The sequence below is a fragment of the Eutrema salsugineum genome, unplaced genomic scaffold (genome assembly GCF_000478725.1).
Source record: "Eutrema salsugineum unplaced genomic scaffold, Eutsalg1_0 scaffold_5, whole genome shotgun sequence".
Lineage (NCBI taxonomy): Eukaryota > Viridiplantae > Streptophyta > Magnoliopsida > Brassicales > Brassicaceae > Eutrema > Eutrema salsugineum.
Genome location: NW_006256612.1, coordinates 7421204 through 7625769, shown reverse-complemented (window position 1 = coordinate 7625769; position 204566 = coordinate 7421204). Strand labels below are relative to the sequence as shown.

At 34.9% G+C, this 204566-nt stretch overlaps 39 protein-coding genes and 1 pseudogene across 48 annotated transcripts in view; 17 read left to right on the top strand and 23 right to left on the bottom strand.

Annotated features, from left to right (window-relative positions):
* LOC18992711 (UDP-glycosyltransferase 85A2) overlaps positions 1-2111 on the bottom strand; it is a 4483-nt gene extending 2372 nt beyond the window's left edge. The window contains exon 1 of one of the 2 annotated variants that reach the window (XM_024153148.1): positions 1462-2111. In XM_024153148.1, coding sequence (XP_024008916.1) covers positions 1462-1978 — 517 coding nt within the window. In that variant the 5' untranslated portion in view covers positions 1979-2111. The remainder of the gene's footprint in view (positions 1-1461) is intronic. The other variant, XM_006416144.2, reaches the window with a different exon arrangement.
* A 545-nt stretch (positions 2112-2656) lies between these two features.
* LOC18992709 (UDP-glycosyltransferase 85A5) lies at positions 2657-4409 on the bottom strand. Its single transcript, XM_006416142.2, has 2 exons — positions 3843-4409; positions 2657-3664 (listed from the first exon to the last, which is right to left on the bottom strand). The coding sequence occupies exons 1-2, from the start codon at positions 4357-4359 to the stop codon at positions 2730-2732; spliced, it is 1452 nt and encodes a 483-aa protein (XP_006416205.1). The 5' UTR covers positions 4360-4409; the 3' UTR covers positions 2657-2729.
* Positions 4410-4848: 439 nt separating this feature from the next.
* Positions 4849-8015, bottom strand: LOC18992708 (UDP-glycosyltransferase 85A5). The gene is made up of 2 exons (XM_006416141.2): positions 7464-8015; positions 4849-6006 (listed from the first exon to the last, which is right to left on the bottom strand). The coding sequence occupies exons 1-2, from the start codon at positions 7978-7980 to the stop codon at positions 5060-5062; spliced, it is 1464 nt and encodes a 487-aa protein (XP_006416204.1). The 5' UTR covers positions 7981-8015; the 3' UTR covers positions 4849-5059.
* Positions 8016-8511: 496 nt separating this feature from the next.
* On the bottom strand, positions 8512-10628 carry LOC112084098 (annotated as a pseudogene).
* A 1310-nt stretch (positions 10629-11938) lies between these two features.
* LOC18992707 (UDP-glycosyltransferase 85A2) lies at positions 11939-14560 on the bottom strand. Its single transcript, XM_024152881.1, has 2 exons — positions 13977-14560; positions 11939-12907 (listed from the first exon to the last, which is right to left on the bottom strand). Exons 1-2 carry the CDS (start codon positions 14491-14493, stop codon positions 11964-11966), a joined length of 1461 nt encoding a protein of 486 aa, XP_024008649.1. The 5' UTR covers positions 14494-14560; the 3' UTR covers positions 11939-11963.
* A 3753-nt stretch (positions 14561-18313) lies between these two features.
* LOC18992706 (phospho-2-dehydro-3-deoxyheptonate aldolase 1, chloroplastic) lies at positions 18314-21323 on the top strand. The gene is made up of 5 exons (XM_006416139.2): positions 18314-18899; positions 19032-19309; positions 19782-20058; positions 20159-20404; positions 20872-21323. The coding sequence occupies exons 1-5, from the start codon at positions 18402-18404 to the stop codon at positions 21127-21129; spliced, it is 1557 nt and encodes a 518-aa protein (XP_006416202.1). The 5' UTR covers positions 18314-18401; the 3' UTR covers positions 21130-21323.
* A 3757-nt stretch (positions 21324-25080) lies between these two features.
* LOC18992705 (formin-like protein 20) lies at positions 25081-26614 on the bottom strand. The gene has a single exon (XM_006416138.2). The coding sequence runs from the start codon at positions 26591-26593 to the stop codon at positions 25139-25141; it is 1455 nt and encodes a 484-aa protein (XP_006416201.2). The 5' UTR covers positions 26594-26614; the 3' UTR covers positions 25081-25138.
* A 5047-nt stretch (positions 26615-31661) lies between these two features.
* LOC18992704 (alcohol dehydrogenase-like 1) lies at positions 31662-34549 on the top strand. Its single transcript, XM_006416137.2, has 9 exons — positions 31662-31951; positions 32044-32090; positions 32185-32513; positions 32692-32774; positions 32936-33011; positions 33332-33396; positions 33525-33620; positions 33822-33983; positions 34262-34549. The coding sequence occupies exons 1-9, from the start codon at positions 31760-31762 to the stop codon at positions 34379-34381; spliced, it is 1170 nt and encodes a 389-aa protein (XP_006416200.1). The 5' UTR covers positions 31662-31759; the 3' UTR covers positions 34382-34549.
* A 630-nt stretch (positions 34550-35179) lies between these two features.
* LOC18992703 (alcohol dehydrogenase-like 2) lies at positions 35180-37786 on the top strand. The gene is made up of 9 exons (XM_006416136.2): positions 35180-35473; positions 35571-35617; positions 35757-36085; positions 36329-36411; positions 36547-36622; positions 36872-36936; positions 37066-37161; positions 37248-37409; positions 37504-37786. The coding sequence occupies exons 1-9, from the start codon at positions 35285-35287 to the stop codon at positions 37618-37620; spliced, it is 1164 nt and encodes a 387-aa protein (XP_006416199.1). The 5' UTR covers positions 35180-35284; the 3' UTR covers positions 37621-37786.
* A 456-nt stretch (positions 37787-38242) lies between these two features.
* On the top strand, positions 38243-40233 carry LOC18992702 (cytochrome c oxidase subunit 6b-1). The gene is made up of 5 exons (XM_024152552.1): positions 38243-38430; positions 39031-39345; positions 39444-39526; positions 39614-39695; positions 39907-40233. Exons 1-5 carry the CDS (start codon positions 38389-38391, stop codon positions 39955-39957), a joined length of 573 nt encoding a protein of 190 aa, XP_024008320.1. The 5' UTR covers positions 38243-38388; the 3' UTR covers positions 39958-40233.
* A 382-nt stretch (positions 40234-40615) lies between these two features.
* Positions 40616-43660, bottom strand: LOC18992701 (O-fucosyltransferase 7). Its single transcript, XM_006416134.1, has 13 exons — positions 43499-43660; positions 43257-43361; positions 43072-43173; positions 42699-42798; positions 42514-42581; positions 42330-42418; positions 42035-42215; positions 41828-41956; positions 41586-41719; positions 41284-41497; positions 41012-41196; positions 40837-40932; positions 40616-40751 (listed from the first exon to the last, which is right to left on the bottom strand). Exons 1-13 carry the CDS (start codon positions 43658-43660, stop codon positions 40616-40618), a joined length of 1701 nt encoding a protein of 566 aa, XP_006416197.1.
* A 6728-nt stretch (positions 43661-50388) lies between these two features.
* Positions 50389-50993, bottom strand: LOC18992700. Its single transcript, XM_006416133.2, has one exon. It carries the CDS (start codon positions 50952-50954, stop codon positions 50499-50501), a length of 456 nt encoding a protein of 151 aa, XP_006416196.1. The 5' UTR covers positions 50955-50993; the 3' UTR covers positions 50389-50498.
* A 990-nt stretch (positions 50994-51983) lies between these two features.
* On the bottom strand, positions 51984-52873 carry LOC18992699 (blue copper protein). The gene is made up of 2 exons (XM_006416132.2): positions 52679-52873; positions 51984-52406 (listed from the first exon to the last, which is right to left on the bottom strand). The coding sequence occupies exons 1-2, from the start codon at positions 52824-52826 to the stop codon at positions 52030-52032; spliced, it is 525 nt and encodes a 174-aa protein (XP_006416195.1). The 5' UTR covers positions 52827-52873; the 3' UTR covers positions 51984-52029.
* Positions 52874-59696: 6823 nt separating this feature from the next.
* Positions 59697-62143, bottom strand: LOC18992698 (transcription factor bHLH94). The gene is made up of 3 exons (XM_006416131.2): positions 61480-62143; positions 60423-60806; positions 59697-59783 (listed from the first exon to the last, which is right to left on the bottom strand). Exons 1-3 carry the CDS (start codon positions 61912-61914, stop codon positions 59697-59699), a joined length of 906 nt encoding a protein of 301 aa, XP_006416194.2. The 5' UTR covers positions 61915-62143.
* Positions 62144-73939: 11796 nt separating this feature from the next.
* Positions 73940-75366, top strand: LOC18992697 (E3 ubiquitin-protein ligase ATL15). The gene has a single exon (XM_006416130.2). It carries the CDS (start codon positions 74195-74197, stop codon positions 75305-75307), a length of 1113 nt encoding a protein of 370 aa, XP_006416193.1. The 5' UTR covers positions 73940-74194; the 3' UTR covers positions 75308-75366.
* LOC18992696 (E3 ubiquitin-protein ligase RNF170) lies at positions 75360-78542 on the bottom strand. Its single transcript, XM_006416129.2, has 6 exons — positions 78405-78542; positions 77120-77398; positions 76513-76712; positions 75995-76096; positions 75789-75840; positions 75360-75682 (listed from the first exon to the last, which is right to left on the bottom strand). Exons 2-6 carry the CDS (start codon positions 77208-77210, stop codon positions 75564-75566), a joined length of 564 nt encoding a protein of 187 aa, XP_006416192.1. The 5' UTR covers positions 77211-77398; positions 78405-78542; the 3' UTR covers positions 75360-75563.
* Positions 78508-79589, bottom strand: LOC18992695. Its single transcript, XM_006416128.2, has 3 exons — positions 79454-79589; positions 79084-79299; positions 78508-78971 (listed from the first exon to the last, which is right to left on the bottom strand). Exons 1-3 carry the CDS (start codon positions 79467-79469, stop codon positions 78874-78876), a joined length of 330 nt encoding a protein of 109 aa, XP_006416191.2. The 5' UTR covers positions 79470-79589; the 3' UTR covers positions 78508-78873.
* A 352-nt stretch (positions 79590-79941) lies between these two features.
* Positions 79942-81464, bottom strand: LOC18992694 (MICOS complex subunit Mic10). The gene is made up of 3 exons (XM_006416127.2): positions 81242-81464; positions 80919-81070; positions 79942-80205 (listed from the first exon to the last, which is right to left on the bottom strand). Exons 1-3 carry the CDS (start codon positions 81363-81365, stop codon positions 80191-80193), a joined length of 291 nt encoding a protein of 96 aa, XP_006416190.1. The 5' UTR covers positions 81366-81464; the 3' UTR covers positions 79942-80190.
* A 1394-nt stretch (positions 81465-82858) lies between these two features.
* LOC18992693 (patellin-2) lies at positions 82859-85553 on the bottom strand. The gene is made up of 4 exons (XM_006416126.2): positions 83970-85553; positions 83753-83880; positions 83523-83658; positions 82859-83323 (listed from the first exon to the last, which is right to left on the bottom strand). Exons 1-4 carry the CDS (start codon positions 85440-85442, stop codon positions 83078-83080), a joined length of 1983 nt encoding a protein of 660 aa, XP_006416189.1. The 5' UTR covers positions 85443-85553; the 3' UTR covers positions 82859-83077.
* Positions 85554-91682: 6129 nt separating this feature from the next.
* LOC18992692 (protein NRT1/ PTR FAMILY 5.10) lies at positions 91683-94379 on the top strand. Of its 2 annotated transcripts, XM_006416125.2 has the most exons (4): positions 91683-91992; positions 92108-92325; positions 92616-93151; positions 93264-94376. In XM_006416125.2, exons 1-4 carry the CDS (start codon positions 91857-91859, stop codon positions 94060-94062), a joined length of 1689 nt encoding a protein of 562 aa, XP_006416188.1. In that variant the 5' UTR covers positions 91683-91856; the 3' UTR covers positions 94063-94376. The 2 variants fall into 2 exon arrangements, with proteins under 2 accessions (XP_006416188.1, XP_024007822.1); XM_024152054.1 differs by lacking the exon at positions 91683-91992 and having other exon boundaries at positions 92125-92325; positions 92656-93151; positions 93264-94379.
* Positions 94380-94431: 52 nt separating this feature from the next.
* LOC18992691 (protein NRT1/ PTR FAMILY 5.16) lies at positions 94432-96863 on the bottom strand. Of its 2 annotated transcripts, none has more exons than XM_006416122.2 (4): positions 96558-96863; positions 96233-96450; positions 95441-95985; positions 94432-95335 (listed from the first exon to the last, which is right to left on the bottom strand). In XM_006416122.2, exons 1-4 carry the CDS (start codon positions 96679-96681, stop codon positions 94534-94536), a joined length of 1689 nt encoding a protein of 562 aa, XP_006416185.1. In that variant the 5' UTR covers positions 96682-96863; the 3' UTR covers positions 94432-94533. The 2 variants fall into 2 exon arrangements, with proteins under 2 accessions (XP_006416185.1, XP_024007823.1); XM_024152055.1 differs by having other exon boundaries at positions 96336-96450; positions 96558-96862.
* A 2992-nt stretch (positions 96864-99855) lies between these two features.
* Positions 99856-102059, bottom strand: LOC18992690 (protein NRT1/ PTR FAMILY 5.15). The gene is made up of 4 exons (XM_006416121.2): positions 101808-102059; positions 101506-101723; positions 100855-101402; positions 99856-100718 (listed from the first exon to the last, which is right to left on the bottom strand). The coding sequence occupies exons 1-4, from the start codon at positions 101929-101931 to the stop codon at positions 99911-99913; spliced, it is 1698 nt and encodes a 565-aa protein (XP_006416184.1). The 5' UTR covers positions 101932-102059; the 3' UTR covers positions 99856-99910.
* Positions 102060-103763: 1704 nt separating this feature from the next.
* LOC18992689 (agamous-like MADS-box protein AGL80) lies at positions 103764-104567 on the top strand. The gene has a single exon (XM_006416120.2). The coding sequence runs from the start codon at positions 103822-103824 to the stop codon at positions 104308-104310; it is 489 nt and encodes a 162-aa protein (XP_006416183.1). The 5' UTR covers positions 103764-103821; the 3' UTR covers positions 104311-104567.
* A 1134-nt stretch (positions 104568-105701) lies between these two features.
* On the bottom strand, positions 105702-107480 carry LOC18992688 (transmembrane protein 205). Its single transcript, XM_006416119.2, has 2 exons — positions 106786-107480; positions 105702-106143 (listed from the first exon to the last, which is right to left on the bottom strand). The coding sequence occupies exons 1-2, from the start codon at positions 107461-107463 to the stop codon at positions 105874-105876; spliced, it is 948 nt and encodes a 315-aa protein (XP_006416182.1). The 5' UTR covers positions 107464-107480; the 3' UTR covers positions 105702-105873.
* Positions 107481-116593: 9113 nt separating this feature from the next.
* On the top strand, positions 116594-120070 carry LOC18992687 (FT-interacting protein 1). The gene has a single exon (XM_006416118.2). The coding sequence runs from the start codon at positions 116803-116805 to the stop codon at positions 119866-119868; it is 3066 nt and encodes a 1021-aa protein (XP_006416181.2). The 5' UTR covers positions 116594-116802; the 3' UTR covers positions 119869-120070.
* Positions 120071-120212: 142 nt separating this feature from the next.
* On the bottom strand, positions 120213-125626 carry LOC18992686 (phosphoinositide phosphatase SAC1). Its single transcript, XM_006416117.2, has 16 exons — positions 125374-125626; positions 124934-125138; positions 124680-124845; positions 124299-124521; positions 124121-124197; positions 123747-123934; positions 123522-123619; positions 123305-123438; positions 123060-123194; positions 122529-122913; positions 122326-122447; positions 121942-122052; positions 121544-121756; positions 121131-121316; positions 120788-120899; positions 120213-120681 (listed from the first exon to the last, which is right to left on the bottom strand). Exons 1-16 carry the CDS (start codon positions 125500-125502, stop codon positions 120430-120432), a joined length of 2736 nt encoding a protein of 911 aa, XP_006416180.1. The 5' UTR covers positions 125503-125626; the 3' UTR covers positions 120213-120429.
* A 4795-nt stretch (positions 125627-130421) lies between these two features.
* LOC18992685 lies at positions 130422-131523 on the top strand. Its single transcript, XM_006416116.2, has 4 exons — positions 130422-130728; positions 130824-130883; positions 131101-131147; positions 131237-131523. The coding sequence occupies exons 1-4, from the start codon at positions 130558-130560 to the stop codon at positions 131322-131324; spliced, it is 366 nt and encodes a 121-aa protein (XP_006416179.1). The 5' UTR covers positions 130422-130557; the 3' UTR covers positions 131325-131523.
* Positions 131524-133669: 2146 nt separating this feature from the next.
* On the top strand, positions 133670-135120 carry LOC18992684 (transcription factor MYB3). Its single transcript, XM_006416114.2, has 3 exons — positions 133670-134055; positions 134140-134269; positions 134462-135120. The coding sequence occupies exons 1-3, from the start codon at positions 133923-133925 to the stop codon at positions 135018-135020; spliced, it is 822 nt and encodes a 273-aa protein (XP_006416177.1). The 5' UTR covers positions 133670-133922; the 3' UTR covers positions 135021-135120.
* A 3900-nt stretch (positions 135121-139020) lies between these two features.
* On the bottom strand, positions 139021-142176 carry LOC18992683 (probable alkaline/neutral invertase D). Of its 2 annotated transcripts, none has more exons than XM_024153121.1 (5): positions 142134-142176; positions 141522-141888; positions 140884-141315; positions 139935-140493; positions 139021-139512 (listed from the first exon to the last, which is right to left on the bottom strand). In XM_024153121.1, the coding sequence occupies exons 2-5, from the start codon at positions 141858-141860 to the stop codon at positions 139220-139222; spliced, it is 1623 nt and encodes a 540-aa protein (XP_024008889.1). In that variant the 5' UTR covers positions 141861-141888; positions 142134-142176; the 3' UTR covers positions 139021-139219. The 2 variants fall into 2 exon arrangements, with proteins under 2 accessions (XP_024008889.1, XP_006416176.1); XM_006416113.2 differs by having other exon boundaries at positions 141522-141869; positions 142134-142149.
* A 1780-nt stretch (positions 142177-143956) lies between these two features.
* On the top strand, positions 143957-148225 carry LOC18992682 (putative CCA tRNA nucleotidyltransferase 2). Of its 2 annotated transcripts, XM_024153120.1 has the most exons (16): positions 143957-144360; positions 144638-144768; positions 144881-144998; positions 145121-145173; positions 145268-145317; positions 145394-145492; positions 145603-145712; positions 145809-145936; positions 146025-146091; positions 146199-146282; positions 146388-146450; positions 146671-146848; positions 147169-147330; positions 147414-147508; positions 147613-147732; positions 147836-148225. In XM_024153120.1, exons 1-15 carry the CDS (start codon positions 143995-143997, stop codon positions 147715-147717), a joined length of 1809 nt encoding a protein of 602 aa, XP_024008888.1. In that variant the 5' UTR covers positions 143957-143994; the 3' UTR covers positions 147718-147732; positions 147836-148225. The 2 variants fall into 2 exon arrangements, with proteins under 2 accessions (XP_024008888.1, XP_006416175.1); XM_006416112.2 differs by having other exon boundaries at positions 147613-148166.
* Positions 147961-149940, bottom strand: LOC18992681 (receptor homology region, transmembrane domain- and RING domain-containing protein 3). Its single transcript, XM_006416110.2, has 4 exons — positions 149683-149940; positions 149089-149319; positions 148605-149000; positions 147961-148513 (listed from the first exon to the last, which is right to left on the bottom strand). The coding sequence occupies exons 1-4, from the start codon at positions 149822-149824 to the stop codon at positions 148038-148040; spliced, it is 1245 nt and encodes a 414-aa protein (XP_006416173.2). The 5' UTR covers positions 149825-149940; the 3' UTR covers positions 147961-148037.
* A 2679-nt stretch (positions 149941-152619) lies between these two features.
* On the top strand, positions 152620-153474 carry LOC18992680 (gibberellin-regulated protein 9). The gene is made up of 4 exons (XM_024152832.1): positions 152620-152726; positions 152827-152880; positions 152975-153038; positions 153136-153474. The coding sequence occupies exons 1-4, from the start codon at positions 152667-152669 to the stop codon at positions 153315-153317; spliced, it is 360 nt and encodes a 119-aa protein (XP_024008600.1). The 5' UTR covers positions 152620-152666; the 3' UTR covers positions 153318-153474.
* A 128-nt stretch (positions 153475-153602) lies between these two features.
* On the bottom strand, positions 153603-155840 carry LOC18992679 (tetratricopeptide repeat domain-containing protein PYG7, chloroplastic). 2 transcript variants are annotated; one of them, XM_006416108.2, is made up of 5 exons: positions 155582-155840; positions 155211-155247; positions 154671-154969; positions 154171-154317; positions 153603-154077 (listed from the first exon to the last, which is right to left on the bottom strand). In XM_006416108.2, exons 1-5 carry the CDS (start codon positions 155714-155716, stop codon positions 153793-153795), a joined length of 903 nt encoding a protein of 300 aa, XP_006416171.1. In that variant the 5' UTR covers positions 155717-155840; the 3' UTR covers positions 153603-153792. The 2 variants fall into 2 exon arrangements, with proteins under 2 accessions (XP_006416171.1, XP_006416170.1); XM_006416107.2 differs by having other exon boundaries at positions 155211-155251; positions 155582-155794.
* A 1383-nt stretch (positions 155841-157223) lies between these two features.
* LOC18992678 (sucrose transport protein SUC2) lies at positions 157224-159663 on the bottom strand. The gene is given in 5 exon segments (XM_024153240.1): positions 157224-157595; positions 157685-157728; positions 158078-158141; positions 158281-158812; positions 158814-159663. Coding segments are annotated over 5 exon segments (1542 nt in total). The 5' UTR covers positions 159539-159663; the 3' UTR covers positions 157224-157418.
* Positions 159664-173394: 13731 nt separating this feature from the next.
* LOC18992677 (NAC domain-containing protein 13) lies at positions 173395-175536 on the bottom strand. The gene is made up of 3 exons (XM_006416105.2): positions 175250-175536; positions 174095-175081; positions 173395-174020 (listed from the first exon to the last, which is right to left on the bottom strand). The coding sequence occupies exons 1-3, from the start codon at positions 175437-175439 to the stop codon at positions 173632-173634; spliced, it is 1566 nt and encodes a 521-aa protein (XP_006416168.1). The 5' UTR covers positions 175440-175536; the 3' UTR covers positions 173395-173631.
* Positions 175537-176248: 712 nt separating this feature from the next.
* LOC18992676 lies at positions 176249-179672 on the top strand. The gene is made up of 4 exons (XM_006416103.2): positions 176249-176523; positions 177101-177367; positions 177458-177540; positions 177622-179672. Exons 2-4 carry the CDS (start codon positions 177169-177171, stop codon positions 179491-179493), a joined length of 2154 nt encoding a protein of 717 aa, XP_006416166.1. The 5' UTR covers positions 176249-176523; positions 177101-177168; the 3' UTR covers positions 179494-179672.
* A 289-nt stretch (positions 179673-179961) lies between these two features.
* Positions 179962-181517, top strand: LOC18992675 (ras-related protein RABG3b). Its single transcript, XM_006416101.2, is given in 8 exon segments — positions 179962-180175; positions 180290-180316; positions 180499-180598; positions 180676-180822; positions 180957-181037; positions 181221-181326; positions 181329-181365; positions 181460-181517. Coding segments are annotated over 8 exon segments (609 nt in total). The 5' UTR covers positions 179962-180122.
* Positions 181518-181803: 286 nt separating this feature from the next.
* On the top strand, positions 181804-184068 carry LOC18992674. 4 transcript variants are annotated; one of them, XM_006416100.2, is made up of 9 exons: positions 181804-182001; positions 182107-182158; positions 182238-182311; positions 182454-182555; positions 182793-182936; positions 183067-183118; positions 183338-183411; positions 183508-183597; positions 183788-184068. In XM_006416100.2, the coding sequence occupies exons 1-9, from the start codon at positions 181868-181870 to the stop codon at positions 183834-183836; spliced, it is 771 nt and encodes a 256-aa protein (XP_006416163.1). In that variant the 5' UTR covers positions 181804-181867; the 3' UTR covers positions 183837-184068. The 4 variants fall into 4 exon arrangements, with proteins under 4 accessions (XP_006416163.1, XP_006416161.1, XP_006416162.1 ...); XM_006416098.2 differs by having other exon boundaries at positions 183743-184047; XM_006416099.2 differs by having other exon boundaries at positions 183738-184047.
* A 2907-nt stretch (positions 184069-186975) lies between these two features.
* Positions 186976-193300, top strand: LOC18992673 (protein GIGANTEA). The gene is made up of 15 exons (XM_006416097.2): positions 186976-187234; positions 187492-187882; positions 187971-188042; positions 188148-188202; positions 188287-188429; positions 188534-188805; positions 188951-189006; positions 189159-189396; positions 189510-189660; positions 189861-190070; positions 190178-191704; positions 191812-191880; positions 192208-192426; positions 192543-192635; positions 192768-193300. The coding sequence occupies exons 2-15, from the start codon at positions 187796-187798 to the stop codon at positions 193089-193091; spliced, it is 3516 nt and encodes a 1171-aa protein (XP_006416160.1). The 5' UTR covers positions 186976-187234; positions 187492-187795; the 3' UTR covers positions 193092-193300.
* Positions 193301-194061: 761 nt separating this feature from the next.
* Positions 194062-197889, top strand: LOC18992672 (wall-associated receptor kinase-like 10). The gene is made up of 4 exons (XM_006416094.2): positions 194062-194077; positions 194193-195122; positions 195225-195359; positions 196733-197889. The coding sequence occupies exons 1-4, from the start codon at positions 194062-194064 to the stop codon at positions 197887-197889; spliced, it is 2238 nt and encodes a 745-aa protein (XP_006416157.2).
* The last annotated feature ends 6677 nt before the right edge of the window (positions 197890-204566 follow it).

The window sequence follows — 204566 nt, the reverse complement described above, 5'->3', positions numbered from 1 at the left end:
CCACACACACAATAATATATTGGCGTCTTATTGACAAAAAAAAACAAAAAAAGTATAACTAGATAAGAGGTAGCATACTTTTACACATTTGCTCTAGGGAACCACCACCATATATATTATATAAGATTATTATGTTTCGCAATAACTGTGATACACTGCGCAGGTCCATGAAACAGGAGAAAGTAAATGTTAAATGATATGATTGTTTAACAATGAAGTTCACTACATAGATACACTAACATAATAATCACTATAAATTAATAAAATTTTTAATCTCGAATTGGACTAGTATAAAATTTATCAAATTCGATAAATTAATAAAATAATAATTTTTTGAAACTCTTATGTAAATATATGGTCCCGGTATAAACATAAATTAATAGTTATAAAAATTTATGTATATATAGGTAAGATATAATATACTAAAATATGATTTATGTGCTGTTTATTTTTATTTAAGTTTAAAATTTTATTGAAAATCCTCTCTTTACTTATTTACATCAATAACTTTTATAATGCTGTTTTTTTAGCTTTATTCAAAAACTGTGAAAAAAATTTAGATATGATAATTGATTTTCTTTAATTTCAGCACCAACATAGTAGCTATATTTTTTTTTCTAAATTTTGTACTAATGAGCATTTTTTTTTCACAAAGATAATTTAATCCACAATTAACAAATAGAAACAATTATTCTAATGCGATTTCTATGATTAGTAATCATAATTTTAAGTTTGTGCATGTCATTTTATAAGCAGATGAGTTTAAATTCTTAAATATAACATTATTTGAAAGAAAATTTAAGAAATTTTAAGTTTGTGCATGTCATTTTATAAGCAGATGAGTTTAGGTTCTTAAATATAACATTATTTGAAAGAAAATTTAAGAAAAAATGGACGAAAAATAATTTTCTCTATAAATTAATAATTAATAATTTATAAATAAATTAATATCACGATAAATTGATAAAATATCTGGTCTCGACATTATTAATTTATAGAATTTTACTGTATTTTATACTCAAATTAAGAGACTCAATCCGTTTTATCATTACAAATATTTTTATACGAAATATAATCGAATGAACTGCTTTGACAATAATTATTCCATTGTTTGAGAAATATCAATTTAACCTATATTTAAAATGCAACTTGATATTTCTTAAAAATTGACCATGTGTTGTTCCGATTTTGGGTTTAATATTAAGATTTTATACTAAAAATATTTTTTACTACTACTAAAAAAGGAAACTCATACAACTTACCCTTATAAACTTACCCAAATTTGGAACCAATCAAGGTTGAAAGAAAAATTCTGTTGTAAGAAAACAAATCATATATATCCAACCTCATAAAACATAAACTCATCCATGAACTCCTGGTTTCTTATGGGTTTCTACGTTAACCGAAACATTTTATTATTATAACACGGATTAAATCATTAATCAAAATAATAATACGTACCTTTGAGTGGAGATAAATCCTTTTCGATGAAGCGATAGAAGTGTAGATAAGTCAAGAAGCCACAAGCACTAGTGGTCCAGAAGAGAACCTCCGGGACACCGAGCTCCTCCGCGGCGTCAAGAGTAAAGCTCATACAACCGTCCGATACAATACAACTCACCGGAGGAACATCATCTCCGGCGTTGATCCGCCCGAGCAACTCCTTAAAGGGAGCTAGACCGTTCTTCATGGTGGACTCGCAAAGGGCAGGGATGTCCTGCGTGACATCCACGTCAATCTCCGGTAGACCGTCAGGGATGGACTCGAACCTGAAAGAAGGAAGCCCGTCAAGAGCGTTGGGACCACGGGACCGGAGGAGACGGTTATGGTTGTAAATGGTGTTGACGAAGGTTACATGGAAGCCTTTAGCGTGGAGGAGTTTAGCCACTTTCAGCATCGGGTTGATGTGGCCTTGAGCCGGGTAAGGCACACAAACAACGTGTGGTTTTTGTGCGTTACTAACGACATGAGATTCCATTTTGATTCCTCTTCTGCCAACAGAAAATAAGAAATGGATGTGATTCTGTTAGGCTTTTAAGGACAGTGAGAAGGCGAGGCTGCCAAATAATTTCTGGCACGTGGAGATTGTCCAAAATAATGGCTCTCACGTGGGAAGATTGCCCATATCTGGCTTTAGCGATCTCGAGGCCGAATTTATGTATTAATATATTGTAAAAGATATAAGCCTGCCAAAATATATTGTTTATCTACAAGATGAGCTGACTTTAATTTAGTAGGTGCAATAATAGTCAAACTATATATATAGTAGTGGCCCAAGGAACACTTAAAAGTTGATGTAACGTGTTCTTGATTGATTATTCAATGGACTGACGTGAGAGTTGTGCAAACTCAGTTGAAATTAATCATTGGTGATGTCATGTTCAAGTTGCAAATTCTAAATAGAATTGTACTCGTTCTAATAAAGAGTTCAATATCCAAATCTATTGACGTCATTTTTTGAAAGAAAAAAAATCGCTTTGGCACTCTTTAGTTGCATGCTAGGCTTTCGGTCTTTACGGTCATTCCTCCAACGTGACCTTTTTCCACAATATTTTTTACAAGATAAATCTTAGCTTTTTGAAAATTCTTTCTGTATCTAATCAAAATGTCTGATGAATTAGCCAAATCATCTAATTTATTATAAAGGTAGTGGTAATTTACAAAATTCATAACTTTCACTATCAAACGTAAATTTCACATCCACTCTATTTTATAACCTTCTTATACATCTACACTGCTTTATACCCAAGGAGAACCTTGTCAACAACCATCTGGAAGTTTGATCCCGACGAACCACGCATATGCTCCGTCGCATTCTCCGCTAAGCGCCGCCACTCCTCCGCCTTCTCTCTCATTTTCTTTCCTTTCTCTCCATCCATCAGCTCCCTAACCACTGCCTCGACCTCCTCCCTCTTCACATCTCCACCTATCTCCATCCCAACCTCCCACTCATCGCAACAGAACTTACAATTTGTTTGCTGCTCCGCAAAGAATGGCCAACAAACCATTGGAACTCCACTGGAGATACTCTCTAGCGTCGAGTTCCATCCATTATGCGTTAAGAACCCTCCGATCGCCGGATGAGAAAGGACTTTTTGTTGAGGACACCAACTCGACAACATCCTTCGATCCTCTGTCTCCTTTAGAAACTCTGTCGGAACCACCGCCACATCACCGGCCACTAAATCCGGCCTGATCACCCACAAAAAATCTTTCTCTGTTGAAGCCAAACCCCAAGCGAACTCCACGAGTTGTTTCGCGCTCATCACTGTTACGCTACCGAAATTAACATAAACTACACTGTTTCGAGGTTTAGTATCTAGCCAATCCAAACAGTTTGTATCCTCTCTCCATAGATTCGATCCCATCCGTCCGATTTCACTGTCCTCACCGATCTCTTGTTTGGCTAGTAGATGGAGCGGTCCAATAGAGTGAACCGGAGGTAAAATAGATTGCATGGATTGGATGACGTCTTGCTCGAGATCATCGAACGTGTTGAGAATGATAGCAGAAGCACGTTTGGCTCGATCGGTCTCATGGAGAAAAAAATTGAGAATTATGTGATCATCAGGATTAGTCGCACGGATGAAGCTAGGAATGTCCCTTAGTCTTAGGTTTCTCATCGATGGAATCCAATCTATTTTTGTGTCTAAGAAACTCTCATCTGCAAAAAAATACACCAACATGTTAGTAGTAACAATTTAATACCTATCTTGTTACCAAAAAAAAAAAATTAATATCTTATTAATAAATTAATAATTATTACTAATAAAATGATTGGATCGTCTATCTTTTCAAAGGTAAGAATAATACTATAAGTCGTTTTAAAATGAAACACGTACCTTTGAGTGGAGATAAACCCTTCTCGATGAAGCGATAGAAGTGTAGATAAGCCATGAAGCCACAAGCACTAGTGGTCCAGAATAGAACCTCCGGGACTCCAAGCTCCTCCGCAACGTCAAGAGTAAAGCTCATCACACCGTCCGATACAATACAGCTCACCGGAGGAACATCATCTTCGGCGTTAATTCGCCGGACAAGCTCCTTGAACGGAGCTAGACAGTTCTTCATCGTGGCTTCACAAAGGGAAGGGGGGTCCTGCGTTGCATCCCCATCTATCTCCGGTAAACCGTCAGGGATAGACTCGAACCGGAACGAAGGAAACCCATCGAGGGCGTTGGTCCCACGGGACCGGAGGAGACGGTTATGGTTGTAGACGGTGTTGACAAAGGTGACGTGGAAACCTTTGGCGTGGAGAAGTTTAGCCACTTTCTGCATCGGGTCTATGTGGCCTTGAGCCGGAAAAGGCACGCAAACTGCGTGTGGTTTTTGTCCGCTAAAATCTGCATGAGATGCCATTTCTTTTTCTCAGTGTGCCAAACAAAGATGAAGAATGGGTGTGTACATATGTGATTGATATGAGAATGATTTTTCCAGGCTTTATAGGACTCTACGATGTGATGGCGAGACCATAAGATTGTCGCATGTGGAAATCGTGGACAAATTTGCTTCAACCACAAGGTTTCCGAATCCGGAAATGAGCGTTAGCGATATTTCTAAAATTGACATGCTGTCAAGTGCCAACAAAAGATAATGTTTTTTTTTTTTAACAGCTCCAACAAAAGATAATGTTTATCAACAAGTCTTTTCTTTTTTCTTTGTTCTTTTTTTTGGTTTATTAACAAGTTGAGCCTACTTCCGTTTTGTTACAAGTGATGTTTATAGTTTTTGCAAATATATTACAAAATTATTTAATTAATTTTTTGTCTAAATTAAAACATCATTTATTTTCTACCTTACCACAATTCAACAAATGATAAGACAATATGAAAAATAAAATTGGTCAAATAATAGAAAAAATTAATTTTGTATTATTAATTGGAAATACCATATATTTAAACAATTTTTTTCCTGATACATCACTTATTTTGAAACAGAAGATTATAAAATATTATTGAATAATAAAAATACATATAAGTAAAGAAAAACCATAATACATTTTTATAACCAAAAGAAAAACCATAATACATTTTTATAACCCTCTTGTGCTTGAAATACATCACAGCATCTCTACTGCTTTACCCTTGGAGGCTAGGAGGACCTTGTCAACAACCATCTGGAAGTTCAATTCCGACGAACCATCTTTCTGCGCCGTCGCTTTCTCCGCCAAGCGCCGCCACTCCTCCGCCTTCTCTCTCATTCTCTTTCCCTTCTCTCCATCCATCAACTCTCTAATCACCTTCTCAATCTCCTCCCTCTTCACATCTCCCCCAATCTCCATCCCCACCTCCCACTCATCACAGCAAAACTTACAGTTCGTTTGCTGCTCCGCAAAATACGGCCAACACACCATAGGAACACCACCACAAAGACTCTCCAGAGTCGAGTTCCATCCACTGTGCGTTAAAAACACTCCTATCGCCGGATGAGAAAGAACTTTCTCTTGAGGACACCAACTCGCCAACATTCTCCGGTCTGCCGTCTCCGTTAGAAACTCTGCCGGAACCACCGCCACATCACCGGCCACTAAGTCCGGCCTGATCACCCACAAAAAATCTTTCCCTGTTGCCGCCAAACCCCAAGCAAACTCCACGAGTTGTTTAGCACTCATCACTGTTATGCTTCCAAAATTAACGTAAACTACGCTGTTTCGAGGCTTTGTATCAAGCCAGTCCAAACACTTTGTTTCCTCTCTCCACAGATTGGTTTCCATTCGTCTGATCTCATTGTCATCGTCGAGCTCTCGATTCACTAGCAGATGGAGCGGTCCAATAGAGTAAACCGGAGGTAAAATAGATTGCATTGATTGGATGATGTCATGCTCGAGGTCATCGAACGTGTTGAGAATAATGGCAGAAGCACGTTTGGCCCGGTCGACCTCATGGAGAAAAAAGTTGAGCATTATGTCCTTAGGATTGGTCGTACGGATGAAGCTAGGGATGTCTTTTAGTCTTAGGTTCTTCATCGATGGAATCCAATCTATCTTTGTGTCCAAGTCACTCTCATCTGATAATTCCACCGCCGTTTTATTAGTAACAGGTTAATATCTCAACATTTACTAATAGAAATTCAAGCACCGTATTATAATGCATTTAATTAATATTTGATTAATCTAAACCAACTACGTAATATGCGGTTATAGAAATGTTTTTTAGTAATATTTGATTTTTACACAGCTAATAAGGTATTGGTTGTATGTTGTAATGTTTTAATAGAACTAAAGCATAATAGATTGATTCTGCAAATGGACAATTATTAGTTATCTTTTTAACCGATCCATCAATCACCTTTAAAAACGTATGAGACTAGGACCAGAGACAACTTAAAGCAAACAAAGCTAACCAATCAAGTCCGTCCACTCCCACATCGTTTTTAGTTTTGACGTAAACTTTATAATTGTTGTCCATTCACGTGGAAAATATATTACCTTAAAGTGCCGTGGGACAAAAAAATAATCGAATTTTAATTTATGGTGTTTGTGCAGTTATGCATTCTGACACATCAGGACTTGTGAAATTCCACTATTTGTAATGACAAATGATTTCAACAAAGAATGGAATTAAAATCATGAAAAAAAACTAAAATTTGAATTCACTAACTGAATTAACACTTGCTTTTAGAGGTGCTTACACCTAGATTAATGACAAAAACTAATTTGTAATATACCTTCAATTTATTTCAAAATAAAAACAAAAACAAAATAGAACGTGTATGCATGGATCTTGATTTTAGTCAAAGTCGCGATCCAATAACCACATATTGAGTAATAGTGGTTAATCAAATATTACTAAAAAACATTGCTATAATATAACCGCATATTATGTAGTTACTAATTAGTACGCAAAATTTAATGTATTTAATTTGAACGAATTAATATAGTGTAATTAATTTTCAGAGTTAGAAAGAGTTGTTATTGTGGCCAACCAGTCATATAGTCTAAATTTTCAGATCCGGAAAGAGTTATTGTTGGCCAACACAATGACAGATCAAAGAAAAAAGTAGTTAATGACAATGATATTAATGATATTGAAGGATCGACCTAATTGCAAATAAGATGGTACGTAATATGTCTGGCTGTGAGGCTATTTATTGCATTTTATATAATTTTATTTTTGAGAATTTCTTGGTTTGCCAATATCAATTTTTTTTGGTTTCCTGACGTGATCGAGTTTCCATTTTACATGCACCTACGTTCGCAAAGATCTTCACTGAGCTTTTTCTATTTTGAACCACAAAAACGTTTACTAAAATAATCAAGCATATATTTAATAATATTAGAAATGCGGACCACAGTTATCTTTTAGTAGTTCACTAGTTCACCAAAAGTTTGTTACTATTTTTAATAGATACATTTAGTTTGAGCTAAACTGTTTTTGGCGAATTGTTGACGATAAAAAAAAAATGATTGGGACTATCTTTCCAAAGGTAAAAGGTAAACTATCGTTTTAAAAAAGAACACGTACCTTTGAGTGGAGATAACCCCTCCTCGATGAAGCGATAAAAGTGTAGATAAGCCATGAAGCCACAAGCACTAGTGGTCCAGAATAGAACCTCCGGGACTCCAAGCTCCTCCGCAACGTCAAGAGTGAAGGTCATCAGACCGTCAGCTACAATACAGCTCACAGGTGGAACATCATCTTCGACGTTAATTCGTCTAATAAGCTCCTTGAACGGAGTTAGACAATTCTTCATGGTAGATTCGCAAAGGGAAGGGACGTCTTGCATCTTATCCCCGTCGATCTCCGGTAGACCGTCAGGGATGGACTTGAACCGGAACGAGGGAAACCCATCGAGGGCTTTCTGTCCACGGGACCGGATGAGACGGTTTTGGTTGTAAACGGTGTTGACAAAGGTAACGTGGAAGCCTTTGGCGTGGAGAAGTTTAGCCACTTTCATCATCGGGTTGATGTGGCCTTGAGCCGGAAAAGGTACACAAACTGCGTGTGGTTTTTGCCCGCTAGAAACTGCATGAGATGCCATTTCTTTTTTCTTTCTCAGGTTGTGCCAAACAGAGAGGAAGAATGAATATGTATGTGATTGATTTGAGAACGATTTTGCTAGGCTTTATAGGACTCCACGATGAGATGGCGAGACCATATGGTTCTCGCACGTGGGACTCGTTAAAAAAATCTGCGTCACCGAAGGTGTCCCGTACCGGACATAAGCGTTAATGCGTAAAATTAATGTTCACCAACAAGTTGAGTGTATTTGTAGCCTGTAGGTGGAAAATAAACGTCCTTAATTAGAAGGCAATAATTCGTGCATGAAAGCAATGTTTGTTGACAAAATAGTTTCTCTCAATACGTAAAACTTAAAAGTCTTATATACTAAATTTTTTTTCTTTACCAGCGTATTTCTTTTTTTTTAATCCATTTAACTACTACTATTACACACGATAAAAGCAAGAACAACAATTACTTATTGGTGATTCACACATTCTTATTATCATCTTATGATTTCAATTAATTATGACCTATCTTGGGACCTGTCCTAACTCCTAAGAGAACCTTATTAACAGCCGTCTCCAAATTCACGACCGACGAACCACGCATATGCTCCGTCGCATTCTCCGCTAAGCGCCTTTTCTCTCATTTTCTTTCCTTTCTCTCCATCCATCAGCTCCCTAACCACCGCTTCGACCTCCTCCCTCATCACATCTCCACCTATCTCCATCCCAACCTCCCATTCATCGCAACAAAACTTACAATTTGTTTGTTGTTCCGCAAAGAACGGCCAACAAACCATCGGAACTCCACCAGAGATACTCTCTAGCGTCGAGTTCCATCCATTATGCGTTAAAAATCCACCGATCGCCGGATGAGAGAGGACTTTCTCTTGAGGACACCAACTTGATAACATCCTTCGACCTTCTGTCTCCATTAAAAACTCCGGCGGAATAACCGCCTCATCTCCGGCTACTAAATCTGGCCGTATCACCCACAAAAAGTCTTTTCTTGTTGCTGCTAAACCCCAAGCGAACTCCACGAGCTGCTTTGCACTCATAACCGTTATGCTCCCGAAGTTAACGTAAACGACGCTGTTTGGAGTCTTGGTATCGAGCCAATCCAAACACTCCATCTCCTCCCTCCAAAGATTCGATCCCATCCTTCCAGCCTCACTACCTTCTTCAATCTCCTTGTTCACTATGAGATGAAGCGGTCCAATGGAATAAACCGGTGGTAAAATGGATTGCATAGACCGGATGATGTCATGTTCAAGGTCATCGAACGTGTTGAGGATTATAGCAGAGGCGCGTTTGGATCGACCGGTCTCGCGGACAAGGAAGTTGAGCATTATGTCGTTGGGGTTACTGGTTCGGATGAAGGTAGGTATGTCTTTTAATTTTAGGTTCTTCATCGATGGTATCCAATCTACAACTGTGTCCAAGTGTTCCTTCGTCAAGCAACTCTCATCTGTAAATTGAAATCCATCATGCTTAATTTAATTATTTAATCTCCGGTTAAAATTAATGCACGAGGTGGTAAACTACGTAAGAAAAATGCAAACTACGTAGGTGAACACATAAATACAAAAATTGATGCATTTACGTTGATAGTGTAGTTTCAGAGCTAGAAGTCGCTATTAGCAAAGAAAATGGCCTAGCTAGAAAGTGATGTTGGCCTGATTGCATACAGCTTAAAGAGTTTTAACAATAGTTGCATTCTACTTAAAGTACGTGTTTCTTTTCTTTTCTTTTTTTTGACCTTTAGTACGTGTTTCTCTTGACATGTCTATCAATTTGTTTTTCTCCTTGTTTTTGTCATGTCATATTTCTGCTGTTATTATCAAATTACCATTTTATGCACAACCTTTTTAAAGATATGCTTTTCTGGAATACAAAAAAAGATAGTGTTCACCGACCATTAATTACTTTCTAATTATAGATATATATTAGCTAATAACTAGATTTTTTTGTCAAAAGTAAAATTACTAGTTGTGTCTCTTTGTATTTTTATGCTTTAGAATTTTTCTTATCTAAGAAATTATTTGCAATACAAAGTATAACCCATTCTATTAATTTTAATTAAGTCTTCCATTGTATTATAATTAATCGAGATGAGTTTATAACAACTAAATCAGTAATTAATGTAAGAAATAAGAACACGTACCTTTAAAAGGACATAAACCTTTCTCGATGAAGAGATGAAAGTGTAAATACGCCATAAGGCCACATGCGCTAGTGGTCCAAAAAAGAACCTCTGGGACACCGAGCTCTTCCGCAGCATCAAGTGTAAAGCTCATCGATCCGTCAGATACAATACAGCTCACCGGAAGAACATCATCTCTGGCGTTGATCTGCCGGAGAAGCTCCTTGAAAGGAGCTAGACAGTTCTTCATAGTGGACTCGCAAAGGGCAGGGATGTCCTGCGTGGTTCCACGTTGGTCTCAGGAGACCATCAGGAATAGCCTCGAACCGGAAGGAAGGAAGTCCGTCTAGGGCGTTGGGCCCACGAGACCGGAGTAGACGGTTGTGGTTGTAGACCGTGTTGACAAAGGTGACGTGGAAGCCTTTTAATTTGTGTGGAGGAGTTTAGCCACTTTCAGCATCGGATTGATGTGGCCTTGTGCCGGGTAAGGCACGCAGACCACGTGTGGATTTTGGGGTTAAAAACAACATGAGATCCCATTTTCTTTCTCTGTATGCCAAAGAAAAAATGTGACTATAACTCGGTACAGTTCTCTGTAGGCTAGTTGGCTAAAGCTTTGAAGTATGTATGCCATTTTATAGGAAACCGGCGAGATCATGAGACATGAGGCAATTGTAAAAAAAATCTACGCCATGTGCCTTGAGATATCTCGAGGCCTGAATATGTGTAGAAGTTATTTCCTGAAGACTTAATTAATATTTAGGGATTGGTGTAAGAAATATCCATGTTTTTTTTTCTTATAACAAACCATTGTGTTATACTTATATGTGGTGATCAAAAGCAGTATTAAAAAAATTAAAATTTCCTGCTGAAATTCAATATATAGGATTCAATTTTTTTTTAAAAAAAATATCCATATCCAAAAATGAAGCATAAATTTCAGCGGAGTCAATCGATTTGTCAAAGAACAAAAGCAATCCAAATCCTAGAATTGTGTGACCTGCATAATTCATTAAAGATGTATCGAAATTGCAAAAGAAAAATCCTATTTAAACAAGATACATATAGACGAATAAAAGGATGAGGTGGTTGTTTTTTAGTAAGTAATAGATGGAAAGAAATGATTTTTTTCTTTATAAAAAAAGAAATGTTTTTTTATTGTTATCAACGAAAATGATAAAAATCATGAAACTGTCTAAAATAGTTTAAATTCCCTATTGACAATGGAATAATGGAATTAAAAAAAAATGTTACTTTTTTTGAGTGTTGTTTTGACACTTTTTTTTTTCAAAAAAAATGTCGTTTTAGAATTCTAATGTAATTTTTAATATAAAATACTATTTTTAACTTTAATAAATTCAGAAAATTAATTATAAATATGATTTTTAGAGTCATTTTCTACAAATTAATAAGGATATAAGAAACATTTTGTGAAACGGAGGAAGTATACTACTTAAATTTTTGCCAGCTTCATGTCTTTGTAGGAAAATAGATTTATCAGGAAAATGAAATTTGATTCATTTCTTTAACCGAACTTTAGGTTTTCAATTACGAGCTCATATCTTCACGATGACAAGGCATGTGAGAGGGCATGTGTCAAGACAAGGCATGTACGCCTGTATTAATTTTGCTCCTGCCGAATACTAATTAATCTATAATTTACTAACCGCTTTATAATTTTTTTTGTTTTTTTTTTTAATTTTCTTCGTATTAATAGTACATCTTAACAAACACCTAAATTCTTCATATTTTATCAACCAATGTTCGTTGTTTATCAATCCAATTTACTAGCCTAGTTATATAACACGATGAAAACAAGAAAACACTTGGTAGTGATTATATATCACAGATTTCTGTAATCATCTCATGTTTTACTTAATCCCCTGATCCCTGTCCCAAAAGAACCTTAACAACTGTCTCAAAATTGACAACCGATGAACCGTGTTCATGCTCGGTCGCTTCCTCCGCCAAGCGCCGCCACTCCTCAGCCTTGTCTCTCATTTTCTTTCCCTTCTCTCCATCCATCAGCTCCCGAATCACCTTCTCAATCTCCTCCCTCCTCACATCTCCACCAATCTCCATCCCAACCTCCCACTCATCACAGCAAAACTTACAATTCGTTTGCTGGTCTGCAAAGAACGGCCAACACACCATTGGAACTCCACCTGAAAGACTCTCCAACATCGAGTTCCATCCATTGTGCGTTAAAAACCCTCCAACCGATGGATGAGCAAGAACCTTCTCCTGAGGACACCAGCTCGCCAACATTCTCCGGTCTGCCGTCTCCGTTAAAAACTCCGGCGAAACCACCGCCTCCTCTCCAGCTACTAAATCCGGCCGGATCACCCACAAGAATTCCTTACCACTTCCGGCCAAACCCCAAGCGAACTCCTCAAGCTGCTTGGCACTCATAACCGTTATGCTCCCGAAGTTGACGTAAACGACGCTGTTTGGAGCCTTGGTATCGAGCCAAGCCAAACATTCTACCTCCTCTTTCCATAGATTCGACCCCATCTTTCCAGTCTCACTACTTTCTTGAATCTCCCGGTTCGCTAAGAGATGAAGCGGTCCAACTGAATAAACCGGAGGTAAAATGGATTGCATGGACTGGATGATATCATGTTCAAGATCGAATGTGTTGAGAATGATAGCAGAAGCGCGTTTTGATCGCTCGGTCTCGCGGATGACGAATTTAAGCATAATATCATCAGGATTAGTGGTACGGATGAAGCTAGGAATATCCTTTAGTTTTAGATTTTTCATTGACGGTATCCAATCTATAACCGTGTCTAAGTACTCCTTCGTCAAGTAACTCTCATCTGCCAAATTCATCACCATTAATATTAGTCTTCCGATATTTAGTTAATCAGAAATTAAAGAAAAAAAATAATTAAAGCGCTGCATTACACACAAAAAATGACGCATTTACATAAGGGTGCACGTCTAAATGACTCAGTATAGGACACGACATTGGTAGGGTAATTTCAGAGCCAGACGTGGTTATGAATATGACCGAAAGACAAAAACATGGGCCTACTGAATAATTTTTTAAGGGTTTATTTCTTTTTTTTTCAGTTAAATTATCTCTTTGGAGTTTGAGCAATTTTTATTTTTTTCAATATATATGCACCTACAGTGTCTTTTGTTGTAACTTGTAATCAATTGTTTTTCCATATTTACGGCCCGTCCGATGTTGTCAAATTAAACATCATCAAAAGAATTGGAACCCATGCACAAACAAATTTCTTTACACAGATAACCTATCATCTCTTTGCCACTTTAACTAATGTTTGTTACTATATATTAAAATTCTTTATTTTCTCAAAAGTTTTGCAAATATTAAAAATAGTTTCATATTATCATTTTTAATCGCTAGTGTGGAACTAAATAGTAAAATAATAGAAAACTTACATTTGAAAATGTTCATAAGTTATAATGAAAGTTAAGAACTTAAGAACTAGATACATCACCACAACCCCAAACAAGTAAAGTTAGGAATTTGCACTAAATCTTTTACGTCACTCAAAGGCATTTTCGCTCAAAATTGCCTAGCGGATAAGCATTATTGACCTAAAATCAATTATTGGAGATTTTAAAACAAATTTACAAGGATATCTTCTTATTAATTCGCATAGAAACGAATTACAAGAAAAATGCTGACTCATGGAAATTTTCAACGTCATCTATAGATACTGTCGTATATAGATGGAATCTCTTATCTCTACATGGACCTTCATCTTGGTATTTGCTAAATATGCTCCTAACTGGATATTACCATCTCAAAATTATAAACCTCGCCCCCTCGTGTTGTCTTAGTATTTTTGTTGTTTCTCTTTAAATATAGTATTATAAATCAACTGAATTATTAATAAATGTAAGAATACGTACCTATGAAAGGAGATAAACCCTTCTCGATGAAGAGATAGAAGTGTAGATAAGCCATGGTTGCACAAGCACTAGGGGTCCAAAAAAGGACTTCCGGGATTCCAAGCTCCTCCGCAGCATCAAGAGTAAAGCTCATACAACCGTCCGATACAATACAGCTCACCGGAGGAACATCATCTCTGGCGTTGATCTGCCGGAGAAGCTCCTTGAAAGGAGCTAGACAGTTCTTCATAGTGGACTCGCAAAGGGCAGGGATGTCCTGCGTCGCGTCCACGTCAGTCTCAGGTAGACCATCAGGTATGGCCTCGAACTGGAAGGAAGGAAGTCCGTCTAGGGCGTTGGGCCCACGAGACCGGAGTAGCCTGTTGTGGTTGTAGACGGTGTTGACAAAGGTGACGTGGAAGCCTTTTGCGTGGAGGAGTTTAGCCACTTTAAGCATCGGATTGATGTGGCCTTGAGCCGGGTAAGGCACGCAGACTACGTGTGGTTTTTGTGGGTTAAAATCGTCATGAGATCCCATTTTCGTTCTCTCTTCTGCCAAGACAAATGCGAGGTTTTTTTTTTGGAAGTTGGCAAATGTGATTTTATGTTGGCTTAAGCTTTTTGACATACGCCATTTTATAGGAAAAAAAAGGGGAGACTATGTGTTTCTAGCACGTGGTGGATGTTGAAAAATCTATCTCAAGTGCGAATTCTATCCACCCCTGCCATGAGCCGCTTCGATGCTGGAAGATTAGGTTTTCAATTATTATTATTATTTTTTTTGCTAAAGGTTTTTCAATTAATATGATATCGTGATCACGTTGCAAGTATGTCTACCAAGGAACTTAGGCACATGCCTATTAGGGGAAATTTTTCAAACTACCTTTATCTAATTGGCTTGTGCCGAATAATTAATCTAGAGATTTCATTATCTGCTTAATTCATAATTTTCTATATTTCGTCTTATATGAAAGACATAAGCATATTTGGGACGTAATATTAATCATGAAGCAGGTAACTATGCCAAACCAAGCATTACACAAAATTGATGATTGACGTAGAGACTAGAGCGTGGACCACTTGCCGTCTTTTTCATTCACAAATTTACCCCTTTTGGTAGAATTCAGATCAGCGAATTTATTATTTTTGGAACTATTAATGTTTTTGTCTTTGTACGGTGCAATCAGGAAAATAATTTGTTTTTGGCCGTTATTAAACGTTTGCCATTTCTTTTTTATGTCACTCAAATTTGTGTTTTTGTTTCCAATCTTCTCGGCTTTTACAGCCATATATTGAATTTCATCAATCTTTTCTCTGTTAGATTTGCCATTTATTAAAGAAAATCTCATCAAATAAATGTTTGACCAAAAAAAAGCCTCATCAAAGAAAAAAAAAGGTCCACGAAAGGCAAAGCCCAAGCGTAAATGCATTCTGTGGCAGGAACAAAATTTTGATACAATCTCTAAGCAAGTTGATGCATGGCTTTGACTTCAAAGTCAAGAGTTACTTTTTTTGACTCGAGTCTCCATTGTTATCGCAATTGTGAAACAGGAAAAAAATATTTAATTATGGTGAACAGTTTTTTAAGCACTTCATTTGCCATAAGATCAGTAGGTTAGTGTCTATAACAAATCCCGACCGATCTGAAGCATCCAGTTTCGAAAACTTCTTTTTTTTTCGTTAAAGGGCTTTACTTTCGAAAACTTCCCTTCGTATGAGCTTAAATATGGCCTACCAAAATGGCAAAATCACTTTAATCTCAATGTCTGGTTCTCTATCAATAACTTTTTATTTTCATATCAGTATTGTTTAATCATAATTAATCCAATTAAATTCAATAACGTGTGTATATTAGTTAAAGCCATGCATCAACTTGGTTAGAGATTGTAACCAAAATTAGGCTTGGGTTTGCCTTTTGTGGACATTTTTTTATTTCTTTGATGATGTTTTCTTTATTCAATGGGAAATTGAAAGAAAAAAATGAAATACAACGCAAATTTTGACATCATCAAAGTCAGTTTAACACATTTCTACACGTTAAAGTTCAAACAATGTGACTTGTTTGTTTTTTCAAATATCTATTGTAAAAATATCCAAATTTTTTATCAATTCTCATTCCCACGAAGAAGTATTCTAGCGGCATCAATTTTGGACACATATAAGAGACTGTTTATGCTCGTGATTCCTAAAATGAGGAATAAGCCATGTGCCCTAGATGGCTAGATCACACAGATGTCATGTAACATACTATTTTTCGGTAACAAGTATTCTGGAGTACTAAATAAGAACTAGTGACGTATTTGTGGAACAAACGAAATTCAAAGCGAGTTCAGTTTCTTATATATTATTATTCAAAAATTAAAGTTTTATTGAGCTGGCTATTCTGTCCGTACGCAAAGACATGATCTCTATGTTGTTTTTTTCTTCTCATTATGGCATGTTTTCCTTGAAGAGTTCAGAACATATTTCACAAATTTATAAGGCTTCTAAATAATTCATATATATTGTAAGGTCGGAACACGTAACAAATAACATGAAAAAAAACTCGTATTTTTTTGTTTTAATTACAATACTGTATGAATAGGTATGGGTGGAAAAATTCAAGTCCACTAATCCATCCAAAATCCAGTAAACAATCCTAGATTCCTAGTCCAACGGAGTTTCTTAACAAACTGGATCATAACATGGGCTTATGGTTTAAGTTCTTTATGGTCCAATAGGCAAAAACATTACACCAAAATAGTCCTTTTTCACATTTCGTCGTACATCATTATCTACATAATATTATTTTCACAAGATCATTGATTATTATGATCGTCGACAAGAAATGTAATTGGCTAATTGCTAAGATCATCTAGCGTTGTAGAACATTTTTATCTCTCGCTTGGAGTCTTTCTATTTTATTTTATTTTAGGTAAACATTGGAGTCTATCTTGCTAGAGTGGAGTTTGTGTTTTCTTTCAAAAGGTGTTTAATTTACAACAGAAAATAAAAAACTTGGTCGTATTGTTTAGCTAGTTATGTGTTGAATCCTTACTATTGCAAATACTCTTTGATTTGTAGTATTAAACATGCGGATTATTATTAATAATCAAAAAATGCCCGATTAATATATACACTTCAAACTCTGGTCTTATTATATATCATACCTGGTTTTCTTGGACACTTCCTGTGAAACACCAGGAAAACAAAAATGATCGTAACGATTGTAAAAAAAAAAAAATTGCAAGAATGATAACTAATCAATGACGTCGCTAATGACTATATGTTTGTAATAAGCACATAACCGCGAAAGTCAACACACCTAACATCTCTCTCTCTCTCTCTCTCTCTCTCTCTCTCTCTCTCTCTCGTAATTTCCCTCTCCTTTCCACCAACATTCAGAAGAACAAGACTCCGTGGGGTCGACCTCACTTGATTATAATCACCTAATCACCCTGTGATCTATCTTGCAGGAATACAAAAGAATATGCTCTTTCATTTCACTCCTTTTTCAAGTCAGCCTAACACGTTTTTTTAATACCTATATCAGATTTCGTCAAGGACGATGTCCATTCTATGTGGTCCTTGATTTTTATTATCAGACAGGATCATATGTTTCTAATCAAACGGAAAGTTTTCTGTCTTAAGTCTACAACTATAGAACTAATCGCTAATGACACATAAAAATACATCAGAACACGAATTGGTGAGATTGCAACAACTCTTGAATATATATATATATATATAACCAAAAAGGTTTGGTAACCATTTGCATGTCTATATCGAGAAATTTGGAACGATAAACAATTGCAAATGTAACAAAAAATGATATGATTGTATATCAAAAGTGGGAGTTGGCGAAGTAGAATGGTGGGCTTCCGTTCTTCACGACGGGTGTTAGGTGAGAGATTAGCTTTACTCATGTATCTCTATCCATTTTTTAATTTTTGTTTTTTTATCAATTATAATCTACTTGGTTACTATTTCAATTTTCAACTCAACATGTGTACATATACACCCGAATTACTATAACAAAATTCGAGACTACCTTTTATAAATCTTGACCATCTTAATCATATTAATTTTTCTCACCGAACATTTTTCTCACCGAACATCACCACCATCAAAACATACATGGAATCCATTTCAGAGGAAGCTAAACCGAAATTCCGTTTCCGGTTTATAAACAGACGAACAATAAACCGGTCATCGCTCGAATCGAATTGACTATATTACCCTTTCCAACAATCCCGAAGTTGGATTTACCAAAAATACCCTTAGAAGTGATTTACCTACCGCAAAACACACGAAAAGCTTCACCAAACACAACTACTTCGTTATAAAACCCTTAAATTCCCTTCCCAACTCTTCTCAGGTTTCGTGTAAACATTTTTCACACACATTTGTCGAAATCTCAAAACCGAAATCTCTTTTTATTTTATTAAAACAATAATCAAGGAAAAAATGGCGCTCATGAATGGAAGCATGAATCTTTCATCGGTCAAATCATCGATATACAACCACCGTCAAACAAGCTTCTCCTCCGCCGTCCCAAGACATTCTTCCCTCCGGATCTCCGCCGTGCAAACCGATCCCAAACCACCAGCATCATCGGCGGTGACGACGAAGACCGTCGGGGTAAATGTGGCTAAATCGAAATGGGCACCAGAGAGCTGGAAGACGAAGAAGGCGCTTCAGCAGCCGGAGTATCCGGATTTAGCTGAGCTTGAAGCCGTGCTCGACACGATCGAGGCTTTCCCTCCGATCGTTTTCGCCGGAGAAGCTAGATTGCTCGAGGAGCGGTTAGGCCAAGCCGCAATGGGTGAAGCTTTCCTGTTACAGGGAGGAGACTGTGCAGAGAGCTTCAAAGAATTCAACGCCAACAACATTCGTGATACTTTCAGGATTCTTCTCCAGATGGGTGCTGTTTTGATGTTCGGAGGCCAAGTCCCTGTCGTTAAGGTACGCATCGGTTTTGAGAAAGTTTGGATTTTTTTTATCAAAAAGTTTGGATTTTTGTCAAAAAGTTTGGATTTTTATGGATTTTGGGGATTATTGAGATTTGAGTTTTTGGTGTTGTTTCTGCTTATAAAGGTTGGAAGAATGGCGGGTCAATTTGCGAAGCCGAGATCGGATTCGTTTGAGGAGAGAAACGGAGTGAAATTGCCGAGTTACAGAGGAGATAACATCAATGGAGATGCTTTTGATTCGAAATCGAGGATTCCTGATCCTCAGAGGATGATCAGGGCTTATTGTCAATCTGCAGCTACTTTGAATCTCTTGAGAGCTTTTGCTACTGGTGGTTACGCAGCTATGCAGAGAGTTACTCAGTGGAATCTTGATTTCACAGAACGAAGTGAGCAAGGAGACAGGTAAAACAGAATATATCTATTAAAAAAAAAACAGATTCCTTTTGAGTCTTCCCCAATAAATTTTTTGGATCTTTGTGTTTGCTTTTTGATTGCCATAAATGCAAGATGCTGAATGATCGTTCATGATGATTTAAAAAGGATCAGGCCTAATTTTGGGTAACCTTTGTGGGTGTTGTTTTTTTGTGTAACATATGACTGCCAACATCTTATTCTGGCTTGTGTTGGCCTATTTTGATGCAATGCTCCTTCTTCAATGCCTACTTTATTTGGCATCGACTGGTTATGTCCAAATTGTAGTGTGGATGCTAAAAAAGTTTAGGACTTTTCTCTTTTCAATAGCTAATAGTGTGTTCGGCGTAATCTGTTTGCTCCTCTTGAGTAAAAGTAAAGTTAGGATTTTTCCTTTTTTTGTTTCTTTGTCTCCATTTCGGGTATGTGTGTAAGTTAAAATCGTTGTGTATTGGTTTGGCAGGTACCGTGAACTAGCTAACCGTGTTGATGAAGCCCTCGGTTTCATGCACGCTGCTGGACTTACGCTGGATCATCCCATAATGCAAACAACTGACTTTTGGACTTCTCATGAGTGTTTGCTCTTGCCTTATGAACAATCACTAACTAGGCTAGACTCAACCTCTGGTCTTTACTATGATTGTTCTGCTCATATGATTTGGGTCGGTGAGCGAACCAGACAGCTCGATGGAGCCCACGTCGAGTTCTTAAGAGGTGTTGCTAATCCTCTTGGAATCAAGGTTTGATTTTTTTCTAAATCTTCTCTCATAATTACATATAATAAGGTTTTAGTTTTCCCTTGTGAAACACTGATTGTGATCTTTGCGTGTGTGTGTCTAGGTGAGTGATAAGATGGATCCAAAGGAGCTAGTGAAGCTGATTGAGATCTTGAATGCTGACAACAAGCCTGGAAGGATCACTATTATCACAAGAATGGGAGCAGAGAATATGAGAGTGAAGCTTCCTAATTTGATTAGAGCTGTGCGACGTGCTGGACAGATTGTGACTTGGGTCAGTGATCCAATGCACGGAAACACCATTAAGGCTCCTTGTGGTCTCAAGACTCGTCCATTTGACTCCATCTTGGTATGTTTTTACATAAAACTTTCCCTATTGATTATTAAATGTTTTACTGTTTAGGTTTCTTTTGGTCATTGCAAATGATAAAATGGATGAATACATAGTAATAATTTAATTTTTTTCCTTCTTATCTACTAAACTAGTAAATGTTAGTAGGTGAGATAGCGAAAGGTGACAAAAAAAACAGACTTTGGTTTGGCCAAAGTTGACAACTGCTTTTTCGAAAGTTAGGTGGTCCTAAAAAGAAAGAATGAATTTACCAACTCAAGCACGTGTCCTCAATCAATTTGTTATACCCATTTATTGTTGAGTTAATTCATAAATTTTAAATTAGAATAGATGTCATAAATGTTTGATTTTGATTATCTAGTTGTCGGATTGGTATATACTATACAGTATCAAAGCATATTGGTTATGTTCTATTATTGTTTCAAATAATTATTTGATTGAATTGGAAAATGTTTACTATTTAGGCTGAAGTGAGAGCATTCTTCGACGTGCACGAGCAAGAAGGGAGCCACCCGGGAGGTATTCACTTAGAGATGACAGGTCAAAACGTGACCGAGTGCATCGGTGGTTCACGCACAGTCACGTTCGATGACTTGGGCTCGCGTTACCACACGCACTGTGACCCTCGCCTTAACGCCTCTCAGTCTCTCGAGCTCTCTTTCATCATCGCCGAACGCCTTAGAAAGAGACGCATCAAGTCCCAACAGGCTTTTGCCGTCTAATTTAAAACAGACATGTGCTAATAATATTCTACATATGAAAAAATGTGTGTGTCAATGTGTGTGAACTCTATACGATCTTGTTTATCTTTGATTCAATCAGTGGGTCTAGAACGCGTAAGGTTTTGTTTTATTACTTTTCAAAGAGTATTACTTCCATTTTGGGATTTAATAAAATCATGAACGGTTGGATTTTATGCGTGTTGTGAATAGTTTCGTGTCTTGTTTATACTATTATAGATTTGATAATATTGTTGGGGAAGAAATAAAATATTCGTTTGGATCCCCTGACATCCTTACAACGCATGTTCCGTCTGAGCTGTATTGTTATTTTGTATGAGTCGTTCTCTCAACTATTGCAAGTATGATAAAAAAAGATAGACGATTGGTCTTCTCAGAGTTATATCACTAGTAATCGATATTGTGACACTTATTTTAGTGTTTTTGAAAGACGATTGGTCTTCTCAGAAGAATGAGTCAATGTGTTGTAAATTGTGTTGTTGAATAAGTAATATGGATTATAGTCTATAGAACCGAGTCAACCGACGTATATAGTTTCCTTATATAATTACCAACTTTTAGTTTTCTTATTTTGTATGTTTTTCTTTTCGTATTAGGCTTAGGAGCTAGCTTTAAGCTGTGTAAACAGATTGTCCATAGGATTGAAGTAACACAAGTCGATATTTGGCTATTCATATTCTATCATTGTATCAGAGGAACAAACAATTATCTCTTGATTCCTGCGGCAACAAAAGCGTTGATAGTTTCAGCGACTAAATATTTTACTTCAACGTTGCTAATATCAATGTTGGATTTTAGAAGTAACTTTCAGTGATCACTGACCATTATCGTCATCCAACCTTCTAATGTATTCACATCGTTTATTTCTTTTCTTTTTCTTGTATATCCTCTGCTGATACAACATTTTGATTCATTTGTATGACTTACGTTTGTATATCTACCCCCCCCCCCCCCCAAAAAAAAAAAAAAACATTGCATGAAAATTATCAGGCTTTGCATTTCCCGACAAATATAATGGTTGATAACATCATTGGGTGTAAAGTGCAGCAAATGTTTATCTATAATCTCTGAGGGTGGATTTATTAAAAGGGTGGATAAGTGGGCAATGGGACAAACGATAATGATACTACATCTAATGAAGGTTATGTAAAAACAAAATCGTTGAATAGGTCAAGCTAAATCATTGCATCAACTACAAATGTGCTTTAACAAAAAAAAAATCAACTACAAATGTTCATAGCGTTACTCAATCGAATTGATATTTTCGTCAGCAAATAACTAGAAATACATAAGAGAAGATAAAAAGAGTTTTTTTTTCATGTACATTTATCTTTGGATATTGATATAAAAAAAGAAATTCAAGCTAAATATTAACATTTGTGGTTTTGAATTCGTAGAGAGTTTCAAAAATTTCCAATGATCTTAAATAAAAAACACCAAACTGAAAAATTCCAATGATCTTATATAGTTGACCGGTTATGATATCAATGATATGAAAAGATTTAAACAGAAAAGGTCTCGCATGGGTCTCAGTCATAAGAGTTCTGGTGGGTCCGTCCATGTTTGGAAGAGGAGTAAGAAGTAAGTACGAGAGCAGATAAAACCTAACAAATTTTGCCACAAATAGCAACCTTAGACGTTTGCAGCCTGATTGGATTCAGTTGCGAAATATTATTTTGTTCGAGTGAATTTCATGGACAACAAAGATGGTTTGGATGTAACATGAATCTGTTTTTGGTATTTTATGTTAAGTTTAGTAGAATTACATGTACACGTGATAGGAAATGTGACCTAGCTTCACAGTGAGTCTTGTGTTTAACTACATAACTTTTGAGGAAATTGTTTTAAAAGTTTGTGTGAGAGAGAGGAAGAGAGAAAGACGTAAAGAGAGAATTAAAAGCCTTTAAAGACAAATAGATCTGGATAGACAAAGTGAGTGATGGAGGGAATGAGTGAGAGAGAGATAGAGGGATATAGGGAATGAGTGAGAGAGAGAGAGAGATTGAGGGAATGAGTGAGAGAGAGAGAGAGATTGAGGGAATAAGTGAGGGATAGGGAAAGAGTGAGCAATGGAGAGAGGGAGAGAAAGATAGGTGAAACGCAAAAAGGAAAATGTATGAAAGACAATGAAGACAAAGTAGAAGAAGGTAAAAATGAGGAGAAATACAAGAAAAAAAAGACAAAGACGACAAAGAAGAAAAATCAAACGGTATAAAATGGGGAAAGAAAGAAAACGAAGAAGTACATTTATCTTAATTTAGTTGGTTATAGGTTTCATACACTTATTTACTTTTATTTTTTGGGTTTTTAGTTTTGGATGGTGTTTACTTTTTAGGATTAGTTATGTTTTTGATCTTGTATATCTTAAATGGGTTGTTCTAATTCTTTTAGGTTTACAATTTTTAAAGTTTTTTTTAACGTTTTTGAAACTTTTCGGCATGCGCAAGGCACGGGCTAAACACCTAGTTGATATAAAAAAAGAAATTCAAACTAAATATTAACATTTGTGGTTTTGAATTCGTAGAGAGTTTCAAAAATTTCCAATGATCTTAAATGAAAAACACCAAACTGAAAAATTCCAATGATCTTATATAGTTGACCGGTTATGATATCAATCATATGAAAAGATTTAAACAGAAAAGGTCTCGCATGGGTCTCAGTCATAAGAGTTCTGGTGGGTCCGTCCATGTTTGGAAGAGGAGTAAGAAGTAAGTACGAGAGCAGATAAAACCTAACAAATTTTGCCACAAATAGCAACCTTAGACGTTTGCAGCCTGATTGGATTCAGTTGCGAAATATTATTTTGTTCGAGTGAATTTCATGGACAACAAAGATGGTTTGGATGTAACATGAATCTGTTTTTGGTATTTTATGTTAAGTTTAGTAGAATTACATGTACACGTGATAGGAAATGTGACCTAGCTTCACAGTGAGTCTTGTGTTTAACTACATAACTTTTGAGGAAATTGTTTTAAAAGTTTGTGTGAGAGAGAGGAAGAGAGAAAGACGTAAAGAGAGAATTAAAAGCCTTTAAAGACAAATAGATCTGGATAGACAAAGTGAGTGATGGAGGGAATGAGTGAGAGAGAGATAGAGGGATATAGGGAATGAGTGAGAGAGAGAGAGAGATGGAGGGAATAAGTGAGGGATAGGGAAAGAGGGAGCAATGGAGAGAGGGAGAGAAAGATAGGTGAAACGCAAAAAGGAAAATGTATGAAAGACAATGAAGACAAAGTAGAAGAAGGTAAAAATGAGGAGAAATACAAGAAAAAAAGACAAAGACGACAAAGAAGAAAAATCAAACGGTATAAAATGGGGAAAGAAAGAAAACGAAGAAGTACATTTATCTTAATTTAGTTGGTTATAGGTTTCATACACTTATTTACTTTTATTTTTTGGGTTTTTAGTTTTGGATGGTGTTTACTTTTTAGGATTAGTTATGTTTTTGATCTTGTATATCTTAAATGGGTTGTTCTAATTCTTTTGGGTTTACAATTTTTAAAGTTTTTTTTAACGTTTTTGAAACTTTTCGGCATGCGCAAGGCACGGGCTAAACACCTAGTTGATATAAAAAAAGAAATTCAAACTAAATATTAACATTTGTGGTTTTGAATTCGTAGAGAGTTTCAAAAATTTCCAATGATCTTAAATGAAAAACACCAAACTGAAAAATTCCAATGATCTTATATAGTTGACCGGTTATGATATCAATCATATGAAAAGATTTAAACAGAAAAGGTCTCGCATGGGTCTCAGTCATAAGAGTTCTGGTGGGTCCGTCCATGTTTGGAAGAGGAGTAAGAAGTAAGTACGAGAGCAGATAAAAAGAAGCAATGAGGAAGATGACTAAGAAGTTTGTCAAATAGAAAAATGGAGATTACAACAGAAAACAAAAAAACAAAAGAAGCAAAAGTTACAAAAACTTCCCTCCTCTCTCTTATTCCTTAAACGAAAAACAACAACGATAAAATGAAAAAAAAAAAAACAAACCCTAATTGAAGTTTTGGAGACTGTTGGATGGTAAGGTCGCCGGAGCCGGTGGTGGAAAGTTTATGCTCGGATAAGAGGGCAAGTTTAGTTCCCAGGAAGGCACCGTCCCAAAGAGTTCTGGTGTAATGAGCATCGACAGTTGATCGTTCCGGTAGTTGGGATTCCAAGACGGTACAGTCGCCGAAACTGGCGGTGGGATATTCTCCGATGGTAGATGGTTATGAGGATTGGGCCAACTCGGTAGATTTCCTGACAGCATAGTCGCTGAAACTGGTGGTGGCATGTTTTCCGATGGAAGATAATTCTGAGAATTGGACCAGTTTAGTAGATTCTCTGACGGTATAGTCGTCGTAACTGGTGGTGGCATCTTCTCCAAAGGATTCTGAGAATTGGACCAGTTTTGTGGCATGTTCTCAGATGGTGGTAGATGGTTCTGAGAATTATGCCAATTTAGTAGATTCTCGGATGGTAAAGTCGTCGTCGCCATCATTGGCGGTGCGATATTCGCCGATTGTAGATGGTTCATAGACGGTAAAGTCGCCGGAAATGGTGGTAGAAAATTTTCCAATTGTATACCATACCTGGATGGTGAAGTCGCCGTAACTGGTGGTGGAATGTTCTCCGATCGGAAATCGTTCGGAAATTCGGACCAGTCTTGATTCCCCAACGGCAAAGCCACCGGAATTGGTGGTAGAATATCATCCGATGCTGGATGAGTCGGAAAATCATGCGAATCTGGAAAATCGGACGATGCGTTCGCCGGAACAGGTGGTGGTGGAGCGTTCTCCGGTTGTTGCTCATCATCACTGTTTAGGATCGAAGTAATAAACGGAGACCAGTCGGAGAAATAATCCAGGCTCGGGTCGTCTTCCATCAGCTGGTCCTCCAAATTCTCCATAAAAGCAGCCAACGTAGCTTCCATCGAATCTTGCTCTCCGGGAGAAAGCGGCGGCAATGGTGACGGCAGCGACGGTGGAGACGGCGGAAACGACGGTGGAGATGGTGGTTGAGTGTTGGGTAATTCAACTGTTGAGGCGTTGGCCGTAATCGGAACCGCTGGGAGTTGATAAGGTAGAGGAGGGATAGGAGCGTCCTTTAGCCTGATTGGCTGGGGATTGCTAACCTGAGCCAGCGACGGTGGACACGGTGGTTGAGTGTTGGAGAACTCAGCTGTTGAGGTGTTGGTCGTAATTGGAACCGTTGGGAATCGATAGAATAGAGGAGGAATAGGAAGAACGTCGTTTAGCCTTATTGGCTGGGAATCGCTAACCTGAGCCAGCGGTGGAGGATAGGGAACATCTTGATCCGGCGGCGGCAGCGAGCTTGGGATAGTGGCGGTGAGTCTAAGGACTAAGTCCTTGAAATCGGCTTTGTTATGGGCTACGTAGATGGGACTGCCGTCAGGAGTTTTGTTGACGTACTTGGGTTGTTTTGATATCGGACGGGCTTGTCTCATGTGACCATCCTTTGGAAACAAAATGGAAGGTGTATTATAAAACCTCATCTTTCTCTCTTTTTTTTCTTTTTTGTTTTTGCTTTGATTTTTTTTTTTTAACTTGTGTGTTTAATCTCATGAAATTACCAGAGATATATATAACAAAATGTTTTCATATCTACACAGGGTACCATTAATTAGATTTCCAAGACACACCTGATGTTTTGAAATGTGATTCAGGGTTTAGCAACCAAATTATGTTTTTCTGTTTTTCTTAATTACTTAAGGTAATCTCATAATTTCACACAAAGAAAGTTGACCAAAAAAATTATGCGCTAAGAATTGTTTGCATAATTAAAGTATTGCCAATGCTATTTGACTGTTGTAGTCAACTAGTCACAAACACAAAATTAATTTTTGTGTCTATTCAAATAGATGGTATAGGAAAGGAAATAAAAATAGTCCAATCAATCAATTGCATTTACGTGCATATATTAATTTTTTCAAAATGCTTTATGGTTGCTAAATTTTTTACCAATTATAGTTTTTTGTCCATAAATGACAACTTGTAGATAGAGTTGGGGATTAATTTTAACTACCAGGAGTCAACCTATTACAACGTGGCATTTACACTCGCTGAAAGGTTATATCCATAATCCATATATGTTCCCGCTTCTTGATTAAATAAAAATCTCTGCTTCACACAAATACATTCAGCGAATTCAACTTTCGATTCTTCTTCTTTTTTGTTACTGTGGCAGTTTCAACCAATGATGGTAAAGGTCCTAAAGGACCAAGAGAAGAAATATCATAACGGGGAACCGAGCAAACATGTGGATTGGATAATGAATGTAAGTGAGAGCCTAACCAAACCAGTGTCGCAAATGAGCCATTGTCAATAGTCTAGGCCTAAGAGCGACAAATTAACCAAAAAGGTTTAGAAATTAGAACCATCTAACTAACTCTTTTCTGCAAGTATGCCTTCTCAACATTGAGATAACGTCAACATATGCTTTCTTACCCTTAACACTCACACACACAGGCCTAATTAATCTAAGAGCAGAATAAGAATATACACGGAAATTGACAAGTTATTCCCTACATCTCGCCAGAGGTTAAGCACCCTAGTAACTGATTTACTGCACAGATACACAGATTCATTCGTCGTACCTATATAAATTCGAAGTTTTGTGTGTTTCTTTAAACTCTATGTTTTCTGTGGTTCAACATTAGAGACGGCCTTTACCTAAAACCCAACAAGCTTGCTTAAGCTTTAGGCAACAAAAATATATTTTGAAAAATATTACTTCGTATGATGGTAAAACCCTAAAACTACTTTGTTTTGGTTTAGTTTTTCTTAAGTTCAAACCTTGGTAATACAAATTTTTTCTATGGGCATGTTTCTTAAATTTGCTTTAGGCTCCAAATTACATTAGACCGGCCATTTTCAAATTTATGATCAAGAATCTCTTTAAATTTCTTATATATTGTTATTATGAATCCATCATCATTTATTAATTGAGATACTTGATATATATACACTTATGAGGAAAATATTAAGTTTACTGTCCATTTTTTTGGAGATATAAGTGTTTTAAGTTTTGATCCCTCTTAATACTTAGAGAATACTCAAGAACATGGACACAACTTAATCTAGTGATCGTGGGCTGGTGGTAGTTAATAAGGGGCAAGGTGTCAGTTGGTTCTCCCCTGGTTTGATTATTACTAAAAAAAGGAAAAAGAAAAATACGCATGTTGGAGTTTGGACTAAATAGCTCTGGGCTTCAGTCCGTGTTTCACGAGTGTTTGTATTCAACGAACTTGCACATCCTGAGATTAGTCGAGCTCCGGCCCCAATAACCCGAGTAGTTTATATAAAAAAAAAGGAAGAAAATCCATGATGTGGTGAAGGCTACTAGGCTAAGATCAAACTAAAGAAAAGTCTCTGAAAGTCTTAAAGACTTAGTAAGAGCATCTCTTAAGAGATACTCTATAACTTCATATTTGAAGTTTCTTGCACTCCAAGAGATACTTCAAACCTTCAAATTTTGAAGAATTGAATAGTGATACTCTAAATATAGAGTATCACTATTCAATTCTTCAAATTTGAAGTATCATTTTTCTTTTTGCATTTTAATCCTTATAATTATCTATCTTTATAGATAATGTTATTAGTTATGTTTGTTTATCATTTTAATTCTATAATGATATATCTCATAATTATTTTATATATGTCTTCATAATTATGATTTTAACAGATAAAATTAAAAAACAACTTGTATTTAAAATAAAATATACTAACACATAAAAATATAGCATAACATTACTAAAGATAAATTATAAGAACACATAAATTTTTAGCTCGTAATCTACAAATAAAAGGCAATCAACGAGAATATCCAATTTCAACAATTTTTAGCTCGTAATCTACAAATAAAAAATAAAGAAGCTCATCTACCACTTCGAAATGCATCGATTGACCATATATGAGAGTATTTCGGAAATAATTTTAGTGAGCAATTTAATATTTTATTGTAGTTTATGATTTTATTAATATATTTTATATTATTTATCATGTTTTATTAATTAATGTTGTTTGTGATTTTTCTGTAATGTATGTTTAAATGTTACTTATAAAATGTTGTGATTTTTAACTGATTATGTTGAATAGGAAGGACTATAATGCAAATTAAAATTTTTTTTGAAACTTATTTTGAAGTATCACCATTGAAGAGAAACACCTCACACTTCAAATTTGAAATACCTGATACTTCAAATATAAAGTATCTCTTGGAGATGTTCTTATAATTTCAACATACTCGAACTCTTATGAGGCCTCAAAGTTAAAAGTCGTTTGTTTGGTGTTTTGCATTCGATCGGATAGTAAAACTTCATAACTGCAAAAATTCCTTTATGTAAATTTTTGTAAATAAATCTCAGGTAGATAACGTTTTTCTTAAAACAAATATGTTGATAAATCTTTGTAGAGAAATCTCAAGTAGATAACGTTTTTTTTTTAAAACAAAAACATGTTGATTGACATTTGACAACCTTGATTGACCACAGATGAACAAGTAGCAGTAAGACAAAACGAAATGGACGTAAGTCCGTCACGGACTCACGGGTTTTTATCATGCGGAATCAATTTTCTCATGCGGAGACAAACACCTAATTATGATATACAATAAAATAATTTAAAATGTACAAAATCGTATGTATTTTGATAACCGAATGTTATAATGAGAAATTGATTTGAAAATTTATATAGTTAACAAAGATACAATTTTTAAGAATTTATCAACTGCAACTTTTTTTATATTCCCTTGTTCTTCTTGTCCTTCTTCATTTATTTTATTTCCCAATTTTCTACCTATGCGTGATCTACTTTAACCTCTGCTCTTTGAAATTTTCTTAAAACACCAAGTTATATGTTCCAATATACCAGAATAAATATGCTTTGTAGTTTCTAATGATGATATCATTATGATATGATGACGCCGTACAGCATATATAATATACATATTTACATAATTCTTTGCGCGTGTGTTAATTTTGTATTTGATATTTGATAAGTATATTTTAGCAGTTTACCATCTAATAATTAGAACATAAAACTTTATCTAACTGAAGAAATCCTTTTCATGAATTTTGTATCAGGCTCTTACTTCTAAATAAAACATTATCCTATATACACATGTGTATGTCAGTATGTGTCTGTTACTTATTTTTCATACATATAATGCATTCTTTGTTTTGAAATTTCTCGGGTTGTGCTTCTCGCAAGTGGCTCGTGGGTACACCATATGCATTTAATATGCATAAATGCATAATGCATGTCTATGGGTTTCTGTTCGTGTCTATGAGCTCGAGCGATTGAGTATACGCACAATGCACAACAAACACATCAATTAGCTGTGTATAACAAACTATCTTACGCTAAATATTAATTTATTGGAGAAGTTAGGTTTAATATTATGTTATAATTAACAGATATTCATTATTCAAAAAATTAGATACATGACCATTTCGTGCGTTGTGCAGACGAAAATGCACTTAAATCATCTTCGACCTCTTTTTGGTTTTCTCTTCTCGGAACATTTGTAAATATTTGTTCGTTTGTCATCTTTTTTTCTTTCTTTCTTTGTTATCTTTCTCTTTATAAATTTGTGTCAATCTTGTCAACATATTAAAACAGATTCCATTTTTGCCGCGATGATTTGAATTTTAGAATCAGATACAAATTATCTGAGAAATAAATATGTGTTTCTAAACACCAGTGTTGTGAATAGTGGCAAATTTGGTGTTGAGTGAATAGTGTTTTTTTCCATCTTCAACCACAACACCAAATCTCACACTAAAAAAGATATTTTTATTATTATATTATTAATTTAAATTTTTCTTTACTTTTTAATGTTTTGACAAATACTAATTATTCATAGATAACAACAAATTATTTATAACATTAACAACTAATTATTTATAATATTAATTTAAATATTTTATGTATTTATATTAATTACAATTAAATTTCATATTAATTACATTTAAAAATTATATTACTATAAATGATAAGATAAAAAACACAATTTGGTATATTAATTATATTTATGAAATTTAACTAATTAATAAATAATATAATACTAATATTATAATAAAGTAATAATAAAATATTATTATAATTTTAGAGTTTTGTGAATAGTGAAACACCTCTAAAAATAAAATTTTGGAGTTGCATTTGAAATTCCATTGGAGAAGAGAGAACGCTATATTTGGTGGGATGGAGTTCGATTGGAGAAGTATAAACGTTTTGTTTTATCAGACAAATATATATATATATATATTTGTCAGAAATAAATATGTGTTTCTAAGTAAAAATGTCTTGTTATATATATATATATATACATATAAATATGTATTTGTACCAATAACAATTTATTTATTAAAAAACAATAATGCATTTATGTCCATACTTCATGTATATTACTTTCTAATTTTCAATATGTAAAAGACATATTTATAATAACACTTAATAGTGTTGTACACTTGTAACACCTTTTTTTGGGTCAAAATGTAGACTTGTAGCACTTGAAGATAAGATAGCGAGAAGAAGAGACTCAGATTTTTTCTCACTCTCTCTCTTCTTCCACCACTCACCTATTGTGTATTTGTGTGCATCTCATAATCACCATGGAGAAGACCTCATTCTCCATAAACGAAGGAAAGCCGATTCGATGCAAAGCAGCAGTATGTAGAAAAGCAGGAGAAGCATTGGTAATAGAGGAGATCCAAGTTGATCCACCTCAAGCTTACGAAGTTCGGATTAAGATTCTATGCACTTCTCTTTGTCACACCGATGTTACTTTCTGGAAAATAGACAGTGTAAGTTGATAATATTATATATCACAAAGTCAACTCAGAATCTATATTTCATTCAAAATTTCGATTTCACTAAATCCTTATGATTGTTCCAGGGGCCGCTTGCAAGGTTTCCAAGGATTCTAGGACACGAAGCAGTCGGGTGAATATTCTTACATGATACATTATTCATATGCATATTTTAATTAGTCTCTTGTGAGTATTAATCAAGAATCTGTCCTAATTACGTAATCCAGTGTGGTGGAGAGCATTGGAGAAAACGTTGAAGGATTTAAGCAAGGCGACGTGGTTTTGCCAGTGTTTCACCCTCAATGCGAAGAATGCAAAGACTGCAAATCTTCAAAGAGCAACTGGTGCGCGAGATTTGCCGACGAGTTCTTCTCAAACACGAGACGATACGGGATGGCTTCGAGATTCAAAGACTCGTCCGGAGAAGATATTCACCATTTTCTCTTTGTCTCGAGTTTTACTGAGTATACCGTCGTTGACATCGCTCATCTCGTCAAAATCTCACATGACATTCCCGTTGACAAAGCTTGTTTGCTCAGCTGCGGTGTCTCCACCGGTACTCTATTCACTATTCTTAATTCTATTTCCGTAATCCGTAGGGTTGCTATAAATAACTTTAAATATATTTGGGGTCAAAACATAAAGAAAAGTAGAAACTAGGGGTGGGATTGTTATTTTATGAGAAGTCAAATAATTGTACATACGTGGCCTTATGGTGCGCCACGTTTGAGCAGGAGTTGGTGCTGCATGGAAAGTGGCTGACGTGGAGGAAGGCTCCACCGTTGCAATCTTTGGCCTTGGTGCTGTTGGACTTGCGGTATTTCTTTTATTATTATTTTTTTTTTTTGCTTTTTTTCCATAATATGATAATAAATCATTCTATAAAGGAAAAGAAAAGCACATTTTACAGTTCGTTATCAGTTTAATATTTATATAATTAGTTTTTTAATACACGTTAGTTATGATTTGGTAAAAAAGGTTGCCGAGGGAGCCAGATTGCGTGGGGCCGCAAAGATCATCGGTATCGATCTCAATCCTGATAAATTCGAGCTAGGTACTATTTCTTTGCTAAAAGTTACTATTTCTTTGTTTGGCTAATACTGACCACATTGGTTGGTAATTTAGTATTCTTATACAGTAACACTATATTAAAAACCATGTACTGTACTATGAATAGATGTTTAGTTAGTTGGCAATAAAAAGACAATTAGATAAATAAATCATTTGTTTGCATTGTCAAAAAAAAAAAACATCGCTTAGAAAGTTCAAATTAATAAATTAAGTATCACCTATCGAAAACGGAGGAACCCTATTATTTATCATGTATAAACTTATTAATTGTTTGAATTTTCTTTAATTTTTAAAATTGAATAGGTAAGAAATTTGGTTTCACGGATTTCGTCAATCCTACGTTGTGCGGAGAAAAGAAGATTAGTGAGGTAAATTATTTATCTTCCTTTATCTTATATCATTTTCATATACATTCGTATATAGATATTACATACGTGCATTAATTAATCAATCTATTTGCCAAAAATAATGATTTTGTTTGTTTTTTTCCTGAAAGGTGATTAAAGAGATGACAGGAGGAGGAGTTGACTACAGTTTCGAATGCGTTGGTTTAGCTTCGTTACTAAGTGAGGCTTTTATCAGCACCCGCACGGTACGCTTACAACGTATCTTATCGATTCTCGATCGGCTCAACATCATTCATTCATTTTATTGGTTAAACAAAACTGTTTTACGATTTTTTTTTGGTTAAAAGATCGAATGTTTTTATTTTTCTTGAACCAAAAAAAAAGAAGGAATGTTTTACAATTTAAAATGTCTTTAACAACTGAAAAATTAATAAACAACAAAACAGGGATCAGGAAAGACGATAATGTTGGGAATGGGAAAGCATGCAGCGCCAATAAGTTTGGCTAGTTTTGATCTTCTTAAAGGCAGAAGTATTTGCGGAAGCATGTTCGGTGGTTTAAAATCCAAACTAGATATTCCGATTCTCGTGGATCATTACCTCAAAAAGGTATATATATATATTAATGAATTTATGTGGACTCAGATTTCATTTTTTAACACTTTACGAAGATGTTAATTCAAAAACCAACAAAAAGGTAAATATACATATATATATATATATATATATATTACTTGGGAAAAGAAGAAGAAGAGTATGTTCCTTGTGGAAAAGAATAGTGTTTAACTTCATAGAAAGTGTTTTACTTCTTCTTTCCAACCTACATATGAGTAATTGAGTATCTACTATGTTTTCAAGAGATTTAAAGTTTCTTTTTATAATTGCAGGAGCTCAATCTGGATAGTTTTATTACACACGAATTGGATTTTGAGGAAATCAATAAGGCTTTCGATTTATTAGAGGAAGGGAGGTCTCTTCGCTGCATTCTATGGATGGATAAGCAGTGACTGAAGCCACTCTGGAGAGATGAGGGTCAATTCTACAAAATCTTTAAAAATTTAGTTTGCAAGGTTACTTCAATTCACATTGGTCAAAATCTCTTTATTTTTTACCCTTATGTATTGAGTTCAAATCTGAAATCGTCTTCTAATCTTTCAGCTAAATTATACTAACAATATTAAATTAATAATGCCTGCCCTATAAAACTTATATCAGCTTACCCACTTTGGATAAGTAATTAATTGCTACGTCTTTTTCTTTTTCAAGAAAAAAAAATGATCGACCTAAAGATTAACTGTTGATAACAACTACAGTCTTCAGCTCTACCAACTGAGCTTAGTCAAGTTTTCAAGTCTTAAAAGAACGCTTTTATCAAAGAGAATGAAATGTCCGAGTTAAACACACAATTAATTAAAACGTTGGTTAATTGAAATTCAATCAAGATCAAAAATGTATATATATACTGCTATTAATCTTTTATTATTCTACCAACCACCAGCTCAGGATATGTTTTGCATCGATACAATCATCTGCCAATGTTTTCATTTTCTTTACGATTCATTTGAAAGAAAAAAAAATATCTTCAAGACAAAATAAAATTAGGCCGTCAATAGAGACGAACATAATAATTAGAGTATAGAGTTATAGACTACGAGACATATAGACACAACATTTTCGTACTGTCAGTAGAATAGAGACGAGCTTAATTATTATTATACCCTTTTAGTTAAAGTAGCTTAATAATACATCTCCACTACAAAAATACTTTATTCTAAAAGTAGGTTAGCGATAAGAACTGGGGAATCGTTTGGCATGGTGAGATATTCAGAAAGACAAAATAGGAAGAACAAACGACTCTCTCTCATTTCCACTCCATCATTGTTCATCATAATCCATCATTCACCATTGACATGACATCTTCATTAACCATCAACGAAGGAAAGCCGATTCGATGCAAAGCAGCAGTATGTAGAAAAGCAGGAGAAGCATTGGTAATAGAGGAGATCCAAGTTGATCCACCTCAAGCTTACGAAGTTCGAATTAAGATTCTATGCACTTCTCTTTGTCACACTGATTTAACTTTCTGGAAACTGGACAGTGTAAGTTGATAATATTATATATCACAAAGTCAACGCAGAATCTATATAATCATCATTCAAAACTCAGTTTCACTAAATCCTTTATTCTTTTTTCCAGGGACCAGCTGCAAGGTTTCCTAGGATTCTAGGACACGAAGCAGTCGGGTGAATCTTGCTTCTTTGGTTTCAAATTTCAACTCTTCTTCAAGAATCTGCCTATTTACTTTTTTTGGGTGTTAATAGATGTATTGCCTAGTGACTTGAATCTGTTGTTTTGATCATTGGTAATGTACACGCAATCCAGTGTGGTCGAGAGCATTGGAGAAAACGTGGATGGATTTAAGCAAGGCGACGTCGTTTTGCCAGTGTTTCACCCTCAGTGCGAAGATTGCAAAGACTGCAAATCTTCAAAGAGCAACTGGTGCGCGAGATTTGCCGACGATTTCTTGTCAAACACGAGACGGTACGGGATGGCTTCGAGATTCAAAGATTCTACGGGAGAAGATATTCACCATTTTATCTTTGTCTCGAGTTTTTCTGAATATACCGTCGTTGATATCGCTCATCTAGTCAAAATATCCCCTGAGATCCCCGTTGATAAAGCGGCTTTGCTCGGCTGCGGTGTCTCCACAGGTATCGCTTTTTATATTTGTTCTGTTCATATTCGTTTAGCTAGAGTCGATTTTGACTATTATAACTTTATTCGAGGTGAAAACATAAATAGATACATATATAATGAGGTGAAAACATAAATAGATACATATATAATTACACTTTGTTAGAAAAAGTTAGATATATAAATAACACTTTGTTAGAAAAAGTTAGATATATAAGTTCACTTTGTTAGAAAAAGTTATATAATTACACGTGGAGTAGGTGTTGGTGCTGCATGGAAGGTGGCTGATGTGGAGGAAGGCTCCACCGTCGCTATTTTTGGCCTTGGTGCTGTTGGACTTGCGGTAATTTTTTAAAAACTAAATAAAGTTTGTTTTTGGCAATTCATAAAACAAGTGAATTGCTTCTTATATTAGTTATTTGCGAATCATATTGTTAAATGATTTAGAAGACAAAAAAACAAATGAGTTGGTAAATAGGTTGCAGAAGGAGCCAGGCTCCGTGGTGCTTCCAAGATCATCGGTGTGGATCTCAATCCCGACAAATTTGAAATAGGTTCGGTTGCTTTATTTCATTATTTCTTTCTCTTGCAATATCGCACAACGTCTAAAACATATATTTAACGTATTTGAATCTTAGATATCCCGACGTAAAAAGCAAGAGGTTGTATATGAATTTGTATTCAAAATTTTATCATCACTCGAACCTCCGAATCTTTGAATTTTAATTTGGAACAGAAGCCTACATGTTGAATTATTTTTTGTTCACCTAAAAAACCTATAACTATTAATCGATGTCGAGTAGGTAAAAGATTCGGGATCACGGATTTCGTCAACCCTGCTTTGTATAAGGAGAAGACAATTAGCGAGGTTTATTTTATTTTAAAGCTACCTTTATATTAATTTTCAATTTCCTTACTGCATATAAGTTTTCATTATTTAAATTTGAAACATACCTGCGGAAAAAGATTAAAGTAGTTGTTGAATATTTATAAAAAGGTGGTTAAGGAAATGACAAAAGGAGGGGTTGACTACAGTTTTGAGTGCATTGGTTTAGCTTCTTTGATGGAGGAGGCTTTCAATAGTACTCGCACGGTACGGTTTTACCGGTTTTATTTGGTTTAGCACCATTCCGTGTATAAACAGAAATTTGGCACTTGATTATTACTTTTCATTTTTAGGGATCGGGTAAAACGGTAATATTGGGGATGGAAAAATATAAACTGCCAGTAAGCTTGGGTAGTTATGATCTTCTCAGAGGCAGAACTATATGCGGAACTTTATTTGGTGGTCTCAAACCTAAACTTGATATTCCCATTCTCGTCGATCGTTATTTGAAAAAGGTATAACTTAATCTATTTAATTATAGTTTATGTGATTCATTTATGCTTCTATATATGTGACAATGTGATTTTATATTCTTTTTAAAAATTGCAGGAGCTTAATCTGGACGGTTTCATTACACACGAATTAAGTTTTGAGGAAATTAACAAGGCTTTCAATTTATCGATGGAAGGAAACTCTATCCGTTGCGTTCTATGGATGGATAAATAACTGTTTCATATCTTTGATTTTTTTTTTTTTTTTTTTTTTTATGATCTATCCATCATCGTCCACGTCCCAAAACATAGTTGGGGACAAAACAATCCGCAGATTTATCATTTTGTTGAGTATTTCCTTATATGTCTTAATTTGTGGTGGAAGATAAAACACAATTTGAATATTCTTAAATGGTCAAGTGAAAATGTTCAAGTGAAGCTATGGTGTTTTAATTTATTTTATTTTTAAGTAGTAGTGGTGTTAATCGTGTGATCCTTCAGATTATTTTCGTTATGTGTAAGCTTTTGTGGACACTGTTTCGCAATGCATTGGTTAGATTGAGATATTGTGATCTTTAGTTATTGATTTTGTTTCTAAAATTATTTATTCGAACTATAATAAATCATCAGTAATTTTGAAATGAATATATGGATCATTGACCAAAAAAAATTATATTTTCAAATTTCTTTTTTTTTAGTTGTTATTTGATCAGCAGGAGTTTGGTTTTCCAAATATTTTTTCTGATTTGGACTTTAATTTTCTAATGTAAATTTCTCTCTGTCCCTAGATTGGGCCTAAAGCGGATTTAGAAAATCGATGCCCAATTAATGTTTCAACTAAAACACAGTCGTTTTGTTCTGTAAGGAAATAGCCAGATAGGTCCTGGAGAGCTTAAACCTAACAATCTGCTCGAGTGTTTATCATCAAAAGATTCTGTCTCCGATCCTTGTCGCTCTCCACTCACCTGAAGATCCTTCGAGTTTCTTTTGACCACACTCTTCAATGGCGGAAGCTGTGTCTGCTCAAACTCCGTCGCTCTCCGAGGTATTCTTCATCTAAACCCATTTCTCATTTTCTCTCTTCTTTGCTGTATCTTGCCGATGCTGAGTTTTCAGTTTTCATCCGATCTTCGTTCGATCTACTGAAGAATCAGCTGATTCAATTTGATTTCGGTTTTCAATTGGTTTTTGATTCATCCTTTGTGTTTCTTTCTCAGTTTTCACATTTGTTAGATCTGATTCAATTCGATTTTGATTACCATTTGATAGTGAGCCAAAACAAGATTTCTTTCTCTCTTCGATTCATCTTAAAAGGTTTTCAATATTCCGATCAATTTACCAGAACAGATTGATTTGAACAGGTCAACAAGATTGGATCCTGCCAGTTTCTTTTGTCTTATAATTCTCAATGCATTTTCTTTTCTTCTAAGACCAAATTGCGTTTAGTTAGTTATCAAAGATAAAATCTTTAGATGAGTTGTAAAAGCAAACATTTTACAATTTTGTATCATTGTAAATAACATGAATAGCTTATAGAAATTTCTTTTGTGACAAAACGGATCGATATTCACAAATTGAGTTATTAGTGTCTGGTGAGAATCTATGTTTGGTATCATTTGGTCTAACATCTGGAACCATATGGCAGCAATATCATTTGGAGAAAGAAGTGAAGCAAGACACAACTGCAAAGCCTGTGGAAGTGAAAGAGGTGGCACCAGAAGTTACTACTCAAGCTGAAGAAGTTAGCAGCAAGGACGAAGCCAAAGAAGAATCTCCTGTTGAGGAAGCGGTTTCTGCTGTTGAAGAGAAGTCTGAGTCTCCTGCTTCCACAGAAGCGACTTCTGAAGAGGTTCCAGCTGCGCCTGAAGACAACGCTGAAGAGGCTCCAGCTGCGGCTGAAGAAAGTAATGACGAAAACACTAGTGAAGAAGTTGCTGAGGAAACTCCGGATGAGATCAAGGTATTTTGTAGTAGCCATCCACCCAGCAAAAAGATGCTAACTTTGATTTTATTGATCGAGTTGGCTCATGTGGTGTTTATGTTTTTTTGTATTGTCAGCTTGAGACAGCTCCTGCTGATTTCCGTTTCCCGACGACAAACCAAACTAGGCATTGTTTCACACGTTACATTGAATATCACAGGTGAAAAATCGATGTGGTTTTCCTTTTTTCCTAAGTTATAATCTCTCTCTCCATGTCTAAGTGTTCTGATTGTTTTCAAATCTCCAGATGTGTAGCTGCTAAGGGTGACGAAGCTCCAGAATGCGATAAGTTTGCAAAGTTTTATCGATCTCTTTGCCCCAGCGAATGGGTATATCTTCCATTTAGTTTTCTTCACTCCTTGAGTGGTTCCAATAACTTGATAGATGATGATGATTAGTTGAAGAAGACGTTTTTAAATAGACTAAGTTCACTGTTTTTGAGATTACAAAATTGTCAGGCAATTAGCTCTGTTTCTGTTGGGAAGTTTTTTGGCTGTTCTGCTTCTTAACACTGCAAATCTATCTGTTTGTGTTTTTGCAGTTGATAGTGACGAGCAGAGAGAGAACGGAACTTTCCCTGGTCCTCTTTAAGACTGCTGCCTGAAGAAGAAGAATCATATGCCCATCATCCTCTTTTGCTGTTACCTTCATGGTTTCGCCCGAATTACACTGCAGAGTTTAATAAGATTTTACAAAACCAGCACTTCTGGTTCCCCATCATAAATATGTGAGAATTTAACAAAACTTATAATCTCAAATTTTTCCTTTTAATATTAATGCTCAACTCAAGTTTTGAGGATCATCCGATTCTGAAATGTTGTTCTTCCTGATTATATGCTTTTCCATGGCGAGCTTCAATTTTTAGCACCTGAGACATTTTTCCTCTGTTTCTCTAAGGTTGCATACTGAATTATTTATCATTATTATACCAATCTAAACAAACAATGGAAGACATATAAGGTTCTGACAATATTTCCTTCATAATTTGAAGACAACAGACGGTACAATATATTTTAGACATGTATATCGCATAACCACTTTGAAAAACTTGTGTTTTCAAAACGTAAAAAAATGGTTTCCATTCATTACCAAACTGTTTGATAACATCTGATTCATTAACCAGCAGTGGTTTCACTATAATGCTATAACCTACAATATGCCTATAACTATCATTGAACTTTTATACTCAATGCCAATAAGCATGGATAAATCCCACAAGGCCTGTTATATATCCACTTCTCATGTCTCATCATCTCGGTTTACTTGAGTCTCTCTGGCAGAGACAGTCCGGTAATGGATTTTCGTAGAAAGATTCCTCAGAACGATGTCTCTCCAAACCCTTTGTTCCAGAAACCGGTCCTTTTCTTCTCCTTGGTGATCCTTGCCTGTGTTGTTATATACCACAACACTTAGTGCCACTACATTATCGAGATGAGTAATACTAAATGTAAATGTTGGTTTTTGCTTTACCTGGTTTTGTGAATCTCTACGATTCTTTCATACACTTTCATGTTATCTTTCTCAGATCCTCTTCCAATTTTGTCTATCAACCTCACAATGCCTTTCCTGAATCACAAACACAAAAGAAAATGTCAGTAAGTAAGATTCGATGACTTAAGACCAGCACAAAAACACACAATCTCACCTGTCTGGAGAGATGGTTTTCCGGTGACCAAGATACCGGCGATGCCCTTCAACAGCTCTTGCCATGTTTCCGCTATACGATGGAATAAAAACATCGCTTTCGACGGAAACAATGTAGTCAAGTGCAGCCATTTGAGTTGAGTGGTTCATAAATGGCTTAAGCTCTTCTTTTGTTGCCAATTTTTCCTTCATTATATAACAAAAGAGTTCAGTCTTTACTCTGTCCCATTGCTTAATCAATAACCAAAAGCTTGAAACATTGTTTAGTAATACCTTACTCATTAACATGGAGAAACGAGAGCCTAGACTGGCTAACCGAGACTCACCACCGTAAATCTCACCAGCAGCTATATATATCGGCGTCTTTGATGAATATCCGAGAGCTGTCAGCAAAATTCCAACTTCTTTTGGAGTCAGTGGACAATAGCCTTTGAGCCTTTGTACTCTTCCGTCAATATCTTTCACTTTCCAATACGCTGTGTTCTTCCTAAACACGCAATCGTCTTCTTTGAAAAGTAACAACAAGCAAGAAATTACACAAATCAGTAGTTTTTTTGTTTCTTTGTTTTGCTTACCTGATCGTCCTTAGCTCAGCAGCTTCAGAAGCAGATAAACCGTGGTTGCAGCCACTGAAAGCTAGCATGTCTTTCTCGAACCTCAAATGCAACGCGATGTATGGACCATAAGATCTCATCCTATCAACCAAAAGCTGCAACATTTTTATCATAAAAATCGAAAATTTAGATACAGAAACATAAACTGTTAGAGTGGAAGATATGTCCTCTGAGATGGTTATAGGTCAAATCAATAGTTTTACATTTCCCATTGATCTGATTTTAGTAGAGAAGCGTAGAGCCTCATAGCAAGCACGGCATCGCAGCTTCTGAATATCTTGAGGTAGATTGTTGTTTGCAAGACGAGAATCGGATTTGGCTGCTCGGATCACCTGAGTGAAGAAAACATTATAAGACAGAAAAAAATTTTAAGCACCCACAAGAAAGAGTTAAAGAATACATGATCACACCTTGTATTCATCCCACATGCTAGCTATCTCATTTTGGTAGTAACTAAATCCTGAGTAGCTTTTGAAATGCTTAACCACCTTCGTGAGTCCATCAATACCTTTTGGAAGCTTCTTGATGACTCTCACATCTTTAGATAAAGCATTGATGAAGTGATCTTCATCAAATACATCCGAGAACTTACTGTTTTCAATCGGATCAATCCAAAAAAGGGAAACAAAAACAGGTTAAAACAGGATCAAGAAAAAGCCAAGACAAGAAGAAAAAAAAAACAGAGAATGGTAACATGGAATTAACCTAGTATCCTGCCAGAAAGATCGTTTATCGAGCTCTGGGACTACAAGTGTTGCATTTATAATACGGGCTATAGCTACCATGTCACATATCTGTACAATTTTTACAATGGAAGATGATTCAGCCATTATAAGTATTACATACTTGTGAGTGCAGTTCAGCACAAAGAATATTAATACATACTTACCCCAGCACGCATCTGGTTAAGACCACCATTTGTGTGAACAAGAAGATAGCCTCTAGATTCCAATGGAGCTGAATAACCAAATCACCAGAGAGAATGGAAAAGGATTTTGAGTCATGAGTCAAACACAAGACTTTGGTTTTGGCTACAAAAAAAAGAAACCAAAACAGACAGTTTTCTTTTCTCACATGTGTAATTAGGATTGGGATTGACACAAGGAACGAAACTGCGGTTTGGTGGAGGTTTCCAAAGCTTGTCATAATCCGGTATCCCGCTTGTAGTATTCAACTGTCAAATCTAAAAGAGTGAAAAACACGAAAGAAGCATGATCCTTCTATTCAAAACAATCGAATTTCTCTGTATCCAAGAAACAAATGACTAGTGTTAGCAACACTGCAACCACCAAACTCAAATCTTCACTCTGGAAACTCGCTCTACGCATCAAAAGATTAGTATATACAAACACTCTCTTCTATTTCCACTCTTCTTTAGGCGACAAACTCATCTTCTAGATATCTTGCTTAGTTGTACCAAGAATCAAAATTTAAGAAGAATTCAAACCTTGGAAGAAGAAGATGGGTTTGTTGAGATATGAGGAGGAAATAGCTCCTGTGTGTTGTTGATGTGTTCCGATACTGAGCTCTGATACTGGATCACATTGTTCTTAATTAAAACAATATTCATAGTCAAAGTTCAAAACTTTACACTAAACAAGAACATCTCAAGAAATGTTGTAAAAATTGAACCTTGGGTTTGGAGATGAAAGGAGATTCAATCGATTCCGAACGAGACAGGTTCCTCGTGGAGCTCTGTTCTGTGATCGATTTTTCGTAGTTGATGGTATCTCCTCGCTGTTATACAGAGGAATCAAAGTCCGTAAAACAATCCCAATCTCAGAAACAGAGTTAAGAAGAACACTATTCTTTTCCGGAAACAAATTCGATGAAGCGACTTAGAAATCTTGAGAGCGTAGAGATTGGATACGGACGCGAGTGTGGTGTTTGTTGTTTAGGTGAAGCCTGGGGAGTCTGTTGAAAGGAGCAACGTAGATATGTACAGAGAGAAAACCGAGTAATGCTATTATGCATATGGCGCACGTTAGCACCCTCCGTATCGCCGCCATCACCACCGGCTTCCTCCGCCGTCGCATTTCTCTGAAAACGATCCAAACGGCAACATTCAAGAAATAAAGAAAGATTCAGAAAAAACGGATCTTGATCTTCTTGAGTCCTGTGTTTCGATGGTGAGCGATGAGGTTTCTATTACGGGAGTAGAGGTGTTTTGCCAAAAAAGGAAAGTAGAGAAGTCAAATGCATCGATGGGTCCTAATCTATTATGCCCAAAATCGACGATCTTTCTTTCGATTTTTGATTGGTTCTTCTACTCTATTTTAAGAAATAAGAAAGGAAGCCAAAAAGGTAAGACCGTAAGAGAAGGTCACGTGACGTTTGACCTGATCTAGAGAGAGAGAGAGAAGAGTTGCGTTAATTGCGTGAGCAGACGATTCTAAATTCGAAAATGGACAGTGTCGTAACTTATATAGATCTGGTTTAATTCTAAAAATAAAAAATAAACAATCATTATTAAATAGTCCCGTAACTCCGGTATAACCAATGACATTACTGATTTACTAGTAATTAAACTCTAAGCATGGTCAGTGTCTTTCCACAGCTCACTCTCACTAGATCAAGATAACAAGAGTACAAGACGACATGACGACATCCCAACAAAACAATGCATGTAACCAGCTTCGTTCTCCATTTCAATATTTGGGCATGGAAGACCAAATTCCCTAAACGGTCGTGATCCACCACAACAAGAATCTCAAAATCTTTCAGTAACAATTTTACACTAAATCAGTTTTAGACCATGTTTATTGGAAGAATTTATTATGGTACTTAATTAATATTTAATTAATAAAAGAAGAGAAGAGAGAGAAATAAGAGAGATAAATTAGAGGAGAGATAATCCAATGAGTGAAGTAAGAGAGGAGAGAGAAAAAGTTTGTTTTTTCTCATTAATTCTATTCAATAAGATGGCTACATTTGCTTTAAAAACTACTGAAGCATCGATGCTTAAAAGTCTAAAACAAATATCGATACTTATATTCTTGTCCAATTTTTATTTATTTAAATCTAAATAATACTAAATACCTATGATAAGTATCTGCGATAAACATGGTCTTAGTTGCCTCTCCGTAGAGAGCAGCACCCATACCAACCACGTGCTGGTGAGCTAAGTTTGGCAACAAAAAATTAATTGCGTTTTGGAATCCAAAGTCAATAATCATACTTACTCTCAGAATCTATGAAAATTCTAGTTTTCTTACTATTTAAAACGTTTACAGATGGCCAATTATGATTTAAATCAATATGGGAAAATTAGAACATTTTTCTTCAACTACTTACTCCATAGACAAAATACCTGTTAAATAGCTAGCTCTTGTTCTTAACATCGATGCATCATCGCCATTGTTTTTGCTCGGTTTGATGCTAAATGAATATATTTTCTTATAAAAAAAGGAGATCCACCCATACTTTCCGGGAACTTTCCAGTTTCTTATGGGTTCATGTTTTGTTTTGTTTTGCTAACTCCACTACAAGAAAGATTGAGTTTTACGTCGGCAGATATCGACGTAAAAGAGCATTTACGTCGAATTAACGACGAAAAAAAAATCGTCGTAAAACGATCGTCGTAAAACCAAAATCGTCGTAAAATCGTCGTAAACTTACCAACCCGGGAAAATCGTCGTAAAATCGTCGGAAACTATTCGTCGTAAACGCGACATAAAGTTTCCAACGAAAGAGACGAACAATTTCAATTAAGAGAAACTAATTTTTTAATTGTCGATATTAATTCGTCGTAAACTTTCGACGTAAATCCGACGTAAACATATTCGACGTAAATTCGTCGTTAATAATTCGACGTTAGATCGACGTAAATTTACGACGAATTTACGTCGATTTATAAATTAATTATTTAATTCGATTTTAATTTAATTAATGAATTTTTAAAATAATAAAAAATTAAAAATAGAAAAAATAATTTAAATTGAAATTTAAATTCGAAAATAATTTATAAAAAAAGAAAAAATTTAATACAAATTGTTTTTTACAAAAAAACCTAATCTACAATGTGATTTCGTAATCGTCGAGGTTGAGATCGACGTCACGAGGAGGCTCTCCGTCTTGGCCGCCCGTCGCTGCTGGACCGTCGTTTTCTGTCTGCACTACCGGAGCCGAAGACTGACCCTGCGTCTGCTGGTCCGATGGTCCAATACCGGAAGTACCACCGGTCTCAAAAACCCTTCGTGCTTGCTGTTGCCTCGCTCGGATTGCGGTGACCAACTGCGGAACCGCTTCCGCAACGATGTCGAAGAGATCGTGTATCTCGGTGAGCTCCTGCTTCTGGGCCACTTGCTCATGCCTGAGAGTGGTGATCTCAGCATTGGCCGTAGCAAGCTCCTGGCGAAGATGACTCGGATCCTCCTGCGTGCGAAATCCGGAAGCCGAGGCGGCAGGACAGTCTCTAATAGAGCCCATCCCTAAGGTTCGGCCCTTCTTCTTCGGAGCAACCTACAAATGGAAAATGAAAACGTTAATTATTTATTAAGTAATAAATATAATAAATTTTAAAAAATTTGAAATAGATCATACCTCTTCGAAAATCTGATCTTGCTCAGCGACGGTCAACGGTACTTGGATAGTACCGTCAGGTGTGGCCTGGGTCTCCCGCTCGGCGATCCGCTGCATAGCGGCATTGTAGATCTCCTCGGACCGAGCGTCGAGAAAGCTCCCGTCCCTCTTCCGGTGAGTGGTCTCGAAGAGCTTCGTCATTGGAGGTAGTTCTCCTCCGTTCTCCTCGGCTAGCAATTAATAAACATTAGTCAAAAATATTTAATAAATTATAGCAATAAGTAAAATTAAAATAATAATGAAATAATTTATATTTAATTACTTACCATCATGAGACGTCTTCCCGCAAAAGATATTTGGCCAGAAGTGTGCGGAGTCACTAACTTCTCACCAGTCACCGGATCGACCCGGTTTCGGACTGCCGAACACTTAGCCGCAGTGGTTTGGGCATGCGGGTCCAGCCAATACGCCTTCAACCCGTTCCAACAGGAAGTGGACATGGAGCTCGGCTTTGCGTCGTCTCCATCGGTCTCCCACTTCCGCTTCCAATCGGAAACGGTTATGACTAGGCGTTTCTGCGCCTTCAGCCGAAAAGCTTCGCGGACCGTCTCGTTGAACCCGATGTCCCAGTTCCACCATTGCTGCAAAAGAAAACAAAAAATTAGATAAACAATATAAAAGTAAGATTAATTAAATTTAAAACAATTTAAAATGATATAAATAAGATTTATAAAACATTACCGCGAAGCACTTGTACCAGGTGTCGAACGTCTCTTGCGACACCTTGCTCCAATTGTAGTGCGGGTCCACGAAATGACTCTCAATTGTGTCGGAAACGCTCCGACCGACACAATTATCCAAATCAAACCTATGAAAACAAAAAAAAACTTATTACATTAATATTCAAGTAAATTAAAGCATTAATTTAAAAAAATATAAAAACAAAAAAGTTTACTTACCAATAAAAGCCTGGTTCCGTTTTTCCGGGAACCAGACGTCGTAAAGCCCCCGTCCCGGTAGGGCTAGTAAATCCTCAACCGTAAACTGTGCATACGGATGAGGAGGGGCGGGTACCGGTTCGGCAGCCGGCGGTGGAGGTGGTGGTGGAGGCGGTGGTGGAGGCGGTGGTAGAGACTGCTCCGCGGTATTCGGAACCTGGGAGGCTCCGTAGATGAAGGGACATCGGTCCCGGTGTTTCCCGAGGCAGACGCCCGGGAAGAGTGTCCGTCCGCCATGAAATTGATGTAATGCGTCCTCCGTCGAGTCATCGTCTGCAAAACCGATAAAATTTTATTTTTCAAATTAATTACAATTAATTTTTAATTACGATCCTAAATCTAACAAATTCCGATCCTAAATCTAACAAATTCTGAGCCTAAACTAATTCCCGACCTAAACCGTTTGAATTTCTAAACTATTTAATAATATTATAATTTTAAGTAATTAAGAAAAAATAATTACCTTTTTTGCGTCAAAAGGAGGAGGAATGCAAGGGAGGAGGAAGCATAGAGAGAGGAAGGAGAGATGAGCGACGAAATGGGGAAGGGATGCGGTCCTATATATAGAATTTATTTTCCTCGTAAATTCGACGTAAATATTACAACGAATTTACGACGAATTCGTCGTAAATTCGTCGTAATGGTCCCACCGTACAAGAAAGCAAATAAGACAAACACACGTGGCTGTATCTGGGCTTTGCGACGATTTTACGATGATCCGTGTTATTCGTCGTAAAATCGTCGTAATGTTACGACGATTTTACGACGAATCGTATAAATCATAAAAATTAAGACGGCTGTGTATCCACAAATCGTCGTAAATTCGTCGTAATATTACGACGAATTTACGACAAACTATACCAAAACTGATGAAATTCAAAAATTGAAACATCCATAAGCACATACAAGCATTTCTATTGGGGCATGAACCCTCTATTCAATAAATGCTGCCAGACAGTGTCAATAGGAATATGTTTCCTATTTTTGCATTTCACACAAGGACAATACATTTTGCCGCTTTCAATTACATTTTGCATAAGGCCGGCTTGGTACATGAATATTTCCAATCTGTTTTTGAAGTCTTCAGTCAACGACCCATCACCATTTTTGGGCGTATACATCCACTTTCGTAGATCGTATATAGACATTTCAAAAACAAATATTTGACTTTTTATTTCTGAAATTTGATATAAATTTCAACTACTAAAAATTTTACTTAAACATTCAAAGACTCAAAAAATTTGTGTCTTTATATGTTTTTTTGGTTGATGGAATAATGTGAGAAGAAAAGGTATATATAGAATTTTTTGTTTTGTTACCAACATATTGCCATTGCATATTTACATCAAATTTACGTCGAAATAAAACTTACATCACATTTACATTGATTTTACGTCAATTACAAGATAAATGACAATTAGTCGTATTATCGATGTAAATATTACGACAACATTACGACGAATTAAAATTCGTTCTTCATTCGTCGTAATATCGTCGTAATGTTACGACGATTTTACGAGGGTCATTTTTTATGTCGAATTTACGACGAAATTTTTAATCGTCGTAAATACGACGTAACGTCGTCGTAACTAATTCGACGGAAAAACCCCTCATTCTTGTAGTGCTCAACTAACCTTTCTATTTCAATAAATTGGATAATCGTTAATTATGGTTCACGTTTTTTTTAAGAGATTCATTAGGATTCACGTATATAAATTCATAATCATGAATAAATCATGTGTATATTTCATTTGCAGGTTATGAGATTATAATGGCACTAGAGAGTTATATAGCATAATGCTAATTACTCCCATATAATATTCATCCCATGAGCAGCGCCTGATTTCCAAATCCCAAATATGAAAAGTTGAAAATTAAATTTGACGAGTAACGTAATAAGATTTACTTCACATATTATTCTCATATTGGTCAAAATGAAAATGTTAAATTATCTTCTTTCTGTTTTAATTTGTCGGAATTGTATCTTCGAATTATAGGTTAAGAAATCTATAACTCATTCATTTTTTTATTGGATCTAAGGTAAAAATCCATGAACTTTCATATTGTAGTATAACTGTAAAAAAAAATCGTTAAATTACATTAAAATTACATTTCCATCGTTCTATACATTATCAATCTAATTTATAGCAACTATGTTACTAAACCAAACCTATCATATATCGTATTAAGCTTTTCTCTTGGCTAAAACATGATATCCACTATTCTTAGGAAACAAATATTGATATCCACTAGAATTTAGATAAATATTAACCCAATATAAAAACAGGTGTTACAAAACAACCAATAGGGTCTATTTGTAGAGAGAGAGAGAGAGAGAATGTTCGTGGAAAACGGCTGAGTAGATCCATCAGTGCTCAGACATGAACTGGCCACTTCAGGTGTACCTTTGTACAACCCACCCACTCATTTCCTCCTAACTCGCTCTTTTAACATTTAGTCCATCTCCGTGATCTCTTCTCGATCTTCTTTTATTATTAAACATCAAACAGTGATTATTAGTATTAATTACCAAAGCTATTATTCGTCAACGTAACAAGCAAGTTTTCAAAGGTAAATTTAATGAGTTTTGATCAAAGCCTAGTTCCATGTAAAGATACTGGATTTCTTGGAAGTCACGAAATAACCATTTTCTAATGTGATTATGCAATTTTTTAACTAATTTTATAGATTATTTAAAAGTTAGCCCCTACTAATAAATTTTGAAAATTTTTGTATGGAATGAAATTTGTTATGATATTGGACTTCTATGGATTAGTATTGTTATAAGTAAAAAACATTTTATTATAAGGAGTATTATATATGATGGTACGGCTAGTTAGTAAATTTGACCAGCTGTAATACCAAACCTGAATAAATGAAGCACTAAAACACGTCTTTGCTCCTGACTCACCGTACATTAACTCCCTCTCTCTGCCAACTGGTAAGGTCATGTGCCAACCAATCACAGCCTTCGTCTGCATTCTCTGTTTTTTTTTATAAATAATTCTCACATGGTTTACACATCGAATCGCAAATGGCCACTGTAAATTAATCACATTTTCCGTGAAATTCAAGAACTTGAAATAGAATGTGTACTTGTATATAGAATATTTTATATATAACAATTCGTTAATATTCTTTTGTAATATTCAATTATCTTAATATTTCTAATATTGATTTTTGGTCTAAAAATTTGTAATATTTTGTATATGTGATGTAGATTTTTCCAATTTTTAATCGACATATTTAAAACAATTTGTTGAGATCTTCTTGTGCTTATTCTCTGTATTTGCGGGGTGACGAAAACTGAGAAAAAAATGAATATATTAAACACCAAAATGTGGTAAAATAATAGTTATAGAAATAATCTGGAGAAGAAGTTTTGTTTCTTGGGACGCTGCTTTTTCCTCTTATTAACGACGATCTCACTGTATCGATGTTGTAGAGGGGACAAACAAGAAGAGACGGAAGAGTAATAAGAAGAGATCGCCGTTGTAGAATAATCTGATTCTGAATCTGAAGAAGCCGATGAGCAAGACGACCCCGTTTTAGCCACTTTTTTTGAAGTAGACGAGCTCATGCTTGGAGTATAGTCATGGAAATCGAGAGACAACTTGGAGAGACTCTCGTTGAGACAGAGAGAGCAGATTCCAGGAGACTGTCTGTGCTTCGGATGTTTCTTGCATATTGAGTAATTGCTGTCTGAAGAAGATTCTGACCTTTTCACAGTAAGATTCTTGGGTTTTGATTGATCTGTTGTTGTTCGTAATGATCTTCTGTTTCTGCTACTGATGAGGAAAACGTTAGCCATTGTTGTTGTCGTGACCTAATTTGTGTGTTTTGTTTCTCTTGTTCTCGCCGTTTCGTGTGTTGTGTTTGTGTTTATATAGAGGTGTGTGCAAGCTGGTTTATGATCTCTATTTGATGTTTCCGAGATATTTCTTTTTCTTTCTGTTATTATTTTTTATTTATAAAAAAGCTATAAAAAACACCGGTAACCGGTTCACTTTTATCATATTTTAGTGGAGTATAATTATTCAAAGTTGTTTACATTTAATTTAGTTTATTAAGAAATAAAAAAATGATAAATAAATTGTAAAAAGAATGAAAATATTGGGTCACTCTTCTATTATGTCCACCCAAAGGCCAAAGTACATATAATTATATCAAATTTTAAATAATATGTATGTTCTCATGAGATCAGATCAACTTTTTTTTTTTAGTCTAAAGAATACCAAATCAAATTCTAGGCTGATTTCCGATATGTAAACGATATAGTTTAGTTTTTCCTTCTTCTAATCTAATATACTAAAACGTAAGCAATAGCCGATATAAGCTCTCAGTACATAAATCTATTTTTTTTAATAAAACAGTAGACAACTATTTTAAATCGAGAAATTTGATCATCCAAATGTATAATCATAACCTTTCTAAATTAGTCGTATGGTCACCATCTCTTAGTTAAAAACACAAAACAAACGACATTATTCTGTTGTTGCGTCGGTTCGTATAGAGATCTGGAGTGGTTACAATGTTTATATATATAAATCATAAATGGACGGCTTAGATGTACGAGAGATCGAGTGGGTTCTCCACCTAATTAGGTGAGACGGTGGATCTTATGCTTTAAGGAGTATCATACTCAGAAGATGCTCTCACATACTAACACATGGCAATCTTGGTTTTTTTTTATTTCGTTCAAATTCAGTATCGCTTTTAAAAGATTTTAAAAGACCAAAACCATTCTACATGCATCAAGATTCATTTTAGTTTCTATATTCCGGTATAGTTCTGATCAATTAAGTTTATCCATATTATAAGACTCCTAATTTGAAAGATATGTAGATAAACAACACATACACATACACATACAACAAAATTTTCAACTAAGACAAAGCCGAAGCATAAAAAATAATGGCCCAATTAACAACCAAAGCCTCTAATGGAAAAGACAGGGCCCAAGCTGCACAAGGAATGGCCTGTGTGGTCGTGGGAATGTAACCAGCACCTCCGGTGAACGGGGTTGGTGTGGTGGTGCCACCTCCTACACCATTTGAAGAGGCCGACGCGACGGTGACGGCGAGCTTCATACCGGCGGCGCAATGGCCGGGGATCCCACAGATGAAGTAGCGAGGACCAGTGGTGTTGAGAGCTATGGTCGTTGTTCCGCTACTGTCGGATGTAATGGAGTTGCCTAAACTGCAACCCTTGTAGTCGTTCTCGCTGACTTCGTCCACCGTGTGACCAGCACCGTAGCTGAACACTGAGTAACACAATTGTAACATTATTAATGTTATCCAGGACAATTGTGAATCCATATGATTTGATTTTTTTTTTCGGTTTACATGCTCATTTTAATTACTACGTAAACAAAACCATAATATCATGCCAGTAAAATGAGATTAGTTTCCGGAATAGGGTTTTTTTTTGGGCTTTCTTTTCAACCTAATATATAAACATATATACGTAAAAAGGAAAAAAGGAAAGGTAATGGTGAGACAAAATAAGTCTCAAGAGAGTTAAGAGATGTGTCACCGATGGTATCTCCGACGGAGACGGTCTTTCCGGTGGTGAGCGGAGTGTAGTCGGTGCCAAGAGACCAGTTCACCGTAAGAGTGGCGGATGAGACAGCTGTGACCATATAGAAGAAGATGAGGACAAGGCAACCAAGAAGTTTGCTCATATTGTTTACTAGTATTCGTTAAATATAAGGGAATACTATTTTATAATGACAATTTCTTGTGACTTGTGCATGTATATATAGGTTGGAATGTGTTCTTTGTTAGAATTAGGTTTACTAGTCGATTACACTCATTAGTTAGGTTTTGGACTATTGGAGAGTTGGAAAAAGACTTTGTTTCCCCCTCTTGTATGTGATTATTATATACATTATTAACTATACTCAATACGCAATTGAAGTGATGAATATATGGAAGATAAGAAGATACATGAAATATATAACTTTTCTTTTGTTCTTGTCAACAATTCTATTTATTTAAATAGACATACTAATGCATAATTCGTTATCTGGATTTTTTTTGTAAATAATAAGATTGAAAAAGACATTGATTTAGGCTTACTCAACCTACAATCTAAGCTAATCAAAAGGTGGTCTTTGTGGTAATTACTTTTGAGAAAAATATATGATCGAGACACCATAACTAGTGATGTACAATTTTTATTTATTTTAATCATGAAGGTTATATTCAAAGTATTTTTGGGTTAAATTTACCAATGCAGGAAAGTTCAAGCTTACAGCTCTTACATGGGAATATAACATTTTCTTCCATACCACATTTCGGTAGTTAATCTTCCGCGAATTCATAAGTTGAGTGTTGACTCAAGCGTGCATGTGCATCAAATGCGGATCCGGCAATTTCCGAGCTTAGTTAAATGCGAATCTGACGAGCCACGAGTTTGAGCAACATGAAATACCATTGTACGGACGCGCCATATATTTTTTTGTTATCAGCTCTATTTGGCAGGCACAACATAAATAGAGATATTTTCACTTAGTATAGAAATGCCTATATGTTATCAAAAGCTGAATCATCCACTAATTCAAGTTCCAAATAATCAAATACAACTAACCTACATAATGGAACGTAAATAACCTAACTCACTTCTTAAAAAAGGTCCAGATATTAGGCCCATTTAACCCAAGCAAAATTGCACCCGGTTTAAAAAAATGTTTAAGATTTATGTGTTGAAGTCTGTTGTATGATTTGTTGTAGAAGTGTATGAGTGTTATAAAATCTCTCTGCCCTTCTCGGTATCTCAATCGCTTAGATTAGATTGAACGGACGATATGTGTTATATGGTTGGTGACTGGTGAGAATGAGATATGTAACTCCCTATTATATATTATATGATATATAACTATATGTATGGTGAGATATGTGTTTATATATATATGTATATATATATATATTAGACGATAGAGAGGAGAGGGAGAGATAGACGAGAGTGGAGAAAAAAATTGTTTCTCTTATTATTGATTCTGTTTCTCTCAGTTACATTAATACAATGTAGTAACTCATATATATAGAAGAGTAAGTCGGTTAAAGTTGGTAACTAACATCAGTAATGGATAATCCTCTTCTAGTTTTATAATATTTTCATTATTATTAATATTTTTCAGCGATTATATTGTTGTGAGGAATTTATAGTTTAGACCATTTAAGTCTCTAAAGATCTTAGCCAAAATAAAATAAAATAAAGTTTCTGGAAAGAGAACCAAAAATGCTGAAATCTTATATATAAAAGACAATCAATTTTCTCCAGCTGAATGCCACATCAGCATTGGAGAGGTTGACACCTGTCCATTTATAATTTTAATTAAAAAATAATTAATGAAATTTAAAGAAACACATTAAAGAATATGTATATAAATAAATTTATATAATAAACAAATTAAAATTTAATTTAAATATATTACAACTTATAAATATTATATAATACAAAACTTTTTAAATGCACCATTCTATTTTCTTTTTTCAAATGATTTAAATTTCATTTTTAACTAAAAAAATAATTAAATTTTAATGTGAGTGAAAAAAATTATGAAACTGAATATATTAAGAAGTTTCAAATAATCTTATATAAAACTCTAACTAATAAATTTATAAAACATAAAAATATTAATAAATGATTAAAGAGATTAAAAATATAAAAAATAATAGTAAAAAGAAGAGTGGATATATAAAAATGTCATCAATTGTTTTTTTTTGTACCAAAAAACCAAGAATCAATAAAATATATATAACAAAAAAACTCAAAATTGTATATTGAGAAAATTGACAAATATTATATTAGTAGGATTTACAACAGTAAAAAGAATATGAAGATGGAAGAATAAATAGATATTCCTCTCTGGTATTCAACTTATATTTTTATGTGAACTATTACATTTTTATACAGAAATTAAATAGTAGGTTTTTAATTCTTTATTATAATGAGAGAAATTTTGGACTATTTCGTACAACTGGTGTAAAAAAATTACAAATAATATGTTATAAAAAAATCAAAGAAAATATAAATATTTTAAAGGCAAAAAATTAATAATAAAAATAAAATTTAATAAAATTTTTTAAAATGTATAATTTAAGATATAAATTAAAATAAAACCGCACATACGCGCAGGTTCTCTCCTAGTTTATATTTAATCAGTCTTATGACATTGAACTCACCGATCATGTATAAGCCCAACCCAATATTCTAAACTGCATTGTTAATAATAAGCCCAAATCAGATGAAAATCACTTTATTTGTTGACAATAACGTCATTGTTAGCTGTTCCCTCTTGGGAAGCTGCTCCCCATTCGCAGGAAGCTGCTCCCCATTCGCACTCGCAGAGAGTCGAGTTTATTTCAAACTTACTTTGCAACAGTCAAACTTTAGAAAAAATCATTTCTCTTGCGTAAGTTTTTTTCTCTTTCTTCCATTAAGTTTCTTTCTCTTTGTTTCGATTTAGGGTTTTTGTTCGTTCCCATTTTCTTGACTTCTTGGTTTTTTGAAATCAAATCTATAGGAAGTTTTCTCCCTGGACTATGAGTGACAAAGAGATAACACCATGGAGGGTGATAAGAAAAGCAAGGGGAAAATGAAGGACAAAAGGGAAATGAAGTACAAAAGACAACATGAGAATCATATCAAACTGAGACTGAGCGTACATGACTCGATGGAAAAACATATGTTTTTATCGGCAGCTTTCTTCGCCAGCAAGCTCACTCCCCGAGAAGACGACAAGTAAAAAAAATAAAAGTTTTGATTGGTAAATTTTTTTTTTCATGACTCCTTATATTTTTAAATAAAGTTGGTTCTGAATACAAATTTAAGTTTACAAATTTTAGAATTCCAAACTTTTTAAAGATTTAATTAGTTTAGTAAAGTGTGGCAAATTATCAAAATTTCATGCACAATAATTGTGCACATTTTCCATGAAAATGTTGATTATTCGGAGGAACTGGTCAAAGAAACTTATGAAAGAGAATCAAGGCTGTAGAATCAGGAGCACTAAATGCTGACATCTGGTGCTATGAAGCGGTTGTAAACATTATTTCAATATTGTCACTTGAACAGCAGGTGGTATTTATCTTTCCACTACTCAGGAAATCATATATGGAGGGTTGGGATCGTCCTCTCTATTCATCTCTGATAAGTAAGGTAAAAATTGTGCTAATAAGTTTCAATGTCTTACTGAGCCGGCTAGCGAATCTCGACATAATTATTATAATAAATTGAAATATGATTTTATTTTTATAGGAGAATGTCGTTGAGGATGAGAAGATGCCAACTTCTTTGTTTGCAAGGACTCCCACGAAAATATTGTGGGACCTTGAAAACATGTCTGTCTACATTCATTTGGCTTACATGAATGAGAATCTTCAAGCGCTTGGAAGATTTAGGCTACACTGGTGAAGTCTCCATTACAATTGTTGTTAGTTTAGAGAGCAGAGTTCGAGATATTGTATTGGCACACCAGAATGAGGAGGAGATGCTTGGGCAGATAACCTTTGTCAAGGTTGGTTCAGGATCAAAGCAGGCCAGCGACAACATGATAAGAACTCTTATGGATAGCTGGTCTAAGGAGAATGAAACTCCCAATAACCTGTGGATCATAGCAGGAGATGGAGACTTCCATCTAAACTTGCACAAACTCCAAAATCTGCATCACAACATCACTGTGGTATATCGAGAGAAGAGTGTTGCAGATAAGATGAAATGAGTTGGATATGCTCATTGGGAGTGGAGGGGCGATTTGTTAAGAGATAACAACATGGAAGAATGAGAAACTATCGCCAGTTTAATTCCATTGCCATTGGCTTTGCTATATGTATTTATATCCATCGTTATATGGCTTAGCGCCTGATGCACTTGCAAAATACTCTTGCGTTCTACTTTTAATTTATTGGGATCTTAATTTATTTTTTGATTTTGCTTGTGATTTTTGGGCTCCATTATTGTTATTCTTCTTTCAATTTTCTTCTAGGGTTTAGTCTCTAAATAGGATTTTCCGATCAATTTATCTTTTACTTGATTGGAGGCTCCCAATCTTCCTGCAATTCTCTTTTTTTTTGTCACATCCCAGGTGGTAGATTTAAGGTTTCAGTTTTTTTTTGCTATTGTGTGCTCTGATAAAGATAGGAAGGTTTCTACTAGTCTTATATCTCTTTTGTGTTCTCTTTTGGTTTCTAGTAATCTTATATTTCTTTTAGGGAAAAATACCAAAAAAACCTTCAACTCACAATTTTCAGCCAAAGAAATCACCAACTACTCGGTGGACTAAATAAATCTTTAACTTTTTTTACTAATCCGTTTAATCCTCAACTTTGTTTGACCAAACCATTTTAGACCCAACGTTAGTCAACATTTATAGTTAACTAACGATAGGACTATAATGGCTTGTTTAATAAAAGTTATGAATTTTTTGAAAATAAAATGGGAAAAATGCCAAAAAAACCTTCAACTCATAACTTTCAGCAAAAAAACACCAACTACTCAATGGACTAAATAAATCTTTAACTTTTTTTAACTAATTCGTTTAATCCTCAACTTTGTTTGACCAAGCCGTTTTAGACCCAATGTTAGTTAACAATTATAGTTGACTAACGATATGACTAACTACTTTATAATATAATGACTAACATTGGATCTAAAACGGTTGGTCAAAAAAAAAATTGAAGATTAAACGGATTAGTCAAAAAAAGTTAAAGATTTATTTGATTCACCGAGTAGTTGGTGGTTTTTTTGGCTGAAAGTTGTGAGTTGATGGTTTTTTTTTGCATTTCTCTCTATGTAGATGATTAGATTCCCAATTAATTTGTTGTAACAATTAAATTTTGTTTATCTCTAGGCTCAATTTGAGATTTTCATGTTGTTCCAATAGAATTTCAAAAATTCATTTTCACCACTACTAATCCTTAATAGGTTCATGCATCAGCTGGAATTTAACATGTTTTTAGTTTCTGACTATTGAATAATTCGACATCTGAATAAGTACAAGGGGCATTACAAATTAGTCCATATCATGAATACATTTGGCTCCCATTTTTATGTTTTTTTTTTATTTGTTTCCTTGCCCATTTTATGTTCAAAGAGATAGTGGATGAATACAGTTATAAATACAATAAACAAACAAAAAAGATAAAGAGAAAGCTGCAAGATTGTCAATCTAAGCTCAAAACATAAAAAAGCTGCCGAAGAGAACAGTCGGCTATATTTTGAAGTTTTTCTTATTTAGACATAGTGAAAAGCTTTTCACATAAGAAGTTTGAAGCATACCTATGGGCTCTACTTTTTGCTTTTTAACCCCAAAAGTGAATAGAGGTTCCATGTTCTTTGATGGGTCTTCATGATAAGACAATGATCATCATCTCTCTTCTTCCATGAATCCCACGTACCTATGATTTTGTGTCCCAGTTTAACTAGTCTATTCATTACATGGATTGTTTTTACTTAATAGGATCACTCTGAATTTCTACAAAAAACTGACAAATTATAAGAAGGTCTAAAAATGGAGAAAAATCATTTTTCTTATTACATTTTGAGTTTTTACAGAAGATATTGTTGTTAGTGTGAACTACCTAGTTTCCAGTCGTTACTTACTAATTTTTTCAGTACATGGTCAATTTTCTTTGTGTGTACGTGTGGGTGTGTGTGTGTTTTATATCTTCTTTGATAAACTGTAATACTATATATCTTCTTAGCTTGTGTTGAATTACATATTAGAAACTGATTCGAAAGCATATATCGGTGAGCCAATCACAAAAGAGTTACAAGATTCAAACTTTTCATAATAGCGTATCAGTTGTGTGACGAGCTAGGATGATCATCGACTTGAGACCTAACATCTAAGGATTAAATTTTAAACTGTTAACTTTACAAAACTATCTATTGAAAATGTGTAGTCTGAGTATTGGAGGGTTTAGTGGGTTTGTGTATATAGAGTTTTCAATCATATGGTTCATATCTCGAGGGGAATAGTTTATGCGTTTTTTTGTTATGGTCGGCTAAATGATAAAGATGTAACCTACATAAAAAAGAAATATGACCTTTAATCTTATTTGTTGGATCTTTACATACATATTCGCATTCAATAAAAGCATATATTGTCCACTATCACAGGAGAATGTTCAAAATTTGGTGGCTAAAGGGTTAAAAAGTTGAACCCACAAATTTTCAAAGTTCCAGAGAAAAGGATGAAAACCTTTTTGAAAAAAAACAAAGAGAGCCATAACTTAGTTATTTTTAACCCTCATAGAGAACACTGAGAGGATTATTAGCCAGGCGTAGAAAATGGCCATTGGCGCCCAATGTCACATAGCTATCAACTAAACCCATTTTAGATTTTTTTTGTTTCAACCTTTGCTTCAAATTATATTTTATGACATAGAATGACAACCGATTCATTACAGGAGACAAAAAACGCAACTTATATAAAAAGAGAAACACTGGAAAAAGTACGTAAACTAGAGAATTTTGAATCTCAAAAGAAATATATAAAAAGAAAAAGTAAACATTAGAAATTAATTATTTTAATCTATAAGCTAAATTATGACTCTTCTTGAATCCTCCTTATAATTTGATTCAAAGCTGTGGCAATATCGTCTACCGTATTTAGTTGGCTCCCTTCTTCAACCTAAACAATCCATTTTTCTTTGTTAAAAGAATAAATATGTATAACAATTCTTGAAAAAGGTTAAAGCTGCCAAAACAAATCTACAAATATTTTACAATAAAAGATCTATTTTGTTAAGAAACGAGCTGATGAATGTCTCCTGAAAGAAAGTGGTGGCCTAACTTTTGTTGTCCGTACACGTTGCATCTATAATTCTATGACCACCAAACATCCACACTACATATATACACATGTATATATACGTACATATGTAACTCGTGCACATAGATCGACACATATTCGTGTTTCATTTTTTAGGTTGGTCCCCAGCTGACTCTAATTACAAGCACCATTTTGATACTCAGTTTATCTTAAAATAAGTACTATATTCAAACGATGCAATGTAACCAAAGTAAGAAAGAAAAAAAAAAACAAAGAGAATGATTTTAATTTTTCTTTGCAACCTCTTTAAAGCCCAGACATAACTATAACTAGTACTAATCCATTTTTTTTCCTCAACAGTATAAGAGACAACAAAAAAGTAAATCAACAAATTCAAAATCATATGCACCCTCAGCAATCAATCACGCTAATCTCATGAATAACTCAAAATCAAGCAAGAGTAGAATACAATAAAAAAGTGGAAGAATGTATACGTACCTTTACGCTGATGGAGTAGAGAATCAAGTTGTCGAGAGTGGTAACATTTAGATGAAGAAGAGTGAGTCTTAGGCTCTGTATCGAAGCTACGAGCTTAAGAAGCTGCCTCGGCTTCTTCTTCACCATTATCTTGATGTTGGCGTGGCCTTCAGCCATCGTCACTTCTATCTCCGCCGGCGAAGATGAGCTTTCCGTTACTGATGATGACTTTGTCGAGTATTGAGGGAAAGAGAAGAAATCTGAGAAGGGACCCACTAACGAGCTAGTGCTAGTGTTGGCTTCATGTGTCGTGGTCGTGGTCGTATTGGGCTCCAAAGATTGTAAGATGTGCTCTAACTCCTTCACGTAGTTAATGGCTCCTCCTACTATCGACGCTTGATCTCCCTTTACCACCAGAAAAAAGAAAACATGTTCAGATCGAATATATATGTTTGCGATTCATAAAAGATTTGAACAAATCTTTGAACGTTACATAATTAGATACCCACGTATCATGGCATACAAGTCTAAAATTGATATATTTTTGTTTTTTTTGTTTAATAAACTGTATAGAAAAATCCGAATAAAATTAATCATATACTCATTTAAAAAAAATTGTCGCATATTTTCTTTGTTAAATACTAAAATTTATATCACAAAAAGATATATATGCATCACCTTGCATACAAGTTAATATGGTAGATGTTCTTGCCAATAGATTACGGAATCCATCTACTAATTCTTTGATTCCAGTTACTATTAGTAAGAGGGATCTTGAACTAAGAAATAGATCCTAGAAGCTAAAAAGTTATGATAAAAGACATCCAAATATACTCAATCATTCTCATACTTTTTCTTTGTTATATAATGTCTATGAAAATTACTATTTTTATTTATTTGGTTTGAAGCAACCTCAAATACGTAAAATCTGAGTCCTATTGCCAAGGAAGTAAAACAAGGGACACATAAATTTGAAGGACCGAAGAAGAAGAGTGACCAAATGATATATATATATATATAGTATATAGATATATGTATATGTGCGTGAGACAGTAAGAGTATTTAAAGACTAAATTACCCTTTGAGCATATGACGACGGCATTAGAGAGCGCAGAACAGCGAGGTACTCGTTCATCTGTTTCCGGCGATTTCTCTCGACGGCGATATGAGTCATTCTCTGGTTCTCTATCTCTTCTTTGTTCTTGTTGCATCTAGTTCTCCTCCGCTTCCTCCTCTGCTGCAAAGGAGGATGCTTCTCCATATCAATGGGAAGACCAAGCTCTTCTTCCAACGAAGTGTTTAAAGGGTACTGATGATGGTAGTCTCGCCATTGAAGATCTTCCTCCTTATCGTTTTCCACAAAGCTCTGTTCTTGACCTAACTTATCAATGTTCTTCTTCGTATCTTGAGCTACTACCTCTTCTTGATAGTATAAGTCGTGGAACATGAAATCTTTGCAATTAGAGAGGTACCCGTATGGATCTTGCGGGTACAAGATAGATTCTAAGGGCATTGTTGGAGCCAGAGATTGTTAAAAAGTTCAACTCAAAAATATGAAAAGAAGTGATCGAGAAATCGAGAGAAAGAGAGGAAACAACAAAATTATGACAGAAAGTGTTTGTCGCTCTCTTTTTTTGTCTTGAAGGGGAAATAAAGGCAAAAGGTTAAGACCCACTAAGAAATTCTACGCTTGTAATTAACTATATAAAGATTCTATTAAAATTGATTTTACAAACTATTAAACTCTCAAGAACTCACCGGCATGAAGGAAGATAGGAGAAGGAGAGTCATGAATCTTTAACAAATAAACAAAAAAAAAAAAAGATTAGGAATGTGAAAGAGGAAGTATGAAGATATCATATAAAGTGTTGTGTCTATTTATTTGGGGACTCTTGCGGTTCGGTCGATGGAGAGAAGCTTTGTCAGGCTATATAGCTAATTAAAATATCTTTAGAAGCTCCCAACAAAAAACAAAGGCTCCCAAAGAAATCCAAAACGAAAACAAACTACAAAATAAAGAGGAGATAAAGTGCAATTGTAATAATTCCAATATGGAAATAGCTTTTCCATAATACTTTTTTATCATATATAACTTTATATTGATAAAATAGTAAATATACTATTAAAATGTTAATTAGTTTTTGGGAACTATTCCTAATTTTTTTGTAGATAAGTATTTTAATTCAAAGTTACTGTATTTAAGAAGAAATTATCTGTATTAAGAAATAATTTAGGTGGTTATGTAGATGGGAAGTGGTTTATCTTGACGTGCAAGGAAACAAAAATCATAGTGAATTAGTGATCATAACAAATCAAAACCTTTTAACTTTTGTGTATTTATCTGAATAGTATACCGGCTATGAGGTGAGTGAAACTGATCAAACCGGTGTTAGATGTGCGAACGCCATACAAATGGAAATGGTGATGACGAAACTAGATCGTTAGTGTTAATGTGTGTCATGTTGCGGATTCACGTTTTTTTTCAACAAAAGTTAAGACATGAAATTCTAGAATTTTACTACTAGTTTTTTTTTGCATTAAGAGATTTGGAATTTTAAAAAAAAAAATGTACTCGAAAAAGTGAGTGGCTAGCTTTTTAATAAAAAGAAACAACCAGAGGTGAACATATTTCATTTGGACAATATAAAATGTAAAGCATTCTATCTATTTAGTGGGTTTTAACTTTGTGTTCATATTTTTATTTGAATGTTTACGTTCTGTACTTAACTTTTAGGTTTCCTCATCCACATTTTGTACCAATTTGTCGGTCTAAAATTCTACCAGGAAACCTTATATTATCCGTCAAGTTACGTGGAATTAAATTCACTAATCCGCTTGAATCTATGGTTACTAATTTTCTTAAATCTTAATCTATGGTTACAAATTACCATTTAGATACATAGAGGGACATATTTAGATACATAGAGGGACATATAGCGTACAAGTTCGCACGTGTGATTGTAGACCGGTCCACAAGACCAAAGAAAGAGGGATTCTGTTTGCAGGCTTTGGGTCGTCTCGTAACAATCAAGCTCGATTTAACTTAAACAAACAAATAATTTATTTCATATAAAATAAATGGCTTTAGTATTCGATTAAACTGGCCATAATATAAACCAATAATCCCCACTTAATTTTTACAAAAAAAAGAACCACCACCGAAATACAACTGTATATAGATGTTAAAAATAAACAATAAAACAACCAAACAATAAAACAATCAAGCCTAATGCCAGGTTTAACAAATTTTTTTTTGGTATGAATGTTAAGCCAGGTTTAACAAATTTGTTCCCGATGTTATAAAATCTTAAGTCTAGATGTCCAGTTGACATCAATGACATGTAAAAAAGTTAGCACAAGTTATGCATTTATAAACCTTTTTAAATATCAAACATACAAAAAAAATTAAAATTACAAGGTTCAAAAAAAAAAAATTAAAATTAGGTGGCATCTATGATTATTCTGTCTAATCACTCTGGGAATATACATCAGTTTTTTTAATAGTTATAACCTTATTTTAATCTGAAAAAATTGTTGAAAAATTAGACAGATGTGAGATGTGACTAGGGCTGCGTTATGTAATCAAATTGGTGGGACACTTGGGGGGGGAACTTAAAATCTGAACCAAAAATAAATCAAATGTGAACATAAAACTTCAGGACAAAATTTCATGATGATACAAAGAATCTTATTGGATGCACTTGAAATGAATTTTCAGCTGTAGTAATCTTGTCTCCTTTGAATCCGTGTACCTAAATCGAAACAATATTTTATTGGTAAAATTTTCTAAATATCTAAATATTTGTTTCGATCACTCCTTTCTGTTTTTTTTCACAAAATAGTATGAAATTATGAATTACGTATTTTTAGTCATTTTTGTTAATCATTTATGCAAAAGTAATATTTAGGGGATGGTGATGTGTTTCGCACGAATGATATTTATTTTGCATTATCATACAAGAGTTTTTTTTTGGCTTTTAGATGTTTTAAAGTGAAGTTCGTTTTAGGAAAAAAGGTAAAATAAAATAAGAGGAGAAGCCATGAGAATAAGTCCAGAAGAGTCCATGTGACTTCACAAGTTTCTCTTTTATTGTCTCTCAGGTACTTTCCCAAGAATACAGCTTACACTTTTCCAATGGGCTTGTTTTCTCATGCCATCCTCCGAATCATTTCTTCCTTTTCCCTTATCATTGTTATCTTTCTCCTTAATTATTTTTATATAAAAATCAAAATAATTAGTTATATGTATGCATATGTATTTATACTAAAATTATCATGCAATATAAATTTCAATCATGTGTAAAAAAGTTAAACCAAAAACAATTTTCGAACATAATTAAAACAAAAAATTAAATGCATATCCAAAGATTTTAAAATTTTCAAAATTTTAATAAACGGATAACGGATAACGGATATCCGATTTTAAAATTTTCTATTATCCGGATCCGTATCCGAAATAACCGAATACTTAATTTCACTATCCGGATCCAGATCCGAACTACACGAATATCCGATTTTTACGGATCGAATAGGACCGGATACCGGATCGGATAGCGGATACCGGATAATAATTCCAGCCCTAATATGTACAGTCCTTCCATTTTTGGCAAAATATCTGTTTTTGACTCCATTTCAAGGTTTGTTAAGATAAATGCTTATTATTTTCTTTGCAGATAAGTTCTTTATTTTATCTGAAAATATTGTGAATATTGACAGTTTTTACTATATATATATATATATATATATATATATATATATATATATATACAGTCTTAGCCATTGTATTTGATCCCATCGTAAGCCTCCATATCAATTCAAGTCGCATTAAAAATGTTTTATTTAGTTTAAACAAACTCAAATAAAACATATTGCATAGCGTAGCACATCTAATACTAATCAAGTTATCAAACATTCAATCTACCGTATGTACAAAATAATTTTTGTTAATCTTTATTATTTTCAATCGGATAGTAAGTTTTAGTCAATATTTTTGAAGAGATCAAAATCAAGTAAAGTTAGATGAAATAAAAATAATAATAATAAAAAATAATAATAAATCATGTCTAGTGAGTTTGATAAGGATATAATAATATATGATATACAAGTTTTTGTGTGAATATTGCTGCATATTTTGCAAAATTTATTGAACAAAAAGAAACCTGTGTTACAACTCCCAACAAATACTACATGTCCTATAAATTAAATTCAAAATTTAGAAATAGGGTCTTACTACATAGTCTATTTTTGTGTCAAACCAACATCAGACATTCTTCATAATTTTTCTTTTAAATTTCCAATTGAACTAAGGGGGGTTTTGATGTTTTTGTTGGTGGAGCGATTTGTTTTGTTAGTTCTGTTAACATGCTAAAATTAATATCTAATATAAATATTAACCCATTATTCTGTATTGTTTTATTTGATTAAATTATCGATGTTTTATATTGTAATTTATTTTAATTGATTGTAGGAATCCACTTTTTCTTAGATGTTATGGCTTTTTCTTGATTGTTCAATGTATTTGGGGGGTCTTTGGATTAGTAATATTTTCTTCTCTACGTAATAATTTAAATAGTGTAGGTTTCTTTATTTATGTCAAGAATTATAACTTTACTAAATTAGTAGCATCCCGTAATGATTCCCTTTACATTATCTTATATCCCTTCCATTTTACAGTAAATGTTATTATATGCTAATTGTTTTCCTTTTTAAAATCTTACTTTTCAACTTCAATGTAAATTTTGATATGAAAATATCAGTTTTTACTCACTAAAAAAATGTAAAAATATAATAGGAATTTAAGCATCAATTTTTTAAAAAATATATATTTACATTAATTTTGTTTTTTTGATAATGGTGAAACGATAATTATATTGAAACGAAGAGAATATGACATTCTTTATAATTTAACAATTAATTCAGGTAGTTGACAAAAAACAATTAGTTTGACCGAAGGACAACTATGGCGTGTTTGATATAGCTATGATAAAATACAATTTTTTCTTATGATATAAAATAAAAATATTTTAGTCTCTGAAATCCCAACTACGATCCTTATGAACTGGCTGTATTTATCACCAACCACGTCAGATTATCATATTTCTCTACAAATTGCATTAACCTACCATTTAGTAATTAGCCAAAACGCGAACTTAATATGTACAAAAGTAACCAATAATTCTCTGCAGAGAGAAAAAGAAGAAAAATAAATAGAGGAAACTGAGAATACAGTAATTCTCCGCGACACGGTGCAGGTTTTTGGTTGTCGTATGTATACAGACGCACACTCTTCTAGTTCTCATCTAATGTCTATTTATTTTAGAAGTATTTAAATGAATTGAAAAGAGAATTTGTATTTGTAATTGATTATTGATGTTTCGGTAAAGATCAATGTGATTGTTTAATACGTGTTTAGTAAATGAAATGATTCGTGAATCGTGATGCTCTGGCCATAACTTGGTCGGATTGTGACAACTTTTTAGTCTTAGTAAAGATTCATGATTTTTTTTAATCACTGTTGTTGTCAGTAGACTCATATTTCTTCTCTATTATTCGTTCGTGGTTTGTTTTATTTTTTTCAAGAAATTCGCAAAGATTTGATCACTGGTTCTGGGTCACATATTAGTATATTACAGATAGTTTTTGTAACTCAAACTAGATTAACTTTATAAAGATTCTTAAGAAAACTGTTAAAAAAAAAAACAGATGTACAATTTACTGATATACGGGACCGAACCATTTCTTTTGCCACGATTTATATATATTTGATTAAATATGAAAAGATGAACACATTTTCAACGTTTCAATTCAAAACTATATTGTGTTAAAAAAAAAACTATATTGTGTTGGTACTTGGTAGGAAAAGAGAGAACACATGCACAATATCCAATCATATTTGTTGCTTCAAGCGCAGCTTTTACCCTGAAAACTCTAAAACAAAAAGGTTAACAATTAAAAACTATTAATACGAAACATTAGTTAATTATATTTCGTTACTTTACTCCAGTTTGAATTCGAAATTTCGTTTTGCAATTTTATTTCGTTACTTTACTCCAGTTTGAATTTGCAATTAGTTAAAACTAGTAGTAATGATGAAAAATTAACGTTTCAACGATTTAAGATTTCTTTAGCAGATAAAATAAAGAAAATTGTACAACTAAGGATCTACATATATAATGTTTTTTAGCAAAAACTAAGCTTCTAAATAAAATACAGCCTTGGTCTATGTTTATAATAAAATTCCGTAAGTAGACATTAGTTTTTTTTTTTAAATGACATTAGCATGTGGTGCAACCGTGAATTCCGCTGCTTGAAATTCTTACATGAGATAATATTGTGTACTTGTCCGGATCATTTCTTAATCAGATTCCCATATTTAATTAATTTTGCTAATAATAATCAAATACATTGCGATATATTGATCGTCGGTCCTACCTTGCGTTCCCCACGAGTATCCTATAAATGTACCTAAATTTACAAACTTATAGCAGAAAGTAATTAAAGAGTTTAAAGAATAGGTTTCAGTCCGAGCCGACAAAAAAAAAGGTTTCTTCCTGAATTCTTCAATTAATACAAAATATTGTCGACTTACTATTTTACTACATATATATGTGTATTGTGTGTAATATACTTTTAAAATTTGGAATATACTTTATTTAGGAATTTTTATAATATAGTAATTCGAATGGAGGTTTCAATCATAAAACAATAAACTATACTCAACTACAATCAATCTTGTATATTCCTCTTGAGCTAAACAACAAAAAACCGAACTGAATATTAACCGCGAAACTTTTGACAATGATGGCACTTATACATCAAACAAATGAATAGGATTGTAGGAACCACAAAACTCTTTTTCATAGGGAATTTTTCTAAATTATCATAGATATTTTAGTTTTTTGTTTTCAAAAAATGTCTTTTTAAGATTGTACAAATACTATGAAAACATTTTTTTAGAATCCATTAAAAATTTGGTTGTGCTTGCCAGAATCCTTTTAAAATTCATTGGTAATAGTTTTGGAATGTTTTTCTGGTGTACATATTAAGAAAGTTTTGGGGGTGCTTGTCAGAATCCTTTTAAAAATGTGGTTTTAGAATATTTTTAGGTTGTAATAATATTTTTGAGAAAAATAATGTTATTTTAAGGAATTTTCTTCTTTCATGACCATCAATGCAAAACAATAAGAATTAATACGCACAATAATGACAAAAATAAGATGATATAATTCGATAAAGTGACAAAACAAAGCTGCTTTTTCATATTAATAATTAGGATAATAATGACATTCTTGCCGGTCCTATAAAAGATCGCAAATATTTCTGATGGACTTGTGTATACGCAATAATCATATAATGCTATTTTCCAGTTAGTTCTAACACGAACCTGATTATTTAACATCTCAATATTTAGTCTGTTTTCTAATTCGATCGAGAATATAATCATTTTTAAAGGAATAGTTTAAGAATTAAATTATTTTAAATGTAATTGTGTTCCCCGAGAAAACCGGGGATGTTGGTACCTAAAATTCTGGGAAATATTGAAAGTATGCAGTTGGAGTGACTCGGTGACTTCAAGATTCGCTTCCAACCATTACGTTACTTCTCATTATTTACCTTTTTAACTCTCCCTTCTGCCACGTCACTCCCTACCATTTTTAGACTTCTCAATGTTTGACCTAATTTATTTATTGTTGTAATTATACATACAATCAGCATCAGTAATTAAATGACTTTATTCGCCGATTACGAAAACTAGTTTGGCTGTCCCGGAGTTTGAGCTTTATCTGGCAAAAGACACTTACGTATAAGAGTTTGAAAGGAAACTTTGCACAGGGAATTATGAGCAGGATGTGCATAATACAACCGATCCAAAAACTCAATACCAAATCACAATAAATTTTGAAAAAAAAAACCCTACTATATCTTAGATATATGTCATACTATCTGTTTGGATTCACTCAGCTGTAATACTGTGTAAGAAATTATGTAATTTCAGTTTTAAACTAATTGACAATAAATAGAGTATACTATGTTGAATTATTTTCATTCGATATGAGACACTCTAACACATGTTTTCGAAATAATAAGATAATTTAACAAATCATATGCCAATCTTTTTAAAGTTTTAGAAATGTGATTCCTTTACTTTCTAATATTAAAAAACTTCATCAAATTTTTACATATTTACATTTTTAATAGTAATTTACTAATTTTGTTATATATTTTGATCATATTGAAAAATCAAAACGAAACAAATCACTATCATAAATCTATTAAAACCAGAATTTTTGGCGTTTTCATAATTCTGGAAATGTTTACGCTATTGATTTATTGGACTATTCTCATACCAATCAAGCTTAAAGTAATCTCTTACTAAGTTTTTTTTTTTTGAAATATAATGTTAATATACATCTTTCAATAGTTACTAGTGGTTAGCAAAATTAATACAAGACAGAAATCTTAATCAAGAGATGAAGTTAACATTCATAAACAGCTTATCGATCTGTCTCATTGAAAGAAAAAAAATAGGGGTGGGATAGATAATTAGATATTACGTGCCTCTTATATAGAACGCAAAAGTACGAGATTGGGTCAAGTAGTGAATGATTGAATTTTATATATTCTAGTATTCAATTAGATAGGCTTTCAACACTAGACACACCCTCATATCTTGTATGTAGATATTGTACATCTGTAACTATGCAAATAGATTTGTAGGGCTGGATGTCCATAGCTGAACAGCATCCAATAACTCTATATAATAATTTAATTATTTATTTATTGAAGAGTGTGTATATGTGTACTATATATAAGTGTCAATTGGAAAAATAATAATATAGAAGCGAGTCTTTTTGTATGCATTCTTCCCACCATCCTTTGGGACAATGTTCTAATTCTTCTCTCTTTCTTTTTCATTTTTTTTTTTGTGTGCAACCACTTATATTGAGCGGAAAATCAAGTTACAGCCAGGTTACAAAAGAAGCTGTTTGACAATAGAATCAGCTATAACATTAGTTTCTCTAGAGATGAACTTAATCTTGAGACAAACAAAGTCAGACAAACAGATAGCAATGTCGACTAAAATTCCATAGATCTCCAATATATTTAAACGAGAATTGATCGCACAAATTCCATGGATCTAATCCTTCTCTGTAAGCATAAATAGACTACTTTTTATATTGAGATTCATATACTGCAGATAAACATGACCACATTCATCTTAATTCCATTTATGATATGATCCTCTAGCTTCAACGGTTTTTAAGTCCCGTGTATTTTGATTTTTTTTTTGTATTTTCTTAGAAAATTATAGCATAATTATGTATACTTTTGTATTTTTAAAGATCGACATAGATAAAAAAAATTATGTGTATCTTCTAATTTGTAAGGTTTTGGTTTTTTTTTTTTTTTAATGTACTTGTTACGAGTTTAGATATATGCAGCCGTTCTTATTTTTTCATGAATTTAGAGATTCAGATATTTTGAAACTAAAAAATACAACCGTTTTCCTCCTATGTGATATGATGCAAGACATTTGAAACATTGTCAGATCTATATTTTTCACGAACTTATCTTTTTTTTTTTTTTTTTGAAAGAACCTTTTCAACTTATTATAGATTTTCGAAATTTTTCATTTGACTTAAAACATATCATTCTCCGTTTAATTAAGATTTGTCTTTCTTGATCTGTCCTGAAATGAGAACGTACGGGGTAATTATAAGGGCGTGTAACGAAGGCCGACGACAATTTGTTGGGCTTGTTCGGATATAAAATACCTCTTATGCAAATGAGCCTTTTATGTTTGCCCTAGGCCTACCCCGTCGAATCGGATTATAGATTTCCATTGTATTCTTCCTCTATATACGACTTATTCAATTTTCCATTCACATGGCTGGACGTCATCTTTTCTTTTTTCGGAAAAACTGATGAGTGCTTTTTTGGAAGGTAATATACAAAACAAACGGATAAGACTGAATAAGTGTGATTAGTAGTGTGAAACGAGTATTATAACAAGCTATGCAAAGGAGACGAAACAAAATTTGAATGTCAAGCATCATAAATGGATGCTTGGCACCATATTAATTTCCTAAGCAACTTCTACCGTTTCGTTTATGGTAGAGATATTATTTGCTTTCCACTAAACGTCTTCCAACGATCCCAAAGAGCAACTGCAAGAAGACGACACAAAATCTTGCATGATCTGATGAACAATAAATATTGATTTTTAGCAAAAACAATAACTCTTGGCATTGTGACATTTTCTGAATGGATAAGTTTTCCTTACGAATAGAGTTAATATATCCTGACAAAAACAAATGAGAAACAATCCACAACTCTTTAGAAAGAGATGCATGCAAACAAACTTTACCGGATATACTTCAATTAATTACTCCAAAATAAAGAAAAAATATCAACATTAAGTTTTACCATGTTACTACGTATTTTGTAGTCGAACAAAATTAAAGCTGATGCTATATGATTATGTTTTTATTGCCATGGTATATTATATTCGTCATCAACAAATGATCCCCAACTGTTATTTTTTAGAGAAATCATAATTAAGTATATACAATAGATGGACAAAAAAACTGATACACCATATTTAAAAAGCTTTCACCAAACGAGATAAGTTTGAAGATGATAAGACCTGACTTATATAGTACTGTAAATATCGATTATAAACCCGAGACTGATTATATTGCTTGAAAAGGATTGCAAGACTGCCAAGACATGAGAAACGAATCAACGCAAAGAAAATCATTGGATTTTCTTAAACCTATAAATGGATAAGGATGAGATTTTTCATGATACATTAATAATTACCATTTATAGCTTTGTTTCGGATTTTTTCCGTACAATATGTTTTAAAGATAATCTCCTAACACATATTTGGCCATAACTCAAATACAAAACTTGCCATTCTCCGACTTTGATGAACCTCCTTGTATGATTTACCTTTGTCAAGTTTATCTTGCTCAATAGACCGTCAGATAAACAAAAACTGCAAAAATCTTCTAATCGTCACAACAAGATAAACAAACCAACCAGCTAAGCTTAAATCTCAAAAATGAAGAACTAGCAAGGGGAAAACCCCCAAACACAAGCTCTATCTCCCACCAAAATTTATTCATTTAATTGAAGAAAAGAAACTTAACCCATTGAAGAAAGAAACCTAACCCAATGAAGAAACCTAAGCCTCAAAAAGGAAAACAGAAATCTCAACAATCGGAAGACACCAAAAGAGAGAAAGAGATATAAATATATGGTAAGAGCGAGCAGCAGTGAAGGAAAACAAGGCTTAATCCTACAAACACCAAGACCAAAAAGGAATGACAAGCAAAACCTTTCCACCACTGCGCAATCCCAAGGCAGTACCGCTTGCACACAAATGATTACAACCCACCATCCTGAAAAAGACACCAAGGATGAGGTTTTGACGTTTTGTAATACTACTACAACCACTGATACAACGAGATCCACCACACACGACGGTCTCTAGATGCCGACCAATCTATTGAAAACCCTTAGGCGTTTAATACTGCCTATATATAAGAAAGATATAATAAAATTTATATAAATTAATATTCGATAAATTAATAATTATTATAAGATAATAAATTTTTTATTTCAATTAATGTAAAAATATATTAAATTTAATAAAATAATTTTTTTATATTAACATATAGTCCCAACAAAAACAGAAATTAATAATCACAAATCTTATGCAAATATACTTAAAACAATATAATAAAATATGACTATTGTTGTTTGTTTTTTTAAGAAGTTGAAATCTCATTTGAGTTTCTCTCTAATTTTTTTCAATTATATTGTAATAGTATATTGATATAATATAGAACATGTCAACAATAGAAATATTTTAAAAAAATCAAGAACATATATTCTACAATTTCGGGCCATCGTCCAAGTCATGGCATCTTAATAATATACACAACTCCACACCAAATTGATCAGATATATAGACTAAGGCCATTAAAATAATAACGAAGAATTAACTAGTAACTAGTTGGAAAGCGACGTGATCACAACATGGGATGATGCAAATGTATCACCAATTGCTAAAATATTTATTGATCACTTACGAACTTATCATTGTCTAGCTGCGTTGACCTACTATGCCACTATGGTAAGACCACATCAAGCTTTTTCATTTTAAATCAAAATCCATGTTGGAGTTGACTTAATAAGGATACGATTGATCTCGTATTAAGTTTAGTCTTTTACGAAGATGTAAGCGTATTGCAAATCTTAGATCTTAATACAAAAATGTACATATCTATATAATCTCAATCAACTAAACTAAGACTCAATCAAACTTGGGATTTTTAATTGATAATGATAAGACCACTTCCCTCCAAATCAGTTGATTTATCCGATTTGTATCGTTGTAAATTGAGTTACCCATCACAAAAATAACTTAGATATCATTATCCAAATATCTAAATGTTTTGATTGGTGGTATATTGTGATGATTGCAAAAGTCAACCATCTTGTAGTCATTAAGCTAAGGAAAAGCCAACCTCCCTCTTAATTAATGTTTCACACGTTCTTATAATCTCATCTCCTATGATCTTCGCATCGCTTTTTTTTGCTCCTTTTTGTTTTCTTCCCAAAGCCCAAAAAAATGACAAAAAGAAAAAAGACGAAGAAATTGATTTTATAAAAAACTCTTTCACGGGGAAACCATAGCGGCAAAGCTTTGTTGGTCCTCATGAAACCGGGAGGTCAAATAACTTATCACGAAAATCAGATTGTTCAACCATTTGCTACCATCGATGGTGGTCATGTCACGATTATTGTTCTGTTCTTCTTTTTTGCTACTGTTACGGCTCGTTGCCGCTCAAAGCGGCGGTTCTGAAGAAGGGTCAGGGTTCAATCCAGCTACGGCTATAGTCATGATCGTACTCGTCAGCGTTTTCTTCGTACTTGGATGTATCACCGTCTGCATGCGGAGGTGTCTCGAGCAAGCTCTAGGGATCGACGATGGTCGATCTGGTGACCCGGGAAACTGGCTTAACATGAGACAGACGGCGCGTGGGCTCGACGAGTCTGTCATAGAAACGTTTCCTACGTTTCGTTACTCCACCGTGAAGACGTTGAGAATCGGCAAAGAAGCCTTGGAGTGTCCCGTTTGCCTCAATGAGTTCGAGGACGAAGAAACGCTGCGTTTGATTCCTCAATGTTGTCATGTGTTCCATCCCGGTTGCATTGATGCCTGGCTACGCTCTAACGCCACGTGTCCACTCTGTCGCGCCAATCTTGTTCCTGTACCGGGTGGGTCTGCTTCTTTCGAGATACCCGGTCTAGCTAGAGAAACCGCTGAGGACTCTCTGGGAACGCCGACTGATGATAACCAGATTTTGGGTTCTCCGGACAAGCGGTTGATTGACTCAGTGGCTTCGTCAGGTAACCAGAGCATGCCACGCAAATCAATGTCTACTGGGTGGAAATTAGCCGGATTATTCAGCCAGTCAAGTCCGACCGGTCAAACGGGAGAGAATTTTGACCGGTTCACGCTAAGATTACCCCAAGAGATGCACGATCAGCTTGTGAACCAAAGATCAAAAGGCCATGTGGCGTTACCTCAAGCGAGGAGCTCGATAAGAGGGTACAGAACCGGAAGCCTAGGTACCGAAAGAAACTATTTCTACTTTGAAAGGTTCGATCAAGACGGTCGGTTTGACCGAAGACCGTTCTCTATAACACCTCCGTACCGAACCGGTCCGATCCAGTCTCCTGATGGCGGCGGTGGTAATTACCAGGAGCCTGCTGGTCCACCAAAACGTTTGCTTCTAGCAATAAGGTCACCGTTTGATCGGTTATTCACCGGAAAGAACAATGCCGGTGAACGTTCGTACCTTCGATCCGGCGATGCGAGTCCTGTCTAGGCGGAAGTAATAAAATTGGGTTTCTTGAGAAAAGTGAGATAAAAAAAAAATGAAAATATGTACATATTCTTTACCGATTTCTTTTGTTACTCAACCAATTCAATACCTTCTACTGTAATGAAAGAAATGTTTTTGTTTTATCCCAAGTCTCCTACCAGTCAAACCATGAACACAAGACGAAATGGCCAAACAAGTAAACCATGTCACTTAGTTCTTCAACTGTAGTGGCGTAATGATTTGAAAACTTCAGAGAGGTTCATGAGCCAGAACCTCCATGACGGAGATGGAGAACGGATCGGTAGAGAGCAGCAACATGGAGGAAACAAATCAGGGCTATGAGAAGATCATCTAGTAATCCGATAACCCCCAAGAATCCTGACAAGTAATGGAGATACAAAGTATTGGTAATTAACGTATTGGTGATCAGGGCTATGAGTGTACTAATATGATTTGTAATCAAGGGATGAAAATGAGGAATCACCTTCCGGAATGATATCTATTGGGCTGATTATGTAAATTGCACTGAGTATCAACTGCATCAGATCAAATGTTGTGAATTTGCGTTAGTCACAGCTGTTTTTCAGTTCAGATGTGATCAAGTGCACAAAGTTGTGAGTTTTTTTTTTTTTAGCAGAAAGCAAGATAAGCTTAGTTAGGGTTCACAAGTATGAATATGTTTTAACTAACCGCAATATAAACACGAGCTCTGATGACCAGTGGAAGCGTTCTTCGTGGATCCATCATCTCCCGCAACAACCTTCGGAGTAAGAAGGGAAGGTCTTGCATCCTCTGCAAAACACAATGTGAAGTTTCATGTGACAAGGCTCCAGTAAACTCTAGATTTACTTCTTGTCAAACTTATGAGATGGATGAATTTGTACAAAAGAAATAACAAGATGATGAAACTGTAACCATTCATCCCTGACTTGCTAAGGCGAAGAGAACAGTGAGAAAAGCAATAAACCACCGAAAGTTAAAGAAAACAATAAGTTGGCATCTAAACAAAATCCTTACTATAGAGTCTAGAGTCAATCCTTGAACTGAAAAATTGCTTTTCCTGGCTAAGCAACAGTTCATATTTCCTTGTATCATACACTTAAGAGCTAAGCCAATATGTAATTCCTTAAACACATACCCTCAACAACTATTCTACTTCTCACCAAACTTGGCTCTGATCAGTGATAATCAGTTCATGAAACACATACCTGAACTAGACCACTTGACTGACCACCAAAGACTCGGTTGTAAGTTTCAACATCGCGAAGAACCTCAGAAACCGCAGTGTCATTCCGGCCTCTCAATGTTTCCTCAGAAGGAACCAGCAAACTAATTGGACGACGACACAAGGGACATTTGCATGGCCGTAATGTAGATCCATGCTTCCAAACAAGCATAATGCAATTTCCTGCAATGATTGAAAAGATTCAAGGAGTCGGATCATGCCCTGAAATTTCATGTATATAACTAACAATCATATTAGCCTGGATTCTCTAATCCTAGGAACGTTAAAAAGCAGAAGAACGAGACCTGAAGCTTTCTCCAAACTAAATTACAAACCTAATCATAATCCATTCGATGAAAAGAGTTGCGAATTTCCAGCCCAGAATGCACTTTGAATAGCGAATATACAAGTCGAAAAGAGAAAACCGAACAGATTAAGGAAGCGACTTTTAAGAGCGTCAAAACTCAATGAACTGAGATTCTACACTCGATTCCTTGGATAACTACTGAAAACTACAACCGATTCCAAGCGATTCGAGAGGAGGAGAAAAGGGAAACTCGGAGAAAGCAAAAGAATAAAAGAGATCGCACCGCAGAACCAGTGGGAGCAATTAGCTTGGCAAGGAGCAATGAAATGGCCATGGCATATCGAACAAACTTCGATCTCCGGAGGCGTATTCATCTTCTTCCTCCTCTGCTATTAGTCTCTCGTCGTCCTCGCTCTATGTACTGTAATTTTCCGTAGCAGTTAAGTATTAAGAAAATGATTATATCGGTTACGTGGCGAACGATTAAGCTATAGTGGAGAAATAGATTCAATCCCAGCCGTTCAAACTCTTCTAATTATGCGTCATCAACATGTGTGGGGGCCTGCAAGGCAAAGACGCGGAGCTGATTGTATAGCTGTGAGAGACGATGATTGGTTAAAAGGAGTATTAATTGTATATCATATGCTACACTTGTAATTTTACAACTATGGCCGCAAAAATTGAACTTCTCTCAAACATTTGTAACCGACGAGATCATAAATACGACTAAACAACTCGATAAATTTGATAAAAGATGGATTTTATTGTTGAGCTATTCGATTGGTTATTTAAGCTATAAACATATCATTGACCATCTCAATGGCTCATCCTAACCATTTTTCCTCGCCTCCTGGAGACTATTTCCGGTGTGGCCGGTGTTTTGTCCCGGCTATTTTCCTTCTCTCTAATCAATTTAATTCTGAATTTCAGTAGAGATGAGTTCTGGTTCCAAGAAATCGTCTTCAAGTGGATTTCTAAACAAGGTATGATGATGATGATGATGATGATAAGAGGAAGCATTAGCTGCTCTGTGATGATGATAATTTGATGTTTGAATCAAATATTATATTGCATGTTAGTTTCTTTTAACAATATATTATTATAATATAGATCAATGAAGTGAGGACATTACTAGGGTCTAGGGCCATGGGGGAGAACTCATCTAAGTATTGTTGGGATGATACCACTACGCGGTATTTAGCTGCGCGTAATGGCCATGTCAAGAAAGTGATACGTGATAATTGTTAGGGTGGGTGTTTTGTTTAATCAGTTTTAGTGTTACATTTGATTTTGATACTTTCCTTTTTAATTACGTTTAAGCGTTTTCCTTTTAACGTTAGCTTGTATCTAAATTTTTAGTTAAAGTGTAGTTGTATCCTATATAAAGGTTTCTATAGATTAATAAGAAATCAGCTTCCCAGGACTAATCTTAAATCTCCAAGAGAAACTAAGATTAAGAGAAAAACTTTGCCTAAATCTTCTAAATATTTCTTACGTGAACAAAGGTTCATATCAGAAGGCAACTGAAATGCATAAAGAAACCTTGAAATGGAGGATTCAGTACAAACCTGAGGAGATTCGATGGGTATGTAGATATGCATTCTTGAATCTGTAAACATGCTACGAAACATAAAATGGTTACAATTTTCTTGAGCATGTGAAATGGTTATATAGGAAATGTTTTTTTTTGAAATTTGAAGTGGTAGAAACAACTTGGGCTATATATCTAAGAAGAATAATACTAAACTGCAATCGGATCAATAATACGAAGACTATCCGAAAATTCAAAGAAGTCTAATAATCGATACAGCATTCCTCTTCATCTTGCTTTCCTGATGGGAAGACACTCTCTATTATAGCCTCTTGCTCTTTCGCAAAGTCGCTTTTCTCTCCATTGAAAAGGTTTGGACAATACCAAACCCATTTTTCAATCTCGTTGGTAGTTGGTGAATGAAAACCAGGCCCTGGACTTGCTAACATAACGTAGTGACCTCTCTCTGCCAAAGCTTTAAGAACATAGAGCATCTCCGTGTCTTGTTAGATTTTGGAGATTACAACCAAATTTCCTCTACTGTTGTTCCAGGCCCAGTAAACCATGTCAATCAACATCTCATGAACTCTGTCATATTGATCCCCTGGAATCTCGATTACCGACATATATACACATATGCACAAGTTAGAAGAAAGAAAAAAAAGAAGGAAAAATTAAGTGTCAAAAAAACTTAAAAAAAAAAAAATACAATTCACCGTTGTTTTCAACGTCGATTCCGGCATCAAAATATTCAGTAGTCAGATCGTCGGAGAAGGTTTTTGCCTTGTCACCATAAGCGCGGATTGACATCGGGCCAGGACAAAAACCCTCAAACTGAAGAGCTGATTTGACATTAGAATAAACCAAACGAGGATCTTTATGTTCATCGGGTTTCCATTGGTCCACGTCCCAGTAAACGTGTGTGCTATGCACTGCGAGGAAGAGAAAACAGATCCATTAAAAAACCCGAAGATTTGATCTTCTAATATATAGTCTTAACTTATGGCAGATCGATCTGATGAAACCTAGATACATAGACAAAAACCAAATTCCAGCAACAATGAGAGAGATAGAGAGATATCTTACCGCCGAATCTGCTCATGGTTTCGACGGAGGAGATATCGAGAGACTCAAAAAGAAGAAAAAAGATTAGGGCGAATCTGTGGCTGCGAAGAGGCTATTTTGGTTATGAAAAGTGTAGATTAGGGCTCGATTAGATCTTTACTAATTTAATTATCTAAATACTGTATTTTGCCAATTATCCCTAAATTTTCCTTGTGATATATATCAAATTTACAATCTAATGATCAAACAACAAACATAGTGACATTTTACACTGATTTTTCTCCCGGTATTTCTTAGGGGACAAGACAACGATATAAAAGGTGAGAAAAAAGCTGCCTCACCAAGAAATCAGAGTAGGCATCTCAAACCCGGTACGCCGCTTTGAAACTTGTACGTTTAATATTCGGTATGGTTTTCCAAATTTTCTAGGTCAAACCAAAAACTTTTCACAAAGAGAACTGGTCGGCTTATATAGTGCCAAAGCATCATTTTGTTGGATTAAGCACCTGCGAGAATTCTCCATTAGCACAACTGCATAAGCGGGGGAATAATAAGATTTTTCCGAAAAGAAGTAAAAATAACATTTTTTTGACATCAGTGTGTACAAAACCACTGCAAAAGCAAAAGGTTTGACAATGGCATATACATCTCAAAAGCCATGTCCTGCAAGATCAGCAACCATTTTCATAACAATGTAAACAACTCTTGTATTAAACACACGTCAATCTTTGGGTTTATCCTCAACTTCCCTCGTTGTCTTACTCTTCCGCTGCCTGGAATCAATCAACAAGATCAAAAACCAAAAAAAACATGACTGGATTAGTAACTTTTTATTTACTTAATGACACACCTATCATTACAAATTTTCGTACACATTGGCAAAAGATTCAAACTGTTTTCTACCTCTAAACAAAACCTTAGTAACATTGATAGGGGTGAAGTAAGGTACTGATGGACTACTATAATAGAGGTGAGGGAGAACTTGTTAGGGATCTTTGACCATTTGGTTCTTTGAGAGCCTTTAGGCTTTGGGAGAGTTTAGGATCTCTAAAAACAAACCCTAAACTTGTTCTCTCGTTTCTTGAGAAATAAAGACAGTTCTCGATCCTTGATTCCTATCGAGTAAGGCGGTAACTATTACTAGTCATTTTCCAGCGCGACACTATGAAAAACAAAACAAAAAAAAATCTGGCAAATTTATTTGCTAGTGAGATAAACAGCAACAATACTCTCACATGCAATGCTCAAAATGTGAAATTAGAGATAAAAAAGCAAAGATAACATATTGATCGCACGAATCTGTAACCATAGGTCCAAATAATCTATCGTTTAAGCTTCTATGGAAACCATTCTAATTTCAGCATCATTTCTAACTTCCACTCTTTGTGCCAAATGCGAATATCAAATCGATCCAGAGAAACTCTATGTAATCGATATTCCCACAATCAAGGCATGACGTAAAGCATAAGAGAAATTTCCGACTAACCTGAGATACAGAAGTCTCTGTACTCTTGGGAGCTAATAAAGTGGCTGACGTTGAAGACGATGTATTAAATACACGAGAACAATCTGCGTATGCAGAGCCAATACCGATTCCGGCACCAAAAGCAATCGACGCCCATCTTGTAACAGGACTCCCTACACACACACAAAAATTGACTACATGAATCATAGACCAGGATTAAGATTATTTGAATCAGAACTCTATTCGATTATGATCTCCAGAAACTTAATTTGTAATCAAACGATGTGTAAGTGAACGCAATTAAAACCATAAGTAAAGAGGAGAGGGTATTGAAAACACCGAACTGAAGAAGAGAAGACCGGCGAATGCGCCGCCGAGGGAAGAGTAGACGACACGACGGGCAGTGAGATCGAGACAGGTGTCCCATTTGGCGTTGACATCGGACTCGCTATTACTCTTCTTCTCCATTTCGTGACTCCAATACTTTCCGATTTCGATTTCTCAGAAATTTCCTTCTTATTGTTCTTCCGCAATTCACTTTTCGCCTAATTTCGATCTCAATGAGTCAAAAGGGTTTGTTTTTGTGCAAGCGAAGAAATTTGGGTCGAATTATTGGGCCTCATGTTAAATAGGGCCGAAAAAGGATGTCCGTTTCGGATATTAGCATGAATTCGGACACTGATGATTTGAATCTAAATTATTATTACCTTAAAAGAATTGTATGCAAACTGTTATTATATGGGTAAAAGTTAATTTCCTTTTTATTACGAGGTAAAACTCAGATTTAGGTTGATTATTTTGACAGTTTTTGTTTGAGAAAAATGTGTGGCATTTCATTTTTCTCTCACGGTAATGGTCGTGTGTACGTTATGTGTTGTTGTTGTGTTGGTCCATGCATGTCCCCTCCCTATGCACCAGATATCATTATTGCTAGTCCAGTTCTTAATATTCTTTACACCAAAATTGTATACATATGTATGTAATCATTCCAAACTGTTTGTAACTTTAAGGCAGGCTTTTTCATTGGATACTGTTTGTTTGTTTGTATGTTGGGTCAGCTTTCAGCCTCCAAGTGGAATAATTTAGGTGGTTTGTGTGACTTAGAGGTGACATAAATTATGTTATTATGTGAGAATGGAATTCAACATAAGATCCTGAGTTTTCAGTATTGGTTCTTTTTTAACTATCTTTGGCATTTAGTGGTGAGGTGAGACTAACGCAGCAGTTGAATCTTCTTTCCCCGAAAATATATATCGAGAGCCAATTAATTTCATATTCCGCGGAATAAAATACTATCATTTGAAAATGTTTTTTTTAAGAAATCCATATTACAGTATTACTATTAGGGTATGGATAGTTATTTATAGTCAACTACTATTCCAAAGTCTTGACGAGAATATCCTTAAACCAAACGTTAAAGCGATGAAGATACTCGGTTGTATCAAGTTCATTTGAAGATTTTTCAATACCCAAATTAGCTAATGCTGGAACATTCTACCATCGGATTATTATCCGCCATCACTCAATAAAGTTTCTTAAGCTGGTAGGCCACTTTAACCTCAAATCTTGTGCGGATAATATGTTGAAGGGTATTCATCTATTTGATAGGAGCAATATAATTGGAGGCCGGAGCGGTGGAGACATCGCAGCATGTAGACCGTTTCCTCTTTTTGTGTCAATGAAGCAGGCATGATTTTGAAAATGTCAAGACTCAAGACAATATCATGATATGAAAAATACAATACTATATGTTATTTTATATGAAGAGTTCAACTCACTTAGAAGAGTTGCCTTAGCTTAGAAAATTAGAAATGGAATGAAAAAAAATATATATATATAATAATCAAAATCGTAACTCTGATTGGAATCGATTCTTGAACATGAAAAGACAAAATATAAGTTCAAATTTATTCAAAATGTCAAGTAATGTACCAAATATTTTTTGGAATGGTAGTCACATCTCGGCACACAAACATTTGTATATATTAGAATCATCAATAGAGGAGAATCCCATCACCAAAACAAATCAAAACCATCGACAAAACACAATCCCCTTTTGAAGGTTTCAAAAATTACATAAATAAAAAAAAATACTAAATTAAATTGATTAAAATTCCCCACCTCCAAATAACAAAATAACCATTTTTCTTTATCTTCTTTCAAAGATCGGGCACATAATCTTATCCTTGGGTTTTGAACCTATAGAGCAGCTTCTTCTTCTTAAAGGTCTGGTTATCAATCGTGATCACGATCTTTCCCGGTTCACTCGCCTTGAAAGAATCGGTTATCACAGGTTCATCAGTTAAACCGATCTTCCGGTTCTTAGAGACGATCACGGTGTAGCTTGCCTCGTTGGTTGGCTCAAATTGAGCTCCATAGCTCACGTCCACGCCCAATACCCTAAGCTCCCACGAGAGCGTGCAAGCCTAGCAAGATATACACAATCATCATTAATTATCTTTCAAGAAAATTTCCCTAAAATGACAAGTTGTGGGTTCATCTTGAAATAAAATATATACTAAACCCAAAACGTAACACACAAACACAAACAACCAATGCCTAAATGTAAAAACAAATGTAAATGAATGTTACTAAATGTTACTAAACAACCGAGATCATATATACCTCGGTAGCAGGCAATTCAATGGTATGTTTAGCTGAGGATTTAACGACGACCTCGGTGACTCCATCTTCAACGGTGAACGGACTTTCTTTGCTTAGTCCACCGTATTTAACCGGAACTACTTCAGGAGCAACATATCTGTTCCATCCAAAAACAGAGGATATAAGCTTTTATGTGTGAAGAGAAACATTAAATTTATATTAGTACAAAGTTTCAATGAAACATAATTTACTTGAAAATGGTATCAGCGGATTTAGATGGACCAGCAAGGACCATTTTGCTCCTTGTCCTCGGAGATGTGATGATACTCCCGAAGGTTTTGTAGTAAGGAATGTACCACCATGGGACATTAATGAAAAGCTGAAACATACCCCCAAAAGTTTCGTATAAAGATTAAAACTTTAACGTTTTTAATTGTGATCATAATCAATGTAAGTAAATGCCTTTACCTCTTTGGCGACGAATTCTGGATAATTGTCTTCGAATTGCTTAACGGCTCGTTTGATAAACTGCCACAATGCTCTCTTACCGAGTCCAGGAGCGTTCCTGAAGTCGCTAACGAACACGAACGACGATTTAGCCTCGGGGCTAAAGTCGAGAGACCTCACACACTTCTCTTGGAACTGAATCCTCCATTTGAGGAACTTGTCGAGCTTCTCTTTGTCTGAGAACATCTCCTTGTTCTGAAACTCACTGTACGAGCTGTAGATCACCACGTGACCTTGTTTGTCAACTCCGTGAGTGAACACCATCTTCTCGAACTCGCTTCCTTCGAGATCTTCTCCGACGAGTTCGTCGATGTTGTTTTCTTTGCGCCACTGAACGGTGTTTTTCAGCATCGTGAAGGCTTCTTTGACTTTGAAGTCGCGTGCTCGGAGGAACTTGAGGAGGATCACGTCGGATCTTTCGTCTTCGAGAAGTGGAATTCCCCAGATTGAGATTTCTTCTGGCTCTATTGACGCAGCTGTCTCTGGAAGAGTGATTGAGACGATCGATTCTTGAATTGCTTCGACGGTTTTGGTTGCGTTTTCTTGATCAGCTGCGAAAGCCTTCTCGATTGTTACCACTGCTTCTTTCTCTTCTTCCTTCTTTGCCTCGGTGGTGGTGACCGGAGCAGCCGGTTTGGTCTCTACAGGCGCAGAGGTGGTTGCTTTCTCTTCATTCTTGGTCTCTGTCACGACTGGAGCAACCGGTTTGGTCTCTACCGGAGCCGGTTTCTCTTCCTTCATGGTCTCTGGGGTGACCGGGGCTTCCGGTTTGGTCTCTGTCGGAGCAGGAGCGACGGATTTCTCTTCCTTCTTGGTCTCTGCGACGACCGGAGCAGCCGGTGTTGTCTCTACCGGAGCAGGAGCGGCGGATTTCTCTTCTTTCTTGGTCTCTGCATCGGTTGGAGCAGCAGATTTCTCCTCCGGTTTGGTCTCAGCCACAACAGATTTTTCCTCTGTTTTTACTTCCTCTGTTTTCTCTTCCTTCTTTTCCTCTGTTTTCTTCTCCTCAACTTTCTCTTCTTTCGCCGGAGATGGAGGTGGAGCGGTGAATTCACGCTTGTTCAAAGCTTCCCTCACCATCTCCTTAAACTCCGCCAACGCCGTCTTCTCAGCTTCCGGCAATTCTGAAGCCAAATAGCCTTCCTCCTTAAAAGATTCCGTTTGCACGACCTCCTTCCCTGTCGCGACCTCTTCCACCTTCTCGGCAGCCACCTCCGGTTCCGACACCGGTACCGTTGCTTCTTTCTCAGACACAACCTTCTCCTCCGTGGCTGCCGGAGCAGGCGCTGCCACAGATTTCTCAGCAGTAACAGGTGCCGACACCTCCTTAACCGGCGCCGTAGTTTCCTCCTTAACCGGTGCCGTAGTTTCCTCCTTAGCCGGAACAGGGGAAGTGGTAGAAGCAGCAGGTTTCTGTATCTCTTCTTGAGCCATGACTGATTCGAATTTCTCGATGATCAGAGAGATTAAAGAGAGAGAGAGAGAGAGAGACAGAGAGAGAGAGAGAGATAGAATTTGAGAGAGGAAGAGAGAGGAGAAAGCAGAGGTTTTTATAAAAGAAAAATCAAGGAAGAGAGAAAATGGAGGAGATGTTCTATGAGAGCAAAAAGGGAACAGACTGTTTCAGAGCTGTTCGACAGCTAATTTTCAGATACTTTTCTTAGTGGGTCCTAATTTTTTCTTGCTCCAAACGGCCGTCTTTTGCTTCTCCCAAAAAAAAAAAAAAAACTCGGACATCCCAATTTTAAACAATTTAACTAAATTAACAACTTTTTTTTTTGGAATGGTAGTTAATCATATTCCCTTTTAAATTTAGATTCGTTACACTCAATTCTCTTGATTCGATTTTCTTATCATGGAAGGATATTGTATATGTATCACGTTATTTACTCACGATAATTTGTTTTTGATTCTTTTCCAAGTCTTGCATAAATGTTCATGAATGCTTCATTCATTTTACTCTGTTTTCTAAAAAAAAACTCAGGTGAATTTAAAACGTTATTTGTATAGACTGCATAAATATATATATATATATATATATATATATATATTATAAGGCACATCCGCACATAATACCAAAAGTCATGCTTTCATAGTATATAAACTCTTACAAAGTTGAATGTGTTAGACAAAGTATTAAAGGACATAGAACGATAATTATATGGTTGGTTTTGTTTGAGGAAAAAAGTATGTTAAAATATAGTATGTACTATGTGTTAGAAAAGCTAATCGGGTTTTCAATAAATTAATTAAAAGTAGTTTTGTCAAATCATGACACCATGTTATCATCACCTGAGTGTTAAATATGTGTTGATATCTTATACGTTTGGAACTAAACAAAAAAAGTTTGAATCGTTCCAACTACAATTTTATTCTTGTCTTAATAATATCTATGATCTAGCAAGAATTTTTAATTTTCGTACTTAACTATGTTGTCATTTCGTTTATTTATATTTGTAGTTAGAAGTCTATAAAGTTAAATTTGTAGGAGTTCAGTTAAGAGTTATTTGTAAGTTCTAACACATAATTTTGTAAGAGTTTAAATTTAACTTCTAGGTAGCCATGCAAGAGTTTTTGATTTTTAACATAACAAAATGTATCCAACTAGGGTGGCCAATCTTTTTTTTTTTTGGTAACAAGGGTGTGGCCAATCTGAAAGTCTGTAATTGTTCATGTCTTTATTGAAAAAGTACCAGAATGTTTTTCACAAGTTTCGCAAGTCGCAACGCTGACGCTTTCTAGAAACCTTGTATTTATATACAGTCATGATTCAAATCATGAAATCGTTATATAATATCAAATCCAACTACAGAAGAATTACATGTCAACGACTAATTGGAACACAATTTTATTCTTCCTAATCGTAGCTACTAATTAATATTCATTATCCTGCAAAACAAAACTAATATTCATTCATTTGGTATTTATAAAATTTTTTAAAAATAAATCATGAAATGGGAGGATGACACATAGATAAAACATCTACAGACTGCCTCGCACGTAAAGAAAGTGTCTTATGATTTCTTTATTCGTTATATAAAATTTTGGACCCATATTTTGGTGCGTTCTAATCTTAAAATAAAAACTAATTGTTATTTATCTGTAGAAATTAAATATTAGTTAAAATTTGATATTACCAGGGAAATTCCAAGATTCTGGAGCTGTCAAGATGCTACAGACTGCGTCATGTAGGCACTGCTTCATGTAGGCCTACACCAGTATACCACACACACCTCAGCGTTACAACTCTTCATATGGGACAATTATATTAACAAAACATTTCATATGCAATTAATTAAAAGGAATATTATTAAGTGAATTTCATGTTCCAAATGGCAACACCGAAGCAAATTACAAGCGAAGTGAATTATACGAAATGAGCAAAACGGATTATTGACCGAGAAAACCATAATGAAACAAATTTTGACTGCTGACCTTAAATTTGAAACGTATGTTAATTAGTAAAGTTTTAAAATATATTAATATTCGTTAAACTCACTCAACCCTTTTTATAATTTTGGGTGATAAGGACATCGGACTAGTAGAATATAGTTCATTTATAACCGACTTTACGTTGTATGACTAATCTCAGGTGTGAGCCAACCTGACCTCAGCTGGCCTCAAACATGGTTCAACGTAATTTGCTAGAACTAAACACCACAACCAGTCGATAACATATACGGTCCCGACTCATAATTTCTAAAGCGTATGATTTTAATTCCTAATGAAAATTAAACCAACAGAGACAATATCTAAGGTCCAAACTACCACTAGAGAGTAGAACATATGTGCGCGAACAACTCCCTCAACACTTATTAAACTAGAAATTTAACTGGTTGAAATACATTCCAAAATAAGACTTTTTACTAATGTGATCATTCGAATAAATACATGTTTCAATTATGTGAGTCGATTTCGATACATAACCAAAAAGTATTAAATTAACAAGTTAGGTTAGTATAATCGCGCAGGATCCAAGAATTATCCATTCATAGTTAGCTTTAATTTAATTTGTCAAAAGCAAAAGAAAGTCGAAGCTGTTTGGTTGGTTTGTCATTGCTGTTGTTGCGGCCACTAGAAAAAATATTGGATTTAGCTGTGTTCATTTCTTTTGATTTTTAAATAAATAATTCGAAGATAGTCTTCACAAATTATTGATGGCCAGGTACTACTTCAGTTGACGTGGGATTTTTCATTTAGTGATAAAAAAAGTTTATACTTGCTTGTTTTCGTCTTTCCAACTTTCCCCATATTGACCTATTCAACTAATCACAGAGTTTGATCTATGACCTAATTTCACAAAAGAGAAGATAATTGGAAAAGTAGCATGCCATTAGTTCGTGTGGTAAAAAAAAATGAAAAACAAAGTTTTGAGCGAAAATGTTTTCAGAGTTTCTCTGATTTGACTGCAACGACTCGTGAGTCGTGACATGAAGACATGTACTTTTATCCAATTTAGGAACTTATCTTGATGAGGTTGAGGAAACATAAAGAACTACAAAAAAAGTTTGTGAGCACCTCTAGAATTCGTTAAACAAACTAATTTAGTGTATTGGAGAGACTTCCAACCTCCAAATTTATTAGTATATAAATAAGATAAAATGCATTGTCTTTTTTTTTTCTGAACAAAGGGCAATAAAATGCACGGTCGAACAAAAAATTCAAAAAAAAAGGAACAAAATTACATAATACTTATAGTATATAGCTAGTTGTGCCTCCAATCTGATACTTTACTGCCACTGAAATCATCTCACTTCTCAAGGCTTGATTAAGTTTGATCATTGCTCTGTAGATTAAGAGGAACAAACCGTGAAAGATTACAATGTTGTATTTCGTTCTTAAATTTTGTTCAGATTCATAATTTGTATAAAACTCACAATAGTCATAAATTTATCACTAAACTCTAAAAAAAATCTTAACTTTTAACTATCGCTTCTTTTATAATTCCGAAATTTTTAGTGAGGATCAATACAATAGCCGAAGGATTCATATATTGAATCGTATAATTTATATGGTAACTTGAAATAAAAAGTAACACGAGTTAAATTCTTAAGAATTAGTTAAATCAAAAGTATACACTTTTTAGTTTAGAAAAGTATACACTTATTTATTAAAAAAAAGCTGTCAACAATAATCATTAATTAGGAATTGGCATGCTAAATATATTATTAGATAGCAAATCAACACAAATAGCATAATACATCATTCACGTATCTGCACGTTAATTCAACAGTCTCTCTCGTTAGTTACGTCGCTAGTATGTATGTCATCACCATCTAAGAATCAATTACCTTATATCATCAAATCTTCTCAAATGAGTGAGGATTAAGCCGTACTTTGAGTCGAAGAAAAAACAAGATTGTATCGTTTATAATCATAAAAGTTATGTTTCCATTTATAAAGACTAATAAATGCTTATATGCGAATATCAGACATTCAAACATATAAAACATATAAAGTAATAGATGAAAAAAGTCAAAAACCTTTCTTCACGAAGATTAGCAGCTGAAACATCATTTTTTGCTGGCAAGATGATCCTCTGCATTTTTCAATTAACTCATATTGTTATAAATTTAAAAAATATTTTCTTAATTAACTCATATTACATTTGTCGATTTGATTATTTGTTACTATATATGCTTTTAATGAAAATGTGGATTTATATCTTTTTTTAAAAAAAATAGAATGTGGATTTGGAAAAACGTACACTTCGCTGAATAGAAGATGATGATTCTCCATCTTCAAATTGACTTTGGTTACTTCGTAGGCCACGTTTTTTCTGTCAGATATATGTTATAAATAAAAATTTCAGAGCATGTATAGTAATTCATATATAAGATATCAATGCAAAATAATATACTAAATAAAAATACATTTACGCTGTTGTTTATTGGTGTGCCATATATTGGTAAGATGACGAGTTAAAGAAGATTGTCCATTGATCTGGCCTCCAGTTTCCTATATGGAGCTCATTAGTAATGGTTAGTGATTATCTTGTGTAACATTAACTGTAGAACAATAACGGTTTTTCATTAATTCATCGCATTAAAAATGTTGGTACCCGTAGAGGTATGTTTGAATTTATGAATGGACGTATAGGTGTCTGAGTATCAAGGCAAGGGGGTCCAAAACCACTTGTAAAAGGTTGATCAATCAACCCTTGCATGCCACCTTGATGCCTATTGAATGAGATTAAACATAATATTTTTGGTTTTAAAAGCCAACATATAATCATTTTGGTCCAAAATAAAATAAGCTTTTGGAGTATAAAAGCTTATTTTATCTTTCGTGGAAAATCCACTTAGTCTAGATTCGGTACCTTGGCTTATAGGGCGCGAAGGCATTTGAGGTCTGGGTATGCGAGATATACTATCTTGTGGATTAGTGCTCGAGTTAGAATTCATACCCTGGTAGACTTTGTAGAGGATATGGTCATGCGAGAATCCGATACGTTTAGCAAAATAATTTAACACATATATATATATATATATAGGTTGAGAGAGGAATATATAACTTTTAAAGCTGCGTATAGCTTGATTTGTATTTGTTTTATTTTGTATGAGAAGCAAATTGGAGAATAAAAAATGTAAGTGAAATTTAATAAAAAATCAATTGATTTTATATTATAAATTCCTCGATTTTTTTTTTCTAATATATTTGGGAAAAGGTGATCTTACCTAGCTAGAGCATTAAGTCATTAACCATCATTGAGGCTAAAAGTTCGTCTTCGAAGTCATCTAATAACGATGGCAGCGGTGGTTGCTGACCGTACATATCTGAAGACGTAGCAAATGGGACACTTTGGTATGAGCCAGATTATATAGTTTGGTGTCCTATTTTTCAAAAAAAATAAAAAAATAAAGAGAAGGTTTTTTTAATTAAAATTTCTTACTTAAATGTTATTAGTATAAAAAAATGTTGCATTTGAGTTATAATACCAATTTAGGATGGAATCGTTGGACACTATGTGAGTAGGATTATTTGGATTGGTAACCGTATTGTGATTCCAATTGTTATACCTTTCGTTTTGATTGTGTAACAAAGGGTCCCTGAATCACTTAAATAGAAGTAAAGATAATTATGCTGTTGTTGTTGTTGTTGCTGCTGCTGCTGCTGCATTTGAACCTAAATATTTGGTTTAGAGATAGCATAACTGAGATTGAAGATTGATTAAAAGGTGAAAGTATAAAATGTTCTATTGTACCATTGTAGGAACATTCGGCTCTTGAAATGAATTCCTTACTGTCTGATTGTATAGACCTTGATCATTTGCTGGTACATAAGAACTGCTAAGTTGTTGTTGCTGTTGTTGAAAAAGTTAGAGAAATTAAAAATGATATAAGTACTATTTTTTTTGTAATAAAGATTGTTTTGAAATATAATAGAAGTAACTTATTGGTAAAATGATAGAAAGAAGGAAAAAAAAAAGATAAATTTATTTAAATCCTTTATAAAAGCAAAATAACACTTTTTCTTACAATTTTGACACTTTTCTCCTTTTTTTTCATCAAAATAAAAATGTATTTGTTTAGTACAATTTTTCTTACAACATTTGAAAATGTAGGTTTTAAAAAGATAGACGAAGTAAATCTGCGACTCGGGCCCAATTTTGTTTATATATGATGAAAATAAGTCGTCACTGGAAATTCTTGGAGAAGAAGACGAAACCAAAAAACAAAAAAAAACAAAAAAGCAAAAATGTTTGCCTCTGAAGCTAACAAACTTTTTCTTTCCACACAGCCACACAGGTTTTAGCATTAAAAAAAACAAAAATGGTCGATTGATTCAAAGACTTTTTAGATATTTTTCATTTATTTACTTCCTCGTTCGGAGAAACCAACAACCGAAATGGCGATCGCCGGCGCTGATGACGAAGCCGGAACTCCGCTTCTTGCTAAAACCGTTGACGGATCCGTTGACTACAGAAGCAAACCGGCCATCAGATCTTCCTCTGGGGGCTGGAGATCCGCCGGATTCATCATCGGTATTACCTGAGATATCCTTCATTGTTACCGATTTTCCCGCTAATTTTGTACTCTAGAGTTCTCCTTTTTCACTTCGCCGGCTTATAAATGGCTGGCTTTGCTTTGCGACGGCAGGCGTGGAGGTGGCTGAGCGGTTCGCTTACTACGGGATTTCATCGAATCTGATAACCTATTTGACGGGACCACTGGGGCAGTCGACGGCGGCTGCTGCGGCCAACGTCAACGCCTGGTATGGAACGGCGTCGTTGCTTCCGCTCCTTGGTGCTTTCGTCGCAGACTCTTTTCTAGGTCGTTTCCGAACAATCCTCGCCGCCTCGGCTCTCTATATATTGGTACGAAGCTTTCTCGAACTCTTCTTCTGCTTGTTTCGCCACGAAATTCGGCCCTGGTCAAAAGGAAGTTTATCTTTACTCTACAGTTTCACTTATTGTTCAGAATCAGTAATCAGTTGCTTTTCTTGAGTCATACAACCAGCATAGCCTTTTGATTCTGATTCATATAATGGAGTGTATTGGTGGATTTATATGCTGTAATATTGTCTACCATTTGGATAACTTGCTGGGTTCTTCTTGTTTATCAACTCTAGAATGAGTCTGATGTATAGTGATTTGATGAACAACAGGGGCTTGGTTTACTAACTTTATCTGCCATGATTCCTTCAGACTGCAAAGTTACCAATCCACTCACGTCGTGCTCTCCCCGATTTCAAGTGATTACATTCTTTAGTGCCCTGTATCTAGTGGCCTTAGCCCAAGGCGGGCACAAACCGTGTGCTCAGGCTTTTGGAGCGGATCAGTTTGATGAAAAGGACCCTGAAGAGTGCAAAGCAAAGAGTTCCTTTTTCAATTGGTGGTATTTTGGCATGTGCTTTGGCACCTTAGTCACTCTATGGATCTTGAATTACATCCAAGACAATCTCAGTTGGGTTCTAGGCTTTGGTATTCCATGCATTGCTATGGTAATTGCTTTGATTATTTTCTTGCTTGGAACAAGCACTTACCGCTTCTTCAGCATTCGAAGAGAAGATCAAAGCCCTTTTGCGAGGATTGGAATTGTTTATGTAGCAGCTGCTAAGAACTGGAATGTATCAGCTTCAGCTGTAACTGATGCAGAAGAAAGCCTTGGTCTAATGTCTCACAAAATCTCGCATCAATTTAGGTAAGAAACCTTCTCATCGCCTTTGATTTTTGTTGTTACTGCGTAGTTGTTAAAAAAAAACAAAAAAGCCGTATAGTAAGTAGTAATATCTTGGTTCTTTTTACAACTGCAGTTTTCTGAACAAAGCTCTGGTGGCAAAGAATGGTTCTTGTAGTATAGATGAACTTGAAGAAGCAAAATCATTGCTCCGGCTAGCTCCAATATGGTTAACTTGCTTGGTTTATGCGGTCGTGTTTGCGCAGTCTCCAACTTTCTTCACCAAACAAGGAGCCACAATGGAGAGATCAATCACACCCGGTTACAAGATCTCTCCGGCTACCCTCCAGTCCTTCATCAGCCTCTCTATAGTCATCTTCCTCCCCTTGTATGACCGCGTACTCATCCCAATCGCAAGATCATATACACATAAGCCAGGCGGAATCACGATGCTTCAGAGAATCGGTACAGGCTTATTCCTCTCGTTCCTTGCTATGGTAATAGCAGCTTTAGTGGAGATGAAAAGGCTTAAAACCGCTGCGGATTACGGGCTCGTCGATTCGCCAGACGCTACGGTTCCAATGAGTGTGTGGTGGTTAGTTCCTCAGTATGTTCTCTTCGGTGTCTCGGATGTTTTTACGATGGTGGGTCTTCAAGAGTTCTTCTACGACCAGGTCCCGAGCGAGCTGAGGAGCGTGGGATTGGCTCTGTATTTAAGCATATTCGGTATTGGTAGCTTTCTCAGCAGTTTCATGATATCAGTCATTGAGAAAGCGACGAGCCAATCTGGTCAAGTGAGTTGGTTTGCAAACAACCTGAACCAGGCTCATCTGGATTACTTTTACTGGCTACTTGCTTGTTTCAGCTTCATTGGCTTAGCCTCCTACTTGTATTTTGCAAAGGCCTATGTCTCTAAAAGGCTCAACGCCCTTTAATCCTATATCTCTGGTGTAAGTGTCGCAGGTCCTCTCTCTCTCTCTCTCCCTCTCTCTCTCTCTCAATTTAAGATATACTTTCATCACACCAATAAATACTATCTCATGTCGATTGATGATGGAGTTAAGTCTTATAGGTGGCCCTCTAGGGATCCTTAAGGTTTGATGTTAATAGATGTACATTTACTCAGATAGCTTGTAATGCACGTTCCAGTCACTTGCCTATGTATAGCTTTTCATGTTTGGTACAAAATCTTGTCATGATCCAGGGTGTAAGTTTTAGATACACTTTCGTCAAACCAATATGTATAGTTTTTCATGTTTGGTATTAAGTCATTCCATGATCCAGGGTGTGTTAGGAAAGAATAGTTGACTTTTTCCAATTACATTATGAACAACTAATAGTCTAATATGATTCGAAACAAAAACGCCTGGAGAACAACTAACAAATAGCCTTTTTCATTCTTGGACTTAATCTACCCGGCGATACACATACAGCCTGGAGAAGAACAAAAACGCAAAGAACCCAATGGCGGTGAAACCTGCTAGCAACCAGTAAAAGTAATCGACATGTGCTCGGTTCAGGTTAGTGTTGAACCAGCTATCGCCGCCATCTTTTCCTGTAGCCCAATTAATCACTGTGATAAGAAAACCACTCAAGAAGCTAGAAAGACCCATCGCACTCAAAGAAAGCGCGAGACCAATACTCCTCAGCTCGGTTGGGACTTGGTCGTAGAAGAATTCTTGTGTACCCACTAATGAGAACACATCGATCATCCCAAGTAGCAAATACTGAGGAACGAACCACCATATAGACATTGGGATGGTTGCATCCGGTCTATCCACAAGCCCATGTTCCTTAGCCGTCTCGAGCCGTTTCATTTCTACCAACGCAGCAATCACCATATTGAAGCTGGAGAGCACCATCCCGGCTCCAATTCTCTGGAGCATTGTGATGCCAAAAGGCTTTTTGGTGATCATTCTAGCTAAAGGAAGGAAAACATGCTCGTAAGTCGGAACTGAGATGAGAATCGACACGCCGATAAGTGACTGAAAAGAAGCCGGAGGGATTTCTAAACCGGGCAAGATTTTCCGGTCCACAGTAACGCCTTGTTTGGTAAAGAAAGTAGCGTATTGAGCGTATGGAATCGTGCTTATAACCGATGTGATCCATATCGGTATAAGCCTTACCAAAGCCATCGCATCTTCCACGTCCCTACTATTACATGGCTCTGCACCTCCTTCTCCTGATAACAACGCTTTCCTTAGGAACCTGAAGTCAATGTAAAGAGACATTTTATTACACTCAAATTAGGTACAAGGTCCAAACCGGAATATCAGAAGATTCAAGAGTTTTAGGTATGTATACGCAACTTACTCAAGCCAACCTTTACATTTTTGAGACGAACCATCCTCCAGTTGATATTGTCCCAAACCAGAATGTGCTAAATTCAGTTTCCGGTTCTTGTACGCTGCGACGAAAACTCTACCGATTCTTGCAAAAGCGTTCTTCTCCTTGTGATTTCCTTTTGGGTATCTGTAAGTTTTTCTTCCGAGCAAGAAGAGAGCAAAAGCCATAACCATGAACAAACAAGGGATCCCAAACCCAAGCGCCCAATTAACATTGTCTTGAACGTAAACCACAACAACGATCGATAAAGTGATTCCGGCAGATAAACTCAAGAACCACCAATTGAAAAACGATCCTCTAGATATTCTCTCTTTAGAATCTGCCGAGTCAAACTGGTCCGCACCAAACGCTTGAACACATGGCTTGTGTCCACCTTGTCCGATCGCCACCAAATACAAAGAGCAGAAGAATAATATATTCACCCAAAAAGACGGTCTAGCAGAAGCATCGTTACGTAGCTCAGATAATCCCGTTAGGATTAAGGAAGCCGATAAAGTCAATAGTCCTAGTCCCTGCAATAATAATATATAATAATCCGTTTTGTATTTTTAACTGATTCTGATTTTTTAAAGAACAAAAATATCATCGCCAAGATTTTTTCAACTTAGATGTAACATTTCCAAACCTATTCAAAGTTATTCTGAAATCAGATTTTTAATTTAAAATTAATTTAATCAAACGTGTTAAGTCACTAATCCAATATTTTTGGAATATTTCTAAAAATCTAAATAGAATTTGGAGTTGGAAAATGAAACGTACGAAAATGTAGATGAGAGAAGCTACAACAATGGTGAGGTAACGACCGAGATAAGCGTCTGCTACAAAAGCTCCTAAAACAGGAAGCATCGAGGCGGTTCCTGACCACGTGTTCACGTTCACGGCGGCGGTTGCCGTCGATTGTCCGAGAGGTCCGGTGAGGTACGTTATTAAGTTGGAGGCAATTCCAAAGTAAGCAAATCTCTCTCCTACCTCCACACCTGACAAAACGTTTCAAGAAAACAAGAAGAAGATCTTGAAATTAGGAAATTCGAAGCTCATTTACGTCACGGTTCGATTTTTCTTTTTTTGGTAATGTTTTCTTCACCTATGATATACCAAGCGGATCTCCATCCGCCGGTGGAAGATTTACCGGCGGGTATTCCACGGTGGTCGACGGAGTCACTCACGGAATCTTCAAGAAGTGTAAATTCTTCTTCTGGTATTGCCATTTCTCGTCGCGACAGAAATTAGAAATATCTCTTTGAATGACGATGAGGAAGCTGGATTTTATATTTAAGCTATATGACTCTGTTCCTCATGCGCAAGTATTGAACACGATTTAATCAATCATGCTATTTTTCGTTATATTTATCATATTTGGCTTTTTTCGATTTATGTTATGAGCCTGATCTACGACCTAATTGTCAACGAACTTATTATATCTACCAATCTTCCTTTTTTTTTGTCAACTACCAATCTGGTGATATACCAATCTACAGACCATATTATTTATGATTCTTTTAATGGACGAATGTGTCATGAGCTATACTTTAATCATCTTTAATACTTGATTTATCTAAATCAACTACGTAATATGCGGTTATATTATAGCAGTGTTTTTTTTGTTTGTCATTTTATATCAATCAAAAGCCAACTATTAGTTAATATGTGGTTATTGGGTCATGACTTTGGTTAAAATCAAGATCCATGCATACACGCTCTATTTTGTTTTTATTTTGAAAATAAATTGAAGGTATATTACAAATTAGTTTGTGTCATTAATTCTAGGTGTAAGCACCTCTAAAAGCAAGTGTTAATTCAGTTGGTGAATTCAAAATTTAGTTTTTTTCATGATTTTAATTCCATTTTTTTTGTTGAAATCATTTGTCATTATAAATGGTGGAATTTTTTTTTTTTTAAATGGTGGAATTTCACAAGTCCTGATGTGTCAGGATGCATAATTTCACAAACACCATAATTTCACAAGGTAATATATTTTCCACGTGAATGACAACAATTATAAAGTTTACGTCAAAACTAAAAAACGATGTGGGAGTGGACGGACTTGATTGGTTAGCTTTTGTCTCTGGTCCTAGTCTAATACGTTTTTAAAGTTGATTGATGGATCGGTGAAAAAGACCACTAATATTTGTCCATTTGCAGAATCAATCTATTATGCTTTATTTCTATTTAAAACATAACATACAACCAGAACCTTATTAGCTGTGTCACTGCCCCCATGCACAAAAATGAATTCACAATGTTTTATTCGTAATTTGTCTTTGATATGTGTAAGAGAATCAAACCATCACAAAAGCTTCAGATTATGAGAAATTTTGTGTTGTGATGATTTTGACTGGTTAGAAGCTTACATGCGTAAATTAAGATGACCTTCATATTGTGTCTACCCGCTGATTGATCCGTATTTTGTGGTCCGTACCGTTTGTTATGGATTTCTTATCTGTATACACATACATAATTTGTATCATCTTTGAAAAATTATTAGATAAAGACTTTTAGATGAAGAGAAAGTCTTTATTTTCTTATAAATTTTATGTAGTAGCTTAACGTGTAACGTGTGCTACTGCATGCCCCAGATTCTCAACCACTTCGTACCGCCTCTACTCTACGAAATTTAAAGGACTAATACGTGGGGCCATTTCTTTAGAACATGGATATTATCGACGCTCTTTAATCGACTGATGAAGCTTCACACAAAAATGCACTTTATCGTATCTCTAATGTATTCCTCCGTTTTTATTTCTAAAATGGAGGAACTTCCAAATGGAGTTGAATTTCTATTCAATGTATTCTTCCATTTTCAACTTTAAAAATAATTTTTTAAATATATTTTTCATTTTTATTTTATTGTTAATTACTAATAATGCACTTTATTTATAAAAATTACAAATAAACTCATTTGTTTTTTTAGTTAAAACTTCTATAAATTATAATGTTATTCTAAATTCAACAATTATAATATACAAATAATACTACACACCATTTAAAATAATAAAACAAAGTACATTTCAATTTTATGTATTTCTTATGTATTTTTAATTTTATGTTATTACTAGTTTCAGTTAATCTTTTTATATTTTTTATTTTCTATTCTCAAATTTTAAATCTATTTATCTTTAATTTTAAACTAAATATATATAATATAAAGGATTAAATTATAAATAAAAAATCTAGTTTTAATAATTAATGAAAAGTAAAGGACTATCTTGTAAATAAAAAAGTTTACCTGCAAAATGGAGTTGAAAATGGGGTTACTCTATATTTGGAGAAAAAAAGGTAAAAATGGAGTAGGGTTGGAGAAGAAATGAAGTAGGGTTATAGATAATATTTTTCGGTCACTTCTAATGCAATTTACTTTCGGATACATCATTGATCATAGATGGCATATACATGGCTTTCTGCTATTTTATTTATTTATTAACATTAGTTAGTTTCCGGCCTCAAGGTTGACTAATCCGGGGAAGAACAAACCCCTCCTTTATACAATACAAGGCAACCACTCTTTAATCTCAAGTCGAAGTCAGAGATACGAAGTAGTCCATGCGGAGCTCAGTTGTTCGCTAGAGGAATCGAATCCGGAGCCTTAGTAAAATTTACGCACTGAGCTCTATATCCTAAACCCTTGTGCTATCACTCGTTGATTTTGGCATATATACATGTAACATGTTCTTTCCGCCAAGATCCAAAGTTGGCCCATGGGGAGTAATGATTGAGTTTTTAAAATATGTGATCAATTTGTTGGTAGTCCGATTTCGAAATCATCAATTCAGATGGGCTCATTCTGCATCTCTTTCAAGGAGGATAAGACTTGTTTGGCAAACTACACAATTCAAACAAACACACAATTAAAGATGGTTATGGGATCTTTCGTTAAAACCAATTAATGGACCACTTGGGGTTGTGACACCAAGCAATAAAAGCTATCCAATCCAAACCCATGCAATGACGACAAATATGTTTCTATAGGCACCTCTACCTCAGATTTAACTTGCCAAATTCTATCTCTTTATTTTAACAAAACCGAGCTAAGCTTGAGTCGACTCCACGGCTCCACCATTGAGATCTCTCAAACCTCGAAAAATTTGCTCTCTACATGGTTCCGGCTTTTTCAAACGACCATATAATTCTCATGAGCTGCTTTTGCCTCTGCCTTGTAATAACTACATTAGTAGTCTCCAAAATGTGGGAGTTTTTTTGTTTGTTTGAGAAATGTATTTATCCATTACCTAATAACAATAAACAAAACCGAGCGTGTTATTTACACTTGCCAAAAAAAAAACAAAGATAAGTTAAATTATAAATACGTTAACTTAGAAGTTTGAACCACGAAGATATATATATATATATATATATATATAAAAATTATAAACACGTTAACTTACAAGTTAGAACAACAAATATGATATGCAAAGTCAACAAAATTTGTTTTGTAAATTCTTATACTTGGTCTGCTCGACGATACACATACAACTTGGAGATGAACAAGAACGCAATGAAAGCAATGGCGGTGAAAGCAGCGAGCAACCAGTAAAAGTAATCGACATGGGCTCTGTTCAAGTTAGTGTTGAACCAGCTGTCCCCGTTGTCTCTTCCCGTAGCCCATTCAATCACAGTGATGAGCAAACCGCTCAAGAAGCTTGAAAGACCCATCGCACTCAAAGAGAGCGCAAGACCAATGCTCCTTAGCTCCGTTGGGACTTGGTCATAGAAGAACTCTTGAGTTCCCACTAGAGAGAACACATCGATCATCCCGAGCAGCAAATACTGTGGAACGAACCACCATATCGACATTGGAACGGTCACGTCCGGCTTGTCCAAGAGCCCATGTTCCCTAGCGATGTGAAGCCGTTTGGTTTCAACCAATGCTGCGAGCACCATATTGAAGCTCGAAAGCACCATTCCAACTCCTATTCTCTGGAGCATTGTGATCCCAAAAGGCTTTTTGGTTATCATTCTAGCTAACGGTAGAAACACATGCTCATAGACCGGGACCGAGATGAGAATCGATACACCGATGAATGACAGTAAAGAAGCCGGAGGGATTTCCAAGCCTGGTAAGATTTTTCTGTCCACCGTAACACCTTGCTTGGTGAAGAAAGTTATGTGTTGTGCGTACGGAATATTACTCACCACCGATATTATCCATATTGGAATAAGCCTTACCAGAGCTTTCGCTTCTTCCACGTCCCTACCACTACATGGCTCTGCACCTTCTTCTCCCAAGATCATCGCTTTTGCTAGGAAACTTGTCACACAAGATTAAGAACTTTTACATTCAAGTTAGGTAACTTGTCACACAAGATAATGAAAATTAACATTCAAATTACGCTACACCAAAACTCAGAATGATTACAAAAAACCTTGGGATTCATGTGACTTACTCTAGCCGACCGTTACTTGTCTCGGACGAACCATCCTCCAATAGACCTTGACCCAAACCGGAATGTTCTAAGCTAAGTTTCCGGTTCTTGAACGCCGCGACGAAAACTCTACCGATTCTCGCAAAAGCGTTACTATTCTTCTCACTGTTTCCTTTTGGGTATCGATAGATTTTTCTCCCGAGCAAGAAGATAACAAGAGCCATAACCATGAACAAACAAGGGATCCCAAACCCAAACGCCCAATTGACATTTTCTTGCACGTACGCAACCACTATAATCGATAAACTGATTCCAGCAGATAAACTCAAGAACCACCAATTAAAAAACGACCCTCTCGATATTACCTCCTTTGGATCTTCCGAGTCAAACTGGTCCGCACCAAACGCTTGAACACACGGCTTGTGTCCACCTTGTCCGATCGCCACCAAATACAGAGAGCAGAAGAATAATATATTCACCCAAAAAGACGGTTTAGCGGAAGCATCGTTACGTTGCTCAGACAATCCCGTTAGGATTAAGGAAGCGGATAAGGTCAATAGTCCTAGTCCCTGTAATAACAAATCTCTCCAAAATTCAGCTCAACCCCGGTTTTATCCGGTTTACCAAAATCTTGATTTTGAGAGGAGAAAGAAGAAGAAGAAGGTACTAAACCAGTATGTAGATGAGGGAAGCTGCAAGAATTGTACGGTAACGACCGAGATAAGCGTCTGCTACGAAAGCTCCTAAAATAGGAAGTATTGAGGCGGTTCCCGACCAAGTGTTCACGTTCACGGCGGCGGTCGCCGTCGATTGACCGAGAGGTCCGGTGAGGTAAGTGATTAAATTACAGGCAATCCCAAAGTAAGCAAATCTCTCTCCTACCTCCACACCTGACAAAAGATTTCAAGTGAAATCTGAGAGTTTTAGGAGCTAAGTTACGAAGAAATCAAAAACGATTCGATTCGATTCTTCACCTATAATAAACCAGGCGGATCTCCATCCGCCGGTGGAAGATTTCCCGGCGGGACTTCCACGGTGGTCGACGGAATCGCAAACGTAATTTTCTACAAGTGAAAATCCTTCCTCGTCTTTCTTCATTTCTTGCCGATTGAGAGATTTAGGAATCTTGAATTCTTGGATTTTTAAGCTAAACGATTTACTTAATTTATTATTTTGTTTTGTGTGGGAGTGTTAAACGAGCTATGTATTTTATTTGTTATCAGCAATTTTTTTTTTTCACTCTGCCTTTGTGGCATTTTATTCAATCAAAGGTCAACTACTATGTGCGTCATTGGATCACGTCTTCTTTTAAAATTAAGAACCATATACATCATAAAATCTCTGTTTTGTGTAACATTAATTACAACCAGCTTGGAATGTTTGGTATTAGGCTTAGACTAATTGCCTTTATCTGTGGTCCTGCTATTTTTTTTTTTTTTTGGGATGTTTGATAGTGATGGAATTATAGAATTTGGGGACTATAAATAATTTTAAAAAAAATATTAATAATTTTTCTTTTTACGATTTAGGGGCCAAAAATTTTATATATAATCTTAGAAAAGAGGACTAAAAACTAATGCTATCTCCAGATCCGGCTCTGATTAGATATGTGATTCATTGGTAGAACTAATCTTTTATTTTTATATTTTCAGCTTTTAAAATACTCATTTGATTGTAATTTATTTTCAATTTAGATCCTTATCAACTGTGTTATCGCGCCAAACACGGCGATGGATTTTGACTGTTACTTTGTCTTTCATGTGTTGAAAAACAGAGAAATTTTTTAGACACCGCAAAAAACTGTTGTTGTGGCGATTTCGATTTTTGGAATAATAAATCACGTAGATAAAAAAAATATCTGCACACTGCTAACTGATTTGTAGTTTTGTGATTACGTTTGTTTCACTTATTGTAAATTTGCTTGTTGAAGACAATTTTTATGATGACAGTTTATGTAGTCGATGAAAATTGATATCTTTACAGGAAAAGATAATATTAATGTTATGTGTAGTTGTGTTACATACAACTTACGTTCTCTAGTTTCTCAACCATTCGGGTCTTGAACACTAGATTTAGTAGATTCTATTGGATTATCTATAAATTAAATGGGCTGAAATCTGACTTTTGATTCGTCTTAAAATTTGTTTTTTTATTTATATTTTTCACTTTTTTTTCTTTTATCAGAGCCGATTTTCTGTATTTTGTTTCCCTCAACCCTTTACTTGCAAGTTATAGGCTAATATCTTATATAAAAAATTGTGTTGTAATTTAACAAAAAAAATATTGTTTGCATATTGCTATTGATGACCCATATTATATGTTTAACCATGAAAGTTTGAACACTTACAAATCAGAAGAAAATATGATGAGTTGTAGACCCTTATGAATATTAATGTATAAAATTATGCAACGTAATTTGTTGTATTATATTTCTGTTAGATTATTGTTCATAAGAGTCTTTTGCATTATCTTTTTTAGTTAAATCATTTTCTTACACATATTAAATTTTTCTGATAACCGATTTAAATTTTGACTGACATATGTCAATTACTGTGTTGCTGTAATAATGAATAGGACTTGACTACTTGTATATACATATAACAACACACATCTCTTCTTCTAATTGGTCAACTATAATAAAAAATTCAAACTTTTTAATATAGTTAAACTTTTATGACTCATTAATAGGCAAATATCAGATTCCTATCTTGCAGGTTCAGTGGACCAACCAACAAAAGACACATAAGAAAATGAAAATTTATTTAGATAGAAATCTTCTTATTTAGAAAGATTTTATAGCTATTTTTTCCTTTAAACTTTTATATTTATTTTATTTTTTCTCTTAAAACATTTCTATAATTTGATGAAACCATTTTGTGGACCGAGCAAAAAAAAATCAAAGTTGGAAACTCTATATAACATGTACCCATCCGATCCCCAAAAACATATACAAATCCTCTTTTTCTTCATCCTTTTCTTTTGTTCACAATGGGCAGAAGAAAAGTAACACACCAATTGATTGCTGACAACTCCACTCGTCGAGTTACGTTCAGAAAACGCAAAGATGGTTTATTGAAGAAGCTCAAAGAATTGACCATTCTATGTGGTTTACGAGCTTGCGCCATCATCTACAGTGATTACAAGGAAGGTCCTGAGCTCTGGCCAAATCATAAGGAGGTTCGTGTTCTTCTAAACCGGTTAAGCGCACTCCCGGTAGAGAAACAGACCAAATACATGATGGACCAGAAGGATCTGATGAACAGGATGATCCAAGACGCAGAGAAGAAGTTGGAGAAAGAGCAGATGCATAGCCGTGCGATGGAACTTGGGATGATCGCTTCGTTTAAGGATATGAGAGATGCTGATTATTCGGAGGAGCTGGTCAAAGCAGCTGATGTGGTTGAGAAGAGGATCAATGTCATCAGAGAGAGAATCAAGGCTGTAGAATCAGGAGCAGCCTTAGTCAAGAAAGAATAATTAAATAACCTAATTTATATCTTTTTATTTTCATGGAGTTAATTGTTCAAAAAAAACAAACATGGTTAGGATTAAAATGTGTTGAATGTTCTATTTTATGATTTGTTTTTAAAGTCTAAGAGAATGGTATAAATCTTTTTGGCCTTCTTGGTATGTCAATCGCTTAGATTGGCCTTCTTGATCTGTTTTATGTCAAATGCATATTCGGTTTATGACCAGATTTGGTTTATATTTAGGAGGATTTTCTTCCTTTTATGCTACTTTAAAAAAATCTCATTTTAATCGAATGTTTTCAATTCTATTAAAAGCCCATTTGGCCATAGTCGACAAAATGGGGATAGAGATTCTATTTTTATTTCTGTTTCTCACTTTTCTTTTGCTTGATTATGAGTGACGAAAAGAAGAACAAGATGGTGATGGATGAAGAGGGTAGTAAGAAAAAGAACGAGAAAAAGAAGGACAAATGGCATGGATAACATCTGAATCATATCAAACTCAGACTCAGCGTAAAAGATTTGATTGAAACTAGCACATGTTTCCGTCGGCAGCTTTCTGCCAGCAATCTCACACCCGAAGAGGACGACAGGTTTTCATCTGCCTTGACTCACTTCATGGCCTGCCAGTACCACGAGGCCATTGAAGTCATCTCCAATAAAACGAAAGTTCGATTCCGTTATTTCCAAACCAAATGCTATGTAATACATTTATTACATTTTTTGTAATCCAAATGTTTTACTGTTAATTTTTCAGGCGAAATTGGGAGAATGAAACCAATGTCTCCAGCTCCTTAACGTTTTTCGTTTTTCTAAAGCTGGTAAAAGAAAGACAAAAAACATGTAAAATATCAGAATCATGTCAAACCCAGATTCAACATAGAAGATTCGATTAAAAATCACATTTTTGGAATTCCAAACTTTTTAAAGATTAACTAATGTAATTAGTTTAGTAAAATATAACGAAATTTCATGCACAATAATAGTGTATGCTTTCCTTGAAAAATACTGATTATTCGGAGGAGCTGGTCAAAGCAATTGATATAATATGATTGAGTAGAGGATCTGATTGAGTAGAGGATCAATGTTATGAGAAAGAGAGAATCAAAGATGTAGAATTAAAAACAGCCTTAGTTAAGAAAAAAGAATCAAAAGAATATATACAAGAGATGGCAAGTAAAATTTTTGTTCATGTGTCACGTACAGATAATATCAACAGAATTTCAAAAAGTGTTAATCTTCACTAATAATAAAATTAAAATTTTCTTTTTAAAAATAATAAAAATAATGATCAACATAATAAATAAAGCAAGAATAGTAAATCTGATTTTTAAATTAGAAATATATAATAATTCAAACATATAGTTGATGTTAGTAGGATGTTAGTAGGATTAAGATTTTTCACCGATTAGTCCATCGAAACATGCTAATTATCTTAAATGTCAATATCAGAACTTCTGATATGTAACATACACACATTAAACCAATAAAATACAAAAACAACTATAAATCTCGTGCGGTGGCTCTTTGATCCCTCAATAAGTGAGGCTGAGTCGATGACCGAGATATCTCAATAAGTGAGGCTGAGTCGATGGCCGAGATACACAAAGTGCCAAGTAAGAGACATTAGAGTTAGTAAATTCAGTCGCGATGAGTACGCATTTAACCTACTCAACCTTTCGTTTAGCTTCGTTAGTTTATGATTCACACCATCCTCATCCATCGTCTTCTCTCTAACCTTCTTACCACAGGTTTGAGCTGCAGCTTCACTGGAATGTGACTCGGACGTGTCAACTCCTCTTCCTTCTTCTTTTTCAACTTTTATCCGCTCAAACATTGTCTGTTTACCATAATACAAAATCAATATTACACTGGCATAAACTTGAAATTTCGTTTACTTAAAAAAAAAAAACACCATTGTTATCAAAATCCGATAGTATAGTTTTAGGCATTCCATCATCTAAATAATTTCTTATAAGATTTCCCGCTTACAACTTTCAAACAGAATGTATGCGTTTGCATTTACACGCTAAATCAGAAGTAAAGAAAGAAAATCAATGGCTTTTTTTTTTCAATGGCAAACCGAGAATCTTTTTCCGTCTTGAATCCTTTTGCATTTAGTATTTACATTTGATTTAAAGAAGTGAAATTCAGTTGAAGTATTTGAAAATTAAAACTTTTTTTTTGGGAAATGCAATTACGCTAATTAAAATCTAAATGTAAACGCAAACAAGCAATCATGGTGACGATGTAAGAAATTTTCTTAAAATTTAGATCGTTTATTTTATCTGGAAGGTCTCAAAGGGCAATGTCCAAACTCAAAATTAGAAGCCATGATATCAATATGCATATTCAAAATTTTCTAAAAACTTCTTGTTCTTTTTGAATCGGAAATCGAAACTTGTTCGAATGTTAAATTCGCACATTCTATAAAGACGTCCCTAGATTTAAAAATAAACGAATTTGGGAGTGGCAAAATAACCTTGATGGCTCGTGGCTCAACAAATGACGCATTAGCTTCCACCAACAGTATGGAAGAGAAGAGGTTAACGACCTGCCACATCTCCACCGCATCGGTAATAACCTTCCGGCGCCGGCCGATGACGTGTCCTAGCAACCCAATAAGAATCGCTACAGAGATTGCTTTGAAGTAAACCGCATACACCTTGGTCTGCACCACACCAAACTGCTTCCTCCCAAGTACAGAAACCATCACGTACCTCGAGACGACCGTCACCCACACGCACATCCCGTACGCTGCCGCGATCCCGATCAGACTCACCACGCTTCCGATCTTCGTCAGCTTCAGCGCCTCCGCAACAGCCGTGCCTAACCGCCTCACCGTGATCCTTGACTTCTCCCAAACGTTTTGAGCCTTCTTCGTGGCCATTTCATTAACCCCTCTCTTAGCTTCTTGGGCATTTCTAAACACTTGTTTTTCGTCTCCTCTCTTCTCTTCCTTCGATTCTTCTTCTCCTTCCCGTCCTTTTCCCGGCGGTGAAATCAAGACTCTAGTGTTGGTTTTGCCGTCTCCGTCGTACTCCACCACAACAACACGGTGGCCGTCTTTCACGATGACGTCACCTTCCGAATCCCAGCAGTGGCCCACCGTCAATACTGAACTCATGAGAAGACACAACAGGGCAAATAGTTTCGTCATTTTTACTTCTTTCTTCGTGTCGGTGACTCGTTTGATACTTTTTATAACTTATTACTTACTGGTCATGTTATTATCCTATCGAATATCTTTGCTCTTTTTAGCTAGCTGATTAACACGTAGCGCCACGTGGGTGTACCATATGTACGTGTCGCCTTCACGTACTTCTCTACGTAGAAAAGTAGATTCCCCGAATGTGTTCTTTACACACCTACGAAACGGTGCGCGGTGATGAAGAGAATGAGCATGATAATGGGCCTAGTATTACATATGTAGGCCCAATAAATATAGACTTGAAGCGTTGTTGAGAATTGATGCATAAATCATGTAATATTCTTAAAGGGAAATTAGATTCTAACCCTGTGCATCCGCACAAGAATATTTTTTATTATTTAACAAATTTTGTAATATAATTTGTGTTTTTGAGTTTATATATAATTATTTTTATAAATATATTTTTTAATAAATGAAAATATTGATTTTTGTGTTTAGATATATTTTTATAGTATTAAAATTAATTATGATTATAAAAATATAATTTTAACCTGTCCGCTAATATTAATTCAAAATGAACTATTATGAAAACATAATTCTAACTTTTTCGTTTATATTACCGTATAATATAAATATTTGTTAAAAGTTTGAGATATATTAACAGTATTATTTAGCATTATAGTTTTCTAAAATTTAATCAACGAAGAGAGTGTACAACTAGTTTTTCAAACCACATCATAGTGTATGCAATAATTTTTTTAATTTTATATTTTTATTTTGTATAAAAAATATATTTTTGATATACGTGTATAATTCAAAATTAATGATTTTAGTTACCAAAATATTTTTAACCCGGTTTTTATATATATTTTTAGTTCTATGAATTTTAAAAAAATATATTTTTAATATTTAAATTATACATTTGAATTTTACCTATTATTTATTATTAATTTGTAAATAAATCATAATCGTAAATATATTATATAAGCAACATAAATATCATATCATTTAAATTATTATAAATATTTTATATTTCAAATATGACTATTATTTTTCATATGTAAATTATTATTTTTTTCAAAAATTCTAGATATTTTTGATAAAAATATTTAATAGTATAAAAATTATTTAAATTAGAATCTTTAAATCAAATCTAAATTAATATCTGATTTATTATTTTAATCAAATCAAATCAAATCTAAATTACCTATATTTAAGGAACTCTAAAAATATTTAAATTAATAACTAATTTTCAAAATTAAATATAAATAATTATTAAAATTATTTTTAAACACTTAAAAAAAATTAAGAATATTTGGAAGCAAGTACTAAATGTGTTTTTGTTTTAATATAATAGATAAAGAGAGCCAGAAATAGAAAGGTTTCGAAGTTTGAACAGAAAGACTTTAGAAAAATTAATGTAATGGCTTTTGAGTTAAATGTAGAGAAATAGGGATATTCGTCGAGTGGCCGGCAAAAGTTGACACAGAAAGGGAAAGAAATTGCATGCAAGATAGCTGCTACTCTTCTTTCTAAAAGAGAATATAAATCACCAAATATCACTTTTTCTTGTATGGTTTTAAGCGGATGTAGATTTATTATAGAGTTTTTCTTTTGTCAAAGATTTTTTTTATTATAGTGTCATTAGCTGTTTTTTGTTTTGTTATAGGAGTTTTAGTTATCAATTAAAGCAACATATAAAACAAAAACATGTTTTCTTAATTCTTTTAAAACCAACATTTTGATATATATTAATATATGATGAGTTTTTTTGTAGATTTTAAACTGAAAAATTAACAAAAATATTACATGTATATGTTCAAGATCAATGCCATGGTTTGCGTCTCATCTAATATCAAGTAATATTTTCATTGTAGCACTAAATATGGAGATGATGATTTACGTCGTAAAACTGCATAAATATTATGAATTATAATTTTTTTGGTTTCTTTTTTGTTTTTTGTTTTGGTTTTATATAAAAGATTATAATGTCAATTGATTCTAACTAAAAGAGTCTAAAACTTTTAGATGAAACAGATGACATATGTCTTAAGAAAAAAAAAGAAGAAAAACAAAATAGAAGAAGATACGGCGCATGTGAGATTACATGTGGCTTTTGAGGCACTTTGACAAGAAAACAAATGACAGAAGAAAATAAAGCAGCCACCTTGTATCTTCCTTTGCAGATTCCCCCCCCACAACAACACTCACACATATACATACACTAACACTAACACTATATAACACATACATCTACATATGTCTTTTCCTTTTCAGATTTCGTATATTCGCTTGTCGATCACACATACGTTGATTTTTTCCCCAATTTTTATTTAATGTGGACATTTTGGTTGCTCCGCAACCTTAGTGGTAACTACAACTATTATATATTAACATCATTTGAAATTTATTGAGAACTGGCCAGTGCCCACACCAACCCACATTATAGATCCCAAAAGATATGTCTTTTTGTTTTTTTTTTTAAATAAACAGTTTAGATAGAGACACCGTGTCATTGATTATCTTATGCAATTTTTGTTAGATATACTCTGCAATATTGGTTAGAAAATATATAATGCCTTACAATTAGTGGATTATAGACGGTGTGCAAATATGCTATGCATAATGCATAAGCTATATTTTAAAATTAAACGAGCTATATTCTCTCTCAATCTTTCATGAAAGCGAAAGGACGAGTGAAAGTACCAAAAAGAAGAAAAAGAAAGACCATCAAACCCACGATCATTTAGGCTTTGATTGGTAATTTTGTAAAACGGCGGAATTGCGAAAAAATCTTACGGAATAGATTAAGCAACTTATAAGTCGCTTTTCTGCGGAATGACTTTTCCTTTGTATTTTTGCTAAACAAAAACGCAATTGTGTTTGTGTTTTTGTGTGTATTTTTTCATTACGCGGATTTTTGTTGATTGGCAAAAAATATGTGGAATTGTGTTTAAAAACGCAATTCCACCATTTCGCAGGTTACTAATCATAGTTTAATTATTTATTGAAATGCAAAAATAAAACTAACAAGCGGAAGGAAATCGGAGGAGATTAGGCTACGAATAGCTAAGATCAACTCCTAGAACCCTATCTACTCAATATTTTTCTTTGGATCGCGTAATATTTTGTCAAATTATTCGAAAAAGTTTGATTAGTGATACTAGTTTTTTTCGAAAAAGAAAACGAAAATAAAACTTTGTATAGTTTTGTTTTCTTCCTTCAAGAAGAATATATAATTTGTTTTCTAATGTCAAATTCTTCTTTTATTCATTTTCTATCCTTCTATTTACTAAAGTCAATTCTTTAAGGAACTCTAACATTACAAAATAGTACACTAAACCTTTTCTTATGGTTTTTTTTTTTAGTATTTATTTTTTCTAAATTTTCAGAGTAGTAGCTTTCTAATTTTGAAACAGAATCCGAATCTAGGATCTTTGGATCCATACTCAAACAATAAAAAACCTTTAAATTGAGATCAAATTATTGTGTAAACATTTTGGTGTTGGACTGGCTCACCTTTAAAGCGAATTGCTTTTTTTTTCCGAACTGTTTCCCACCGGTTTAATGAAATATAGTGACAAAATAATGAAGCAAATTTGTTGATCGCTTGACATGGGGGAGAAGAGTAAAGGACGAAGGAGTCAGATACGCAGTTACTAAAATCAGAAGTATTTAACAATATTATTTGCTTTGGTTTTACTTTTCTCGGATGTTACTCAAACTACTAACACTGTCAATTCAGACATCTCCGACCAATTTTTCTCCACCACGTGTTTTGTGTTCACGCCAGAACATGACATGACAGACATTAGTTTTTCAGTGAGTTTCTACCAAACTTTGCTAACAAAATTAAATATCATCTCTACTTTTTTTTTTCAATTTTCTTCTTGTCAAGACTCTTTTATTTATTAGGGGATTCCCTATTTATTAGTCTGTATTTAGTTTTTTTTACCGTCTCATTCATAGGCCCATATATTAATGGGTATTATAATCCCATCTACGAAAAATATGGTCGAAGTTAGCGCTAATGACACGGTAGAGAAACCACTCTACTAAGGTATCGGCTTATCAGCGATCACGATAAAGAGAACTTTCATTGGCAAAAAAGTTGAGTCCACTAAAATATGTTAAGTGAAAGGAGAAATAAATGTTACAGGATAATTGAACCTTAGCTCCGAAGGAGAACATTGTTGACTTTAAAAGCAAGACTCGAAGGGAAAAAAAATTAGTGGGTAGCAGTATTTATTATTACTAGACAAATATCCTCTCTTTTATTTTAGAGTTAATTGAGCCAATACCAACAATTGACTAAAAAATTAGATATATAAAAAAATTGATTTAAAAATTAGTAAAATAGAAAAGAAAAAACAAATTTATCCCAAAAAACACTTGTTCGAATTTAAATAATTACAAAAAATGCCATTAGTTTAGAAACTGACTTTTCAACAGAATAAATCGGTGACACTGTTCATATGATCAGTGTTACTGTTCATCTGATTAAAAAATAATTATTCATTATCAAAAATGTGTTGTTAACATGCTAAAAATTACTATGTTAATATATTAACAATAATTACACGTTATATACTATTCGTTAACATACTTGATAACAATTTTCTTACATGTTATATAAGTTAACATGATAATATTAATGTCTGATTTTTATAATGTGCTAACATTAATATTCGATAATAATACCATGATAACAAGAATATCTGATACTTATAATATGTTAATATATAGTAAATCTGAATATTATTTGTATTAACTTTATAATGATAACTATGTTAAGATAATATTTATGTTAATTTTCATTTTATACAATATATTTACAAATAATAATTGCAAAGTTAACAGGTAACATTGTAAGAGACATTAACAGCATATGAAGATGAATGTGCTAAAGAGATTCGTGAAAAGATGAGACTTGTGGTACTCTTTTTGTGTTTTGTTGATTGTTCCAATCTTAAAGTTTGTAATGGCTTCTCCGATGGTTTCCAGTTTTGTTTGTCTGGGAAACAAAATTTAGAAAGAAAAAGAAAAACAGATATAAAGAAATAAGTTTTAAGTAAATTCCTATCTTAAAACACTGTAGAAAAATGTGTAAAAAATGTCACCTAATTTTGATATTATCCATAGACATTTAGTGGTAATACTCTTTATTTTATAACTAGTTCATAATTTTCCCACTGTCGTCTGAATTGTTTCATAATCTATTTGCTATTGTTTTCTCTCGTATTTAAACTGTTTTGCATCACATAAGAAATGACAAAGCTTATCTTAGATTTCAAGAAGAAATATTTTAAAGGTTAAACGAGGTATTCTATGTCAAAATACATACATCTGTCCCTTATAAAAACATGTCTTCTTTTCAAATAGGAATAAACTTAAAATGTTCAAATACGCATATATAATCACTAGACGACTCGATATTTCGTGCCGTTAGATATTAGTTATATTGCATGATAGTAATAAATATCAAATTAGTCAACTATGAGTGGATCTAAAAATAAACATATACTACAGTGTTACTTATTAATTAATGACATATATTAGTACAAAAGTAGTTTTATATATGTATTGTAAACCACTTTGATAATGTCTTCTTAATTTTTCTGTCAACAATGATAAAATGAATGAAATATTAGCTGAGAACTAAAAGGAAAAGAAAATAGAGGTATAATCAGCAAACTGCCGACAAAACATGAGGAGATAATAACAAGATTGCATTTGGCTAGAGTATTTCTGATTCCCAATCCCCAATGTCTTTAAGAGATTTTATTACTGATTGAGTCCCAACCCTGCTCCATTTTTTGCTGTAAACTCCATTTTGGAGTAAATTTCACTCCAACCCTACTCTATTTTGACTGCAAAATGGAGAAAAAATAGAGATTGCTCCATATTTGGAGTAAACCTTTATTCTACTCCATTTTGCAGCTATACTTTTTTTATTTACAATCTGATCCTTAAAATATTAAATCATTATAATTTTATACTTTTTATCAACACATCATTATTTTCGATATTATATATGGCTATATGCATTTTTTTCAGATATACACTTAATATTTGTATGACACATATCACTTTGACTTATATATATATATATAATTAAAAAATGGTCTTTATGTATGTATGTATATATATATATATATATAACTATCGGTTTAATAACTAAGTTTTTATTTTATGATTCATGTTTATAAATTTTTTGACAAGATTATAGGACTTTAATAGTTTAAAAAAATATAAAATAGACAATCATAAATATTTGAACACTAAAATTTTTATTTCAAAATATTACAACTTAAAATAAACTGAAAAATACACAACAAGTGATAAAATCAAATATAAACATAAAAGTTTAACACAACAAATACAAAAAATTTAATATTCTGCTAAATCGCTTCCTGATCCACCGATATCATTAAAATATTGCCAAACGAAGTTGATGGAGGAAGAAATTCTTGATTTTGTTGTTGAGCATTCCGCTTTTGTAAAATTTTTGTTTGTTTGTCTTGAACATATGCACGAATATTTGGATCTGATATGGAACGCATGTCATAAAATAACATTTTGTTTTCCATCTTTAGCTCTTTCAAAGCATAGTTTTCTGTTGAATCTCCAGATGATCTTGTCTTTGTGCATTTGTCTTCTTTAATTGCTCCAAAAGTTGTTTATTTCCTTCTTCTAAAGTGTTGATAACTGATGTTGTTTGATCAACAAGTTTTCTTTTATTTTTGGATTTCTTGATTCCCATTGGTCGTGGAGAGGGAGATCCGCTAGTAAGCTCGTCGGTATCATCTAAGTTTAAAGAAAATGAAAACAAACCTGGAGATGCTTGTGTAGGAGAATCAATGGAATTTCCAGACTCGAACGATGTATACTCGGCACGAGTGGGATTAATATGCGTTTAGGATCGGCACCATCTTTAAACTTTTCAAAGTTTTTAATAATATTTCAAACATGTTCAAATTTCCAACCTGTTTTGAACTTTGGATCTTCTTGTATCATAAGTTTGGCTTGACTGAATTACATCAATAAAAAAACAAAAATATTACTATTCAAAAAGTAGGAATACAATTCCTCTACAAATCAAAAATAAAACATAGCCTTAAATTTCTTATGTTTTTATGATTTTATGTAATTTTTTATTTGATAAATATTTTAATTTTATTAAATTCGTAAATTATAAATATTTTAGATAAAATAAAAATAAATGGGTTATTTTGTAACTTCTAAAAGTTATAGGTTATTAAAAGTAAAAGAAAAATAGAATATATTAGGAATATTCTTTTTTGGAGTAAAAAATGAAATCATATATTGGAGCAAAATACAATTCTATTTTGAAATTACTCCATTTTGAAAAAAAAAAATGGAGATTTACATTGAAGATGGTCTAACAATCAACGCTTGTCCGTGGAACGCCTACTTTAATTAATGACAAAGAGTTTTTGTTGAAATACACAATCGGTCTATTTTATGTTTTTATTTTTAATGTGCGTGTCAAATATATCTATACTTGGGTTAAAGTATTGAAGTTTCTGAATGGTTGTACATGCAAGCACTAGTCAATCCATCTAAGTATAAATCTGAATACGATAATATTTAGAAATAAAATAATTTTATACATAAGAAACTCCAGTGATTATCAAAGCTAGCTAGTGTCGGATTTTTGTTTTCAATGAAAATGCGTAACCTGGGTGATTATACTGAATTACTGATACAACAAAATAGGTTGCTTTTTAGGGCAAGGACATGATAAGATGTACTGTAGTATTCATGATGGGGTAACACCGATTTCATTGAAAACGAGAGATCTAATCAATAAAAGTTTATATATTCTTCTTTCTTTCATGGAAGAAATTTACAATTAAAATTCAACGCTTTCAAATTCCTGAATGGAATGAGAACAATTTTTCTCGTCTCTAAAGCTGGCCTAACCCCACTTCACTTCATCTAAATGGTTTACGGTGAAGACTTTTTCTTCTTTAATAATATACTAAGAGAGTTTAGAATTTTCGATTTAACCATCAAACAACATAATCTTTGATTTGATTTATGAAACTAAACAATAAATTCATTGAGTGACAATAAATTTGGATATATATTAAGTTAATGTATAAACTTGAATTGAAGTGTTGGCTATTAACATTGATTTAAACCGTACATAAACAATGCGACTTCTATCTTAAAACAAAAACTCTGTCTAGAAATTATCGTCGCCGACATTAAATACTTTCAAATTTAATATCATTAATTAACCAAAGCATTAAATTTGTTTAACTTTTTCCTTTTTTACATACTGTCATGAAAAACGTTTTAAAGTGTATGAATCGAAATACTTTAAGTTTTGTAATTTCATAGTATTTGTCATTTGATATGATTGCCTATATTAAGAACACATGGTGGTATCAATCGATTTAACATAGAAATAATCGGAGTATTTTTTGCTGTCGTTATAAACTATTTTAATAATTAAGATAAAGAATCGAAATTAGTCCACTTTCTAATTATGTTAGCATTAGCAAACAAAGCACAAATGGACACCACCACATTCGTCCCCATAGACAACGATGGTACGTCTTTTATGGGCCTACACCTCACTCACCCAATTCTCTTTTTTCCTTTACACAATTCTTCTTATTAATCGTACAATTTTATTCTATATAAAATCATTGTAAGTAAATTATCTATTCTATATAAAATCATTGTAAGTAAATTATCAAAAGGTTATTTAATTTTTCATCAACTACCATGTCGGAAAACTATGTCCCGCGAAGACGCGAATAGAATAGTACGTACGAATATTTGGTGAATCACCGACGAGGACAATATTCGAAAGATAAAACCTAATGATTCAAAAGGTTGGAGTAATAATCAAGAATATTCAACTCTTATAAATCTTTGGAATATCCAACTTGATAATTTTATAGACTCTCTGTCCGTTTCTATGGTATATATATATATATATATATATAATTGTATAAAGTAATAGTAATAATAAAAAGGTAAATTTGGGAGAAATCGAAAAAATTGACTAAAATGACGTCTTCCTCTTGCCTTCTCTCTCTCTTCGCCGAGTTTTACTCATCTTTAACACATCATCTGTTTTTGTTTTATGTCTTCACACTCTTCGAAACCAAAAAACAAAGAGATGAAGATGATAATTTGTTTCATCTTTCTTCTTCTTCTCTCTTCATAATTCCATCTTTCTTTTATTTACTTAAATCACCTCTCCCACCGAGTGTTCTTCGCCGGACGTTTTCTTTCTCTCTCTCTCTCTTTACCGTTTTAAAGAATTCTAATTTTTTTTCTCTCAAAAAGAATTATAAATTTTCCGATATGAGCAAACTGGTAGTTGAAATCGTGGACGCGAGCGATTTGATGCCTAAGGACGGGCAAGGCTCCGCGAGTCCATTCGTTGAGGTTGAATTCGACGAGCAGCGGCAGAGAACGCAAACGCGTTTAAAGGATCTAAACCCTCAGTGGAACGAGAAGTTAGTTTTCAACGTCGGCGACTTTAGACGTTTGACCAACAAGACTATCGACGTCACCGTCTACGATGACCGTCGAGATAATCAACCCGGGAAGTTTCTCGGCCGTGTTAAAATCTCCGGCGCCTCTGTTCCGTTATCGGAATCCGAAGCCGACGTACAGAGATATCCACTCGACAAGCGCGGTTTGTTCTCTCACATCAAAGGCGACATCGCTCTTAGAATCTTCGCCGCTCCTATCGACGGCTCAGATTTCGCCTCCTCGATTCCTCAGCCTGGTGAGTTTGCCGAGAAAGAGACCAAAGAGGAGAAGAAATTCGAAACTCAGGAATTTCAAAATCAAGCTCAAAACCCTTTCCAGCAATTCGAGCAAGAGAGTTACGTGGAGACGATGAAGCCGACGAAGAAGAAAGAGAAAGACTCGAGAACTTTCCATTCGATCGGCGCGCACGCCGGAGCTCCACCACCGCATCAATCAAAGCCTTCTCATCTTCCTCCTAATCAACCGGAGTTTAGGTCAGATTTCATGAGAGCTCCGGGACCACCGCCTGCGGCGGTATTGCAGATGCAAGTTCCGAGGCAGAATCCAGAGTTTCAGCTAATCGAAACCAGTCCTCCATTAGCAGCTCGGAGGCGACAATCCTACTATTACCGGAGCAGCGGAGACAAAACCTCGAGCACATACGACCTCGTGGAGCAGATGCATTACCTCTACGTGAGCGTCGTCAAGGCTCGAGATCTCCCGGTGATGGATGTCTCCGGTAGCTTAGATCCTTATGTGGAAGTGAAGCTTGGTAACTACAAAGGCTTGACGAAACATTTGGAGAAGAATCAGAATCCGAGCTGGAAACAGATCTTCGCCTTCTCCAAAGAGAGATTACAATCGAATCTGCTTGAAGTCACTGTCAAAGACAAAGATCTCTTGACCAAAGACGATTTCGTCGGAAGAGTCCATATCGATCTCACTGAAGTTCCTCTCAGAGTTCCTCCGGATAGTCCTCTCGCTCCACAGTGGTACAGGCTAGAGGACAAGAAAGGGATGAAGACGAACAGAGGAGAGATAATGCTTGCCGTTTGGATGGGAACTCAAGCCGACGAGTCTTTCCCTGACGCTTGGCACTCCGACGCGCACCGCGTGAGCCATTCCAACCTCTCCAACACTCGGTCCAAAGTTTACTTCTCGCCGAAGCTGTATTACCTCAGAATTCATGTAATCGAAGCTCAGGATCTTGTTCCCTCTGATAAAGGGAGAGTACCTGATGCAATCGTGAAGATTCAGGCGGGGAATCAGATGAGAGCGACGAGGACGCCTCAAATGCGGACGATGAATCCTCAGTGGCAAGAGGAGCTTATGTTCGTTGTGTCTGAGCCGTTTGAGGACATGGTGATTGTTTCTGTTGATGATAGGATCGGTCCGGGGAAAGATGAGATATTGGGGAGGGCGTTTATACACCTGAGGGATGTTCCAGTGAGGCAAGAGACTGGGAAAATGCCTGATCCACGGTGGTTTAATCTACAGAGACATTCAATGTCTATGGAGGAAGAGACTGAGAAGAAAAAAGAGAAGTTCTCTAGTAAGATTCTGCTTCGGGTTTGTATTGAAGCTGGGTACCATGTTCTTGATGAGTCTACGCATTTCAGCAGCGATCTTCAACCTTCTTCAAAGCATTTGAGGAAGCCTAGCATTGGGCTTCTTGAGCTTGGGATTCTCAGTGCTAGGAACTTGATGCCTATGAAAGGTAAAGATGGGAGAATGACTGATCCTTATTGTGTGGCCAAGTATGGGAACAAATGGGTGAGAACGAGGACTCTTTTAGACGCGCTTGCACCTAGGTGGAACGAGCAATATACTTGGGAAGTTCATGATCCTTGCACGGTCATAACAATTGGAGTCTTTGACAATGGTCATGTCAACGATGGTGGTGATTCTAGGGACCAGAGGATTGGGAAAATTAGAGTCAGGCTATCTACGCTGGAGACAGACCGGGTTTACACTCATTACTACCCGTTGCTGGTTCTTACGCCTGGTGGTCTAAAGAAGAACGGTGAGCTTCAGATAGCTCTGAGATACACCTGTATCTCCTTTGTTAACATGATGGCACAATACGGAAGACCATTGTTGCCCAAAATGCATTATGTTCAACCGATACCAGTCAGGCACATCGATTTGCTTAGGCATCAGGCGATGCAAATAGTTGCAACAAGACTATCAAGGTCGGAGCCACCGCTTAGACGAGAGGTTGTGGAGTACATGCTTGATGTAGACTACCATATGTTCAGTCTGAGGAGAAGCAAAGCCAATTTCAGCAGAATCATGTCGCTTCTCTCCTCGGTCACTCTGGTCTGCAAGTGGTTCAACGATATCTGCACATGGAGAAACCCGATCACAACGTGTCTGGTTCACGTTCTGTTCCTGATTCTTGTCTGCTACCCAGAACTGATTTTACCCACCATCTTCCTCTACCTCTTTGTGATAGGCATGTGGAACTACCGGTACAGACCGAGACACCCGCCTCACATGGACGCTCGTGTGTCCCAAGCAGACAATGCTCACCCAGACGAGCTAGACGAGGAGTTTGACTCTTTCCCGACCAGCAGACCAGCAGACATTGTGAGAATGAGGTATGACAGGCTTAGGAGTGTTGGTGGCAGAGTCCAGACCGTCGTGGGCGACCTGGCGACACAAGGAGAGAGGATTCAAGCCTTACTTAGCTGGAGAGACCCGAGAGGAACTGCTTTGTTTATCGTCTTCTCATTGATCTGGGCTGTGTTTATTTATATCACACCTTTCCAAGTGATCGCAGTCCTAGTCGGGCTGTTCATGCTGCGTCATCCGCGGTTCAGGAGCAGATTGCCTTCAGTACCTGCAAATTTCTTCAAGAGATTACCAGCCAAGTCAGATATGCTACTGTAAGTATATAATGTAAAAATAATAAACATGATTATATTTGTAGTAGTGTGTATCAAAGAACACAAGAGGAGAAATTTGTAGAGGGAAGCGAAGGAAACTAGTTTTTGCCTCTGGGGTTGAATATGACTCATGTATTCCCCCCATGTTATGTTGTTTTCAATACTCTTTTTAGTGAAATACATAACCAGCCAATTCTTTTTCACAATGCTCAAAGCAAATATCTCATGTAAAGCAGAACATACCGGTTCTTGTATAACGAATCTGGCAAAACGAGACTCTGCTGCAGCAAAACTCATAGAAGAAAACCGGACTGAACAAATAGCTGAATCAGACATCAACAAGACGAATCATTCTGAAACATACGATATTGTTTCATTATACGTGAACCGTATCGTAAACCAACATATTTTCTATTTGGGGTACAAAATATTAATGTGGTTTTGTCCCTTTTATATATACCTACACAAAATGCAGAATCAAACACATTCACAAGCATACAATAAAAAGACTAGTGTCTCGGATGTGAGACGTTATGTTTTGGGGGGAAAATTTTTGGTTTTGTGATTAGATGACTTTTGGGACCTTATCATCTCCGACGAGCCATCTGGCTAGCCAACAAGGATCGCTCGCGAAGTATTTGCATTGTGTTGGAATGATCCCGAGATTGCTACCGATTTGAGCGTATTCATTTAAAGCTTTTCCCATCTCCATTCCTGCATCTCCAATGTCCATTACATCGACTGCGTTCATACGGAGAACTTCTGCATAGTTCTGTTCTAACTCATGATCGTTCTCAAACGGTTCCATCGCTGGACACTGTACAAATCGGATCATAAAATAAACAGAGTTTTGAGTTGTTTTTCTGCTATCTATCAAATCTATGGAGAATTTATTACATATCAGTTAGATAAAGAATCTGAACCTGACAGAACGCGGCGTAATGTTTGTAAATTTCACTGTTTTCATCTTGGTCACCGAGGAGAGTCCCACCATACCACCCATTGGCTTCATTGGATGCTGTAATCGATAGGTACCTATCAAATGAAACAACTGCAACAAATGATTTGATGCACTGGGGACAAAATCTGAGTTTTAAAAATACCAACAATTTGTAGTTGAGGTTAGACCATTGCTTCGGTCAAAAGTTGCGGTTTATCATTCAATGATGAGTTTGCCAGCCAGTAATATTTAGAATGGAAAATTTTCAAAAATGCATTCCGAAGGATGTTTAGATTTCAGAGATGGAAGAAAAGAGAAATCAGTACCTTTGGAAGGTATCTTCTTGATGATCGTTGGACTCAGAAAGCCAGTCCAAGTTGCAGAAATCATTGACTCTCGCACTTGAGGTCACTCCTTTCTCACTATCTTCTGCACCAGATTTTGTGGCAGAGCCACTCTCTTCGGGCTTTCTTGAACCAAACAGCCAATTCGGGCTCTTGAGCTGAATCTCACTGCAGATAAGAAAGTCAAGAAAATTAAGCTAACATTCGAAAAAGTCATGGTTTGCTTTGAACTACAATATCTGCTCTTTCTAAACTAGAAACTAATTTTTCTACTTTCTTAAAGAGATAAAAGTCCTAATAAACGTAAAGAAACAAGGTTCAAGGTTTATTAGCCATTCCCAAATTCCATTCAAATGCCTAAAAAGATGATTGAAAATTTTAATGAGGATCATTACGCCGCATCAGGAGCCACACCAGTGCTTCCAGTGCTGCCCCCTGGCCTTTGGTCTGTCTCGTTACAAAGCCTCACGTTCTTTATTGAACTGCATGTCTGCTCAATCAGTTTGTCAAACGACGTCAGCTTCTTCCGTGAGAAGTCTTCTCTGAAAGCCGGCACTGGTGCAAGATTGACTCCAATACCACTCATGGGTTTAGCAATGGACTGGACCCTGCAATACACCAGAATTAGAAATCATACGCAACCAGAACTTATGATCTTCGTTGGGATGTTGAGTTTAGTATCTTTGGTATTTCCCAAACTGGTTACGGCACCGGCTCCATATTTGCATCTGATTCTAATGAAGAGTAAACCCATCATCTGACACGCACTAGGTTCATTAAACGTAAATCTTACCCCCCTTCTGGGAAAATATCATCTCCAATCCCTGACACATGGAGATAATAATCAGAATCCAGTTCCCAGAGCGCAGGTTTCCCTTCCTGAGGTTGAAAGTAGCCCAAGAATCTGCTCGCAATAAAATTCATTAGCTACTAGGACTTGAGACTCAATAAAAACGAAAATAACTAATGCTTAGCAACAATTCCTTAGAGGATTCAATATCTTAGTAGTTGATATTATCAGTGATGCCTAAGGTGATAGTGGTAATGCCAGGGTTCTATTGCCTCTATCTATAACTCCTAATGTCTTCATCCTATTGCTACATCGTTGGCAAACTAGAAAGATCACGAACTTAACAATAAACAGAAGTGACTTTTGCAAGAAAGATAAGTATATTACAAATTTATTGCGTCTTGCTTTTCGCCATCAGTGTAGGTATTGCTGTAGTATCGTTTGATGGACTTGAGAAACTCTCTGGACTGTGTCGTAGCCTTCCATTTCCCCTGCCTTTCCGGGAAAACCTATAATCCATTCAACGATGTTAACAAATAAGTCCTGAAGTGGACAATTGACTGGTCAAAGGTAATAAGTGGCGTTATTACAGTATTATGAGCAGCTGAGCCGCCATATTGTTGTGCAAGGGCATCGCCCATGCTCTGGTACATATCCATAAGTGCAGCAGCTATGCTACTGTCGGGGTCAATCTTAGATGTATCACTCAACCCCATTGCGTGCAGCTGCCGGCCTAAAGCAGCCAAACCATATGCATATTGTGCTACGTTTGTTCGATCCAAGCAGTCAATGCAATTAGTACGCAGAACACCACTCTGGTAACGAGGAGCTGACGAATCAGTTCCATCGTCTTTTTTTTGTTGGCTTAGCTTCATCTCTTTCTCTCGGTTAGCAAGAGCACTAAGTATATCACTTGAACTCTCACCCCTTGAAAGTTCCACAGAGTAAGCTCTTAGATCACGCAGAGAAGGTTCCCTGCAGTAATTTTCTCCATTAAAACCAGAATAAGGTAACTAATAGCTCCAGTATTTAGAATTATATGCAGCAGTTTACAAAACAAACCAAGTTTCTGACTAGAGATAAATAAGTAATTGCAGACCATATCATCCCAAAAACTTTACCTTCCAGTGCTAGCATGACTAAGTATACTAGCTTTCTTCTTAACAATTTTAGGCTTGCCACTGAAGTAAAATCCAGTTAAATCAAGGGCTTCGCTTGCTACAGCACCCAAAACAGCCAATACATTCGCCGACTTGCTTTAACATCGAAAAGATATTGACATTAAAACCAAAAAAAAACATCGAAAATAGAAAGCAATGTGTGTTCAAGTCAAAAAAGGCAGGAAATCAAATCCACAATATTTTACCTCTTTGCAAATTTGTGGAAATCCCAGTGGATAAATTTGAGATGATTTTCTTCACGAAAAATTGAGTTTAGATAACCCACTGCATTCGCAAACTCACGCCTAAGCACCATTTCCCGAGGTCTTTTCTCAACTGTCTGAATATTTCCATGGAAATGTGTCAGTATGTATAAAGGGCATAACCATCTTTAGCTTAAAGACATTAAATAAAAAAACTAACCTTGATTAAGTTGAGCACAATAATAGGATTCCCATATCGGTTCACCAGGTCTTCAAAATGCATTTTGGTTGACTCGTATGTAGGATCATACCTCTGTACTGAAGCCAAAAAACAAGGAAACAAAATTATCAGGAGTCATCCATAAGAAGCCAAGTAGATCAATATCACACACGCGTTAATTTGGTCTAATAGAGATAACAGGCGCATGTTACGTTAGTTTCTCACAGAAAATATCAGGCTTAGGGCTAAATCTTGAGGCCTCTTGCGACCAAAAGAGTGGAATTGATCCTCGCATCTGGACCACTGAAGTCATTTTTCCCTTGCATGATCCAGCTTCTTCATCAAAAACAAGTTGTTCTGTTTCAACATCATTCGCAACCCTTCCTCTATCATTGACTCCCCTTTTCAAGTACCTGCAATAAAAAATTTACAGAATGAGAAGGCACTCAAATTTACAGAAAAAAAAAAGAGAGACAAGCATCCAAACTGAGTCTACAAGAGTTCACGCCACACATTACTATGTTCACCCTAAATTTTTTAAATAGATTCGGCGTATGAGTTTCTCATTCATGAGTGTCCTGATTATAATGAGGTCTTACCGTGTGCCTGCAAAATGTCGAGAACGCCTGGAGACTAGAGTTACACTGAAGTCTCTTCCATATATCGATAGCCTTATCTGAATGATGGGGCAAACCACTAAATAGTAATAACTATTTTAACCTCTACTAGAGGCGAATGTAGAAGTATATGGGTAAAGACACAAGAGTCTACAAGTACCTGCTTGAAATGCCCATGAACTAGAGCTAGTGTCCAAATAGTGTTGTTACACCTTGATCGAATAGGCTGCGTCAGATACGCATTCCATACAAATATGTTATCATAGGGCACCCCTTCCTCACCAGATGATAAAACGTTCTTCTGTAAACTCTGCATTATAGGATAAGTGTAACTGTAGAAGAAATCTTTTGTCAAATCTACACTTGACAGAAGCTTCTTGTACCTGCAAATAAAGCAAATACAAAGAACTCAAAACAGGAATAAACTTCTGAAATCATAAAAGGTGCGGTAAGAATATAACTTTTTGGAAATAGGAACCGAGCTTCGCTAATGGAAGCATAGTCGAACTTCAAAGGGAAATCAAAACTCCCAGAAACAGACCTTAGTTCAGTTTTGGAATTCGCAACATCAGACTGAATAGTTGCATGTGGAACACTAATCATTTGACTTTCATCAATAGCATATATCGCATGCCCACATATGCATCCAATTTGCCGCCGTTTTGTCACCAAAATTAGATAGTATGACTCCATAAACCTAGCGCAGCCTACATGGCAAAATTTTTACCCAACTTTAGCTTGGTAGAAACAAAATCTAAAGATACAATGAGACAAACACTGATTGCCATGACTAACCAGCAATTCCATAAACTTTGGCCACAAAAGCCAATCCCCCGGTGGCACGATTGCCTTCAGCGATACGCTGAAGCAGACTCTTAATTTCTTGAGGCGAATACACTACCGGATCTTCACTAATGTTAAGCTCAGATGGCTCTGAACGATCAATCTTTAGCACTCTGAAGAATCTCTTATTCCTATCACTCCCAAGTAGATAAAACCTCTGCCCAAAAAAAAAAACACACAACAATAAGAAAACAGAAAAGAGATTCAACCTTCCTGCAATTCAATCTAGGGTTTTTTTAAGGATGCCAATCATTCCAACACATAATGTTTGAGAGAGAGTATCTAAGCAATGGTCAATAAGGGAAAAACAATCGACAGATTTTGCGGCAGACTCCTCATTAATAATAGAAACCTATTTAAGAAGTCTCAATCGCTAAATCGCTAATGCTTACCGCTCTGGTTTCGTAGAGCTTGAATTTCTCGAGGGCGTACGAATCGGGATCGGTCTCCGCATCGTTGGACGGTTGAATCTTGGCGAAAGACGAAAAACTAGAAGTCGTCGAGTTTTCCGATTTCGCCATGGCGAATCAATCTCTCCGGGAACGGTCGAGTTTCTCTGAAGCCGGCGATGGTTTCAGGCGATTATTTGCGATCGGGGAACGATAGCTCGGAAGTTTTGAACCCGCAAAAACAAGGGGCGTTTCCGTACTTTTCTAGTTTTTTCATTTCTGTTCATTGTTTACTTTATCCTTTGTCCCTTTCTTTATTATTTCTCGGAAAAAAAAAATTACTTTCAGTTAATCAAAATTGGATGCATTTCTAAATTTTTTTTTTTTATGTAATATAGCTTTATAATTTAAAAGTTAGTAATAATGAAAAATTAACACATTTAATTTAAAGTTTATATTATGTATAGTAAATAAGAAAAACCAACACAAAAAAATGAAAAAGAAAAGATGGCCTTTGCTCTTGTAGCATTGGTCTGCGAAGGCACTGTAGATGCAATGTGTGACTGGTTCAATGCTCAAGCAAGGCATTGAGGAGAGAGAGAGCAACGAGAAATGTTATAAAAAAATGAAGTTTCTGTATTACAAAAGCTCACACAACCTTCATTCTCACAAACTCTCTCTAGCTCACTCAGGATTTCTCACAATCTAGGTTTTCTTCTTCATTCTCACAAACTCTCTCTAGCTCACTCAGGATTTCTCACAATCTAGGTTTGCTTCTTCATTCTCACAATCTAGGTTTTCTTTTCATTTTGGTTGAAAGACTTTAGGTTTTAACTTTTTTTCTTTTTTTTTTTCTTTTTTTTTCAGATTTGGTTTCTAAGTCGTTAGGGTTTATTCAAGAAAAGATATTGTTTAGTTCTCAAGCGTTTTCTTCAGAATCTCCTTTGGGTTCTTGTTTTTTTAGTCCCAAAAAAAAGAAGAAGGACACCCTCATTTTGTGGGTATTTGCGAATTCAATCTAAGGTTTTCTTCTTCATTTTCTTCTTTCAATCTTGTTTTTTAAAGATAAACGTTAGGATTTTTTCAGGGTTTGGTTTTTAAGTCATTAAAGTTTTTTCAAGAAAAGATGTTGTTTAGTTTTCTCCAAGCTGTGTTTTTTTTTCAGGATCTATTTTTGTTTTTTTTTTTAACTTAAGAAAAAACCCATTTTATGGGTATTTGTAAATTCAATCTAAGGTTTTCTTGTAGAATCTCCTCTATTTATATACTTTTGTCATATTCTGAACGTTAACCGCATCTTTCTTTCTTTATTGTTTTTGTTTTTAGGATGGCAATGGAGCATCTAAAAGATGATGTTATATCCGAGTTTTTACGAGAGGAGAAGTTTCTTCGTTTATATTTTTGGGTTTTTAAATATTCTATAAAATAACAAAATAGATTATATATTGTTTTGAATACATGATATAATTTTATGTTCTAATTCATAACTGTAACAATGTGGCACAATAAAAAATTATTATTATCTATAGTAAATATTTAGAAATAAAGACAAGATTGCGAAAAAAAAAGAAAAGAAATAAAGACAAGATTATTGATAAAATCTCTCGAAGGAAAATAAGATATATTTTGGGCATTTTGTTTTTTCGGGCAAGACCAACCTGTGTTAACCATATTTATTTAATAATGATCTATGTGATGAGTTCATAAGTAGCTATATGTATTTAAATATTCTATAAAATAACGAAATAGATTATATTTTTTTGAATATAGAATATAACTTTGTGTTCTAATTCATAACTGTAACAATGTGGCAAAATAAAAAATTGTTATTATGTATAGTAACTATTTAAAATAAAGACACGATTGTTGATAAGATCCTACAAAGAAAAACAAGCCAAATATTTTAGGCATTTTGTTTTTTTCGAACCCACGTACTTTGGGCAACAAGTGGGTCTGTTCCACCAGACCACAAGAGTTTGCTAACGTTGTACGCGTTAATAAAGTAATTTATATATTATCAAGACCGTTAACAAAAATGGCCAATAGTTAAAGTTGAGGACAAACCATGACAGGTAAATGCAAGAATAACTGATTTTTCAAACTTATACAAATGCAAGAACAATAACAAATAAAAATAATTGAAAGGAAGTAGACTTCTAATCTTCTTTAGAAGTCTGCAAGAATAGATAAATCAAACAAGAAAATTCATTACTTTGTAATTATAACACATAATAACGTCAAATTCATATAAATGCAACACAAAAAACAAATAAACATGTCAAAACAAGAAAATCATTTTTACAAGTAACAAATATTTCAAAAATAAATTTTTTAAAAAAATAATTAGGCAGACTTCGTATGCAGTCTGCTATGATATGCTAATACGTAACAGCAGACTTCATCTATAGACTTCTACTGCTTAGATGTGCTAATTACCTTTCAAACCAAAAAAATTCATAACTTTATAATTATAACACATAAACACACCAAACTCATACAGGTGCAAGAATCATACATAAAATGCATTTACAATTTAAAATTAAAAAAAAAACATTACAAATACTTTATAAAATGCATTTTAAAAATTAAAAAAAAAATACAAACATCCGTTCAAACTCCGCCGGGGAAATTTCACGTTGAAGTCTTCTAAAAAAGGGTTATTTTTGCATTTGACCAAATATTTGACTTTTCATAGTAGACTTCTTTTTGCAGTCTGCGAGAAGAAAATGTTATTTTTGCAATTGACCAAAAGTTTGACTTTTAAAGCAGACTTCTTAAAGTCTGCTGACGAGTAAAAAAATTCTGCTATAGTAAAGAAGTCTGCTTATGAAGTCTACTCTACAAAAGAAGTTTACTCAAGGTTATTTTTGCAATTGACCAAAAGGTTGACTTTCGAAGCAGACTTCTGCTATGCGCAGACTTCTTTAACAGTCTGCTTGTAGGTCAGATTTGCATTTGACTGAATCTTAATTAAATAAAAAGCAGAAGTCTGCTATTTATTTTTTTTGTAGCAGACTTCAATTGAAGTCTGCTATAAAAGTCAAAAGTTGTCAAAATCTTGGTCAATTGCAAAAATAACCTCTCGAGTCAAATTACGAAATAGCAGATTTCTAAAGAAGTCTTCTATAAAAGTCAAAAGTTATCAAAATCTTGGTCAATTGCAAAAATAACCTCTCGAATCAAATTACGAAATAGCAGATTTCTAAAGAAGTCTGCTATAAAAGTCAAAGTTCTTCAATTTTTTTGGTCAAATGCAAAAATAACATTTTCTTCTCGCATACTGCAAAAAAAGTCTACATGATTTTTTTTGTTTACAAAGGACAATTCGCAGACTTCTTTTGAAGTCTGCTTACACAAATATTAAAAAAAGTCAATTGCAAATCTAACCTCTGCGTTGACTAGCAGACTGAAAAAGAAGTCTACTTTCGCGAAACAGAGCTAAATGTTAAAGAAAAAGTAGATGTTTACCTACTTACGATTTAAATTCGATTAACTTTGACAAACACCCAGAATTTTGTATAGCACCGATAACAAACTAGCTAAGTCGTTGTTATGCAAGAATCTCCAAAAATAGATGATTTATGAAATTGGAATTTATAAAAATGAGCATGAAAGAGTTTTTTAGATGAAATTGGAGAGAAAATTGTAGATAAAATGAAGTTATAGGCGACATAATAAGCATTTAGAGTTTAAAAATTGGTTGGACAAACATTTAGAGCTTCAAAACTAGTTGGTAATGGTGGTTGGCAAAATTGAAGAAGATGGCATTTTCGTAAATAAATGATATATTTTAGAATGGTTGTGTCTTTTTAGTATTTTTTTTTTTATAAAAAAAAACTAAAAACATAATGGCATTTTTGTGAATATATGTGGTTGTAAGGAGATAGTAGGGAGAAAGTGACATTTATTAAAGAAGGAGAAAAAAGAGATTACTTTTGCATTTGACTTTAAATTGTGGGTTATTTGTGCAAGTACCTCATGTATTTAATAATGATGTATGTGGCGAGTTGAGTTTAGTTATTTAGATATTGCTGTATATAATAAGGTACAATATGTGCTTTAACGTGACTCTTATCTTCTTATGAATCAGGTTGGAAGAAGAATGGACATTTCATCTCCTATCGAGAAATTACATTTGTAAGTGTTGAAACCTTTTACTTCTTGTTTCCAAGATTGTTAAGTTGTGTCGTCCAACAATAAAAGACTTATACTGTAATAATTTTAAGTGCATATTTACTTCTTTAACCCTGTTTTTTTTTTGGATTTCTTAAATGTTTCCTTTTCTTTTGTCGACGACTGGTTTGCAAACAAGGCTATTTAGTAGTATACAAGCAAAAGTAGTCATCGATTAAAAAAAAGGAAAAACTTAGAAAGGAACTTAGAAAGGCGTTTCCGTACTTTTCTAGTTTATTTCATTGTTTATCCTTTTCTTTGTCCCTTTTTTTATTATTTTTTGAAAAAACAATTTTTTCTGTTAATCAAAATTGGATGCATTTCTAAAGTATTTTTTATGTAATACAGCCTTATAATTTAAAATTTAGTAATAATGAAAAAATTAACATATTTTAATTTAAAGTTTATAGTACATGTGTAGTAAATAAAAAAAAATCAGCACTCCAATGAGCGTAAAATCGGCATTTTCTATAAATAGTTCAAAAAAAATTAATTTTTCTCCGTATATTAAGTAATATTTTAAATAGTTAATTAATTATTATATAAACTATAAAACTTTAAATACTACCATTATATCTTTTTTTGATGTATTCGGCTCCCAAAACTGCTCTCAGCCTGGCTAACAGTGATGTAATAGTTGGGTAGTCGAAAAAAAAAAAAAATTCTTCTCTTGATGTATACATACATATTTACTGATGGAGGCGCAAAAATTAGTAAACTATTTTTAAATAATGAAAGTTTAAAAGTATAAAAACGGGAAGAAAAACTTTGACACTGAGGATTTTTTATTTCTTATCCACACCATTTTTATATGCTTCATATTTTAAGCCAATCCTCCATTAACATATTACATTATTACCCATTTACCCGATCCCCACATGATCTGTTTCGATATCCACAAACCACAAGGTCCACAACCAAGCAAATTCTTCTGTTTTTCCCACCATCCATATTTGCATATAGTGATATCGATATACAGAACAAGTGTATGTCACTCGAAATTTGAATTACAAAATGTTGAAATTCCCACTTTGTTGCAGTGAGTTATCTTTAGAATCGAAGATTCTAGCTTTTGCTGCTCCCCTGACGACTTATATCTCGCAGACGAAAAGAAAGATTGTTTTGGGACGAAGCGATTCCATCAAAGTTTCTGCAGCAAAATCCGGAAATTTTTCTCTTGGTTCGGTAGGTTTTCACAACTCAACAATATGCAAAAGCATCGTTAGTGAAGAGTTTTTGTTGATTCTTCAAAGGTTTACATATGTGATGGAAAATAACAGATATTCAAAAGTTGTGAGACTTGTGGAGCCAAAGGAGCAATTGATTGTCCCGGTTGCAAGGTACTAATTCAATCTTAAATCACTATATTCTAACCATATCTTCAAGTGAGTCTATATATGTACCGTATGTTCAATCGAATCAATTCTACTTTGTTTTTCCAAACCATAGATATTGATCTTACTCTTTTTAATCTATATTTCTGCATATGTATTTTTATTTTTATTTTCGCAAGAAGCATTTGTATGATAGAAGAATTTTTATGTTGCCTGCCTCCAGGGAACAGGTAAAAATAAGAAGAACGGAAATATTTTTGAGAGGTGGAAGTAAGTACAAATTAAAAAGATGAATAAACAATTTTCTAGTTTGATGAGTTATTATGTAAATACTATATTGAGAAACTGAAAATGTGCAGATGTTTCGAATGTCAAGGATTCGGTATGAAGAGTTGTCCTAAATGTGGCAAGGGAGGGTTGACGCCTGAACAGAGAGGCGAAAGATAGAATTGTATACTACTTGTTTCTCTTACACAAAGTTAAATTTTGTGATGAACATGTTTTCTATCTCTATAGCTTTTTAGTTGTATAACTTGCAAGTATAGTAAAAGTTTATCTTTTGGACATAATGTATATTTTCATTAAGGCTTTTCAAATTTGACAGACTAAATAAAAAGAAAGTTATAAAGGTTGTATGGAATCATAATTTGATATGCGGAAACGAAACGTTTAAAAATGCAAAGAAACATTTCTTACAAGGTTTCTTCGGAAACGTTAACGTATATAAGGATTATAACTATCAAAGCCAAGTACTCTTATTTGTGTTGTTTGTATTTGTGGTTCTTACGATAATTTTTTTTATCAATTGACTTTCAAATAATAAAAACAGAGCAACAATTAAAATTACCACTCGAGACTCAACATTAAAGTAAAATCTCGTATTTTGCTCCGCAAGAAGACGATCATGAAGCTAAGCCGGGCCACCCATTGACAAACATGAATGAAGACGGCCATCTTTTTGTAACGTTTTCAGCTCTTACAATCGAATTCGTCGAGGGCAATGCTACGGTGAAGGAACAACATCTAGATTGAGGTAATAGAACTGGAAAGTGCAATATCTAGGCCATTCATAGGATTGGAAAGAATGTCGATAACCGGTTTACAATAGGAGACTATCTCTATTTCCAAAAGGCGCATATCAAATACACTATAAACAGCCCGGAGTATACATCTTAATTAGTTGCAATTAGCCAGGTTGGGCCTGGCAAGTGACGGCCTAATGGTACGGAATACGGCAAAATATACGAGATACCCGGTTCAGAGCCTACGGTTAAACAAAAGGTCCATATCTCTTATGATGGTTTTTAGTTATTCATAGCTTATGGCTCCCATAAACCACTGAATAGTGGACGTCAAATTGAACAGTGGTTAAAACGAAAACATTGCACAGTGGTTGGATCATAGAACACTTAACAAAAAATTGTATGGTTGAAAAAAAAAAAAATATTAGATAAAGAAGAATAGATTGGTCGAAAGTGTATGGTTGAATAAATTTATAAACTAACTTTTCTTTTTTTATCACTTCGCATATAACGACAGTCAAAATCTTTATCAATTTTTAAGATACATTCTCAAAAACAATTTTGATGAGATTTTTTAAAATGTGCTAGATTCTTTTTGTATTAATCTTATACTCCGTCTTTTGTTTTCTTTAAGAATTTTTCGTCGACACATTATAATGGTGCAAATGACCAAAATTGATGTCCTTTTTGAAAGAACAAAAAAAGAGAGAACTAAGCACAAGTGAGAAAGATAGGTTGTTAAATAGTAGACTTTTATAAGTTTATGATATTTTGTGTTTATGTATTACATCACGTTGTAAAAATCAACCCTATTTTATACTAACAACAATTTCGATAACTTGTCTAAATGAGTATAACCGTGGACGAAAGAATATTAACATTTATATGATTCTATACCAAGAAAGAAACCCATTTGAAAATTAAATAAGCAATTGTTACGTAATAGTATATATTTTTAATTGGACCGTCATTGTAATGAAAATTCGATATATAGCTTAACGGACACAACACAACAGTAGAAGACCAAGAAGAGACAGAAATACACATGCCCAACCCAATAATTCAGTTATCCAACTAATCTATAAGAATAAATAAATAATTTTGAACAAGGAGACAAAGAGAGGGAGAGTGATAAATCATACGAGATGGGAGGACACGTGGAAGTATGCGAGAGAAGTAGCGTGTGGAGAGAGTGATTGGAAGAGAGAGAGAGAGGTTGAGTATTGAGATAAAAAGACAGCTACCTACTCATCTTCCCCAATCTATCTACCTACTTTCTTCCAGATCTACTCTCTCTTTCTTTTCTTTTCTTTTCTTTTTTTCTTTTAAGCATAAATAAATACAACATTGCTGGTATATTTATGCTAAGCTTAGGTTATATATATTTTTCAATTGACGCATTAAGATTTGATAAAACAGTTAAACTGTTAGAAATGGCAGATCTACTCTCTTTTTTCACACAGATATGAAGAAGGTCCTTGTAGCTTAGGTGACATATTCAATAATATGCAATAAGAATGGTTAAGAGCAGTGATGTTACACTTCAATGTAATTTGAGATGATAAATTTTAAGTAAAAAGAAACTTATGATTGGTAAAAAAGATTTTGTGGAATGGTAAAATCATTATGATATTTTCCCAGATTATCTAAAAAACGGAAAAGTCAATAACCAAACCGTACGATCTGCATCTGAAATAGATAACAAAGAAAAGGAGAGAAAAAGTTAGGAAACTCCCCCACGTTCCTCCTGTGAGTGTACAATCAAAAATAATTTTTCCCCGGTGGTTACAATATTCTTTGGCACACAACTAATTAAAAAATTAAACTTCATTTGCAGATCAAACTATAGGCTTGGGTATTAAAATATAGTTTGTTAGTTATTATAAATAACATTCAAAACGAAACATCCTACAGGAACCTCCCTTCCTTGAAAACAAAAACACACCAAAGTCCTCTTCCTCCACATAAGACACATATACACATACACATAGAGATTGAGAGATCGAAGAGATTTAAAGGAGAGATGGGAAGGTCACCTTGCTGCGAGAAAGCACATATGAACAAAGGAGCTTGGACTAAAGAAGAAGATCAGCTTCTCGTTGATTACATTCGCAAACACGGTGAAGGTTGCTGGCGATCTCTCCCTCGAGCCGCCGGTACTACATATATCCTCTGCATATATGTATATATATAGAGAGAGAGAGAGAGGCTGATTTAATTAAATTAATGAAATCTTGCAGGGTTGCAGAGATGTGGTAAAAGTTGTAGGTTGAGATGGATGAATTATCTAAGACCAGATCTCAAGAGAGGTAATTTCACTGAGGAAGAAGACGAACTCATCATCAAACTCCATAGCTTGCTCGGTAACAAGTTAGTCTCCTCTCTCCCTCTATCCCTCTCTTTCATCAATCAAAACAGAGGATCTTGTAAACAAAAACAAAAATCATGAGTGAAATTTACTAATTTGGGTGGAATTTTCTCATGGGATTTTGGAAATTTTCAACCTTTATCTGTGATTTTTGTGGGAAAAACACTGATAAATTCTGGGGAATTCAATTGCAGATGGTCATTGATTGCTGGGAGATTACCAGGAAGAACAGACAACGAGATCAAAAACTATTGGAACACTCACATCAAGAGGAAGCTTCTCAGCCGTGGGATCGACCCAAACACACACCGTCCGATCAACGAATCCACAAACGCTCCATCCAAAGCGACGCCGTCTCTTCAAACCGGTGTCGTCGACGAGTCTGTAAAATTCGATTTCGCCGGACCGGATAAACAACCGACGGTTAAACCGGAACCGGGGGTACAAAACCGGGAAGAAGGTTATAATAACTGCTCGAGTAGCGGAACGACGACGGAGAAAGATATTCAGACGGACGACGATTGGGTGCTCAACTTGGAACTCTCTGTTGGACCAGCGACGACGAGTTATCGGTACGAGTCAACTCGGAAGGCGAATCTTGACTCGGCCGAGTCGACTCGACGGTGGGGCCCTGAGTTGTTCGGGGCTCAGGCTTCGGTGTGTTTATGTTGTCGGATAGGGTCCCATGATGAGTCGTGTCGGAGTTGTCGAATTTCCGATGTTAGAACCATTTGGGAGTCGAAAATTCTTTAGGAATCTTTCATATATTAGTTTAATTTGTAATTTTGTTTTCTTTTGTAACGCATCAAGTAACAAAATAGCATAATTTATCTGATGTGAAAGAGATTAATTATAAATATAATACCATTATCTGTTATTTGATCAAATCCATTAGATATATTTTCCATGTCAATTTTCAGGTAAAGGCTATGCACAACTAACTAATTCAACCGAATTATTTATACTGTTTCCTAACATTAATTAGTTATATATCGTAAACCTACGAGACAGAGTGACTAGATATATTGCAGATGATGTGCAGAGCAATTACGCAGTCTTTGACGCAGACGCAAAACCATACCTAAATGTTTGGTTTGGTGTCATCGCTTTTTGTCTGTGTTTTTTTTCTTCAGTTTTTGGTCCTAACGTTTTTGCTATTCGCATTTCTTTCCCTCAGTTTAATGATTTGACAGAGTTCACCCACTTAGTTTCCGTATTTCAGATAATTAAGCTAAACCCTGGATTCGGTGTGCTCGTTTTTACTTTACTTTCCTATGAATTTTCGAGTATTTTCAGAAACATAAACAAAATTTCGAAAACGTGACAGAATATTATGTCACGTGACAAAGATTATTTTCACAATAATCGTTGTGCAGGCAGGCATGTTCGAACATAAAATTTCATTTTTTAGGTTCATTCTTTCATTCAATGAGTTTCCAGAAAAAATCGTTTAGTACCATCAATACCGTTATATTTATAGGTCATAGGTGGTTTTGTGTTTAATCATTTACATATATGTATAGTGGTTATTTCAGTGTATATATGCAACTCGATTGCTCTTGCTTAGGCCACGCAGTCATGTGATTTTGGAGGATCTCAAAACACAAAATCTCTCTGGAGACTGACACATGTCTCAAATGCCTATTTATAATCGAGCATTTCCGCTATCATTAATCATCAATTGAGTTGTAATCAAGCGTTGTGATTAGAAGTTAAATCCCTCTCCTCTTGTTTGTCTCATTAAGAAAAAAAAAATTAAAGTCAACATGGCTTTCACTTCGCTTCCGGTTGCGTTTTTTGCTTATCGGGGAATGACGAGTGTAGCATATAAACATGATAAGATAATTGCAATTGATAGCTAGAGAATAACAAAATAATATTCTCGAGGGTCTTTCTTTAAAAACTGACTAAGATCTTCGTTTACGTAATGGATATCAACACATGAATGGATCCTTAGTCAGCAATCAAAAATTGAAATTTACACATTAAGCTTTTAGAAGAAGCACGTCACCGATTTAACAAAAAAAAGTTTATTGAATAGTTGTTGTTAATTTGTTATGATTATAATTAATAGTCATCACCATTATCTTAAGCTTTTAGAGTGGACTGTGGACATCGTGTAACGTGCCAGCTCCAATCTGGTTCCAGCATGTGGTTTCCTTAAACATTCTTTCTATTGAAAAGAAATATGATATATAACGAAATCGAAGTTTAGGCTCTTTTAGGTAGAATCTCACCTAAAAGCTGGTGTAATAACAATATGTAAGTGTGGTTTCGTTTTACAGATATAAATTACAGAATTATATATCATGTGCATCTAGAGACAATCTTATTTCATTGAACCGTTAAATCCTTTGAATTTTGTAACATGTAAAGCCTTTCTCTGCATTGATGGCCTTAAACCTTTTTACACACAATTATATGAAAATAAAAGTAGCATTTTTGAAAGAAACAAAAAAAAAAAACAATCAAAAGATATATTTGCAGTCTATGACCAATATATTATATATACATGATTTTATGTATTATGTATACGAAGTAAAATGACAGTAAAAGGGAGTAAATTCAAAATATATGATCAAAACATGCAATAGTTTTGATAAATTTGTGTATAAATACCACTTACAATTCTCATTTTTTATTATAAAGAAAAACGCATGTTATGATTTTTAATAATTTTAACAACTTATACAAGTTGTATGTAGCCCGCGGTATAGAATCCTCCGATTTAGAATTCAATAACTTAAACGGACGAACTGTTTCTATTTTCTTAGCTTTCTTTTATAAAAAATTATTATTCCAAGAGAGGCCAAATTCTAGAATATAAGCAGGTGAGATGGGGTAGAAGATAGATGAAAACAACATGTGAGATGTTGGGTGGTAGGTAACCGAATCTATGATCAATGAATAATGGAAAAGCGATAATTATAACAAAAATATTTTATATATGCAAGAACAATAATAAAAATGCGGAATATTAATGATAGTACGAGTTGAGAGGAGAAAGTGATGATGTTGCACATGCAGTTATAGCTAGATTGAATCGCATCATCTTTAGCCAGCCATGCACTAGTCTATCTCTCTTTCTTTTGTATTATCAATTTATACGTAAACTTCCTACATCTATTCATACGTGTATATAGTGTAAAGAATCTAAAGATGTCATCCTTCTTGATCGAGTATGTTGAAGGCTCCGGTTAAAATCTCAGCCCTGAACCACCCCTTACGCCTACACAAAACTTTAATGTGACGTTTGTAGTAAATTTACAGTGGATATAAAATAAATATTGGTTAGCTATCAAATATGTAAAATCTTGCTAGCTATCGTTACCATTGGAATTTGGATAAAGGCGGGTCACGAGACTCAAGACTCGCGAGTCAGGAAACTAAACGCAAACGAAAAATTAAATGAGGCGGGGGCCATCACCTGACAAAACTAACCGATTTTTATTGCATGGCTGAGAATCTCTCTTCTTCTTCAATTTATATCCTAATGGTCCATGCCTCTATGTTATTTTTTTTCAATTATTACATCCTTTAAAAAAAAATTTGTTATGTTTTTCCAGACTTCATAGGAGAATCACCTTTTTCACATGAAGACCATAAGTTTTGTCTAACAGGTCTGAGATTATGTTAGTACTATATCAAAGAATTTATTTGACAAATTAAAAAAAAAACTTTATGAAGAATTTGAAACATAAACACACTTATATGAACATACAGTATATGTATATTGTAGAAACGGCCTAATTAATATATATAAAAAAACGTATCATTTTTTCAAATATCATTGACTCTACGCCTACGGACTTGCCAAACCAACTCAGCACACCTTCCATCTTCTTCCGTATCAAATACATGTAAAAGTCTTTTATATATATTTTTTCAAAATCAATGATACTGTGAACTAGCCAAAATCAATTATGCCACACCTTACTTGTAGGCTTGTCGCGATATAGCAAATGCTATGAAGAGTTGAAGACTATGTGCATATTACTAACACATATCATGTTTACTATTTTATTGGATTCCCTATCAAATACATGTAAAAGTCCTCTCACTTTTTAAAAAGAAAATCAATAACATCGTATATATACTAGCCAAAATCGATTCAGCGCACATTACTTGTAGTGATTTAGCAAATGCCTTAGATTAGAAAGAAAGTGCCATATCACTAATACAAAACACATTTAGTATTCTCATGCATGTTCTTCCGTTTGAATAACATGCAAAAGGCGTATTCACTTTTCCAAAATTAATAATACTGTGCGTGATTTAGCCAAACTCTGAACACTGCACACCTTACTCGAACCTGGAGGAGTTGATTTGCTTGGATTTGGAGGAGGAGACAAATTCCGTGTTAAATCAGTATTCATTGTTAGTTTGCTCAATATTTTCGAGTAATATTCGTACTTTTTAATTAGACCCTTTAAAAACAAAAAAAAAACTCATACTTTTCTTTGCCAAATCATCACGATCGACAATAGGAGACTTTTTGGCAATTAAAGGATGTCTGAACATGTTTTTCATTTTATAAAAAAAAAGATAAATTGTACTCTTTCCGTTTCACAAAAAGTGTCGTTTTATTTTTGTTTCACAAAAAGTGTCGTTTTATATTTTCAATGCAAAATTTAAACAATATTCCAGTTTTAAACCTATTAATTTAATGTATTTATTAGATAAAAAGAAATTATTTAATGTATTAATAAGAGATAAAATTGTACTTTTAATAATTTTCTTAATATGTGTGAAAAATGTTAGAATGACATTCTTTATGAAACGGATGGAGTATGAAAAAAAAATCATATACAAAATGGTTATCAATATCATAATTCCACTACAAGCTTAAGAATAATAATAAAAAAAAAACAATTATACAAAATGCGTGATCTCGTAAAACAAAATTTAGAAACTACCAAAGCTCAGCCGAATCTGCTCAAAGAATTGACTTATCATGTCCAAGAATAAGATCTCTTAATGACAGGTTTGGTCTGTTTATCTTCTTCCAATGAGATCATTCCAAGATGAGAAGGATCTTCTAACAACATCTTGGCGACCAAGTAACCGGCGATGGACCATGTCTGAAACTTCCTCGCCTGTTTCCCGATGAACCTTCCTGATTTTCCGTCGTAGTACTCCGGCCAACCGTCTTTCAAAAGCCGTGACTCCGCCAGGTCTATGGCCCGCCTCGCTATCTGTGGCCGTCCCGTCTTTATGCACGCAGCTGTTAATAGCCACAAGAGCACTGCTTTTTGCGGTCGCCGGAGAAAAAACAAAAAGACACAAAAATGATTATCCGTACATAAAGTAAATAGTAGTATAGAAGGAAACAGTTTTATGCAAAAAATTAACACACTTTCTTTCCTAAAATATAGCTCCTTATTCCATTGAAAATACATCAAAATATAGCTCCTTATTCCACTTAAATTTTGACAAATGAAAGAACTTTCCGTAAAGAAGATCCATGCATTTTTCCTCAATGATTTTGTTTCCAACTTTAAAAAGTCTAAAAGTAATTTAGATAGCTGTCTTAACACATTCCTTTTACCGCAAATCACCACTAGTTTAGATCCCTATCAAATATTCAAATGTTGACTTCCACAAAGTAAAGAATAACTTTGATAAATAGAACAATTTCAAGAAAGGATAAAAAAAAAAAAAAATTACCTGGCCAAGAGCCTCCATTATGGTAACTCCAGCGAGTATTCTTGGGATCACAACCGGTAACAATCCGCCACTCGTGGCTCTCGATCGCCGGATGACAGATCTTGACCGGCATTTCTCCGACCAGCTCCTCCCACCGTTCCTCGATCAAGTCCATGATCGCCGCCGACTGCTCAGGCGTGGCTAAGGAAGCAAGGATGGCTACACAGTTGCCAAGAGCGAACCACCTGAAATCCATACGAGCCGGACTAACGTTTCCTATGAAGTAACCGCCACGTAGAGGCATGAAGTCGAAGACCCACTCAGGGATCGAATCAGGGATGACGTTGAACTTGTTGACTGCTGTGTGAGAGTACTCCTCCGTCTTGTAACGGTATATGTCGTTGAGCTGCTGAAAATCGAGCCAGAAATAGCTTCTCATGTGGAAGCTAAGCGCGTGTAGCCGCTTCGCTATCTTCTCCATGAACTCTTTCCCTTCCGCGTCGTGCTTTAGCATCGACATTGCTGATCGTAGAGCCATGAAGAAGAGAGCTTGTATCTCGATCGGGTATCCATAAACCCCCTGCGCGCGCAAAAATACAGGACACTCATTCAGTTTATATAAACCGAACCTAAATTTGTCTTAAAATCAATCTTCACTGTTTTTTTTCATACCAAACAAACCGAACTAAAACCAAAGAGTCCACTTAATTTTATATTTATCATTTGAACTATAGTATAAGGAAAATAAGTTTCTTGAATCCACATATCGTTAAGCTTTTTTCATCCAAAGTTTTAGTCTAATCATCCAAAACCGAACCAAATTGATCTCCAAATTAAACCAAACCAAACCAATTTTTTTTCTTTTAATATAGTTCGGTAGATAGTTCTCTAAACCGAATCGTAATTTTAACCCTACCAAGTTCTTATTGATTTGAATGATTTTATAGAGAGAAGAAACTTATATAATTACCATTCTTCGATCGACCATGGAGCAGCCATCAGCGCAAAGCAACGTAGGGAAAGTATCGAAACCTTCGGAGAGACAAAGAGATAGAATGAGTCTCATTCCCTTTTGACACTCAGGTGTTTCAGCCAAAGAATGGTCTCCGGTGGATTTGGTGTAGGCTCTGAGGAGAATGATCCACCAGAAACCTGAGTCAACCGGAGCCACTCTTCCGATCGCGCTCTCTCCGAAGTCAGCGATGACAGTGTCTGTTTTCTTGATCGGGTCGTGAAGGACCTTGAAGCTAGCAGGCATGGCGCCTTCGCCGAGCTTGAACCGGTCGATTCTTTTCTCCCTTCCTTGGATTTGAATTGTCTTGAGGAGGAAGTTCTTGACTATCTCTGGCTCTCCGTTCATTAGGAAAGCTAATGCGCTTGGAACAAAATCTCTTACGAAAACCTAAACAAAACATTTTTTGAGCAAAACGTTCAAAAATTCAATGGCTTGTCTAGAGAACCGGGATTCATAAATACCTAACGTAATCAAAGAATAGTTTCAAAACAGAGCATGGTTCAAAACAGAGTATGGGATACACCAAAAGTTTTGTTTTTTTTTTATATATACACCAAAAGTTATAAAAGAGAGAAAGAAAAAATGAACGAAACCTGGTCATAATTCAAGACTTCCTCGGAGGCATGGTCGTAGGCAGCGATGGTACCAACAGGTTGGCCACGGAAGTAAACCAGAGAACGACGTAGAGCGTCCCAAGCCTCGGCGACCATAGGATGTGGCTCGAACGAGTTTCTAGTGGAAGAAGCCGGAGTTTCCCAACCAGACCGGCCGCCGGAAGAATTGACGCTGTCGAATATTCCCATTTCGCTGAAGGACCTCTCGTCGAACGATCTTTTCCGTTCGATGTTTAGCCTCGGCCGGTCAAGTAACCGAGCCAGGTCGTCCAGCTCCGATATCGAGCTTTGTGAGTTTACTCCTCGGAGATCGTCCATATGGAATCACTGAATTTTTGGTTTAGATCTGGAATATCATATATATTAAAAAAAACGGAAAATGTAACGGAAATATTTAAGATTGGATTTATCTGGATAAGGGTGATTTAAATTAGTAATCGTCATTAGTACTGTTCTTGTTAATGTCAAAACAAAATCGTGTAGTTATCAAGATCATTACAACAGAAAAAACTATCGATGCCAAAAAAAAAATATTGAAAATGCAGAGAAAATCGTTGTAGCTCAGATCTGAGAACGAGAGGATAAACGGACCTTTTTTAAGACGGAGAAATCGGCCGGCGAATAAATGTGAGAGAGATAATTAAGAAGAAGAGAGAAAAAAAAGGAAAAAGAAAGGAAGAGGTGAGATATATATAGAGGAAGAGAAAACGACGAACGTGGAAAGTCTCTCGTTTGACTGTGGTAATGGTGGAGAGAGAGAGAGAAGGAGAAGGCTAGTGGCTTTTGTCGCAGAGAGAAGGTGATTGGAGCGTGGTGTTCACACGCAAGAAACGACATCGTTTTCTGCTCCTCTGACAATCTTTCCCTGGCTTCATATGTATCGATTGGGCCACTGGACTTTTCGCCGGTTCGATCGGCTTTATAAGTTTTTATGTTATTTTTTAAAACTTTACCCATAGTTTTCAGTCTTTATAATTTGGCTTTTCATCATTGTAAATTGTGATAGCTTGACCAATTGGCATACCCTGTCGGAGTTCAATATCTCGCTTATACCTTTTCTAATATTTTGGTATCGTCCGGCAAGTTGCATGCTGAAATTACCACTTTGTACGTTAACTTAAATGCCATGATTTTCCTTTTTCCTTTTATATTTTTTCGTTTTCTTGCGGTTGAATTTATCATTGTTGATATGTGTGTATAGGACTTGTTCGTAAAGAGGTATATGCTGAGAATAAACTTTGGTCACATTGAATTCGCATTTTCCAAATTTAGTCAAGATACTCTTTAGGAAACACGTACGTATAAGGACTGCTTAAGATGGCATTTTTTGTTGGTGAATTCAAATGATTTGATTATGGGTCATTTCACAAAAAAAAGTGTCATATATCTTGAAAATCAATCATAATTAGTAAAGTTGACAATAGCGTAAACTGAAATAGTTGCTACGTGATAAAACTTTTCCATCGCAAGTTGATAAATTGGTATATAACTGTTGATTTGTTTCCATAAAATAAAGCGTGGATTTTGCAAAATATAATTGTGAGTTGAGTTTGGCGGTGCATGCGGTTCAACTTACGTAGACGTACGTTGTAAATTAGGTCTAATTTCTCTCCCTGATTTGTATATTTGCTTTCAAGTTAGGTCTTGTAGTTGATGGGAGCTGAGAGCTGTTCACGTTTTCAACTATTAACTCCATCTGTGTGTCTGTGTGTATGTTAAGGACCCAAAATTTGACTTTAAACCTTAAATTTGTAGTACAGAAAACCAGAAAAAATTATAAGCTGTTGACTTATATTCAACCGAAATTCTATGTGTTGTTACTTGATTTTGTTTGTTACGTATGTAGTCATCAATGGGGGGGATTGCTTTTCGTTTTCTTCTTCTTGGTATTGATTATTGAAGATCTAATGCATTATGCGTGCGTGTAAATCTATTTAAAGGCTCATAGTTTCGTAGCTTTCACGTAAAGTCTTCAAATAATGGATTAGATTAAAATAGTGTTGCTACCTTTGGATATTTTCACCAGATGAAAAAGAAGTCGTTATGCACCTTCTTTTTTCTGTTTATAAACATCATATACTTCAACTCAATATCACTATTTGTAAGATGCCCTTCTTTCAAAAAAAAAAAACATTATGTAAGATTGATTATACTAATATACTGTATTAGACTCCTATATATAGATCAAATCACCAAAATAGATCTCATAAGATACGGTCTAAAATCCCAAATAGTGGTTCATAGGGCCTAAAATATGCATAACTCATCAATGTTTCATATAACTGTTGTGTGAAATAATATTAATAATTGTTCAATTGGGCCTGGCCTAAAAATAGTTCTAACGTATAAGGATCCGACCTGGCCCAATACACACCGCTCGTTCAGACGCTGCCCGTAAATCGCAGCGGAAGAAAAACGCGCCATTAAAACGAGCCGCCAAAAAAAAAAAACCATGAGACTGTCACTTCCAATCAACACTCTTATAAATCTGCCGAGACCTCTTCTTCTGATTTCCCGTTCTCGCTACCGTAACCCGAGCCGTTCTTCAACCGTCGCGTTTCGCACCTCATCACTTATTCCCAGCTCCGGCGTTGTTTCCTCCAGTCTGTGTTGTTTCTGGTACTCGACGACGAAGGCGATGACGACGAATGTTGTAGGGGAGGAGGAGGAGAAGCGATCGACGCTCTCGGTCGAATTGAAGGAGACGATTGATCTCACTGAGAAAGAGCAGAAAATTTTCGACCGGCTTCTCGGCACTCTCCGTTATTGCAACCTCGACACGCAGCTTCGAGTCGCCGGTGGCTGGGTACGCGATAAGGTACTCATCGGTCACCTGGTGGGGGTTCGATTAGCTCAGGGAGTAGTCGGATTCTCCCGTTTACAGATTCTCTTAACCTAAAATAAGAAAGGTCGAAAAGATTATTAGGGATTGGAATTTGCCCAGAAATATGAGGATTCTTCGATTTCTTTACGAGCATTGATTGCTCTAGGAGGATATTACCAATGCATACTTCCATCGGACTTGAAATTTCTGTCTCGAGTGATATTATAGAGGATGTTTACAGAGTTTATGTTTGCTTTATCTTTGTTTTCAGCTTCTAGGGAGAGAGAGTGATGATATTGACATAGCAATCGACAATATGTCAGGAAGTGAGTTTCTTGATAAGCTCAAGGAATATTTATCTTCTAGAGACGAAAAAGTACAAGGCGACACTGTTATTGAAAGGTCTAGAACTTTTGAAGTTTCTTTTAGGCTTGTAATTCCAGCTGAATCTAATTCCCAGACTCTATAGTTCTTGATGTTAACTGGTTTATTTTGGTGGCCTTTGTTTTTTCAGGAATCCTGAACAATCCAAACATTTGGAGACAGCAAAGATGCGCATCTATGACCAATGGATAGATTTTGTTAATTTGAGATCTGAAGAATACACAGAAAATAGTCGTATTCCTACAATGGTACTGCTCCTTATTTATATGCTACAAATGCATAACACAACCTATCGAGGGTTGCAATGCAAAGGACCTAACTGCTTGTGCTGCTTAGTTTATAGCCTTTTTTTTTCTTTGCTTTACTACAGAAATTTGGCACCGCAAAAGAGGATGCTTACAGGAGAGACTTAACCATAAATAGGTACTCTCGTTGTGAACAAAAAGTAGCATAACAAATGATCTCCGTATTACTGAACGCAAAGTGTGACATTTTCATGATCTCTTAAATTTGACAGCTTGTTCTACAACATTAACACTGGCTCAGTAGAAGATCTTACAGAAAGAGGTTAGTGCATCCTAGTTTTGCCAGCATTCATTTCCTGTGAACTCAGATAGCTTACAAGTATCTTATAAAATCACAGGCATCGATGACCTCAAGTCCGGACGAATTGTTACACCTTTGCCTGCAAAAGCTACATTTCTGGATGATCCTTTGCGAGTTCTCCGAGCTATTCGTTTTGGTACTGGTGTTTTTCTTTTCATTATATGTCAATAATTGCCCATCTCAGATCCTTCATTTGTGCTCTGTGGATGTTTTTTGCCACTCCTGGTTAATTTACTGCCGTAACAGGTGCAAGGTTTGGATTTACTCTAAATGAAGAACTAAAACAAGCTGCTTCAAGTGAGGAAGTAAGGGTAGCTCTTGGAGAAAAAATTAGCAGAGAGCGGATCGGGAATGAAGTATGTATCTGATCTTCCTGCTTACTGGATATAGCTGATTTTCTGGCAACCTCTCTTTCTAGAGTTTATCGTTACACAACTGATATCTTGGTGCAGATCGATTTGATGATATCTGGGAATGGACCTGTTTCAGCAGTAAAGTATCTTTCTGATCTGAAATTATTTCGGGTTGTCTTTGCCTTTCCGTCTTCATCTGAGCCTGTACCATCAGAGGATTGTGGCAGGTTTATCTCATTTCTATTGTTAACACTTGGGGACCTAGCAAATCTGGTTCTGTGACATTATTCACATTTTGCAAATCTGCTATTTTAGCCTCTGCCAAGCCTACTTGGAAGCTATGTGGAGCCTTATTCAAACACCTGGGCTAGGAAAGTTCAGTGTGAGTTATTAGTCTGTTGCGATCGCTTCTTCTTTAATTGCTAAAGACAGAGTTTCCCATTTTTTTAATTCAATTATATTTATTGGTGTCTTATCATTTGGTTTTAGGGTGAACAAAGAAGGCTTGCTCTGTATGCTGCTCTGTTTCTCCCTTTTAAGAAAATCGTTTACAAAGACAATAAGGGAAAATTGGTACTGTAATTCCTAACGTCTTCGAACTCTTGTCATCTTTTCTTGGGTTAAAAAAATCTGAGTTTGGTTGTCTAAGCTAACAAAACTGGAGCCCTTTTTTTTCAGATTCCTGTTGTCAACCACATCTTCAAATTCTCCATGAAGCGGAAGACTAGTGATGCTGAAACGGTGAGCTCTGATTATTAATGTTCAGTATCCTAGGCCATAATTGCAGTAGCTACAGGGGGCCTGATGTAGCGGAAGCTTTTAGAATATTTCTAAATATCTCTCTGCATCAGGGCCTCAAAATCAAAGCCTTCACCTACGTTTTGCATTACATTGTCGGTTTGATTGCTTCATGACTTAACAGATTCGTGACTATCATAATAACGGAATCCATCTTCTTCAGGTTATAAATATACATCGAACCACGGAGAAATTCCTATCGTTAATTCGTTCCCTTCAGTTGAAGAAGGATGTTCAACTGGACACGCTTGATTGGGCCGCTGATGTTCTTGAGCACTGGAAGTCCATCTCTCTTGATGATCCAGAAGTCCCAGAAACTTCAAAAATAAGAGTACTCACAGGTACTTCTCTATAGCTTCTATGGTATTGCAATATACCCTCATTTAAAACTCGTGTCAATTATCAAGAAAATCACGAATTTTATTTTAGCTAATATGCCACAGATAATCCTAATGATGTCTTTCTATTACTCGTACAAACTTTGAAGATCATAAGAATCCTAACTATTTATCAATTTCATTCATATGGTAGATTATAAATTTTTGATAATCTCCTCTGCAATTCTGTAAACTAAGTATTATACAACTTGTGAGTTAGTGAACTTATTAAATCTGACCATATTTTATCTAAATTAAAATGGTTTGTTTTGTTACTGTCGCAGGGTTTCTTCTTAGAGAGATCAAAGAATTCTGGCGTGTTGCACTCTTAACAACTTTGTTGTGGAGCTGCATGGACGAAAATCAAGAAATTGGGCACCACGACTTCCAAGTGGACAAGATCCGAGAAAGTTATCAAACAATCGAGGAAACCATTCGGGAACTCGGTAAGCGTTAGTATGTCTAGTAAATTGTAGCATGGTGGGACTATTCCACACATGTAATGGTTTTTCCTGCTTTAACATCACAGGTCTTGATAACATCTGGGATGTAAAGCCTCTGGTGAATGGCAGGGAGATCATGCAAATTGCAGAGCTTAGCGGAGGATCCCTCATCCGTGAATGGGTAAAAGCATTTCTTTTATCTTCATTTCTTTTGTTGAATCTCTTACAGTTGAATCCACTCCTGCTTCTCTTCTTATACATAAGGCTGATTGCTCTGTTTTGTAGCAACAAAAACTTCTCACATGGCAGCTCGCTTATCCCAATGGCTCCGCAGAGGAATGCAAGGATTGGATGAGAGAAATAAAAGCAAAACGACAACGGACAGAGTGATGACTTTAGAATCTGGTGTCTCGATCTGCTGTGTTTAAAATTAATTGACATTATAGTTTTAGTTTAAATCTCAGATATCTCAAAGTTTTGATGAGAATATCTAATTTGTCTTTGGCAGTTGAGCTGTATGTTTCTTGTCGTAACAAACCAGATTCGAACCAAAAAGGAAAAAGGGTTGAAGAATGAAGCAAACAATGAACAGAGAGTTACATATAAACATCATCCGTACTTGCTGGCTAATAGATAACTTTACAAGGATTTGATGTTGTTGACCTGATGACATCAAAATCAGAAGGATGAACAACTGCTGCAAGCTTGGTCTAACAATTGTCTCGAAGCGAGTGTGCAGAGGCGAAAGGAGATAATGAACTTAACCGATGATTTGTTGACTGGACTAACCCAGGCGACACATTGCTTGGGCTAGGCCGATATGGTGGCATGCCGATCGCGTTGAGTGGTGACATGGTCGAGTAACCTATTGAGTGCAAAGAGTCCATACATGTGGCGTATGATCTCAGCGATGGCAAGTGCAATGGGGAGGTTTGTTGCCTGATATCCGCAGAGATACGAGAGGAGGACCTGAACGATTGGTGAATGTAGGACGAGCTGTGATGAGAGGATCCCACAGGAGGAGGGTCTATAACCACTACAGATGATGCTACAATGGGAGATCTGAGAAGCGGCGTGCTCTCTGAAGCTGGTGACTCATATGTTCTTGTTCTCGCATCCCGTTTACACACTGGACAAAACGTTCTCCATGATGTCAACCACGAGTCTACACAAGCGGCATGATACTCTGAAGAAAACACCAAAAAAAAAAAAGAATCATAGAATCATAAGTTTATTTGTTCTACCAAGCTAAGAGGGAGATAGTTTGTTTACTCAACTGTGACCGCAAGGTAATACCCTGAGCTTGTCCCCAACACTGTAGTCTTCGAGGCAGATAGCACAAGAAAAACCAGTCGTGTTGTCTTCGTGTACAGACGTGAATGTAACACTCGGCATTGCTTTCACCATTCTACGGCTCATCCCATGGAACTGGAATGTAACGTTGCTATGAGTTGTGCAATGCCTATAGACTAAGACACAAGCGGCAAGCGCAACAAAAATAGCCAGCGACACGATCATTGCTATGTTCGCGAACAACAACCACCCCGAGTCATCTAAACTAGGGACCAACATGACTTTCTTTTCCGTCAAACCAACAACACTCTTGAGCTTTTCTCCGGCTTCTTTCGTCACAAATACCGCTTGAATCTTTATACCGTCCGAGTCTCCTCCCACTGAAAAGAAAAGAAAAAAAAACCAAAAAATCAAGATTTGTAGCATCAGTTCGAGATTAGAGACTTGTATAGTATAAGATTTTTTTACTTGCTAATAAGATGTCGCGGTCCACATTGTCATGGACAATGGCAGCTTTGAAATCGCTTCTCTGAGCGTCTCTGATTTTGTGCTCAAAACTACAGCCTCCTCTTACGATCAACACAAAAGGTGAAGTGTCGTTAGGGCTCTGCCTCGGTTTATTCCTCAAGTCTTGGCAAGCGTCGAAAGGCTCAGCCAGGTAAAGGACTCCGGTTTCTACCATAGAATTCACTGGTGGAGCTGAAACACCAAAGTTTCATCAGCATCAGCGAATTTGACAAGTAGTGTACATATATACTACTAAGGTATACTCACTGAAACTGAAACAAACTGATACTAAACTTTTCAAGCCCTCTTATCCAAAACAAGTATGAATCATTACACCCATAAAGAACATTAGATAAAAAAAACCAATGGACTACTGATTATAGACGTGGAGACAAAGTTATGAAAACAGATATCCAAGTTCAGTTTCCAGGTTCAAACAAACCCCTCATAGAGTCATAGGCGTGTGAGAATTGTAGACGACAAAAGAAAGAAGCTTATGTAAACGGACAACCCGTAAGTGCAAACAAAATAGACAAAGAATCAAGAAAAACTCACAGAAATCAGCTTCTATGTCGTCGAAAGAGCGAGTGATGTTGGAATCCATCAAAACGACTTTGCCTGCATCTACACATGAAAAAATGACAAGGTGTAATATTAGGAGGACCAGAGCAACAAGATTCATCGTCTCTCTGTTCATAAATACAAACAATAACAACTCGGTTTGAGGGGTTATTGGATTAAAGATTCATGTTGGTTATGCAGTATAATCATAATCTTATGTCATTCTCAATAGTCTCACAATTTTAGTTGAAATCAAAAGTTATTCAATCCTAATATATAAATTAAAATTTGGTTAAATTCAATAAATGGTTTTTAAAAACCTGTTGATTGTAAGAATCTCTTATGACTAAAAACATATATATAAAAAGACATTTTTAATAAATCTATTTTCTTTTTAATATTTAATTTTCATATTACTCTTTTGAGATATTTTAACAGTGAATATTTTCAGATTTAATAATGAAATAAAATATAAATCAATCCAGCTTTCAAATTTGACCACAAAAATTAAACTTTCATTTATATCAAAATTCTAAATAATGACCATCATTTTTTGGGGGTAAGTAACACCATTATACCGTATTTGAATTCAAATGGTACACTACACACAATCATAACTTTTTGTGTACGGTTCTCAAATTCTTTTTTTTTTTTTTGAACATTGGGATCTCAAATTCTTAAATACGAATTAAAGATTCAAAATACAGATAAAATCTCGAAGATAGTCAAGGTTCTAGTGATGTACAAAAGAAGGTAGGGTTCTGCATCTACTTTTTTTTTTGGTCTAAGTTCTGGTTCTACTTTAGAGATACATTCTTACTCTTTTTCATTATACAATTACAGTAATAATATATATATATATATATATATATATATATAGATCTCTAACCTATTACACTAATAGTACATGTTCGGGTAAATGTTGAGCCTTCGTAAGAATTTGACTGATAAATTATACAAATTAGGATCACTCGAATTCACTCTCACTATTGCACGAATTGACAATTAAAAGAAACGAAAATAAAGAAGAAGAAAAATAATCGTAACAAAATATTTAACTAGTTCAGATTCTAAAATGGAATCCTACATCTCGAGCAAAATCCGAACAAGCTCTCTCAAACAAACATATAAGCTCAAGAGGACGAAAACGAAGATGATCAACCGAAAAACACATCCCAACTCTGTTACGGCAAAGTAACAATCTTCAAAAACTAACCGTTTAACCGACCAAAACCAAGTGTGATTCGATTTCCCATTAACCGATAACCAGAACCCTCTAAGTCGTTTAGGTTATTTTTTTACCTTAACATGAACCTAGCATGACCGCAAATTTGCTAAACCGAAATCTTCCTTCTTTTTTTTTTTTTTTTTTTTTTTTGACAACACCGAAATCTACCTTCTATAATCGCACGTTGACGTTCTTAATAGCTAGTTTTAAGACTAGTTAAGGGTAAATTTAGTCCTAACGAGAAGATCACAAATCATATCATAATATTTCTCAGAGATGAGAAAATAAGTATCAGAGAGGATAGGAATCATAGGATCCAACGCGAGCAGGCTAGACCGGAGAAATGGAAGCCGCCATAAGTGAAGTTGAACGGCCTCTATTCAAAGTAAAAATAATTGGGAGCTAATTAAGAAATTATATAATATTTTCCGATTACTAGACGGGCCCAATGAAGGATTAGTCCACTTATTGGGCTTAACCCAATTTTTGTACGATAGTGTTTCCTTTTGACGTCGGCACATAAGTCCTTTGGTGAAGTATTATTACTTTATGAAATCAATTTATAAAAATTAATTTGATTAATATATTGTCTCCTCTCGAGTCCTTTTCCTATCTCCCACACAATTAATATACACATAGCAATTTGCTCGCGGTGTCAAAAAAGAAGAAGAAGAAGAAGCAAATTGCACGCTGTGTTTTGTCTTTCTATTTAGTACAGTATAACAAATAAATTGACTTAAAGACTTTTCTCAAAAAAAAAAAATATATATATATATTGACTTGTCTTTTTAGATATTTCTGCATGAAATTATCTATCTTTTTCTTTTTTCTATCGAATATGAAAACTAGAAAAAATGTCCCTATATATCAAATGTGAGGCAACCTAGCAATTGTTAGGAACAAACAAAAACGAGAGTTTACGTTTTGTAACTGCGTTTCTGTTTTCATGCTACATAGAGTATCTTAATCTTTACAAAATAAAAACACCAACACAAACGCAAACGCAAAGAAATAACCTAAATAGTTATTTGATATCGTTCTCCATTTGAAGTTTCATATGTGTTTGAAAATATCAAAGAACGTCTGTATGGAACAGGAAAAAAACAATAAGCTTTCGTTTCATCTGCTTTCCGAACATTATTGTGTCTGCGTTTCCTTCATCTATCTCTTTCAGTTTCTCTATGTCTGGACTAAGATACAGCTGTAAACACTCTTAATTACGGCAAAAAAATTATTAACATTAACTTCTAAGTACCTAATTGCCTCTTTCTTTCTACACATTACATTTGTCTCCACACGTGTGTCGACAAGTCAGTGAAGTCACACGCATTGCATGATAATCAAATCCATCCCATATCTTTGTACTGTAAATTCACTCTCATTTTCATGTAACAAATATGATTTAGATATAATGAACTAGCTTTGAATTTTTTTCCTTTCTTTCCTGCATACTAAATATTATATATCCTCCAAAAAAAAGGGGGCACACCAATCAAAACTGTTGCCTCAAACTCCAACACTTTACAGCAAAACGCAATCTAAAATCTGTGATTTATGTTTAAGTCCAGCGATGAAAGTTTATGCATGTGATGTGATATCTATCCAACAGGAGATTTTCCTTATATACAAAAAAAGAGAAAGAGAAAGAAGACAAAATAGCTGAAAATGTGTCTATATAAAGAATCATTCACAGCTCTTCTATCTTCACAAACTAGTTCAAAAGCTCTAAAGACACTAGCTAGCTAAGAAGATGAAGAAGATGAATGTGGTGGCTTTTGTTATGCTCATCTCTCTTCTTCTGCTTTTTCAGGTAAAATTGTTCAAACCCACTTAATTTTCAAGATTAACTTCTCTCTGTTTCAGACAAACAAAACAAAAACACTGACAAAACAATGCCTGATTCTTCACAGGTACTTGCAGAGTTCTCTACATCCAGCAACGCTGAAACTTCCTCTGTTTCTGAGGTAAACTTGTTAGTATGTTACAATAACCATATATCAAAACAAAACTTTCCAGACACTAAATTAGTAAAACTTCGGCTTCCTTTGTTGCTAATAGATTCAGACGAACGACGAGAACCAAATGGCGGCGTTTAAGAGAACACACCATCGTCCACGACTCCGTTAGTAACATTCTGATCCTCTGTTTTCAGTTTCTCTCTTTTTTTGTGTGTGCTTTGCTCCAACAACTTTTGATGAATGAGGAGTCATGTTATACAGATTGTGGGCATGCGTGCGCGAGGAGATGCAGTAGGACGTCGAGGAAGAAAGTGTGTTACAGAGCGTGTGGAAGTTGCTGTGCCAAGTGTCAGTGTGTGCCGCCGGGAACCTCCGGAAACACAGCATCATGTCCTTGCTACGCCAATCTCCGTACACATGGCAATAAGCTCAAGTGTCCTTAAAGACTACAAAAACCTCTATATTGTTATGCTCTCATCATCTGATTATGTTTCTACTTTATTAAATTATTATCTTGTGTGAGCTTATTTTACCATTATGTTTTCATCATTTGAACTTTGTATTCATTCCCAATAATAAGATGAGTGGTTTTATTGGTTACCAAGTTTTTAGAATTATTTTTAAGCTGGTGTGAGTCATTTATAGACTCTAAAGTATAATGGTTCATGAGTTCAAAATAAATGGATTCGTAGAAATTGAAGCCATGAGAGGCATCTATGCAAGAAAAATATATTTCAATGCATATAACTGAAAAAGCATTTCATTTCCTTCCTTTTAACACAAAATAATAAAACAAAAAGCAAGTTTCATTTTCATATTAACATAAAATCTCCTTACAAATTACCAAACAAAAAAGACACAAGGAGAGGATAGAGACGAACGGTTCTTGGTTCGAGTCAAGCGTCTTTGCCTTCACCGTCACCGTTTCTTGGACTTAACCGCCACAACGCCTTTATAGAGCTTAACACGATCCTTCAACGCATCTCGTCGAGGCCGAGCCACTTTGTTGTTGGGATCAAACAACAAAACCTCTTCAAACGCTTTCAACGCCAAAGGCAGCTCTTTTTTCTTCTCATAAGCATCCCCAAGGTTGTTCCAAGCCGTTACATAACCGGGCTGCAGCTTCACCGCCATTTCAAACTGAGCGATTCCTTTGTCCAGTTTCTCCTCTCGGACATAACTCACTCCAAGAGCATTATAGACCTAATCTCGAGAATTGTATACCACAATATCAATTGGCCCTTTTTAACTTGCTGGATATGATATTACAGTTTATGTTGTACAGATTTTTATTACCTGAGCAAGATCTTGATCGTCACCGTCCCATTTCTGGATGGCTTGAAGCAAAAACTTGTTGGCTGCAGGATAAAATTTCCGCCTCAGCATCACTGCACCGAGCTCGAAGAGCTCTGTTGCACTTGCATCGCCGCTCCTAACTTGCTCCTTTAGATTATTCAGGCAAAACAAAATAAAACCCATAGAGCACAGATTTGATCGTATTTACAAACAGTTGAGCAAGCATGGCTACTTGATTCAATCTAATTATGTCTATAACATCCAGATTTATCAAGTTTCCAAATTGAAACCAAACCATGAGATATGAGAAAGACAACGGCCTTAATATTATTTCTTCATATCTATTCTTCCCTCTATACTAACCTATCATCTCAGTTACTTATTTTACTGTTATCTACCACAAAAGGTTAATCCTTGTATCACAAACATTTTGTCAGGTCTGAATTGTATCCACGCCAAAGCTGTGTGCATATGTGGGAAGTAAGTTGTGAATTCAATACCTGTAATTCTTTAGCGGAGAGGTCAAGTTCTCTGCGCACAAGTACTTGGCGGATGACATAGAAAGTACCGACTCCAAGCAAACCCAGTAGTAACAGCAAGTAGGAAAGCTGAATACCAATTTCAAATAACTCTCCAACTTCGTAAATTGGTTCTGGCTTTATGATTTCTGCAGCTGTTGCCAACTGTGGGTTAGCAGAAATCATCAACACGCTCTGGCCTAGCAGAAAGGTAGATCCTTTGCTTGGTAGCTTCTTCAAAGAAGCTTTGTTCAAAACCGGTAAACCTTTAGCAGCAAATTCTGCAGACAGTAGATCCACATATGGTGAGAATACAAAGACAAATGAAGCTATCAATCTGGTGAATCCGAATCAACATCTACGACTCAATACCATAAGTTATCAAAAATCAAAAAGTGGAAAATCAATAGTTTCAGATGCTGGTCGAATTAAGACTGGTTAAAGTGATGAAAGAGTGGCACAAGTAAGTCCAAATAGATGTCAAAGTCTGAAACTTTGGCAGGGAAGAAGAGGCGAACGTACCATGAAAAGATCGAATGGCCAAAGTCCTTCCATGTATCTGCCTTCATCCACAAGTTTAAAACATGGAGGAAGATTAGCAAATTCATTAACAAAACCAGTCATGCCTCAGAGAGAGAAACTGTAAACCACTCATAGAACGAACATAGACTCATCATTCAACTATCCTGGATCCATTCTAAATTCAGATTCTACAAAAATTCGCACTAATCCCGAAATCAACATCAACCCTTGTTTCTCACTTGTATCACTGAAGTTTAAAAGCCTTGGGAGCAATACAGAGGAAGTAAACACTAATATCACTGAGATTATCAGCTAAAGGCTGATGCGTAAATCGTGAAATTGAAAGGAAGAGGGCAACGTGGAGTGTTTACCTGAAGAGAAATCTTCTTGTGCGATAACTTAATCGAGCCAGTAGATGGGAGAATCTGGGAATGGTGTAGATAGAGGTGGTGATTGGGAGGAGAGGAAGAAGATACCGTATGAAGAAGCATGTTCGATTCGATCATATGGTTTGCTTATCGCAACCGATGAGATTACTCTGAAATTCTGAAAATCGGAAATCGTTCTAGCGAGTGTGTGCGCCCAAGGATAAACAAAAGGAGGGAGGAAGAAGATAAGGCCCACGTTGCTCTTCCGGTTTCCCAGTTTTACCCCTTCGGATATTATAATATGCACATTTTTTTGTATAAACATTTTTAATTAATAGTATGGAGTTCATGAAGAGTTTAAGTATATTAATACATGTGATTAATTAAACGATGCTGCAAAAACTAATCACATCTATTAATGCTTCATCTCTTCATGAACTCCATAATAAGTAGCCAATAACCCAACTTCCAAGTACAATTTTAATGGATTCTTACGTTAGTTTATTCATACGAGCAGTGTCGTGCCAACATATTTAATGACCTAAAATAATTTAAAAAATTGTAGTCTTTTATAAGTATATAATTTTTACAAATCATAGAATTTGAAGATAAATCTTTAAAATTTATATCATTGAAATGTAAAAAATTATGTATAAAATAAATATATAAGACATTTTAATAAGTTTATCATTTAAAAATATATTAAAGTACCAAAACTCTATAAAAACATATTAAAATGGTAGAATAACAAAAATATGTGGATGAATAAATTTAAGTTTATTGGATTTATAGTAAAAAAAAGACAGATAAAGTATGATTTGAAAGTAAAAATTACTATTACAAGACTTGAACTTGTGAACACAAAGTCTTTTAGAAATTCTATCAACAAACATTTCACTAATTTAACTAATATTGTTATTGATATATGGTCTAAAAACTAAAATTATAAATGTGGCCTAAGGCTATTGCCTTTTTTCTACTAAGGGAGGCACGGCTCTGCATACGAGACAATGCAATCATATAGTTATAGGCTTATTTTCTTTAATCCTTGCACAAACTTGATTAGAAGCAGAAGCTACTGCCTTCTATGCGGTTTGGTTGTTTAAATTGTACTAGACTTATGTGGAGACTCTATAAACTTCTATTTGATCTGATTGTAGGAGGCAATTTCTTCACCAGAATCTGAAAGTTGGAAGTATCACGCTATTACTACATTCACCAGGGAAATTATCAGCTTAGCACATCCTAGCTTACAAATTTAGCTTTATATTTGTTAGGGGAATTCTACAAATCTTGAAGCAGATGTCTAAAGAAATTATATTTGTAAGTGCAAACCAAATATATGGAAAGCAAAAACAAACTAAATCATTTATAACCAAAACATATAAATCTTAATTCACCGTATTTTGTATCTATCGGCATTCATCTTAAACTTGTTTAGGTTAAACATATATTTACAATTAAATATAAAGATTCTTTCTAAAACATTCTTAAATAAACAACACATTCTTGTGAAGTAAGTAATCAAATCAATTATTATGAAACTGTTTTAAGGTCACTATATACTTTTGTAGACTATGAGGTATTACCGAAAGGTCCGACACAATGAAGTCGTAAAATTGAAGCCTTGAAGAGTACGTTGAAGGGGTGACAAAAAGTAAAATATACTCCAAATTAAAATTCAGTTACAAAAAAAAGGGGAACATAGTGGGTTTAGGTAAAATACAAACCAACCCAATGAGTTTAATTCCCCTTTTTTTCTTCTTTCCTTTATGTAGAATTTGCACAATAACACTACTGTTTTATGAGAGAAACAGAGCCAATCAAACACTGCTAAAATTTAATGGAATCCCATAGCCCCAGTCTTGAATGCAGGAGCGTCCGGTGGCGGCGAAGGCAGCACCGTTAACGCCAATACACCACTCACCGCGGCCGCAATCGCTCCTAACACAAACGCCGGAATGTTTCCGCCACCGAAGAGCTCGTCGAATGGTCCACCTCCCACAGATACCACCATCTACATTTTGATACATCAAAAAATATGTATCAGCCATAATAGTTTTGTTTTCTAATCAAATAAATAAAACTGATTTCCAACGGATTTACCTGTGGAACGACAATAGCCAGATTCAGAACACCTAGAGAAAGTCCTGTGGAAATGAAAGATACAAATCTTTAGTTTGAAATGATTACATTCAAGATTACAATTCTTCGTTGGTGTTGGTAAGACTTTTATTTTAGAAGAGATATTGATTTTTTTTTTTTGAGTGGTAATTTGTTAATATGGTATATTCTATATGGCCAATGAAACACCATATATTAAAATCGGTTACTTATAGAATCATCTCAATAAGTTATTAAATTACGAATCTGTACGTATTAAATGCTTATAGCTTTTTAAGGTCCCAACACTTTAAGAAGATTGTAGACTTATATATTATCCAAAACGAAGAGGGTAAGTTTAAATTAAATAAGAAAGACTCAAAATAGAAAATTTACCTTGGCCGGCACCGGAATTGGTTGAAAATATGGAAGCTAGTGCAAAAGGAATACTGAACGTAATCTGCAATTAATTAAAAAACCTGGTCAAATTACCTTATTAATCAATTTCTTAAACAAAATAATTAATCAATGGTAAAATAACAAAAAAACAGGTTGAACAAAAAAAAAACACAAAAACAGAGAGAGAGAGAGAGCCTCACCGCTTGAGGAATCCCGAGAACAGCAAAGAGAGTTAAAGCACCAGCAGTGACGTTACCAGGCGGACCTGTTTTAGCGCCGCCGTGATCTCGCCGGTGATTCTCGGCCTGTTTGGTCACCAGAACCGTCATGGCCAAGCAAATAGCGAGGATGAAGTTAACAACTCCCCAAAGCCGTTTAGCTCCTCCGAGTTTCCGACCAACCCATTCAACACCAAGAGACATGAAACCAAGAACAATTGCATTAAGCATAAGCCCCAACGCACCAGCTCTGACTCCATCGTTGTAAAGCTTTTTAGCGGCGTTTGTTGCGGCTGCGTCTGAGTCTCCTCCGTACACCTCACGGCCCATCCAATCAGTGTCGAAGAGGAGGAAAGGAAACCAAGCGATCCAGTTCAGTGCAGTGACTATAAGAAGCATCCACATCGGTCTTTTCAACTCCTTGAAAGCTCCAAAAATCTCTCCGAAAAACGGAACGTTCGAGGCTTTCCCGTCTGCGGTTGGCTCAGGCGTCCATGGCTTCTCCTTGACGTAACAGCCCCCCGACGAAAGTGACCAAGAGGAGAAGCGTTATGGAGAGGAAAAAACACGTTTTGAGGTTTGCGCAATAGAGATCGCATGACTCGGTCATCGTGAAAGGGACAACTTTGTAGAGATTCCTGTAAGATCCCGCCGCGTAACCCAAAACGTTTCCGACCGCCATGAAAAACGAGAAAAACGCGTTTGCGGTCCGCGTTTTCTTAGCGTTCCCCGCAGATAAATCGGCCAAGAAAGCTCGGCATGGTCCTTGGAGGGTGTTGTTGGCCACGTCAAGAATCCAGAACCCGAGAGCGAAAATCGCGATGGCTCGCGTTCTCGGCGGTTTGTTAAGCTGATCACCCATGCTGTGACCAATATCAGCGGCGTAACCGATCAAGAAAACGGCTACGGTGACTAAACCGGCTCCGGCGACGATGAAAGGACGGCGACGGCCGAATCTTGAGGTGCAACGATCGCTGTGGTAACCTACGATGGGCTGGACAAGCATACCGGAGATTGGGCCACAAAGCCAAATCAGAGAAGCCCATTTATGTGGGATTCCGAGTAGCTGCACGTAAGGAGTCAATAGAGATAACTGTAAAGCCCAACCGAACTGTACACCAGCGGCGATCGAAGCCACCGATATGATTTTTCGTAGTGGTGACGGCTGATCAAGCTCGCCGGTCTGCATCTCCAGCGCCGCCGTGCCGTTGGAAGCTTTCTCCATTTGATGACCGACCATATTTCTGATCAGAAGTAGACAAAAGGGAAAAAAAAAAACTTTGTGTTTAAAGAAGCTTTGAGAGGGTTCACTGTTTTGTTTTTCCGGTGGTTGTTTCCGGTGGTAGTGGTGGTGGAGGAGGAAGGAGAGTGGAGAGGTATTTATAGGGAGAGAGGGATAGGATTATCCGAAGAGGAGACAAGTGAAAAGAAGATAGTTAAGAGAGAGCCTAGAGAAGAGAAAGCAGAGCTGTCTCTTTTAGTCTAGGGTACAGTATTGACACGTGTCTTCCTTACATTAAATTTTCTGTTTTTTTAATTTATTTATTGGGATTCTTTTTTAGCGTCATATTAATTTCGGTTTTGGGAACTTTCATTTTATCGCGATTTCACTTTCTTCAAACTTATTATCTACTGATATGGACCTTCGATTCTCTCTGACACTTTCTTTGTTTTTTTTACCTTTTTAATTATATTATATTAGTGAAAATTAGATGAGAATATCATAAAACCATGAAGCGAGAAATTCGGATAGAGAAAAGTCAGAAATAATATGGAAGGGCATATACTGGTGATAGATATATTCGGATTGAATTCATTTTGTGATTTTTAAATTAGGTAAAGAGTTAAAGAGAATATAACTTTCGAATTTCGATCCGAGCGAGTGGTAATGGAATAATATCGATGTAACATTATTAATTAACTATTACTCCATTATTTTCAGACGTAAGCTACATGCATATATATATATATATATATATATATCAAATTCTTATAAAAAAAATCAAAACATCTTTTTGTGTAGATATTTAGATGAATAATTATATGTTTGGATGGTTTTGTAACCATAATTTCAACTCTTTTTTTGTTTATTTATACCTCGTGATAAAATTATTTTTTAAACTACTTATTTTTACATTTTATGTGAATATTAACAAAGTAAGTGGGGTTATTTTTGTTACAATGATGTCAATCATACTTTAATTATATTAAATACATTGAATTATCAATTATATGCATAGTTGGTGATGTAACCATATATAGTCACCATTTTTTTTTAATAAATCATTATATGCTTTCAAAATCTTTTAAAAATAAATAGCGTGGACAGATAAAGGCAAAGAATAATACCATTTGGCAATCACATAAACTGAATAGTTCCAGTAAAGATTTTTAAAGAAAATAAAATTGGTTTTGAAAACATAATAAAGGAGGTTGTCTTAAATTTTGAAGACAGTTGGACTATATATTCTCTTATCCACATTTAAATGAAGATAAGCAGGCATATCTGGGTCTTATTAAGATATTAGGATCACATGTTTGTCGATTTGTTCCGTTAACTCTGAGGTCTCGTACCTATAAGCAATGTTATATGTTTGTGGACTCACTAGTAATTAATGATAATGTGATGTAGTCGTATGTGTGTTTTTATTTCTTGATTTAAGTGTGAAATAATTAAGAATAGACAAGTATCAATTAATCAAATGTTTCTCCGAAGTATGCAAGTTTTCAAGCAATATATATGATTATTTATAGTCTTGGGATGAAATCATATATAACTTGTCGATATACCAGCTATTTTCAAATACAATGTGGCTTTATATTTGTCCATTCACAAAAAAATGACAGGTTTTTTATTTTTTTAAAAATGGAAGTTCAAAACAAATAAAGAAACTTGCACCCACTAACAATAACCCAGCTCATAAAAGGGAAATCTCAATTTAACAGAATCTGGTAAATGTCTCCCACAAAACAAAAGTGGACACTGTATCATTGCAGTTCATGTGCAAATGATTTCATGGTCCATTATAATAAGAATACAAGTAACGGTGACTGTGAAATTAACATGAAACCACATTTGTTTATAAAAGAAGGTATATAAATTATAATGGCCTTGTACTTTTTATTTTTGGTAAATGTTTGTACAATAAAACCTCTATAAATTAATAATGTTGAGACCATGATATTTTATTAATTATCGTGATATTAATTTATCTATAAATTAATGATTATTAATTTATAGAAAAAATTGTTTTATGCATATAATTTTTAAAAAATTTATTTGAAATAATGTTATATTTAAAAATTTTAACAAATCTCATATATAAATTATGATTAAAAATCATAACTATCACAAAAAATAGTTTTTCACCATATAAAAATACACATGTTCATAAGTTTAAAACTAATAAAAAAAATTATAGCTACTATCAGTATTATTGATGATAAAATTGAAAATAACACTACAATACATTTAAAAACATTTACATGTAAGAAAATCAATTATCACATCAAAAAATCATAATAAATTTTGAATATATATAGTAAAACAGCAATAAGAACTACTGATATAATAATTAGAGAAATGAGAACCAATGAGATTTCAACTTTAACTAAAAACAAACATATTAGTCATATTTTAGAATATTAATTTATATATATTTGCATAAATTTATATAATTATTAATTTATGTTTTTGTTGGGATCATATATTTACATAAAAATTTCAAAAAAATTATTATTTTATTATTTTATCTAATCTGATGAATTTTTACATTGATCTGACTTAGAACTAACAAAATTTATTAATTTATAGTGATTATTAATTTATAAAATATTAATTTATAGAGGTTTTACTGTAGTTTTGTTAATTCCAAAACATTAAGGTCGGGATTGGGACCCCAAAAGAAGGTTCTAGTTAGTTTGCGTTGAAAGATTTGTGCTTTGTTCCATCATTATGCACCCGTAGTTGATAATGAGTCGGCAACATGGGTTTTGCCTCGATTTTCTATTTTTCTTCATTCTTTATGCTTTAATTATATGAGAATTCTCAACATATAAATCACGAGACCCTAATAATCTTTTTTTCTTAAACCTCCTAATAATCTTTGTTGATTAAATCATTTGAAAAATGAATAAAAAGTGAACATAACAAATAAATTAATTGATAAGTCGAAGAAATTATGTAATTTCTGCAATATTGTAACAATTTAGTACAATATATGATATTTTCTAATTAGTAGTATCACAAACAGGAACTACATATTACAAACTATATACAAAGCTCAGAAAAACACTCAAAGTAGGGCAAACGAAAAGAATAAATTATACTCTAAAAGAAGTCTGCATGCATTTTTAAAAATCAATTTGACCGAAAGACGAAAGTCTTACTTAATATTGTTGACGAAAGTTGTAGATAATTCATTAAATAATAAATCAGAGATTTCGAATGACGTGGTGTTGATCATTTCTAGGGATCGACAACCTTGTGGCATGGCATTAAAGGAATAAAGGGGAAAGGGAAGTTGTTAACTCATTGACCTCTGTAACTACGATTTTTAACGGTTACTCTTCCTTTATTTATCTGATTTACCATTAAGTTTATCATAATTTCATTATGTAGAAAGAAAATAATTATTCGGAAAATAATATAAGTTTAAATTTCAACTAATATCATCAGATCTCCTCACTTCTGATTTGACTAAAGCTTCTTCGTTTAGCTCTTAATATATTCTCCTCTGATTTTCAACTTCTTGGTCCGATATTCCCAATGCTGTGTTTTCTTAACTATAATAGCTTGAATTGATTTTCCAAACTTTTGAAAAATACCCGTCCATAAAATATGGCTTTTATTATGTATATTAATGAAATTTCAGTTTTTTCATCTTTTCGTTGAAATTTAAGACGAGTTGAAGTCACAAGACGTGTGTAATTAATTAACTTTAGTTTTAAATGTCGATCTATATATAATTATATTTTGAAAATAAAGAGAAGTAAACACCAAACTCTACAATGATAACAAAAGGGAATATCACAGCTATAAACAATAAAGAAAAGAGAAATCAAATACAAACTCGGATGATTAAAAGAAAAATTAAGATAAAGGATTGGAATGGTCGGTAGAAGAAGAATAATTAGCGATTTTTTGAAAGAATGAGAAAGAGAGAAAAGACACGTCATCAATGGGAAGAGTGACGTTCACGCGCCTCGATCAACGGAGGAGGTTACGTACACACTCGCAGATAAATAAAACTAATTGAAAACAGTTAGACTCCGTTAACGACTCATTAGTCAATAGAAAAAAGTGGGGTCAATCGGAGACTTCGTTGACTTTAACAAACAAACACTAAAAGACACTATCTATATTAACATTTAACTGTTGTGTTGTATCCTAATAAAGTAATAAGTAACGGCTAACAGACAAAGTCTTCTTCTTCTTGGAAAAAGAGGCAAAAGTGTTCGTTTATACAGTTACGTATTCCACTTCGTTTCGTTGTTACGTCTAGTTTCGTTGTTTTTAACGTCTTACTCTAATCGAAGTTTGACATAATCGAGTGGTTAAATTCATACTTAGTTTATAAGCCAATCGGAAATCATTATCTACATGATTCTATCATAAGTTTTTTTTAAATAATTTTTCTATCATAAGTTCTATTACAAAATATATTAAACTAATATTTCACTAGTTTTGTATTTAGATAAGTTTGACTGCCATACTCAAACTGAGTGGAAAAAGTTCAAGAACTTGCATTGATTTGTTTTTTTTTTTGTTGAAAAATACATTGATCTTAAAATTTTCATTGATACGCATATCTCTCAAGTTTCAAGTTGTCTCAAGTACTTAAGCCAACGTGTATAGGATTTGATGATAATAAGACATGTCTGTCAAACTGGTTCACATATAATTTTATCGAATACGCAAATCACCCGTACTCATTCAACCATCCGGAAATAATAGGGGACTATTCAACATTCGAATCTTTTATAAGAAAGAGGAAGTTAGGCGTAAAAAAATTTGTCAAACGGAAATAGAAAGGACTTTTTACACTGCTTGCTACTACAACGTTGCTACTAATATTCTTAAAAATTTTAGTACCAACCAAATCTCTTTCAAATCATAAGCTCGAAAGATATTTAAATCTAGCTAAGTAAAGAATCTCCCCTTTTTGTAAGTTGAGCAATTTCTAGATCCATTGAACCATCACATAAGATAGTCGAATCAAGCATCTGGATCGCTTTATTTTCCTCCCAAATCCTTCACGGATTTTAACACCATATACGCATCTATATCAAAGCATCATAAAATATCTTATATATTATAGGAAAAAATTATTGAAAAACGTATGAAAAAATTATAAAATAAAAACGTATGTAAAACCAAATTCTCTTCTCTTCGCTGAAAAAAAAAACTCCCAAATTCTCTTGTGACTATCCTACATTTACTTCTCATGACCAACATATAGGTCAATTACAATAGATTGTATATACTAATCAAAGAGGAGGACTACACACCCCCCCCCCCCCCAAAAAAAAAATCGATGAGAAGAAAACCAATTTACGAATGCAAGTTAACAACATTGGGCATGTTATGCAATAAACCTTTTTTTAAAAAAGTAACATTATTTGTACTACTACATCTTCTTTTTGGTTTTAATTGTACGACTAATCGTAGTTGTTTTATTTCAACTAATTACAATACTTGTTGATATGTCAAAAAAATTTGTCACGTCATTCATATATTTTTTTCATATATATGTTTAGATTTATGATTTTCAGATAATTTCACTTTGGTTAATTGGCATCCATAAAGCATTTATAGACTTATAACCCAACTTTTTGAATATATTCGAATTCAGATGTTTTAGGTGGATTGGATTTTATATTAACTTTTTTCTTCATATTTCTAGTTATAGTTGTCTTAATGTCAATGAATAAGAGTAAGCATATTTATTATGTTTTCTTATGCCAGCACATATTTATTATGTTTGTAAGGGCTTTCAACGTGACGTAATAATTTGATTAAATTGAGAGTATGACACTACGACATAAAAAAAGGGAGAAAAAACAAAACAGTATTTAAGGCTGTGTATCCCAAGTTCCTAATTAGATCAACATGTTGGGCAACTTGGTCTTCTAGATGACAGAATCACACCATGCACAGCTCAAATGAATTTGATAAAAAGAAGTAAACAAATGTTAAATTATGAAAGAATTTAATTTCTAAAATAACCATATCTGACGGAAAATAATTTTTTCTTAAACTTTATAATTTCTTTCCATGAATACAGATAAGAAAAAGATTAATCATCATCCTAAGGAATAAGAATATTTAAGACGACAACGCTTTGTTTTATAAGAGGTTTGGTCAGTCATATTTTGATAATATTCCAATCATATATAATTTCAAGTTTTACCATTCTTTTCTCGTGAGGTTTTAATCCTCAGTAAAAAAAGATATTAATATCCACAAAATTAAATAAAAGAATAAATGGTATATAGTGTAATTAAAATTTGTACACATAATGAAAAACAGCGAGAGAGATGGGGCATAGAGAATAATTACGACCGTTACCAGTTTCAATCGAAAAACTGTTATAAAAATGGCAAAAGAAAAGAGGAAAAGGGAAAGGAGAAAAGAGAAGGGTCCTTTTTTATGAATTTGGGGAATAGATTACATGGTTCGCCACGTGTTACATTACATAGTAACATAATCCCATTGAGCTGCTTCACACCAAAAAATACAACCACGAGCTTTTTTCGTTAGACTTAGAGGTGGTCGGCTTGGCACCAAGCCGGAGATGGCCACAATTCGTAGGGTCCATACAATTTACTGCCTCCTTATCTAACTCCGTGTTCCTTAAACTTCTTTTTCATTACGCGTGTTAATTTTTACTTTGTTTTAACTATTAATTAGCCTCTCACGCGGGTCAAACCGGTCAAACTCTGGATCGGACACCAGTTATGCTGGCGTGGCGACAGGAACTAATCTCGGACGTTGATTTGGCCGCGGTCACTTTGTCTTTTACTCCTCTCTTGGTTACTTTGTTGCCGACACACATCTTATAAAATTTATTAGTTTACTGAAACCGTTGATAAGTTATGATGATGCTGTAATAATTACTTCTATTTTTTTTCTCACATTATCCATATTTGCGTTTTGTTTTTTTTCTTTTTGTGTGTCAAATCGAAAGCAGTTGCTATCGACGAAATTTCGTCTTATACCTATGGAGCAGGGGCGGGATACCTATCTTTGAACCGAAGTTCAGACCGACCATTACCTTTGAATTTTAAGTTGAGCTAAAAATAACACCATTACAGTATAAAATTACTCTCTCCGTTTCACAAATAGTACATTTTTCACACTTATTAAAAAAACTATTAAAAAAACTATTTTACCTTTTATTAATGCATTAAATACTTTTTTTCTCTAATTAATACATTAAATTAGTAGAGTCAAAACTGAAATATTGTTTAAAATTCTGCATTGAAAATATAAAAAGACACTTTTTGTAAAACAAAAATAAAATCTTAAAACGACACTTTTTGTGAAACGGAGGAAGTACCAATTAGTCACTTCCCATTAAACTATACATGAGTTTATAAACCAATTAAAACTTGACAAAATAATGATCGAATATTCCCGTTAGGCCTGGACATTCGGATATTCGATTCGGTTTCGGTTCGGAACCAATCGGTTCCGGATATTTCGGGTAGAGGAAGTTAGGATCCATCGGGTATTTTTATAAATTTTGGTTTGGGTTCGGTATCTTTATTTCGGTTCGGTTCCGGTTCGGATAATCGGATCCGGATCTTTTGCCTCAAATTTTTAATTCGACTCACACTTTTTTAATAACAAAAATTCAAAAATATATATATCAAAACTTAAAAATATACTCAAAAGTCCCAAAAATAAAGAAAATATATCTGTAAAACCAGAAATATATACCAAATATCAAAAAAATATATATAAAAAAACTAATATTTAGAAGGATATATAATTATACTTTGGATAATTCGGGTACCCAATCGGTTCTCGGTTCGGTACTAGTTCGGTTCCGGTTCTTCGGGTATAAGAGTTTAAGATCCATCGGATATTTTTAAAAATTTCGGTTCGGATTCGGTACCTCCATTTCGGTTCGGTTCCGGTTCGGATATTCGGATCCGGGTTTTTTGCCCAGACCTAATTCCCGTGGCCAAGAAATTGGCATAAGTGTTTGGTTTCTCTATAAGTTCACAGATTCTGGACCCAAAGCTTAAATTGTAAATCTAGCTGGATGTCTTTAGAATTTAAGCTTTATTTACTGTTTGTTTAATTTATAATTTTTTGTTGTTTTAGAAAAAAAATTATTTATTTGGGGGTTTTACAAAAGTTTATGTATATGAAGTTGACACACACTATTTGTCTTTCCAAATATTTTCTCGTTTGTTCTTTTCCTCAAAAAGGTATAATTTCAGATTGACCCTATATATTTGATGACGATGTAAATCACCTACCCACACTTTTGTTCTCTCCAAAAAGATATCCACCCAAACCAACCCATTTTTTTAAGATTCAATCACAAGCCGACGTCAGTAAAGTAGTAAATTTGTAATTACAGCTTATCTGAGTTTATTGTCGTCAAGGAATCCAGTTACGCAGTGAATAGCGTTGCTCGCAAAGATTTGATATCTTTCATTGACCAGAAATATGAGTTAAAATATGACCGTAAATGAGTTCAAGTTCCCAACGAACGAATTCACATTACGCAATGAAATTTCGGGAATAGGTTTTGGTTCAATCAATATATGGTGGAATGTGGATAAAGGTTTCTCAATCACGTTGGCTTTCATGCATGGGATTAGTCGAGAAGTGTATAGTTGGTTATATAGCAATGCAAGATTTTTGCACACAAGATGTGTAATGCAACCCTTCGGCAAAAAAAAATAAAAATAAAATAAATTGTTATTGAATGCAAAAATAACTACTTTGAAATGTAATATTATAATTTAATTACAAATTTTAGATAGCAATAAATCTGTATATTTGATTTAGTTCCATAATTTTTTTTCTAGATTTTTCTGCATACCTTAATGTTAGCAATTATTTTCTAGATACATTATATGTATAAGTTCTTTTGATTATACATTTTGAATTTCATATCTTTCAGAATATCTTTTGTGAGCATTTTTTCGCATATAAATATGGTACCAATTATTCCCGATCAAAGGGAATATAAAAAAAGAATTGAAATTCTAGTTTGAATTATTAAATAAGAAGAAAAAGGCAAAAGAAAAACAACAAATAAGAGAATGAGTATAATCACTATCCGGTTCATGGGCCAAGTGGGATTGCGGTCTCCACCACTAGCTATTATACGGTCCACGTTTAAACCGGTCGAGCCGGAACGCGTAACCGATGTCGTATCACGCAGCCTCAGGCCCTCAGGTATACAACTCACAAGATTTCATAGTTAATTAATCGAGTTCACAAGAATCACAATGACCTCCCACTTGTATATTGTTTTTGATAGTACATGGAATAAATTAGATTATTTTAAAATAAAAATTAAGCACATGATGCACATATAATTACTCGCTTTTGGGCAACACTGGGAACGGCTAAATATCTAGATAAGTTATATAAAAACAATTTTATTAATCATGGGTATCGAATTTATATACAACTATTGTCTGATGTCATACATTATAACAACAAAAAGATGACCTTTTCATCCACTAGATTAACTGTTTTTTGTGTCATTAACTAGTTTAATTCTTTCAAAATTCAAATGTTCAAAGAGTTACTTCATCATGATAATATAGGCTAACTATTATTCCTAATCTAGAGAGAAATGGTTCTATATAGAATGCTGATCGAATTTTAGTTAAGAACATAGAACCTCAAGACCAAAAAGTCAATTGTCGAAATTAATATTAAGACGCTAAATAATACTTAATATATAGTACCAAAATAATAAATCACATGTTTATATGTCAAAAGCAAAAAGAATATGACTAAAATAAAAATCTAATTGATAAAATTAACTGACATGTCACAAAAAATTAACGCATCGCACAACAATTAAATGATAGGGGGTACTACGGATAAATAAATCTACAGAGGGATCTAGTTAATATGCTATAGAAATATTTCTATTTCACACGTCTCGGTTTCGCAAAAGCTAAGGCTCTAATTGGCAAATAAACTTTTAAAGCTGTAAAGACTTTAGAAAAAATTAAAATTTTTAAAAATTATTAAGTATCCAATCAGACTTTATTGATTTAACAGTTTTTAAAGTAAATAAACTGCTCCTAAATTTCTCACAACTTTCTCTCTCTATTTTTTCACGTAATCTACACTTAAATTTTAAAAGCCTAAACATGTAGCTTTTAAAAAAAAAAAAAATCACAACCATTATTTTACAGCCAAAAATCATTAAAGTTACAGTCAAAAATTAAAATCTACAGCCACAGTCCTTTCCAATCAGACCCTAAATAACATTAGCATATCCGTTTAAAACTTCTAGTTGATAAATTAAATAATGTCTACGTAGACAAATAACACGTTAAAGAACATCTTACGGAAATACTCCTTCTGTTCAAAATTATTTGATGTTTTAGAAGGTTTTTTTTTTCAGAATTATTTGATGTTCTCACTTTTCAATGCAAAATTTAATGAATTTTTATAGTTTTTGACCTTTTATATTCTGCAGATTGTTTTTTTATTGGCTGAATGATATTTAAAAGAATTATAAATAATATTTTTAATATAGAAAAAATAAAATTTAAATGAATCCTTAAACTGTGTGCAAAAACCTTAAACATCAAATAATTCTGAACAGAGGAAGTATATGACACATTAAACAACAATTAAATGATAAGAGTACCCTCTAAAACGTGGTTTAGCCATTTTGTTAGGGACAAAGAAACCTATCATCATTATCTTAATAATCAGCATTTATATTTTCATCTAGTGTATATGGTATTTCTAATGGATGAGGTTTTTTTGGGTTTATAAAAGAGTTACTTGGTAATTTTGTAAATATATAAGAATATATGTACATATGAATCTAAGTGCTCTTTTTACTAATTATATTGATCATATTCGCAAGGGTAAGTGCGTGTACGTCTGACTGTGTGAAAAGGGGAGAGCTAAGTAAAAGATGCACACACATAGACACACCTTCACGACAAAAGATGCCGTGACGAAGTTGGGCCAAGGATTATGAGAATAATCAACACTTGTTTGGCATAGTGCCTTACATGCATCTATATATACAAATCACACACACTCCCTATAAAAAAAATACCATCTTTATTGGATAAATCCATCTCAAGTTTTTTTTTTTGTTTTGACAAAAAAATCCATCTCAAGTTGACGAGATTATATTGTGTAACTCCATGGTCAAGCCTCGTTCATGCTGTGTTCTCACCCTTGCCTATTATGACTTTAATTACATCTTTGTCATAGCTCTCTGGTTTGTAACTAAAAGTTAATGTCCCTATTCAGAAAAAAAAAATTGTTGACGAGAACCCTCGCAACGAATATTAATAAACGTGCTATTTACTATTGACTTGATATGGCTGTATATATATATATATATATATGTAACGACTAATGAATCACACATACACACACAAACACACACAAATATATGCATGCGTAACATAAGTAGAGTGTGGATGCTATTGAGCACATATATTATATATATGATATGACCATGCATACATGATCATGATAATGTCAAAGGTATGGGACAGTGGCTATACTTGGGAATGGCATGTTTTGATTCGAACCCACCCCAACAAGCACATAAACGAAAATGATAATTTTATATAATAAAAAGTTTTGTAATAATGTCCTTTGCGGAATTCTAATTCCAATATTCTCAATTATTGGCCACATAAAAGAATAAAGAATAGAAAAATGCCCATTTTCCAAATTCCCGAATTCAACAACTACGATGTTCGACTTCATATGGTGATAAGAATAAATTTCGTTTCACCATCTTTTCAGTATTTACTATTTCGGATCATATTGTCGTGATTTGATTTGTTACTGTAATTTGTCTTTCCTTGATTATTCCTCGTTGTGTTGCATTTCCCTACGAGTTAATAGACATACATTCTCACCTGCCAATACTTTTGTTTTTAGTGTATTGATTTGTGTTAATCGTGAAAGATCGAATATATGCTTATATATACATCAATCTAATTAAGTTATGGATGACATATCAACTTGCTGATTTTGGATTCTTGTAGGTCCATTCCAGCTCTAAGTGAAAGAAGCATAATCTATTCATGTAGTGTCGTATTGTTGATTAAATTAAAGATTGATTCTTGGTAGATTTTTTTGGGTCGAATTTGGTATATATATATATATATATATATATCACTCAAATATCTATATGAAAAGTCATATATCTTGAATTCAGCATTTGATTACTCATGAAAACCTACGGCATTAAAAAATCATATAAGGTTAGGTCAAAATCATTGAGTTGAGAAGACAAATAAGTTTCATTCACAATTTTTTTGATTAATATCTATAATTAAGCTATCCAATTTTTCAGTAATATAATTTCAGACTGTTCAGTGATGTCTTCTGTACAGAAGCTTAATGATATCTATTCATAATGACATCACTGATGACTGAACAATGTGAACACAAAGATTTGAATTACATGCATGGTTAATACTGGCATTAAAGTAGATTCATAAAACAAAATGAAAACTTATCCACATACTTTATGAATAGTAATAGTCGATTCTAAGATATTAAATCGGAGAAGACCAAACAAAACCTTATACATTCATTTAAAGTTCAATATAATTTAAACTATTGAAGTTTTAGTGATGCTCCATCTACTAGACTACTAACCAATAGAAATATATTTTTTTTTTTATTACATATACAAATGATATTGACTCGGATCCAAATATATAACTCATATTTGAAAAATAAAGAGCCAAGAGTTTTGTGGTTGGTTTTAGCAGCAGCAGGCGCCAGACGGCAGCCGCATGCAAGCGTGAACAAGACACCACTAAAACAAAGTGGAATCGGCTCGTACAATAAAACTCACCAAAATGTCAATTTGTTTTCCAAAAAAGTCTCCGCACATGCATATTGATTTTGTTAGGTTTTGTCGCGATCAAAATTCTATTTGATATACGTGTTGTCTTATGTATTAGGGTTTCTCATCTCCATATGCACCATATATATATAGATACATATATTCTCTTTTTTTTTAGTGTATAATGTGAACTATATCGGCTAACATAACTTTATGTATAGATTAAATTGTATGCTTAGTAGATTATAACGTATCCAAAACTAATGCTTTTAGTGTATCGTAACATTTTTTTGAAGGACGATGATTATTATCTGAAATTTTAAAACTGTTTTTTTTGTTACAAATTTTAAAACTGTTAATGAAATATAATGGTTGTCACAAATTAAAGTTTTCTTTAGTACAATGTATAGGCTGCAGTAGATTTCTTCCACATCATTCACAATTTCACCCAACAGAAGAAAAGAAAAGAAATTGTCGCAGTCAAAAAGGACCAAACCGGCCGAAGATTCCACCCAACCCAACACTGCAGAGACCACTTACCTTAACGTGAACTTACTAACATGTCGTGTGGCTCTTCTCTTTCCATGTTGCATCCTCTTAAATCATCACACTAAAGATTTGTTTCTTCCTTTTGCAGCTTCCTATCTTTCCCAAATTGCCCCCCACCAGAAACCAACTCTTTCAATTTTTACCCCTTTTTGTTTCAATTTGTGTGTCCAATCAATCAATTTTGTGTACACTTATATGGACTTTTCCCCAATATTTGTCGAATTGTAATCACACAGGTGGAAATGTGTTTACACTCTTCGACACCGAATCGGATTGAAAATTCTACCCAATCTTACATGTATGTGTGGGAGTGGGAACATCCAATTTAAGAATTGTTCAAACTTGTTGTAATTTAAGAAAGAGAAATAAAATATGTTTAAAAATACGTATATTGAAAAGTGTAAGATACTTGGGCTTTGTTTATAAGAAACAAAACAACTACGTCAAAGAATCAACAGGCTCATGAGAATAGTCCAAGCTCGCTGAAACCATATGGAAAAATGTGATCTGGAACCAATAATTAAAGCTTCGTTCTGCAGAATGGTGGAAGATTTGCAAAAAACAAAACCAGATACTACATAGGTTATGAATAACCAGATACTACATAGGTTATGAATCTAACTAAAGCTAAGAAAATAATTACAGAAATTTTACTCAGTAACGCTGTAACGGCTCACACAAAACGAGCCTTTCTTTCTCTTAACGTCCAAAGTCTTGGACCTTTTGGGTTTTCTCACCACAACAAAGACCTCCCTGAAACTCCTATTATTCCTATGATCATCCAAAACAAAGCACAAAGAGCTCCAATGATCGATAAGCAGAAGAAACCCTTGTGGTGGTTGTTTCCTCGACACTTCTTCCTCTTCGCTGCTGAATCGTTTTCAACATTGTTGTTACCTGTGCTTTTAGAAGCAAGCCTGTAACGACCACCACGGCTTGACATTCTGACTAAGTTCAGGTTAACAAATGGATTCTCTGAAGCAAACGCTGGTTTTGCAGGAATCGAGTCCAGGAAAGACCATATACTAGAAGCAAACTGACTCGACTCGCCTTTTGTCGCTTCTACCTCCTTAGTAATACTTACACCAGAAGTTAGAGGGTCTATGAATTCAAATGCATCACCTGCAAATGTAAGAAAAGATCCAAATGAAAACCAACCCAGAGGACATTTAGGGGGAGAATCTGTTATTGTTTACCTGTACCAGGCGCCTCACCAAACCGGGAAGCGGTAAGTCCATCACTGTTTAGCTCATGCATCCACGATCCACTGCTTATCTTTCTGGTATAGCTGTTACGAAGTGGCCAGTTGCTACCTTGGTTCTTCCCCGTCTGCTGCTGGAACTGGTTATTATTGGCCTGGTCAGTCACCGAAGAAGTATTCACCTCAAGACTATGTTCAAAACCATTTCCCAAACCAACACTGACAGGCTCTAGATGAGGACCTGTGGCGTCCAAATCACGGAAATATGAATCGACATCAAAGAAATCATTATCATTCAGGACACCGGACTCATCCTGGCCCCAGTTGTCCGCATAACTTGGTTCAGGTTCAGAGAGCAAAAGATCGTCGATCTCCAAATACGCATCTCTTGCCTGGTTCACCTGATTATACGTTTCCACGCTAGAGTTCACTCTGGACAGATTATTCTGCTGCACTGTTGACAATCTGACATGTCCAGGCTCCTCTCTGATCTGTCTCATCAGCTCTTCGATATCGTTATCATCCAATTCAGTTTGGTTAAGCCCGTTCGCCAATGCGCTATTGCCAATACCAGCTGAAGCAATGAGCTGATCAACAACATCATCATCATCATCTGCCCATTCTTCTTCTATAAAAGGAGCTCCATACTGCTCACCGTTCTTAGGACCAGACCCGCTCTTCTTATAAATCTTGTAAAGGACGAAACTTTCCTTCACATCTCCGCACCTCTTGAGCTCCTCTTCGTGCAAGGTGTACTCGTGCATGACCCAGTTAGTCCTCTCGCCATTAGGTGCCCTGCCTCTGTGGAAAACAAGCGTCTTCTTCTCTCCAACGGGGCGTGAACTGCACTTGATGACTCTGTCTTTCCCTGTTGCTTTCCAGTATCCACGGCCAGTCGCTCTGCTTGACCTACCTCCATGTTTCCTATCCCTCAGGCTGAAGAAGAACCATTGACGGTCCCTAGTCTTATATAACGCTTTTTCTGCATAATTCCAAAGTCCATTTTTCATGTATGTTCACTTACAGCAATCAATCGTATGAAATCACATATAAGGGGCTAAAAATCGATACTTTCAACTGTAATTTCATGGAAAACAGAGCAAATCATCCCAAATATTACAGGCAAAGCAAATGAGAATGGGAAAGGTACCGGGAAGCTCCTCGGGATCAAACTTGTAGACATCAGTCTCGCCGATTGCATCGACTCTCATTTTTTTCCGACGAATCTTTCTCTTGAGATAATACACAACCAGTTCCTCGTCGGTCGGATGAAACCTAAAACCTGGCGCTAGTTTAGCTCCGTTTGCAACCAGACATGAACCCGTCTTCAAAGACTCCATCACTCACACACAAAGAAGAAAACAATTGTTTCAGTGAGCAAATCAGAATCTGAGAACAGACCAAACTACAGGAAAGGGCGTTTTCCTTCCAATTGGATTGCTGCATACTTTATCATATTTTCTATTAATTTTTTTTATTAAATATTTATTATGGATTTGTTTTTTTTTTTTTTTTGCGTGGGGAGGAAGGTTTGGCTTCGTGAGGCGACAGATGGGACCTGCGAGGTGTACCTTCCTATTGTTGACTGCGTGGGATTTACGCGTTAAGGCTCATTAGATGGTGATAAAAGTGTGGGCTTGGTACAAGGAGAAAAGCCCATTGAAGCATCTAGAGAGACAAACAGTTTTGGTCCTAACTCCTTAGATATATAGCCAGCCACTTGTTTTTGTTTTCTCCAAATCCATTGTTTCTGCTTCAAATTCTTGAATTTTTTGTCGAATGGAAAATGAAGTTATACACTCTTGGAGATAAAGAACTCTCTTAATGGTTTGAAGAATGACAGTTTCACAAAATCTCTGTGATACCTTGAGAATTTGCATGATCTACCTTTGTCAGCTCTTTGGCTAGACTCTAGAGTTACATAGAGCTGGGGAATTTTAATAGATAAAACGAATGGAATGAACCGAATTTAACCAAAGTGTGACCGAGATATTTTAAAAAACAATAGATATTTTTCATTAAATAATTTAATGTTATCTAAAATATATTATTATAGCAAATAAACAAAAAAAAAAAGAAAGAAATAGCGAAGGAGCGTGAATGACTCGCATAAGACGTGGTTGGGGAAAGGAAGCAACAAATGTCGAGAGCCTAGTGGTGTAGACGTAAGCAAATTACGGGCAATGCAAACCAAAAAAGAGACTTGTTTACTTAAGGCGCTGATTCCATTAAAAAGGGCCAAAATAAATAACCAATAAAAATAAAAAAAAGAAAAAAATAATATTTTCAGTTACAGAGCCACAATCGTGTTCGACTCGAGGAAGGAGATACCAAAAAAAAAAAAAAAAAGTAAGCGACAGAGACGCCTGCTTGATCGCCGGCGTGCTGTGTCACTCCGGCCGAGTCTTTCACGTTTTATTTCGAGTACGCTCTCTTATCTTTAATCGATGACTCTGCGTTTTTTTTTTTTTTTTGATTTTGTTCAATTCAGATTTGTGTTTTACTTTCTCATGTTTTTGATCCAAGTAATCTTCGCGGAATCGATTCCTTTTCTTTTACTATTATCATGTTTTTGTTTTCTGCGGGGTTTCTACGCGATTCGAATGCATCGTTGGTAATTTCCGACTCTCTGCTCGTGGATCGATGAATTATATTGACCTAAATCCATTATTTGTTGTAGTTTTTAATTCCTGGGTATTGAATCCGTTTGCAAAACTTTCTTTTTACATTCGTCGTTGTGATTATTTGGTAAAGTTTTAATCTTTGCGGGTGATTGATTTGAATTGGAGATTTCTTACTTGAAAATTGGCACACACACACCCAAGAAAAAAGAGAAGGAATTGAGTCGTAGAGTGTGCTTCTTTTTCGTGATGGCTTTTTTTTTTTTTTTTTTCATATAGCAAAATCGCAGGTTTTAATGGCTTTACTAGTTACTTTGTTCTTGATACTGACTCCTTTTTTTGTGTGGGAAATTGGACCACAACAAAACATTTATTTCCAGCTGACTATGGTGATTGATTAATCGTGGGACAAACGAAAGTTGAGGAATTGGAGGGATTCGGAATTCAGATGGAGTTCAACAAGCAGCAAGATCTTGTAGAGTCTTCTATGGAACAAACGGATCCTCTCTGCATTTCTCAATTGAAAATATCTTCTTCTTCCTCTCTCGAGGCCCCAGGATCGCCATTGCCACAGGCCAAGATGTCAGAGGATTTGTTAAAGAGTCATAGACATTCTGTTTGTTCTAAAGACGGTCTCCCTTCAAAAGGTATAGCCTTTGCCAATTCTAATTACTCTGGATATTGGTATCCTTATGTTTCTTGTGAGATGGTTGTAAAATTTTCTCACTATGCTGCAGTGGAAGGGAGCCAAGAAACTTGGGAAGAGTCGCTTGGTGTAGAAGATGATCACCCCACTGACCCAAATTGTGACATCATTGAGGTATATCATTGACTGGATTCCTTGTGCTCCCGATTCCTTTATCAATATAGATCCAAACTGATAACTTTTGGTGGAAACCAGGGCAATGGGCATTCAGATTCATCAAGCTTCGATGCAGATTTAAGTGAGTACAAAAAAAAGGCCACGATAATTGTCGAGGAATACTTTAGCACCAATGATGTTGTATCAGTTGCTAATGAGCTCAAGGAGCTTGGAATGGCTGAATACCGTTATTATTTTGTCAAGAAATTAGTCTCCATGGCTATGGATAGACATGACAAGGAGAAAGAAATGGCTGCTTTTCTGTTGTCTACGCTTTATGCTGATGTTATTGATCCCCCAGAAGTTTACAGGGGTTTCAACAAGCTGGTGGCTTCTGCTGATGATCTATCCGTAGATATTCCGGATGCAGTTGATGTTCTTGCTGTGTTTGTGGCTCGGGCAATTGTTGACGACATTCTTCCGCCAGCGTTCCTGAAGAAACAAATGAATTTGTTGCCAGATGACTCCAAAGGTGTAGAGGTGTTGAAAAAGGCTGAGAAGAGCTATCTTGCAACTCCGCTTCACGCTGAAGTTGTTGAGAAGAGATGGGGAGGGACTGATAATTGGACTGCTGAAGATGTGAAAGGAAGAATAAATGACTTGTTGAAAGAGTATGTGATGAGTGGAGATAAGAAAGAGGCTTTTAGATGCATTAAAGGATTGAAAGTTCCGTTTTTTCATCATGAGATTGTCAAACGGGCGCTGATAATGGCAATGGAAAGGCAAAAGGCCCAAGTTAGGCTGCTAGATTTGTTGAAAGAAGCAATTGAGGTTGGTCTCATAAACTCCACTCAAGTGACCAAAGGGTTTAGCAGAATCATCGATTCAATTGAAGATTTGTCTCTTGACATACCAGAGGCACGCTGTATATTACAGTCTTTCATCTCAAAAGCGGCTTCTGAAGGATGGTTATGTGCTTCTTCTCTGAAATCTCTCTCCGCTGATCCAGGTGAAAAGTCACTTGAAAACTCCAGCGCCAATGAATTTAAAGACAAGGCTAAGTCGATCGTTCGAGAATATTTCCTCTCAGGTGACACTTCAGAGGTCGTACATTGTCTAGAAACCGAGCTGAGTGCATCTTCGGGTCAGCTACGGGCAATCTTTGTTAAGTATCTGATAACTTTAGCGATGGATAGAAAGAAAAGAGAGAAAGAGATGGCTTGTGTTCTTGTCTCGTCACTTGGTTTCCCTCCCAAAGATGTCAGAAAGGCATTCTCGATGCTCATAGAATCTGCAGACGACACTGCTCTAGACAACCCAGTGGTCGTTGAAGACCTTGCCATGTTCTTGGCCAGAGCTGTGGTCGACGAGGTCTTAGCTCCACGGGATTTAGAAGAACTGTTAAACCAGACTCCCGAGCCGGGTTCAACCGCCGGGGAAAAAGTGATTCAAATGGCGAAAACATTGCTGAAAGCACGTCTTTCGGGTGAAAGGATCTTACGCTGCTGGGGAGGAGGAGGAATTGAAACAAACTCGCCGGGTGCCACTGTGACCGAAGTAAAAGAGAAGATTCAAGTTATCCTGGAAGAGTATGTATCTGGTGGAGACCTGAAAGAAGCTTGTAGGTGCGTGAAGGAACTGGGAATGCCGTTTTTCCACCACGAAGTTGTGAAGAAGTCAGTGGTGAGGATCATAGAAGAGAAAGAGAAGAAGGAGCGACTATGGAAGCTACTGAAAGTGTGTTTTGAATCGGGACTAGTGACAATTTATCAGATGACCAAAGGGTTTAAAAGAGTCAGTGAGTCGCTTGAGGATCTGTCTTTGGATGTCCCTGATGCTGCGGAAAAGTTTTCTAGTTGCGTCGAAAGTGCCAAGCTTGAAGGGTTCTTGGACGAATCATTTGCTGTTGAGGAAACACACGAGAATGGCTCTCGTCTTCGTTTGGATACTGATGATGATGTACCAACCTGAACCTCTTGACTCTATACGTTTGGTTTGACGCAAAATCATCTTTTGAATTCGTTTTTTTTTTTGCTTTACTAAAAGTTTTGGTACTTTGATGATGATCTTACAGAAATCGTCTCATCTTAGTGACGTTTTGTTTAACAATATTCACTCTTTTTGTTTTCTCTTTAATACTATAAAATTATGACCTGTTTCTTTTTCTTTTTGTTTCTTTGTCATCGCAGATATCTCTGTACTTTTTTGTTTCTTAGTTTGATTTTCTTTCGACCATTTTCTCCTCTTTAGTAGTGTTTAACAATAAAACAGAAAATTTTGATAAGGACTTCTTCATTTTATTCTTATAGATGGTGATCTCAATTAATCTTGTGACAGTTTTACTACACAAGAATTAACAGTGGAATAAAAAATGGCGTCGGCCAAGAATGTGTCCTCTCTCTCTCTCTTTAAAGCTGGATAAACCCCACGAGTCTCCCTATCCCATCAATTTCCTTTTCTTATGAAAAAAGGAGGAATTATTTCTATTTATGAAACAAATACAGTAGATCCAAATTGGCGCTCCTTTTTTTTTTTTTTACTTTTCTCTTCTCTGCTTTCTCGAATCGGAAGAACAGAGAGCTCGTATATATACGGTGAACATGTCGATTCGAAGACGAACTCTGCTCAAGGTTATCGTCCTTGGAGATAGCGGGTTAGCTAATTTCACTTTTATACCTTCCTAACTTCATTAACTGTGATAAAAATACGAACTTTTTACCTGCTGGATCATTCTCTTACTCCATTTTTTTCCCCTCGAATTTCTCAGGGTTGGAAAAACATCGTTGATGAATCAGTATCCTCACTAGAGTTATACGACTTTTTCTCTCACTTTTCTATTTTTAGGATTCTGGGTTTCTTTTTAATTCGACTTTTTGCCAAAAATTTCAACTTTTGCCAAAAATAATGTTTGGAGCAGTCGCTTTCGGGCTATCTGGTATGGATTATCTGTGAAGACCTTAGCAGGTTTCTGTGTAGATATGTGAATAACAAGTTTAGTCAACAGTACAAAGCCACGATCGGAGCTGATTTTGTCACCAAGGAGCTTCAAATCGATGACCGGCTCGTCACATTGCAAGTGTGTTTCTTTTACTTGATCACTGCTTGTTTTTTTTGTTTTGTTTTGTTTTATCATTGTCTATGTGTGTTCTTTAGATTTGGGACACTGCTGGGCAAGAGAGGTTCCAGAGTCTTGGTATTGCATTCTATAGAGGTGCAGATTGCTGTGTGCTTGTTTATGATGTCAATCACCTAAAGTCGTTTGATTCTCTCGACAATTGGCACGAAGAGTTTCTTAAGCAGGTTCTTTCTTTTAGCTTTCTTCTCCAATTGGCTCTACTTCTCTTTTGGTTTTAGTTTTTTTTTTTTAATTGTCTGCAAGAAAGATTCTTCTTCTGTGACTGAATTGTTTGTGAATGCTTTCTTCGTTTCCCCAGGCTAGCCCACGGGATCCAACGGCATTCCCTTTCATATTGCTTGGTAACAAGGTTGATATTGATGGAGGAAATAGCCGAGTGGTAAGTAAAGAACTTAGCTTTTAGTAGACAAAATTAAGAAACTTGAATTGAGAACTGAGAAGATGAGCAACCAGTCATCAAGTTCAAAGGGATATGACTGATATAATACGGATACTGTAGCAGTGTGGAGTTTATTAGTAAGTGCATATATTTCCTTGTGGGTATTAATTTAATAAACCTCAGGTATCTGAGAAGAAAGCAAGAGCATGGTGTGCTGAAAAGGGAAACATACTCTATTTCGAGACATCGGCTAAAGAAGATTACAATGTAGATGACTCGTTCTTGTGCATCACAAACTTGCCCTAGCGAATGAGCGCGACCAAGATATGTACGTGGATCAGTATCACCAAAACTTTCCCGTTGAAACTCAACATGTAAAACAAGAAATCTCAATCCTTTTTTTTTTGTGGCAATTATGGCAGATATTTCCAGGGGATTCCAGAGTCTGAGCCTGAGCAAAGAGGAGGATGTGCTTGTTGATTGCTGAAGATGCAGCTCTTGCTCTGTTGATTTGTGCATTTGTTGCTTTTTTTTTTGTTGTTGTTGTTGTGTGTGTGTGTCAGTGTTTGTGTGTCTATAAAACTCTGCAAGTGTTGTAAATTTTGAAAATCTTTTCTATGTATCAAAGGCTCTGTAATTCATTTGGAGCTAAACCGAATCCGGTTCAGTCTGCAAAATCAGTACCAATCTAGCGGTTCAGTGAAGGACGTGGCGCTTCCTTTCCCACTTGTTTGGGTCCTTTGGAATTCCCTCGATCATCATCATCATCAATCAATCAATCCCTGCGATTTCTCGTCTCGTCTCTCCCTCTCTCTCGGTGTGTGTTAACAATGGCGACGACTAGATTAGTCACCGGACTAAAAGTGTTTTTACCGGTTATGTTCTGCGTCATGCTCGCGACACTTATCTACACTATCATTACCGATGGCCTTCCCTTACCTGACCGTCGAGATGTCTTCACACCGTAAAAACTCGACTCTCTCTCTCATGACGCTTCATTTGCACAATCACCGAGACACATATATGCCTGTGTCTTTGTATTTACTCATGTTCGTTCATTGCGCTTTAGATGGTTCGCTACGACGATTTTGGATTTCTACATCAACATTGTTCCTATTGCGGTATGTTTTAATTCCAGATCCTCCGCTAATTTCTCTACGTAAGCCATTCTTCCACATTTTGATGATGTTCAATTCTCAGGTCTGGATTGTGTACAAGGAATCGACATGGTTTGGTTCTATACTCTGGGCAATTTTGCTAATAATATTTGGCAGGTACTTTCATAAAAACATCAATATTAGGTCCATGGACGAACATAATCATGACTTTTCTTTCTTTCTTTCTTTCTTTTCTTGACACTTTGTTGTAACAATTCGTCTGTGTTTGGAATTTTTTTTTCTTCTTTGTGGTTTTCAGCCTCACGACTTGTGTGTATCTGTTTATGCAACTTCTCAAGCTGACAACGCAAGAGGCTTCAGAAGATCCTATGTACTATTTGCTACTGCGAGATTCGATCAAGTATGTGGTTTTCATTTCATTAATTTGTTTCTGTGTTGTGAGTTCAGCTTACTTTAATTGGTAGTAACCAATGATTAAAGTAATGATACTATGATTTCATTCAAACCTGTAGCTGCTCGCAAAATGTCCATGAGAAAATCATATCTGCTGAATTTTTTTTTTTTTTATGTTAACATTTGATGGCTTCTTTAAACTGTAATTTCCTGAGCGCATGATCGCATAATGTGTTCTTGTTAGGGATGGAGTGGGTCTCAGAGACAAGAAATCCCTTGTCGTCACTGCAAGATTTGTGTTTGGTGCCTTAGGATGTGTGATGTTAGGAGCTTTGATTTACACTTGTTTGACTGATGGTTCTCCTTTCCGCATGGAGCTTCTATACCCGTGAGTTTTTTTTTATTTCCTTTCTTTATTTTGTTTTGCATTGTTTTTGTTATTTGAATCATTTGACACAGTCTTCAATCTGTGGATTCTGTCCTTGGCGTTTCTTATTTATCCGCTAACTATTACACAGGTGGATGGTGGTTTTACTGGTTAACTTCTACATTAATGTTGCGGTTTTGTCAGTAAGTCTCAAAACTTCTCACTGCATCAAAACACTCAAGTCTCCTTTTGGTTTGCTACAAAACTCAGTTTTGAACTCTCTAGACTAGTGCTTTGGATGGTGATTAATACTATGCTGTATGAACTAGATGGTCATGAGATCGTAGTGTAATACTCTGCATTAACCGGGTTTTTACATATTTTGCTCTTCCATGAGTCATTTGCTCTATTTTATATTTCAGGTTTGGGTTGTCTATAAAGAATCTAGCTGGGTCATTGGAATTCTCTGGGTTGCTCTCTTACTATCTCTTGGCAGGTACAATTTATTTCAAAGTTTTAACTCTTTTTACGGATCCATTCATCACCTAATTAAGAGGATTTTTCATTCATATTTTTTAAAAAAAATTCTCAGCTTTGGCACGAGCGTAGTCATTGTAGTTCAGCTATGCCGTCTCTCTCCTCTTGATCCGCTATACCTTGTTCTGGTGAACAACAGCAATAGGTAAGCTCGGAATATGCACAAACTCTTTTTCTTTTATAAGATCTCAGAATACGTCATCTAAGAAGCTAGGTTATAGATGATACTCAAAGCAGCTTTTCAACATAGTCTTATAATTTGTTTGATCTATTGGGTGGAGGAAGCAAAGAAAAAACTAAGGGCTAAGTTAGTGAACTCTCGTGGGTCATGGCAGGGCTGGAGATATGTATGAGCGCACTCATTCTGCGGTTTTGCGTATGTGAAGCATTGTGATTTCATTTTTACCACAAAACATTTCTTTATCCATTACAAGTTTGTATGTTGCTTATCTTCTCGAAATATTTGGATACATTCTTCTGTATATAATAGTATCTTTTAGGACTCCTAAGCATGTGACAACAGTATGCAGCTAGCCTCTTACATCCTTTGTCGACATGCATGATGCAGTTACTGTGTAATAAACTTCTCTTTCAATCAAACATTTGGGTCACCATGAATCAATCTTACGAGAGATGGCTCTTTCGTAATTTGTGACTAGTAAATATAAATTTTGTGCAACTCAAATGTTTCATACAGTTGAAGAGAGATAAATAGAATCTCCTAGCAATATTTCTGAGAATGGATCATCATAATTGAACTCGTTTATTCTAACATGTGAGGAACTTAATATAGTTTATAATCCATGATTTGGTCAAAATGTCCAAAAGTAGTTTAATATAGTCATGACCAAATCAACTGTCGCTAGCTCTTTGCTCCAATCCAAATTTAATCAAAACTGAAAAATTCACATATCACTCATCAGTCATCACTATTAATGCATAAAAGCTAGCTTCAGCTATTCGTGACTTTTCAACATAATTTGTTCAAGAAAAAATGAATTTATTATGGTTACAGTAGAGCGATATATATATATACTGATGCGAATCCAAACGTGGGTGTGTACAATAATGACTTTATTCGAATGTGTCCTACTCGAATTTTGTGGTTTGTATTCAACATGCATCATTTCAGTTATATGCACACACAGACTTCTTTTCTTTTCTTTTTATGGTTTTTATAATTGGAACAAGCAATTCAATGATCGTAACATTCATTTCATAAATAAATGTTCGATATGACGTTCGTTAATTATAATAGTTTATGTTGATCGAATATTCTCTGAAATGTAGTGAATTAAACAAATATTAGCTGAGACTTCTTATTAATTTTTTTTGTTTTGTTTTTGTTTTGTTTTTTCATGTGAGATGGTACATGAATCATGAAGTGTTGAAATGGAACAATCTCTGTCTGTTCATGTGAAAGTCGACATCAGTGTTCTAAACCATATGGCTTTTACCACATAAAGAAATGATTGAATAAAGAAGAGAGTGAGTGGGGGTTGATACGTGTCACCGTCCAAATGTGGCTGACCCTTCTAATTGGAGCTACACCAGCCGGCCTTTGCCTCATCATTTGTTGACTTCACACTCACACTTTTACATATTTTAATTAACATACAATACACTGTTCATTCTAGATTGTTCCATCCCTTTCTTTTTCTATTTGATATTTAATTTGAAACGTAAGACTATTTATCAACTTAGTGAATGAATATGTTTTTTTTCTTCTTCTTAAATTCCGACAGAATTTTCCAACATATTTGTTCACTAGACATTTTTAATGGTATTTAGTTGGATCAAAATTAATATTTTGTCGAAATCCGGTGAAATAATTAAGATATATTGGTAATTTATTTAAAAAGAAATCTTTAATATCATCTAAAGTTATCAAGGGATTGGTTTTGGGGAAATTCTAATTTCTTTCTGAATTTTATTTAATTTTCAAAAATACATCAAAACATTTACTATCAATTTTTCTGATAGTCATTTATATGTTTAATATTTTTGTTTATTATTATTGATTCATGTCACATTTCTGCTGTGACAAAATTGTATTGTATGATAAAGGGGCATGTAATGCATATCTTAGCTCAGTAACCACAATAGAACCGATATTGGGTTATAACTTGATCATCAAATATATAAAACGAGATGTAGTAAAAAAAAAGGAAATGTCTACCGTTTAGGAAAATACAACTTTTTAAAAAGCAATTGAATTTTATAAAAAATTCCTCCACCATAGAATCACTTTAATGAAAGATTGTTATAAAATGATATAATAACCACAAAAGTAGGCACACTACCTTTTTTTAAAATTGAATACTCTTTCTATTATCAAGAACAAACCATATTTTTTTTTTTTAATTACACTTAAAAAAGACGTTAAGTTTTTTACTTTTTTCAAAGTTTTAGAGATAAATTATATTTACTTCAAAAGTAATTACCGTGCTGAATAAGTAGGAAAAAACTGATGGTTTTCAATTAAATTACAATTATTATCGGCCCAATCTCCACGTATGTTTGAGCCCATCCCATACATGAAAGCATGACCATGAAAAGCCCACAGTGATTTCATCTCTAAGACACGACGAATCGTATGGAGATTACTACAATATATTGCTCGCATCTAGTTGCGCCACGTCTTTGTTTGGCGGAAGATCAACGTCCATATATCTCTTGCTCCACTCCGATTGGTACACGGCATCTAGTTGCGCCACGTCTTTGTTTGGAGTACTTGTTTATGTGGTTGGGCGGACAAGTGGGAAGAAGTAAAAATATCCTAAAGGAGAGTGGGACCCATTTAGATATTTTCAACGGGCTGTCTTCACAAAAGCTGCCCGTTAATTCCACAGCCATCGGACGGCTCGAAACTCTTTCGGTCAAGCTGCCCGAAAATTCGTTAAGGAATTTGTGGGTGGGACTCACTCACCTCTGAAATCAACGGTTGAAATTTGACGGTGTACGAAACACCTCGTCGCATTTTAACATAGCTCCTCACAAAATATCTGCGAACACATGTCACTAGTTTTGTAGAACTAATATAACTATTAGGAGGCAATCACACGAGAGCTAGTTAAATTAATGAAAAGGAAAAAATAGAATCATGAACAACAAAACCTTTAAGATAATTTGTGATTAAGTTATTCAAATAAATACTTTGCCAATATGACCATATTGTGAATGCAGAGTTTTTTCTTCTTTCAAAAACATTAAAAAATGAGCTTATTTATCTATCATCTAGTGTTTCTATACACAAAATATGTGGTAAGTAAATAAATAAATTGATGCTTCAGCAAAGATAATTTGAAATAAACAGAATTTTGAAGTAAGCTGAGTTCTACAATCATATTTTGTGATTTCCTACAGCGAAAATCTATGTAAGATTACAAATTAAGTTGGTTAATTATTTGAGAATAATAAAGAAAATAACTGTGTGTATGTGACATGATGATGATGATGGTATGGCGATGGACATGGACGATGAGATCTAAATGGCGCATAAGTCCGTGGCAAAGCCAGGAAATATCGATGCCACGTCAGGCGGAAATCTTAAACCGAGTGGAGAAGCCTCTCAAATCTCTTTCTCTCTCCCCCTTCACCTCCAAAAGCCACAATCTCTTGTGTATCCTCTAGAATCATTTTTGATATTCTCTTCTTCTTCTTCTTCTACATCTTTTCCACTGATATTCTTCCATCGATTTTTAGCTCTCAAAAATTTCCAGAAAGCTAAAGGCAAAGCAGAGGGAGAATTAATCAGCAATCGCATAGGAATATTCCTGCAGGTCGTGTTTGGTTTCCTTCCATTTTCTCATGCTTTTGTTGATTCTCAGATGATTTGATGTTGAGATTATGTTTGGTAAATCTAATCTTGATGATGGATGAATTTTCCTCAATTTCGGACTCAATTCTTTTGGGGTTTTTTCCCTTTACTGGTTTCTACTTGCATTTTCTCAGCATAGATTTCTCTCTTTGTTGGTTTAAAACTTGTGTACCACATCTCGTCTGATTGAGAATCTTCTCCTCTTATTTGTATCTACAGGAAGGAGCGATTATCAGTTTACCAGACTGTATTAGGATCACCTACGCGATAGAGTGTTAACTACACGGATTTAGCGTTTTTTCTTCTTCTTCAGCTTCGATTTACTGTACAGTGTGTTGGTAGGTCAAGGACTAATCTGGGGATGTGTTGTTCTTGCCGGCGAATGTTAAACTACGACCTACTGATTCTCGATTGGTAAAAAGGGGTTTAGAGATTTTGCATCTCTCGTGGAGAATTTCTTCAGTTGGTGTTAAAATTGTAACCATTCTAGTGGTTTAGTTTTCGGATCCTAGTTTAATTTTGGATGGCTACTTCATCTGAGAGGTGGATCGATGGTCTTCAGTTCTCATCCTTGTTATGGCCTCCGCCACGAGACCCTCAACAACATAAGGTACATAAGACTCCATGAACCGGAAAGTTATGCTCCCTGATACGTGTGCCTCACTGTGATTACTGATTGTGTTCTCCGGTTTTCCTAGGATCAAGTCGTTGCCTATGTCGAATACTTTGGTCAATTCACATCAGAGCAATTCCCTGATGACATTGCTGAGGTACTTGTTGTGTTATGCACAATGATTTTCTTGGTACTGATAGTGCTGTTAAGAGTATTTTTCCCAGTAGTGACGTTTTACTGATTTATCAAATATGTGTATCAGTTGGTCCGCCATCAGTATCCGTCAACTGAGAAGCGACTTTTGGATGATGTGCTGGGTATGAACTTCTCTATCAACACTTGTCATGCTATATCTGCACTTCGTTATTGTGAATCTGATATTTTCGTTTGCTGATGAACAGCAATGTTTGTCCTTCATCATCCGGAGCATGGTCATGCAGTAATTCTCCCAATGATTTCATGTCTCATTGATGGCTCTCTGGTGTACAGCAAGGAAGCTCATCCCTTTGCTTCTTTCATATCTTTAGTTTGCCCTAGTAGCGAGGTATATAGTTTCCCAACAATTTTAGCTAAGACTATATTCCGCTTAGTAATTGGTTGTGAAGCTCCTATACCATTTTAGTGCTGACATGTTTACAATCTTAACAGAATGACTATTCAGAGCAATGGGCTTTGGCGTGCGGAGAAATCCTTCGTATTTTGACTCATTACAATCGTCCTATATATAAGACTGAGCAGCAAAATGGAGAAACAGAGATAAATTGTCTGAGCAAAGCTACAACTAGTGGTTCTGCGCTTTCAGAGCCTAAGGCTGTATCACCAGTACAGCATGAAAGGAAACCGTTAAGGCCTTTGTCTCCATGGATCAGTGATATATTACTTGCTGCTCCCTTGGGTATAAGAAGTGACTACTTCCGTTGGTAAGTTTATTGTGTTACGGACGCTTCTATGTCTTCATCCGCTGGCCTCGTTCTTTTTTTTTTTTGGTTCTTGAGGACTCTGGACTGAGGTTCTGTAGTGTGCTTTAGCTTACTTGCAACTAAAAAATGTTGCTCATATATACAGGTGTAGTGGTGTAATGGGTAAATATGCTGCTGGAGAGCTCAAGCCGCCAACCATTGGTGAGTTTAAATATTACGTGTTAGTATCCTCTCGGAACCAGATATTGATGAAAATTCTGATCAATGTAGTTGTTCTGTCATTTCGTTCATAAGTGTGTTTCCATCTCTTGTGGCAATTAGAATGGGTTCTGAGTTGCTTCTTACTTTGGTAGCTTCTCGAGGATCTGGTAAACACCCTCAACTAATGCCTTCGACGCCAAGATGGGCGGTTGCTAATGGAGCTGGTGTCATACTGAGTGTTTGTGATGATGAAGTTGCTCGATATGAGACTGCTACGCTAACGGCGGTTGCTGTCCCTGCTCTTCTTCTTCCCCCGCCAACGACATCCTTAGATGAACATTTAGTTGCTGGTCTTCCAGCTCTTGAGCCATATGCACGTTTGTTTCATAGGTAGCGTTTCTGAACGCACCTTTTGGATTGAGGTTTATTGTTAGCAGTCTGTTGCTTGTTTTAAGGTTGTGCTTCCTTCAGAACTGCATCTCACTTTCCTATTTTACTGTCAGATATTATGCCATTGCAACTCCAAGTGCTACTCAGAGACTTCTTCTTGGACTCTTGGAAGCACCGCCGTCGTGGGCTCCAGATGCACTTGATGCTGCTGTACAGCTTGTGGAACTCCTTCGAGCTGCTGAAGATTATGCATCTGGTGTAAGGGTAAGCGTAATTATTTGAATCCTTTAAATCTCTCCAGAACGCTGATCGTGTCCCTTGTTGGACACTATGAGATTTGTTGGCTTACAATATGTGGGAGCCTTTGAAACTTCAACAGCGGATAGCATTGAGTCCTAAAAAAAATCAGCTTTGATATGTCATCAAAAGAATCATCATTGATCACACTCTCTTTCTTGATGTAGCTACCCAGGAACTGGATGCATTTGCACTTTTTGCGTGCAATAGGAATTGCTATGTCTATGAGGGCAGGTGTTGCTGCTGATGCTGCAGCCGCTTTGCTTTTCCGCATACTCTCACAGCCAGCACTGCTTTTTCCTCCGCTATGCCAAGTTGAGGGAGTAGAAATTCAGCACGCGCCTATTGGTGGCTACAGTTCAAATTACAGAAAGCAGGCATGGTTACTATTTTTTTGTTTTGTTTTTGATGTTCTACCAACTTATCCCTGATATGAAAATTATAGTGAGACTGACTAATAACAGAACCCTATATTCCTCACCAGATAGAAGTTCCTGCAGCAGAAGCAACCATTGAAGCCACTGCTCAAGGAATTGCCTCAATGCTCTGTGCTCATGGTCCTGAAGTCGAGTGGAGAATTTGCACTATATGGGAAGCTGCCTATGGATTGATCCCTTTAAATTCTTCAGCGGTTGATCTTCCCGAAATAATAGTTGCTACCCCTCTGCAACCTCCTATATTGTCATGGAATCTATACATTCCACTCCTCAAAGTACTTGAATATCTTCCACGGGGGAGTCCTTCGGAAGCATGTTTGATGAAAATATTTGTTGCCACCGTGGAAACAATCCTCAGTAGAACTTTTCCTCCAGAATCTTCCAGGGAACATGTCAGGAAAGCTAGATCGAGTTTTACCACAAGATCAGCGACCAAAAACCTTGCTATGGCTGAGCTTCGTGCTATGGTCCATGCTCTATTTTTAGAATCATGCGCTGGTGTGGAGATAGCTTCGCGACTACTTTTTGTTGTGTTGACTGTATGTGTTAGCCATGAAGCACAGTCTTGTGGGAGCAAGAGACCGAGAAGCGAATATGCTAGTACTGCCGAGGAGAATCAATCTGTATCTGACAATCAAACTACTAACCGTAAAAGTAGAAATGTCAAGGGACAGGGACCTGTGGCAGCATTTGATTCATACGTTCTTGCTGCTGTTTGTGCTCTTGCCTGTGAGGTTCAGCTGTATCCTATGATCTCGGGAGGGGGAAATTTTTCCAATTCTGCAGTGGCTGGAACTATTACAAAGCCTGTAAAGATAAATGGGTCATCTAACCAGTATGGAGCTGGGATTGACTCGGCAGTTAATCATACACGCCGAATCTTGGCAATTCTAGAGGCACTCTTTTCATTGAAACCATCTTCTGTGGGGACTCCATGGAGTTACAGTTCTAGTGAGATAGTTGCTGCGGCCATGGTTGCAGCTCATATCTCCGAACTGTTCAGACGTTCAAAGGCCTTGACGCATGCGCTGTCTGGGTTGATGAGATGTAAGTGGGACAAGGAAATTCATAGAAGAGCATCGTCATTGTATACCCTCATTGATGTTCACAGCAAAGTTGTTGCATCCATTGTCGACAAAGCTGAACCTTTAGAAGCCTACCTTAAGAATGCACCGGTTCAGAAGGATTCTCTGGCCTGTCTAAACTGGAAACAACAGAACACATGTGCAAGCACCACAGGCTTTGGTACAGCGGTGACATCCACGTCACGTAGTGAAATGACTCCAAGAGGCAATCATAAGTATGCTAGACATTCAGATGAAGGCTCAGGGACTAGACACTCAGAGAAGGGTATCAAAGATTTCCTTTTAGATGCTTCCGATCTAGCGAATTTCCTCACAGCTGATAGGCTCGCAGGGTTTTATTGTGGTACACAAGTTCTTTTGAGGTCAGTACTTGCAGAGAAACCGGAGCTTTCTTTCTCCGTTGTTTCACTGTTATGGCACAAACTGATTGCTGCTCCTGAAATCCAGCCGACCGCGGAAAGCACCTCTGCTCAACAAGGGTGGAGACAGGTAAACCTCAGCATCTCTATTTCCCAGCTCGATTGCAGTTTCCTTGATGTTCATGAATCCAAGCTATCAAGGGGTTCATTTACTGATCATAATATTTCATATATCAGGTAGTTGATGCACTATGCAATGTCGTATCTGCAACGCCAGCAAAAGCAGCTGCTGCAGTTGTTCTTCAGGTCCAAATTTCTCTCGACTTTACTTATTTATTTAATTTGTCAGGAATACCACACCTTTGTAAAGATTAAGAATAATTAATCAACTGGATAGAACCTATGGCTTATGTACACGTTGGTTCGATCTCTCATGTATAGTAAATTTTAAGAAAAGTAAGCCGAGAAGTTTTGTGCAGCACTTATTTTGATATATATCACGGATGGGAAATAAAGTAATAAAATTTGAAGTATGAAAATGATTATGGCTTGTCTAGCAATGGGATTTGTTTCGAGCTTATATATTGAAGAAATTACTTTTAATGTTCTAGTATCTTGAATGATTGTATACAGGCTGAAAGAGAGTTGCAGCCTTGGATCGCCAAAGATGATGAAGAAGGTCAGAAAATGTGGAAAATCAACCAGCGGATAGTCAAAGTGATGGTGGAGCTCATGCGGAATCATGACAGGCCAGAGTCACTGGTGATTTTGGCAAGTGCATCAGATCTTCTTCTGCGGGCAACTGATGGAATGCTTGTTGATGGAGAAGCTTGTACATTGCCTCAACTTGAGGTACCTGCTACTAGGCTCTGCTATAATTTGCTCTCTAAAATGCTCTTCCTTCGGGCTAGGCTGACAAAAAATTAATAATGTTTTCTGATTCCGCTGTGTTCCAAAACCTTTCGCAGCTACTTGAAGCCACGGCAAGAGCAATACAGCCGGTGCTAGCTTGGGGGCCATCTGGACTAGCAGTGGTGGACGGTTTATCCAATCTACTGAAGGTAAGCAAGAGTCAGAACAGAGCCTAAGGTTTCTTTCTTGTGTCACATTGTACATATGATCATCAGTACAAGTCAAAGTGTCCAAACCAACTCTGACGTGTACAACCTACATCTGGTTTGCCTCAAATGCAGTGTCGTCTACCGGCAACAATACGGTGCCTATCGCACCCAAGTGCACACGTACGTGCCTTGAGCACATCAGTACTACGCGACATCATGAACCAAAGCTCCGTAACCATCACGGTAACTCCAAAGCAGCGGCCAGCAACAGAGAAGAACGTAATGCACAGCCCGTCCTATCGGTTCTTCAACGCGGCGACAATAGACTGGAAAGCAGATATACAGAAATGTTTGAACTGGGAAGCTCACAGCTTGCTTTCCACAACTATGCCTACTCAGTTTCTTGACACTGCGGCTCGAGAACTAGGCTGTACCATATCCTTGTCGTCCCAATAACGAGCGCCTCTTTTTTTTTTTTTTTCTATGGTTATTTTAGTTTCTTTAGACAAAAAGAAAGATTTGGATGTAGACCAAAAGAAGATTATATACCTTTGTATGTAATGTGTATGATGAGTGACTGACGCAATCACTCCCACCGTCGTTGGATTTGCTGCCGGCTCGGGTCTTATATAACTTAACCTCTCTCTTCTTTGTACATTTTCAAATGACGAAGCAGAACTACTTTTTTTTCTTCCAAATTCCAGGTACATATAGGAACTAACCATTGTCGTCGTCATGATCATGTTTCCTCGTAATCTTGGAAAATTATCCCTTGGAAACCTAAGAGATTTTTTTTTTTAAAAAAAAAAAAACCACAAATCTCTCTACATGCTTATATTTCTTCTCCCTAAAAAGCAATTACTGCTGTGTCTTTACAGGAGCGTGTGACATTAAGGGTTGGAGCATCAAGGTAGTTAAGCAACGGGATGGGCCAATGGTAGTATGGTGTCTATTAATATCAATCCAACAAGAAACATAACACAAATCTCATTAGACATCACTGCTAGCTAGTGCCTACCAGACGGAAGACTTAGGATGAAACCAAATTGTAAAGGTCGTGGTCGTTGGATATCGAACGAGCAAGTGACAGATGACTAACTATTATATGTTACTCGTGTGGTTGCGTTTTAAGACTTGTCCTTCCCTCGTGTGGGTAACAGATATATAGTCTCAATCAATTGACCAAACCCTAATTTGATCTCGATGCCTAATTAAGCTCCTAAACCCCTAGACGAGGATTAAGGTCAACGCAACCATAAACAGCGTTAAAGACAAGGAACGAGTACAAAGAGCCTCGTGAGTCGTCGTGGCCATCCCATGATTTAAATTACTCGAAGACTTTTTCATTTCTCCATATATATGATATTAATCCAACAAGAAACCTAACGACACAAAGTTTGGTGATCTCTTTCTTGATCAGTAGTAAATGATAAAGTATGGTGGTTAAATTTTCAGTTGTGCACGTACCTAATATAACGAAGGAGATGAGTGAAGTGAGAGGAGAAGGAAGGAAAAAAAAAGAAAGAAAAAAAACAGAGAGATCTAAAAAAAAAACAGAAAGGTTTATTATACTCTGTCTTCACCTGTATCTAGTTGTTGTGCATGTGTTGAACTCTGTTTCAGCACAAGTCACGGTTCCAAGTTCTTGCGTAAGACGCTGTGGGAACATCTCCATACCGTTTCCTTTTGGTATTGGAGACGGGTGCTTCCTCAATGATTGGTACGAGGTCCAGTGCAACAAGTCGGTCCCGTATCTGCCCAAAATCAACAAGGAATTGGTGCAAATCGATCTACCGAGAGCATTAGAGCACCGGGTTGAGTCATTTCCTGTTGACTCGTATCCTTTTGACTCGTTTCCTGTTGGATCGCTCCGCATCAAAACCAGCATGACTTCTATGGGGTGTTCTCGCGGCGACGAAGAGAAGTTGGAAGAGGTTTTGTTGAATTTGACGGCTACTCCTTTTTCAGTCGGCAGCAATAACCTACTGATGGCTTTTGGGTGCAATGCCACGGCTACGTTGACCCATATCGACCCTGGAATTGTGGGTTGCGTCTCGACTTGCGATCAATGGAAATACTACTGGCTCTTAGACGACGACACAGGCTGCTATGGCTACCGGTGTTGCAATGCAAGCACGCCTAGAGAGATCGGTGATGTAATTGGTGTGAAAATAGAGAGCGGCTATGGTGGTAATACGACGTGCGTAGTCGCCTTCTTAACAGACGAATACGAGCAACCATCACTGTGGAGCAACAGAACTGATGCGAAAAAGCTTCACGCTACCAAGTATGCTACAATCCAGCTGACTTGGAAAATTATTACGACCAATCTTTCGTTTCAAGAGTGCCGCACCCTAGATTACCACTCTCAATCTAGACCTTGCTTCTGCTATCAATGGTTTAACCCTAATAACGAGTTCTACGATATAAGGTGTGCGTGCACCTCTGGCTACGAGGGTAACCCATACGATCATGATGGATGCAAAGGTCAGTTAATCTCTTCTAATCATAAAACACACTCACACACACCAAAACAAACAATAAATAATAATCCATGACATTTTCTTTTCATACACTATATATATGTAGATATTGATGAGTGTAAAATCCACGAAGATGGTCGTCCCAAGTATTGTATCAGCGGCAAGATTACTACTTGTCAAAATATTCCCGGAAGCTATCTATGCGTAACCCAAAAGAACAAAACCTCCATCATTTATATAGGTACGTACGACTCTCGAACTCCTATCCAGTTTTTTTTTTTTTTCACCCGTATTCTAAAGCTTTTAATTTTTTTTTTTTTAACTAGAATCAGCAGCATGATATTTTAAGACCGCCATAATCTATATCCCGGACAGTAATTTTCTATGATAATAATACCTTTAAAAATTTGCAGTAATACGGTCTATATCTACTTTACATGCAACACGTACACCCCCGTTGATTAAAGAACTTAAATATAATATCGATTATTTATATTTCTATTTTCTTTTTTTTTTCTACAATATTTTTCCCCTAAAACTCAGATAATCAAGTAGAACATATATATAAAGTCATAGAAAGCAAGCATGATTATCATTTCAAAAAAAAAAGCATGATTAAAATCATAATAATAAAAAAAAAACATTGAACCTCTGATATGGACTCCTGTTGCAAATTCTTAACCACGAAAGCAGCAAATAAAATTTTATCTTTGTAAAATTTATAGACATAGTTATTTGCAATATATGAGTTATCAAATAATATATATATAGATATAATTCCATTATGCTTAAATTTATTTTGTCAACGCTTAATTTTTTAATGTTTACCAAAAAATGTTTGTAATGAAAAACTCTATTAAAAACTTAGAATACGTGAATCAAAATAAATTTATTCAATGGAAGAATTTCAGTTTTGACTCAAAATATATGCTCTAAATATTAAACTTCTTTTAATTCCAATTTAAATCGTACTTCATAATTTTAAAATAATGAATCATTTTTTTGGATAGTTTTATCTATGTAATTTGGGATTTATATTTATTACCCTTTGATGTAATACGGAAAATATGAATAGGAAGTTCTTAAAACATGGTAAAAATATGTAAATTCTAATATAAATTACCCTTTGTTTACCATTCGCAAACATTGTGAACTTAAAAGAACTGTCAGAAACATTTTCTTTCTGAAATACCGTTTTCTGGAAACCATTTTGCAAAGTTGTTTTTATTTTGTTGGTTATTAATTAAATAGATATATATACGCCTGTCAGAAAATAATATCTATATTCCTCCATGTTTTGGTTAGCCATAGTCCTAACCAACTCACTATGACGAATACTACCTTCTGATTCTCGTAACATAAATGTCCATATAATTCGATGCAGTACGAACCCTCCCATATATTTTGTGATTCTTAATAAATCATGCACATTGTTTTGTGATATATATATATATATATTTAGATTTATATATATATATATATATATATATTCATATTCAAATTTATATATATATTTAGATTTTTTTTTGTTTGAAAAAGAAAAAAAAAACACATCTTCATATTCATATTGTGATATCATCGTTTATCTTCCCTTGGTCTTTGATGGCTTTGTAGGGGTTAGCGTAGGTTTAGGCGTGTTGCTTGTAGGTGTAGGCTTTGGGCTATACAAATTTATCAAGAAGTATAGAAAGACGAACCTCAGAAAAAAGTTCTTTAAGCGTAATGGAGGTCTTTTGTTAGAGAAACAATTAGCTTCAGGAGAAGAAAGCTCTGTAGAGAAAACAAAAATATTCAGCTCGAAAGAATTAGAGAAAGCTACAGAGAGTTTCAGTCTGGAGAGGGTTCTTGGGGAAGGTGGCCAAGGAACGGTGTTCAAAGGGATGCTCGCTGACGGTAGGATCGTAGCGGTAAAGAAATCCAAGGTTCTGGACGAAGATCAAGTGGAGGAATTTATTAACGAGGTTGTGGTTTCCTCTAAAATCAAGCACCGCAACATCGTTGGGATATTAGGATGCTGTCTAGAGACAGAGGTTCCAGTGTTGGTGTATGAATACATTCCCAACGGCAATCTTTTTGAACATCTCCATAATGAGGACATAATTGTTCCTTGGGGAGTACGCTTGCAAATTGCTATAGAGATTGCGGGAGCGATTTCATACCTGCATTATTCTGCAACATCTCCGATTTACCACAAAGATATCAAGTCCTCGAACATACTCTTGGATGACAAGTCTCGAGCAAAATTATCAGACTTTGGCACTTCAAGAGTGATAGCTGTAGATCACAGCCACCTCACAACGGTGGTTTCAGGTACGGTAGGATACCTAGATCCTGAGTACTTCCAGTCCAGCCAGTACACAGAGAAAAGTGATGTTTATAGTTACGGAGTTGTGCTAGCAGAACTTATCACTGGAGAAAAAGCAATCTCTACCCAACGGCCTCAAGGAAACAGGACTCTAGCTACTTACTTTCTTGTAGCAATGGAAGAGAAGAGACTTGTCGACATCATTGATCCACGAATCAGAGAGGGCTGCGTGTTGGAACAAGTCACGGGAATGGCCAAGATTGCCAAGTTATGCTTGAACTTAAAGGGAGATAGACGACCAACCATGAGGGAAGTTTCACTGGAATTGGAGAGACTTTCCAAGGAGGAAGAAATTGCACAAATCTACACACGAAGAGAGTCGTTAAACATAGATATTGCTTCAACATCAACATCTGGTTCTGCTACGTGGAGTGATGCTCAACCGTTTTTTTCTCGTCAACCATGATGATCAGTACTCGACCAAAATACCCAGACTTTGGGATATAAAATATTGTTTGTTTTTTTTTAAAAAAAATATTATCTGAATTTTGTAATTTTCAGACTTTCAGCAGCACAATTGTTTTTATTCGTACACTCTAATATATGTTTTTCAAATTATTATTATTATTATTAGGTTTCGAGCCCCCACGAAATCGCAGGAGAAATAAGGTATATTAAACTCCTAATTATTTTAAATATTTATAAGTAAACATACATATAACAAACTGTGATGATATTTAGATGTAATTATCCAATTTTTTGAAAAACATAAATATTATTGTAAAAAATAAATAGATATGACTTTCAAAAATATAAAAATATAACGACGAAAAAGTTGTACAAAGCAATTAACACACATATCTATTTGAGTTCATAGTTTACAATTAATGTAACAATGTATAACTTAACATATACATCTATATAAAAGACAATTATACAACTGACATTGAGAAGAAGTTAAACAACGATTATAAGCAATATGATCAATTTTATCGATAGAACTCAATCGTTGATAGATATATTTTTACAATGAAAAATTTTTAAAAACATTATCATGATATGAAATGTTAAAATCTCCGAACGAAGAGAATAAAATTCTAGTACAAAATCATGTATAAAAACAATTCAAATTTTTCATTATTTTTAAAAAATGTAGAAAATATTTAGATTTCAAACCATTAGAAATAGTTTTGATACATTTTTAAGTCAGCATTATCTTTCGGAAATCTAAAATTATCTTGAAATTATAACTTCATATAGCATTGGACATATTATATTGGCTTAACAAATTTTTAATTGTGTGACATTAGGCGTTTTTTAATTTGTTAGCTGTATCAAAAGTATAAATTTGAGAGAACTTTGGTAGCTCACCATCACATAGTGGTACATATCCAATAAGATGATTATTTTCATCATGGACTTTGAAATAATATATCACATATGTATTTTAAACAGAATAAAATTTTAAAATATATGTAAATTAGCTTTCCACAAGTATTTTTTTTTTAAATATTAAATTTAATGACATACTATTAACCAAAGATTGTTGTTGAGAGAAACTTTCTATTTCTATTGAATTTTCAGTATTTATTGATTTTTTATGTTTGTTGCAATCAAAATATTTTTAAAAATTTATTATATCAATTTAATATTAAACTTTTAAACTCTTAAATGGAGGATAACACAATAAAAATTTAAATATTATCAGCCAACTTTTAAAAACATTCTGCATGAGTAAATTTTAAAAAATGAAAAAGCCAATACATAACTAAATTTGATCATATTATTGAATAAATTATACATTTTTTGTTTAAAAATAGTGAACTCATAGATCTTATGCCAATTGTAATAGAAAAACTTGTAACTATAGCAGATACTTCTACTTTATGTTGTTTAACAGGTGAAATGTATGCTTGATAAATAAAATGTTTATCCATCTCTAAATAAAAATAAAAACAAAAAATGTGTCTTATTTGTTATATATATATATATATTTTTTTTAATTTGGTAGAAAGTTGTTTATTCTTAATGAAAAGTTGTGTCCCTTCAATAAGTAATTGTGTCTTTATTTTTGAAAAGATGCAATGATTCAATATTGAAAAAAAAATTGTTTATACTAGGTGAATACCCGCACGTTACGTGCGGGTTTTTCTTTTCAAAATTTTCAAATTTTTTTATATTTTTATAAAAATTAATATAATCATCACTTGTTATTTATTTACTTGTTAATATTTTATTCTAAAAAATTATAAAATATTTATACATATTGAATATTATTTAATAATTTATAAAAATTAATATAATCATCACTTGTTATTTATTTACTTGTTAATATTTTAATTCTAAAAAATTTTAAAATATTAATACATATTGAATATTATTTAATAATTTAAATTTATATTAAGATTAATAAATATCATTAAATATTTTTTAATTAGTTATAACATAAATTTTTGTTTAACATTTACAAAAATATTAATTGATAGTCAATTAATTAAAAAAATAAAATTAATATAATCATCATTTCATTTGTTACTTGTCAGTATTTTATGATAAATAATTTTAAAAAATTAATTTGAAATACATCTTGAATATTATTAAGTAATCTAAATATTATTAAATAAGCTACAATTATATAAAAGTTAAATACATATCTATCAATATTTTTAATTAGTTATAACATAAATTTTGTTTAACATTAATATAAATTTTAATTAAGAGTCAAATAATAAAACAAACTTTTCATATTCTTTAAATGTTTTAAAATTTAATATTAAAATTTATTAATTAAAATTTAAGGACATTTGTCAACTTATCCCATGCTGATGTGTCAATCATATGGAGAAAGTTGAGCAACTTTTATATATAAGATTTTGAACAGTTGCAATGATTTAATAACCATTAACTCAAGAGATGCAATGATTTGTAAATTAACCTTAATTTCAAGAATTGTGATGTTTAGTAAATAACTATAAACAAAAGAGCTGCAATGATTGATAAAATGACCATAATCTCTAAAATTGCAATATTTAGTAAAATAACCATAAACTCAATAATTGTAATGGTTCAACAAAATAACCATAACACTTAAATGTCCCACATTCATTTCCTATTAATATGTAATCATAGATTCACTAAATTACCAACACATATACAAATTAAAAAACAAAAGACATAACCATACAATAGCTAGCAATTATATATAAAAAATACAATTAAAATATATTTAATGGAAAGACACAACCGTTCATTCGAAATTTTTCATATATAGAAAGTATAATTTAAAAAATAAATAAATAAAAAGACAAAATTTTATAATAATGATAACCTTTCAAATTAAATACTGTTATACACAAAATATTACAATTAATTTTAAAATAATAATAAATATATAAAGAAAATGGTTCATTCATAGTTTTTCTTATTGCTATTTTTTTCACAGATTTATGTTTTTTTTTTGGTTTTCCTAGTTTTTTCTTTTGTCTTGAAACTTTTTTTGTGATTTTTCATTTTCTTATTTTCAAGACTAAAATCTTCATCACTTTCACATAAATTGGCTTTTTTGTCTTTTTTTTTCACTTAACATCCAGATCTATTAGTTGCATTATCTACTTTGAAAAATGCAGTTTAATCCCCATTATAGTTTGGTATCTCATGTTTCTTATGTCAAATAAATTATATAACTATTCTACTATAACCAAAAGTAGTGTTACACTTGCATATTTAATAATAAATTAAATTTTAAAATTAGATTTTTAAATATAAATAATAAACGTATAAGATAAAAGATTATGTTGCCTTCTAAAAATAGTGATAAACTTGCCAAAAAAATATCATTTTTTGTTTAGTCCTAATTTTTTGAATTTTCTTTCAAAAATATTTTATGGATATTGAGCTGATGTGAAACCCCCTAATTCAAGTCTTCTTTATTCATGGCTGAATATATTTTTTTTAAAACAAATTTAAAATATAACTAAAAACTCATAGAAAAAATGTTATGTTGTCTTTTAAGATCAGTAATATAATTGCCAAAATAATTACTATTTTAAGTCTAAATTATTTGACTTTCGTTCTAAAAATATTTTCTTGGGGAATGAACAGATCTTTCACGCTCCATTTAAAGTTTTTCTTTATTTATGGCTAACCATCTACTTAAAACAAATTCATCTAACACCATTTCAGTAACAATTGCTTGCAAAAGAACAATAATTTTCTTAAAGAATTCTAAGTTAATTTGACGTTTTGATAACATCGTATTTTGACCACTTTTATGGATCGTTTTGAAATACTTTTTCTATGTTTTTAATTGCTTTTAAGTACTTTTATTACGTTTTTCTAGTATTTGTAGTTCCAAGACTCTTTTCAGGTAACTTAGGGAAAAGCTTAACAAAATGGATAGAAAACCAGATTTCAGCTCAGAGTCAAACCGTCAGAAGTTCACCCCTGATTTAAGGCCTTCTCACCGTCTGATCCAGCTCAAATTTGGAGACCTTAAAGATGGAAGTATCATCTTTCCAGCACACTTTACAGCTTGGCAATCCAACGGTTCAATCAAAAGATACGCGAAGAGCAAGATGTCCCATAAACCAGCCGGCAAGCAATTCCACCCGCGGCCAACATGCCATTTCTCGCGGTCAGAAGCCCTCCCGACCGCGGCATGCCAACTCCAAGCCCGAAGGCCCATTTCTGAAGCCCACAATGATTCCTTCATTTGGAGAAACCCTAAGTGACGTCCTGAGATGTCTTGAGCACTATAAATACATGTTTTAGGAACCCTAAAAGGGAGAACCGAATTATTACTTCATATTTTTCTTATTGTTTTTGTTTTAGCTTTTAGGGAGAGAGAGAGAGAGGTTTGTTCTCTTGAACTCTTGTTCTTTCTTTTTCAATTTCGGTTTCTATTCTACTTATTAATACTATGTTTTTGATTTCGTTCATTATGTCTGAGTAGTTTTATTGTTGGGATTAAGGGATTTTCGATGGGGATTTATATGTTCGATGAGGATTTCATGAGCTTTTGAGCCGAATCTTAGAACTTTTTTTTCTGAATTCGTTTTTACTGCATTAGAGTAGCGTCATGAACTACAATCTGATCCAGATGCTTGGTGACACGAAAGTGTTCATCCGGTGTCAGATCTAGTTTGGGAGAGCAAAACAAACATAGGAGTGACGAGTCTTAAACATAATGCATCTCTTCTCTTCCAGGGCCAGAGTGGAAACCTACTGGTCAGGGTTGAGAGAGATAGTTGTCTATGATCACGACAATGGCGTATTCATACGTCCGTGACTCCAGTTCGAAAAGTTTAAGCTAAGATCTTATAAAATTTACTCTCTAGCAATGTTTTGAATCGTTCGTACCCCTGAGAAAACTTCCCTGAACCCCAACGCCTTCTTTCCTATAGATTCACACCGTTTTTATTTCAAGCTTTAGTTCAATATTCTCATTCCTTTTTAGTAGATTTTCATTTAAGCAATTAGAATATCCGTATTTCTCATTTTTATTCATTTTCGTTAAGTTTAGTTATTAGGCCATTTAATTCCCGTTGTTTCTTTTTAGAATTCGTTTTTACATTTTAAACACACCACCAAAGCTGTTGCAGGAAAATATTCTCCTTCCCTGTGGATTTGATCCCTAAGTACTACAATCGATCAGCTGTGCACTTGCGGGTTTTTTGTTGTTCTTCCTAGCCGTTTATTTTGTTTTAAAACTTTTTGTGATTTTTCTGTATTTTTTTCATTTCCGAACTAAAATCTTCATAACTTTCACATAAATTGGATTTTTTGTTGTCTTTTTTTTTCAATTATTCACATACAAATCTATTAGTTGTGTTAAAGTGCATCTTTAATCCCCGTAATAGTTTGGTATATAATGATTTCTGTGTCAAATCAATTATATAATTGTCTCATATTTTCTAGATAATGAGCAGATGGTAGATCCTTCAATTGAAGTTCTTCTTTATTTATGGCTGAATATTTTTTTTTAAATTAAACATTCATAAGATAAAATAAAATATGATCGTTTAAGATTAGTGATATAATTGCCAATAGAATTATCAGTTTTTGTTTAGTCCAATTTTTTTGGCTTTTGTTCTAACAATATTTTCTTGGGAAATGAGCAGATTTTTCACCTTTCATTTCAAGTTTTTTTTTATTCATGACTAACCATCTATCTTGTAACACCATTTCTGTAAAATTTCTTGCAAATGAACAATGTTTTTATTAAGGAATTTTAAGTTAATTTGAAGTTTATCAACAATAAATTGATATATAAGATGCTGTTTTTCAAAGTAAGAGAGCATTATAAGAATTTTTTTTTTAAAAGAAATAAAAAACAATGAACAAAATATATACAATACATAAGTATTCAGAGAAGCAACAGTTGATAATCAGCATTTATGTATGAAATGGTACAATCAATAAAATAAAATAAAAAGACACAACCGTAAAATTGTAACGTTTAAATAAATTAACAGATGAAAATGTACAATAAAAAGACATAATTGTTCAAAGATTAATGAATTATAACATTTGAATAAATTAGCAGTTATATATGAAAATGTATAAGAGAAAGACACAATGGTTCAAAGGTTCATTCATAGTTTTTCATTTTGTTATTATTAATAGATTTTTTTTTTTTGGCTAATGGTTAAATTTTATTTCCTACTCTCCATTTCGTTACAACTAGATGTCTTATCCGCGCAGACTCCCGAGAGGATTAAAATCATAAAATAAAATTTTATATTATGTGAATCAAGAAAATTTAAACAACTGAAACGTATATGATCAAAATAAAACAAACCCATAAAATTAAACACCTAAAATGCAATACTAAATAAGTGTATTAAACCCACAAATCAACTAAACTAAAACAAACACAAATTCTTCATTTTCACATAATAGTTATTCGTTTTCTTATTTTGCGTCCTCTTTATCTTTTGGTTGTTATTATTTATCATATTTTCTTTATTCCTTTTTATTATTTTTCAACCATCCAATATCAGTGTAGGTAGATCGTAAGTATTAATACTCTAAAATCTACGTAGAGATGACACGATAATCATTTTCAAAATATACAAGGGAAGAGAGGAAGCACCTGTGCACTGTATGACAACAAAAACCAACGACCAGCTATAACTAAAATCT

What these genes read in the sequence shown, in the direction of transcription:
- LOC18992677 (XM_006416105.2), bottom strand. Translation starts at nt 175,439, where the DNA reads ATGGAGTCTTTGAAGACGGGTTCATGTCTGGTTGCAAACGGAGCTAAA. An exon ending in TGATCCCGAGGAGCTTCCCG is followed by an intron (nt 175,082 to 175,249) that starts GTACCTTTCCCA and finishes GGAATTATGCAG; the next exon opens with AAAAAGCGTTATATAAGACT. An exon ending in TGGTGAGGCGCCTGGTACAG is followed by an intron (nt 174,021 to 174,094) that starts GTAAACAATAAC and finishes TTACATTTGCAG; the next exon opens with GTGATGCATTTGAATTCATA.
- LOC18992702 (XM_024152552.1), top strand. Translation starts at nt 38,389, where the DNA reads ATGGCGGAAGCTGTGTCTGCTCAAACTCCGTCGCTCTCCGAG. An exon ending in AAACTCCGTCGCTCTCCGAG is followed by an intron (nt 38,431 to 39,030) that starts GTATTCTTCATC and finishes ACCATATGGCAG; the next exon opens with CAATATCATTTGGAGAAAGA. An exon ending in AAACTCCGGATGAGATCAAG is followed by an intron (nt 39,346 to 39,443) that starts GTATTTTGTAGT and finishes TTGTATTGTCAG; the next exon opens with CTTGAGACAGCTCCTGCTGA.
- LOC18992682 (XM_024153120.1), top strand. Translation starts at nt 143,995, where the DNA reads ATGAGACTGTCACTTCCAATCAACACTCTTATAAATCTGCCGAGACCT. An exon ending in CCATCAGAGGATTGTGGCAG is followed by an intron (nt 145,937 to 146,024) that starts GTTTATCTCATT and finishes CTGCTATTTTAG; the next exon opens with CCTCTGCCAAGCCTACTTGG. An exon ending in AAGACAATAAGGGAAAATTG is followed by an intron (nt 146,283 to 146,387) that starts GTACTGTAATTC and finishes CTTTTTTTTCAG; the next exon opens with ATTCCTGTTGTCAACCACAT.
- LOC18992700 (XM_006416133.2), bottom strand. Translation starts at nt 50,954, where the DNA reads ATGGCTAACGTTTTCCTCATCAGTAGCAGAAACAGAAGATCATTACGA.
- LOC18992692 (XM_006416125.2), top strand. Translation starts at nt 91,857, where the DNA reads ATGGCGATCGCCGGCGCTGATGACGAAGCCGGAACTCCGCTTCTTGCT. An exon ending in CCTCGGCTCTCTATATATTG is followed by an intron (nt 92,326 to 92,615) that starts GTACGAAGCTTT and finishes GATGAACAACAG; the next exon opens with GGGCTTGGTTTACTAACTTT. An exon ending in AAAATCTCGCATCAATTTAG is followed by an intron (nt 93,152 to 93,263) that starts GTAAGAAACCTT and finishes TTACAACTGCAG; the next exon opens with TTTTCTGAACAAAGCTCTGG.
- LOC18992699 (XM_006416132.2), bottom strand. Translation starts at nt 52,826, where the DNA reads ATGAGCAAACTTCTTGGTTGCCTTGTCCTCATCTTCTTCTATATGGTC. An exon ending in CTCCGTCGGAGATACCATCG is followed by an intron (nt 52,407 to 52,678) that starts GTGACACATCTC and finishes TGTGTTACTCAG; the next exon opens with TGTTCAGCTACGGTGCTGGT.
- LOC18992704 (XM_006416137.2), top strand. Translation starts at nt 31,760, where the DNA reads ATGGAGAAGACCTCATTCTCCATAAACGAAGGAAAGCCGATTCGATGC. An exon ending in TTGGTGCTGTTGGACTTGCG is followed by an intron (nt 32,775 to 32,935) that starts GTATTTCTTTTA and finishes TTGGTAAAAAAG; the next exon opens with GTTGCCGAGGGAGCCAGATT. An exon ending in CTTTTATCAGCACCCGCACG is followed by an intron (nt 33,621 to 33,821) that starts GTACGCTTACAA and finishes ACAACAAAACAG; the next exon opens with GGATCAGGAAAGACGATAAT.
- LOC18992689 (XM_006416120.2), top strand. Translation starts at nt 103,822, where the DNA reads ATGGGCAGAAGAAAAGTAACACACCAATTGATTGCTGACAACTCCACT.
- LOC18992708 (XM_006416141.2), bottom strand. Translation starts at nt 7,980, where the DNA reads ATGGCATCTCATGCAGTTTCTAGCGGGCAAAAACCACACGCAGTTTGT. An exon ending in GGGGTTATCTCCACTCAAAG is followed by an intron (nt 6,007 to 7,463) that starts GTACGTGTTCTT and finishes TGGAATTATCAG; the next exon opens with ATGAGAGTGACTTGGACACA.
- LOC18992705 (XM_006416138.2), bottom strand. Translation starts at nt 26,593, where the DNA reads ATGAGACAAGCCCGTCCGATATCAAAACAACCCAAGTACGTCAACAAA.
- LOC18992698 (XM_006416131.2), bottom strand. Translation starts at nt 61,914, where the DNA reads ATGCCCTTAGAATCTATCTTGTACCCGCAAGATCCATACGGGTACCTC. An exon ending in CGTCGTCATATGCTCAAAGG is followed by an intron (nt 60,807 to 61,479) that starts GTAATTTAGTCT and finishes CTGGTGGTAAAG; the next exon opens with GGAGATCAAGCGTCGATAGT. An exon ending in TCTACTCCATCAGCGTAAAG is followed by an intron (nt 59,784 to 60,422) that starts GTACGTATACAT and finishes TGGATTGTTTAG; the next exon opens with GTTGAAGAAGGGAGCCAACT.
- LOC18992679 (XM_006416108.2), bottom strand. Translation starts at nt 155,716, where the DNA reads ATGATCGAATCGAACATGCTTCTTCATACGGTATCTTCTTCCTCTCCT. An exon ending in GGCCATTCGATCTTTTCATG is followed by an intron (nt 154,970 to 155,210) that starts GTACGTTCGCCT and finishes TACTGTCTGCAG; the next exon opens with AATTTGCTGCTAAAGGTTTA. An exon ending in ACGATCAAGATCTTGCTCAG is followed by an intron (nt 154,078 to 154,170) that starts GTAATAAAAATC and finishes TCTCGAGATTAG; the next exon opens with GTCTATAATGCTCTTGGAGT.
- LOC18992681 (XM_006416110.2), bottom strand. Translation starts at nt 149,824, where the DNA reads ATGAACAGAGAGACGATGAATCTTGTTGCTCTGGTCCTCCTAATATTA. An exon ending in CGACATAGAAGCTGATTTCT is followed by an intron (nt 149,320 to 149,682) that starts GTGAGTTTTTCT and finishes TTGGTGTTTCAG; the next exon opens with CTCCACCAGTGAATTCTATG. An exon ending in CCGCGACATCTTATTAGCAA is followed by an intron (nt 149,001 to 149,088) that starts GTAAAAAAATCT and finishes TTTTCTTTTCAG; the next exon opens with TGGGAGGAGACTCGGACGGT.
- LOC18992696 (XM_006416129.2), bottom strand. Translation starts at nt 77,210, where the DNA reads ATGAATACGCCTCCGGAGATCGAAGTTTGTTCGATATGCCATGGCCAT. An exon ending in TTGCTCCCACTGGTTCTGCG is followed by an intron (nt 76,713 to 77,119) that starts GTGCGATCTCTT and finishes CAATCATTGCAG; the next exon opens with GAAATTGCATTATGCTTGTT. An exon ending in GAGCTCGTGTTTATATTGCG is followed by an intron (nt 75,841 to 75,994) that starts GTTAGTTAAAAC and finishes GATCTGATGCAG; the next exon opens with TTGATACTCAGTGCAATTTA.
- LOC18992701 (XM_006416134.1), bottom strand. Translation starts at nt 43,660, where the DNA reads ATGCGACGGCGGAGGAAGCCGGTGGTGATGGCGGCGATACGGAGGGTG. An exon ending in TCTTTCTGGCAGGATACTAG is followed by an intron (nt 42,216 to 42,329) that starts GTTAATTCCATG and finishes GATTGAAAACAG; the next exon opens with TAAGTTCTCGGATGTATTTG. An exon ending in GCTGAGCTAAGGACGATCAG is followed by an intron (nt 41,498 to 41,585) that starts GTAAGCAAAACA and finishes TTGCGTGTTTAG; the next exon opens with GAAGAACACAGCGTATTGGA.
- LOC18992672 (XM_006416094.2), top strand. An exon ending in CGATCATGATGGATGCAAAG is followed by an intron (nt 195,123 to 195,224) that starts GTCAGTTAATCT and finishes ATATATATGTAG; the next exon opens with ATATTGATGAGTGTAAAATC. An exon ending in AACCTCCATCATTTATATAG is followed by an intron (nt 195,360 to 196,732) that starts GTACGTACGACT and finishes ATGGCTTTGTAG; the next exon opens with GGGTTAGCGTAGGTTTAGGC.
- LOC18992683 (XM_024153121.1), bottom strand. Translation starts at nt 141,860, where the DNA reads ATGGACGATCTCCGAGGAGTAAACTCACAAAGCTCGATATCGGAGCTG. An exon ending in CCATGGTCGATCGAAGAATG is followed by an intron (nt 140,494 to 140,883) that starts GTAATTATATAA and finishes TTGCGCGCGCAG; the next exon opens with GGGGTTTATGGATACCCGAT. An exon ending in TAATGGAGGCTCTTGGCCAG is followed by an intron (nt 139,513 to 139,934) that starts GTAATTTTTTTT and finishes CGCAAAAAGCAG; the next exon opens with TGCTCTTGTGGCTATTAACA.
- LOC18992697 (XM_006416130.2), top strand. Translation starts at nt 74,195, where the DNA reads ATGGTGGTCATGTCACGATTATTGTTCTGTTCTTCTTTTTTGCTACTG.
- LOC18992674 (XM_006416100.2), top strand. Translation starts at nt 181,868, where the DNA reads ATGGCGACGACTAGATTAGTCACCGGACTAAAAGTGTTTTTACCGGTT. An exon ending in TCAACATTGTTCCTATTGCG is followed by an intron (nt 182,159 to 182,237) that starts GTATGTTTTAAT and finishes TTCAATTCTCAG; the next exon opens with GTCTGGATTGTGTACAAGGA. An exon ending in CTACTGCGAGATTCGATCAA is followed by an intron (nt 182,556 to 182,792) that starts GTATGTGGTTTT and finishes TGTTCTTGTTAG; the next exon opens with GGATGGAGTGGGTCTCAGAG.
- LOC18992685 (XM_006416116.2), top strand. Translation starts at nt 130,558, where the DNA reads ATGTTGAAATTCCCACTTTGTTGCAGTGAGTTATCTTTAGAATCGAAG. An exon ending in TTGATTGTCCCGGTTGCAAG is followed by an intron (nt 130,884 to 131,100) that starts GTACTAATTCAA and finishes GCCTGCCTCCAG; the next exon opens with GGAACAGGTAAAAATAAGAA. An exon ending in AATATTTTTGAGAGGTGGAA is followed by an intron (nt 131,148 to 131,236) that starts GTAAGTACAAAT and finishes GAAAATGTGCAG; the next exon opens with ATGTTTCGAATGTCAAGGAT.
- LOC18992686 (XM_006416117.2), bottom strand. Translation starts at nt 125,502, where the DNA reads ATGGCGAAATCGGAAAACTCGACGACTTCTAGTTTTTCGTCTTTCGCC. An exon ending in CAAAGTTTATGGAATTGCTG is followed by an intron (nt 124,846 to 124,933) that starts GTTAGTCATGGC and finishes TTTGCCATGTAG; the next exon opens with GCTGCGCTAGGTTTATGGAG. An exon ending in AATTCCAAAACTGAACTAAG is followed by an intron (nt 124,522 to 124,679) that starts GTCTGTTTCTGG and finishes CTTTATTTGCAG; the next exon opens with GTACAAGAAGCTTCTGTCAA.
- LOC18992693 (XM_006416126.2), bottom strand. Translation starts at nt 85,442, where the DNA reads ATGGCTCAAGAAGAGATACAGAAACCTGCTGCTTCTACCACTTCCCCT. An exon ending in CAGAATTCGTCGCCAAAGAG is followed by an intron (nt 83,881 to 83,969) that starts GTAAAGGCATTT and finishes GGTATGTTTCAG; the next exon opens with CTTTTCATTAATGTCCCATG. An exon ending in TTGAATTGCCTGCTACCGAG is followed by an intron (nt 83,324 to 83,522) that starts GTATATATGATC and finishes ATATCTTGCTAG; the next exon opens with GCTTGCACGCTCTCGTGGGA.
- LOC18992673 (XM_006416097.2), top strand. Translation starts at nt 187,796, where the DNA reads ATGGCTACTTCATCTGAGAGGTGGATCGATGGTCTTCAGTTCTCATCC. An exon ending in GCTCAAGCCGCCAACCATTG is followed by an intron (nt 189,007 to 189,158) that starts GTGAGTTTAAAT and finishes TTACTTTGGTAG; the next exon opens with CTTCTCGAGGATCTGGTAAA. An exon ending in GTTCAAATTACAGAAAGCAG is followed by an intron (nt 190,071 to 190,177) that starts GCATGGTTACTA and finishes ATTCCTCACCAG; the next exon opens with ATAGAAGTTCCTGCAGCAGA.
- LOC18992707 (XM_024152881.1), bottom strand. Translation starts at nt 14,493, where the DNA reads ATGGGATCTCATGACGATTTTAACCCACAAAAACCACACGTAGTCTGC. An exon ending in GGGTTTATCTCCTTTCATAG is followed by an intron (nt 12,908 to 13,976) that starts GTACGTATTCTT and finishes TGAATTTGGCAG; the next exon opens with ATGAGAGTTACTTGACGAAG.
- LOC18992690 (XM_006416121.2), bottom strand. Translation starts at nt 101,931, where the DNA reads ATGAAGAAAGACGAGGAAGGATTTTCACTTGTAGAAAATTACGTTTGC. An exon ending in ATCCGCCTGGTTTATTATAG is followed by an intron (nt 101,724 to 101,807) that starts GTGAAGAATCGA and finishes ATCTTTTGTCAG; the next exon opens with GTGTGGAGGTAGGAGAGAGA. An exon ending in ACAAGTAACGGTCGGCTAGA is followed by an intron (nt 100,719 to 100,854) that starts GTAAGTCACATG and finishes TTGTGTGACAAG; the next exon opens with TTTCCTAGCAAAAGCGATGA.
- LOC18992706 (XM_006416139.2), top strand. Translation starts at nt 18,402, where the DNA reads ATGGCGCTCATGAATGGAAGCATGAATCTTTCATCGGTCAAATCATCG. An exon ending in GCCAAGTCCCTGTCGTTAAG is followed by an intron (nt 18,900 to 19,031) that starts GTACGCATCGGT and finishes CTGCTTATAAAG; the next exon opens with GTTGGAAGAATGGCGGGTCA. An exon ending in GTCCATTTGACTCCATCTTG is followed by an intron (nt 20,405 to 20,871) that starts GTATGTTTTTAC and finishes TTTACTATTTAG; the next exon opens with GCTGAAGTGAGAGCATTCTT.
- LOC18992684 (XM_006416114.2), top strand. Translation starts at nt 133,923, where the DNA reads ATGGGAAGGTCACCTTGCTGCGAGAAAGCACATATGAACAAAGGAGCT. An exon ending in ATCTCTCCCTCGAGCCGCCG is followed by an intron (nt 134,056 to 134,139) that starts GTACTACATATA and finishes GAAATCTTGCAG; the next exon opens with GGTTGCAGAGATGTGGTAAA. An exon ending in CATAGCTTGCTCGGTAACAA is followed by an intron (nt 134,270 to 134,461) that starts GTTAGTCTCCTC and finishes ATTCAATTGCAG; the next exon opens with ATGGTCATTGATTGCTGGGA.
- LOC18992687 (XM_006416118.2), top strand. Translation starts at nt 116,803, where the DNA reads ATGAGCAAACTGGTAGTTGAAATCGTGGACGCGAGCGATTTGATGCCT.
- LOC18992688 (XM_006416119.2), bottom strand. Translation starts at nt 107,463, where the DNA reads ATGACGAAACTATTTGCCCTGTTGTGTCTTCTCATGAGTTCAGTATTG. An exon ending in TTGAGCCACGAGCCATCAAG is followed by an intron (nt 106,144 to 106,785) that starts GTTATTTTGCCA and finishes TATGGTAAACAG; the next exon opens with ACAATGTTTGAGCGGATAAA.
- LOC18992703 (XM_006416136.2), top strand. Translation starts at nt 35,285, where the DNA reads ATGACATCTTCATTAACCATCAACGAAGGAAAGCCGATTCGATGCAAA. An exon ending in TTGGTGCTGTTGGACTTGCG is followed by an intron (nt 36,412 to 36,546) that starts GTAATTTTTTAA and finishes GTTGGTAAATAG; the next exon opens with GTTGCAGAAGGAGCCAGGCT. An exon ending in AGGAGAAGACAATTAGCGAG is followed by an intron (nt 36,937 to 37,065) that starts GTTTATTTTATT and finishes ATTTATAAAAAG; the next exon opens with GTGGTTAAGGAAATGACAAA.
- LOC18992691 (XM_006416122.2), bottom strand. Translation starts at nt 96,681, where the DNA reads ATGGCAATACCAGAAGAAGAATTTACACTTCTTGAAGATTCCGTGAGT. An exon ending in ATCCGCTTGGTATATCATAG is followed by an intron (nt 96,451 to 96,557) that starts GTGAAGAAAACA and finishes ACGTTTTGTCAG; the next exon opens with GTGTGGAGGTAGGAGAGAGA. An exon ending in CTTCTCTCATCTACATTTTC is followed by an intron (nt 95,986 to 96,232) that starts GTACGTTTCATT and finishes TTATTATTGCAG; the next exon opens with GGACTAGGACTATTGACTTT.
- LOC18992709 (XM_006416142.2), bottom strand. Translation starts at nt 4,359, where the DNA reads ATGGCATCTCATGCAGATTTTAGCGGACAAAAACCACACGCAGTTTGC. An exon ending in GGGTTTATCTCCACTCAAAG is followed by an intron (nt 3,665 to 3,842) that starts GTACGTGTTTCA and finishes ATTTTTTTGCAG; the next exon opens with ATGAGAGTTTCTTAGACACA.
- LOC18992695 (XM_006416128.2), bottom strand. An exon ending in AATCGACGTTGAAAACAACG is followed by an intron (nt 78,972 to 79,083) that starts GTGAATTGTATT and finishes TCGAGATTCCAG; the next exon opens with GGGATCAATATGACAGAGTT.
- LOC18992694 (XM_006416127.2), bottom strand. Translation starts at nt 81,365, where the DNA reads ATGGAGAAGAAGAGTAATAGCGAGTCCGATGTCAACGCCAAATGGGAC. An exon ending in CGCCGGTCTTCTCTTCTTCA is followed by an intron (nt 81,071 to 81,241) that starts GTTCGGTGTTTT and finishes GTGTGTGTGTAG; the next exon opens with GGAGTCCTGTTACAAGATGG.
- LOC18992676 (XM_006416103.2), top strand. Translation starts at nt 177,169, where the DNA reads ATGGAGTTCAACAAGCAGCAAGATCTTGTAGAGTCTTCTATGGAACAA. An exon ending in AGACGGTCTCCCTTCAAAAG is followed by an intron (nt 177,368 to 177,457) that starts GTATAGCCTTTG and finishes ACTATGCTGCAG; the next exon opens with TGGAAGGGAGCCAAGAAACT. An exon ending in CAAATTGTGACATCATTGAG is followed by an intron (nt 177,541 to 177,621) that starts GTATATCATTGA and finishes GGTGGAAACCAG; the next exon opens with GGCAATGGGCATTCAGATTC.
- LOC18992680 (XM_024152832.1), top strand. Translation starts at nt 152,667, where the DNA reads ATGAAGAAGATGAATGTGGTGGCTTTTGTTATGCTCATCTCTCTTCTT. An exon ending in CTCTTCTTCTGCTTTTTCAG is followed by an intron (nt 152,727 to 152,826) that starts GTAAAATTGTTC and finishes GATTCTTCACAG; the next exon opens with GTACTTGCAGAGTTCTCTAC. An exon ending in ACACCATCGTCCACGACTCC is followed by an intron (nt 153,039 to 153,135) that starts GTTAGTAACATT and finishes CATGTTATACAG; the next exon opens with ATTGTGGGCATGCGTGCGCG.